This window comes from Carettochelys insculpta, chromosome 19, assembly GCF_033958435.1.
Source record: "Carettochelys insculpta isolate YL-2023 chromosome 19, ASM3395843v1, whole genome shotgun sequence".
Taxonomy (NCBI): Eukaryota; Metazoa; Chordata; order Testudines; family Carettochelyidae; genus Carettochelys; species Carettochelys insculpta.
Window position 1 is genome coordinate 7,513,165 of NC_134155.1, and position 283,910 is coordinate 7,797,074.

Below are 283,910 nucleotides of genomic sequence, written 5' to 3' on the forward strand. Positions count from 1 at the left end.
GCCAATCTTGTTTCACTTAATGCTGCTATATCAATGTTATAGCAGGCTAGTTCCCGAGCAATGAGAGCTGTCCTTCTCTCAGGTCTTGCAACAGCTTCTCAATCCATGAGAGTACGAACATTCCATACACCAATGGTAAATTTTCTCAAATTTTTCTTTTGGTTTCGACCACAAGTAGGGTTGAACTGCCAGCCGCGGACTGCTGGCCAGTAATTGTTGTAGGGCAGGCAATTTTTAGGCCACGTTTTCTAGGCCCCTCCCTTACTAGGGTGAGCAGTACTGTCCTAAAGAGGACTGCTGAGACGCGTGGGATGCTGCCGGGCAACTCCGCTGCCCCAGGTACAGAGCTGGACGACCACTTGTCCACAGGCCGCCTACGTGCGGGATTGGGACTACGACTCCCAGTGGTAACCTCCACCTGTCGCTTCACCCCTCCCCCATCGCCGCAGGACTTGGGTGATGTGATGATATGATGATTTGCACAGGACCTGTGCGTGAAAGCTTTGTAAGTGGTAGAGCCATTGCATGGGAGCAATCCCACTCTCTCGACCTCGGAAGCCAGGCACCAGTGGTACATAGAATCGTCACGACTGGTAACTTCTTTGGTTGCAGTGGACGGCCTTGACGTCTTTCATGCCTTGTCAAGCCCTTCACTTTCCACAGAGCGTTGCAGAACTGCCCTCTTGGCCGTTGGATCTAAATGATCTCTTCTGCCCAGTCCACTGGAACTGACTTAACATGCTGGGTAGGCACATCCGAAAATTCACCGAGGGTTTGAGCCCCATCAGTTACACTCACCTGGTTCGGCCGGCCTGTCGAAGCTGTTGCCCGGGGTGTGGCCGCTGCACATGCTGCAGCTACTTGGAGCCGCAAGTGAGAGCTGAGTGTCAGGAGGGGGCCAAAGTGGACAGACTACCCCCGAAGGGGTACGACAAGTCCCTACAACAGAGGTACTACCCCTTCCCGTACACCCCATACACCCCATGCAATACCAGCTGGTTAATTGTTCTTTTTATTCCCTCACACAGGGAGAGGGTGCTATTGTTTTAAGTAGGACAGTGAATAATCTTAGGACTGGAATTGTAAAGCTATTAAGGTAGCTGAAGATGCCTTTAGGCAACTGATAACAGGCATCTACCAGTTTTAGAAAACGTTATCTATTGATTTCAGTGACAATCTTCCAGAGCATACCTTGCTGTGGAACGTATAATGTACATTTTTGTCTTTCAAAGTAGTTTGTAGGAAATCCTCATTAGATGTATTGTCCCAAAGGTCCTCTGACATTCCTAATACTTTCCAGAGATTGCATTACTCAGTTTATTAACTAAGTTAAATACAGCTCCACAGTAACAGATTAATGATTGCATTTTAATACAATGAACCCCAAGTAATTCAGTACCATTTACCTTAATTCCATAAGGTTTGTCCAGGATATTGGCAGTCTCCCTCTTAAAAAAAAGTGGGTGTAATTAGGGTGCTGATCAACACCTTGGACTAACTCTTTGACCTATGAGCTTGGACAAGTTTATTCCCTGGATGATAATTCCACCTGCTTAGATAACCAATCTTCCACTAACCAGCCAGTATGCATCTTTTAGACCTCTGAGGTTGAGCTTTTATATGCCCCATTTTACACCTGTTATATTGAAACATTTGGGTGTAAACTTAAGACCTGGTCCTCTCACTCCTGCTCCCTTTTGGAAAATGTGTGGGGTGTCTTTGTCCCCCCAGGGATCGGGTCCAAGATGAGACATGCACCCCGGGAGGAGAGAAGTGTGGTGCTGATGGTCACAAAGTGTTCTGTGCATGTTCTCGGGCTGTTACTACTACACCCCTCATCACTAAAATGTACTTTAAAAGAAAACCGGGAGACAGGAAAATCAGAGAGAATTCCTGAGGGACAGGAAGTTCTCTGTGTACAATAGATGTGAACATCTAACTAAAATAGGGAAATATTTTGTGCTCAAAGTTGTATGTTGAAAATGTAAACCATGGAATAACTTCATTGGCCACTAGATGTCACTGCTGCTTTCGGTTCTTTTTTCTCTGAGGAAGTGAATTGCAACTCTCAAAAGCTTACGCCAGTGTAAAATTTAGTCTTTAAGGTGCCATTGGACTCCTTAATGTTTTTGATGCGGACTACCATGGCTACCTCCTCTGACACCTGTCATTCAGTATTTAGTTTGCTATCCTTGCTTGCTTTGATCAAAGGTATTGAAGCCCCTCAAGTTTGCAGCTAATCTACTGAACTGGGATTTCCGCCTTTCAATGTCTGCAGCTTTATTTCTTGTACTGTGCTGCACATGATGGATGGACGGAAAATTTTTAAATTTGTGGAAGATGTTGCTTTCATAGCCCAAACCATAGCACAATGTTGCCATGGATCCAGGATTCATCCCTTTTTCAAATACTGAAAGGTAAAGAAGATCCAAGTTAAGGAAGTGTACACATCAAGCTCTGAGACTGCTTGCATGTATGAGACCACTTTAAAACTGTCAGCTTTCTCCAACCCCCAAAATTTCAGATTATGATAGAAAAGTCACAATTCCATTTTGATGCAGTAGTGACATTAGAAGACAGCCTATCAGGTTGTGCACAGAAATAACTAGTTATATTGGATTGAAATGATATGAATACGAGCCTGGGGCATGCTTTTTTTTCCTCATTCCTTTCTCTGCACTGTCTCACCAGGCCACTTTATGACATACTTTACTTTGGAAGGCCTCATAGCCTAACTGATCGACTGTTCTTTAATTACCAAGACACCCATACACACTCCATCCCAAAGTCTATTGGATAACTCCTAGAATGATGTATGAATGAGTAGACTTTAACTGCGGTTGACATTAAACAAGTATGATATAACTCCAGTCCACGAAACCTTGTGCCCAAATAAATGTATTAGCCTTTAAGGTGCCACAGGGCTTCTCGTTTTATCATAAATATTCAACAGTCATCTTGGGAAATTTCATCTTCTGAATCTCCCCTGCTGCCCACAAATTGTTGGTAATTTTACAGGAACTCCTTGATGGAATTGTACCTTTTGTATTACGTGCTACTGGACTCTTATTCTGTATCGTGAAACCTGTGATGGGATTGTTGTTGCCCAGTGAAGGCAACTTACAACATTAGTTACACCTGCAGCCCCTTGATCTGTGACTCAGTTTCTTCTACCATATTTCTGTTTGTTTCACAAAGGAGACCGCGTAGTCTTAAATTTGCATAGAGTGTCTTTAATCTTCCTTTCTGAGATCTTGCTGGGGTGTTTGCTGGTTTCTAGGCTGCTGCAAATGCTTGGTTGCTGCATGGAATTTTAAAATTCATAAGAGCTTCTGGGTGTGGGAGAAATCCCTTGACTCTGGAGGCACTGTATTTTTTTTATGCTTTGTTTGTGAGGCTTGCCGATTGGTGCAGTGTTTGTTGGGTGCACTCTTTCTGGCAGCGTTTGCCGTGGTCTTACAGAGCCTAAAAGAGAATCAGGGGGAAAATTTCCATAAGCCCCGTGGGATAGTACATTCTACATTCAACAAGGGAAACCAAAATAAATGCTGTTCTCTAAGCCATCCAGTTAACCAGCAATGCATTAGGATCCTCCTCAGACAGTTCAGTTCCTTGCTGTAACCAGTTTCATGCATCCGTATTGTTTCCCCATTCTAGTGATAGAGCTGAGGCATAACTGCTCACGTTAGATTGTCCGACTGCCAGAAGTCAGGAGAGAACAACATGGGATGGCTCACTCATTAATTGCCCTGTTCTGTTAATTTCTTCTAAACTATCTGGCATCAGCTGCTGTTGGAGGACTGGATACTTGGCTATATAGACCTTGCTCTGACCCTGCATGGCCATTCTTATGTTCGTATAGCAGGGTAACAAGCAGGCCCACAGGGGCAGGGCAAAGGGGTCAACTGCTCTGGGGCCTGGTGATTCAAAAAGATGGGGGTGCTCTTGGCCACTGTTACTGCTGTGGGTGGAGCCCCTGGCCCTCTAACTTGTTGCAAAAGCACTATCTGGGTGCTCCAAGCTGCACGGAGGCCTGGGGGGTGAGAATATGTCACAGTCCAGGCAGTGGTGAAGGCTGGCTGTCCCAACCCCAACCCCTGCAGCCTGATGCCCCACTTCTTCCAGGAACCGCCCCCCACACCTCGCACAGTGGCCTAGTGAGTCTGTTGGCTACCCTGGTGGTAAATCACGAGTAATGATTAACTGATGCACCATTTCAAGTGCAGATCCATTTAAAATTCTTGAAATAATTGTTCTTGGCATGCATAAGTGCTGCACATCTTCAATACACCTGGACTGAACTTTATGACGGTGTTCTTGGTGAGCTTGATGCTATTCGGCTCAGTTATGAACATCCAGCTCCTATGTTCCTACTCACTCCCATACATCTTAGAGTCTGCCCACATTATATGTTTCCTCAGCTTTTCCATTCTCCCTTGAGGAAGATCTCTCTTGTTGCTTTAGTCACTGTCGACTATTTCTTGTTTGTTCTACGCTACCCTGCATAAGGGCTGTTAGAGGGGTACTCCAGAAGGTAAACAGAAGTAAGCTGAAGGAAGTGGGGAAGAAAAGGGAAACAAAAGGCAGGACAGTGAGGCCAGATCTACACTAGTCCTGAAAGTTGATTGTAGATATGGAGTTCTATTTGCGGTAATTGTGTAGCTAGAATTGACTTGTCTACAATCAACTTACGTGGCTGTCCTCACAGAGGGAGGTCAATGGGAGAAACTCTCCCATTGACCTTTCTTATTCCTTGAAAGATTGAGGAGCACAGTGGTCAACTGTTGACCCCTGATAGTTTGGTTTCAGACGTCCTGACTAGGTGCACCAGATGGAACCCTAGAAGATTGACCCATTCTGAGTCAGTCTTCTGGGTAGTGAAGACATGTCCTGGGGAAGGGAAGGGAAGGGTTTTTGTGGAACTGACTTAACATTTTAGTAGTTCAATGAAACCCCAGTGGCACCGAGACCACAGATAAAGGACAGTGAAGTCTCCGTTCTACAGCCTTAGCTGAGAACCAGCTGGCTTCTAGCTCGTGCGGCAGAACATAGGGTTTTAGCACTATGGTTGCAAATCGATTCCCTCATGATGGTGCGTCCTCAGATGAGGGCAATATGCACAGAGAGGTCATTGTATTAGTCTGTGTCTTCACGAAAAAGCCAGCAGTCCTGCAGCACTTTAAAGACTAAAAAAATAATTTATTAGGTGACTGAGCTTTTGTGGGGCAGACCCACTTCTGCAGATCTGGAAACAGACCAGATATAGACTATTTCCAGATCTGCAGAAGTGGATCTGCCCCACGAAAGCTCATCACCTCATAAATTATTTTGTTAGTCTTCAAGTGTGAATTGACTGCTTGCTTGTTTTGAGGGAAATATGTAAAATAAACATAAATGTGCAAATCACCCACTGATGGCTTCCCTTGATGAGGGGGGAACATGGAACAGGAAAGAATTCTCTTTTTCAGGTTTCATCTACACGACATATGTTAATTGATGGCCTATTCGCTCATTGGTAGCCAGCCTGTTTGCAGATGCTAATCTGCGTATTCCACCAAGAGCTGTAGTTTACTCTGAGCTCGGCTGTCGGGCAAAGGGACCAGCATGTACAAACTTAGTTAACTCTGGTCACTTGGCAATCAGCTGACCCAGGTTAAGCTCAAGTATAAACAGATAGCCAGGCAGTAGCCTGACTTCCCCATCACCACTGTTCCCTTGGCGGTGGAGTAGTCCCTGTGACTGCTGGTTTCCTCCTGCACCTCATCTATTGTTGAGTCAAAAGGGCTGTGTTCTGGCCCACTGATGGGGAGGGGGCAAAGGTGGAAGTTACCCCCAGGGATGGCATCCCAAAGGGGCCCTGAGCTCTAGCCACCACCTCAGAAGTGGCAGCCAGAGCTCTGGGCCCCTTTGAAACTCTGTGGAGTGCTGGTGCCACTCTGCATGTGATTGGCGGGGCGGGGGGCACACCTGAGTGCCCAAAGCCCTGCCCCTTCTGTCCTTGGCTCCACCCCTTCCAGGGGCCAGGATCCAGGCACCCTTACCACCTTGACTCTGGGCCGGCAGCAGCTGTTGGCGCTGCTGGCTGTGTTGGTTCTGCACCCCCAGTATCACATGGCAGGAGTCAGCCATTTCTCTGGGCATGGTTGGTCATTCAGATCCACTGCCTCTTTTGTACGTCTGTACTCAGAGCGGTAATCAAGCAGCTGCCCGGCCTGCTATTTACCTCCTTTTGCTCTCAGTAATACCTAGCATCCTTTAGCAGCAGTACCTCTTCGTAGTCACACATGCTGCCTCTGAGTTGCCTTCTAGGCTGGTTTCTGAGGGCTGTGGCTCCATCTGACTCAGGTTCTCTTGCATATGACTTATGTCTCCATGGAGGCCCCACACATCGTACAGCTCAGTCAATGTGGTGTTTTCAGGTATCGGACCAGAATCATGGTTTTCTGAGCGACAATACAATCTCTACAATTCAAAATTCACAAAATACAAGAAAGTGGTATTAAAAAAAAAAAAAACAGAAAAACAAATTACATCATATGGGGATATACCTATCTCATAGAACTGTGTTTTGAACTGTAAAGTTTCAGCCCACTGCGCTGTGCCTAGACTCAGTCTCTGCTGAGCATGTCCTGCCAGGTTTACATGGAAAAAATAGAACCTGAAATGCACTTGCACCTTGGTCCTGCAATTGGATCCACGTGACCAGACTCTGTGTGCAGTAGGGATGCCAATTTCACCACCCAATCCCAAGCAACAAGGCAGTTTTTGCTCTAAGGTTTTGATACTAAAATAACCCAGAGCAGCTTGCTTAACATAACAGTTTACATTTTGGTTTATATAGTCTGGGTGGCTTTTAATTTAAAATTCTCTGTTAGCTGCCTTGTCAAAAGCCAAGAAAACATTTTTAAGGAGGGTGGAAATACAGGCAGTGTTGGCACTTACTGAATAAGGGAGGGGAATCTTGTTGTTTGACCTTAAGAAAAATAATGATGAAGGCCAGTTGGCAGTTCTGCTAGTCTCCCTGGGGTAATAAACTTCATAGAGATATCAAATTAATATGCTGGCAATTGCAGGCACTTGCTAATGGCAACATGGGTTCCACGTATTTACGCTTTCTCAGCTGAGTAATGAGGTACCTCCAAATAATCTATTTAGGTTTTGTAGCCTGCGTTATAGCATTCTGATTCCCAGCCTGTTGTTTATGCTTTAGCAGGGCTTTGAAACCTCCTGTTCCCTTCACACAAAAGACAAAGATGTTTGTTTTCTCTGGCTGGCTTGCACAACAATAGGCCTTTGTCAGCAGTTATATAAAGTCAGATCTGTCTGTTTTGGGTTTGTGTTTTTTTTTGTCAGTCCTTATAGAAACAGTCTAGTGGTACTCTTGTACATTATGTGGGAGATTTTTAGTTTTATCTGGGTTTGTTTTATACTCCTCCCTGTTGTCACGAAGGCAACACAAGTAATATCTGTGACAGTGTGGTGTTCTCTCATTGTCTCCCTAGGAGGAGCGTGGGTAGTGCAGCATTTTGTTTTGGTAGGGTTTTTTGTTTTGTTTTCTTGCTGCTCTTTGTTAGCAAAACCAGCCAGAGAAACGCAACGTGCACGTGGAGTGGAAAGGTAGTGAGGAGTTTGATGCTCCCCAGCAGTAATCCTCCTAATTTTTCCCATTCAACATCCATGGGTGGCATAAATTTTATATGTGCTGAGGCACGTGTGGATGCACAGCGCCAGTAGAAACGCATGCAGCCGGCTGCGGGTGCTCGGCTAATCAGCTGGGCAGCACCTGAATCTCACCTGGGTAGCTGCCCGTGTGCTCACCTTACAGGGAAATCTGCTTCCTAGTTTCTGTGGGAGCTTGTTTTACAGTCCCTGTGAAAGTCAGGTCTCCCATGTGGAGGAGTTTTCCCTCTCCTTGTAGGGAGTTCCACCGTGCCAAATGGACGTCTGGTTGAGGAAGGATACAGGCAGCTACCAGCCACATGCCTCCTCTCTGCGCCATCTGGGGGAGGGCTGGGACAAACCCCTCTCCACCTCAGGCACCTGCCCCACACCAACTCTGCTCCCTAACCGGCTCACCTCCCCAGGCATCTCCCCCAAGCAATGTAAGCTGGGGGACTAGCCAGCTGCAGAGGGGGTTCAGGGAAGTGGAGCAACAGTGATCCACTACCCCGGCTGCATTGTGGTGCTTCCTGCCAGCGAGTGCAGGGGGGTGGTCCTGCCCCTCCTGCAAGCGGCACAGCTGGGAGGTGGGGGAGCGGAGCCATATTACCCCACTTCCCCTCCCCCCTGCCACTGTCACTGAGTCGGGAGGGTTCAGGACCCCACTACGCCTGAGGGCTGCACAGAGACTCTGGCTCCTTGCCTCTCCCCCATGGCACTGGGGGAGTCATGTGGCCCCTCCAGGTCCTCCCTCACACACTGTGCCACAACTTTGTTCTACTGGCAGCACCATATAGTCTCTGAGGGGTAGATGTGTTAGTCTGTAGCTTCACAAATAACAAGCAGTCCTGGAGCACCTTAGAGCTAAGCACGTTAATTAGGTCATGAGCTTTCAGTGGTAAGACCCCTTTCCATCAGCTGAGGAAGCGAGTCTGAGCCACGAGAGCTCATGACCTAATAAATTTGTTGGTCTCTAAGGTGCTACACGACTTCTTGAAAGTTGTGGAGATTCATGTCCAGGCTTCAGCTTTACAGGTGTTTTTGGGTGTCTTTGCTCTGGCCTTGTAATACGTCATGGTTAATGCTAGTCACAACACTACTGTCCAGTGCTTTATATATCAATATTGATTCCTTCATTACTGGAAATAATCATTTAGAGATGAGGTAGTCAGTAGAGAACAGGCCACCTCTGGGTCCCTAGATGCTTTTGAATTAGTCCTGAAATCTTTGGTACTTACTATCATTGATGGTTTATTATTATTTTTCTCTGGGTTATAGATCCTGGTTATACCTTGGCCACGAAATTAGGACCGTGACAAAAAATAATTGATTATCCCCGATTAGGGCCATGGACATAAAGAAAATTTCCCTTCAGATTTAAACACAAATAATAGTTCTGGTAATCTTTGGTCACTCTCTTCAGCTCTGAATGGGACTTGAGCTTAATCTGGCAATTCAACCTCTATATAACACCTTATCACATGATAGCAGGTGAGCAAGGTTTCCTTTTAAATGCTGAGCAAACAATGTTATGCTGAGCAAGTCTGACAAGGACAAAGTCACATGCATGGCAGGCATCCATTTATGAAGCAGGGCGTTCTGGTTTGCTGTTGCCCTGACTAGCGACTAGTGACTGCGCAGATCACAGTATTTTTATCTTTGTCGATAAATTCAATGCAAAGGAGTGTGGCAGCCCACTCCCTGGAGATCTCTTGGCTCTAAGGATGTGCTTCTGTGGCCTTCCTTTCTTCTGGGAAGGGGCCATACACCTGAGGCAAAGCTGTGGGGGCTGTTTGGAAAAGAAGGGCTCTTAGCTGAACTAGCAGGGTTGGGTTTGGTTTTTTTTTTTTGTTTTTTCCCCGCAGAATTAACCCTTGGCATATTGGAACACTCTCCTGGAACAAACTGTGAACCAGGCTGTTGACTGTATTCTGCGGGATTGGGAGAGTTTGGAGAGAGCCAAAGAGTACGTGCATTGTTCTGGATCAATTGTTAAAATGACTCTGGTTGGAGGGTGGAGCTTTTCTGAGGCACTCAGCAGGAGCCAGCTCTACTCCACCTTCCTCCTCTCAGCAGCTGCTTCCTAATCTCCACAGTTACACCCCTGTTTTGTGGCCTGCCTCCCACTGGTGACAGGTTCTGAGCCTTCTCCCAGAGCAGGAGCCAGCCCAGGGTCATGTCAAGCACTGGGGTTGGATAAGGGCTAGAAGCAAAAATCAAGAGAAGGCAGTGGACCAAGAGTGCAGGATACTGGACTCAATGACCTCCCGAGGTCCCTTCCAGCTCTATGAAGTGTGTGTGTGTGTGTGTGTGTGTGTGTGTGTGTAACTGCTAGGATATATGTGGGGGGTTCCTTGGGCAACACAGAAGAGGAAGAAGGAGCAGGATCAGAGAAGGCAGGAGAGACAAGAGCAAAAGAAGACCTGGATGTAAGTTAAGATCTACACTACCCAGTAGATTGACCTGGTCAGGGTTGATCTTCTGAGGTTCCATTTTGCCCATCTAGTGGGGATGTGCAGAATCGAACTATCTGGGGTCGCCAGTCAACCCCTGTACTCCTCAATATTGCAAGGAGTAAGGGAGGTCAGTGGCAGAGTTTCTCCCCTTGACCACCCTCAGTGAAGATGGCCAGGTAAGTCGATTGTAGATAAGTCAATTCCAGATATGTGAAATCTGGCCATGACATGTTTTTAATATGAATTAAGCTGGAAAAAATGTAGGAGTTGCATATTGCTTATGCAGTGTCATCTCTCTTTTTCAAATCCCCTGGGGGGTCTCTCTGAAGATAGTAGGAACTCTGGTGTGTCTACACTATCCCACATATTGACTCTTTTAGCAATCAATCTACTGGACATCAATTTATCACGTTTGCTTAGATCTGACAAATCAATCTCCGAGGGCTCTACTGTTGATGCTGGTGTCCTACCAAAATAAGAAGAGTAGCCAGAATCAATGGGAGAACATCCCTTACTGACATTACCATATGCAAGATGTAAGTATGTTTGCATAGCTGAAGTAGATTGGCAGTGAATGTTACTATGAACAAAGCCTCTGCTCTCATCAAACGACAGTATCTGGCTATCATTTCTACAGTAAAAATGAGCATTAGGCAGCAGATATTTCTTGTCTGAGAAGTAGCATAGGTTTTGTCCATCACATCTAGCGCTCTCTAAGGTTTTCAGTCCTTATAACTTGTGGTAATCCACCTGACAATATTATTAGCTGCAGAATTATGCCGAAAAATCCAGGAAACCCTCTAATGTTCCCAGGTCACCAGAGTAGTGAGAAGCTACTGGTTGGTATATCAAGACACGTTGACCAGTAGCTGAATGACTTTTCATTTAGAAAGTGTAGCAGGAACAGAAAGAATCCAAAGGAACTGATAGCTCTTAGAAATCCCAACTCTAATGAAATCAATGGGAATTATTTATACTATAGAAGATGCCTCCATGGCATGAATAAAGGATCCCCTTAAAGTTAGTAAGCAAGAAGAGCCTGGTGTAGTAGTTTGGATTGCTATTGATTTATGATTCTTACCAGAAACTTGGCCATTTGGTTGCTCTTACTGTATTTGTAGAGTTTGCGCAGGTGTTTTGCATCAAGTTCTGAGAAAAGAGAGACAAATCTCCACAGCATCCTAGAGGGAGGAAGAACTGAGTGAAGAAGTCTGCTTGAATACAAATTTATCCCTGCTGGCTTTTTGCTGCTTCAGAGGGTAATTCATTTCTGCTTCTCTCCTGTAACCAGCGACGTACCAATTTGTAGGGGCTTTTTTTGTAGAGTATAACCTCACAGATAGGCCCCACCCTTGGGAATATTAAGACTCCTCTTGGAGTTCAGGGTCCTAGTCAAATGGTTTAATTTCATTATATAACCTTTAGCCGTACGGTTAGGATTCCTCATGAGAACCTTACTGAATGCAACAAAGGAAACCTCTGCAGATGGTTTACAACTAGTGTCCCTCTAATTTTTTCCATACCTGGGCAGAATAAATTTTGTTGTTTACCAAGACACATGCAGCTGTGCACCACCAATAGAAACACTGTGGGTGGTTGTGGATGCTCTGCTGATCAGTTGGCCAACATCAGAATCTCTCCTGGGCAACCACCCAATCGTTCAGATTACAGGGAGCAACGTTTACAACCATCAGAAAAGTTCCCATTCAGTCACCATAAACTGGGTTGCTTCTTATAATACAAGATATTTGGCCCTGGGGTTAAACTTGCCCATGGGATAAATCCACCAGGTTAAGTTGTATACCATTGGAATTACACCCAGGTGGCCCCCATCTGTCTTAGGAAACTGCTAACTGGAAAATCACCATAGTGCTATCATTGATGAAGCAGGACATGGAATTCATAGTCCAAAGAAGCCTGTGAATAAGTTCTGGAGAGTAAGGCAGACTTGTTCCACTGAAAAATACCATAATAATACCTAGCAGCTTCTCTAATGACTTGCAGGCATTTAATTAATTAACACTCACACATTTGGGATATGTTTTCACTGCAGAATTCATTCTGAAATAGCCATTTTTTGTTTCCACCAATCAGGTGTTGTGGTCATTGGTGTGTGGCAGTACGTTTTGTTGGAGAACATCCCTTGGCTGGTTCCACTGCAGGAAGCTAAGGTGCTCTCTACATTCTTTGCCAGTGAATGGCGGGCAAATTTGTCTGTTCCTTTTGGACATTTGTGGGAAGGTATTGGAGGATTGTCAGTGGAACTAAGCTGCAGCCATGCTACAAAGTGGATGTGTTAGCAACTGGTGAAGTTGGGCAAACCTGAGCTTAACTATGATACCCGGAGTGGCCAGCCAATCAAGTTAAAAATTTCACTAAACCTGAGGGAAGGATTTTTGTATCCATGGCTTTAACTCAAATTAAGGGTAAGCCTTGAGATAACTGTGCAGTGAAGACTAGCTCACAGATACATCCACAAGATAGGTTAGGGTCAACTGTTTGCAAACGTCCATTAATTTTAAATGCTTATGGTTTTGGTTGCCCATCTTGGGAAGCCAATGCCCTGACTTCCACATGTGCTGAGTACCTATAGCTCCCAACAGGAGATAATTATGGGTGCTGAGAACTCCAGGCTCCATGAGTCTCAGGTGGACATGCAACATTATGGATGGCTTTTGGAAATGTGTTTCTAAGTATGCATCCAAATGCACACAGCAAATGGTAGACCCAGGACCAGACCCACAAGATTCTCAGTCTTGTGCTTAATCCACTAGCCCAACCTTCCTCTTAAATGAATGCTACTAATACTGCAGTACCATTGCTAAGCTGAAAGGATTATCTTACTTCTTCCAGTGTTTGAGTTCCCAGGATTTGCAGTAATGCTGAAGAAACATGTTGATGTGATCCCCAAGGAGCATCAAGTTTTTCTTTGTGTACTTCAGTTTTTTGTCCTTGGGAAGTTCTTTGGGCAAATCCAGTTTCCGAAGAGATTTCTTAAAGGGTCTCAGAAACTCCTTGCACTGTAAAGACAAAGAGCTCAGTGAGACAAGAGACTGTTGTTGTCTAAAAATATGTAATCAGCAAGTTTGGTTTCTTCCTAATGTAAACTGCACTTTTTTTTTCAGCATCATATACAACCAAATGTGCCTTGTACTTAACAAGTGTGATTTAGATGCTACCACAGTGACAATACCAATGCAGATGAAAGCATAAGTTACCCAGTGAACAGGAAAACACTGTGGTGAAGTTAAGTAGTTCAAAAACAACAAGAAGTCCTGTGGCACCTTATAGACTAAGAGATATTTTGGAGCATAAGCTTTCATGGGCAAAGACCCGCTTCATCAGATGCATGCATGAAGTAGTTCAGTTAAACTAGGACCTGCTGAGGTCAGGCTCTCAGGCTATGTCTGTACTAACCCAGAAGACTGACCACTCAGAGTTGATCTTCTGGGGTTCGATTTTGTGCTTCTAGTATGGACGCATGAAAACGTCCTCTCAGGGGTTCACAGTCTGCCCCTTTACTCCTCCAAGACACGAGGAATAAATGAGGTTGATGGGAAAAACTCTCCCATTGACCTTCCCATGTGCAGACAGTCAAGTTAGCTGAGAACAGATTCATCAATTGTAGCTATTCGGTTGCCATAACTAGAATTGTGTATCTGTTGTCAACTTACTTTGTCTAGCGTAGACGTAGCCGAAGTCAACCAAATGGGGCTGCTTGCACATCCACTTACATTTCAGACATCTGTGCTTTTTGTATTCCTGTTTCCAACAAGGTCAATCAGGTGAATGCACAGTGATCTGTGAAGTTTTACTGAGCAAAAGCTTCTTTCTAGAGAAAAATATCTCCTGTGTGGTGTAGGTAAAAGCCATTTAGTTCTTCCTGTACAATGATTGGTAGTTATCATCCGAGGTCTTGCAAATGTTGCTCAAAATGGTTTAGGAGCCAGTTTTCAAACTAACTTCCATATAACTGAGGCAGAAATATATCTGGTGTCTTCTATAACTTTGGAGTCCAGTTTTTGTAGAATGTCCAGCTTGAGACCCATTGGCCTGGGGTTCATTGCTGGACTCTCTGGAGCTTTGTGCATGGGCCTCTGTGGTTTGAACTAAAAGCCAGCTGGTTCTCAGGTAGGGCTGTAAAAGACACCCAGTATTTCTCTCTGCAAGGAGTCTAGGCCCCACTCCATGGCTGTTTCTACACAGGCCACTTCCTTCAGGAAGAAGGGGCCACCAGAAGAAGGACTTCCTTCCAGAAGCCCCCACCCCTCGGGGCCGTGCTTCTACATGGCATTTTGGAGTCCGGAAGAATGGTTTTCCAGACTCCAAATCACATGATGTTATGCTAATGAGGCACGGGGAATTTGCATCTGTGCCTCATTAGCATCTTTTGCTCCATGTATTAGAATGAATTAGTAGAAACAGCCCATGTGACAGTGAACCACGTTCCTAGGGGGTATGTCTACACAGCGAAGTTATTTGGAAGTAACTTTGCTAACATCTACACAATGCAACTGCTATTTTGAAACAGCTTGTTTCTGCTTGTTTCAGAACTGGTAAACTTCATTCCACGAGGAATAGTGCCTGTTTCAAAATAGGGGTTGTGTAGATAGCCCCTATACCCTATTTCAAAATAAGCTCTTCCAGAATAGCTTATTTTGAAATAAAGCTGCTGTGTAGACATAGTATTTCAGATTAGACCACCTAGAAGCAGTGCTTCCAGGAGCTTTAATCTGAAATAGTCTGCATTGTGTGTGGACACATTCTTTCAGAGTAAGTTTTTCTCATTTTGGGGCTTTGTAGGTGCATTGCTCCAGAATAGCTTATTTTGGAATGATAACTTCAGAATCAATTACTTTGGAATAACTCTGTAGTGTACTGTTGTTGTGGGTTAAACACGCACAACTCTGGTGGAAATGAAATGGGAATTTGAAACTCTCAGCACCTTTGGTGGGAAAAATCAGGCCTAAATCCACAAAACTGAGTATCCAAAGAAAGTGAGTCAAGCAAAACAAGTGCCTGCTTTCGAAAATGAATCGAAGAGGATAGGCCAAGACTACTCAGTAAGTCATGGTCAGAAGCAGAACTGGAGCAATAGTCAAAGAAAAGCTCTGTTATTTACTAAAGGATAAGTTATGCAAGACTTGAAAAAAATTGATGAAATGAGAAAATCTTCCTCATAAAGAGGGGAGTTTGTATGTTGAGAATGAAGTGTTTGACTGTAGTTCTTCATTCCCCCTTCCCTCAAAGTTTTTGCATCTTTTTTTCTGTTCGGAAGAAGTAAAGGAGAACTTAATTTGACTTCGTATTTCTACTGCTAGCATCAATTTAATAGCTCACAATTTTAAAGGTGTCTTGATCAAGGCTGTCCGTGTGACAGATGAGCACATGTCTGGAGGGTGTAGAACTTGAACTCCTCTTCAAAGGGGTTTCATCATCCACCTTGCTGAGCAAATAGTCATTCTCTGTGGGCTATGAAGTGTCAAGTTAGTATGTTAATCTCTTGATCTGCACCAATCTTGTGCCCCATTGTTAAATGGGGCATAGGAAAAATGTTATCCTGAGGATTAGACTATAGATAAAGGACATTATTTTAGTAATCTTAAAATCATTTAAGATGGGATGTTTGAAGGTACCTAAAAGAGTTAGCTGCCCAACTCCGTTGTAAGGTCAATGGGAATCGGATGCCCAACTTCCTGAAGTGTACTTGAAAATCCCAACCTTGGTAAATTACACAGGAAATCTTGTAAACAGCACTTGCTTCTAATGACACTAACTATTATTGGAATTAATTCTTGATAAGTGAAACAATAAATGCATTGTGCTAAGTCTTGCTCAAAGGTGAGACATGATTTCCAGTGGCATCCGTGAGAGCAAGATTTGACTTGCTGGGCATAACATAGGCCCACTTTTACAGAAGCTCAGTCAGTGACATTAGTTCTCCCAGGACTGTGTAGGAACTCCCTTTTCTATCACTTGGAAAATAGCACCTCTCTTCGCATTATCCACGAAGTGGAACCCTTTGGTTGTGCCACGGCTTGAGAAGGACTTAAGGAAATAACGGCACATGTGCTGGCGTTCTTAAAAAATCAAAATTGCTTGAAAATATTGTGCATGAGGGATGTTTTCTTACCTACTGCAGAAAAGCTATCCCTGATTCAGCATTCCCGGTAAGCAGAATACTAGGGCAGTTGCCCAGGGGAGGTCCAGGTGCTGCCCAGCTGATTGGCAGAGCTCCCACAGTGGGCAGCATGTTTCTGTTGGTGGTGCACATTCACACATGCCATGGGTGCACAGGACAAATTTTATTCCACCCATAGATGGAAAAATTAGAGGGAGTATTGGCCAGTTCACGCTACAACACTAAGAAAATGCGTGTTGGGCACACTGTTCTCTTTCCCTCTCCTGTCTCCTTCCCTTCTCTTGTTGTCTCTACCCTTCCCTTACTCCTCCCCTCCCGACACCCACCCCACATACCTGACTGACTGTGCCATACCCAGCTTGGCATTTCCACTCTCCCCTACTCATCGTCTGCCCGTCTTCTGGGCTCTCTGCCTCCATTTGGCAAAGCCCATTCGCGCCACTCTCCATGGCCTCCATTGGGACGAGGGAGGGAGGGAGAAGTCCCAGCAGCCCGGTTGGTGGGCATTTGAATCCAAGCCTGCTTGTGTGACATCACCTCTGAGGCAGGCTGGTTCTGAGTTCTGCATCTCAATGAAGCAGAGCGGGTGACTTGAGAGAGCAGCTCATCCCCCAGCACCGGGTTCTCAGGGGCACAGACTTTCCCCTCAGGTGCGAGAACAGCCGCTTCCTCCATGGGCTGAAGTCACGAGCCACCTTTAAAAATGGAGCTGAGCACCAGCCAACCAGGCAGCACCGATTGGATTTAGAGTGGCTGTTGCTTGTGAAGATGACCAACAATTATGTCCTTGGCTTTGGAGGGGTGAGACCCTGCTGAATTCTTCAGGACTCCAATCATGCTTTTCCCCCTAAGGCCAGCTGGCTGCAACCTCTCGCTCACCTAGCCCTCCCCACAATTGTCTGTGCCACTCTGGATTATTTTCAGGTTGGGCTCTCCCTAAAGATGATCTGGACCCATGGTGGGGAACGTATGGCCCCCAGGGCTCTGCCTGCGGCCCCCTGGCTGTTCTCCTTCCCCATGTGCCTCTCACACACCGGGACATGAGAGTCCTGCACGTCCTATGCCTGGCCCTCCTTACCAGGGCTTTCAGAGTGAAGCACCTGAATCACACTCTGTTCCTGCTCCTCCCTCCCAGAGCTGGAACACAGTGAACCCAAAAGTGCAGGAGGGTGGGGGAAAAACAGGTAAGTGTGGGGCTCTGGTCCCCCATTGTGCAAGAGGTGCATGGGGTGGAGCAGGGCTGACAAGAGGGTTGCAGGTGGAGCTGCTGTGGGCTGCTGTAGCCTACTGAAGTGAAGGAGGGCCACTCATGGGGCCTGGCTACTATGTAGGTTCTTGAGCTGCCTGCAGAATGTTCATGGCATTAGCTAAAATGTGCAATGCCCATAGTTCCAGCCCTTTCAGGGACTGACTCTTCCATTGCAACTGCTAAGGGGCTTGTTTAGGAATTTATTGATATGGTATTGCCTCAGTTCTCCAGCCAAGACGGTACAGCGCATTTCTAAGCGTGGTACGACTTGATAGTAAGGGCTGGCTCCTGGCTGAAGAACTTGCAGCCTAGGTAAACAAGGCAGGTCAAGGGTGGGGAGAAAGGAAATTTGATCATCTGCATTTTATGATGGGGATTGGTGGCTCAGAGAGAGAGAAAGTCATTTGATCACAAGCGCACAAGAAATCTGTGAAAGAGGAACTGAATGGGAATGTCCTGAGTGGTGGTGGAATCTCTATTTCTAGAGGTTTTCAAGTCCTGGGTAGACAAAGTCCTGGCTGGGATGATTTGGTTAGGGTTGATCCTACTTTGATCAGGGGGCTGGACTCGATGATCCTCCTGAGGTCCCTTCTAGCCCTAGGATTCTGGTTCTGTGATTCTATGAATTTCAGTCAAGAACCATTCCCACAAAAAATGACTTTTTCTAACATGGTTTTCAAGACCTGTACCAGAGTATTCTCACTTCAGATTTCTTTTTCTACTATTTGATTGTGGCAAACTTCAGGGCACTTTGCAAAGGTTGTCTGTTAATTAAATTACAGTTGGGATTGATCTATTTCTTTGTCACCAGGTGGGGCATGAAAATTATAGGGTCTCAATTCTTAATGAAGCCCATGCAGAGGGGTGACTGATCATCCTGACTAATTGAGTTGGGAAGAGTTGCACCATGATTGTAGGTGTGGTAGAAGTTTCCAAGGCTAGGATTTATAAAGGAGCCCAAGGGAGTTAGGCACCCAATGCCCATTTGAAAAAGGAGCGTAAATAAAATCCAATTATTTTGTGTTACTTTCAATGTCAAATAGCAGAGACTTTATCCTCTCAAAAGAAAAATACATTACACTTGCCAGATGGGAACTGGGAAGGCTGAGGTGAGAAGAGTTTTTAGCAGCGACTCTGGGAATAAACAACTTTTTAAATTACTTTTGCAAGGGAAAAATGATCAAACCCCCACCACACTCTGACTTGGCAGCTAAATATAATTGCTCCATCCCTTTGTACGTTTAGAGTAATTATGCCAGCTGTGATTCAATTATGCCTCTGGGCCTGGAAGTCTTTTCATGGAACCTAGAGCACTCTTGGCTCCTTTCAAATCTCTCCTGTAAGTGAATCAAAAATATTCTGTGGCCAAAAGGTTGACACATGGATGCCTCCAATCAGGCATCTATTACCATATTTTAAGTAGATGCAAAAATTTGGGAGGACAAATAGATGATGTAGCTACTTCCCGCCCCCTCCCCGGCCCCCACAAAGGGTAATGCTCCCTGTCCCCTTTGTTGAACAACATGTATTGTGACCACACACCCAAGGGAAATATCCTCCATTTCCCCTGGCAACACTTCATTTCTTAGTAATGCTAGTAACACTTTCAAAATGCAGTGCAAACACAAATGAATCTTTTCACCCCCAGGGCAGCTCTTCCCATGCAAGATGAGGCAGATTTCCAAAATGCAAAGATTCTTTTTGAAAATAAATCAAATATCGGATTGCAGGGGAGTTGTTACCTTATTTAGGTGTAAACACAGGTGTCATGTATGATTTAATGCATTGTTACAGACAGCATGCACGGGTACATGCTGCATTATTTACATATGAATAGATGGCCAGTAATTTGAGTTATACAAAGGTAATTGACTTTACACTTTGGAGTCAGCTGAGACTACCAGAGGTGTTTATTCAGTCGATAGGCTAGACTGGCATTGCTTAGGTACAGTACAGTGTACTTACAACACAAGGTTCACTTTCTTTGTTTCTTGTACTTAAGACTTTTTATCATGTTGAAGCTTTTTTTTCTGTTGTCTTACTCATGCATTAGATGACTAATGGCCAAATTCTGCCCTTGGATATTTTTGTTCCACTTCCATTGTAGCTCAAGGGGAGGAATGTGGGTGGGTGTTTATGTGCGTATACCTCAATCTGAGGACAGACTTTAATTATTCTTTTATATTAATTGGGATAGAGAATGCAAAGAAGCAGAATGCAGACTATTTCCTTTGCAACCATGACCCGTCTTAACAAAGTGTGAATAGACTCTGAGGGTTAGCTGTGTTAGTCTGTAATTTCATGGATAGCAAGCAGTCCTGGAGCACCTTAACGACAAACACATTTATTTATTGAGTCAGGTGCGTGCAAAATGTGGGGCAGGCCCCTTTGTTGGAGGGGTGTGAAATTTCATAAGGGAGGCACAGCACACTCAGCTGCTGGGTTTCAGGCTCATCCATTTCATTCAAAATGTTGAACTATGGTGCTGTTTTTGTCTGTGGATTCAAATTTGTATCCCGATTAATCAGGTTTGTATGTTCTACGGACTTATTTTCTTACACATGCAGGGGCGAAAAGTGGGGCCCAATGTAAAACACTTGCTCAGTCCTGTATAAGGTAATGAGCTTTTGTGGGTAATACCCACTTCCTCAGATATGGAGTAGACAACTAGAATCCAGAGTTTATACAGCGCATAGGGGGTGGGTTGGAAGGGAAAAAATAGGACCAGTGGAAGCAAACGAAGTTAAGTGGGATGTGTGCCATTGCTGCAAGTGGGCGCCATGCCCCGCCTTTGCTATTTGCAGGAATGGTACACACCCTACGTAACTTTATTTGCTGCTTCTACTAGTCCTATTAGTGACAGTAACCCCCTCCTCTCCCAGTGCTGTATAAACTCTAGGTTCTAATTTCCTCTTCCAAATCAGAGGGAGTGCGTCTTACCCACAAAAGCTCATGACTTAATAAAGTTGATAATCTTTAAGGTGCTACAAGACTGCTTGTTGTTTGTAAAGTGTGAATATGTTTGTTTTGTAGATAACGATGTGGGCCTCGATGAGCAGCTCCCTAGGCTTCCCCTGTCCCGCCACTTCCTTCATTATCTTATTCCAGGTGTACCCAGAGGCACTGAGACCTCATACTAGGGTGAGTGAAGTCTCTGCTATACAGCCTCAGCTGAGAGCCAGCTGGTCTTTAGATCATGTGTTAGAGCACAGGGCTTTGGTCCCTATCATCACAACTTCAATTCCTGGTGCCGGCAACATTGGTCTGTTGGGCTACGTCTACACGTGCACCCAACTTCGAAATAGCTTATTTCGATGTTGCGACATCGAAATAGGCTATTTCGATGAATAACGTCTACACGTCCTCCAGGGCTGGCAACGTCGATGTTCAACTTCGACGTTGCTCAGCCCAACATCGAAATAGGCACAGCGAGGGAACGTCTACACGCCAAAGTAGCACACATCGAAATAAGGGAGCCAGGCACAGCTGCAGACAGGGTCACGGGGCGGACTCAACAGCAAGTCGCTCCCTTAAAGGGCCCCTCCCAGACACACTTTCATTAAACAGTGCAAGATACACAGAGCCAACAACTAGTTGCAGACCCTGTATATGCAGCACGGACCCCCAGCTGCAGCAGCAGCAGCCAGAAGCCCTGGGCTAAGGGCTGCTGCCCACGGTGACCACAGAGCCCCGCAAGGGCTGGAGAGAGAGTATCTCTCAACCCCCCAGCTGATGGCCGCCATGGAGGACCCCGCTATTTCGATGTTGCGGGACGCGGATCGTCTACACGTCCCTACTTCGATGTTGAACGTCGAAGTAGGGCGCTATTCCCATCCCCTCATGGGGTTAGCGACTTCGACGTCTCGCCGCCTAACGTCGATTTCAACTTCGAAATAGCGCCCAACACGTGTAGACGTGACGGGCGCTATTTCGAAGTTACTGCCGCTACTTCGAAGTAGCGTGCACGTGTAGACGCAGCCTTGGTGTTACAACTGGTGCATTGGCTGGGAAGAACTGCTGGAAGGTCTCAGAAGCTTGAGCTGTACTTCCTCAGCCCAGGGAAATGTAGTACGTGGAGGCACTGAGACCACCTACGAGGGTGAGTGAAGTTTCTGCTCTACAGCCTTGGCTGAGAGCCAGATAGCCTTTAGCTCATGTGGTAGAGCACAGGGTTTTAACCTCCATGACCCCAGGTTCAATCCCTGGAGGTGGCAACATGGGTCTGTCAGCATTACACAGGTCTTCGTTTTTCTCTCTGAAATCAGCACAAGCAGACATCCAAAATTGTTCTAGGCTCAGGCAGTATCTGGCTGGCTAAATCTTCCTTGGTACTCAGAGACTATTTTCCCCTATAGTAACAGAAAGAAAGCTGTGCTAGTCTATATACTATCAAAACAAAAAAGCAGTCAAATTGCACTTTAAAGACCAACAAAATTATTAAATTATTTTGTTAGTCTTTAAAGGGCTGCTGACTGCTTTTTTGTTTTAATATTTATCCCTATGTGCTCCTGGAGCTGAGGATGGCAGTGGAAAGAGAGTTCTTTCAAGTGAGAGACACTTTTCTCTCAAGCTGTTCTCTTTTTTTCCCCACAGCCCTTCCAGAGATCTCACCTTCTTAACCCTGGCTGTACATTCACTGAGTGTAGAGCTTTGTCCCCTGCTAGTGTGGGGGTTATATGAGCCTGTATATCCCTCTGAGGTAACTGAGTTGGATCTTTAAGAGCAGGCAGTAGATGTTTATATTTTTATATCCACCAGTCCCAGGCTTCATCCTTACAATTAACAGCTAACCCAGAGGCGCTGCTGCTGCTTGTCATAGGCCTGATTCCTCCTTGTCAATGGTAACATTCCTCTTTGTGCTCCTTTCTCAGAGACCATGCTATTTTTATGCCTCCTATTTGGGACACAAATATGTCTCTCTTTCTTAGTACTGCCAGCCAGGTGTCAGCTCCTTCATTAAAGCCACTTGTAAATGCAATACAAGTATATGTGAAGCTGAACGGCATCCAGCGGAACTAGAAAATAGCTTACCAGCATCCTCTGAGAAGCCTGAGGCTTCCAGACAACCAGCAACAAACCACTTAAAGGGCCATTTTTACTGTCCTTCACTACTTACAAATTGAAATAACGTCGTCGTTGGTGGCATGTTTGACATGCTTCATTCCTGTTGCTCTGGCTTGAGGTAAATGAGGTGTTTGGCAATAGTGTAATTTACTCTTCAGGTCACATTAGATCACACATTAATATCAATTGCGCTGGCCCCAGCAAGTGTTGAAAAACAAAACTACTTCTCTTAGAGCCAACCTGCTTTATTCAGCTTTTTACTGACCAAAATGCTGACTTTTCAGATTTATATTTTTCTTAACCTCGGGTATCTTTTTTTTTTTTTTTCCCCAGAGAAGGATTCCATGGTATTATATGCAGATTTTTCAAAATCAAAAGAACAAAGCCAAATTAACATGAATAAAAAAAAGATCAATTCCTGCTTACTTGACTGAACACCTTTAACCACTCTGAAGTCCACAGCCTTACTTGCTTTCATAGTTTAAGGCAAATATGATGTAGCTTTGTATTCTTAGAAAGCAAATGTTCTTCTGGGTTTTATTACAAGCACTTCCTATTTTGAAAACTGAAAGACTGTCAAAGATCTAATTTACTTTATACCATATTTGCTGCCGGTTTACTTATCGTATGCCTTTACTTTGGGCAGCATAAAATAGACAAGTGACTTTCATTATGTGTTAGCCAAAATTCCTTTTCAGTTTCTTCATAGAATCATAGGGTTGGACGAGACCTCAGGTCATTAAGTCCAACCCCCTGCTGCAAGCTGGACCGAGTCTAACTAAATCATCCCAGCCAGAACTTAAAAATCTTTAGGGCTGGAGATTCTGATGCTGTACCAGTGTGTTGCAGTGTTTGAGTTGCCAGGATTGTAGAGAAATATATTTGAAACTTAAATTACAAAATCATAAAACCGTTTTTGTCAAGGTTAGTTTTCTTAAAGTCTTCATCCTGACTTTAAATTTTGAAACTAACCTGCCTGATGGTGTCCCTTTCATATTAAACCCACACTATGCATGTGTTTTGCTACATGAAAATGAAATCATAGCAGTTATACTGGCTTGACATTTTGAAGGCCAGACGATAAATTCAACCCAGGTGGCTGTGTATGCAACTCCACTGACATCACTGGAGTTGAACCACGTATTAACTTTTATTCAGCCATTTAAAAACATATTAAATTCACCAGGAAGGCTCTTGAAATTATCACCAGCATGTTCCACGTATCAGAATGTTCTGCTTTGTCACTTGTCATGGGATATAGTACAGGAAAGAGAGTGATTTGGGAAGATGTGCAGAGCAACTTTGTGAAGAATCAAAAGCCAGACATGAAACAGGAAAGCAGAGGTAGGAAGCAAAAGAGAGGCGGTGAGAGGGAGAACTAAGGGTGTGTCTACACTACCTGGTCAGGGTTGATCTTCCAGAATTCGATTTTGCCAACTCTCTGTGTAGATGGTCAGGTCAGTCAACTGCAGATAAATCGATTTTAGCTATGCAATTGCCTTAGCTAGAACTGTGTTTCTGAAATTGACTTAACTCCCTAGTGTAGTTGAGTTGCATGGAAGAAAGTAAAGTGAGAGACCAGAGAGATGCCTTAGGTGGGAGGAAGGGCTATGAACTTCTGGAATCAGAGAGCAAGATAGTTCTTAGTAGTTTTGCAACAGACGACAAAAGCCTGGGGGCAGTGAGAGAAAAAGAAAAGGGGGGACAGAAGAAGCGAGACCTTTTGGGGTAGTGAAGTTCTGACCTTTAAGTCTTTAACTACATGAAAAAGTGGAACTCCTAGACAGATGTTAAAGGAACAAAGAGCTTAAAGACCCAGAACTAGTGAGTAGAGGAATTCATTGGGAAGAGAAGTGAGATGAGGTATGTCGATGCCTTGCACAATTCAATCGGAAAAGAATTAAGTGAGTGGGAGTGGGGGTTGTGTGTTAATCTCCATTTGGGTATGCTCTGTGTTTTTGTTTGGTAGATAGTTTCTTCTATGCCTGATATTGTCTCCTATACCTGTTCCTATCCCAATAAATTAGGCATGAGCCCCATTTAAGTGCTAGTTTAAAACTGACTCCTTTGTAAAGCTGATAAACGTAACTGAGACCTAATCTATACCATATAGTCATGTTAGTGTAGCTTAGACTTTGTTGCAATAGGCAGAAGGAACTAGCATTGTGTGCCATTTAATTTGTATAATGTTCTGATTCCCTCCTACCAGCCTGAAAATGCTAAATAGGATCCCTTTGTAGGCATGTGGGATTTGGGAAATTTGTTGCTGATTATGGCAGTTGTGACATGTAGCTTAATTGATGGTTTCCAAGAATTGAAAATTATACAGGCTTTAATAATATACTATGTTCTTTTATGATCTTTCATGATGTACTGGCAAGAAAGAGGTGCATTTATACTGTTTAAAGCAGATGACAGGCAGAGTTTATTCAACATTGTCTACAGGAGAAAAAAGATGTCTATTCAAAAGTTCTCTTTTAAAAAAAGATAACTCCCTCGGCTTACAATGAAAGGTAAAATCGTCGCTAGGATAAGGCGAGGCAGAGGGAGTCTCTTTGTGAATTTCTCTGCCCCGTTCCAGTGTCCAGATCTGCGATACTCTTGCTAATCAGGGTCAGAGCACTGCGATGGTGTAGCCTTCAGCTGCGATGAAGCGGGTGTGGGGTTTGTCATCAGTATTAATGAACTAGTGAGATTTGTTCACTTGCCACCGGGGTAAAAACTGTCAAAATAACTTTTCCTTTGTTATCTGATTGGGTTTGGAAACGAATTCTGCCCTGGCACCAGGGGAACGGAGGGTCTAACTGCCATTACTCATCCGAAATTTTTGCTTTTTCAACATGCACTTTTCCGTTTGTGAAGAATGAACATAATTTGCTGTCAGTTACCACTTGGCCGAGCTGATAAGGAGGAGCTAAATTTCTGCTCTGAACTATTGTAAACACCATTTTAAATTGCTACCAAACAGAAATTAGCAACTGTGCATGGATTTGTATTCATTTTCAGTCTGCTCTTTCTCCATCTATGGTCAGTGGTCATTAAGTATTCAGGGTTGCAAACCATTTGTAATACAAATTAGTACTTAATTATGATTGATTACTTTGCAACCACAATTAAATTTATTTATTTCAGGTGTTAGGGAAAAGATATTTGTCTGGAATGTGACATTCTCTCACATGTGGGAACTCAATGCTCCATTATTATGGCAGAAGTTTGAATCTGTTAAATTGGAAAGTAAAATTCTGGGATATTTTTAAACCCTTTAATAGTTACATCTAATATAAATCCCATGTGCCAGGAAGTTCAAATGCACCACTGTCAGTGTGGACTAATCCAATCAAAGTAAGAGGAATTAATTCAGTTCTACTGCCATTTATATATTCCTTGACGTCATTGGAGTCACTCTAGATTTTCACTCATGTTTCTGAACTGTATGCTAAGGCATAGTCTAGTCAGGTAAAACTCGCATCTGTTTCCATTAAAGGTGCCTAAAGAGCTCAGGGAGAGGTCCACAGATAGTGCTTGCCTCGAGCCATTTACCAAGGTCTCATTTCATACAGCAAATGTCTATCCACAAAGGAAAACAAGAAGTGTCGGAAAAGCAATTTAGCCCTGACCCTTCATCATATAATGCTCTGGATCGATTCTTTTTCCTTAATTTTTCCTCTTCATTCCTCCTGTTTTTCCTGGCTTTTCTAACACATTTCCACTGCCTGTCACCTAACAGTTACACGTAAGCATTGGTGATTTAATTGGTATGAATTTTATATTTAAACAAAATGTGACAGCGGTAGGCAGTGAATGTTTCTTTCTGTAGGTCAAGCGCAGTAAGTGGGAAGAAGCTGGGCAGCATTAGTCAGAGGCATTTACACGTAGGTCATGTGGCCCTTAAGAAGATTTGCCTACAACTTGGAACCTAATGACAGGAATACCTTGACTAATCTCAAGTATTACTTTTGAATGGGCTGTTATTCATAAATATTTCTGCTTTCTGAATAAGGATCTCGCTGGTTAAGTAAGGTTGTGTAAATCTCTGGCTTTCCTTTTCCCAACCATCCAGTTAATCCTTCTAGTGCAGGGGTCTGTAACCTGCGACTCCAGAGCTGCAGGCAACTCTTTATGGACTTCTTTGTGGCTCCCAACAGTATCACTGCGAAGTAAAATAAAACCCTCCTGATTATTCTCAATAAACGGTAAACATCTAAAAGCCCAACAATGAACAGCTCATATCTAAATAGCAAATGATACGTGATCTCAAAACATTGGATAACTCCCTCTGTAGTATGTGCAGTGCATTGTGGGATATGATAGTGTCAGTGTTTTGATCACATTCCTACTGACGACTTATTCACATTCATTGTGGCTCTTGAATGATTGAGTTTTTTACTGAATTAAAATAAAAAAAAAAGGCTCTTGCTATTTTGGTTGCTGACCCCTGATCTAGTGTCTTACCAACATAAGATGTGAAACATTCATTCTTCTCAGAGTTCTTGCTTATGTCCATTCCACGTTAGGTGTGTGTGATTCACTGATGCTGGAATTTTTTCCCTCAATGGTATCTGTCGGGGACTATTTCTAGCACCCCCAGGGGTGATGCCTGGGTGGCACAACATAAGCGCTGCTGCCAGCTCTCTCTTCTTACAGTTCCTTCTCACCACCAGTGATGGTGCACAGAACATTCCTTTGCTCTATCAAAGTGTCTCTTCTAGTCTGTTCATATGCTTATTTCTGTATATAATTGCTACAGGTCAGATGTTGACAGACAACACAGCCTCTGTGTTTTACAGCAGCAGGCAATGGGTGTTGTCCCTATGTCAGAAAGTGATGAGCCACTGGGAGATTTGCATTCAATACACCATTCACCTAGAGGCTTATCACCTCCCAGGGTAAGGAATATACTGGTAAAATGACTGAACAGATCCTTCTCTCCCCAGGAGTGGTTGCTTCACGCCAAAGCAGCTCAGTAGGTTCTCCAATGGTGGGGGATTCCTCAAGTAGATCTCTTTGCCCCAGGCAGAAAAGGAAGTGCCCTTGTCTTTGATCTCTGCAGGGCCTGGTCCGGAGCATGCTTGAAGGTGTTCCTTTTGTCATGGTCTGGGGAGCTGCTCTGTACTTTCCTGCCAATACTGCTGATCAGTACCGTCCTTGGAAGTCACCTAACATAGAATGGACCTGGGCAAGAAGAAAAGACAGCTCCCTGTTCCCTAACTAAAAAGTGGGTTCATCTGAGTCTAGGGTGAACCAACAGTAACTTCATATTGTGCAGTAAGTATCTGCAGCACTTGGGTGTCTGAGGATTGAATTATAGCTGGGTAATATGTATCCTGTTGTGGCATATTGCTATGTTTACTTTTGGGAAGGAAAAGTCACCCAGGTTGACAGTGTCTGAATATGAACTCGTGAGCCACATTTAAGGCCTGTTAAAGAACTGGGTTGATGGAACATTCAAACTTCACACTCCCCAGAGTTCAGCTGCAGAGGCAGATCACAGAACCCGTTAGTTACCGTACCAAAGCAGAAGAAGTGTGGCCTAGCTAAGCCAGCAATTGCACCTTCAAGCCTGTTAGCTCTACAAGGATTAATAGGCCTTTTCAGACATAGGACATGATTTAGCTACGACTATGGACAAACAAATTTGTTTCATGCAAGGCTTTTTTTGTGGTAGTACGAACCAGCACCTCTGCATCAGTGTTCCACTGGCTGGAGTTCCCTCAGCTGGAGCTGTTGGTGGAGCTGTGCCCCAGTGAGCTCCCAGCTGTGGGACTGTGGGCTCCCTCCACCCCCAGTTGGTGTTCCTGCGGCTGCAGCTGCTGGCGGGGCTCAGTGCCCCGGCTAGCTCCTACCTGCAGGGTCCCCTGCCCCCAGCCAGGTGTGAATACCATGATTTTTTTTAAAGGAAAAAAAGCACTGATTTTAAGTATTTTACAAGTGAGGGATCTTTTTTTCCCTCTACTGCCAATATGGGGCCCAACAGAGAAAAGCAAGTGGAATGAAAACCATGCCCCAAACACCTCCATCAGAGTGCCAGTGAAGAGACAAGTCTGTCTGTGTTCCACCTACTGCTCATCAGCAGTCGGCTAAATGTTCATATTCAAAAATGGTTCCACTTTGTTGTTTTGTCTTTTTGCTTAAAAAAAGCCCCAAACCAATAGATTTTGCAGATCTGGACTCCAGAAGGGGAGGATGCGAGGGGGGTGTTGTTTCTTTTGTTATGGAGGAAGTTGCGTTGGTGCGCACAGTGGTGAGCTGGGGCCTGCCAAGCATTAGCATGATGTTGCACTACGGGAGTAATAGCGAAGTGCAGTTTGATTCTTTTGAGAGGGGGTCAATGTTTCGGTCATCTTTGGGCTAAATCTTTCCATTTTATCGTGTGCAGTTAATTACCAGCACTTCCCCTCATCGCACGCTTCATCTTTTGTTTCTGCAGATCTGCCTTTGGAGAATCCTTCAGTTTCCAGTAACTCTGTATTTTTGTATGCAAGGCGGAATACAGACCGGCCTTTTATTAAACATGTTTCTTTTTACATCATAGAACTTCTTGCCAAGGGAGAATGCTGTTCTTTTGCACACAACACTGAGATGGGAACGGTATATCCCCCTCGGTTTTGATTATGTTGATAAATTGCAGAGCATTTCCCTTTATGAATGTTGCACTTTAGGATTCAGGTCTGCATTTTCCCCTTTGTCACAGAAGAGAGATTTTCTTTTTTTTAAAGCAACATCTTTGCCAAGTTCATCTGTCTCCAAAGAGTTCATTCCAACAGCCTGATTAATTTTATCACAGTGCTGAGCGCTTCTGCATACCCAGCATAATCGCACAAGTTGCCACAAAATAAGCAAATGTGAAATCTACGTAATTTGTTAACACGTAAGTTACTCCTGCCTTGTGGGTTTGACTAATTGTTGCACCTTTCCTCTTTTGGAACAGGGACACAAAAAAAGTAGTAGTATTGTTACCTTCTATGTCAGCAAATCCTCTGGGCTTGACAGTGTAAGCTTTACTCTCAGGAGTGAAGACTATAGGTGTGAATAAGAGCTTCAAGTTTGGGGTGTCTCTTTTGCAGGGCTGTTCTACAGCTACACAAAATATGCAGCTGTGTGCGGCACCTGAAAATTTGGGTCCTGCATGTGCCTCTGGGAGGGAGGCAGGGCTGGGCTGTTGCTCCTGTCCTCTCCTGCTTCTATGCCTGCCACTCCTCTCTGCCAGGCCTGGGTGGATAGGAGCCCTGCTCAGCCTCTGTGGCTGCTATGCCCTCCTGGTCTCTTGCCCCCAGAGAGGCTTGTGCCATCCTTCCCTTGTAAGCAGCACTTCTGGGGGAGACCCCCAGGTCCTCTTGTTGCCTCATCTCTCCCCCATCAGCAGCACTCTTGGGTGAGACCCCCAGGTGTCCCTGCTGTCTCATCTCTTTCCCATCAGCAGCATTCAGTGGGAGACCCCCTGCCTCATCTCCATCCATTATCTAATTATGGAATCTCCATCACTGGAGATATTTAAGAGCAGGTTAGACAGACATCGACCAGGGATGGTCTAGATGGTGCTTGGTCCTGCCCTGAGGGCAGGGGACTGGAAATGGCGACCCCTCGAGGTTCTGTCTAGTTCTAGTATTTCTACGATTCTATGGTCTGCACTCGCAGCCCTGGGAAACACCCTGCCCTATTCTTCTTCCTTCAGTAGCCCCCTGAGGTAAGTCCCCCGGTTCACCCCACCCCACTCCCTTCAGCAACCCCCATGGGACGGATTACTGGACCTCCCCCAGTTCACCCTGCCCCATTCCCCTTCCATCACCAGTATCTCTGGTCTGGGGAGGGCTGTGGGTTGGGTCCAGTTTGGAGGTTTGGCCCAGTCTTTTGGGGACACAGCTGGTCCTGATCCCAGTCTCTGTGCCTCTCTGCCTAGGGGTGGGGGAGGTCTAGCAAGGCTAGTATCAATAAAGCCACTGTAATTACCTTTTTCATATTTTTATTTAAAATGTTTTAACCGGTTTTCACATTTGTCCCAATTTCTTACACACACACTGCACTCAAGCTTGGGAAGTACCTAACTGAAGGATGAGGTTGTAGGTAGGTCCCTTTTCATGAGGGCTGGTGTTTTGCCAGCTTTGGGTTTTGTTCACAAACACACATGCTTTCTTCCTCACACTGCTCCCTTCCTCCAGCTCCAACACATATACCAGGGCCCCCTGTGTCCAGGCCATTGCCCCACCTGTGAGGCATCAAAAGTTGCTCCTCTCATACATCTCTCCCTGTGCAGCCCAGGCACAGAAAGTAACCTGGATGCAGGACACCCTGATATTGCTCCTTGATCCCCACTCAAGTGAGGGAGGCAGAGAAGCAGCAGTAGCCAGGGAAGCAAGCCACAAGACCAGCTGCTTTGTGCAGCCAGGTCAGCTTCCCCATGTGGGTGCCAGAAGAGGATGTGGGGGTAGCAGTGAAGGAATGCACAAACAAAAGCCTTTCAGTGTATAAGAAAATGTTTGCACAATGTAAATACTGTATTGATCAGTATATAAATGAAGAAGCAGACAAAACAGTAACATATTTCAACATTTTTAATTAGATGGCTGAATCTAAGACCAAGCAGCTGATCCTGCTTCACCCCCACTTGGTGCCCCTCTGGTCTACTGCACACTGTTATGTTCAGCCATAGCCCTGTAACCTGGAGTCAAATGATCTGGTCTCTGAGATTTGGCAAGCAGGTATTTTATTACAATGTAGATAAACCTTACATGACTTAAGCAGGCACAAGGCCTGCTTAAGTTAATAGGGCCTGTGCTCCTGAACAGCTGAGGTCATTTTGAAAGGTCCATTCTCAGTTATTTCCAGACACCATCTGAGATTGATAGGTCACATTTCAGTGTGGAGCCAATTGAAAGAAATATGTTAATGTCAAAATATTATTAATATAATGTATTGTTAATTTTGTAAGACTTTCTTCAAATCCTACCCATGGATCTAAACTACAACCTACAAGGTCTTTAACAGCCTCTTCAATTCCAGTAATCATCTTTACATTGCCATTTTCTAAAAGAATTTCAAACATTCTTTTGAGTATGTATTTGCAAAATGTATCTTTCAGTATTTAGTGAAGATAACTTGTGAATTAAGGTAACTAGTTGGTTTCATAGTATGGGGAGGGGAAGTCAACAGATGATGGCTCCAGCACATCTGGAACCTCTAAGAGAAATCAATTAAGCTTTCTTTTATGTTGAATCCATAAATGCAAAGCATGATGCAGCATGGAATTCTGATGCATCTGTTTCATTCAGATTGTTTCATACTTTTAACATGAGCGAGTTGGAGTTCTTGGCAGTGTTACTGACAAATGCAATCACTAACTTGTCCTGTTTTAAAAGTGGAGACAGTGCAATGGTCCAAAGTAACCTGAGGTGTCCATTTAATGGGTTTCACCTGTGGAGAAAGCAAAAGCTGCAAAGGTCAGGAGGGTTTTAAGTTCCTGGGCTTCTTTATTGCTTTGCCTAAGTTTGAAATTGATGAAGGCAGAGACAGTAAAGAAGGGATCATTTAGTAGAAAAGGAGGATAATCTAAAAGCTTTTTACCCCAGGGATATTTGAAACTTCAAAACTTACAGCACTATTTTTTCCAGTATTCGCAAGCTCAAATTTGTGGACAGTATTCACAAAATATATTTGATAGTTGGATGCACTTGTGCTGGAGAAAAAATTCCTTTATCAGAATCATCATCCACAAAAAATTAAATGCAGCACTATTTGTTGTTTTATGTGCAGTAATTGGAGGTAACAGTATTAATAACCTTTTATCTGTACCAATAAAAAGACTCAAAAAGAAGTGATAGTAACTAGGGGTGGGGAACAAGGAATACCCAGGAATGCTTGGAAACGGGAGTCTTCAGTACCATGCACTATTGTCCTGTTGGAGTTTAGAAATGCAACGGTCCTCTACTGTTGCCTTTGATCCTTAGCATTGGTGGTGGTGTTTTTAGCACTGCTGTTCAATCCCATGTTCCCTGGATCTTGTTAATGTCTTAGAAGTTCTTCATCTCCTCATTATATGAAAATACCACTCTCTCTCTTCTGTATTTATCTGCCTAACCACCTATTCCAATACAGCACAGTAAGGTTCACTATAGCTTTTGTCAGTGTTTTTTTTGTTTGTTTGTTTGTTTTCAAAGGAACTGATAATCAGCTGGCTCCCTGCTTTCCCCATCCCCCAGCCAATCCCTTGGCTGTGGCCACCGAGGTGCTGGTCCCCTGTACCAGCAAGTACTGGAACAAAAAAAGTACTGGCTTTTGTTCACTCTACTGCTCTTCTGTGCCAATGTTGAAGATGCCAGGAGTGGGATTGATTGTATTCTCTTCCGAAGCACCATAATCTACTTATGTGGTTTCATATACAAGTCCTAAATGATATCCATATTTTCTTCAATCATCATCCATGCCTGTAGGGATGCACTGAATCTTAAAGTATCGGAGGGGTAGCCATGTTAGTCTGGATCTGTAACAGCAACGAAGGGTCCTGTGGCACCTTATAGACTAACAGAAGAGTTTTGAGCATGAGCTTGCATGAGCATCTGAAGAAGTGAGTCTGTGCTCACAAAAGCTCATGCTTGAATCTTAAAGTAATGAAACTTAGCATGTGCAAAGCACTTTACAAGCAACTTTTAATGCTAAAAACATCCTATGAGGAGGACAGGTGCTATTATCCCCAACCTAGAGATGTGAAATTGAGGCAGAGAGTTACCGTGACTTGGGCTAAGAGTTTGTACTTCTGAGTCCTGCTCTATGATTAAACTTTTTCTGATTCTCTTTGTTCAACAGACTCAGATGTACTTGATTCCACCTTATGGAACTGTTCTTTTTGAGTCTTGCAATTGTACTCCCTTGCTGCTACACATCTCACTATAGCCTTGTTGACTACTGATTAGTGACAGAGAGATAGCTGTGTTAGTCTGTATTCTCTCAAAACAAAAAAGCAGCCATCTAGCTCTTTAAAGACTAACCAAATAGTTTATTAGGTGATGTGCTTTTGTGGGACAGACCCACTTCTTCAGATCAGAAGAAGCGGATCTGTCTCATAACAGCTCATCACCTAATAAACTATTTTGTTAGTCTTTAATGTGTTACATGACTGATCCTTGTTGACTGTTCTGAGGTTCTTTCAGTAGCCTGACTAACAAGCAGCCCTCATCAAGGGTGGCAGATGCTAGCAGATGAACTAGGTGGCTGAACACAGCTATGTTAGAAACATGTAGGGCACCTCCTATATCCCAAATAGTGCTTTTTGCAGGTATTTTATAATTATGGCAAATTAAGAAAAAATAGATGCTGAACGGTCAGTGAATAATGAAATAAAAAGCAATGTAACAAAAGGATAAATAGAATAAATCAAACCTATCAAAAGAATATGGGTAGTTGGCATTTGTCATCACTATGGATGGGTGTCACTTTCCTAGATGAACAGACATATTGAATTAATCTAACAAAAATCTAAACTTACTGTGTCTCAATTTAATTTAAATTTGATATGAAATGTTATTGGAAAGAACTATACAGGTATAGGTTTGCTTTGCAAGACAAGGTTTCATTATACATGTCATATCAAATGCTGTGTTCATATTTAAAATTTCTCTCTATCAAACTGCTTCGGTGCTTCTGAGAAAACAGTTAATTTAATCTAGACAAATCTACTCAACAACAAGCCTCAGTTTGTTCTAACCTAGATTTTTTTTTTTGTTAAAGCTGGGGTTGCTCACTTGCAAACTCTTTGATTTGAATTTTAAAAGGAATGGATAAAGTTATCTGTAAACTTTAAGGCAAAATTCTGTACTAGTGAAAAATCATTGACTATGTTGTACCATAGATAGCCCACTAGAACCCATATTTCAAGAGGAACCTACGCACTATACAAACACAAAATAAGACAATAAGAACTTCTAGTCTAAGTTGCACACAGACTGGTGAAAGAACATGTTTTGTTTTTGTTTTTTAATTTATCAACTTTAATAGGCTATTGCTTAGTGGTTTATTGAGAACAGGGCCCCCAGGTGCTTAGGCACTGTACAAACATATAATAAGAGACAGTCCTTGCCCTGAAAAGCTGACAAGCTAAACTGATAAGAGAAAAGGTAGGGAAAAGAGATAAGACATATAAGCAAACTAACAGGGTGACAGGTTGAAGCAGCTCTTAGTGGTGTGATTTTCCCTCTCCCCCACACTTTCTTTTTTAAGTTTAAATCCTTTCATTTGGGTGATGTTAGAAGGAGCACAGTTAGATGAGAAGACAGAAAAGTAGAGGAGGTTGCAGACTGAAGAAGGTAGGAAGGGTTGGAGCAGGGTGACTGTAATCACTGTGAAAGCTGCAGAAAGAAGTCTGATGTTATTAGCAGTGTTCTTGAAGTCCCTTCCAGTTCTAGTATGCTACGACTCATTAGTCCCTCATGTAGTCACTTTCTTCTGTTGCTCTACTAGCATTGATTTCTGGACAGCCCCTCATTGCAGTTTTTCTCTCCAAAGCACATGACTGTAGAAAGAAACTCCAAATATTGGGCTAAAAAGTCCGATGACCCTGTGATGCTGCTGCAGCTGCTATCTCTTCTCACAAACTGTGTTCTACCTGGGGATCTAAAATCCCATTTGCTAGGATGCTTGGGGGAGGGGCACTCCAGCCTGGCCATAGAGGCTCAGCCAGGGAGGCCTGCAGGTAGAGGTACTCCAGGCTGGTCGGAGCAACTCCCATCCATTGCAGCTGTGTGGCAGGAATGCTCCCATCAGGTTAAACAGCCCCAGTTCAGGCACACTGTAGGTGGCGGGACTCCAGCCGGGCCAGAGTAGATCCTGTGGCCTCCCCAGGCACCCCTCCATCCATCTCAGCCGCTCCAAGGCCACTGTGGATGGGGGCTACTTCAGCCTGGCTGGAGCACCCCCATCCACCTTGGTGCCATGGGGAAGGAGCAATCAGCTGCCCACGACGGTTTACTTTACTCCTTACTCCAGCTCAGTGTTTCTTCCCATGCCACCCCCTGTATTGAGCAATGAGCTTGCTCCCTAGAAAGGGAGTGTGAATCCCTGTCCCAGGGCTGGGAAGCCAAGACTGGGGTGAAGGAGACATGTTCCTTACTTACTGGTGGTGGCCCACACAGGAGCACCAGATACAGACGCCAATCCCTCCACCCACCAAGGTTCTGCTTCCTTCCGAGCACCCTCACCCCACGCAGCCAGTGTCCCCTGCCCTACTCCCACGGGAGGCCCCTTCCCCTCCAGTCAATACAACCCTAACAATGCCCCTCCCTCAGCCAGTGCTGCCCTGAGTGCCCGTCTCCCAGCTACTGGCCCCTCTCCTGTAAAAGCCCCTCCCCCTCCAGTTAGTGTAGCCTCAGAGCACCCCTCCCCCTCCCCCTCCAGTCCGTGCTGCCCTGAGTGCCCCTCCCCCAGGAAAGCTCCTCCCCCTCCTGTCAGTAGAGCCCTCAAGGTGCTCCGCCCCCTCCCCACAGCACGGCCTCACTCCGCATGACGCCTGCCCGCGCCGAGGTTTCAACTGCTCCTCCCCACCTCGCGCGGCGCGGCGCGGCGTGGCGCTGAACGCCGCGATTGGCGCGCGCTCCCTGCGCCACGTGACGCGGGTCGCTCCGGGCCCGCCTCCCGGGGAGTCCCCTGCGCGGCTTCAGCGTGCCGCGGCGGTTGGGGGCGGCTCCCGCTCCGAACCACAACATTCCTCCGGCACGTGACACGGGTAGGGCGGCCGTGGGGGGGGGAGGCTCACGTGACTCGTCATGGAGGCGGTGGCGGAGTCGGCGGGCGGTCCCCTCCTCTTGCCGCTCGGGAGTCGCTAGTGGCGCGCCCCGGGCTCCGAGCCGGCCGGCGCGCGGGGGCCATGGACTGACGCATCATGGGTGCCAAGGAGTCCCGCATCGGCTTCCTCAGCTACGATGAGGCCCTACGGAGGGGTGAGTCGGGGGTGGAGCGGTGCAGCCGGGCGGGCGGATGTGGATATGGATATGGATATGGATACCCGGGGGGTTGTCACGGGGGGCCAGGGTGTGTCGGGATACAGACACCCCGGGGGCTGTCACGAGGGGTGTCGGGATACAAACGCCCCTGGGGGCTGTCACGGGGGGCGTCGGGATATAAACGCCCCTGGGGGCTCCTACCGGGGACGTTGGGGGGGTGTTGGGGTGTAAACGCCCCGGGGGCTGTCATGGGGGGTTGTTGGGAGGGCGTCGGGGTGTAAACGTCACGGGGGGAGAAAGCGGGGTGTAAATGCTTTGGGGGTTGTTACGGAGGGTGCAAGCAGGGGGTTGCGGTGTAAATGATCCAGAGGCTGTCACAGGTGGGAAGAAAGTGGGGAGTGGAAGTGCCCAGGGATGTGGAGGGGGCAGAGAGCAGGAGTGTTGGGTGTAAACGCCGTGGGGGCTGGCACAGGTGCGTGAGGGCAGTAGGGGTGTAAGTGCTATTGGATGGTGGCTATGTAAATGTCCTGGGGGCTCTTGTGTGGGCAGACAGGAAGTGGTGGGGCAGGATGGCAGAGAGGTGAGCAGCCCTGGGGCTTGGGTGGTGCCAAGGGAGAGAGATTGCGGGGAGAAGGAAGTGTCAGAGGTCTGTTGTCGGACTCTGGAGCTGTCAGTGAGTCAGGGGAAAGTGGCCTGAAGTGCCCTGCCATTCCTGACATCAGAGATCTGAACATCACCTGCAGTAGCTCTTGTGCCGTCGCTGCTGCTTATTCTCCCTTTTTACAAAGGGCTGAGCGACAGCTGTTGTATGCCTGATGTAGCTTGTTTGCTGGGTCTTATTGTAATTGCTTGTCAGCTTTAGGGGAAAGATGCTGGACTCTTTTTCCCACTCCTCCCCCGTTACTCTGTGTGTGTGTTTTGCTGGTTTGGATCTTGCACTGAGGAGATGTGTTTGAGGTGCAAAGGGTCTAGACAGCTGCTGATGCTGCAAAGCTTCTGTTCTCATACAGAAAACACCTTATTTGCTTGTCACTTCTTGGCTCCCCCATCTCCAGTGTAAAATGTCATTTGGAAATTCTGCATTCGGATGCGATAGGAGCTGCCTTGCTTTTCCTTTCATGGCAGTTCCTGTCGCTTCCTAGTTTTCACGGCTGCATTAACCCCACATATATATTAGCACCATACTTGCTGCTGACCAAGATGGGGAGTGTGCGTACATCTCTCTTCCCCCTCTATGATTACTTAGGTGGGAGGGTACAGTGGTCCTGGTGCTTATGGTACACATTGTTTTCACAATCATTTTGAGTCCCTTCTAGAGATACTAAGACAGAATAGAGAAGTGAAAACACCCTGGTTAGATGGTGACTACTGACAGCTAGCAGGGCTCTAAAACAATAAGCCTAGTACACCCTGACATCGGCCTTTTTCTAGATTTGATTTTCAAATTCAAGGGCAAAGAGGAGCAGTAATATTTAGTGCTAAATGCATTATGTGTGTGGTCATTTTTGTTATATGTTACTGAGGAACTGTAGGCATCTTTTAGTGATGTAACGTAAATAGGACATTGAGGATCTTAGGCAGTGCACCTGTTCGATAGATACAAGACGGATGACATTTGCAAGATGAGTTTAGTGTCAGAAATGTAGTTGCTTAGGTTTTTTTCCTTCCTACTCAGAGTATCTGAAAAATTGTGGGTTGGTTGGAGGGTACCTTAGATGTACATGACATATATAATATGTCATTTCATATGAAAGGCAGTTTTAAAATTTGGGGATAGCATTTACTCAAGGAAACAACCCCTAATTGCTGAAGAGACATAAAGTGAACGGTATGCCCTAAATGCAGTGAAATGGGAGGAAGGCATGAATGTGTGAGAACTGGCTTTCAATTTAGATTTAAATTTTCAAGATTTTGAAATCTGTTTAACTTTTGGTAAGAATATGTGAAGTCCTTCTGGTGTTTGAATGTATATGTGGGATGTATCACTAATATAACCTGCCTAGATTCTGACGCAGACTGACTGTGCAGTTCAACAGGAAGTATTTGATTTCAACTGTTTGCTGGTCCTGATTCACTCGATCAAGTTGTGTGTGGAAACTTTGCATATTTATAAAAGATGTGATGTAATGTTATAATAGTAATAATTTGAGTTCTTAACTTTTAAAATTAAATCTGTGCAGTACCTTCAAAGACAAAGTCAGTCTTAAAAATAACTTTGTGAATGCAAGATTTTCTGTTTTAAATTAAACTTTTTATATTAACTTTCTGATGCTGAGCTTAATGATGTGCAATCTATTTATGGTGAACAGAATCTAATCTTCCTCCTTAATTTTCCTCCACTGAGTTGTGAATGCAGTAATTCTTTTGGAGAATGGAAAGGCTGTTCTAGGCTCTATTGTTATAAATTAGTGTTTTGCCAAACAGTTATTTTGTTTATTCACTGAGCAAGTTATTGTATATGCAAAACAGTCTAGTTATCAAAACATTATTTGTTGAGGCTGTTGGCACCTAGGTATCATGTACCGATACACTGCTATTTTTATAGACATGAGCAGCAGCCATGGGTAATAAATAAGCACAAATATTCTCCCTGCCCCTCCTCCCAAGAAATCTTCCACAATTTATTTTTGTGCAGTTGGTTATGTGTAACTTTACAAAATTTTTATTCTGCTCTTAAACAGCGATGAGGTATGTTTTCTTCTAAATCACCTGTCATTTAGATTACACATGACTTTTTAGTGGTCCATTGTTCCACATAAAATTTATTGTTATTAAATTGGTTGTAAAATAGTAATCTCAGAATACTGTTAAAGTACTTTACAGGAACAGTATTTTAAAGATTAAATTGTTATAATGTGCCCAGTACAATTTTCTTCGAAGAAATACACAGTGTATGGATTTGGCTCTGTGAGACTTGCAAAATGAGGCTTATTTCAAAATAAGTATGAACTCAATATTTTCTTGTAGTACCTTGTTAAATAATGAGCAGAAAAAGGAAAATATCTGTTTCTGTGGCTGAGTATTTGGTAGTTAAGCTTACATTTCTCCTTTCATGCCCAAGAATGCAATTAAGGGCAGTCTGCTTACTGGCCTGTCAGTCCCATGGGTGTCAGAATGTAAGGCTGATCTGTGGGTTTGCTCCTGGACATAGTGCTACCTGTGATTGTCAGTGGATTAAAGGGTATGATTGGGCTGTTCAATATTTTCCTGTTTGTACTAATACTGTTAAACTGTAATAAGCATTATTTATTATCCAGTAATGTCCGGAGGACCCACTGTGCAAGGTGCAAACTCATAAGCCTTGATCCCGCAATAGTGGCTGTATTGCTGGACTCTTTTGCCTGGGTAGTGTTCCTTCGAAGTCCATGGGGTTCTTCAGAAATACTGTCTGTGTGCATTTCAATGCAGGATCTAGTTCTAAGCCAAGTAGAAAATAGTCCAGTTAATACAACGAGCACTACATCCCAACTGTGTATAAGGCTGTTTATTAATCAAGGTAGTGGTTTTGGCAGTGGTATAAACCAGGAGCAGAAAGTTTAAATGATCTTTGATCATGTCATGGACTAGTATTTCCCCCAAAGTTGTCATAAGTGGTGGATTCATTGTGCATTTGCTCATGACTTTACATATTTTCTCCCTTAAGCCTCCCATATTTTGAATTAGTTATAGTAAAGCTCAGATCAGAAATAGAAGTTTTGTCCTTCACTATTCCAAAGGCTTTCCATTTTTGAAACAGGCTGCGAGACTATTTTAAGATTTCTCTTACACTGCTAGTCTTGAGAGGTCAAAGGGGACTTGTAAGAATGGAAAAATATGAAGCTCTGAAAACACACGTGTGCTTGTCCCAGGTACTAAACACACAAAACTAAAATAATTTCGTTGTTGCTACTGTATGCTGTGTTTAGTATTTAAGCAGTGTGGGCAATAAGGACCCTTCAAGAGGGAAATGGGCAGATCATTTATTATCCAATTGATTTTCATTCCTGCATTAATCTTTTCTTTATAACTGTTAGGCCATGTTAGTCTGTAACTTCGAGAACAACAAGAAGTCCTGTGGCACCTTATAGACTAACAGGTATTTTGGAGCATAAGCTTTCATGAGCAAAGACCCGCTTCATACTTTTGGAAAATAGTAGGATGCACTTAATTTTTAATTTTTATGCATTTTTGTTAAGAAGTTGGGAAGTTGTGATAGAAGAGGGCAAAACTGTTACTGTAAATAGCACGCTTTGGCTTTTAAAAAAAAATGACTAAGTCCATGGCTATTTACCCCCCTGTATGCTTTCAGTACTCAGTTAGGTAACTTGACTATCAATAAAATTTCAGCCACTAATCATGCATGTGTGTAATATTCGCTGAGGAAGGCCCAGTTTGTTTTTAACGTTCCGTTGAGACATAGACGCAGACAATTCTAAAATGAAGGTAAGTCTTGTATGTTTCCCTCAATATGGGATTGGGTGAACGGTGTGGTCAGTGAGCATGCTGTTTGGAGAGATGAACAGCTATTGATAGACTGTCTGTTTCATTGTTTTGCATTGTTTGTGGCCAAAGAATCCATAGTCACAAAAATTGGCATAGGCTTCTAAAAATGTATATTCAATTCAGAATAGCTGCTAACATTTGCAGAGACAAACTATGAAAATTAGAACATATGAAAAGCGATACTATTTTAATTTTACTTACTTATTTCTAAAAACACTTTTTCCAGCGTGAGTATTTCCAAGATTCTGTTGTCTTGGTGCCAGAGCAAGGCAATGGCGTCTGATTTTTGTTCTCATCATCTGAGATGGGATCCACCACAATTACTGGAATGAAGGACTTTATATCATTTTCCCCTCTTAATTTTATTAGCCATCAGTCAGACAAAACAGGGTTCTGGTCATACTAGTCGCCTTTCCTAAGGTCTAGCCAATAGTGTGCTTTGTCTCCTGGTGGTCTCTCAGAAGACTCTCTATTTTCAAGTGATCACCAAGATCTTTTGATACAGGTACAGATAATTTTTGTCCCTTTTCATAATACATAATTATTCCTCATTGCAGCTTACATCATCGGGCTTTGTCTGAATCTTCTCTGATGTTCTTTTTTTTTATACATTTTTATAAAATCCCTAGTACAGGAACATGTTCCTTAACATGCTTTTATAAAAAATTGCAAGATGCTTTTTCAGTGGATATAGCCTATAGATGTGCTCTGATTCTTTATCAACTAACTTTGATAGCTTTCTCTATTTAATCTTCCATTTTGTTCTTGTGTTCAGTTGAGATGCACCTGCCTGGTATCCAAACACACCACCTTCCATTTGACAGTGGGATGACTGAAGGCAGTAAAAGAAATCTATTCGCACCAATCAAAGTAGATCAACTCAATCTTTGAGCTACTAAAAGATTTCTTTTTATTTCACCCATCAATAAAGCCAGCCGTCTTAAACAATCACCTTTACAAGAAGTGAGCAACTCATTTACTGCCCTTGCATTGTATTTCACAGTTACACAGGTGACACCTGCATCCTTGTCTCATGCTTATTCCTAAATTGGTGTCTCAGTTCCACTTGAATTAAACCACCACCCTCCTTCTGTTTGTCAGGAGATCGATTTCTCTGTCAGAGAAATAGAACTCTTTATCCAGGATGTTAAAGGAACTTTTAGTTTTTATTCTCAAAGGATGTAAACATTTAGGAAGATGTCTTGATTTCATGTGGCCTTTGGGCATTGGTGTACGGGAGGGCACATGAGACATGTTAAACATCGAGCTGGGTGATGGTCACTGAGGATCATAGGGTCTCGCTGTGTTTGTGTGAGATAATGCATGATTTCATAATATCTCCTATCAGTAGAGCAACTACCTGCTGTGCAGAAATTCATTTGGTACTACTAACCATACAACAACTTGTCAGCTGGACCTGAAGTTGCTTCTGGGAGGACAGCCTTTCTGAAAAACCAGCAATAGATCTCCGAGGTCAGTGGCTTGAGGAATAAAATTAAATTGCCGCAAGAGGTAATGTAAAAAGACTATTCTCTCAGAAGAGCGGTATCTAGCCTGCAATTGTAGTTTGAGTGTATTGCCTTTGTGCATACACAATAACCACCTGCATCTCCCTTCTCCTTGGAGTTTTCTTCTCTACAGCTCTAGGGTTTAGAAGAGTGAAAGAGGTGGTAGATGCTTTTGTGTAGCCTTTGCCCCAAACGCTTAGTGTAATTTGAGCATCCATTCACCTCAGAGCACCAAGTGTTAATGCAAAAGAAGTTTCCTAAGGAAGCATTTACTGAAGGACACTGCCTGGCATCTCTGCACAATTCCTCCAGTGCTATATGTGATGAGTAGTGCTAAATAAATTGTGTGGACGGTCTTAGTGAAGGCAAGGCAGGTGCTTCATAAACGGAAAAATTTTCTTTTTTTAAAAGACTAAATGCAAAAGCATTTGCTTGTAACTGACTTTGTGAATGCAAGAAGAGTCCTTGCTATTCAGAGGCATAAAAGCAGTCTGTGAATGATAGCAACTTCATAATGTTAAATTTTATGTTGTCAACATGCTGTTATTAGAGATTAAAATGGAAAAACGTCAGGTATCTGCTGGAGAAACACATGACTAAAGAAAGGAGTCATTAGTGATGGACTGAATGTTAAAAATATAAACTAAAAATATAAGAAATTTTATGTTGAGTGGATGATCATGTTAAATATTAGTTTAATCTGGAAGTACAATCAGATTTTTTTTAAAAAATAAAAATCTTTCCTTGATTTAACACCATATGTTATTAAAACTGAACACTGGAAACATAATTTTTCATCATATAGACCCTATATTGGATTTATGCCTTTTTAACCTATTCATAGGTTTCATTGTCACTTTCTGGTAATCCTTAAAATATTACTGTTTATCTTAGGTTCTTTAAAACCTTGTCTTGAACAAGTTACTCTTTTGGGGCCTGAATCACAGTTTCCCTGGGGGAATAATTTGGAAATCAGAATTTAGACACTTGAGAAAGGTATGCGTCATCTGTAATAAAGGGCTGTTAGTTTAAAATAGAATTGCTATAGAAGGGCAACTTGAGTCCGGCTTTACTTGACCCACTGGTTTTGTAAATTTTGTGGTAGGTAACTGCTTTTGTTACCTAACTACTTTTTTTCTTTAAACAACATACCTTTTTTGAATAATTAATGGAGTAAGGAATACAAGTTATGAAAATGGATAAAGGAAGTGGTCTAAGCATCAGATTTTGGAACTCCTGGACTCTTGTAGTCATAGGTTAGACTCTTGGAAGGGTTGGCTCAGGCTATCAACCTACTAAGGTTATTGTATGAGGTTTGCGTTTAGATCTTCTGATGAGACCTCAGAAATGAAGTTCTGTTTGGTCTCTGAAAAAGTAGGGGTTTTCCCTAATGTCTTTGAGCAACATTCCCACTTCTCACTGTTCAACATGTTCCTTCAATTGTCCTTTTGGTTACTCAGAGGTGACTTTGAGTATTTGATGATTTTATTCCTGCATATACTTGGCAAAAGCACAAAGACCTTTTATAGAGAAAAAGGCACTTGTTATCTTAAATAGGCAACTGTTTTAATATGTGCTTAACTGAAAGTTTAATTGTAGTGTGCATACTTCTTTTCTGCAACTCTTTTTTGTTTTTTAGCTGAAAAATAGAGTGGTTCTTTGCCTGTTGGAGTGCGTTCTGCATCACAAAACAATCTCATAATTAAGCTAAATTGTAAGCTTTGCTCAGGTGAGCTCTGAATTGAGCTACCTAAGAGACTGAATTATATTTAAGTTATACAGAGGATCAGCCTTCTACATGTAGATTGAGACATTGGGAGGAAAGCCATGGTGTGTGCTTATCTGGTTTTGTAAATAAAAGCTGAATATATTTCCAGAACCGCCTGCTAGAACCTTTATCTTTTGTTTTCTAAGTAATAAAAAGAGAGGTTTGGTAGCTTAGATGCAAGAATAGACAAGAAACCTTTGGAGTTGGAGTTATAAATAGCATTCTTAAATGAAAGTCTCAATCTTATTTAAATAAGTTAATTGTTAATTCGCTATACAATTACTGTAGCTCTTCAAGTGCTTACTTTTTTCCAAGGTAAAAGTAGTCTAAATGACACTGAATATCCATTTAAGAAAAGGTGGGTGAGGTTATGTCTTTAATTTTACCACCTTCTGGCCGTGTCTACATGTGCACGCTACTTCGAAGTAGCGGTGCCAACTTTGAAATAGTGCCCATCACGGCTACATGTGTTGGCGCTATTTTGAAGTTGAAATCGACGTTAGGCGGCGAGACGTCAAAGTCGCTAACCCCATGAGGGAATGGGAATAGCGCCCTACTTTGAAGTTGAACGTCGAAGTAGGGCACGTGTAGACAATCTGCGTCCTGCAACATCGAAATAGCGGGGTCCGCCATGGTGGCCATCAGCTGAGGGGTTGAGAGACGCTCTCTCTCCAGCCCCTGCGGGGCTCTATGGTCACCGTGTGCAGCAGCCCTTAGCCCAGGGCTTCTGGCTGCTGCTGCTGCTGCAGCTGGGGATCCATGCTGCATGCCCAGGGTCTGCAACCAGTTGTCGGCTCTGTGGATCTTGTGTTGTTTAGTGCAACTGTGTCTGGGAGGGGCCCTTTAAGGGAGCGGCTTGCTGTTGAGTCCGCCCTGTGACCCTGTCTGCAGCTGTTCCTGGCACCTTTATTTCGATGTGTGCTACTTTGGCGTGTAGACGTTCCCTCACAGTGCCTATTTCGATGTGGTGCTGCCCAACATCGAAGTTGAACGTCGACGTTGCCAGCCCTGGAGGATGTGTAGACGTTATTCATCGAAATAGACTATTTCGATGTCGCTACATCGAAATAAGCTACTTCAATGTAGCGTGCACGTGTAGACGTAGCCTCTGTGGGTGAAAGAGACAAGTTTTCATATTTACAAAGGGCTCTTTGGGTATGGGAACTATCCATGTGATTGTTACCAACAAGCATCCTTAACATTTCATTTTCATATGAAAAGGGAACTTGTGTAAGAAAACAATGAAGCCTTCTAGTAAAATGAGGAAAAAATGCATTAATGCAAGATTCTGCATAGGATCTTGAAAGGTCTAATTCCTAAAATTTTTAGTAAAGTGGTGTTTTTTAGCTGTCAATGGTAGTCTAAAAATATCCTACACAAATAGTGGCAAAATATGCATTACCTTTTGTGTTTAATTCAGCAGAACCTCGTTTTGTTACTTGGGAACTATTTTTTTCTTCAACTTTTTAGTCTTTTTTTAGTGTAATTGCATAAAACATAGCATTTAAATAGCCTTTTCTTTTTGTCTTATGAATCTTAACATCTCAATGAGGCAGAGAGCTTAGTTATTAGCCCTGCTTTACAGATGAGGGAAGCACTCATAGAAGGGTAAGGGCTTATCTGTCTGAAAAAGTTGTATCATCTGGTTTAGCCACATATGTTTAAAAACTCATTTGAGTTAAATTAAATTTCTGCATGGAGAAGAGGCTTAAATGGTTTGCTCGAAGCCACAGAGATTGGATTAAACATATCAGAGGGGTAGCCATGTTAGTCTATATCCTCAAAAACAGCGAGAAGTCCTCTGGCACCATATAGAATAACAGATTTTTTGGAGCATAATCTTTTGTGGGCAAAGACCCACTTCATCAGATGCAGCCTAACATGAAGTGGATCTTTGCCCTCAAAAGCTTATGCTCCCAAAAATGTGTTAGTCTGTAAGGTACCACATGACTTCTCGTTTTGTGGATTGAAAATGTGGCTGTTCCTATGCTCATGCCTTTCATACTGTCCTGGAATAAATGCATGATTACAGAGCCCTAAATAAGGGATCCATGTTTGTAGGATGTCTTTTGGGTTTTTATAAAAGAAGCTTGTAAGTGCTATCAAACCTTTTGTTAGGAAGTTTTCTCTGGAACTGAGAGGTGTTTGCATCTTGTACAGTATGAAAAGAAGTAGTATTGCCTCCAACATCCCAGACATGTTACAGGGAAGAAAGGTGTCTACTCTGTTAAAATCAGGGCATGAGTGAAGAATCACGGTAGAAATGAAAAAGAAAGCTATTTTCTCATCAGTGATTACAAACCAGTTCATGAGTACAGCTGTACCTGTTGTATAAAATTACCTCAAATTGTTTTAGTCCCTGATCTCACAAATGTCCCTCTGCCTTGTTTATCCTATCAGTCACATAGTAAACCTTTGAACTAATGTAGAGCATGTGCAGAAATGACCCTGTTGCATAGGTGATGCCAAGGTAAAGAAAAGAAACCTGTGTCCTATAATAGTATTTGCAGGCTGCACTGATTTGTGGGTTTCCAGTGAAACAGGGTGAATTGTGAATCAGTGATTTAAGTTGCTGTGGCCAGGATGACATTGTTTTTTGATGGGGTGAAAAGGAGACCAGTAGATAGGATAGTCACTTGCCTAACTGAAAGACCAAGCTGAAGTTTCCTTGGCCCCAGATCTTGCCAGCTGTTGTAATCCTGATCTAGATGTAGGATCTTCTAGTGTCTTAGAAACAATTTTGCTCTACCTCAAAATGTGATTCCTCCCCCTCCCCGATCAATGATCTGTTGTCAGTTTCAATTTATGTATTATGTTGAAAACTAGATTGTGACTTGCCTTGATGATCAAGATGTGCACTCACATGGCTCAGGAGAATTTGCTTCTAGGTATGAACTTTCTAGGAAAGAAATAACAAAATAATATTTGAAAGATGTACTATGATGCTTAGTTTGGAAATAATGGTTCAGAACTGGAAAACCATAGCTTCATTTTTATATCCAAATCCTTTGAAACTTTCTTGTACACTCTTTAAGTAATGTCAGGTGGCTTCTTGAAAAATGATGGCACATTTGGATAAAAGAGAAACCTTAAAGGTTGACTACCAAAGTGAATCCTTATGCTGTGCAAACCAAAGATTTTTTTTTTATTACTGACTTATGAAGTATAGCTGACTTTGAGGTCATTATTGCTGTCAAGTTGTGGAAAACAGTGGGTGGAATAAGCAGTACAATGCAGGAATTTTTTCTTGAAGTTCAAGTAATGATAGTACTGTAATTTGTATGGTGCTTTACAGAGACTGAAAAGACAACCCACAACCTGAAGATTTATAGTCTAAATTGGACTTTCATGTTCTAAGTTAGTAATAGATACAAGGAAGGGCAAAGGTAAGGAAAGGCAAGATGACGATTAAAAAAAATAAAAATTTGGTCAGAGAATTAATTTTGAATAAAGATGTATTCTTGAGCCGTTAAAAACTGATTTTAGTCTCAAAAGAGCTAGAGTTTGTCCTCGCAACAAGTTTCATTTGATCCTTATTGTACAGTATGTTCAAGTAGTTAGTTGGTGGTCTTTAAAATACTTTTTATGTATTGTAGATGAAAATCCAGTGATTACCCCTCTTTGTTGTCTGTCTTAGATTATCTATCTATTTACATACATTGATATCTGAATTTGTAAATTAGTTTCATTACCAATTATGACTGGATAGCTGAACTGGCAGATCTCTTTCAGCTCCAGTGGGGTTTAGCCTTTGTGCAGATGAAGGCTCTTTTAGCTATTGGCCAAAGATTCATGGTGCATTGCCAATTAGCTATTATAAAAGACCTGCCTCTTTAGTCCTATAGAAATAATAGAACCGTCATTGAAAGAAAAGCTTAATATAATTGAGTGTATGGAAATTGCCAAGAATGGGCATGGTTATTATGCTAATTTTGAAAATACCAAATATTATGAAGCACTGAAACGCTGGCTAAGCTAACTTGGTAAAATAAGCAAAAATATTTTATTTTGGGCTGCTGAGCGAGTTTAAGCCTGTGGAGCTGGAATGAATATGTAGAGATAGAATTAATATTTCACAAATCATGCAGACCCTATAAATATGATTTTGTTTTGACATCAGCATGCATCTGTGTTGTAAATTGTATCAGCACTTTCTTTTGTAATTCCTATTTTTAGTAGTTCATATGTCAGTGATGTATTTGAATAAAAGCTTATTCCAGACTGAAAACTGACTAAACATTATCAGGAGAGAGAGCTTTTTATTAAATTTTAAGAAAAGAATGTTTTACAGGTTGAGCTTCTCTAGTCTGTCACTTGCTCCTCCAGCAACAGCTACAATCCACCACATTTGTAGTTAGCCTGTTGAACACTTACCATGGGTGTGGCCAAGTTTCCCCGTAGCTCCATAAAGTTAGTTTACAGCCACCAGTCCTGGTTATTAGTTTTCTGTGCTGTTGTTTAGCTGTAACTTACCTCAAATGTCTTCTAAGAGCCCAGTAAGCAGTGGACGTGTTGGTAATGCTGCTAGACAATACTGACCTCCTGTGGTCTGGCAAATTCTCTCATTCAGCCCTGGTCAGGTTCTGAGGTTGCCAGACTAGAGAGGTTCAGTCTTTATTTAACTTACGAGCATGACTTTTGTAAAACTAAAATTTGTGGGCTAAGGTGCATTTTTTCAGTTTGTATCAATGAAATAACGTTTTTTATGGGGAGTGGCTCGCAGCTTACAAAGGCAGTTTCTCTGCTCTGGGTGCTAATATCTCCTCATTTGACTCTGACAAAGGCTCACATCCCCGTCTGATCTGACTTGTATTTTTCTCTTTTGATAAGTGCTGTTGATACTAGGCCATTTCCACCTTGTTGAATAGACCTTGTTAGGTCTGGTCCTCCCTCTTTCTGGGACCCCACTCTTTAAATACCCCTCTGAGACCACCCCCCACTCATGCATCCGATGAAGTGGGTCTTTGCCCATGAAAGCTTATGCTCCAAAATATCTGTTAGTCTATAAGGTGCCACAGGACTTCTTGTTGTTCTCAAAGCTACAGACTAACACGGCAACCTCTCTGACACTTGTCAAGCAGTTGTTGTCTAATATACTGGGTGAAATTTAATAGTAACAGAGAGGGAGCTGTGCTAGTCTATATACTATCAAAACAAAAAGCAGTCAAGTAGCACGTACCCACTTCTTCAGACCGTAGCCTTACCAGAACAGACTCAATATTTAAGGCACAGAGAACCAAAAACAGTAAGCAAGGAGGACAAATCCGGAAAAAGATCAAGGTGAGCAAATCGGAGAGTGGAGGTGGGGTGGGGGAAGGTCAAGAATTAGATTAAGCCAAGTATGCAGACGAGCCCCTATAGTGACTCATAAAATTCCCATCCCAGTTCAAACCACGTGTTAATGTGCCGAATGTGAATATAAAAGGCAGCTTGGCTGTTTCTCTTTGAATAGCGGTGCAAAATTTTTTTTTCAGTAACACGCATACTGTTACGTCCTTAACAGAAGACCCCATTCCATTAAAATGTTGACTAACTGGTTTGTGGATCTGGAGTGTTTTGATGTCTGTTTTGTGCCTGTTAACCCTTTGTCTAAGGGAGTTAGAAGTCTGTCTGTTTCAGGTGAAATTTGTTTCTAATGTGTTTTATAGTAACCAGTATGAAAAATGTTGATTAGTAACAGAGAAAATTCATGCTAGTCTATATACTATCACAACAAAAAAGCAGTAAAATAGCACTTTAAAGACTAACAAAATAATTTATTAGGTGAGCTTTCGTGGGACAGACCCACTTCTTCAGACCATAGCCATACCAGAGTCTGTTCTGGTATGGCTATGGTCTGAAGAAGTGGGTCTGTCCCACAAAAGGTCACCTAATAAATTATTTTGTTAGTCTTTAAAGTGCTACTTGACTGCTTTTTTTGTTTTGACAGTATGCAAAATGGTAGATGACTGAGTGGAATGTCAAAGGGGCTAATTGCTTCTGCTGTTTTGTGGTAACTTTTTGCAGATAGTCAGAAGTGATCTTTTTTTTTTTTTTTTTTTTTTTTTTTAAAAGAGAGTACTGCAAGTAACGGCCTGGCTCCTAACTAACCTGGGTGAAGTGTTTGTTTCCCTGATTATCTTGTGTTTCAGGGTTATACATGTTAAGCTATTGGTACATGTCTTTACAAGCTATTGATACAAGTCTTTATTATGATAAAAATGGAAACCATGCCATATAGAGGTAGGGGATAGCTCTCAAGCACCCCAAATCACTATTTTTCTGTTTTAGAGCATTTTGTGTACACTTCAGTATGCAATCTTATTAGCCTTTTTTGATTCAGATGCTTTGTTAGTTGAGGCAGAGAATCTCCATCTGGGCCTCACTTTCATTGGTAACTGGTTAAACCTACCAGTTAACCAATTAAGCGAGATTTTTACACCCCTGTTTGACTTTTATTAAGAGTGCAAGGCAATGAATTCTTTGTCCTCATTCACAACGTGAATAGATGGCGTTGTCCTGAAAGGAGTAAAGGATTTTTTCTCAGTATGGCTTCATCTACACTAGCCAAAAACTTTGAAATGGCCGCGGCACTTCGAAATTAACGTGGCTCGTGCAGACGGGTCTCCTTTTTGAAAGAACCCCGGCTACTTCGAAGTCCTCTTATTCCTATCTGCTCATAGGAATAAGGGGACTTCAAAGTAGACAGGGTCCTTTTGAAAAGGAGCCCCGTCTGGATGACCTGCGTCAATTTTGAAGTGCCGCGGCTGCCCACATGCTAATGAGGCACTGAATATGTATTCAGCGCTTCATTAGTAAACTTTGAAATGGCCATTTGCATGGCCATTTTGAAGTTTTTGGCTAGTGTAGACACAGCCTATGAGGAATTTCAGTTGTGCCAGTTGGAACAGTTTACCAAGTGTTTATAGTGAGTTCCCCATTATTGATGTGTTTTTCTGAAAGAAGTGCTTTAGGAATTATTTGGGGAATCTCTGTGGCCTGTGTTATACAGGAGGTCGGGCTCGATTATCACAGTGGTCCTTTCTGGACTTGGAGTCTATTCCACAATTTTTTTTGAATGTGGAGGGCCATGCTGACTGGATGCAAAAATAATTCTTTTTGAATGCAGGTATCAGAAAGGTAGCCACGTTAGTCTGTATCTTTGAGAACAACAAGAAGTCCTGTGGCACCTTATAGACTAACAGATATTTTGGAGTATAAGCTTTCATGGGCAAACACCCGCTTCGTCAGATGTGTCTGATGGAGCGGGTCTTTGCACACAAAAGCTTCTGCTCGAAAATATCTGTTAGTCTATAAGGTGCCAAAGGACTTTTTGTTCTTTTTGAATGCAAGTCTCTCCATTTCCCCTTCTCATACTGTCTTGATTATTTACTCTACTTATTCTCCTGCTCCTAAACTCAGCCCAGGTAACCTCATTCACTCTTTTCCCAGTTGCTTTCCTGTTCATTCATTTATTTTATTCACTATCGCACCCACATTGTTTCACTCTTCCTACCTCCCCTCCTTTCTCCTTCGCACCCTCTTATCCTCTGTCGTCTTCATCAAATTTTTTCCTTGCATTCCATTCTTTTCCCCTCCCATTTGCCTTGTCACTGAAGACTACCACCGGCAGGCTCACTCCTGGTACTTTTTTTTTTTCCCCTTCCCATACCTTTCAAAGTCCTATTAAGATCTCCAGAGGTATTTCTCCTTCCCCGCTTTTATTTCTTGAGAAGGCTGCAGTGATATCAGGGCTGGCCACTCTGCTCCCCGCAATACTGAAAAGATTAGTAACACAGCTGGGTTGCTATGCCATTCCTCATCTTGAAGAAGGTGTTGTTAATGGGCTATGCTTTTGTCATGCTCGGTCTTTTATCGTGAGTGACTATTTTCCTTCCTTCCTTTAGTTTTTTGGATGGGGCCAGGATCTATGCATCTCTAGTTTGAACTACAACAGGATCTTTATATGTTTGCTCACACGCTCAATGTGGATCAACACGGAGTTGTTAAAAATAGTGTGCCTGGAACCATGAATGTTTTCAGCTATATTTGATAATAAAAAGGGCACTTTTTAAAGTTAATCTTGGATCATATTCACATTTTGCTGTATTTCTCAATGATAGTTTACAATGTTAGAGCTGTCAAACGACTGCTCTCACATCAGGAAATGGAACAGCAGAAATAGATTTTAGAAATAATTATTTGTTTGCTATGAGTTTTTATCCTGTCCAGTTCAAGTCTTGCTTTTTTAAATCAGAGCCATTTGCAGAATTTCACTACCTGACTTCTCAAATTATGTTGCAGTACTTGCAATTTAATTTCCTTATCCTCACCATAAACCTCTCTGGTAGAGTTGCAAACCTTGCAAATTTCGTCCTGGGCATCTTTGCCTTAACATAACAAGTTTAGGTTATGAAATCTGTCTTGAGGGTAAAATGGATATTCTTGCAGCATTTCCACTTGATATTGTTTTCTCAATAGATTATGCAGAAGGGCCTGTGTGAAGCAAGTTTGAGGGCAGAACAGAATTCTGAATTTTCCATCAGTGTTGTTAAATGGTCTTAACTATGCAAGTGTAGGGAATGTATCTTACAAGCAAATTATGTGCATTTTCTCCTCACTTTTAAAATGTAAAGAATTTACTTAGCTCTAAATTGTGCTCTATACCAGTGGTTTTCAGTCGATGTGCCAGGACACACTGGTATGCTGTGAGCACTGAGTGTGTCATGAAATTTCATCAGTTTCCACTCGCTGCAGCTCTTTGCAGAACTGCTGCAAGGGGAAATGCTGACCCCACAGGAGCCCATTTGTGCACTGGGAGGCAGCTGAAATTCTGCTTCCTGAAAAGGCTGGCAGAGAGCTGCCCGTCCCACTGCTGTGGAAGCAGGTTGGGTGGTAGGAGCCCTTGGAGCTGGGATGCAGTTAAAATGCCATCTCCCAGCTCCAGTGGTCTGATAAGGGGGGAGCCTGCTCTCTGGGTCGTCTCTTTCCCCCTCCCCCACATTTGATCCTTGTTTAGCTTTCTGTATTTACTACTGTGTTGCAAACCTCTCTGGTAAGACTGTAACTATAGCAAATGTAAGTAAATGTGAGGTTTATGAGCAGTCGATTCAGCTGAAAAAAGTGTGCGGTGGAATTGTTTCTCATTGAAGTGTGCCATGTTACTGAGAAGGTTTGGAACTACTGTGTGTACCTTCATTCTTCTATATTATCTCTCTGAAGCTTCCGTTCACCATACTATTGAAGCACGTATTAAGTGTGTAGGTGTTTATTTGAAGTTGCATTTTGCTGACAGTTGTCTTTCTCATATTTACATCATGTTATTAGTCAAAGATGCACCGGCAGTTTCAGCTTTTTTTTCCTTATAGCATTCTTTATTGTTTCTTTAATAGGCATTGATTTCAGTAACAGTTCAATAGGACATAGTGAATGTCTCCAATCTCAGTGCCACATCTCAGTGCCGTTGCTAGATGTCTGGAATATTGTTTGGCAGTAAAGCAGTTAACGGTTCCATGATAGTAATTTAGGCTTTAAAATAACACTTCAATAAAGGGGGTAAAAGAAGATTCACACTTTTCTCGGTGCTGGTGTTGTGAGCTGGCTGCAGGCTCTCCAAACTTACGGTGCATCTACTTATACTCAGAATGTGCATCACAGACATAGGGTGAGAGTCTTATTTTAAAACAAAATTGTGAATTTCAAGAAATACAGCAAAATCCAGGGGATGATCTGGCTCATCAACTACAAAAGAAGTCGAGGACTGTCAAAATAATGGGCTTGAACATTTTAGCCAAACAAGAACTGTATGTAATTGGTTTGTCTCTCATCCACATTGGCCAACCTATGTTAGAACTTTTCCAGGTAGGAACCGAGGCAGATGTATATTTTCTTGTGGATGTTCCATTATCTAGCACAATTTGGCCCTATCCATAATAGCCAGCCCCGTCCTGAACCTGATTTGTGTGTACCAGAATAAATTCATTTCTTAACGTGTGCTGTATGGCTACTGTAGACTTGTAACTCTGAAGTTTATTCATCATGCGATAGGAAGGAATTGGACAGATACGTTATTTTAAAGTCGTGATACCGTTTATCAGTGTAGCTGTGTTAAGAATCATTCTGAATGCAGTTGGGTTTCCCCTGCTTCTAAAATGGACCCCATACTTAATGTTGTGGGACAGCTTGTGTTAAAACTGGGTGCCCCAACATGACAGCTCTTCTGAATCATGGGTAAGCTGACTGTGTTTTTTCATTTTTCATAATACCTAATCATAGTAGACACACATTGTAAGCACAGCTGTAAAAGTGGCAGTTCAGAACAGCTAGTTTTTGTTTTTAAACTGGATGAAACATCACCATGATAGAAAAGGGAAACTATTACAATTTTCTTGTCAGAGGATGTTAAAAGAATTACAAAGAGTATGACGTGTCATAGAGGCAAAAAGGGCAGCATGAATGGAGGGGAAAAATATGAGGCAACAGGATGTAGAAACTGAAGATAGGCAAATATAAAAAGATGTGCTGGTTTATCTTGGATTAGCATCCTAAAATGTGGCCGTTGTCTTTACCCTTTGAGGGACTCTTCATTTGGAGTTACATTTTCTTACAGTCCCCATCTTTTGGTTCTGGAAGTTGTTGTCTGATGGTACGATACCAGTAGTTCTTGGAGGAGTTTTCTGTTCACTCTGCCCTTAGTAATGTCTGGAGAAGATGGTTCCTTGTCATGAGACAGGAAGCCAAAAAGTCGGTGGACTAGAGAACTGGGAGAATACTTCATAAGAAATGACTGAGGTAAGGCACTGGAAAGAAGTTAGTACTTCCAGTGCTAGAAGATCCAAAAATCTCACACTTCAAACTTGTAGTATTAACTATGGGGGAAAACAATTATTGATTTTTAGGAAGTTTCTGACATTTTAATTTTCCCATTTTCCTTTAAGGATTGTACATTCGGTTTTATACATGTATAAACTTAGACTTTTTCATTCCTAAAGATATAAAATAGGGCCTGTATCTAGCTAATCTATATTTAATATATATGCACTCTTTTATGTACTAACACCGGTCCATGGTAGTATTATGATGGAGACTTCTGCAGAACCCATATTGATCAGCTTTGCTTGAAGCAAGTGACATACAAATGTCTGTGTGATTGCTTGTGCCATGCTGCCAGTCATTTTACGGAGGGACAAAAAGCCTAATGTTTCTTGTGAGGATGCTGGTTGTGAGGAATAAAATGTGTTTAAGTGCCACACAGAGTATTTGTGTTACAGGAAAAAAGGAAATCCTATTGTAATAAACAAATCTTTCTCCCCTGTTCCCATACCTATTTCTAAACTGGGGTCAGCAACTTTTCCCAGATGAAGTGCTGAAATTTGACCTTTTGACCTCTATTTACCTTCAGAGTACCAGTGATACTTTTAAAAGTAACTAATAGTCCTATGTGATGGTGTTCGGTGTCCCCCAAGCTCTGCACCCCATCTGCAGGCAGGAGTGACTCTCACTCAGCAGGAGAACAGCGGGTTTATTAGCTGACAGGACACAGCATTGTACAGAGGAGTCAGTACAGCAGACAGAGACAGTCAGTCAAATCCATGTTGGGGAGAGAAGGCCCCGAGCCGGGGCCTTGCCCCCTCCTTGGTCTTGCTCTCTCTCAGCCCAGACTAACTGCTTCCCAACTCCCAGCTCCAATTCAAACCCCTCAGGCTTCACCTCCTCCTTTGTCTCCAGTATAAAGGTGTTACCTGGTCATCAAGGTTACCCTCAGCAGGAGACCCACACCCTTTGTGAGCCACTCACATACACATAGGTATCCCCCCACTCCATCACATCCTACTTACAACAGCTTCATTAAATAAATAAAGATGCAGAGCTTTACTGATTAGGTGGTGCTTGGTAGCATTAGCTGGTCTTTTGTTAATCCACAGGCGGCATGGCTTTGACCATGGTTCCCAATGCATGGAGAAAGAGGGGCAGGGTTGAGCTCCAGCCTCACTTGCCAATGAAAATTGGCTCATGTTCCACTCTTGGCACTCATGCTGGAAGTTGCTGAGTCTTATATTACCATTCTTCTCTGCTTCATGAGTCTATTACCAGGAAGACCAGTAGGTGTAAGTTAGATTTCTAACGAAAGAGCTGGAATCATCCAATTTTTAATTCTCAGTTTTTATATTTACCTTCTTCCTTTCCTCCTCCTTACTTTTCAGTTTTTATATGTAGCTGATTCCTCAGTTTTTTTTCTCCTTGGGTTTTTTTTTCTCTCAATACTACCTCAGAATCTGAAGTGGGTCTTTCCCATTAAAGCTCATTACTTAATAAATTATATTTTTAGCCTTTAAGGGCCTACAAGACTACTTGCTTGTTTTATAACCACTTGATCCAGTTGTTTCAATTGCCTTTTGCAGTTATTTGCCTGTCTGGGATTGTTCCCCCAAAATATTTTATATCCATTTACACATTTTGCCCCTATGAAACCTCTCAGTAATTGGTTTGGTTCCTGACAACTTCCTAACAGTCATAAAGGCAGAATGCAGGTAATGAAAAAAGTAATAAAAATCTGTGTATAAGTAGGACAAAGATTCCTGGAGGGAAATACCAAGCAAGTGATTACTGAGAAGTTAATTCTTTAGTTAGAGATAAATTGTATGTCCTATAAGCTTGATACTGAACCTGTAAAACTAAGTCACTTAAATAGATTAGAATTAATATTATAATCACTTCTGTGGTGCTCACAACCATAAAATCTGTGCATAGACACAGCATACACTTGTTTCTATGCACTACAGTTGGGGGAAAAAAAAGGCAGTCCAGTAGCACTTTAAAGACTAACAGAATAATTTATTAGGTGATGAGCTTTCGTGGGACAGACCCACTTCTTCAGATCATAACCATACCAGAACAGACTCAATATTTAAGGCACAGAGAACCAAAAATAGTAATCAAGGTTGACAAATCAGAAAAAATATTATCAAGATTTGCTCACATTGATATTTTTTCTGATTTGTCAACCTTGATTACTATTTTGGTTCTCTGTGCCTTAAATATTGAGTCTGTTCTGGTATGGCTATGATCTGAAGAAGTGGGTCTGTCCCACGAAAGCTCATCACCTAATAAATTATTCTGTTAGTCTTTAACGTGCTATTGGAGTGCTTTTTTGTTTTGATAGTATATAGACTAGCACGGTTTTCTTTCTGTTACTATAGTAAAGAAGTCATTAACTATGACTATATCCATTGCTCTAACCGTTAAACAAAATTTTTCTGAACTTGATCTTTCTTTGCAACTGTGTTTGGTTTTCAAAGCATGACTTCTTTGCGTTTTTAGTAGCATCTATTGGTCTTACTATCTGATTTGCTCTGTCCATTAGAAATGCCTTATATTTGCTAAATCTAACCTTCTTTGCAAGGGTGTTGGAGAGCAGCCAAATGCTGAACAAAGGGAAGTACAAGTAGTTGTATTGGTATTGCTCACTTAGGTGTAAAATGATTATTGGCATCAACCTGTGGTATATGAAACTTTTTCTGTTTGACCTCAGAATTCTTAGCAGACATCACTTCTCTTGACGTTGCTTCATATATCGTTGCTTGTTTTACACAAACAATACTTTTACAGCAAGTTAAGGGCTCTGCAGTTTGTTTTTTGGCAAAAACAGCTAAAATCATACAGGCTGGGATATTTGCCAGGTTTTGCTAGACTAGCGTCTGAATGGTTGTGTAGGTTTGAAATTGTATATATGGTTTAATGTGCTCTTGGTGGACCAGCAACACATTCTTCTCCGCTTCAAAGGACTGTTCCCGTGATGACAGTAGGTGTAAGTTAGATTTTTAACAGAAGAGCTGGGATAATCCAATTTATATAAAAAACCTGTTTCCTTCTAGTAACACCCTCTCTTTTCCAAGCCAAATAGTGTATAGAAGTATCTTGGTATGTGACATTAGGCTCTTCACTTCAAGTAGCTTTATATATATATATAAATATTTTTGGAAGTATTTGGTACCTCTGGCTCGCATTGCTAGAAGTGGAATTTGTGGATGACCTGTGCCCTCTAAGTTGAATGCCTGATGTACTCATATTGGTGATTTGATGACTTTTCCCTTTAAAACTAGGGCTGTCAACTCACGTTAACGCCTGCAATTAACGCAGGGCAGATTTAACGTTAAAAAAAATTAATGCATGTCAATCGCAGAAGCGTTAATTAACAGCAAGCTGCAGGGGCACAGATCCCTACTGGCAGCCCGGCAGTCATAGGACCTCGGCCAGGGGCAACACTGCAGCTGTGGGACCCAACCAGGGCAACCCTGCCAGCCTTGAGATTAATTTTTTTTAATTGGTTGACCGCCCTGTTTAAAGCCCAAACAAATAAAACCTTGACACTATAGTGAAAATCTGGGGGTCATTTGAGATTTTTCTCATTTAATTTACAATATTTTCACTCTTGTAAGTATTTAAAAAATATAAAGCTAAGCATTTACAAATTTAAAAAAAAATTAGAATCTGTGCAGGTTGTTTTTGCTTTAAATTACGGTGTTGAACTAAACATATTCCCAACAGCTGGATTAACTGAAACTGTATTAGAACTACTGTGTTTCACAATCGAATTTTTAGTGGAGGTTTACAGTTCCATTAAATTTATGTGAAACTGCATAAGGACTAGAGCTCCAGCATTCCCTGCAGAGAGCCAGAAAAGAGATGCTGTGCTAATCTTTTGCTAAATTGTCTTCTAAAAAACAGCATTGGAATGGGTTTCCTTAGCTGATTTGTGTGTGATTTAGCAAGAACATTTCATTCAGTGCAGTTTAGGAGTAATCTTACTTTTTTACACAATATTACTTTGGATTCAGCTAAATGTGAGAGAGCTATAATTTTATGTCAGGTACAGTATCTGACTCTAAATAATCCTGTACTTATTTGAATTAACTTCACAGATAGATAGGGGGTGTAACTTTATTATGCAACATGTAAGGAACTGGACATGCAGCTCCAAATTGACAGTAATTGGAGTTCCACTGCAAAACACTCATTTTATCCCTCTTCATTGAATATATATTGCAAAGTTGGTTAAGATGAATTTTGTCTTTGGGTGTGGATTGTGCTAGATGTTTTTGTGCTGTACTCTTCTACTGCATATATTAACAATACACCTGAAAAATATTAAAAATATCTGTACACACAGGTTCTTGGTATGTACATAAAGCATATGTAGAGTGGATCATAGACCTTGTATTATCTACTGAGAAAATATTTTTGGGTATTTTTGAAAGTTAACTTGCTTATTTTCAAGTATATTGCAGAAAGCAAACAGTTCAACTCAAGTTCATTGTATAAATGTTTATGAATCAGTTAGTATTAATCTAAGGCAAGCCACTTATTACCTTTTGTGTTTCTACCCAGAGGAGACGAGTGATCTAGTTACCACTATGGTTTAGTAATATTACATTACTCAATGGACATGGATTGTATTATATACATTTCTTTTATTTCTGTAGGTTTCCTGAACACCCCAGTAAAATGGATCTCTCTGAATAAGTGACTCTGTGTAGCAGACAATAAATATATTGTCCCATTTGCTGTATGTTCACCACATAAATGTCTTCACATGTGTACACAGTCCTGCTTATTCAAAACTAAAGTCAGTTTGGCTTTTCATTCCACTTTCCCCTTCTCATAGCAAATAATTGACCCATTTCAGTACTATGGGGAAGGTGTATGTGGAGGCCTGAGACTGAAATAACCAGGGATTGTGCACTTCAAAGGATATTAAAGGTGAAGACAAATTTGCAATAACCTAAAATTAGAGTAAACAAGAACCTAAAACTTTTCTTGAATCAGTTTTGATGTCTCTCACCTACCACTCCAAGGGTCATGCTTTAAGCCTGAGTTGCCATCGCATGCAGGCTGTACATGCTATTGAAATGGATTCTTCTGCTCTCCATTTTTGGCTCCTATCTAGCAGACGATTTACTGCTGCCCGAATTATACAAATTGGCATTCTATAATTAATGCTTTCCTGCACAAGGATCGTTATAGTTACCACTGAAGCCAACCTTGGAAAGGGCCATAACTTTTTCAAATGGAGCTCTCTTAGGGTAAAGAGCCTGAGGCAGAGAAGCTAAGGAGGGAAGGAAGCCTCAGGTATAGAATGTCCTCACTTTATGTAAGGATACCACGAAGTCTCAGTTGACCAGTATACAAGCATGTCACAGAAGGGCTTTCAATCAGCTTTTTCTTAGGAACGGATTTTTTTTAAAAGGATATCAGAATTCTCTGTTTGTTATTTAAACAAGGTCATTGGAATCTTGGGCTGAGATCTGTGCTGAGAATTTCAATATTGTATTTTCATAAACAACCAGAGGTCCTGTGGCACCTTATGGACTAACAGATATTTTGGAGCATAAGCTTTTGTCAGACAAAGCGGGTCTTTGTCCACGAAAGCTTATGTTCCAAAATATCTGTTAGTCTTTAAGGTGCCATAGGACGACTTACTGTTTTTGAAGATGCAGACTAACTCGGCTACTCCTCTGATATGTATTGTATTTGTCATTTATATTTGCGGTGCCTGGAATTGTGATGCAGTGTTACATATTTCTTAAAGCACCAGCCTTGTGAAGCTGCGTTTCAAGTTTACATAGTGAGAGATGATAAGTTTCACATTTAAATAGAGCTGCTACGACTTCTTCCAGTTTGGAGAAGTGCAAAAATACTAGTCTGAATATGCACAACAGAAGTATCCAATGACCAAAATCTTTGTTAGTAAAGTTGTCTAAAATTGTTATGTTTTTGTCAAAAAATGGTCTCATGAAGTTTCATTTACATTTGAGTCTATTGTGAAGGAAAACCACACATGTTAAAATGAGTATAAGGGACAGAATGGGCAAGGTGTAATTAATTTGTGTGCTGTGAGAGAAAATCATTTTATTACATTGTGTGAAAATATGTAGTAGTTTGGTGATATGGAAGTAGTTAGTGAGTAGATAAAGGCAACTGGATTCTCTTTAGTAAACAGAAGATCAGCATCTAGGGTAGGTGTTAGGGTTGTATTTGTTTTGAGTATCAAGCATACAGCTTTTTGGAGAATGGTTTGGTTTGTTAGTGAAACTTGTTTCCATTTATTGTCTTTGCCCCATAGGGTATCAAGTTTTGAAACTGGATGGCTCAGGCTTAATGATGTTGAGAACCTTTCATCTGTGTGCCCTTGATTGAAATCTGGCCAGGCTCACTGATGGGAAGGCAAGAGAGAAGGGGGCAGGTGCCCCGGGGCCTGGAGCTTTGGCTTCATGTGACTGTGAGAGAGGGGGAACCCAACACAGTGGTCAGGGTGGTGCCAAGAGATGACTGTCCTTGGTCCCACCCCTTCTGCCATTGGCCCTGGCTCTTCTGGGGCATGGAGCTGGACCCCTCTCCCACCTTGTCCCAGGGCCCACAGCGGCTGTTGGCCCTGCTGAATCTGGCCCAAATTAATAGCAAATGAACCCTTATCAATCTCTGTTGCTTGTTCAGTGACTTCATGAAATGTATGTTTAAAGGAATAAAAAGTGTAAAAGTATTTGAAATTAAGTAAACTAAAAATTAAATAGACTCCATAGACCTTTAATGGACAGTACATTTAAAAAAAAATAGAAGTTTGGTGAAACACTGGGGGCAGCAGTAATCTTAAGTATATCTTTCAGTGGTAAAATGTTGGTGCATACTCCCACGGCCTAGTCATAACTAAATGAGAAAAGGAAATTGTAGTATCATCCATCAGCTTGTGTTCACATGTTTGTGCTGGCTTAATTCAAACATCTAACCGTGCTTTGGTGTAAGCTGTTTTCCCCCATGTTTAATTATAGAAACACTGTATTCCTGAAGTAAAAAGAGGCATTTAACGTTAGCAATACACAGTGTTCCATCATGACCAAAATAAAACAGGTGTCAAGATCTGGTGAGCACAGCAGAAACTATTATGGTTTCAGGAGTTTGAATAATCAGTTGTGAAGAAAATAATTGTAATAACTTGGGTTGCACTTGTGCAGGCTTTCTGATATTGTCAGAGCTCTTTCCCCCTAAAGCATTAGGTTGCTGACCTTAAGCATCCAGAAAAGGTAGGTGGTCTCTGAATTTCTTTCCCTTCTGGTGGTGGAAGGAGATGGGGAGAGAAGTAGCAGAAGTAAGTAGTGAGGTTCCTCCCTTTTAAACAGGGAGACCTGTCATTTTATGCGGAGCCACTAGTGGTGGCTTTACCTGTAAAATACAGAAGTATTATTTTGCTTTTCCTGCTATAAAGAAGTGTTAAGGGTACCTTGGGAGTCTCTTCCCTGCAAACATTATTGTAAGCTAAATGTGGAATGTGTATCAGGACAAAAAAGCAGTCACGTAGCACTTTGAAGATGAACAGAATGATATGCAAGGTGATGAGCTTTCATGGGGCAGACCCCCTTCTTCAGGTGTATAGCTTTACCAGAACAGACTCCATATCTAAAGCACAGAGGTCCAAAAATTGTTGTCAAGGTTGGCAAATCCCCCCTCTTTTTCCTTTTCTATTTGATTTGTCAACCTAGATAACGATTTTTCTGATTTGTCAATCTTGATGATAATTTTTGGACCTCTGTGCTTTATATATGGAGTCTGTTCTGGTAATGCTATAGATCTGAAGAAGTGGGTCTGTCCCATGAAAGCTCATCACCTAATAAATTATTTTGTTAGTCTTTAAAGTGCTGCAGGACTGATTTTTTGTTTTGATAGAATACAGACTAACATGGCTGGCTATCTCTCTGTTACTATTCAGGAATCTGTGTGTTCGGAGTATCTGTAGACAAGTTGAAAGTTCCTGGTTCTTTACTCTTAAATATTTCCTAAAGCCAGAGATTATATACGCACACCTTTCTCTCAAGATGCCACAATAAATGATCTGCGGAGGAGAAAATTGGCCAATTATTTTCTTGGGTTTCCTGTGCATATATTAAATTAGAAGTTGTATCAGTAGGTTCATAATTGTTGGGGTGTGTTGCAGAGCAGTAGTACAAAACACGGTAGCTCACAAATTAGAATTCATAAGACTTGTGAAGATGGCTGGTCAATGACTCAGAGTAACATTAAGAAGCCCCTAAGACATGCATTGAGATGTGGACAGATGATGAATGTAATAAATAACTGCTGTTTGAAGTGTGTCAGTAGTCTCCTGAGGGATATTAGATATATGGAGATATACCTATCTCATGGAACTGGAAGGGACCTTCTGAAGTCATTGAGTCCAGTCCCCTGCCCTCACAGCAGGACCTATCACCATCTGTTTGCCCCAGTTCCCTAAAAGGCCCCTGCAAGGATTGAGCTCACAACCCTGGGTTTAGCAGGCCAATGCTCAAACCACTGAGCTACCCATCCCCACGTTTGGCACTGTCTGTAGCCAGTAAGTTGGGCTGAATAACTAAATTAAACTCTTGCTATATTAGTGTTCAGTGAGCACAACATGTTTGTTGTACTAATGAAGGCAAAAGCATTTATTAGCAAAAGAAAAATTTGTCACCTCAGTGAGGCCAATTTGACAGAATAAGTAGATCAGATATAAATAAAAGAGGGCACTGATACAGGTTTAACCTGTCTAGTCTGGCACTGTCTGTGTCCACCAATATCTGTGGTCTGGCATGATTTTAGTTAGGCAGATGTCCAGTTACGATGGGCAAAGTTTTCTGTGGCCCCATAAAATTTGCTTACAGCCACCAGTCCTGGGCTCTCCGTTCTTGCTGTTATTTTGTTCTAACCTACCTTTAAATGTCTAAGAGCCCAGCAAGCAGTGGAAGTGTTGGTAAAGCTGCTGGACGATATTGACCTCCCATGGTTTGGCACTGGACTAGAGAGGTTCAGCCCGTACTTAAATGTGGTTGAGTATCTTAGAATAAGAATGGTGTATGCCTAAGATAATATTTAGAAAGTTAAAAAAATTAAACATATGGCCCCAACATGATGCTTCCTGGGTGCTCGGAGCTGAATATTTTTTTGATGTCTAATGAGCATCTTTGGAAGTGACAGATAAAAGCTTTTGCATCTTTAACAAGAGCCTAAGATATAAAAGAACTTGGATAGTAAACTCTTCAGGACAGTGACACTCTTGGGCTGGCCACTGTACAATGGGAACTGCATCCCCAAGAACTATTGTAATGCAAATAATAGTGAAAACCATCTTCTCCGTTCCTAGGGGTTAAACTTCAGCAAGAGGAAGCCATAGGGAAATTGGAAAGGGAGCAGATTAATTGTGCTGTTCTTAGACTTCTGAAGATTTCTCAAGCCTTTAGGCCTGCCTCCAAAACATTAAGACTTTCTGTAGGCGTGCAACCATGCATGATGATAAAGAGACTAGAGGAGAAATAGGCAAGTTACAAGAAGGACAGTTTTTGAACTTAACTGTTGTCTGCATGCCCTTAAAGTAGAAGAGAGCTTTTTTCAGATTTCTGGTATATGGGTGACAGTAAGTTAAGAGGAAAATCTGATTTTTTTTTTTGTTTTTGTTTTTCCATTGCTGTCAGGTATGGGCAGTGGCAGTGTATCTGCCAAGCAGCGAAGATGGTGAAGGTGAGGGGGGAGGAATCCAATTTCCAATTTTTGAAAAGCCATGGTAATATTTTGGTTCCTTGTGACAGAGTTTATATCTCCGGATGACACTGGTAGTTGATGCAGTGACTTTTCCTTTTAGAGATGAGGTGACCACATCTGTGTGCAGTATTCAAGATGTGGGCATACCATGGATTTATATAGAGGTAATAAGATATTCTCTGTCCCTTTTTAATGATTCGTAACAGTCTGTTAGCTTTTTTGGTTAAATTCCAACTTACACAATTATATTCAGTTGCCTGAATTGTTCCGTAGTTTTAATTTAGTGTTCTTCATTACACAAGTTGAGCACAGGACATACAATATGCTGTTAGAAGTGATAATAAACACAAAGGTGGCTGCAGTTCAGTGATGGCTGTAGAGATTCGTATACATACATTAACTGAGCACTCTGGTGAAAGCCAAAGTGGAAATTGGGCGCTGTGACAGGGCTGGCTGGGCCAGTGCCAAATGGCGCTCTAACACCAAGCACCCAGGTCCCAATGCCACTCACTGAGATTTGGAGGGGTTTGCTGTATGGGACATAGGTATCAGGCTGGTGGATGGGGGAGGACATCTGAGAAGGGAAGAGGAGGGTCACATGCTGGTGAAAGGACAGAGAAGGCCAAATCTTCCTCTGAACCTCCTTAAAGATGGTATCTAAATTATAGCAGAAGTGCTGATGACTGTAGTTAAGGTTGCCAAATTATAAACTATTTTATTAAAGTAGATATAAAGCAGTAGCCAATATATTTCACTAGGAAAGTACTTGGATGAATAAAAACTCATTTTAATTCTATCATATTATATGCAGTTAATTTACATTTATCGGGTAAATGAAATTTTCTGTTACAATAGTAATTGAATGTTTGTTTAAATTGGGCATGGCATGCTGTGTTTTTTCACTTAGCCCATCCAGAAAATCTTAAGTGTAATTTATTGGGCTTGTGCTTGTGCTTGTGCTTCTGTTCTGTTGTAGTGCTTTTACAGTAACTAGGAGCACTAGAATTTGGAAACCGGGAATTCCATGAGCCTGTTCTCTTTCTAATGAGCTGGGCTTGTGCTTTGTAGGCATGCACGCACACATAGAAAAGTTTTTGTTTCTTCTGCTGCTATAGCACAGAGAAAAGAACACGCATTCGGAAGTCAGAAAATGAATGGATTTAGAACCAAAATGCTGAGAGCCACTTAAAAAAAGGCAGAGGGAGTGACAAGTTGCACAAAATTGCAAGATAAAACTGTTACTGTAAAGTTTCTCATATGGCACCTTTTATACTAATATTGGCATTATGGGAAGGAGAAGAGAGAAAGATAATTAAAGCTTAGGAAATGTACCAGGTTGCTTTTCATTGAATCAGGAGGCTATATAATGCTGCTCTGAATCAATGCATGCTCCTGTCAGTGTTATATTGGAAGATGGCCTGAAGCTTCTAGTCTTTCAGGTCAGACTATAGATGACCATCAATAAGTTTCTAATGTTTGTATCTACCCGGTTGATAGACTGAATTCTTTCCTTTGCTGTGTTTCTGCTCAGTAGACAGGAAAAAAAAAAATACTCCTGTTGGTGTAGGTGAGAAGGGTTAAATATAAGTGATTCATATTAACCCATCTTGAAGTTTTTAATGAAGCTGATTTTTATTTAAATACTAACCATTGGCAAAGTCTCTTCATACAATGCTAGGGTAGTATATACTAAATCGGCGATGTAGTAATTGATAAAAATATGAAAAGCTTTTATTGGAACTAAGCACTTATATGTGTTTTGGCTGTAGGTTTATTCTTGACTTTCTGCATGTTATCCCATTTGGGAAACTGAACTTGGGGCGGTATTTTTTTAATGCATTAAATTAAAGCATTGAGAGTGACAGGGCATTGTATTAAGTAACCATGCATCAAGATTGGTATGTTTAATACGTTAATTGAAAGTCAACAGGATGAACATTTAAATCTTCTTATCTGTGTAAACCTTGAAACATTTGGTAACTCAGGGTTTAGGTTAAGTTATTTAAATATCTATCTTTGCCTTTCTTCATTGTTTTATCACAACGAAGACTGCATTGATTTTACACAGAGATCAAAAAAAAATTGATGTGGAACCAACGGCGTGGAAAAGGATGATTATGGGGGAATTTTTTCCTCTTTGTGTTGGAAGACATTTTCGTTGGAAACAGTTTACCCTTTTTGAAAGGTCTCATAATTATGCTTTGATTTTACTGTAAATTGGAACACTTTCATGAGAACATACTGGGTTAGACCATGGGTCCTTTTGTCCAATATCCTGTCTCCTACAGTGGCCCATCTCAGAGCTTTGGGGGAATGTACAGAACCAGAATAGTTACGGTAATCCATCCCTTTTTTCCACTCTTGGTTTCTGGTAGTTTGGAGGTTTAGGGTGTCCCTGAGCATGGAGTTGTCTCTGCTCATCTTGGCCATAGTCATTAATAGACCTATCCTTCACAAATTTATTTTTTTTGATGCATTTATACTTCAGTGAGTTCTGTAGGTTAGCTGTTGATTGTGTGAAAATGTACATGCTCTAATTCAATCTTTCTTTTTGAGACCACAGAAGAACAAACAATAATATTTTAATGCAGAATACCTATGAATTTTTTTTTAAAAATTATCAGACAAAAATATAAACCAAAAAAACCAATCAGCAGCAAAAACAAAACGAAGTAATTTAATTAGGTACGAAAGCAATGAAGAAGTAACATTGCATCTGGTAAATGGTTATTTATTGTAAAACTTTGGATTATTTTTCCCAATGTTTGTGGCACACCTGCTATTTGTATTCAAAACACTGGTTTCAGCAGAATATAGTTTAAGTTCTGCTGTAGTCTGTATTAAACCTCATGACTATTAATGTTATCCCGGGACCCCTAGTTTTTGTATTGTGGAACTGAGTTCCAGAGGTTAACTGTATTGTGTGAAGAACTGCTTCCTTACATTAGTTTTAAATTTTCTGCCTTTTAATTTCATCAGCTGTCCTCTGCTTTTTGTATTATGTGAAAGGATAAACAACTTTATTCTCTTTTTCTATTTTCTTTGTAATCTCATCAACATTCATAGTTATATCCTCTGCTGGTGGCCTCTTTTCTAAACTGGTCAACTCTAATTTGACCAGTCTCTCATCATATGAAGGCTGTTCCATTGCCTTGATTATTTTTGTTGCCCTTCTCAGTGCACTTTCCAGTTATGCTATAATCTTTCGGAGATGGGACAAGTAGAGCTGGACTCTGGCCAATTTGTGGGTGTACCCTGGATTTATAGTGATTGATATTTTCTGTTTTATTTTCTATGCTTTCCCGTAATAGTTCATAACATACTGTTAGCTTTTTGTAATGGCCACATCTATGCATTGAGTGTGTTTTCAGAGAAGTAACTACAATGACACCAAGGTCTCTTTCTTGGGTGGCAAACAGTTAATTTAGAATCCATCACTGTACATGTATTGTAGAGGCAGGTTGTGATGGGGTTCAGGGGTCCCCCTGCACTGCACCCCGTCTGCTGGCAGGAGTGACACTCACTCAGCAGGTACAACAGGAGGTTTATTAGGCAACAGATGCCCAGTTTCCCACAGAAGTGACAGTACAGCAGTCAGAGACAGTCCTTCCAACCCGTCCTGGGGAGAAGACCCCGAGGGGTGCAGCTTTCCCCGATTCAAAAACCCATCTCGGCTCCTTCCTCCTCTTTGTTCAGGGCAGAGGTGTTACCTGCCAGTTGTAGCCCCAGGGTCATCCTTAGCCACTGGGAGCTGATCTGCTTGCCTCTCACATCCAGCCTGACTCACACATGCACTCCCCCCACTCCATCACATCTCTCCCGCTTTCCAGACCGAACTGAGCGGGGTCACTTAGCCAGTGACCTGGGAAAGTTCGGGGCCCTCCCTGCGTGACAGGGCATCGGCTATGGTGTTGTTGTTTCCCTTCACATGGACCACCTCCATGTCGTAGTCCTGCAGGAGCAGACTCCACCGCAGGAGCTTGGCGTTGGCCCCTTTCATGTGATGCAGCCAGGTCATGGGTGAGTGATCGGTGTACATGGTGAAACGCCGTCCAAACAGGTACGGCTGCAGCTTCCCCAGCGCCCACACCATGGCCAGACATTCCTTCTCTATGGCTGCATAGTTCTGCTCCCGGGGCAGCAGCTTCTTACTCAGGTACACAATGGGGTGTTTCTCCCCTTTGTCATTCACCTGCATTAGCACAGCCCCCAGCACCACATCTGAGGCATTGATGAACACCAGGAAGGGTTTGTTGAAGTCTGGATTTGCCAGCACTGGGGCCTTGACCAGAGCCTCCTTCAATGCGCCAAGGGCCTCTTGGCACTGCTCGGTCCAGACCACCTTGTCAGGCTTTCCCTTTTTACACAGCTCTGTGAGGAGGGCTGCAATGGAGCTAAAGTGGGGCACAAACCTCTGGTAGTACCCCGCCATCCCAATGAAGGCCTGGACCTGCTTCTTAGTCTGGGGTGTTGGCCAATCTCTGACAGCCTCCACTTTAGCTGGCTCTGGCTTTAAGCAGCCGCTGCCCACTTTGTGGCCCAGGTAGGTCACGTCAGCCATTCCCAACTTGCACTTCCCTGCCTTGATAGTCAGACCAGCCTTCTGGAGTTGGTCCAGCACCTGCTTGACCTGGGACACATGGTCCTCTCACGTCTGGCTGAAGATGCAAATGTCGTCCATGTAAGCCAGGGCAAAGCTCTCCATCCCCTTCAGTAGCTGGTCCGCCAGATGCTGGAAGGTAGCGGGTGCCCCCTTGAGGCCAAAGGGCAGGACCAGGAACTCGTAGAGCCCCACGGGTGATGAAAGCCGACTTGAGCTGGGCATCTTGGTCTAATGGCACTTGCCAGTACCCCTTGGTGAGGTCTATGGTGGTGAGGTAACGGGCTCCCCCCAGCTTGTCTAAAAGGTCATCAGGCCTGGGCATGGGGTAGGTGTCCGATACAGTGATGGCGTTAAGCTTGCGATAGTCCACACAAAACCGAACAGGCCCATCTTTTTTAGGGACTAACACCACGGGAGAAGCCCAGGGGCTGGAGGAGGGTTGGATCACCCCCAGAGCCAGCATGTCTTCAACCTCCCGCTCTATGTCCTGAGCCGTCTTCCCTGTGGCTCTGAATGGCACACACTTGATAGGGCCGTGGGTGCCTGTCTCTATTCGGTGGACAGCTAGGTCAGTGCGTCCGGGTCTGTCCGAGAACAGCTGTTGGTGTGAATGCAGCACCTCCTTGATCTCCATCTGCTGGGCAGGGGTTAGCTGGTCTGAGAGGGGAATAGACTCCAGCAAGGAGCTGGCTCCAGTCCTTGTGAGCAAATCCACCAAGGGATCATCCCCCTGCCCCTCCCAGTATCTGCACGCAGCCAGCACCAAGTTCTCTCTGTCCCAGTAAGGTTTCATCATGTTCACATGATAGACCCGGTGGCTGTGGGCCCAGTTGGACAGTTCCACCACATAATTCATGTCATTTAGCTGTTTGACGACCTTGAAGGGCCCATCCCAGGCCGCTTGCAGCTTGTTCCGCCGCACAGGTACAAGGACCATCACTTGGTCCCTGGTGGCATAGCCTCGGGCCCTGGCGTTACGGTCATACCAGACCTTTTGCTTCCCTTGGGCCATGGAGAGGTTCTCTCTGGCCAGGCCCATGAGCTCGGTGAGTTTTTCCCAGAAGGTCAGTACATACTGTACCACTGACTCCCTTTCAGGAGAGGCCGTCCCCTCCCACTCTTCTCTGAGCAAGTCCAAGGGTCCCCGTACCCTCCTTCCGTACAGTAGCTCAAACGGGGAGAACCTCGTGGATTCCTGGGGCACCTCCCTGTATGCAAACAGCAGGTGGGGTAAGTACTTGTCCCAGTCATGGGGGTATTAATTCATGAAGGTTCTCAGCATCTGCTTCAGAGTGCCATTGAACCTCTCCACCAGCCCATTGGTCTGCGGGTGGTAGGCTGTGGCCCAGGTGTGCCGGACCCCACACTTGTCCTACAAGCTTTGCAGCAGGGCCGACATGAAGTTGGACCCCTGATCTGTGAGGACCTCCTTGGGGAACCCCACTCTGCTGAAAATGGACAGCAGTGCATCCGCCACGGTGTCAGCGTCGACAGAGGTCAAGGCCACTGCTTCTGGGTATCGCGTGGCAAAATCTACCACCACCAAAATATACTTCTTCCCCAAACACGTTGCCTTGCTGAAGGGTCCCACTATGTCCATAGCCACTTTCTGGAAAGGCTCCTCTATGATGGGCAGTGGCCTCAGGGCAGCTTTCCCCTTGTCCCAGGTCTTCCCCACCCTCTGGCAGGGATCGCAGGACAGGCAATATAGACGGTCAGCTACAAAGATCCCAGGCCAAAAAAAGTTCTGTAACAACCTTCTCCTGGTGCGGTGGATCCCCTGGTGTCCTGCGAGTGGGATATCATGGGCTATGTACAGCAACCTGTGCTGATACTTTTGGGGAACCACCAGTTGCCTCTGTACCTTCCATGGCTCCACTTTGCTTCTGGGAGCCCATTCCCGGTACAGGAATCCCTTTTCCCACAGGAATCTCTCCCTGCAGCCCTCCCCCAGCTGTGGAGCTGGGCTGAGACTGGCCAGTTCCCTCAGCTTCTGCAAGGAGGGGTGTCTCTGCTGCTCTGCCTGGAACTCTTCAGCTGGGGCAGGGGCGGATGTTACTTCCCCATACCTGCCTGGCTCCAGCACTCCTGTCCTGTGAGATCTGGTTTATGGGGGCCCCCTTTCTCTCAGGGTTGGCCCCGTGGCTCCTGTGGCTTTGGCTGGGCCTGTACCCCTGAATCTGGGGAACGCACCCCTCGTTTTCTTTGGCTACGGGTCAGGACCAGGGCACGAGGGCGTTCACCTGGCCAGTTCTCCAGGTCAGCCCCCATCAGTACATCCGCAGGCAAATGGCTGTGCACGCCCACCTCCTTGGGGCCTTCCTTGTTCCCCCATTTCAGGTGCACCCTCGCCATGGGCACCTTGAAAGGGGTCCCATCAATTCCTGTTATCGTCAAGTGGGAATTGGGTATCATGTGGCCCGGTGCCACCACCCTGGGTTGGGCCAGCGTCATGTCAGCGCCTGTGTCCCAGAACCCTGTGACTTTTTCCCCGTCTACCTCGAGGTGTTTGAGACACTTGCTTCACAGAGGTAGTGCCGCCCCCACTCTGTAAACTGACCTCTGAGCATGTGGTCCCCCTGAGGAGCTGGTCTGTGGGGCAGACTCGGCCCAATCCGAGTGCCCACTGTCGGCACCATCCGCCTTGGCCACCAGCCCCTCTGGCTTCTGGGACTCCACCCAGTTGACTCCATGACGCCCCGTCCTGCTCAACCTGTCTGGGAGCTTGGGGCACTGGGCTACTCTATGCCCCTTTCGCCCACAGCGATAACAGCCTGGGTCTTGTTGTGTCCCTCGTGCCGGCTGCTCTGTCCAGGCTCTGCTTGGCTCTCTGGGGGGTGGGTGGCTGGCTTCTCTTTCCTGGGCTCGCCCAAGAGGTGGTCCCCTCTGTCGTACGGTCAGGAACCGGTCTCTCTGAGATTCTTGGTCTCTCCGCGACTCCCTCTCCCTCCGGGACTTCCTCTCTTTGTGAGGCTCACTTTCAAACCTGGCCCGGCTGTTTGTGAAGTCATCTGCAAGTTTCCCTGCATTGTGTGAATCCCCTGGCCTCCGGTCCACGAGCCACACCCTTAGGTCAGGTGAGCACATCTCGTAGAATCTCTCCAGGACCGCCAGCTCGATCAGGTCCTCTACAGACTGGACTCCCATTCCGAACACCCACTTCCGGTAGTATTGCCTCAGGTGGGCGGTTGTATCTACATGGGTTTCCTCTGGCCTCTTCTGCGCCTCCTGGAACTTCTTCTTGTACATCTCCGGAGTCAGCCCGAACTTATGCAGCAGGGCCTGTTTGAACCGTTCATAGTCCCCAGGCTGTAGCCCCTCCAGCTGGCTGAGCACCGCTGCGGCCTTCTGGCCCAGCAAGGGGGTGAGGTGCTGGAGCCACTCAGCTGGGGGAACCTCATGCAACTCACAGGCTCGCTCAAAGGCAGTAAGGAACTCGTCCATGTCCCCTGGGTCCTGACACTGGGCCAGCACGCACGTCTCCAAGTGACTGGCCACCCCGAGCCGTCTGGCCCTCTCCCCGCTTACCGCAGCTGGGGCCTCTTGGCGTCTCGCCTCTGCCATGGCCCGCTCATGCTCCCGCTCTCTCTCTCTCTCCTCCCGCTCTCTCTCTTGTAGCTGGCGCTCATGTTCCCTCTGCCTTTCCTGGGCTTCCAGTTCCTTTAATCTCACCTCGAGCTCCAGCCGTCGCAGCTCTGCGGCGGGGGACTCTGCCCGTGATGGACCACCGCTAGCTGAGTGCGACCTGGCGGGCACCGCGTGTGTCTGACGGCGTCGAGCCCCGGCTCCTGTCGGAGAATCCGAAATGCTTCCCGAGGCTGACTGGCCACTTTCTGCCAGGACAGGCTCTGCCCCACCGGATCGGTCATTCTCTTCTAGCTGGGCAATCAGCTGGGCCTTGGTCGCCTTCCCCACAGTCAGACCCCTCTCTCTGCACAGCCCCGCTAGCTCTGCCTTCAGGAGTCGGGTATAATCCATCTCCCTGCTGTCTCCCAGGGTATCCACTCACCAGCAGCAGCTGCAGGAATTGCTCTGTTCCCCCTCTGGCTCTTGTGAGGCTCCTTCCTTCTCTTGCGCTCAGTCAGCCACTGCTGGGAGCTCATCCGTGGGTGCAGTGCATCCCACTCCTGACACCAGTGTGATGGGGTTCAGGGGTCTGCCTGCACTGCACCCCGTCCGCTGGCAGGAGTGACTCTCACTCAGCAGGTACAACAGGAGGTTTATTAGGCAACAGATGCCCAGTTTCTCATGGAAGTGACAGTACAGCAGTCAGAGACAGTCCTTCCAACCCATCCTGGGGAGAAGACCCCGAGGGGTGCCCCTCTGGGGTGTAGCTTTCCCCCTCCTCAGGCTGGCTGCCTTCCAGCTCCTCTTCCCTAGCCTCTAACTGCCACCCCCGATTCAAAAACCCATCTCGGCTCCTCCCTCCTCTTTGTTCAGGGCAGAGGTGTTACCTGCCAGTTGTAGCCCCAGGGTCATCCTTAGCCACTGGGAGCTGATCTGCTTGCCTCTCACATCCAGCCTGACTCACACATGCACTCCCCCCAACTCCATCACACAGGTGTTTTCCAATCTGCATCACTTTGCATTATTAGTGTTAAAATTCATCTACAGTTTTGATGCCGAGTCACTCAGTCTGAGAAGTAGAAAAATTCATAGAGCTAAATGATTCACACTTATTTTGCATTAAAGCCTGTGGTGAGGCACCTTGTTAAATGCTTTCTGAAAAATCTAAGCAAGCTGTATGACTGGATCACCTTTTACCATATAATGATGGCCCTACAGGGTCAGAACAATGGTCCATGTAGCTCAGTATCTTCTCTTTCAATAGTGGTAATGCCATGTGCTTCAGAGGGAATGAACCAAAGTTACTCATTGTGATTGATCTGCTGTCCCCCATTCCCAGCTCCTGTCAAACAGAGGCTAGGGAAACCATCCCTGCCCATTCTGAATAACAGGTATTGGTGGACCTGTCCCCCATGAACTTACATCGTTCTTTTTTTAACCTTCTTATAGCCTTGGCCTTCACAACAACATCTGGTAAAGAGTTCCACAGAATGATCGTGTGTTGTGTGAAGAAATACTTCCTTTTGTTTGTTATAAGTCTTCTGCTTATTGTCCTCATCTTGTTTACTCCTCATAACACTTAATTATCTACTTTCTCTACACCATTCATAATTTTATAGACCTCTATCGTATCTCCTCTCACCTCTGCTTAGTCATCTCTCTTCCAAGGTACAAATAGCCCCAGTCTTATTAATGTCTCCTCATACAGAAGCTGTTCTGTGTACATGATAATTTGTTTATCCTTTTCTGTACCTTTTCAAATTCCCACCTTTTTTCAGATAGGACAAGCAGATGTGCAGACAGCATTCAAGCTGTGTATGTATCATGGATTTATACAAAGGCAATATATTTTCTGTATCATTAGCTATTCCTTTCCTGAATTCCAAGATTCTGTTAGCTTTTTTGACTGCCACTACACATTGAATAGATGTTTTCAGAGAGCTATCCACATTGACTCCAAGGAGGACTGTTGCTCGGAAGGTGTGGAGCCACAGACAGCCATCCCCCAACCATGCTGTCCTGCCTCTTGCCACCCTTGCTAACCCGAAAAGAATAGTGCCCATGGGTCCCACATACTCTGTAGTGAGAACTGATGCACAGAATTTATTTCATTTAGCTTCTCTGCAGTGGTTTTCTGCAGTACTCCTTTATTATCTTTGTAAAATAGTGGCCCCGCCAGGAGCATAGCCATGGGTGGGCTTGGGTTGGCATGACATCCAGGTCCACCCAAATTTGAGCAGGAGACAAACGGCAACCTGTACCATCACCACTATCCCCACCCTCACTGTGAAGAGTGGGGGAAGCTGCCAAGTCAGTGGCCCTGAAAGTTTGATACCATCTGCTCTCACCCCACCAGATGGTTGGTGGTGCTGCAGTGTAACTTGAGATGCAGATTTCTCCTTTTAGGTTCCCAAAGTCTGCAAAATATCCATGAAAGTTGACCGATTTTTGTTTGGGATGATGGTGGGTTAATCTGCCCTTCCATACTGCAGCACATGGCAGAAGAAAGCCTTGGATGTGCATGGTCAGCAGTGCCAATACCTGCCAAGGACTCCAGAGCTCAGTGGGAGAGGGAGTGCCCACCTCTGTGACCTGAAAGGATGGGGCCAGTATCTGAAGGGGTGGGGCCAAGAGCAGACATCTCTCAGCACTGCTCAGATTGTGGCGTGCTTCCCCCACATACCCTCACAGCCACATGCAGCTAGAGCTGTGCTGCTGCAGATTTCAAAGGTCCACTGGAATTCTGTCCACTGCTGCTGCGAAAGTAGCAGTGGTGGTGGCCAAAGCTCCAGGATACTTTGAAATGCTGGGCCTTGGGGGGACAACTGACCCTCGCCCACTCTCTCACCTTTGGTGGGCTTGTGCGTGGTTTGCTCCTATTTGCCCCTCTCACCGCTTCTGTACTTGTTTCTGCTGGGCTCCCTTCTCTTCCCCCCACCCCTGTGCCATAGCTAGGAGTGGAAATTTGCGTTGTAGGGGCAGTCTGTCATTGCCTATCCACCTGAAATTTAGGGCCCACCCAAATTTCTGTTCCTAGCTACAGCACTGGGTCCCACTGCCTGTTTGGTAAGTTATCTGCTTTTGAAGTACTTTGCATCTTTATCAAGTATCAGAGAGGTAGCCATGTTAGTCCATATCTGCAAAAACAACGAGAAGTCCTATGGCATCTCATAGACTGACAGATTTATCAGCGCATAAGCTTTATGCGCCGATAAATCTGTTAGTCTATAAGGTGCTGCAGGACCTCTTGTCATCTTTATCAAATTGCTTCTCCAATTCTTTCTTGTCTTGTTTTATTACACATTTTACTTGCCAGAGTTTGTGTTCCTTCTTATTTTCCTCTTTAAAATTTGGTTTATGGAGATGTCTAGCATTTATGTAAAAGCCCTGCATGTTCTGAGTGTTTAGTGGCTTGTTTTTATGAGTTATGTTTATATCAATCTTTTATGGTAGATAGTTTCTCACTAGCTTCAACCTGTACTTTAACAGCTTACTTCCTATTCTGTATGCTAGGATATAAAGTTCACCTTTTAATAAATTCATCCTGAAGGGGTGTGTTCCTCTATGCTTGTTGGCTTTCCCCTGCTCCTGAGTTTAAAATAATCCTCTACAACCTTTTACATTTTACAGACTCATTCAATTTTGGTTAATGTGGAGTGTTTGCTTCCTCTGTAGACTTTTTCCCTGAAAGGGTCCCCAGTTCCTAATAAGCTGAAATTTGTCTTCACTTCATCAATGTCTTTTCTATGCATTTAGCCCTGATACTTCTGCCTGTCTTTCTGATCCTGCATGTGGAGCTGGAGCATTTCAGAGAATTCTACCATGTAGTTCCTAAACTTGCATTTCTTAGGACATCCAGTGTTCTCATCCTACTTAGATTTTGACTATTTAGAGGTATCTTTGTTTTCTCCTTCAAAAATATGTAGACAAGTGGCACACACGTTCTCTGGAGTTTTCAAGCTACACATTGTGGGGTTTGAGTTATGCAGCCTTTTTCTTCAGGATAAGTGTGCTCCTTATTCTGAAGGTGTGGAGATCTCTAACAGAGACATGGGTGTAGGGAAGTTGTGTGTTGAACAGCTGTGGGGGAGAGGCAGTTGGGGAAGTGGTGTGTTCTTTGTATGGAGCCTTGTTGCATGAATTTCTACAACGTTGGAAAGCGATGGTGTGACAGGTGTGCAGATTCTCTCACCTTGTTTTCTGTCCCCTGTCCTTCAGGAGAGGCTGTGGGCACTCTAAAGCTGTCAAGATTATTCCTTGGATTCCATTTCCTTTGCCCACATAAATGCTCAGATGGTTTTTCTAACAAGACTTGGGTGTTTTAGCAAAGCTTTCCATTGAACCTGCCTTTCGCTCAAGAAATAAGAATTGGGAATGCCTACATAGATGGCAACTATTAGGGGAGTGTGAAATGTAAATGTTACTTTATGCTCCAGATAACAATGCTGTTACCAGTAGACCACCTAATTATATGTCAGTTCTTGTTTTATCAGTACGATATGCAGTGGCCATAGGCTCAAGCAAAATCCTTAAAGCAATACTATCTCTCCATGGCAGCTTGCATGCCATCAAAATAGCTTCTTTTGTCATCCTGTTTCTTATAATTTTTAAAAACCTGGTTTTAGTTTAGAAAAGCGTGTGAAATTTAAAAGGCATTGTCTTCAACCAGTAATACATCTGAACATAAAAGCAAAATGGCAGTTTCTTGTGACCATAGCTATTATTGAAAGGTAGATCCTTAATTTAAATGTGAACCATTTTCGAAAGTGGTGAGATCTATTTTGACAAACCGGTAATTGCAAATCTTCACTGTGTTAAAGGGCAAGTCTTTATCTTCAGGGATGCTGGTTGGAATGAAATCTGAAGTATGTGGTATGCCCCTAAAAGAACCCCCTACTGACGCCCCAATAACCATTAGGGCACATCTGTTATTTTTTCCAGCTTGCTGATTTGTAGACTTTTAAGAGAGGGAGATTTTGGGTAATCTTATGAAGATGATGAAAGCTGCTGTAGTGGTACTGTTAGTTTTGCATCCAGTACATCATGCTTTTGTGTTCTACCTTTAGTGTGAAACATGGCTCTTATCTATTACAGTGTCACTGATGCACAATTTGGGTCATATAGTCCTCTAATGGCAGAATAGGGTCACAAACCTATCTTCATCTGACCCAGCCTTATGAGTGGGAGTTTCAGTTAATGTTTTTTCCTCTCCTCTTAAGGTATTTGGATGAGGAGAGACTCAAAGGGTATATATTGGTAATAAGCTTATAATGTTCTTTCAAAAGTCTCCTAAAACTATTCCTATATTGCTAAGGAAATGGTCTTAATACTCTAATTATCAGGATCAGATATGCGACAGTTTTGTTGCATGAAAGAAACAAATCACTTAAGTTTCTGTTATGTTGTATTTTACCACTCAAGTCCGTAGGAAGAGTCTCTTAACATACTATTTAAATGTAGGATAGAAGTGGGAGGTAATGTTGCTCAGATTGTCTTAAGGGAGCGAGAATGGAGAGAGAACATCATGATTCTGTTCCCATTTCTGTCATTTACCCAATTTAGAGAAACAAGGTGAGTGTGAGGTAATCATTTATTGGCCCAGCTTCTTTCGGTGAGAGAGAGAAGCTTTCAAAACTCTTACCAGTGGGTTGGTTCAATAACAGGTATTCTCACCTACCTTGTTTCATATCCTGGGCTGGGCTGTGGCTGTACTGCACATTGTCCCACTGATCAAGACAGATTTTTGTGCCTAATGTTATCTTTATTAATGAATATAGGATGGAATCTCAGAGTGCTGAGACTTCATTATGTCAGACCACTTTAGCTTCCGTTCACATGAGGCTGTCAACTGCACAAGTTAAGCCCAAGCTTAAGGGTCTTGCTGAATAAGAGCCTTTAAGAACTTGATTAGAAAGGTGCTGGAAGTATAAAATACTAAAATAAAGACAGCTCTGCAGGCAAGAGGAAGCCTGTATGCATGTAGAAGGAGGACATATCAGTCCTTTTGTCATATGTCATAGGTATTTGCAAATATGCTGCAGTAGAGAAATCAGCTCGTAGCTTTGATTGTGGAGGAAAAACTTAAAATGAGATTTTTCTACTCCTTCCAAAACTTAACTATATCAGGAGATCTGTTAAAACAAAAAGCAGTCAAGTAGCACTTCAAAGACTAGCAAAATAATTTATTAGGTGAGCTTTCGTGGGACAGACCCACTTCTTCAGACCATAGCCATACCAGAACAGACTCAATATATAAGGCACAGAGAACCAAAAACAGTAATCAAGGAGGCCAAATCAGAAAAAAATGATCAAGGTGAGCAAATCGGGGGGTGGGGGAAAAGTCAAGAATTAAATTAAGCCAAGTATGCAGACAAGCCCCTATAGTGACTTAGAAAATTCCCACCCCAGTTCAAACCACGTGTTAATATGCCGAATTTGAATATAAAAGACAGCTCGGCTGCTTCCCTTTGAATAGCGGTGTGAAATTTATTTTTTTTTCAGTAACACGCATACTCTTAGGTAGATCTGTTGTTTTCCATTAAAGGTTTCTGTATTGTAATATAAAACAGTAGGTGATAATTGGCAGAAACTTTTATTTATAAATCACAAAAGTAGATCTAGTTGGTAAATGAAAATTTGTGCTTAAGTGAAGCACATTTAGTAAGTTGAATTCCATGTACTACATATTGGCAATGATTAGTTCCAGATCATACATTTGGCTTATAGTCAGTCCAAATTTGCATATAATAGCAGCTTGTTTTCCTGTAGCATTATAAGGTATAATTATTGGTATTTATGTTTATAACAAGTATTGCAATATACTATTGTATTGGAAGAATATTCAGTTAAAATATACTAATGTATTCAGAGACTATTCAGTTATAATCAGTTATATTAATTTTTTTGGTTTACATGATTTTTCACTCCTTTTCTGCAAGATTTTCCCAGAATGCGGAAACCTAATAAATTAAAGGAATAGTGCATAAGTGTTAGCTAGTTTTTTACTGTAAAACAAGAGGATGTATTTTTAGAAGTTTTGACTTTTCTATGAAAGAACTTCTTGATAATAAGAAGGCTGCTAAATCTTGCTGCTTGTCTTCCTTCATTATAATTTCTTTTTCTTAATACAGTTACAGATGTAGAGCTAAAGCGTCTGAGAGATGCTTTCAAGAGAACTTGTGGACTCTCATGTTACATGAGCCAGCATTGCTTCATTAAGGAAGTGCTTGGTGATGGAGTGCCTCCAAAAGTTGCAGAGGTAATTATATCTCTATTTATATGTTTACTGTTTTCTTTAATGGAAATGTTACAACTCACCTTTTCTGGTTGTGGCCAATTAGTAGCTGACCAGAATTCTATCTGTCGTTCTTGCTTAATCAAGTGAGAGCAATAGCTGTCAAATGACAATGAGGCACTTCTCTACCCTGAGTTGGCAGCTTGATGTTGGCTCAAGGAAACGTCATGGAGGGGCATATTTTCTGATTCTTAGAAAAGGAGTCAGAATCCAAAGCAAATGTTGATTTTGGGTAGGAGCTTGACTCTGTGGCGTTCTCATGACAATGTGATGCTTTTTTTGTTTATAAAGGTACCCATATTTCTGGTTACTATGGAATTCTACTGGCAATTTAGATTTCTTAAAACATTATCAATCAAATAAGGTTACTTAGCTGTATTTGTAAAGACTCATGCCTAATACAGGAAGACAGCCAGAAACAAAATGTGATCCATATATAAAAATATTGTACAAGTCCCCCTGTGCCCAAAGACACACCATGCTGCCATCTTATGAATTAATGTACATTCCAGGAAAATGTTTTCTTTTACAGCATCAAAGTGCTTTGAGAGAGAAATTAATAAATTCTGAATGCTGGAGGGAAAAGAAAAAAAAATAGCCAGAACTTTAAACTGAGCTCTTTTTTCTTGTCATTCCCAATTGTATATTATAATTTTTCTGATATTATACGTGTTACATATATTTAATTTAAAAAAAGATACATTCTGCCCCTATATTTCTAGAATTATCTCGGGAGTTAATCAAATCAATGATAAGTGGTTGTCCGGCTAACTAAAATCCTGCTGGATTACAGATGTTGCCGGATGAGAGAGGGGTGAAATAGAGAAATTCAGCCTGTATACTCTTTACTCTATTGGCAAGTCATTAATGAAAACATTGAGTAGTCCCAGATTTAGGACCAACTGTTGTATAACCTTCAGTCCCACTTTGACAGCAGGCATTGGTACGGAGTTAGTCTACAGAAACCAAGCCACTCGGCGCTGGATAGGGAAGGGTGGAAGGAAATAGTGAGAGACGCATCAGACACCAATGGGCGCTGAGCCCACGGTTATTGATGATATTGCTAACTACTCTGAGTACAGCCTTTCAGTCAGCTGTGCATCCCGTTCATAGTAATTTTCATCCAGATTGCATTTCCCTAGTTGGCGATGAGAATGTCATGGAACTGTCAAAAGTGTCAATATCAAGATATATATTTGGACTTATGTGTTTTTTGACTAATCAAGATGGGCTAAATTGTTTAGCAATTTGTTCCACTAACTTTCCAGGTACCAAAATTATGTTGACTGGTCTAAAATTTCCCAGCTTTTCTGTTCCCCTTTCTGATGATGGGAACTATGTTTGCCCTTCTCTCCTCCTCCATGAGTTCTTAAAAATAATTGCTAATGGTTCAGAGATTGCTTCACCCAGTTTCTGAAATACTTGAAGAGAAGTTTTATCAGGCCCTCCCAATGTGAATTCATCTATTTTAGCTAAATGTTCTTTAACCTGTTTTATTTTGGCTTGCATTCCCCTCCCCCCGTTAACATGAATTGTGTTGAGTATTTGGTCAGTATTAACATTTTGTATGAAGACTGAAGTAAAATGGGCATTAAACACCCCAGCTTTCTTGTTTTTCTCCATTGTAAATTCTCATTCTCATCCAGCTAGAGGATCTGTGCTTTCATTTGTCTGTGTTGTAATGTATGCATATGAGTAATACTGCAGAAGGCTTATTGTCCCTTTTGAAATACAGATTTTTCTTTTGCAGCTGTCTCACAAGATGATCTCCAAGAGAAAAAAAGCCCTATGTTCAGGGAAGAAACCACGTTCCCCTCTCATAATATCTGTGCGGCTTATTCATTTATTTATTTATTTTTAGGTCTTTTTTTTTCCAGTGCTGGAACAGATGATGAAAGCCTGGATTATTTTGTTCAATATTATGATATATTTGGAAGTTTCTTTGGCAAATTCTTAAATGTTTGGGAGGAAATAGCTATGTACATGGTAATACATATTAAAGTAAAAAGTTGTCTGTGACAAACTCTTAATTTGAAATAGCTCTCTAATCTTAACTTTTAAATATGTGGTTAGGATGCCTTGGCTATTAATATCCTAGAAAGTGATTGGGTGGGAACAAAAATGTATTTTGTCCTATGAGTTATTGGGTTGAAATAATACTCTAAAAATTATACTGTGAAATCTATGAATTAATCTCCCTTTACAGTGCAGTGTTAAGGATTAAACTATTGTGGCATTCTAGTGAAGAGATATGTGATCACAGAGGGCAGTGGATTTTGTTTTCAAATAGTGTCTGGTGGTTGTCTTCGGTTTTTGAAATCTATGCTCACTGGCAGAGACTACGTCATGGTTGTCTTATTTTAACTTTCTTGCCACCTGATAGTTCTCAGGTTTCGCTCGGTGAACCAAGATGAATGCAGGAACCAGGATTATGCTGGCTAACTTGACACCACAAATGCTGAGACCTTGGCATCTCAAAACTATGTTGCATTAATATGCCAAAAAATAGCTTAATAATTGTCATTCAGCCAATATACTTTTAGTTAATACAGTTGTGACTCATCTCTGCGACATGAGTGCCTTGATTAGATTCTTCAAAGACAAACAAGGCTCAGTTAAACCTGTATTTTGAAGAAGGTATCTTGTCTTGCATGGCTTGAGCTGTGGGGAAGACAGGCAAAGCAATTTGTCACTCAAAGCTCTGTTTTGAGACCTCTATAATTTTCAACCATTGATATAAACAATACTAAGGCTCACATCAGTACTTCAGCTATCTGGTACTGCACTAGCACAAATAGCAGAAGTCTGGATAAATGCTTTCTAAAGGTTCTAACCCACCTGATAACCATGTGGGTCTCTGATAATGTCACATGCTGGAATTTGTGTTTTCAGTTTGGTATTTTAAAAACCTAGGAAATTACACTTTAAAACTGTCATTTAAAACACTACAAATAATCAGCAACGCTGTGGCACCTTGGATTTGAACAGATTTGTTGGGTCATGAGCTTTTGTGGGTAAAACCAACCTCTGGGGGTTCGGTTTTTCCTCTTCGTTTTTCATCTGGAGAAGTGGCTTTTATTGTCAGACGCTGAGGACCCAATAAATTTGTTAGTATCCAAAGTGCCACAGGACTTCTTTTTATTTGTGAAGCTACAGACTAACATGGCTATCCTTCTGAAACTATTAAAAATAAAAAGGGTTGCAAAGTCACGCACTTTGGATATATCAGAGTAAAGGCTGCCTGTGCAACTAAATGCTTAGATGGTCTTTTACTTGGCTTTTAATCAAACTACTTAGCAATTTACTACAGGAACCGTAAATTATTCAGATTATTCCAAGTGTGTGATTCTTTTTATTTTAAAAAATGTAGTAGTGTTCAGCATACAGCTTTTTTCATATATGAGACCAGAGCATTTCAGCGGCAGATTTTGTGTAGCGAATTTTAAGGTATTTGAGTAGGACAAAGAAGATACGTTGGTATTGATTGAGTAGGTCTCCAAAATGACATCTGGCTGGATTTCTTTTGTGATGGTAGCTCTGCTATTAGGAACTGCATTAGCTATTAAGTGTCATAAATACTGATAAACTAAAATGCACACCCACGCAGGCTGGGTAGAACATTATCATCAGAGTGGGTAGAACTAGTGAATAGGCCACATGAGTGGATCACTTGGCCAACAGGAGTGCCACCCTTGGCATGTGTACCCCCTCTCTGACCCTCTTCCCCACGTCTCCTGTGCACAGGCCACTGGAACCCTATACTTTCTGCTCCTTCCCCTCTCGTTCCCTTTCCAACTCCTTCCCTTCCTGCTGCTGATTTGCATCATTCAAGTTCTGGGAGGGCTGAGGGGGAGGGATAACTCAGTGGTTTGAGTATTGGCCTGCTACACTGGAGGTTATGCGTTCAATCCTTGAGGAGGCCATTTAGGGATTGGGGCAAATAGATGTCAGGGATGGTGCTTGGTCTTGTCAAGAGGGCAGGGGACTGGACTGGATGACCTCCCAAAGTCCCTTCCAGTTCTAGGAGATGTATGTCTCCAATTATATCTATTTAATGGGGAAGAGTGCAGACAGACCATGAATCCATACATTCATGGTGCACCAAAAGTGCTGGGAGGGAGAGGGAGGAATTGGAAATGTGGGGATTCAGTGTCTTAGTGCACAAGAGATGCACAGGAAGAAGGTAGAAGATGTGTTGACTGGAGGTGGAACCTCACTGAGCTGCAGGTTGCCCGCCACTGGCCCACATTGTGCCTCAGTCATATCTAAACTTAAGCCTGATTTTATACTGATTCCTAGGAAACTTCAGTGCCTGTTCAGGGATGTCTTATTAGCTACTGCTGTGACACATTTGAGATGCCAAGTGACACCCTCATTCATTAAAACTTAATGGAAGAAGCTTACAACAAACTTCCTATCCCTCAGGAGTTAGTTTGAAAAATTTATGTTTGCACCCAATATAGGAACTTCTTCCTGTATCTCAGTGGACTCACACAGAACGCTGAATGTTTGTCTAGTTCTGAGTAGATGTTGTTCAAGAGTTAAATTATTTCTGATTCTCTTTCTTTGCCAGCCGTGATGCAACCAAACTACCAAACATGGAGTGTAAAAATATTGAGGGAATATGATGTGTAGGTTGCCATTTCCATTAGGAGTGGATATTAAACTTCATATTCAGACTAGACTCATTCTGAAAGGCACAGGACTTCTGATACAGGTGCCTTGACTAGTAATTAAACTCTCCCCCGCCCATTCCCCTCTCATAAGTAGCATACTGTTAGGGCTGTTTGATGTTCTGTGATTTGTAAAATGCTTTTGCTGTTTGAAACTGCTCAGAGACTATAAGCCGCAGTATGGTGTGTTGAAATTCGACTTTACTGATTGTTGGAGCTGGAAAGTGCTGATCTGGGGGAAGGGAGGAAACAATCTGAGTTTCAACCTTGAATGCTTCTCTCATTACCCTGACAGTCTGAGCTGGGATTTTCCAAACACTGCACTGTGGTACCACTGAAAAAACTAAAGCTGCAAAGAAAGGTGACTGTCTGTCTGGCTACATGAGAAACATGTTGTTTGACCCTCATCCACTCAGTCAGTAAGGGGAAAAAAAGGCACAAATATTCTTATTTGGTGGGCAAAATGTCTTTTAGAAGAGCAAAAATTGAACCTTGCAAGTGGGGCTATTAGTTCTGCTCAGAGACAAAATCTGTTTTTCTTCATTTTCTTTTGTTAAGTTGTACTGTGCTAGTTTGCCTTCTGTCAGCTCCCTGGTTTCTTTCAGAAAACTATGGAAATGATCACTGATAAGTGAGATTGGTTAGTAAAAATATGGTCTAATTAAAAGGCTCCACTGCACTCATTCAAGAGGCATAATCAGCCAAAATACTATACAAGTCCTGTGCAGATATCAGTTTTTGTTTTAAAAAAAAAAAACAAAAACCAAAAAAAAAAATTTACATCAGACATCTGAAGTTTTAGTTTACAGAGACTTTTTACAGGGAACTGAAATCAAGTGTTGAAATGGACCTTCAAAAGACTCGTGAGGGGTTTATGTGAAAAGAAAATGGAGATTCTAAATCTCTCTCTCCCTGTTTTTGAAATTCATCATATTTATATTCAGTGATAACTGAAATCCTCATATAAGAGACAGTCTGCATGCTTCTTTATTGTGATCAAATATTTTATTAAAGCTTCACATAAAAATAAGAGTAGAGAAATTGTTGCTTTATTTTCTTGAAGATGTTGGAAAGAAGGGGAAAGTAGAAAGTATTTACAGAAATGAGTAATATGGGCACATGAAATAAATGAAGTTTTATTAGCCAGGGTTTAACAGAAATATTCAAACCATCATAAGAAATAGACTAAAAAAATTTCCTTACCTGTATACAGCTAAGAAGCAGAACATTAGAATAATGAATTTTGGAGTTCTAATGGTGTATACTGAATCAAGCTCTGTTTTATTATTTTGCAACTCTTCTACCTTTTGAGCTTTCAGGCTAATCTTGAATCTTTCTCATGGTAAATTTTCAGTAGTCTCTCTTGGTGTTTTATAACTTCGTAATCACACCTCCTACAATCATTAATTCTCTAACTTCTTACACATCTTTTCTCCACTGGTACAGGCTTTCAATATCCCTACCCGCTGTCAATCTCTGCATTTCAAACCTAATAAATAATACAGTTTAGCTTGCTTTGTTTGCTAACAGACTATTTCACATGCGAGAGAAATAGAGTGAGACTCTGGGGATAAAATTCTAATCACAAATATTAGACATTTCACTTCCATTAGCAATAATGTGAGATGGGTAGATAAAATATAATGCTTAGCGGTGAAAATCTAAGAGACATCTCCTTTGTCCTACATTTATTGGCATAATAAAGCCGGTGTGTTACCCCTGTGAAATAAGCAAACCTAGTCATAATGTAGTAAGTAACATCACAGCGGTAGTCAGAGGGAGGGGCTCTCTCAGGCAGGCCAGAGGTCTAAAGCTCTGCTGGCAAGCAACCAGGGAGCATGCGACCAGGTGCATGTGAACAGGGTGGTTGCTAACAGGAGGGAGTTTTGAGAGGGGAGTTTAGAGGGGGAGCTTAGAGGGAGCTAGTTTACTTCTTCAGGTGTAAGAGGCAGCATCATCCCCAACTGCTGGCTGGAGATGAAGGACCTGCTGCAGCATGAGGAGCCGGGGGGCAAGATCGAGGGATGTCAGTGGTGGGCAAGTGGTTTGGGCGCGTCTGGTACGGCTATGAGGATGGCAGCAGTCACGGAGGCTGCTTGCGGCATGCTGGCCCAGATTGCATGGCTTCCAGGCCCAGTCCTGCGCTCCCTGCATGCACGCGCCACACCAGATCTGTGGGGTTCCAGGGACAGCCGTAGCCAGATGAAGAGTTGGTGGCTTTGGCTGGGACCCAGGGTGCGGCTGGGCTGCGAGATTGCTGCCTTCCTCAAGGACGTGGTGCTGCAGCAGCATGTAGCCAGGTGCGGAGAGGCCAGGGGAAGGGGGACCTGGGGGCAACGAGAACTGATATGGGGCAGTGGGGTGCAGTCGGGAGACATGGGAGTGGATGGAGGAAAAGGTACAGGGAGGGAGGATCTGGGGGGTGATGGTAGCCTATGAGAGGCAGAGGGGTGGGGAGAAGGGTCCTGGGGAGGCGAGGTGGTCGTCCCGGGGAGCTTTGGGGACATGTGGTATCAGGGAGGTGCAAGAGGTAGTTGGACCATACCCACGTTCTCCATGCCCCACTGCCTTGTGGGTTATCCTGGAAAGGAGCAAGGCTAAGGGAGTAAACCCTGACAAAAAACCCGGAGGGGAGTCCTAAGGCAGTTCTGTGCCAACTTCTGGCATTGACCTGGCAACTCCTGCAGCTGAGCTGGTACCAGACATAGAGGTTATCCTCTCCTTTGGACTATATCAGTAAAGCCGAGAGGGGAACACTGGCGTCTGGGCAGCCCAGGGTCCCAATGATCGCCCAAGCTTGCGCCTGGAAAGGTACTCCAGCATCGTTAACAGCGTTGAACCAACACGGGAGGTAACAGATACCGGTTATAAGCTCTTGCTTGATTGGCGTAGAGAACGAGCACCAGGGGTTGCATCTGATGGTGGGAGAGATCGTTTCATCTCGCTGGGCAGCCCCCAGCCAATAGGGTACTGTCTCACCACAGGTCACCTGCTTCACTGGGTGCGTGAGGCTTAAGGTTCCCAAACCTGACAAGTGACCTGAAAGCTGAGCACCAGGCAAACCAATATGAAAATCAACAAGAAAAGGAAACTATCAAAGCTTTAAGCTTGCTCACTGGAATGTGCGGACCACGCTGACAGGTCTGACTGAAGATCTTCAGGACACCAGCGACACCCGAAAGACCGCTGTCATCAATGAGGAACTGAAGAGGCTCCAAGTTGACATTGCTGCTCTGCAGCAGACATGTCTCGCAGATTTGGGATCTCTCAAGGAAAAGGACTCCACCTTTTTCTGGCAGGGTAAAGCCCAAGAAGAACCCGGGGAGCATGGTGTTGGCTTCACCATCAGAAACACCCTTCTACAAATGGTGGAATTAGTCATGGGTGGATCAGAAAGACTCCTTCAGGTCATACTTCAAACTCACGCCAGCCCTGTCCACCTGATCAGTGCTTATGCCCCAACCCTGTACATTGCACCGGAAGTAAAAGACAGGTTTTATGACGTGCTTAGTGCTGCCATAGCGCAAATACCTGCTCGCAAACAACTGTACGTTCTGGGTGACTTCAATGCGAGAGTTGGAGCTGATCGTGACTCGTGGCCTTCTTGCTTAGGCCACTTTGGTGTGGGGAAAAATGAATGAAAATGGTCAGCGTCTTCTCGAACTTTGCACGTACCACAGTCTGTGCATCACAAATACATTTTGCCAAACCAAGCCACAGCACAGAGTGTCATGGAGACACCCATGCTCAAAACACTGGCATCAACTAGACGTGGTCATCACTAGACGTGATAACCTCAAAAATGTCCTTCTGACATGCAGCTATCATAGTGCAGACTGCGATACAGATCACTCGTTAGTTTGCTCCAGACTCAAGGTGATTCCCAAGAAGCTGCACCACTCTAAACCAACTGGAAGGCCCCGCATCGATGCCAGAAAGACGGCTAACTCAGAGAGAGCTGAAAAATTCAGAGCGACCCTTGAGGAGAATCTGCGCAGCAACCCTGGGGGTGCCGAAGTGACATCCAGATGGCAGCATCTGAGGGATACAATGTACAACACGGCCTTGTCGATGTTTGGAAGAAGAGCTAGAAACACAAATGACTGGTTCGAAGCTAATTCCGATAAGATGATTCCAGCCATTGGGGAAAAAAACACGCTGCACTCCTGGAGTACAAATGTTCGCTGAGCCAGAATACCCTGCGAGCGCTTAGAGCAGCCAGAAAAAAAGTACAGCAGATGGCCAGGCACTGTGCCAACAACTACTGGCTCGAGCTGTTTAGCAGCATCCAGACCCGTGCTGACTTTGGTAGCCTCAGGGGAATGTACGAGAGCATCAAGAAGGCATTAGGACCCACCCAGAACAAGATGGCACCTCTGAAATCCAAATCTGGTGATGTCATCACTGACAAAGCCAAACAGATGGAGCGCTGGGTTGAGCACTACTCCGAGCTGTACTCACGTGAGAACATTTGTGGTCGATTCAGCCCTCAATGCCGTCGAACTCCTACCAGTAATGGACGAACTGGACCAGGAACCAACTGTGGATGAACTGAAGAAAGCCATCGGCAACATTGCAGTAGGAAAGGCCCCGGGTCAGGATGGTATACCACCAGAGGTAATCAGGTGTGCCACAGACACTCTCCTGGAACCTCTACATGAGCTACTGTGCCTGTGCTGGAGAGAGGGAGAGGTTCCACAGGACATGCGCGACGCTAACATCATAACCTTGTATAAGAACAAAGGAGACAGAAGCGACTGCAACAGCTTCCATGGAATCTCCCTCCTAAGCATCACTGGTAAACTGTTCGCTCGCGTCATCTTCAGTAGACTCCAGAAGATTGCTGAGAGGGTGTACCCCGAATCACAGTGCGGATTCCGTGCAGCGAGATCTACCGTCGACATGGTCTTCTCTCTGACGCAGCTGCAGGAGAAATGCAGGGAGCAGAGGAAGCCACTCTATATTGCTTTCATTGACCTAACCAAGGCCTTCGACTTGGTCAGCAGGGATGGACTGTTCAAACTGCTCCACAAGATAGGATGTCCGCCATGGTTACTCAAGATGATCCAGTCTTTCCACAAAGACATGAGAGGAACCGTCCAATACGATGGCACATTATTGGATGCTTTCAGCATCAGGTGTGGCGTCAAACAAGGATGCGTCCGTTCTCCAACACTTTTCGGGATCTTCTTTGCACTCCTCCTTAAACACGCCTTTGGATCTTCAACAGAAGATGTCTTTTTGCACACAAGATCTGACAGGAAACTGTTTAATCTTGCAAGGCTGAAAGCTAAATCTAAGGGGTGGGAAGTCCTTGTCAGAGATATGCTGTTCGCAGATGACGCTGCTGTCGTGTCACACACAGAAGACCAGCTTCAGAAGCTGCTGGATCGGTTCTCCAAAGCATGCAAGGACTTTGGGGTCTCCACCAGCCTAAAGAAGACAAATGTACTTGCTCAGGACGTTGCTGAATCCCCATCAATCAGCATTGACAACTATACGTTAGAGGTCGTCCACGAGTTTGTTTACCTTGGGTCCACCATCACTGACACCCTGTCCTTGGAGACTGAGCTAAATAGGAGGATCAGTAAAGCAGCCACAACTCTGTCCAGACTCAGTGAGAGAGTGTGGAATAACAACAAGCTGTGCACTCACACCAAAATGCAAGTCTACAGAGCCTGCATCCTCAGCACCCTCCTTTATGGCAGCGAGACTTGGACCCTGTACGCCTGCCAGGAAAAGAGGCTGAACGTCTTCCAGTTGCGCTGCCTCAGGCACATCCTTGGAATATCGTGGAAGGACAGAGTGTCCAACGCTACCATCCATGAGCAAGCTGGAATCCCAACTATGCACACCCTCCTCAGGCAGCGGCGGCTCCACTGGCTTGGCCACGTCCACAGGATGAATGATGGAAGGATCCCAAAAGACATCCTATATGGCGAGCTAGCCTCTGGCAAAAGACCTCCCGGATGCCCCCAGTTGCGCTACAAAGATGTTTGCAAGAGAGACCTCAGGGAAGTAGACATCAAACCAGACAGCTGGGAGGAGCTGGCAGATGATCGCAGCAGATGGAGGCAGGACCTATACAAGGGCCTTCAGAAGGGTGAGTTGAGGATCAGACAGCTAGCAAAGGAGAAGCGAGCCCACAGAAAGCACAGCAAGGACCTGCCAGACACCCATTACATCTGCAAGAGATGCAGCAAGGACTGTCACTCTCTTGTGGGTCTTCAGTCACAGCTGACGCTGCAAATGAGGATGCCAAACGGAACTATGAAGGGTGCAATCCATAGTCTATGTAGACTGAAGGATGCTACTACTATAATTACTTCAGCAGTTTTCTGGATTATAGAGTGAACACTTTTAAACATCTCATTCATAAATGTTTTAACCAAAGAAATTAACTTTGCTGCTGGAGATCAGTTGTCAGCCAAAGTTACTTTTCTCAAAAGGTAACTTGTATCTGAGGAGCAATTTAATAAGTTCAGATCTATACACTGATTTCTTCATTATTACTCCTGCCATGTGGATGTCCTTGACATTTTGTAGAGCTGCATTTTAACTGGGTCTGTTTTAATATAGATTCTAAAAGGTGGTTTTTTTGTTGGTTTTTGTGGGTGTTTTTTATTTTTGTGAGGGAACCATTTTGTGACAAGTACAGGCAGATCGCAAAGGTAAATAACTTAATCAGAGGAACAGGCATCCTTCCCGCGACATGTAGATAATGTGAACAATCACTGGACTATGAGAATAAAAGCAATTATAGTGGAGTTTCTTAATAGCTATATTGTTTTAAGATGTCAGCTTTTAGTTGACTGCCTTGATGGTGATTATCTGGTCTTGAACTGATCTGTGAAGATTTTCATGGGGTGTCTCTAAACTGGACTTTGTGTCTGGCTAAATACTTGTATGACTTATTCACAGTTAAACTGTATGCGTGTCTTCCGAATGCTTGGGCCATTGTTGATAATCCTATCTGTTCTGGTAGTGCCTGAAGGTGAACCCATTGTGCTGTGCACTGTGTAAGCAAGTCATAGTAGATAGTAGGTAGAAGCGACTTGTGGCTCACTGGGGTTTCAGCTGCAGCCTGGGCACTCCCCCAGTTGATTTGCAGCTTTCAAGCTATGGGAGGGATGGGAAGGAGTGGGAACTGAGCATGCTTGCACAGATTCATGGTGCTCCTAAAGCATTGGGGGGGGGTGTGAATGGGGGAAGAGTAGGAAATGTGGTGCTCCAGTGCCCTAGTGCAAAAAAGGTGCATGGGGGAATGGGACATACGGGGAGTGTGTGGGCTGCAGGTGGAACCTAAATAGACAAGACAGATGCAGGTGGGAGGATGGGTAGGAACATACAACCAGAAAGAGCAGTATGATGGCAGCAAATGTCATGTTAGTTTCAAGGTATTTTTGGGTGAGGGTTGGGTAGCGGAAGATTAGCTAAGTGTAAAGAAGAGGGAAGGGAAGAGTAGATGATCAGTGCAGCACCGTGAGGAAAGGGGGTCAACACAAGGCAGGGAGAGTCCAGTCAGAACTGTAGAATTTTATCTTAAATATCTGAGATTCTTTACTTTCTCTGGTCCTGGACTGACCAGTGGAGTGTCTCTGGCTGCCTCTTCTAAAGTTTTCTCTGAGGGCCATGTAGTTGGGGAGAGGGAAGGAGATGTCAGGACCAGTGCTCCCATAATGTCTCGGGGTGCAGTGGAGGTGAGCCACATTTTACTACCTCTTCCTAATACAACAATCCCTGCTTCGACTCCTGCTTCCTCTGCCATCTGGAGATGGCTGTTCTAGTGAATCCACTTACTACTATGTTGTTGGCCGTCAGAACTCTCTTGTATTGTCTGTAACTGAGACTCTTAATAGTCCTGTATTTTTGTTTGCTTTGGAGGACTACTTGTGCTCAGCTAACAGAATGTGAAAAATGAGATTTTTGTCTTTTTCTTTTGGGGAAGTAAGAGAACCACTACAGTGATGGTCGTCTTACGCAGATTGGATTTGGGAGTATTACCTCTTGATTCCAACTTCAGGAATATTCTGGAGTTGGAATAGCTTTCACATGGGATCTCTTGCAAATGTGACTGTGTATTCTTCAATACCAAATTAATACTCCGGTTCTGAAAACATGTATTTAAAACTTGTTGATTAGAGGGTTGTATGCTCCGGTCCATATGTAGGCAAAACTGGTAGGTGGTGGCAGGAATGTAGTTTTTATCCCTGCATCTTCAGCAATTTTGTTGGACAGTGCTACTGAACCAAAATTTTGCTGTTGTGTTAGCTGCACTTCTATTTTTTTTGTAACTCAACTTAATACCAACAGCTTGCTGTGATCAGTGTTCCTTTGGTTTTTACAGCTAAAAGAATCCTGGCTTGCAGTGCAAATGGTCTCTATTTTAGATGAACTGTAACAGTTTGAATTGGGCAAAGGTAAATGATATTGTCTGAGCCAGGCGCAGTGTGGTGATAGTTAGCTTTCTAGCCTCACACCTATTCAGCCACTATACTGTAGCTCTTGATCGTAAGGAGTCTTCACTCTTTCTGTCCTAAACCCCACATTCCGTCTGGCTCTGTGAAAGCAGCTCTCCTGACCTGCAGTTTCATTTGGTTGATTTGTTTCAGCTGTTGATTGAAATATCCAGTGTAGAAAGTAATAGAAGTGGGATGGTGATGACTGGTTGAGTTGTCTCTGATAAAACAATACTTGTCTGCCTGCAGCAGCAAGTGGGCACTGTGCAGAAATTAGGTTTTGCTGTTTACTTATTTTGATGACAATGAGAAGGGTTCTTTCCTCTAATGCCTAGAATGTTTCCTGAAATTTTGGAACTAATTGGATGTAGTCTTCAAAAATTATCATGATACAGGTCGATAAACAGAGAAATGCCATTGATGTCAATGTTAGGCCTCATTTTGCTCAGCTAACTATAAGATAAATGCTGTTGGACTAAGCAGATGGCTCTCTAATCACGGGTTATTTACTAGGGAACTTGTGCAAGTACATTGCTCTAGGTGTCATCTACATCAAATGGCATTGTGAGCTATCATTGGAGAAACAGATTAACTTCATTGGCATTAATTATAATTTTACCTTAGAGTATGAACTCAGTGCAAATACTTAAATACCTTTAAATCAAACATATGCAACTATACTTCGTGCACTGGTCTAACTTCCCCATCATATTATATTCTTATTTTGTTTTGTCTTGTTGAAGTGTTGTTGGAAGTAGGACTGTCTGAACCATAAACTGCACAATTTGCTTATAATCAGATTCTAAACCTTTCCAAATGAGACTTTGTGAATGGTCTGAAAATCAAAAGTGATGTTTCACCCTGGTATAATTTGTTTTTTGGTTGAGAAAGTTTAACAAACATTATAGTATGTGATTACAACTCACAGAGTTTCAGATTTAAGTCAGTGACGAAGCACAACAGGCTAGATCAATGTGTAACATTTTGTCTTTAACATGGGGGATCTGACCAGGCTTGATAATCTCCATGTGTCTGGTAGTACTCATGACCTACAGGCAGTCTCTCCTTTGCTCATGCTCATCATGAGGTTATTTGTACTGTGATAGTGCCTGAGGGCCCCCCTATGTTAGGCTGCGTCCAAACACAGAAGAAAAAGAGGGTTCTTGCTCTCAAAGGTTTTGCAGTCTAAATAAAGCCAAGAGACAACAAATAGAGAGATGAGGATGTACAAGGAAACAATGAGACTATTTGTGAGCATGATAGGCAGTGACAGGTACTTACAGATATTGTTCTATTACAACCCAGGTCCTTGCCAGCTCTTCAGATATCTCCCTGCTGGCTTTTGCTGCAGCTCAGCCAACTCTTGCTGGAGATGCGCACCAGGGCACACAGACTTATTTTCACCTGTGGGCAGTGATTGCAACATCCCAGCCACCTAATCTGTGGCCATCTTAAAAAAATAGAATGCTTTAACTGTCCAGAGTAATGACTTCTCTCGTGATAAAACGTTAGTCTATTTTACTAGAGATAAATACGCTACTCTTAGCTCTCAGTTTTATCTAACGTAATATTGTAGATATCGTTCTCAAGAGAAATCAATAGTTCACAAATGAAAAATGGCCAACAGGCTGAAACAGGTTTTGAACATTTGATAGCCTCTTCAAGGCAATCACTTCTTAGACACACAATGAATTTTTCTCATCTCACACACTGCATTAGCAGCTGTGGGGCAAAACTCTCTTCTGCTGCTCTGAGCACATTAGTGCACGTTGAGGGTGTGTCTACACTAGCACGATCTGTCAACAGAAGTTTCACTTCTGCCGACAGACAGAGGCTGGGCTATCTGGCTGCGCTCTCAACAAAACAGCCAGGCAGAAGCTGAGCACCCAGGGCTGCCTGGTGTCCCGGAAGCCCTGTCTGTCGGCAGAGCGTGCCCCCCGCCCAACCCCTCCCTGGAATATCCAGACTGGCTTTGAGCCAACAGAATACATCAGAGGCATTTTCCTCCTGGGGGAGCAGGATAAAGCTGTCAACAAAAGTCCTGTGTCCTGTTGCCTTAGGAATCTGGATGTTTCCTGGGTTTAGGCAACAAAATGCCAGTAATGTCAACAGAATCTTTGGGTGTAGACACAGCCACAGTGACTACGTGGATGTATGTGAGTTTTCCTCTCTCCCAGGACCCTGCAAAGTTTTTTGTGAAAATACAGAGCCTCCACTAAGCCAAGCACAGCAGGAAGCAGAAAGCAGTGGTTCAACATAGCAAGTTTCTCTGAAAGGGGAACAAGTGTCAAGCAGAAAAGCGGCAGTAGTTACAGCTATCCATAAACTTTACTCCCACACAAACTTTTGGGGCTTGCCAAGATTATAAAAAGTTTCATGTTTTAACCTGATTACAAATGATCAAGTTCAGCTAACAATATTGACTATAGCTTACCAGTTACCATAGGCCTGTTGGTTCAGTCACAATTTACTGATGTCACTCTAAATACAATTTGTCCTGGACTGTGTTGAGAAGTCATTGTCATGCCAGCAAAATCCATTTTTATAATTGTGTTCATATTCAGTAATGTTCTGTAATCTAGGCAGCCATTCACCTTAACGGGAGTGCAGTCTCAATAAATCTTTCCTAAACTGTCATCTTTACCACATCACTCCTTTCTCAGCCAGAATATACAAAATGTATGAAGGCTGTGTAAGAAATGTTGGTGAAGAGAAATTTATATCTCCAAATTTTTTTCTTGCTGAATTGGATATGCATGTCATAATAACAATTAGGTAATTGTATTAACAAAGAACATCTAGAGTTCAGTGGAAAAGCACATTATCAACTTATTAGCTGGGTATTTTCTATTGTTGTTGTGGTAAAGGTTGCTAGAGTCATGTCAGTAAGTGCAGATCACTTTTACATGACATGATTATTTTTATGAGACTATGGTTGTAATACAAGGCAAAGAGTGCATTTGTAAACTAGGGCTATAGCTGTGTGATCAAATTATGTAGACACAAAGCATTATGGCTATGTTTACACTAAAGTGATTTGTCGACTGAAGTTACTCTTGGAAGACATCTTCTGACAAAACTTATTTCAAGAGATTATGGCAAAATATGAATGCGGATTGCTCTGTTGATATGCTCTGTAGACGGAGAGCGTGCAGACTGCCCAGTTGCTCTCTCAACCGAATAGCCAAACAGCAGCACTGTTGACAGGGTGCCTGGTGACCTCAAAGCTCCGTCTGTCGACTGAGGGCTCCCCCGGAGTGTCTGCATGGCTTTTTTGTAGACAGATTCTGTCAAGAAAGGCGTTTTGTGTCTTGTGCAGGAGAGGCAGAAATTTGTCGACAAGAGTACCATGTTCGGTTGAGTTACTGTCGACAGAGTGCATTTTTACTGTGGATGTGCCATGAGTTTTGTCAAACAAATAAAGAATGAATTTTTGTAGTACTGACTTAGATATGGAAAATTTTTAGTTTATAAATTGAAACTTTGTGGCCCAAACACAGACTACGTTATGGTTCAGCTGTTATAGAGTGTATCTTCCACTCGCAGAGTGTATTAATGAAAGTAATCAAAGTAGTTACTTTGTGGATAAAGCAGGCTGAGAGGTCATAATAGAGCTCATGAATAAAAAAAAGTGTGCATAAGTATATTTTTATACATAAAATTATATCACTGCATCATTCATTGGATTGAAAATAACTAAAGTATTATCCAGTACTATAGGATGACTGTTTCATTTAGGATTTGTAAGTATGAATTTATATGTTTTCAAGACTCTCCTCTCTAAAATAACTTACCACTTCCTTTAGTTGTCGGGCAAAGCAAAAGCTGTGGCGCAGGTGAGGGAAGGAAGTTCAGCTAAAGTATACAGCAGTATGGGTTGAGTTTAGAACAGCACAGATTCTTTTAAAAAATCTTTTTTTAAATGTCAGAGTTTCAAAATATTTAATGATGGCTTTAGTGTAGTGCACCTATCAAGATAATTGTTTCTTACGCATGAAGTTCGATTGTTTTTCAGACTTCATCAATTATGCCTCATATAACTATTGTCACTCAAGATAATGGCTGGTGATAAAACGCATTCTTTTCACATGGTTGATTTTTTTCTTGCACTTTTGCACGTTCTCTTCATTTATGGGATTTTGTGTCATTCCTGAAAAAAAAAACTTGCTAATAAGAAAAATAAGTTTAGAAAAAGGTGTCAGAGCAGAAAGAGTGGAGTAGCTTTTATTCACATGAAATGATTCCTCTGCCCTGCAATCCCAAAGGATGTAAGAGTCCTGCAGTATGTTACTCTTTCAAATCCTTGTCTAATTATAAATGAGTGCTGCATGAGAGTGACATATTTGAAGTATGTGACATATTTAGCCTTTTATGTTTAGTCTTCATGATCAAGTGCCATTTAGAGAAAACTCCTTTGATATAGTATTGTAATATGTAAATGCATTTAGTTGTTGCTAAAAATAGTATGACATATACATAAACATTTTACACTTCTAATTTAAAAAAATACAAATATGACAAAAATGCTTACTTGGATCCCCAGTCCTGCATTGTATAACTTGCAGGTGGTGTTTGCCTGTATGGAGTTCAGTTCAGGTCCTTGGAATGTCTTTGGGAATAGCAGTTTATTCACCCAATGTGAATTGCAAGATTGCACTTCAGCAGATAATCTGTAGATTATTAAACTCTGCATAGACTCAATCTGTTTTTTATGATTTGAGGAACTCTCACAGTATACCAAAAGGCTACCTATTTTATTCTAGGTGTTCTCTCCACTTTGGGATTCAGACAGTATTTCCCATTATCCATTCTTGCTGTTCCAACATAGACTCAGCCCTCCAGTCTGCTTCTTGCAATAGTTTTTACATTTGCAGAACAGCTATATTTCTACATGTGATGTCAACATAATGATAGCCCAGCTTGTAGCAGCTGGTTGTGTAGATTCTGTTTCCAGAAAAAGCATCATCAGAGAATGACAATCCCTTCCTCTTGGCCTTCCTCCTTAATGATATATCTCCAAATACACTACCCTGCTGCTGCAATATATATTCCCTAATGGGTTTGGAACAGTGTGTGGCCCACTAAATACCAAAACATAAATTTTGACCTCCTTGCAAAATGCCTTTCCCACTTCTCTACACATCTAGTTGAATTACTCTTTATAGCTAGGCAACAAAAGATCTAAGAGTTAAGTGAAAAAAGGAGGAAACCAGAGCACTGAATAATAGCAAGAACCGCTGGAATAATTCACACTTAGAAACTACAGTTCACATGTAGTTAAAAGGGATGATGTCAACTGGAATTTTTTTAGCTGACTAATTTGAAAAATAAAACTCCAGTGATGGTTTTTCTGGTCTGCTGCCGAGGGGCTTTTCTCAGCAAGTCATAGTTGCAATCCACAGAGCAACACCACCAGATGTGTTCAGGTTCCTTCTGAACAATATTCTTTACAGCCTGCACACTTCCACCTGCCTGCTGATCTCTTCAGCAGCAGCATTGAGGTGATGCTCATCCCTTGGGCTTGTCAGGTCTATCCCCTTCTTGTTCCTTGCCTCCTTTTAGCAACGCTTGGGTCTGAGGAGGAATGAAGTGTAGTGCTGGAGCTCTCCAGCAATGCTCCCACTCATTTTTTCCATCCATGTACAGAATAAATTTTGTTGTGTGCACCAAGGCATGTGCAGATGAGCACCACAAATAGAAACACATGCTCCTAGTTGTGTATGGCTGTGGTTGCTCAGCTGATCAGCTGGGTGGCACCTGAATCTTTTCTCAGGGAATCCTGCTCTGCAGACTTTTGGTTTGTCACTCCACAGTTCCTATTTGCAAGTGTAGTTGCTCTATTGTGGTTCTAACTTCTTTCAGTTGAATGACGGTATACCTGTTCTCCATTTTCTTTTATTCTGTCAAGTCCTCTGAAATTCAGGTGAAAGAGAACAGCTTTGTTACTGCCTTTGCAGTGCAGTCCCATATAATGAGGCAAAAAAGAGCCAATTCAGTTTGGTCCGCTCTCTCTCTCGACAGAGGCAGTTACTATCAGCAGAGAAATGGGACCCAGCTGCATGAGATAGCTCTGCTTCTTCTTTGTATACAAAAAAAAAATTTTAGTTCTATTACGTCTTTGCCTGAGGGGTTCAAAAGCACTGTATGTACATTCATGAACGAGGGAAGTATCCAGTGTTCCCTGTAAGCTGAGTGCTTCAGTGGTTGCCCAGGAGAGATTCAGGTGCTGCCCAGCTGATTAGCAGAGTACCTGCAGCTATGTGCAGAGGGCAGCATGTGTTTCTGTTGGTGATGCACATCCACGCGTACATGGGTGTGCACAAAAAGTTTATTCCTCCCATGGATGGGGAAAAAAAATAGAGGAAATACTGGAAGTATCCTTATTGTACAAATAGGAAAACCAAGACAAAATTCACCTCAGCTGGCTGGCCTCACTAGGAGCAGAAGTCAGGTTTCCTGTTTCCCTGTCTGATGTTTTAATTACATGTTCCCCTTCAGACATTTTAAAAGAACAAGGAATATGTGACAGGATGGTGTGTTTGGTATTTACTATTACTGGGTAGGATTAGTATTGAGAAAACACTTAGCGAAAATGTCGTCTCATTTCTTGATGGCAAGGGAATGATTTTTGGGAGCTGTGAGGTCACTCGTGTTGTTTGATGATACCTTTCAGTATTGTCAGGGTAGTCTGAAAATTTCCACATTAGTTCATAGCTCATGCATTTTCTTCCTACAATTGTAAACGGTCTTTTTTAGCTTCTCAAAACTGAATGAGAAGTGAAGAAATTGAAGTTGGCTCACTCAATTTTCCTTTTTCTGGGGGCAGCTAATGTTCTGTAACAGTCAGACTTCTGTATAGAACATCACTCTGGGAAATTCTGTTTTGTCACTAGTACTGGGTAACTGCAGAAATTTTGTGTTCAAAATTAAAACTGAAAATAGCCCATATTTCATGCTTATTTGCCAGGAAAGTATTTTTTAGCCCAAGCGTGTGCTTTCTACTCTTTTTCCCTATCAACTCGGTGGTCAAATAGAAAGCTTTGTCTGAATCCTTGTTTTCTGCCTTTGTTTTGCTTTCTCAGTGTGTGTTACATATTGTTTGTTTTCTTTTTCACTCTTTGCTCTTATCTTTTGTTACTCACTTTAGTGCTCTTTCTCTTTTCCTTCCAGGGCAGAATGGGCTGTGTTCTTAAAGCTGCTGCTGTTTTTGCTTTAAAAAGGACTGGAATGAAAAGTGGTTTCACCAGTTTGTTGCGCAGGGATCATGCTTGTTGCCTGCATAATCTATTGCTAACCTGGAAAGCAGGAGAATAGGCACATGACAAAGTGTAATAGAGCATAGCTCGACCCATCTTTTGGTGCTGTGGTGGCAGATGACCCATGTGAAACTTGTTACAAAATATCAGTTTTTCTTCTAGTGTGTCAAAGATGATTAATAAGGTCCATTGCCTGCCTGTATCAGGGATTCCACTATTGTGACTTGTTTGCCGTTGGTGTTATGTGAACTACTTACGTTGAAGCTGTTTACTTTGTTTTTTATCAGGAAGTGGTCCATGACCAAATATAGTTTGTGAACTTCTCACCTGTGTAAAATAAAGGTTTTCGGCTGTACTTTAGAGGGCTTTTCAGTTTCCTGGATGCTTGTTAGCATCTATGAGAAACATGTCACGCACACGAGATATAAAAAATAATAATGTAAATTTTGACATGTAATCTTGTACTCAGTATTCCTTCTAAATAATACCTTTTGGTTAAACTGCTCATTTCCTTCAGAGGGGTAACCGTGGTTAGCCTGTAACTTAAAAAACAGCAGTAAGTCCTAATTTATTAGGCCTTGAGCTTTTCATGGGTTAAAAGTGAAAAATAAAGTGTATTTTATCCATGAAAGCTTATGAAGTAATAGATTATTTTGTCTCTAAGAGCTGCTTGTTATTTTTGATATTCTTTCAAAACGTTACACATGAAATGCTTTTATTCAGGGACTACTTCCATGGAAGAAACACGCTTTAACCATCTCCCACAGTCTTCAGTTTGGGACTTGATTATCTTCTGTAGGTTTGATATGATCTCATCATTATTCACCTCAGAAGGTAACGCTAAGCAGAAGTGCAGACTTCTGATACTCCTATTTCTTCTGTCTGCACACTGTCTGTTACTCTTTAACAGCATGTTTAGCTTTGAATCCAGTTGCAAACATAGGTCTTGTCTGAACTAAAAGCAGTCAAGTAGCACTTTAAAGACCTAGCAAAATAGTTTATTAGGTGAGCTTTCGTGGGACCGACCTACTTCTTCAGGCCATAGCCAGACCAGAACAGACTCAATATTTAAGGCACAGAGAACCAAAAACAGTAAGCAAGGGGGACAAATCAGAAAAAGATAATCAAGGTGAGCAAATCAGAGAGTGGAGGGGTGAGGGGGAAGATCAAGAATTAGATTGAGCCAAACACTCTGTTACTATTCAACATGCATAGGTCTTGTCTGGTGTATTTTGGGAGCCTCGAGCTAATTCATAAATAATTCTTCTAGAAATGTGAGTTTTTAACAGTTGACACTGATAAAATTTTAAAAAATGGTGTAAATCGAAATACTAACCTTTAACCAGATAAACGCATCTGCTCTGTTTCATGTTAGTTACTGCAGAGCCTATGCAGCACCACTAGACATTGACAGGCTTCTGAGGTTTTAGAAGCATTGATGTCCTCTCCCCATCTCTTCAGCTCTGGTCTGACTGAGGTGAGAGACAAACGTTCTTTGGCAAAGACCCTGTATGGAGTTATGTGATCAATGGGCTGTACATAGAATTTATTCACAAAGTACAGTGATATTTTTAGGATCTTCGGACCTCTCTCCTGCCTGAATTATTGTGATTAATAGTAACAGAGAGAGAGCCGTGTTAATCTGTACTCCAACAAAACAAAGCAGCAGAAATGTAGTACTTTGAAGACTAACAAAATGATTTATTCGGTGATGCGCTTTCATGGGACTGGCCCACTTTAATAATGTCAGGTAAAACAAGAGCTTACTGGGTTGAGGTCAGGCCCGTCAAACAGGATACGTCTACACTTGCCACTTATTTTGAAATTCATTTAGAAAGGGGGCCCCATTTTGAAAGAGGCTGTGGAGCGTCTACACTCCCAACAGCCTCTTTCAAAATTGTTTTCAGCGAGAGGGGGCTCAAATTTCAAAACCGCTCTTCCCATCCGGGATTGGGAAGAATGTCCCCTTTCGAAACCAAAATTTGAAATAGGGCGTGTGAAGACGCAAATTGCAGTTCTGCCATGGTGGCGAGTCCAGGGAGCGTGGAGACGTACCAGCAAGCCCCGGTGGGGCTCTGTGGTCCATGGGCCAGCCCCTTTAAAGCCTCACGGCCCTGGAAACCCCGTGCAGAAAGCTGAGAGCATGCCCAGCTCCTGAGGAGCATGAGCTTTGTCCGTCACATGCTATAGCAGCCAGATAGACGCGCCACACAGCCAATCAGCTGGATGGCAAGCCCACCCCACAACTCCAGGGACCCCCCAGGAGGCCACCTCCTCCCAGCCCGAAGGGTCACCTAAGGAGAGCTAGGGCCAGAAAAGGAGAGGCTCCTCTGGGTGGAGGAGGAGGTGTTGCTCCACAGCACAGGGTGGCCCCACAATGCAGAGGCTGAGGCTGCGGAGGTGGGGACACCTGGAGTGCACAGCCGCTCAGGTCTGCTCAAAGGTGAAGGAGCTGAGGCAGGCCTATAGCTGGGCCAGGGATGCCCACAGGCGATCAGGGGCCGGGGCCGGCCCAAGGTGCCTGTATTACTGGGCATCGGAACAGCTCCTCGGCCTGAAGGATGTCTCCGAGCCGTCGGTGGTGGTCGACACATGCGGCCCTGACACTGACTGGGAGACAGACCCGCAGGAAGAGCTGGGACCCTCCCGCCAGACCACACCTGCAGAGCCAGGGAGCGACTCAGAGGAGGGGGGCCTACTCGTGATTGCAGTCAGCTTCGGTACCTCCAGCCAAGCCCCCTCGAGGCTGGTGTCTCTGGACCTATTCTCCAGAGCCCCAGGTAGGTAATGAGTGGTTTGGGCGGCCTGGGTGGGGGGGCCTATCCCATGGTCCCTTGCCCCATCCCAGACCCAGGCACAGTGTCATCCAACACCCGCACCCATGGACAGCACCCCAGCCCTCCCGACCGTGAAGGGATGTGGGGGCCAGGCTGCAGCCAGTAATTGCCTGACAGATGAGGTCCCAGTGGGCACATGGGAGCCCCATGTGGGGGCCGGCGGGGAGGCACCACCTCGGGGGATGGTCCAGGGGTGATGGGGGTGGTGCAGGTGGAGCCCCCAGTCCCGGGCAACAGCACTGATGTGTGGCCTGTCTACCCCTTGTGTCTCCACAGCATCATCCTCTGAGGGCCGGACCACACCCGCACCACCATCCGACTGAGCCAGAGAGCCACCCTACCCATCGTCCATGCTGCCTCCTGTCCAGCCCTGAATGGCCTGACGGCAACGCCGCTACAACACAGGAGGCGGTGGAGGCCCACACTGCAGCCCTCCAGGAGTGGCCGCAGATGGAGCAGGAAGGCAGGGCCTGGTGGAGGGAGGTCTGGGCCAAGGCAGCCACAGCCTTCTGACAGCTGGCCCCGTGCCGCCCCTGAACCCACTCCCGCTGCCCCTGAACTCACCGCCCTCATCTCACCCACCCTCACCCCGTCCGCCTGGCTTGCCCTGGGCCTCTGGCTGATTGCCATTGAGAGCCAGGACTAGGATCCCCCCCCACCCTCACCCAGCCCACCCCCTCCCTTAGCCCCTGGCTGATCTTACCTTCCTGTCCTGCCAGCCCCAACGGGGCCCCCACACCTGGGGCAGCAGGAGCCCCCATATCCGCTGGGGGTCTTGGCCCCCCCCCACTCCAGTGGGGGACTAGGCCTGCCCGTGCTTGCAAATCCCGTCATGTCATCGTCCAAGTCGCTGAGGCGGACGGCCCTCGCAGGATGAGGTGATTTGATGTCCTGGACCACCTGTGGGTGGGGGGCATCGACACGTGGGGTCTGCACATTGGGGAACCTCCCTGCCCCTTCCCCCTTCCCTGGGCCTATGTGGGGCCCTTATCTGACTTACCTCCAGGAGGACGGCTCTGGTGGTGACCTTGCCCACCCCGAATTGGTGCCCCACTGAACGGTGGCTGTCTGGGGTGGCGAGCTTCCAGAGGGTGATCCCCACACGCTTCTCAACTGGGAATTGAGAATAACCCAAATTACCCAAATTACACGTACTACATGATGGGGTCAAATTTAGCTACGACAGATCAGGAAAGGGATCTTGGAGTTATAGTGGATAGTTTTCTGAAGACATCCACGCAGTGTGCAGCGGCAGTTAGTAAAGCAAATAGGATGTTAGGAATTATTAAAAAAGGGATCAATAATAAGACAAAAGATATCATACTTCTCCTATATAAAACTATGGTACGCCCACATCTTGAGTACTGCGTGCAGATGTGGTCTCCTCACCTCAAAAAAGATATATTGGCATTAGAAAAGGTTCAGAAAAGGGCAACTAAGATGATTAGGGGCTTGGAACGGGTCCCATATGGGGAGAGGCTAGAGAGACTGGGACTTTTCAGTTTGGAAAAGAGGCGATTGAGGGGCGATATGATAGAGGTATATAAAATCATGAATGGTGTGGAGAAAGTGAATATAGAAAAATTATTTACCTTTTCCCATAATACAAGAACTAGGGGACACCAAATGAAATTGATGGGTAGTAGGTTCAAAACTAAGAAAAGGAAATTTTTCTTCACACAGCGCACAGCAACCTGTGGAACTTCTTGCCCGAGGAGGCTGTGAAGGCCAGGACTCTGTTAGGGTTTAAAAAAGAGCTTGATAAATTTTTGCAGGTTAGGTCCATAAATGGCTATTAGCCAGGGATAAAGTATGGTGCCCTAGCCTTCAGAACAAGGGCAAGAGATGGATGGCAGGAGATAAATCACTTGATCATTGTCTTCTGTTCTCCTTCTCTGGGGCACCTGGCATTGGCCACCGTCGGCAGATGGGATGCTGGGCTGGATGGACCTTTGGTCTGACCCAGTATGGCCATTCTTATGTTCTTATGTGGGTGTCCGTGTGCTGCAGGTTGAGTGTGGGCCATTGACACAGCTCCAGTAATGTCTCCTTTGTCATGCTAAAGTTCTCGAGCCCCCTTTCATCGTCCCACTGGCCCAGTACCAGCCTCTCCCACCAGTCCCCACTGCTGGGGTGGCTCCAGACGTACTGTGAGGGACGGGGAATGGGGAGCGGCGGTTGCCCTGTTGCCAGCGTCTGCAGGACCCCTGAGGGGGGAGAGGTGGGCCCCAGGGCATCCACCATGCCCAGGATAGCGATCACCACCTGGGTCCCGGTGTGGGTGGGGCATCGGCCTCGGGCAGCTGCTGTTGCTCCATTCTCCTCCCGTTCTTGGAGCACGGTCCACACAGTGCTGTGTACTGCTCTGCGGTGTTCTGTGCGTGCAGGGTGGGTGTGTTTGGGAGGGGGCCTTTAAGGTGGCTGCTGGCTGTGGGACCCGGAAGGGCTTGTTGGCCATGTGACCCTGTGCGTGGTGTTTCCTAGCTGCTTATTTCGAAAGAGCCCGTGTTCCTGTGTGGATGCTACCTTTCGAAGAATGGGGATAGCGGATCGGTATAGCGATTTGTTTTGTGTGTATAGCCGTGCTATTTCGAAATCCCTTATTTCGATTTTGTTGTTCGATGTCTCCCCTTTTGAAATTTCTTTGTCGTGTAGACACACCCACAGTGTGTTCATATCTGTGAATGGTCTATAAAATTTAAAACCTTTGGGGACCACTTATTGGCCCAGAAACTTACATCAGCTCAGTTTTGATTACTTTGTATAGCACAGGTCTACAGTTAAAATGCTGCAGTAGCACAGCTGTGGTTGGAAGAAGATGGTACTACAGTATGTTGATGGGATAACTTCTCCCCTCCATGCAGCTAATCCATCTCTGTGAGAGGCTGTAGCTATGCTGACAGGAGAAGCCCTTCCTCAGACAAAGCATTGTCTACGCCAGCGATTTTTAAACCAGTGTGTCATGAAAACTAAGCATGCCATGGAAATTTCATCTATTTCCCCGCCCTCCAGCTCTCTGCAGGGTGGTGGGGGTGGGGAAATGGATGAAATTTCAGGGCGCATTGAGATAACTGCACCAGCTGGGGGCTCAAGCAGCGAGACTGCCTGATTCCCAGCTGGTGCAGGGGTTGGTCAGTTACCCCTCTCAGAGGCTTTGCAAAGGGGCTGTGGAAGGGAAATTGATGACGCCCCGCCAAGTGGGACTCAGGAAGCCTTGCTGCTTGAGCCCCCAGCTGGTACAAGGTTATCAATTCCCCTTCCCCTCTGCTGTGGCTCTACATTTATGAACAATGTATTCAGCCAGAAAAAGTGGGTATGCCGTGGAATTGTTCTGTCTCATTCAAGTGTGTCATGTTACCGAAAAGGTTGGGTACCAGTGGTCTGTGCTGAGGGGAGGGAGGGTTTTTTCACATCCGTGAGTGATGTAGTTATATCGGTACCATATATAACGTGGACCTGACCTCACGCTCCTTTCTCTTGGTCTGTGTTTCTCTGCATTAAGGCATGTGGCTAAGCTAGGAGTGATGCTGATTTGTCCAAAGACATTTTCTGTCACAAATGTCATAATTGCTGATGTACTGGACAAAAGACATGGACTGAAGTGGAAAGGATATACAGAATACTATTAGAAAGGAAGGAAACACCTGACAGGGTTGCTTGTACTATGGGGAGACTTGGAAATAAGTTAAGAAATGAAACATCCTTGGAGAGGTTTGGACTAGGTCTTGTTTGCTAATCCTTTGCTTTTTCATATTTGGCTTGCTGCATGTTTTCATGTTATGTATAACTAATGGGACTGGAAAAGATGATTATATACAACTTTTATCTCTTTTTTTTTGTCATCTTCTTTAACTCCTGGGGCTCATAAATTATTTAGTGTTTAAATGCAGGATGAGGATATCAGGTCTCTCAAAGTGGGACGTTTATACTGTATAGTTCCTAAAACTTGTCGTCAACCTGATTTTGAAATTCCTGAGTAACGCTCAAAGCACTCTCTAGTAAGGTACATAAAACAGGAGAGAATAGAGTGATATCCCCTTAACCAAAGATAAAAATGATCATCATCTCATTGTACTCAGTGTTAGGTGGATTTTCTCTTATAAAGATATTTGTTTTGGTTCTTGAACTTGAATTTGCAAGGGATACTATTCTGTTTTTTGGAGATTTCATTGGGGTTCTGTCTATATAACTACCACTGATGGTGAGAAATTGGAAAGCTAAATCCCACACAAGGTTAGAAACTTGGGGAAGAGGGGCTTTGTGGCATTTGTGTCAATATGAGTTAGGGCCCTCTGAAGTTAAACAGAATTCAAAATCATGCTGATACCAGGTCTGCATCACACCACTGTCCTGTAACTGAGTAACTGTCCATTTTATCTCACTTTTACATCCTACCGCATCTTTTAAAATCGTTGCAAATTGGAGCTTAGGCATGTACAGTGCTAATCTGAGGACATGCACATTTCCACTTATTTAACAGTGTTTCTCTCTCCTGATATGTAGCATGTATTAATGTCAGTTTCATTGTGAAATACGTCATTTTATTTAACTTCTTCCCCTCTGGGTGAAAGCCTTTGGTATCTGTGTCTTTGACTAGTCATAGTTCTAGTCAAGGAATGTGGAAACTTTGTTCCTCCTCTCATGGAAGGTCTGATATCCTCAGTGCAGGAAATGGCCTTAATTATGGAGTGTTGTATAAATCATAGTTTCACGGTGAAAGCATCTATTTTGCCATTTCAGAATATTGGTATAGTTTTTTCTCCATACTTTTAAAATGAATAGTGGCGTGCTTCATTTTTTACAGCCATTTTAAAACTGTGCTTTACAGTGGAAAATGTAAAGAGGGATGATAAAGGATCATAGCCCAGTTGTGTGACTCTTGCCTCTAGACATAAAATATGATTTGCTCTGGCCCTGATAAATGCAGAGACTTGGCCACTCAGGAAATTTTTTGTGCCTTTTCCTTTCCAGCCATTTATTTCTTAGGTTCATCAATTTTAATTCTGCTTTGTCAACTCTGGTAAGGTAGTAAGCGCAGAAAGAAAAAAAAATTAGAATAGAAAAACATGTGACCTTATTGTATCATGTGAAAACAATAGTGATAATATACAGGGAAAGAGGGAAAAGTTAAAATTGAAGTCATGCCTTAAGTTGCGGTTGGACAGAATTTGGGTCAAATCTTCTGTCTTCAGTGGAGTTGAATAATTTTACGAGAGCTGAATTTCATCTATTACCTACAATACTAGGTTTATTCTTCATCATACTTAATGGAGGATGGGGAGGGAACAGTGTTCTTTAAGGAAGAAAACTAAATGGGGGCAAAAACCAAGTGAATTGTTGCTTGGCCAGGTCTGAAGTCTGACTTTCATAGGAGCAATAAAAATGGCTATAGGAACAGAAGATCCTCCCTCAGTGCTCCCAGAATTTCAGATGAAAGGAGAAGTACTTCACGTTTTCTTTATTAGAGGGGCCTTAAGTAACAGCCTTGCCTTTTAGTCATACCTAGAAACCAGGAGCAGTACTGTAGCTAGTTCTTAGCGTGGAGTGATTGCAGTCCCTTCGTTATATTTAAACATGTGGCTAGGTATTTATTGATATCTTAAGTTTTTCTAAGTACACTTGGAAATTTGCTTGTGTCTGAATAGAGAAATTTAATAAGAATCTTTCCCGATGAAATGCATGAATTGTTGGTGAGAACTTTGAACTGATAGATGGTTGTGGATTGAAAATTCTATCTTTTTTCATGTCATAAATCCAAAAAGAGCTTAGGCTCGAAACTTCATGATTATTTTAGTCTGTAATGATGTATGAGAGATAGTGTATAGATAATCATGTAAAAAGCTTTTTATATTTGGAATATGTCACTGATTTACTCATTCTTGGGCTCTCTGTCAAAGTACCTGAACCATTTGGAAGCTCCTTCCTAGTCATTGTGAGTTGTGTTCTTTATTTTAATGTCAGGAGAAGGAACATTTTTCATTACCTTTGTGGACTTATAGTGAGTCGTCCATCTCTGTGCTTTATGAACTCTGTAGGTAAATTAAGGACACCGTCCTTGTGGAGGAACACGTTTTTTTTGACAGACTAGGCCTGAGTCTACACTTGCCCCCAACTTCGAAGGGGACATGTTGGTCAGGGCGATGGGAGATTACTAATGAAGTGCTGCAGTGAATACGCAGGACTTCATTATGCTAATTCTCCCCCACAGCAACTTTGAAGCTTCAGACTTCAAAGTGCTGACATGCATGTAGCCATAGGCAGTTTGAAGTGCCACGCTACTTCAAAGTCCCTTTACTCAAAATTTTGAGGAGTAAAGGGGCTTTGAAGTAGTGCGGGCACTTGAAAGTGCCTGTGGCTGCACACATGCTGGCATTTCAAAGTTCGAAGCATTGAAGTTGCCGCAGGGGAGAATTAGCCTAATGAAGTGCTGCAGTGAATTTACCGATAGAGTTCATAAGGCACAGAGTTGGACGGCTCTCGTCCAGTACCACAAAGGTAATGAAAAATGTTCCTTTTCTTGAAGTTAAAATAAAGAACACAACTCACAATGACTAGGAAAGAGCTTCCAAATGGTTCAGGTACTTTGACAGAGAGAGCCCAGGCATTAGTAAATCAGTGACATATTCTACACACATGCCAGCACTTCAAAGTTGCTGCAGGGGAGAATTAGCCTAATGAAGTCCTGCATGTTCACCGCAGCTCTTCATTAGTAATCTCCCATTGCCCTGATTAACACGCCCTCTTTGAAGTTGGGAGCAAGTGTAGACAAGCCCTGGTTGTTTTCAGGGCTTACTGTAGTTCTTCTGCTTTGTAACATCCCTTTTAAACAGAACATAGTAGTATGTACTGTAGCTTACTCTGGAATTAGCATAACTGTAGTTGCTTTTTAAAAAAATTCCTCCACAGTTTTTAATTTTTTATATTTTTATATTAATAGTAATAATAATAAAAGGCCTAACTTTTGTCTTGATTTTTGCCAGTGACTTTAGTGGGATCATGTTCAGTCTTGAATTCAGAAGGATCAAGTACTTAACATACTTGCTGTTTGAGTTACAGCTGAGTTCCTATCCATAAGAGTTGCTTACTTCTATTTAAAAGCAAACAAACATACCCCATTGCTTTTAACTTGATACATTGACATTCTTGTAAAATTTGTTATTTTCATGTTTGAGGGACAGGGCTTTCATAATTCCTGGTACATCAGGAATTTATTAGTTTTTTGTTTGAAAGTAAACATATTTATATTTGGAAAGCTAACATAGCTCCCACCTGGTCAGATGATCTAATAGAATATTTTTAAACAGAATTATTTCCTTTCACTGCTAAAGGTAAATGACCTACTTATGCAAAGTAGCCTTGAAGACATCTTCTGGAATCAAAATGATTAAGCATAGGAAGTGTGGAATTTAAAACTTGATGACAGTTCAAGGAGTATCTGCAATCGGTTTATCCAAATAAGCACAAATTCAGCTTCCATAATGCACCCTCTAGAGCCTTTGGAAACGGGTGAAATTGCATTAATAGGAGAGGATGATCCAAGCATCTTCTGGGAAATGAATTTGTTTTTGTAGCATTATGCAAGATGTAGAATGAAGTGGTAGGTTCTACATAATGTACTCCACCTGTATTATTGTGTCATTTGAATTTCCATGCCTACAAACATCTGAAGATACTTCAGAGGGGAGCTTTTAAGAGAATAGATGGATAATGGAGAGTGGCAAAGAACTCTGCTAACATAGTGTGCAATGATGCATCAAGGACAGTTACATTTTTTGCTAGAAATCTATCTGGTGCATGCTCACTGCAGGTTGTAATTATTATGGTATTGATAAAGGGAAGACACTGGGACGTTTATCACCCATGTTATATAATCCTCTTTGAAGTACCTATAGAAAACATGGTGGTACGTGAGCATCTGTCCTGTCTAGGCAAGCATTGGGTTATGTCACTGAGGGAAGGGCAGTTGGGGAGACCTCCCACCAATCTACTGTACACCAGGCTTAACGGGCTGTCAAAGCAGCTACTAATTATAGTGACACTATTTTGGATAAAATATAGTCAAATTATCTTTCAAAGCATATCACTGATATTACAAACATTACAGAAATTTGTCAGTGACTGTAAACAGCTCAGGGCTAACCTAAGTGTGGTTCCTGGGGGTGGAACAGAAGTTTCCTTTTCTTGATGACTTCCAGTAAAATCTCCGTTCAAACATTACAGGACATAAATCCACTTCCGTGACAGACAGCAGGGAGATGCCCTGACCACATTTTCTTCAGTTTTATTTGCTTCCACAGTAGATTTGGCTAATTTGTTAGGTATTCCATGTGTCCACAGCTGGTAGTTTGGGAACCTTAGCCTAGCATAAAACGAATACTGTTCTCACTCCTAAATCTTACGAATAACTTCATCATTGAACTTGTGTATGATGCAGTTTTAAGTCAAACTTAGTTTCACGTGGTCTGAGCTTCATGTGCCTGAGGTGCATAACAGGCTCACTCTTGGGAAGGAAATGGATGAGTGCAGTAATTCACACAGTTGTGTTAATAATACTGTACAAAATACAGAATAGTTCTACATTAATTCCTCCCCCCCATGGTTTTCTGATATGCATCCTGATGCTATTATGTAAAATTCTGACTTAGAGTGCATTCTTGGCTTCCCTTGAAGTCAGTGATAACTGTGCACATTTGAATTTGGATTTAATTTAGTTTTTGAAGTTTACTTAAAATATGTATTGTTGACAAGCTAAAATTTACTATTTAAGATTAGTACAATATTAATAGAAGGTAACCTATGCTAAGTTATAATGTTCATTGCTTTAGCATGGTCAAATACACCTCTGTGGAGATAAATGACTTTTGCAGAGTAAGGAGAAACTTAGGTAGTTGCTGCTGAACATAGTCTGCCATCCAAACTACGCCCAGTGCAAGATCATTTGTTCCGTTGTCTGTGACAGTAATAATTCCCTATCAGCTAGAAGTTGTAGTTTAGTTAGTTGTACTGTGCAATGTCTGTAAGAAAATTGAATGATAAGAAATGTAGGTTTTCAAGCAACTTCTCTCTGAGAATGTAACTTACACATTTTTTTAATAAATTTATAAGCCCATAAAAGCTTATGCTCCAAAATATCTGTTAGTCTATAAGGTGCCACAGGACTTCTTGTTGTTCTTATAAATTTTGATTGTATTCATTTCTCAATTTCTAACATAGATTTCTGGATAGATGTGGTTAGTAGTGAGCACTGTGAATCAGCGGGTGTTCTTTAAGAAAAGTGTAACTGAAAGTGTATGCTACAGAAAACGCCTGATGCTTGTATCTTCTGTTTTTCCTTTACTTCTCTAAAGTTAGAGGGACTTGGTTACTAAAATTAGTTGTTGCATGCCCTAAACTTTCTTCCTTCCTGAATATCGCATGTATAAATATTCAACCACCGTTTAAATATATGGGCTAGCTAAAGAGCCATGCATACATTGGTCTACTGCATAAAAGGCAAATGCTTCAGTCCTGCAATTGACCACTTGATTTAGTACATAGCACCTCCTTATGAAACTTAAATGTAAATAAGTTTTATATAGAATTACCATAGGTCTCTTCATTTGAAATCTTTGATTCCATTGCCTCTCACAAATGTTTCTACAAAATCAGTGACTGGATAGTTTCTCATGGTTCTGGTGTAATTATAAAGTAAATGCTTGTATTCTGATGTGCTGTCTATGGTAGAAGGATATCCTTGGAATAAACTCCCTTATTTTTGCAAACATAATAAACCGTGGAACCTTGGAATGAGCTGCATTTATCATGCCTACAACCTGCCAACTAATAAAGTTTTGTTGGGTTTGCTGTTACCATTCCACATTTCTGAGGAGCTTTCAAACCACCATTTTTGGTTGTTAGTAATTAATACGCCCACTACAAGCACTAAATAATAAAACCTGGTCGGTTCATTTGGTGCTATACAGTGGGCTATCATTTGTGTATTCCACTTCTTGTTGGTAGAGCAAACCACCAGTAGACTTGGATCTTTCTGTGATCCAGCCAAGCTACCCATTTACACTGCTGAGGTCCTTCTGCTGCTTTTATATTATGGAAGCCTTCAGTGCCTGTGGGTGATGTGGATCAAAGAGACTGTTTGGGACCTTAATGAGGGTGTACCAGAATTCCATTGGTAGGACAGTCATGATGCTTCCTCTCCCAGTAAGTGACAGCCTGGAGAAGTTTCCAACTCCTGTCTTACACTCATCTCCCAATACCAGCATCTGCCTTTCCTCATAAACCTGGGCCATTGACCACATTGTTTCCTATTACTTCTTGTATACAAAGAAACTAGTTGACTTGATTTCAGTTAAAAGAAAAAAATAGATGGGCTGAACTGGTTTTTATTCTGTAATCTTTCTGTTATAGCCTTATGGCTTGTTCTCATCTTCTCCTGAAGATATTATTTCCCTAATGGACTGTTTAAGATATCTGAAAATAAGAATGATTTCAGTGTTACAAACAAATCAAGAAAAATATGCACAAAAGAGTTTACTTATTTGTATTTGGGTGTGTAAAATTCATGTTTAAAAACAGATAGCAGCAGCATAGGTGCACAGAGCTTCAGTGGTGGTTGCTGGCTTTGTCACACGATCCTGGGTAAACAATCTTAGCTTCATGAAGGTGATACCCCCTGCTCAGACACATTCTGCTGCTCCAGCAGCCCCTACTTGGCATTAGAGGTTGTCCTAAGATGCTCTGAAGTGGAGTTCTGCCTTCAATTCTCTTAACTGCATCCCCAGGAAGCTAGAAAGAGCACCCCTCTTTCTGAATAAACTGGAAAATATTTATTAGTAGGCCCACAAATCTCTCTGAAACAGTGCATTATTGGTGACAGGGAGATGTGCCAAGTGCCTGTCATAAAGGTTCATAGCAAGATGCCTTTCTCGGATTTAGTCCCTCTTGGAAAGTCTCTCTTCAGATACAGATGGGAGAAAGGAGGGGAAAAAATAATACAATAAACAAGAATGAGAATGGCTTTTACTTGGCTAGATGGTGGTTAGAGTAAAACAAAAACTAGTGAACAAACACAACTTGTTCCTTTTTTTATCCTCACACTTTGAGTTTGTCTTCCAAAATTTAAAGAATGAAACTAACCAATTTTGTCTTGTTACTTCTAGGTGATTTACTGTTCATTTGGGGGAATATCCAAAGGGCTACATTTCAACAACCTGATAGTGGGATTAGTCCTACTTACAAGAGGCAGAGATGAAGAGAAAGCAAAATGTGAGTAATAAGAGTGCATAATCAAAGTACCAAGGTGCATAGAGTATATAACATATATGTAGAACATGCGTTTATAAAGCAAAGATTAGGCTGAGATTTTTTTAAGCAGGTCTTGATCTTCGCGTCAATCAGAACACAAGTTAACTAGGTAATCAAGATATTGTAATCAAGTGTTTCTCTTTGTGTCAGACTGAATTTTTTTAAACAATGCAGCTCTCCATATACAATCAGAATTTTTGTGTTCATAGTATTTAATGAAATTAACTGTTACGTGGGGAGCACAAGTGTGTCCAGATCATGGGTGTCCAACCTTTTGGCTTGCCTGGGCCGCATTGAGTGAAGATAGTCTTGGGCCGCGTACAAAATATATAATATAGTTAATGTATATAAATCACATAATAATGTTAAAAGTTTACGATCTTGTGGGGCTGCATTACTAGCTGTCCAGGGCCGCAGGTTGGACACGTCTGGTCTAGATCATGTTGAAAGGCTGCTGAGGCTGTTCTGTATGGCTGTGTCTACACTAGAGAGTTTTGTAGACAAACTTGATGGAGCGTCTACCCACAAAATACGTTTTGTTGACAGTAACTGTCAACAAAAAGGCTGTGTAGAAGTGCTGGGGGTCTCTTTTGTTGACAGAGCAGATCAAAAGATTGACCTGCTTTTATGTGTAGACAGGATCTGTCGACATAAGTGTTGTCAGAACAGCTATTCTGACAGTAACTTCTGTAGAGAGAAGCTTCTAGTGTAGATGAAGCCTGCATGTTTGAGAGAGAGTGGGAAAGAGCTCTGGTCCCAGACTAATGAATATATTTCAAACAAAGCTTAAACATCTGCATAATGAGTTTTGTTAATTTGTCTTAGATATGTATGTAATTTGATTGTTGAGTATTTGCTTGTCCCTTTACTACTCGGTAATACTATACAAGTATTTACAAGAGGAAATGTTTAACACGTTGTTGAGCAGTACCAGCGCTAGGTGGAATGAACCTAAGTTAAGACTTTTGTGCTTTGATGACTGTACGGTTGCTGGCACGCTGAAGCAGATTTGAAAGTAATTTTTGAAGCCTTAACTGCAAAATCAGTGTAACTCCGTATTGCATTTGTTTTAATTGCTCTCTTCTTCCCTAGACATTTTCAGTCTCTTTTCCAATGAATCTGGGAGTTATGTTGTCCGTGAGGAGATGGAGAGGATGCTTCAGATAGTTGATGGAAAAGTCCCAGATTCTCTCAAGAGATGTTTCTCTGAGGTGAGTCATGCAATTTTGACTACTGAATTTACAAGCATTTGGCTGTGTTACTGTTTTGGTTCTTTGCAATGTGCGTGCATGTACATTTTAAATTAAATACACTAAAATAAAAATAAGCTTTTAAAGTTGAAAATTTATATGCAGTGGCCATTGATTGTAGAAGATGGGTATATAAATGCAGGCATTGTCCATGCCCCATCATCTTGCTTTTATAGACATGCTTAAATTTAGATGTATGTTTGCAACATCAGTACTTGTGGTTTAAACTAGGCTATGAGCTAGTTTAAACACAGATGATGTTTTCAAGGGGTTTCCTTATCCAGGATGTACAGAGGTGAGTTCCTTTCTGAAGACAATGGTATAATCTTTTTCACAAAGAGCTTGAGGGAAGCTCTACTTCAAAACTAGTGGTTTTAGCATGGTTTCAGATAATCTCTGATAAGGAAATAGACTAGTGAGAATAACAATGTTGGTTAGATGGAGAATTCAACTGTAATGATTTGTTTGCTCCTAACCAAGTCAGAAAGTGGTTCAGCTAGCACATGCATTACCCTAAGTAGAGTGATCACATCTGAAAAGAATGAATGGTATTGACCTTACCCAGTGGTTGACCACTGGAATATTATGGGGAAGATAAGACATTTATTAAAATAATGGAGTAAACCAACACTAACATTGAATTTAAACCAAAATTGGGTTTGCAACAAAAGAAAATTCAGTTCCCGCATTATTATACAGTGTGCTATTGACCTGCCTGATTATATAGTGTCTCCTCAATTTTTTCAAGAGGTGATATGTAATCATTTTAAAAAAAAAAAGTTGTTTAAGTTTGTTTGGCTTATATACAAAAGACATTTCTAGTAAATGTAGATTTATATGCGAAGATGGGAATGTAAAGGAGATAATTCTAATGTAGGTTACTAACTATTAAATCTCATGTTTTTCATTTAAATTACTGTATGTGTGCTAATGCTGAACCCATTGATATAGTGCTTTAAAATTTGTAAAAGTTTTGTAAATTCAACACACTTAAATGTGTTGCCTTTCTACACTTGAGTTAGATAATAAGCCTCTAACCCTTACACTCAAGAATACAGTCAAACTTTTTTCACTAAATCAGTACGCCTGTGTCTACAATTGCATTCCTCTTTTGAAAGAGGTGTGCAAATGAGGGAAATTGAAAAAGTAAATGGGATGCAGATTTACATATCTGGTGCCTCATTTGCGTATTCTACTTTCGCAAGAAGAAAAGCAGTGTTGATGTGACTCTTTTGAAAGTTAACCCCATCTTTGAAAGAACCCTTCTTCCCATAAAAATGGGAAGAAGGGTTCTTTAGAAGATGGGGTTTACTTTCGAAAGAACTGCGTCTACACTGCTTTTCTTCTTTCGAAAGAAGCTCTTTTGAAAGAACATGCAAATGAGGCACCTGATATGTAAATATGCACCTCATTTGCATTTTAAATTTCTCTCATTTGCATTCCTCTCTTAAGAGGAATGCAAGTGTTAGATACAGCCTAGGAGAAAATCAAGGGAATCTGTTTCTCAAAGCAACAAGGTCCATTAAAAGATGCTTTTCCAAAGCAGACTGATTTCAGTTGTCTTTGTGAAGCTTTCTAAGTCCCCTTCCTGAGAGTGCCTTCTTCCTTTATGAACCTTTTATATGCCAGCTGAAGAAATGAGCAAGCCATTGAAAAACAACTTTTTAAAAACATGAATTCAGAATTAGTCAAATTCTTCCTCGGTTGCATAGCTAAATGTCTGTTATGCTATCTTACAACTCATCTGCAATCACCACAGCTATTTTTTTTAAAAAAAAAAGGGGGGGGTATGTATTATATCAGTATAACAGTGCACATTTGATTAGATTCCCATTTGTTTAAACCACACCTCTTTACCAAAAATAGCACTACGCTCTTGTACCTTTGATCCTTATAATTCGTAGGAAGTCAGTTCAGGGTTAGGATTAGAGCTGGGAGTAGCCCAGGCTTTAAGTGCCTGGTCTTATGGGTCAAATATCTGCCTGTTTCTCACTCTCTCACTGTTTAGGCAGATCATGTTTTCTGCAGAAGCTGTGGATTACTCTGATTATCCTCCACTCATATCTTGTGATTTGTGCTCTTTTAAGAACCTTTTAAACATTTCTCCTGTTTGGTCAAAAGATGTCTTATTGGGTTGCATGAGTTTTACCCTCTCAAGAAGCTGAGATCCATTGGAACAGAGCTCCTGTTGGCATTAACAGTGCAGAGCAGCCTAGCTGTCTGATCACTTCCTTCCTTCTTGTCGGTGAATGTATGGTAGAGAGTTAGAGGTTATCTACCAGGTAGAGCATGTGAAAAACGGGCTAAACTTCCCCAGAGGGGGAGGAGGGGAGATTAAGCTTTCAACAACAACAGCAGCAAAACTGCATGAAATTATGCTGCTAGGAAGGTCAGTAAAAATATATCCAAGCGTTATTAATTCAGAACCCTGCCAGAAAACACTACTGATTGAAAAATGTAATTTTAAGTCCTTAGAGTTTAGGAGCAGCAAAGAATACTGCCACTCGGTGAGAAGTGATGATGACTCTGGAAATAGAATTGTTTTTATTTTTCCAAGAATAGTTGGAAGGGAAATGCACTCTTTTTGACTGGCTGGTGGCCATATTCCAAAGCAGATGAAAATCTTGCTTAGTTAATATTTTGCTTTTCCTTCATTGCTTGAAAAATTCATTCCTGCATTAATTCCTCTAAATTCAGAGAAGGAAATAAGTATCTACAGAGTCACATGAGGTCTTTTGCTTGCTGGTGGGAGCTCTGTGCACTCTTAACAAATATTGGGTCAATCTTAATTTTCTGGTTGAGAAGCTTTATAGAGCATAATTTGTGGAGTCTAGCAGAAAACCAGTGTCTTACTGGAGCAAGATTAAGTTTCAATAACCTCCCTCCTTAAATATTTCTTAAAATGGGGAGTTGGGAGTTACCACTGTAATGGTCATTCCCAGTTTAGCTACCTGCTTGTTGTATGACTTCAGTTAGGCAAGACTTTTAACCTTTTCCACACCTCATTTTACCCAGCATTAAAATGGATGCAACATATATCCATTACCTAAATAGTTTGTAAGGCTTAATATTTGGAAAGCAAACTGAGATTCAAACACAGAAGTCTGTTGAGCAAAAATTAGTCTGTATTTCTCCATGTCTGGTGATTTTAACCAGTTATCAGTTGTTTTTGTTACATGACTGTCATCTCTTCAGTAACAGAAGACCTCACACTACTGAAGTTTAGTCAGTTTATCATATTTCACTGAAAAGTGATTTCTGTTTTACCTGATCAGAGAAGACTGTCTTACGGCTGTCTGACTTTATTAAAGGGAATGCTTTTGGAGTCCTAAAAGAAAGCTGAGTGTGCCTCAATTCATCTGGCAACGATATTGTGTTGAATTTATATTTCCTTCTCGGCAGAAGCAATACATTATATGTGCACTGAAGACCACTCAGTTCTTTCAAATTGTCTCTTTATGGAGTATTACAAAGGATATGCTAAAATTATTATTATTGTGTAGGACAGTGGTTCCCAAACTTTTCAGCATCACACCCCGCTTTTCATTTTTGAGAAACCCTCATGCCCCCTCTTCTTTACCGTGATCCAACCCCCTTTTAACAAAAAACTCAGTTTGTAATTTAATATAACCAAAACTTGATATAAAAATGTTATTTAAAATTAAAAATAAGTACAAATGGTTTTTCTTGGCCCCTTGCGGGTGCCTGGTGCAGCCCTAGCTGGCCAGCTGCCTGAGCCCCCTGCCAGCTGCCAGAGCTGCCCCTGCCAACAGCCTGCCCACCCGAGCCTTGCACTGCCAGCTTCCCGCCTGAGCTGACCCAGTCCCACGTTGTCGGGGCCAGCCACCTCTCCACCAGCTGCTCGAGCCATTTGCTGCCGGCACCAGCTGCCCACCCAAGCAGTGGGCCAGCCACCTGAGCACCAAGCTGCCAGGGCCAGCTACCCATCTGCCAGCCTGAGCCCCATGCTGCTGGGGCTAGCTGCCTTGAGCCCCTCCCCTTCCCTAAAGCCAGGCACTACCAGCCCCCTGCTCTTACCCCATCCCCCTTCCCCAAACCAGGCACCCCCTAGCCCACCACCTAACCCCATTCCCCTCCTCCTCTTCCCCCACAACCCACTTTCACTCAGCTTTGCAAGAAACAGCTAGCTCCATGTGGAACTTCCTCGGCTGCCTGCTGTTTTAGTGGGTTCACTGGGTTGCCCGTGTAAAACGGCAGGGGCTGAGAGCCAGAAGCAAAGGCTTGCTCTTTCTTGGCGTAGGGGAATGATGGCAGGGGTGCGGGGGGCTGGGCCACCTTGTCCCCCTGCTGGAGTTTCTTCACGCCCCCCCAGTTTGGGAAACCATGGTCTAGGATAACCTACGAAAATGGTTCAGGAGGACACAAGGCTATCTGGCTTGATAGAGTTTTCCAGTCTTAAATTGATCTCCTTAAGAGAGAGAAACAGGATAGCATAACTTTCTTAACTGGGTTTACTGGTCTGTTGTTGAGAGAAGGTCATTTTCATATCACCCTTTGGAGAGTAAGAAAATTTTGTTTCTCCACTGTGGGGCAGGTGGATTTACTCTTTTGAGAGCAACGTCTACAGAGGGCTTTATTCTTTTCTGTAGTATTATAATGTGCTTAACGAGAAATAAATATAAGCTTGAAAGTATACCTGTATTTTTAGTCCTTTTTCAGAGACACAAAAGTAAAATTTATCAGTAATGCTTATATTGTCATAGGTTTTGAAGTATTTTGGACTAAATTTTAATAAGTCTTTGTAGCAAGTCCTGTTACTTGCTTGAAGTAATTTTCCATTCCAAAGCTGAATGTGCAGGTAACTTCCTTTTCTCTTTAAGGGGGAAGCTTTGCTTTGCACCAAATGCTGTCCACCTTGCAGTTTGTCATACCAACCAACTACCAGTTGAACTTGTCTAATTCAGTGCTCTCTCGTCCATCAACTTCCGTAATTAGACATGATTATAGTTAGCTGAAGGACCATTTATCATGGGTGTGCCCAAGTTTCCCGTGGTCCCATAAAGTTTGTTTACAGCCACCAGACCTGGCTTTCAGTGTTCTGTGCTGTTACTTAGCTGTAATTTACCTCTACATGTCTTCTAAGAGCATAGTAAGCCTTGGAAGTGCTGGTAGTCCTGCTAGACATTCTTGACCTCCTGTGGTCCAGCAAATTCTCTCATTTGGCACTGGTCAAGTCCTAAGGGTGCCAGACTAGAAAGGTTAAACCTATAATTTGATTTCTGTAATCAATGAGAAAAGAATATAAAAAACAGTAATTAAGTACTTACGTCCAAACCAAACTTATTAAGAAAGTACAAATTTTTTTATTGTGTTAACATTTCTATTTTCTGTGAGGTCATACTTTGAGTAGTAGCAAACTTTGTTTACTTAACTTAGAAACTGTATCTTATTTGTAGACTTTCAGGCTAGAAACAATCATCATGATCATATAATCTGATATCCTGCATGTTTCCTAAATTAAGTGCTATCAAATGGTTTTATTGCAATTACGGGAAAACAGACAAACTTATCTTCTGAAGCAGTGTTCCGTCTGAGTGGTATGAATTTTCTTACGCAAACCTGTGTGGAAGTGATGTGCGATGTGGAGGTTATGTGTGACGCATCACCTTCCTATCAGTGCACGTAACAAAATTCATGTGGCAGGGGTGGAGCTGAGGGGACTCAGGGCTGGGACAGAGGGTTGGAGTGCAAGAGTGAGAGTGCTCTGGCTAGGGGTGCAGGCACCAGGTGGGGCTGAGGTTAAGGGGCTTGGGGCTGGAACAGAGGTTTGGGGTGGAAGGTGTCTGGCTGGGTTTGCAGGCTCTGTGGCCAGAGGTGAGCAGGGGGTTTTGGAATTAAGTGGAGCGGGGGAGGCTCCAGGATTGGGGGAAGGTCTCATGGCTGGGAGGTGGGGCACAGCAGGATGCTCAGAGGTGTGGGGGCTCAAGGTGGGGCAGAGGGCTGGGGTTTTACCTGGGCGGCTCCTTGCTGGAGCCATAGGGGAGGGGCTTCCCTGTGCTGGCTCTAGCTGCTCCCTGCTAGACAGCTCTACCTGCTGCAGTTGCACAGCTTAGAGGGAACACTGTAATCTGAACTAAGTCATATTGAGATAAATCTTTCGCCTTTTACTAAAGATTTCCCTGGAGAGGAACATTTATTCTAAGTAGCCATTTGAGCGGATCATCGTTTTGTTTTCAACAAAGTTCAGTTCTAGTACTGTGCTTAAATTTTAAATTGTGCCTTATGTAACACAGATTCATAGTATGTATCTGGTGGGAGTGGGAGAAGACAGGGAGGAACCTGCTCTTTTCCCAGACAGTCTTGATGTTTATAGCTCCATTAAAAATTCAGGAAAACTTTCTGCCACTTTAACAACCTTTGAAGAAAACATTGAATTAGCAGACTATCCATGTGTTAAGGGCTTAACTGTGATGTTTGTACACTTTTGCAGGTAAAGTACAGACTTCTAGGGCTGAATTTTGGAACAATACACAAGGATTTGGCCATGACACATCCATTAAAATGAACTGCATCTGTTGTGCTATGTCTGTGTTCTCTGTTGTGACTGGCCTTTCCTAGCAGAGAGAAGAAAAAAATTGACCACCTGATGGCAAAAAGTGAAATCCTAAATCCCTCTAGGTGACAATTAATGAATTCTGTAGTGTGAGTATAATAAAACGTCTAGAAAAGCAAAGGACTGGTTATGCTAAAAATAGGTGTAGGGAGCCTCAAAAACTAACCAATGTACAGGATTTATTGTAAATAGAAAAACATTGAAATGAGAACTCAGGATTTATAGTTTCAAATATACAAATACCATTTAAAAGCATGTACTGTGTCAAAATTTACTATTTTTATTTGCAGGCTTTTTTCCATTCTGTTGTGAGAATATTTTGAGAGGAGAAGATATAAAATAAAATTCTTACTGACATTACTAAGATTGCACAGGGTGTAACTCTTGAGAGTTACAGCCAGTGAAGTGTGCTTAAAACTAACTCAGTAATTCTCAAGTGGACATATTTAATTTTAGAAAACAGTCTTGTTTCATTTCTACTGCATTCTATTTTAATGTGTTACATTTTATCTGGGCACAGTGGGAAAATAACCATCTTCCCGTAAAGGGGAAATTGAGGTGGTAAGATCGTTTTACTTGTCAGCCTATGAACATAATTGTGGAAATACACATAATAATAAAGTATTTCACATGCATTACTTCTGACTACAGAAAAGATACAGGAAAACTTTAATTTCTTCCATGGTTCTGTAGTGAAAACATAGTACAGTGAGTAGCCATTTTAGATAACTTTTATTCTAAATAAAACATATTTTTAAAGGGAACTTTCACTTTGTCACATCAGTTCAATTTGTTTATGAGCTGGCAAGTGTGTCTACATGGGAACGTGCAGAAAAATTAATCCAAATTAACAAAAGGTGTGAATTTGAAGTGGACTAAACTGCATTAAAAACCCCTCCCAGAACATCCTTATTTAGCATTAAATTATCTTCATTGGTTTTAGTTTAAATCTCTTTGTACTGCATTTGTAATACAGGAGAGGTGTAGAAAAGACTCCCAAAAATGATTTAAGGGCTTGAGAAAACGCTTCACACTGAATTCTGATTAGTTCATCAGAAGAGATTGTGATGGCTTGATGGCATTTTGTTACCTTGATAGGGAGAAATACCCAGTACTAAAGGAGACTGTAATCTAGCAGAAAAAGGCAGAACAAGAACTAGCAGCTGCATTTAAACCAGAGAAACAAAGATCAGAAATTAGGCACAAATTTTGAACAATGAGGGTGATTAACCATTGGAACAAACCACCAAAGAAAATGGTGGATTTGCCAGCTCTTGATATCTTCAGATCAAGACTTGATGCTTTTCTGGAACAAATTCTTCAGAAGTTAAAACACAAGTTATTGAGCTTCATACAGGAGTAACTAGAATTTTAATATCATGTCATGTATAGAAGGTTAGAGTAGATGATGTCCCTTCTGGTATTTAAACTTAGAGGTTATGTTTATGCTACCCTGGAAGATCAACCCACTCAGGGTTGATCTTTCATGGTTCAGTTTTGCACATCTGGTAGGGATGCATGAAATTGACCTATCGGGTTGGCAGTTGACCCCGGCATGCCTCAGAGGCAGTAAGGGATGTTGATGGCAGAAACTCTCCCACTGGCCATCTTCAGTGAGGATGGCTAGATAAGTCAATTGCAGATATCTCAATTCTGGCTATGTAATTGCCATAGCTAGAATTGACATATCGGCAAGTGATTTACTTTTAGTGTAGACATAGCCTGAGTTTTTTAAAAACCTGAAACTTACCTGGAAAAGTTGCCTTCTGTGGTAGTAACTCTTGGCGTTTTTGCTTGTGCTGTAAATACACACACAAATTATGTAGACACCCATGAAGGTCCTGGATTGATAGACAGGATTTGTTGATAGACATCTGGAGCGTATAAGTGGCAGTCTGTAATGAACAGATGTGCTTTAAGCATCAGCAAGTTTAGAATTCACCTGCTGCTCAGTTTACTAAGAATCATGATAGACACAAAAACTTACGTGCTTAAAATAATTACAGGTAGTGTGCAGCTCATAGAAACTGTCTATAGCTCAATCTCCTTTATTGCTATTTATTGTAATTAACTATTTTAGTCATGAACTAGTTTAAAATAACAGACTTTATCATATTTGTAAAGACCCTATTCAGTTATGTTGTCAGTGAACTTTTTTTTAGCCTTTCAGATAAAGAATCCGAAACCTAGACTAGCCATTAAGATTCTTACCAACTCTTGCAAATTAGGTTGCCATCCTGGAGGTCTTGACTAGATTCCAGTTTAGATAGTGACTTTCTGCCTACCTCAGGCTTTGTAGTCTGTGGCAGTATTTTTCTACATTCTGTTCCCTACTCTGTAGTGATATTACTGTATATTATCTAGCTGCTGTTTTTCACTCTGAAAGTGGTTGCACTTCAGTGATGGATGAAATCTTCATTGGTTGTGACTTGTGCATTGATTTATACATATATTGCGGAATATGTTGGCATCAATGGGATCAGTAGGTGCTGCATAAATCTAATGTGCTGGTTATGGTGACACCCATGAACTTCAGTAGTCCTGTTAATATTTGTTAGTTTTCTTCTGGTAAAGGGCTTCCAAACTTTTTCACAGTTTGGATGTAGCAGGTTATATTGTGTACTCCTATACAGAATGTATGATCTGGGGAGCTCACTATTTTATCAGTTATAATAAAAATATATTAAAGTTGATAAAAACCTTGAGAATGTCGGAAAATATTATCCCAATTGTACAAAGACAGGTTTAAGTGAATTTACCAGTAGGAGAGGTGGAATAGAACCTGAGGCTCTCATTTCTCAGTCTTTGTGGGAGATAGGGTAGAAATTGGAGGACACATGGACTATAATAGCAGAGATAAAGGAGAGACAAGGCAGAATTGGAGGGTCAAATCAAATCACTTTCTAAGTTGTCTGTATACGAATACAAGAAATATGGTGAATAAGCTTGAAGAACTTAAAATGCTAGTAAATAAATACAAGTTTGACATAGTATCGTGTAGGCTTGGTAGGATAATACACATGATTTGAATATTGCTATAATAGGGTACAGGTTGATCAGGAAGGAGAGGCAGTGAAAAAGGGAGGGGGTGTTGCCTTATGTATTAAAAATGTGTATCCTTGGACTGAGGTTGAGATGGACATAGACAGATTTATTGAGAGTCTTTGGGTAAGTTTAAAACGGGTAAAAAGCAGGGAAGGTGTCATGGTAGGGGTCTACTACAGATCACTACACCAAAAAGAAGAGGTGGATCAGATTTTTTATAACTAACAAAAACATCCCAAGCACAGGACTGACTTGATGGTGATGCAGGATTTCCACTATCTGGACATCTGTTGGGAAAAGAATGCAGCAGGGCACCGATTATTCTACAAATTCTTATAATGCATTGGAGACTTTTTTTTTTTTATTGCAGAAGGTAGAGAAAGCTACTGGTGGGGGAGCTGTTTTAGATTTGATTTTTCACAAATAGGGAGAAACTGGCTGTGTGTAAGTAATCGTGAAATGATAAAATTCATTATTCTAGGGGGTGGTAGAATAGGGAACAGCAAAATAAAGACAATGGATTTCAGGTAGGTAGATTTTTAGTAAACCCATAGCTGGTAGGTAATGGCCTCTCTCTCCTATACAGAGGAATGGTTTTGCTCTTGCGCCTTTAGGAATCTTTCTTTGAAAAATTGCCAACTGTCTTCAACTGTTTCTCCTCTTAGTCTTGCTTAAATTCAACAGGAGAGATTTAGGCTGCACGTTAGGAAAAATTTCCTGTCAGGGTGGTTAAGTACTGGAATAAATTGCCTGTGGTGGTGGTAGACTCTCCAGCGTGTGAGGTATTTAAAAACAAATTGAATAAATATCTAACAGAAATTATCTAGATTGTGCTTGGTCCTGCTGTGAGGGCAGGGGATTAGACTTGATGACCTCTTGAGATCTCTTCCACTTCTAGTGTTCTATGATTTCAGGGCAAGATAGAAGTTTTGACATGGTCCAGGGGTCAGCAACCAAATAGCAAGAAGAGCCACTTTTTCTAATTTGGTAAAAAAGTCAATAATTCAGGAGTCGCAGTGCATCTGGGGAATACGAGACGGTCATTAATAAATAACGTCAAACCATGGGTTTCTAACCCCTAGTTTAGGAACAGCGTGTACGCAATACAATACGTGTTTACTGCTGGATGTTCACAAACTTCTTACATGTTCTGTTTCCTTCCATTTTACATGTGTGTTTATACCGCTGTCTTCCTGACTTTCACTCCTGAACCTTCTTTCTCTCCAGAGGTTGCTAAGGGGAGTTATCCAACATTTCAGTCACATGTTGTTTGCCAATTAGATATGAATTGTTCATTTTTGGGCTTTTAGATGTTCACTGTTAATCGAAAATTACCAGAATTTTTTTTTAAGCTTTGCAGTTATGGTGTCGGGAGCCACAAATAAAAAGTCCTTTAGAGAGCCCCATGTGGCTCCAGAGCAACAGGTTGCAGGCTCCTGACATGGTCCCATGGACATTGTTTCAGCACCTGTTTTTAAAGAAGGCTGTCGCACCTTCTCATACATAGAGCTTGAAATTCCATGTGTAGTGTTGCTCTAGGAGAAAATGAGAATTGCTTCTTAAATTTTCCTTCCTTTTTATTGTAGGGTGAAAAGGTAAATTATGAGAAGTTCAAGAATTGGTTATTGCAGAACAAAGATGCTTTCACATTCTCTCGTTGGCTGCTTTCTGGAGGAGTATATGTGACTCTCACCGACGATAGCGACACCCCTACCTTCTATCAAACTCTGGCCGGAGTCACGCACTGTAAGTAATTAATTGGCATTTCTTGCTTTGTAAATTGGTATCTTTCTTATAAACCTGGCCTTTGCTAACCTGAATTCATAAACTTTAACTTTTGCCTCTTGCCGGTCATTCGTCAGCTCTCTACTGCTCTGTTAAATTATGCTACATACAGATCCACCGATTTAAAAATGTTTTTTGTTGCCTGTGCTTAAAAAAATTTGTTCTTAGAGGAAACAGTACTGTAGTCATAAGACTTGTTTTAATGTGTTGGCTAACTTACATTTGTTTTGAAATTTTGCACCATTTGGCATGTTCCTTTTTATAAAAACTTAAACCTAAAGTGTTATTAATTTGATTCCCATTTATGTGCACCAACCATCACAAAAATTGGTACAGCTCTGTAAATAGCATTTCATAAACATCACTGGTCTCTCCTAATGTTTGTATTTCTTGGTGCAGCAAACACACTTTCAGCTTTATGTATAGTTTATTTAAACTAAACAGAGTGAAACCCAGTCAGTACTTACATATAGAGAATATCTTCAAAAAATGTAGATGGAACTCTTTCTCTGACACTATCCTAAAGTAATACTTGGATTATTTTGAGGATGTGAGGTGCTGTTTTTTCTGATGGAATGTAGAATAGAGCTTGATGAGTTTACATTATGCTTAGCCAAAATTTTTGTTTCTACTAAAGTTATTCTAATTTTAAAAATTGTATGTATTACAGTGTCGTCTGGAGTAACATTAAAATGGTAGACAGATAAGCCTCGTGTACAGTTTTCAGATTAGTTGGGCCTTCTTTTAGGAAGGGTAATCTTGGATTAAGATGTTGCTGAATATTTTAACCACGTCTGGTTCATTTTGCTGTTCTGCCACAGGCTTCCTGTGTCAGCTTGAACAAGTCACTTAATCTGTTTGTGCTCTAAACTTAAATATAGTCTGTTTACTAAGATTTAAATAACTCTCATAAATCCTCCTATTCTTAACTGCATAAGTCTTTGCCATCACTTGAAAATACAGTACATTGCTTTGGTTGTTAATGATTATCCAGTGGTATGTTTTCTTTGCAAATGTGTACAACTGGGAGGCACCGAAATGTAATACAAACATTTACATTGTGTTAGTGACTACAGATTTCAGCTGAGGTTGGGGTTCTGGAAACTGCTAAGAGTTTACAATTTGAACAGAAAGGGTGATATAGGAAACAGGCACATAGGAGAAATGACTTAGCTAAGGTCACACGTCAGTACAGGTTGAACCTCTCTAATCCAGAGCACTCTCATCTGTCACTCAGCATGGTTTTAGTTCATTGGATGACCACCTCTCATGGTTGTGGCCAAATTTCCCGTGGTCCCAAGTGTCAGCAGACCAGTGTTGCATGTCAGTACTAGATGCTCCACTGGTTGAGGAGTTTACTGGTGCCGTAGCTGCTTCTGGCTCTCACATTATATGCTTGGCACCCTCTTGCTGTATCACAGAGCTACAGGGCTTGCCAGCACCATGGCTTGCACTGCTCAGGCATCAGATACTGGCATTGAGGCCAATGCTAACCCCCTCAATGTTGGTGTATCCTTTTAGTGCCATCTTTGTCTTGGCAGCAGATCCCTTGGAGTTTGGCATTGCCCTTCACCTTAGTACTGATGCCTCTCCTGGTACCAAGCAGGAGTGTCTTTCATTCACTTCTGCCAGAGCTAAATCCCCGTTCTCCTTCAGCACTAGTGCCTCCCCAGTATTGGGCTTCAGATGAGACTGACTTTTTGTTTGCCCCATTGGGATTGGCTGTCCCATTGTCACTAGAGAGCCTCTGAGATTTCTCAAAGTCCACATTTGGGTTATCTTCCCCTTGGTCATTTAATGGGTACCAGAGATCGCCCTTGGATCTCATTGGTATTGAGCATAAGCATCTGTCCTGCTGTCGAGACATAGGCTTTTGACCAGGTGTCTGCTGTCCACCAATGCTTTATCCATATATCCAGTGGCTTTCTTGGAATCCTTGTCCTGTACCTTGGCTCTGGAAGTCTGATGCCTTGGCATCCCACCCCCGCCACCCTCAAGCGAGATCACTGACTGTGATAGTGGCTCCCAGTTGCAGACCATCACAGTTGCATGTGAGCACCAAACCCATTCCTCCAAGAACCTTCAGGGCTTTTCCACCCACATCCTGTGGTGCAAAAACAGGCCCCATTGCTGGGGCAGCAAACTGCCTCATTGTCCTCTTGGAAAACTTCTGCCTTGCTGGAAAATTCCCTTTCCATGGTGCCTAAGGAATTTAATATGAATCAGGACAGCCTGAGGTATAGGGTAGCCACAGTCCCATTCATAGAGCAGTGTTTTCAAATCCAGTGGCATCAAAGTTCATGAACTGAATGACGTGTCCTCCACCTCCTCCAATAGCCAATTCCTTTGTGGAACCTTAATAGGGCCTCCCTTTGAGCCTCTAGTATCTGCTTCTTTCTCCTTTCCATATCAGAAAACTGCTTACCTTGTAGTATGCACCTGCATTGCATCTCAAAGAGCAATTACAGCTAGTTAATCCTTTTCTCTCCTTTCATCAGCTTTAATTGCTGAGAGATTTTTAGTTAAATGTGAAGCAGTTTAATAAACCAGTAGAGTACCCCCCATTTTTTTTTATTTTTATATTTTATACTAAATTTAATGTAGATGATGATGTTTCCATGGTGTATGTTTTTGTTACACTGTCCCTGTTAGCTTATTTTTTTGCCTTCAGTTTCCAGCTGTTTCCCTTTTGTTTGGAGTGCAGCTCTCAACAAGAAACTTAATAAGAGGAGGTTTTCTTAGGCCTTTTCTTGGATCTTTAATCATGGCCCAAAGTAGACAGAGACTGTGCCATTGCCCTAGGTAACTGGTTTTAGCTGAATAATTTTCATTTTTCTGATAACAATGACATTTGTAAGAAATTTCATGCACAAGCGCTGTTCTTAAGAAGATGATCAGTAAAGTGTGTGTGGCGGGCGGGAGGAGAGAAGCAGATTACGGCAAATTAATAGGTTAGGTAGAATAAGTAGGTGGACTCTTTGAAAAATTTGTCTAGATAAGCTCACCTTACATTTGGTTGTTCTGGAGTAATTACTTTACTGGCTTCTATCAAATATCGGTGTCACAAGTACCTGTCTATCTATGGGCTGTTGAACTCTTTTCTGATTGTGATGACCTGTCCTACACCGATAAGGTTAAATTCGCATTTCAACAATGTAATGTTTGGTTTGGTTGGTTGTACTTCTGGGGGAAGTGCAGTAGGTTCAGTTTTCCAGTTAATGGCTTTTGTCCCGTTCACCTTCACCACTTTTCAGAGGTCTTCAGTCAGGCATGTCAAACTCAAAGCCTATGAAGGGCCACACAAAGGAAAACTTGTAGTTTTCAGGGCCACTAAAGAAAATGTACTTCTGTTGGAAAGTTGTAATTATTTATTATAGATTATGTTTTAAGTATATTTTATAATTTTTTTCAGGTCTTGTTTCAAAAATAATACAATAATTTTAATTTGAGAATTTAATAGTTAATGTTAACTTTATTTTATGATGTTATTAATAGTTCATAAAATGTGATGTGTAAAATTATTTGCTTATATGTATATATGTTTAAATATAAACTTAAGGTGCTCTGTGACCCAGCTGGCTACCAGCCCCAGGGCTGTTGCGTTTCCCCAGCCCTGGCCGGGTTCCTGGGGCTGGAGCTGCTGGACGCCTGTACGTTTGACGTGCTTGAGCTACACTATCTCAGTTCCAGTTTACCACTTCCACATTCACAGATGTCATCCTCCCCCCAACCCACTTCCCAAGAACCTCTTTCTCCAGAAGTGTTGGCGTTTTTCTGCTAGCTTTAAGGATTGAGTGTTGACTTGGTAATGGTCTAAACTGAAAGGGTTAACCTTGAAACCAACTTGTTCTCTGCCTCTCAAGAACAGAAGAATTAATACTGGTGAAATTTTAATGTGTTTGATTTAGTGCCAAAGATTTTTTTTTATATTAACAGATGAGTGTTACAGCATATGTCCTGGCAGTAATTGGAGCCGTGACTTCAGTTTAGTTTTGGAACTTTCAAGCTCTGTTCGCTACAGTGTAGCAGCTTGTGCTGTTAGCTATAGTTAAAAAATTCCATGGTTAAAATAAGTGACATTTTAAAATACCATTAAATATTTATTTAGAACCTTTAGTTGGTGTTTCAACAGGAAAGAGGCAGTATCATGAAACTGAACCATTTGTCTTAACAAAGAGTTTTTGGATACATAGCAACTTTGGCAGTTCCTTGTTTTCCAATCTGAGTCATTTGCCACCAATGTAATCCAAGAAAAATTGTATTCCGTTGGTAGGATTAAAAGAATCAACAAAAACTGTTTAGAAAAGTACAATAGCTGATGCTTTCCTAAATATTCAGCTGTATGTAGGACCTGAGCTGTGAGTTTAAAATTCTGTGTATTGCTTTGATCATATAAAAGTGATTCGAACGGTAGAACACACAGCTGTGTAGCAAAGTTAAACTGTAGTCAATTTAATCTAGTACAGCCACATAATTGCTAATTAAGTGTAGGTTGTAGTTTCAGGATAAAATTGAAATGTAGAATGGGTAAATAATTTGGAAAATTTATTCTATCAAGTGTAGCAAATGAGAATGAGAAAAGGAAAGTGACAAGGCTGCAAATAGCATAGCAAATATTGGAATGTGGAAAATTGACTGGAACACACTAATGAGAGTCAGAAGATGGTGAACTGTTCTGCCTTCTGCTGGCTGTTGTAAACTACTACTTTTCTATGATGCTGTTGATGATTTGCCTACTGGTGCCAGAGATCAAAAAGAAATGTCATTGTGTGATGTACAGAACAGAGTTTTGTCAGGAATTAAAATATAAATGGGGTGAGCAGTTTGAAGATTGAAGTATTGGAGTATGAATATTATTCATTATTTTGTTATGCATATTATAACTAAACTTCTCTATTCTTTAGTAAAGATTATTTAGCAATGTGTTCTTAATACAGTTGCCCTCAAAATGAGTGCTGCTGTGAGAGAGTGGGTTTTTTTCCTGAGTGGAGAGTGACTTTGGTGCTTTTTGGTGGGATATTTACATTTTGAGGGAACAAATCACTGAAAGGCTGTTTTTAACACACAAGTAAATACTATTAGCCAAGAATAATGGAGAGTTGCTCATGTTAAATTCTGTTCTAGTGTAATCAGTATAACACTAGTGAAGGTTTACTAATCTATTTCCTAGATGCCAACTTTGAGCTGTTAGTTCATAGGATACCCCCTGTAGGTTCACAGTTTGAATAGGCTCCAATCTTTCTGTTTTCTTATTTTCCATTAAATTTCTTTAATAATGTGACGTGGACATGAAAAATTGCTGCGATAAAAATAGTGGAAGTTATTAACATTGATTTAGAAACATACAGCAAACGTTTATTGTAAGGCATCAATGACTCCATTTAGATTTGTTTAATGAGCCACGTTATCAAGGAAACGTAAAAGAATTATAATTTTTCATTTGCAAATAACATTTATGTTTGAATGCAGATGAGTTTAATTACATTTCTCAGCACAATTATAAATGAAAATTTGAAGTCACAGTATGTTACACACACTTGCCATTTTTAATCAAATTTTGTTCCATTTCACCTAAATCATAAATGTCAGATAATAGAAGTTAGTTGAGTCTAAAGCTAGCAGAATAATTTTGTGGTTTAATTTTATAGTGTTTACAAGATGTTATGGGCTGAGAAAAAGAGTAACTTTTAGCCTAGTATATTTATGCACACACCCACACTAGGGCGCACACACACCCACACTTGTGAGAGAGAATGCATAAAATATAACTGGACTTGCAGGGGTTTGAGGAATGTTACATTCTCCTCTTAGTGACTACCCAGCCAGTAGTTCCAAATTTAAATGTGTCAGAGTTGTGTAGTATAATAGGTAGGTAACCTCTTGATTTTTAACATGGTTTTATTGAATACCAAATGTAAGAGTACTAAGTGTATAAGCAAGGCTATAATCCTGTAAAGGAGTTCTAGTGACACCATAAATCAGGAGTGGAGCTTAACTGCAAGGTCAAAAGGGCTCTCAACTGGCAATTTTTTGTTTAATATTTCTGCATAGCTCTCTTTTAATACTGTATGGTTATATAGTTAAAACATTTATTTACATTCTGTAGTCTACAAAGGAGTGTTAAGAATGAGGAAGTAGATAAGACTTACTTTGTACTCTAGAACAATCCCATGCAGGATTTGTAATGGTGTCCAAGTGTTCAGTGGGAAGAGAATGGAATACCCTTCAAATCACTGCAAATAATTAAGCAGTGCATATGAAATTTCTAACATTGCATGGCACTCCAGGAACCAAGTAAAGTATTTCGGTAAAAACATTCTTTGCCACATGAGACTTCACTGTGTGACACATCTGAGGTGTTCATTACTTTACTGTGACAGGAGTAGTGTGGCTAGTTTGCTATAGCATTAGCTACTGTAGTGGCTGATGTTTCAGAACTACTTGGGCACCACGGTTCTAAATCCTTACTTCCTGGTCAACTTACTATTGATATAACAGTATGCTGTTTTATACCACTTTGCCTATTAATATAACAGTATGCTGTTTAATACCACTTCTGCCGATCACTCCAGTATTTCAGTTCTCTGTGTTTGCATAAGGATTATAAAAGCCTAAAATTATTCATCCAGTTGCACTTAAATTGTTTCCTACTTTCTCTTTACATGTTCATTTACCTTTTGTAGCACCTTGCTTCTGATTCCCTGTGGCTGTTGCAGAACTGCATTGGTCACTCTTTAGTGGAAGTGCTATGGCTGTAAATGCCTTTAAGTACATCTTTTTAAAGTGATTTGAGGGGAGGGTCAGGATGGCTCTTTAAATGTAAATTGTGGCCATTGTTTAATTAGGGTTCACAATACATGTCTAGAAAGATGCTGGTATATTTGGAGTGTTTATATATAAATATATTGACTCAGGAGCAGGGAAGAGTTCTCAGATAATCCAGTCAGCCAGTTTTATAGAGTCTTTGGTTCGGTAATGCACTTGCACATGCCTAAATTTAAAGCCAGGAATAGTGTCATCTCTCTTCAGCAATATACTTGAGTATATGCTAAAATCCACAAGATAGGCTGTCCTCCACGGTTACTCAAGATGATCCAGTCGTTCCACGAAGACATGAGAGGAACCATCCAATATGATGGCGCATTATCGGATGCTTTCAGAATCAGGAGCAGCGTCAAACAAGGATGCGTGCTTGCTCCGACATTGTTCGGGATCTTCTTCGTACTCCTCCTGAAGCCTGCCTTTGGATCTTCAACAGAGGGCATCTTGCTGCACACAAGATCTGATGGGAAACTGTTTAACCTTGCAAGGCTGAAAGCTAAGTCTAAGGTGCGAGAAGTCCTCATCAGAGACGTACTGTTCGCAGATGATGCTGCTGTAGTGTCTCTCACAGAAGACCAGCTTCAAAAATTACTGGATCAGTTCTCCAAAGCGTGCAAGGACTTTGGGCTTACCATCAGCCTAAAGAAGACAAATGTACTCAGTCAGGATGTTGCTGAATCCCCATCAATCAGCATTGACAACTATACGTTAGAGGTCGTCCATGAGTTCGTTTACCCCGGGTCCACCATCACTGACACCCTGTCATTGGACACTGAGCTAAATAGGAGGATCGGAAAAGCGGCCACAACTCTGTCCAAACTCAGCAAGAGAGTGTGGAATAGCAACAAGCTGTACACTCACACCACAATGCAAGTCTACAGAGCCTGCATCCTCAGCACCCTCCTTTATGGCAGCGAGACTTGGACCCTGTATGCCCACCAGGAAAAGAGGCTGAACGTCTTCCACTTGCGCTGCCTCAGGCGCATCCTTGGAATATCATGGAAGGACAGAGTGACCAATACCACCATCCTGGAGCAAGCTGGAATCCCAACCATGCACACCCTCCTCAGGCAGCGTCGACTCCACTGGCTTGGCCACGTCCACAGGATGAATGATGGAAGGATTCCAAAAGACATCCTGTATGGTGAGCTAGCCTCCGGCAAAAGACCTCCTGGACGCCCCCAGCTGCGCTACAAAGATGTCTGCAAGAGAGACCTCAGAGAGGTAGCCATCGAGCTGGACAACTGGGAAGAACTAGCAGATGACTGCAGCAGATGGAGGCAGGGGTTACACAAGGGCCTTCAGAAGGGTGAGATGACGATCAGACAGCTAGCAGAGGAGAAGTGAGCGCACAGAAAGCACACTAAGGACTTGCCAGACACCCACTACATCTGCAAGAGATGCAGCAAGGACTGTCACTCTCGTGTGGGTCTTCAAAGTCACAATAGACGCCGTAAATGAAGTCCTCAATTGAAACTTTAAAGGGCGCGATCCATAGTCTATGCAGACTGAAGGATGCCTACTATGCTAAAATTAATTTGAAGTGCTATGCATAACTGGACCACTGTCACCATGCATAAGCAAAAGTGATTGCAGGACTGAAATTCAAATGTAGTACATACAGAGACTGTCTGATTTACAGAGTCATTGCTGCAAATACTGCTGCTTTGTGATAGCTGAACAAATAGGAGTAAGTGAGGCTGACTTTAAAAGTGATTGATGACTGAGATCCTTTCTTGACCCTCTGAGATGTCTCAGCAATAACTATCTGCCCAAAAATGTAGTTAGTTGAATTTGTATACTGAGATAAGCCTTTGATGAACAGAGCTAACTGATAAACAAATGCAGGGTAAAAGAGAGCACACATTTAAAGCAATGCCTTTCTGAAAGGAACTTTTTGAAGAGAGCGGGTTCAAAATTCTGAATAAGTTTATGCAAAGATATATTAGTATATGAGTTTGTTATAAGAAAAGATATTGAGTTATCAGGCAGCTTCACTCGCAGTTAAAGACTTTGCGGAACTAGACTTACAAACAATATTCTTTGATCATTATAACCGCATTTGTAACACCAGTATTTCTGTATGATACTCAAATATGCTGGTTATAAATGATAACGTTTCTCTTGAAATATACGTTTAGCTCTGTGCAGTTGCACTGCAAATGCGAAAACTACCGTACTACAGTATGAATCAGTATTCTGAATTTTGCCATATGCCTTAAATTTTTAGTGGGGACAGTATGTCATGAAGTCAGAGCATTTATATTCCTCATAGCATTTATACAGTCTTGCATCTACAACGTAGATGCTTAGATATTAAGATGGCTGGCACAATGCGAAAACCGGCATAAAACAGGAAATATAGTCCCTTACATCTACCTTTTATTTTGTTAGATAATAAAAAGGAAGGGATATTCTAGTAAGCTTTAGGCCAACATGAAAAACCCATATCGAGGTTTAATCTTCATCTCACCACCTTGTTATCCTCTTAGCTGCTGGGTCATTGTATGTCACTTTAAGCTGCTCTCGGTTGGAAGCCCTAGAATCTTCTATAAATTTGAAAGTAACAAACAAGCAAGTGTTTGTGCAAAAATACTTTTGTTTAGTCATCCGCTGTTTAGATCACAGCTAGCTACTGGGAAATGAAGAGCTGTTTATGTGGATGGGAGCTGGATTTTACTTGTAGAGTGTCATGGTGAACAGTAACAGAAGACAAGCATTAGTTAAAATGTTGGGAATATGGTATGCTTCTGTTGTTGTGAACCAAAGAGAATTGTACCATTAGGTAAGTAAAAATTGTTTTTAGTACACTTGTTGAAATACTCATTACCCTGACTAAGTAGTGTACTTGTAGAGAATATTTAGGAAGCAAATACAAAACTGTTTTAATATGGTCTTAAGATTTTCTTCTATTCAGTAGTGTGCATGAAGTTTCAAACTGTTCTACAGTATAGTAGATGAACATCTCTACAAGTACCATATGCCTGCCAAATGTTCCATTAATCTTTCTTCTAGTTAGGTGTTTAGTAAAGAAATTATTGTAATACTACTGTAAGTTCAAGCAATTTTATATTTTGAATAATAGATAAAGGGTGGTTTGGATCTTGACTTACTGAGCTTACATGAGCTGTGACTGTGAGTAGTTTATACTCTGGAAAGGTTGTAGTTTGATATGCACTTGATGTTTTTAACTTGGCTCTGATTGTAGTTATTGAATTGCTGTTTAAAAGTCACTTTCATTTTAAAGTTTTTTTATAGATCTAAAAAGTGTTCATCTTTACAATTAGCCAGAGAAATTTAAGAAAAAAGACAAAAGAATTTGAGCTATAAACTAAGAATGTACTAAAACAGTGATTACTTTTTTATTCTTACTATGGGTTGAAGTGTTTTGCCCAGCTAAGGATTTGAATATCCTCAGCAATTTATATAATACAATGAACTGTGTGCACACACTTCGGGACATCCCCTTTTATGAGACTGATACCAAAAGCGCTGGGGCAGCTACTAACATTTATTTTATATTTGTGTAGCATCCAGTATAGTGGGATCTCAACCCAAATGTAAAGGTCCCATACTTGAAAAAGCATATGCCTACTATTTGACCTAGGCTACCACTCTAATGTATTAAACTTTAGTATGCAATAGATGTGTATCTTGATATATAAGGCTAGATTCATCAGAAATTTATGGTGTATATTTACACAAAAAGTTTAGAAATATACAGCATGTCGTATAGTTGATTTGACCAGAAATTTTACACTTACGTTTTCCTTCAAGGCTTTTTTCTATATTGCATTTTCGCTGTATATGGAAAATAACTTCCCCTCTGTTTCATAATTAACAACATTGTTAATTTGTAGAGGCACTCTTAAGAGGCTTGGAAAGGTTCCTGTGGATGATGGCAGAGCAGGTCTTATTATAGTATTTTTTGTATTTGGAGAACCAAGATATAAAGTTCTTCATTCATCTGACAATTACTTTGGAGACACTGATATTCAGACACTATACAATCTTTTATGATCATTATTTTCAATTGCCAAAAAACCAATACAATGATACACTGTAGGTTGTGCAATATAAATAGTGGCTATGAAACAGTGCTAAGGATTAAAACCACAGAAGGTACATTACATAATAGAATTAATGACCAAGGACTACAAACATGAAGGCCCGCATCTTCAGAGGTTACTAGTGATTTTGGTGTCCCAGTTTTTGGGAACTCAGCTTGAAACCCCTAGAAGAGAGGCCATGTAAAAATGGTTTTAAAATTGGACACTAAGTTTATAAAAAAAACAAACATAGGTCAAAGGATGCATTTAAAAGAAAAAATAATTAAAATGTGAAATTACTACATAAAGTAAAAAAATAAAATAAAATAAGGAATATATCTTGTGTTGTATGCTACGTTGCAGTTGGATTTATAAGATTATACCAAAATAGTTAATTGAAGAATTTTGAATGATCTGATCATTGACCCCCTGAGACTCCATATGTCTTCTAAACTAAATGTGTACATGTACTGTAGTCCATCATTCTTAAGGTTTTTTATTCAAGTGAACTTGATGGACAGTTCCACAAAGCTTCATTACATAGTAAATGAAGAACTGTTTTCCACTTTGTCTTATTTTTGGTTTCTAAAATATTTTGCAAGTCTAATCAAGTCACTGGAACTGTCTGGCTGGTGTTATCTGTGTAGCAGTTTTCATATTAATTTTATTAGTAATCCTTTTAAAGATGACAGGTTCAAAACAGTCTTTTCAATGACCTTGCTAGTCAAAACACTGCTTGACAAAAATGCAGACAAAACATTAGTTGGCAATCATTCTTTTCCGAGGTTAAATAGGCACAAGTAATTAAGATAACTTTGAAGAAACCACATATGGCAAACATGTTTTATTAAATGAAGTACAAGCCATTTTGAGTTTCCTTTATTTTTATATTTTATCAGTCTGTTACCCAATAGCCTTAATTAAACAAGTACTAAGGACTCCTCAATAAGCAGGTTTATGCTGCCACTGCCTAGTTTGGTAGATGGTTAGGGCATTGTGTTAACACTCTTCTCTTTACTTATGTAATTGTCAGGTGTTACCAGCTGTGCATTAGATCACGCATCAAAACTGGCCTGCTTGTTTAGCCTTTATATTTCCTTATTTCTAAATAAGTGTAGGTTGGGGAAGAAAAAAGGGAACTAATCTATGTTCTGTTTTTGGTTCCTTAAGTGACTAGAATTTACATGGCTTCTAGAAAGAGAAAACTAGGATCTAACATACATGTAGAAAAATATACATAGAAAACTCAAACTTATTCTTTACCTTATCTGAATAATAATCGGGGGAATTGATGTTACTCTCTAATTTTCTACTCTTGTTCAAACCTCTTACACAGGGTAGTCCTTGTCTTCTAATCTTGCTCTTCGCTCAAACATTTGTTTGGTTTTGAAGTTACAAGAATGTTTTCTTAATCCATATCTTCTGTAGAAAAATGTAATACGCCACTCCTCATGAGAAACTTTGAGACCACCCCCCTTCTCAGTACGACACCATATTTACACCTGTGAAAAAAATACACTTTGTCTGAGCTGTGTCTTCTCTCCTGACATATTCTCCCCTGTCTGTTTAATCTCTAATAACCTTAGATTTGTATCTTGGTGAGTTAACTGCTTGACAATCCAATGTCACTCTTAAGAATGACCCAGATCTGAGTTTTTTTTTATTCCATCACAGTTGAGTATTCTAGGTAAGCTCAGGAGACTGCTGGCCGCTACAATGGTTTTAAAACATGTAATTTACCTACATTTTCCCCTCATGATTCATAATTGTATGTTTATATACTCAAGCGATATACAGGATACAGAGAAGGAAGTGTGTTGTAATTTGCCAGTGCAAATTCTAGGGATAATATCTTGTACTTACAGACACACCTAAATTTCTAATCTTGGAAGAGAAAAAACCCACTGTACTATCGAACACCTCTGAGGTGGAAGGATGTTCAGGCTGTTGCCAAACAAGAAGTATGCAGAACATCCTGTTTTTCCTCTGAGCAATAGGTGCAGGTATTTTGCATGTTCCTACCTAAGGTACAAACTGCTTTCACAATGTGCTTTGGAAAAAATCTGAGAGCTTTCAGTGTGACGTTCTTTGTCTTTAACAAATAACCAGCAGTCCTGTGGCATCTTAGAGACTAACAAATTTATATAGTCATGAGCTTTTGTGGGTAAAACCCACTTCATCAGATGGAAATTGAGTGGAAAAAGAATCCAGAATTTATATAGCGAGGAGTGGTGGGGTTTGGGAGAGGGAGAAGGACGTTACCTGCAACTAAACTTCTTGCTCTTCACAGAAAGCTTAATTTTTGTGCACCACAGTTTTTATTCACATTTTTAAAGGGACAAGATAAACCTACATTAAATGAAGTTATTTGCTTTTAAACTGATCTTCGGAGTGACTGCTTTAAGTAATAAATCACGGGTCTCTTCTGTCAAAATTTGGTCATATTTTACAATTGTATGGCTTAACTCTCACAAGGATATTTTTGTTTGAGACAAATCCTCTTACCCTGGGTTGTCCACTGGTTTTCCTTCTCTGGAGTACTGTGGAATATAGATATATATCCCCTTCTCTGTATTGGAAGTTGACTCTTATGATGGTCTGAATCAAACAGCATTAAATTCAAGCTTGTTTTCTCTTTGGCTGCTTCTGCTCAAGAGCCACTTCTGCAGCCTGTGAGGTGGTAGCCTGTAGGTTTGAAATTAAAATGTTTTAGTTCTTCATCAAGTAACTCATTTATTCTACCTCAGTGAAAAGTGCAAAGCAGTAAAGCTGAAATATGGTGCTTTCTGTTTTTTGTTTTTGGTTGAGGTGGTTTTTACAGAATCACCTAAATATTGAATTCAATTTCTGCAAGCCCTAGATGTTTTTACAAGGAAAACTAACTCCACAGAATGTCAGTTTAGATTCTGTACTACAGGGAAGTAGTTAAGCAGGGGTCACAGACTCATAACAGGTTTAGGGAAAGGAAATTGGAGATAGCACAATGATAGATGTTTGTGGGGAAATAAGGTGTTAGCAGAAATTGATCTGCCTTGCATACGTGAACATCTGAATTCTAAAAATGGAAGTGTTGGGCTTTCCTGTTCTATGCAGCTGTCTACTTTTATTTTGCCAGAAGCTGGGTACCCTCAACTCCCCTATCTTGAAGGACTTAACTACCAGAGCAATGGGAAAGCAAGCCCAGAGCATAGAAATTTTGCGCTTAACCACATACGGAGAGTATTCCATGTTAGGTGTTTGTGTGTCACGTGCACAGTTGGCAGACTTTTTTTCTTCCCCCCAGCCCTATGTATTGGGCTGACCGTAGCACCCTCTAGAGTTCCATGTTAGTGTGAAGGATGCTGCCAACCTCTGCCCTTTGTTTCTTCTTACTGTCCATGATCCAGAACCTGCCCTCTTGCGTGAAGAATTCCTGAACAGGATCACTGTGAACTTCGGTGTGGAAGTTGAGGAGCTCGAGGAGTCAGCACACAGCCTAGTGGACATCCTAACTTCAGCTGTTCCTTCCTGAGTGGGCTTGCCTATTAACGAGGCAGCAAGGACCCTGTCAGATGACTGTGGCACACTCCTGCTTCTCCACCCCACCTGTACAAAGAGCAGAAAAGAAATACCATGATCTAGACAATGCGTGAGAGTACCGTTACTTGCAGCCATTACCCCAGTGATAGTGTTAGCAGTGAATGAGCAGGACAGAAGAGTAATTGATTGATATCCACCAGAATAAAGAGGTCAAGAGACTGGAATTGTTTGGATGTGATCTTTGTTCAACTGTTAGTCCCCAGTTAAATCTCAACAACCAGCAGACCCGGCTGGGGAAGTACAGTTTTCATCGGTGGGACTCATTGTCCAAATTTAAATATTCCTTGTCACAGGAGACAAGGAAGCTCTGGATGTGGCCAGCTCAGTTCCTCATGAAGTACAACAGCCTGCCTGATACCTTCCCTTTGAGAGTATCTTCCTGTTCGTGGAAGGGATGGACTCAGAATCATGGCCTCAAGGCTCCTTGGGCCTGTATACCTCTCCACCTTCCAACAGCCTCCCGGATTCCCAGCACTTCCAGGAGCTCTAGAAGAGAATAGGGCAGGGTTGTAAGACATGCCAACCTTCCTTCCCACCTCAGCCTTCCAGTGGGGCTCTCACAGATATCCTAGCATAACCAGGCAGGCCTTTTGGCAGTGCACAGGAGGGTGAGATGCCAGTCTCAGCTTTAGAATCATCTCCCCTTGTGTTTTGTGCTGCCTGTCTCTCTTCAGCTCCGCATGATCATATATAACATTGAACCATTGGATAATGAGTACAGTAAAAGTTAGTTATACCCTACAGTTCTCATCCTCCTACCTTCCTTCCCCGTCCCTCCTTGGGGACTCTTCCCATGAGCAGCTTGTTGTCCAGGAGGTGCAAACCTTCCTGTGAGGCCCACATAGGAGGCTTCTTGAGACATAAATGGAAAGAGCTTTTACTCCCAGTGTTCCCTAATCCTGAAGGCCTGGGAAACAGGGAGAGGTCTACAGCTCATCCTGGACTTGCATTACCTGTACAGATCTCTCAAGAAAATGAGGTTTTGCATTGTCTCCATGTACTCCATTATTCTTTCCCTGGCTCCTGAAGATTGTTTTGTTGACCTTAGTTCAAAGGAGGGTAGTTTCCACACCTATCTTCTCAGCTTTGTAGTGGATCAGTGCTAACCCTCAGTTCACTGTTCTTCCCTTCAGCCTATCAGCAACACCACTGAACTTCATAAAGGGTGTGACAGTGGTAGCAGCTTCTTCAGGTGTCAAGGCATGCAAGTCTACCCATATATTGATGACTGGGTGATTCCAGTCATTTGCAGGCTCAGGTGCAGCACAGCATCAGGACAGTATGGGCCACTTTCCAGCTGCTGGATCTGTTGATAATGAACAGACATCAATTCTGGTGCCAGTTTAAAGAGTAGAGTTCATCAGGCAAGTCTTCTGTTTGACACAGGTTAAAACCTCCGTGCCAGAAGCCCAGTTTTAGGAGATGTCGGAGATGATTTTGAAGGTCACCATCCACCCAGTAATGATGTATAGAGCTGTAACTAGTCTGCTCCCTGAGTAGATGCTACCTGGACTCAATACTCTCAATCCTGCCTCCTCTCCACACTTAGCTTACCTGCCCGAGAGATCCAGGACCCAAAATGAAAGGGATATCCTTTGTTGCCCCTCAGGTGTTGGTGACCCTAGTCTGACATATCATACCTGGGGTGAGGAGCCCACTTGGGCAGATTTAGGGCCTCTTGTCCCAGAAGGAACTCCCTCTGCATATAAACATCAGGAAACTCAGGGCAGTACGCTTGGCTTGCCAGGTGTTCCTTCCCCAAGCCTCAGGCAAAGTGGTAAAGGTCCTAAGGCACGACATGGCTTTAGTATTTTACATCGGCAAGCAGGGAGGGGCTTGAGCTTCAGCTCTGTGTCAGAAGGCCCTTTGGTTGTGAAACTTGGGAGTGAAATACACCAATCACCTTGCATCACATCCTGAAACACACTGGGGATCACTTGAGCAGATCCTTTCCCTCACCTTTTATGTATTGGAATGGTCCATTTCTAACCTGGTTTTTTGCTTTTTAATTTTACTATTTAAAAAAACCCTCTATTTCAGCATGGTGAGTGTGCAGTGACAGCCTTAAAGAACCTTTGTAAAGATTAAAGCGTGGTTCTGATTCTGGGAGTAGGGCCAGAACATGGGAAAACCTCTTCTCAGCCCTGCAAGAAATTTCCTGAGACATACAAGTATGCAGCAGGTCACAGAGTGGCCTTGAGCTGCAGTGGGAACTTGCTAGAAATTAAAGCAGTCCAGTATCAAGACCCATTTAAAAAATCATTAGTTATTGCTACACTTGGGAATATTAAAGAATTTAAAAAATCATAGTTACAAGATTTATGCTGCTTTTTTGCATGTCACTCTCCTTGGACAATGAATAACTAGTCTGGTTGTTAGCGGCTGCATCAGTGCAGTCTCTAATGTAGGTAGTGACAATGCAAATGTAATAGTTGTATCCATTTACCTTGTAATGGGTTCCTCACATCTCATGCATTGCTATTTCTAACTACTTTGATAGGAATATTGTGATTTTCTTGAACGTGCATTGTAGATAGCAGAAACAAAACAGTTTGATAGTGCACATTTGTTGGAGGATATCCAGAGAAAATAGGAGTCCAGATTCTGTGCTTCATATGTAATTGTTTTTTTAATACTTTCTACTGATGTGCAGGGATGAAGGTAGCTTTGAATAGCCATTACACCACATGGCTTCTGGGCTGTTAAAATGTGTTCATGCTAATGCTAATGTGACTGTAAACTGAACTGCATAGAGTAAATGTATACAACTACATTTTTCTTGTCATTCACCTTTTTTCAGTGTAATACAAAGTACCAATGAGTGATGTTCTGGAAATACAAACTAGCAACTTTAACCTTGGGCTGTGATCCGTTACTATTGCTACTTATGATTAGACCTGAACCAAAGAGCAGCTGATAGTTGCATTCACAGAGCAGTGTAAGTTGCCTGTCAAAATCCAGTATGCGTTTTGAGGAAGTGTTCACTTCTGTTTGCTTTTTTTTTGCCATTAAGTCTGACCAGATTCTTAAGTCTGGAATACATATTGGCTTATATTGATCTGCTAAAACCAGAAGTCAAGGCAAAAATGAAGTATTAAAACTTCATCCCTTTTGATTTTCTTCAGCTTTTCTTCCAAGTATCATTGTTTTTTTTCTGTAGTCTTACCAGGCCAAATAGCTAAAATTAAATCCTATTAAAAACTGGCATAGTTTTAAGGACTTAGAACCATCTGGGAATGAGATCACACACATTGTTTCTTAATATAGACAGCTTTGTTATTCAATAGATATTTGAGAAATACTTAATTCACACCAATCTAAAGCGGTGTCGACACACATACTTATAACTCATGGGTAGAATACTTGGGTGAAAATGTTTCTTGCAGGGTTGTTATTTCAAGTGCAGAAATTGACCTCAGATTTTACTTTTGCAGAAGCAGCTGTTTGCAGATGGAGTTCTCATCTTGCTTCCTTGCAGAAACTTTGTGCTCCTCCCTTTGTCTATTTTAAAATTTAATTGGTTGTTGGGGCCTTTGCTTATTTAACTCATTTATCTGATAATTATCTTGAAATTAAAAAAGAATAGAAACGATCTAGTTGTGAATGTCACTGACACATGCTTGTGGCAGTTTCCTCCTTCATCTCTTCTCTTTCCTTCTTATAGTCAAGTAACGAAATGGGGATTTTATGTGCTTAGTGGGGATTCTAGCCACCTTATTATGTTGCATGTGATTTCTGCTCTCCTGTAGTAACACCGTGTGTGCGCGTTGGTTTCCTGGGGCGCTGCACTACTGCCTAGCTGTGATGGAGTTTTGAGCATAATAGCCTCCCTCATGTACACAGTGGCTGATGGCTTTTGCAGCCTGTGCAGGGGATGGGTATGGCCAGGTGACACCTTTTGCTCAGGAAGGAGTACAAAGATCAGAGGCAGGGCTGTCTGGGGGACTGGGAGTAGGCTACTAAGTGTGTGGGTTGCTCTGGGCGGGGTTGGTCTGCCGAGAGGGGATACCAGCACTAGCTTGTGGGCCCTTTCTCCCCAAGATAGATCGTACTGACTGCTCCTGGTTCCTGTGCTGACAAGTCCATTCTGCGCTGTGCCCTGTTGTCTAAGTAACCTTCTGTTCTACCTGCTGGCTGAAAGGTGCATCGGACTGTGGGTGAGTGTGCAGTGCCCGGTGACTCCCCACCGCTTTGGTGATAGTGTGTTCTGGTTTTGGATTAGTATAATCCTTCCCCTGAAGTGCTCAAATTTGAATTTGGGCATTGGAGCCTCACTACTGTGGCTGCTGCCGCCTTACCATTCTCCCATCAGAGATGCCATTGTAATGAGGCAATTTGAAGCAGGCGAATGAGAAGCTAATGTACATATTCAGTGCCTCATTAGCATAACAGTGGCTGTGTGAACAGAGTTTGAATTGCAGATGGCCAGTGAAGATGGGGGCAGCTTCAAAATAAGCTTCCCACTTCAACTTTCCCTTACTCCCACAGAACTAGATGGGAGTAAGGGAATGCCAAAGTGGGGCGCTTATTTCGAGGCTGCTCCCATCTTCACTGTCCATCTGCAATTCAAAGTCTTCACTTTCAAATTTGCATGTCTGCCATTGTGCTAATGAGGTGCTGAACATGCACATCATCGCCTCATTAGCCTGCTTTGAATTGCCTCGTTACCATGGCACTGCCAACAGGAGAGTGGCAGTGTAGCAGCAGCCTCAGTCTCTGGGTCTTGTTGTAATAGAGATAAGAAAGGCAAATGATTTATAGTTGGAAATAATCATTAATTGTAGAAAAATATTAATGTGTAAAGATAAGCTTAAGTTATAGTTGTATTAGCTCTTAGTTTTAATTCCTTGGTACTTTGTACAGGAATTTGTTCTAGCTTTAACATGCAGTTTTGAAACATGAAGGCCTCAGTGGAGCAGCCAAGTCCCTATACTTGGATATTCATTGTACTCTGTGTCAAAAAGCTCATTTTCCATTTCCATTTCAGTATTCTAATGTTCTGCCCTGTTGACAACCAGCATTGAGAAAATAGGCTCTCTGTGCAATTAGACGTCAGTATGAGGAGGAAAAATTACCAGATAGAACAAGAGACTTACCGAAACTCAGCAGCTGGAAAAAGTTCACTTCTGTGGTACATTTGGATGTGCGATACCAAGACAGATCACAGTGTAATTGCTTTTAATCTGTGGAGTAATTGTGGTGATGTGCAGTGATTCTGTACATGTCAGCAACAGGCATAAAATGATTCATTATTTTTCTTTTTAAAGAAGTAATTTTCTGTTTTCATTGCACTAAGTTTAACTCCCTATATGAGTGGCAAAAGTTTATCTGTTAAAATATTTCAGTCTTTGCAAATGAACTACATAGGATGTTTAAAGAACTTTTCTTTATATTCATGAGTGAATATTGTTGTTCTAGAAGTTTCTTTATAAGTATCTAAGCAAACTTGGGTATGCATTTTCTTTGTAGTGATATCACTTAAATGTCTTTTTTTAAAAAGACCTTGTTGTGACTCAGATTTACTTATTTTTGCATACAGTGGAAGAGTCAGATATCATTGATCTTGAAAAACGATATTGGCTTCTGAAGGCTCAGTCAAGAACTGGACGTTTTGATTTAGAGACATTTGGCCCATTAGTTTCCCCTCCGATTCATCCATCTCTGAGTGAAGGTATGGTCATGGATACAAATACTCACTCTATGCAGTTGTATTGCTATGGTGCTTGTACTAGTATGCTCCAGTTTCATCTCAGAAATGCTTATTTGTGGAACTCTAAAAAGCCAAGCTCTGTCACAGATGTGATGTTGCTTTCTTAGTACTTTCTTTTTCATGCATTATTAAAGCTTATGTGGAAGGAAGATTTGTTTCTTTCAGCTCTAAATATTCAGAAAAAGGATAGAAAACAGTTGAGAGTGCTTGTTTATTGACAAATGTAGAGTGATGAGTAATAGTTCCTCTGAGATGCATACATCTGAACGATCAGGAAAGCTGACAAATGTTCTGATGTGTATTGTTTAAATTACCTTATAATTCTTTGAAATTTCTTTATTGAAATTTTCTAATATTCAGAAAATTATTCCATTGTGTCTTCAGCCAAGAATATGGAAATATTTTTTAAACGCCAAGTAGTTTCATCTGTAAAAGCGTATTCAGTGTGCTCAGCTAAGAGGTTGTCCTACAGCCAATTAAAGAGACCTTTCTTTATAACAGCTCAAGATAAAAGAGGGGAAAGTGACTAGTTGGCTCAGAAGCTCGGTAATGGGAATACAGAGCCCAGCCATTCGTAACTAGGTTGGCTCTTCAAAGCCCAGCCAGGTTGGTAGTGACTGAAGGTTATAACCACATAATCATTTTTGGGTGTTCTGTGGTAATCAGTTAGGTCTCATTCCACTTGTTTATGAACTGGTGTCCATATCACAAAAACTACCACAATTGTTGTTCTTTGACAAGGGTTGGCAGTGTTGGTAGCAACTAAAAACAGGGACAGTATATCCTCAACTAGATTGTATTGTCTTAAGTCTCCAACAAAGCAGATATGCTGTTCAGTGCATGTAAGAATGTGCCCCTGAAATGAGCCCTGGCAACTCAAGTATCCTTTCTCTTCAGAAGTGGTGTGTTTCCCTACTTGGGACTCACGCTGAGAAGCCTGAACTGTTATTGTACCTGTGTTTGTTTATTTTGTGAATGCTACACTTCTTTCATTGAGAGTAAAGATTTTATTGAAAGAAGAATTTTCAAAAACACCGACGGATTTAAGTACCACCGTCCCATTGGTAATCCTAAGTCAGTAGTTCTCAGAGGCCCAGGAGCTGCAAGCAGGTTTCAGGGAGCCACCAAACAGGATCAGTGTTAGACCTGTTGGAGCCCAGGACAGAAACTCAATGCCCCAGCACTTCGGGCTGAAGTCTGGGGCCTGGAGTCCTGCCAGCTGTGGCTGAAGCTGATGCCTAAGCAATGTGGCTTTGCAGGGACCCCTTGGCATGGGGCCCCAGGCAGTTGCTTTGCTTACTACCTCCCTAATGCGAGCCATGGCTTATATACACACAGAAAACCAGTTACTGTGACACAAGTGGGCCAGGGAGTTCTTATGGCATGGTTGGGAGGGCTGCAGGAAGAGAGAGATTGAGAACCCCTGTCCTAAATCATGCAGAGCTAGGTTAGTAAAGGTGCAGGAAGATGAGATGGGCAGTAAGGCATTTTTGAAAATCCCATTGGAGCCCCTCTGCGTTTTGAAGTGCCTGAGGTCCTTTAAAAATGTGGCCGTTCGGTACTTTGGAAGAATGTATCAAGGCAGTCCTGGGAACGAAAGTTATTTCCCAAACACACAAATGACTTGTGTAAGTCATTAAACATTAGGAAGATAGTATGGTCTAAAAACAGGCTGTTGGCCAGGAATTCTGAGTGGTTTTTTTGTTTTGTTTTGCTTTTTAATTCTTTCCTCTGTGTAGCCCAGTGTAAGTTACTTAATATGTTTTTTTTGGCTTCCTGTCTATCAAATGGTCATAATAATGCTTAATTATCTGCCTCACAGGTGTTGAGAATTAATTACTGTAACTAATGTTTGTACCTTGCTGTGAAGATGTATAAACCATTATGTAAGTGCTAAATATTGTTTGAGATTTGTCTGATCAGACTCCGTGTGTGGTGATGCTTCTGTGGTTTGTAGGTTTGTTTAATGCCTTTGATGAAAATCGTGACAATCACATAGACTTTAAGGAAATCTCCTGTGGGTTGTCAGCATGTTGCAGGGGACCCTTGGCAGAAAGGCAAAAATGTGAGTGTGCAAAATACTAAGCTTCTAATTTAAAAAAAAAAAGTTCAATTTTGTCAATCAAATTTATTTAATTTTTTTTTCCATACTTGTGAAGGAGATAGAAGAAAACAAATAAAATTATATCTTGAATTAAGTTTATGAAGTATATGAAGGCTTTATTTATTAAACATGGTAAATAGGCATTAATTAAATGTATTTTTATGAGTTATTCTATGACATCATTCCAACTATAAATCTCTGTCGAAAAAACTTGTGGCATTCAGGAAGTTATTTTTGGCAGTTTAGCTTTGCTAATTATTCATATGTACACACTGTATTAGCATGTACATGGTGCTAAAGTCTGCATCCCATTATATAGAGAAGAAAGGAAAATGTAAACTGTTGGTATTTTCAGTAAATTGTGCTCATGCAATTTATTTACTAGGCTGTAATTGGTATGAACCAGTTGGCTTTACTGTCAGTCTCATTCAGCTGGCTCCTTAGGGGTTTCTTGTATTTGTGATGTATCGTAGTAGTTGAAATAATTATGGCATCTATGTTGCTTAAAAATTGTCAGCTAGCTGGAAAATTATTAATGCTGAAAATGTTTATTCTATGCCCTGTTATATCAGGTAGTAAGGAACTGAGAGAGTCTGAATTTCATTTGAGCAGAGAGGGATCTTGTTTCCCTCTACCACAATCCAGAACTCACAATTACGTTGTGAGGTTTCAAAACAGTCAGTTAAGTCATGTCCTTGTGACTTTGCAGGGTTTTGTCCTGTAATGAAGTTGATCAGCCCAGTGGTCCTGATTAGAATATTAGTGCAATAACTTTCAAAATCCAAAAATAATTCTTCCCCCCCACCCCGCCTTCAGTTTGCTTTAAGGTTTTTGACGTTGACCGGGATGGAGTTTTGTCTCGCACTGAACTTAAAGAAATGGTAGTTGCACTTTTAGAAGTCTGGAAAGATAACCGTACTGACAAGATACCTGTAAGTCATGTTTTAAATCCCCTCCTATTGTTTTCTATATTTGCCTTTGCCTTTGAAAAAATAGGAATCAATTTTAGGTTTCAAGTATGAATGTTATTTGAAGATAGATGTAACTAAAACATCCTCTTTAAGTGTCTGAATTGAAGAAAGTGATGTATGTAGATGACTTCCAGTAGTCTACCTTACACTGATTCTAACAAAAGTACAATTACTGTCTGTAATTTCTGCTTAGGGTACAAAGGGATGTGTAGATATAAAAATATGGCTGACATCAAGGCAGATATCCAGATATTTAATAAAAATCACTGAAAGCAAAATATTTACTCTTTTTCTCCTCTTGTTGTGGCTAACTCTAGAGTAATGTATAGGCACATAACACTGTCTTTTCTCATTTGTTTGTCAAGGAGTTGGTCATGAACTTGTCTGAAATCGTAGAACACATTTTGGATGCACATGACACCACAAAGGTGAGCACTTGCTAAACCAAGTCAGTCAGTTTTTCACTGAAACTTTCTAGGCAGATGCATTAGAAAAAGACTCCATATTTTTTACAAAAAGATGCATTAATTAGAATGTAACTTTAACAAAATTTTCACCATCTTTATTAATGATTAATTTTCTAGACTGGCAAAACAGTTTGCCTAATGGATTGAAATGATTGCTTTTCTGTAAGAATGCCTAGCAAAATGGCTGTCCACCAAGATGGAAGTTGGTTCATGCTTCAAGAGGGTGGTGGTGTTAAAATCAGATGTGCTTGTGTTCCACATGCCTTGTTTTGTGCATCAACCTTTTTGCTTCAGAGCAAATATTCTTAAGGGTTGCTCTGGTGAATGTCAAGTGAAGTAAATGGGGGGCTCACAGTGTGAAATAACACTTGTGAAAATCGGGCCCAAATGTATATAATCAAATAAAATTAATCACCCTATGCTGACACTAGAATGTACATGCGCTTAGTACTGCTTTAGTAAATTTGTCTTTTTCTGGGTGAAGAAATGGCTTTATACATCTCATTTTGCTTTGCTGTTAAAAACAAGAAGTCATAGATGATAAACAAATGAATAATAAACTCCAAAGTGTTCATTGTCTCAGCATCTGTCACATACTCCGCAGCAGATAGGAAGATGAATAGTTCTATCTCTCAGGTGGTCATTGGTGGTATATCACCTAGAAATGCATAAAATTTTGCCTTGTGTAGATATATTACATTCAGATCAAATATATTTTACATTATTTTCATTTTTAGTGAAGTACATATACCTGTATCATAGCCAAGGCAGGAGTCCATAAAACGTACTCTAGCAGCAGTTATCCTGACTTTTCCTTATAGTACAAAAGTTCATCAGTCTTTAAATAATAAAATTAGTATCTAGTTCTTACATAGTTCTCTTTTGGGTATTTTATATACATATTGGATAACTAAAATATTTGAGAAATGCACTTTTTAAATCTTATTGGTTCTGGATGATACGACCTCCTCCAGTATGCATTGACTTTGATTCCATGATTTCATTCATTGCCTCATAACTGTTAGTGGGGAAGTTCATGAATCATAGAACCCTAGAACTGGAAGGGACCTCAAGAGGTAGTGGGTCCAGTCCCCTGCACTCGCAGCAGGACCAAGCACCACCTAGGAGGTCACCCCTTACAGATTTTTGTCTAACCTACTTTTAAATATCTCCAGTGATGGCGATTCCACAATCTCACTTGGCAATTTAAGTGCTTAACCATTCTGACAGCTAGGAAGTTTTTCCTAATGTCCAGCCTACACCTCTCTTCCTGCAATTTAAAACCGTTGCTTCTTTTCCTACCCTCAGAAGTTAAACGGAATAATTTTTCTCCCTCTTCCTTGTAACATTCTTGTAAATACGTGAAAGCTTTAAACTACAACTTACTTATGAAGCTATCAACTATCCCTAGAAAAGCTTAATTACCTTTGAGTAATTGTATACTATACCTATTTGCATTCCAGTGAAATTGTTGATCCATCATCTGGTAGAAAGAGCCTTCCATTATCATAATAGGAAAAGTAGCTACTGGGATGCTCTTTCCAATCAGGTTTTTACAGTTTGGCTCACAGTGAGGATAGTCTCTGGCTAAGCATGTTGATGACCCATTCCCAAAATGTAGATGAAAGGGAAGAGACCTTACCTTTTCAACACACATTACATGTAGGCTATTGGACCCTCCCAGTAGATTACAGTAGTAGCACTGGATAAAGCTGCTGATGTGATAATTAGGTAGGTTATTGAACTCCTATACACATTATCTCATTTTGCCTTTGAACTGTGGAAGAAATAGGTTGTGAACAGTGATTTATTAGCTATCCCAGCTGTGTAAATGTGTATGCAATTGCATCTCACTAGGAAAATATCAAATTGAGCCTTTTAGCACACTGTTTAAAAAATTGGAAAGCTTAAGGCAGCTGAGCCATGTCATACTACAGTATCATGTGATTTCTTGTTTATATTTATAATCTTAATTCTTGTTGATCTCTTGAGTTGGATGTATTTTATATTCACCTGTGGCCAGCAATGCTTTGTGCTGCTGCCAAAGAATTAGAATACAGTTTGTATAACTGACATTTGCAAAGCTGTATTACAACTTGACCTTTGCTTTATCACTTGAAGTATTTTGACATGAAACAGGAGTTTTATTAATGTTACCGACAGTGAAGATTTGTGGGGGAGAAAAAAGCAGAACTCTGTAGTGTTGTGAAATGGCAGGGCAGTTTTTAAATGCATCCTTTATTTCTGTGATAGGGTAGTGTTACCAGTTAGTCCACCCTACAACTGGGTGCGGCCCTTTGAGGGTATGAAAAACCCAGTAAAAAGATACAAAGATCTACAGAGGACAGGCATAGGGTAGAAGCAGCTCCAGGAATTCATTGTGCTTCAGGTTTTGTTGCTTTACTTTTTACGAATGTGGGGCCTGAAGTCTTGCACGCAAGCCGGGACAAGGCTTCACCCTCATCCAACCAATTGGGAAGGAGTTGGGGGAACGGAAACAGTATAAAGGCTGCCTGTATCCTCACAGCAGGGTAGGTGCTGCTGAACCCTCCAGAGAGGGAAGCTAACTGAAAAAGTTTTAAACTGAGGGTAACTGGGAAAAGCCTTGTAGCTAACTTAAGTCACAAACCTAGCTCTTGGAAGAGGTCTTGGTGGGGAGCTCTGGCTTGAAGGGGGATAAGATTGATTAACATAAGGTCTTAGGCATTACTGTAGTTTCAGAGGCATGGCTGAAGGGGAAGGTCTTGCTTGAAGGAGGTGGGACTAACCTGAATCAGCTAGGTCTGGGGCATAAACCTAGCCCCAGGAAAAGGGACAAGACAGATTACCCCAAGGAAGGAAGTATGAGGTGAACTCCATCTCCAGAGATTGAACTGAGGGATGATTCTTGTTTGGCGGACATAACTCCCAATCCTAGAGTGAGAGGGTTAAGGGAAGGGCTAGGTTTAAAGTAGGGATAAGACAAACTACCATAAGGTAAGAACCAGCCCTGGTTCAGAATGAGGGTGGAGAGGGAAGAACTCTTGCTCAGTGGCAGAGGACTTACTGAAGACAGCAAGAGATAGTGGAGTTATTTGTCACAAAACAGCTACGCCTACATCTCCACTGACCACAGATCAACCTCTCAGGCACGTTCCAGGGTAAACGTCAACCCCAGAACTCCTTGCAAGTGGTGAAGATTAAGGAAGGTCAACGGGAGGTGCACTCCTCTCGACCTTCTGCTGTGAAGATAGGCATGGAAGTTGATGGCTGAAAAGTCGATTTTAGGTATGCAGCTGGTGTACCTAAAGTTGCATATCAGCTGTCGACCTTCCGGCTGAGTATAGACACAGCCTAATGATCCCCTGCAACATTGCATCCTGACGCTAGGAAGCATTCTGTAGGTGAGGTGTGATTACAAGCCCATGTCAGCTTAATTGTCAAGAAGGAATTGCATTATTTTCCTCCTTTAAAATGTTTCTGAAATAATCACGTTAGGAAAATTCTGCTGTTTTGCCATGTAAATATCTACATTCTGATTTAAAAGAATTGTTACTAGGATCAGTTTAATACAGAACTCAACATATTTGGGTTCAATGGAAAAAAACTGAAAACAAGCAGTGCTTTTTGTAAACTCTTTGGAGCTATTTTCATACTACCAGTATTTTTCTGAAGTGCAGATTATAAATTATGATGATGAGATTATTGAAAGAAAAATCTACTTTAGAATCTTAAAACAATTAGACCATAACCCTGCGGTCAACTTCTGTGCTGTTCTGTATGAATGTAGCCTTGCAGTAAATGAGTGTTCTTACCATTCATCTGGATCCTTCTGTGCAATTTTGGTCACAGCTTGTAGAAGTGTGGTTAGGATAGATATTGGAAACAATCTTACAGGATTATGTTACAGAAACAAAGATTGGTAGCTTTTGTTGGGTGCTAAGTGGTTTTTGTGTGACATTCATGTGCTTCAACTAAAATAAGCTAAAACTGGAATCTGGATTTAATCTCATTCTTGTCTGAGATGGAAGTTTTATATCAATTATATATGCTAATCCCTTCCCAGACACTTACTTTTCATATCGTATGTGACGGGTTTACATGCAGTTTACACAGAATGAGGTATAGTTGATAATACTCATTATTTCCCCTCTCCTCTTTTTAATGTAGCTTGGACACCTCACTCTAGAAGACTATCAGATCTGGAGTGTGAAGAGTGCTCTTGCCAATGAATTTTTAAATCTACTTTTTCAGGTACATTTCACACAAATTTAAACATTTGCAATATGGTAATTAACTCATGAGCTTTACTTTCGCCATCACTATGTGCAGCATCAGCATTTGTCAACTCATGAAGTTTGGTCTGTTTAAATATTGTGGGTTTGTAAGAGTGCACTAGTTGCTTGTTATTCACTTAAGTGGGCTGAGATGCCTGAAGCCCAAGCTATTAAAAATAGAATATGCTGTATATAAGATGGAAATAAATATAAAGTGTAACAGTGGTTACATGCCCCCTTAGAAAGGCTAGTGTTCCAAATCTTCCCTAAGCTAGTAATACAGAAAATGAAAAAAATCTGCTGCTGCCGTTTACAATAATTTTTTTTGCCATTTCCTTAGGCATCATCTAAAGAGCCTAAATAAATAAATATTAATGTATAGATATGACTAGTGCACAAAAACAATATCACATGCTCTTCACAAGGCAAGTAAACCTGGATTCAGAAGCTCACAATCAAATGTGTATTGAATTTTAAAAATCCAAAGTCATGCCCAGTTTCAGAAATTCTGCAGAGCCACATTTCAAGATTGTCTTAATTTAGGCAAAATGTAGTCCCACAGAAACATGTATGGGGCTCCATTCTGAGTTTATCAATGCCATTTTTTAATTAGTTACATGGTCTCAGGTGAAAAGAGTATCTTTCCTCCTGGAGGGGTGAGTGCAGGGAGAGTGGGTGCAGCAAAATAAAAAATAAGACTTCAGATCCCTCCCAAACCCTGGGCTATTGAGCCAGCCCTTTCTTCAAGATCTCTTATGTAGTCATTGTTTCCAAGGTAACTTTAGCTATTGTGACGATGGTACTTCTGTCAAAATTGGGCATGTGTATTGCAATCTTCATTTTTGGAAGCCATCAAATGTATTTGGTGCTTAACTAGTATCTAATAAACATACACGTGTTTCAGAGCTAAAATTAATAACTATTGTCCAGCTAAGTGTCTCCAGCAATGAGTTAGTTGTATTTGTTCTTCAATGAGGGTGCATCTTCACTACGGAGAAGATTGACTCTTCCAGACTTCAATTTAGCGTGCCCAATAGGGATGCATTAAATCAAACTTACCTGTGTTGGCACTGGTACTCCTGTCTCCTGTTAAGAGTAAGGGAAGTCAATGGGAGTGCACACTCCAACCGATCTCCCTTAAATGGCATGGAAGCCTGATTTAAGGTACATTAACTCTAGCTGCATAATTAATGCCGCTAGAATTGTGTACCTCAATTCACGTTTCTGCTGTATTGTAGACCTTCCCTAAGTGTTCAGAATTTTCATTCTCCTAATGATACTTTTTTAATTAATTTTTTTGTACCTCCTCCTTGCTCTCTTCATGAATCCACTAAAAGTAGGAACCCCCTACTTCCCCCCCGCGAAGCTCTTCTCATCTAAAAAGCCATCTCCAGCTCAGCATGCTCACTGCACAAGACGTTAGACTGAAGACCAGGACGCTAATCCTTGCCTTTGATGTGTTTGTGCCGTCACTTAACTTCTTTGTGCCTCAGTTCCCCATCTGTAAAATGGTGATGTTTATCAGTCTTAATGAAGACTTTGAGCCATACAGATGAAGAATGCTGTAGAAATGTGAAGTATTTTGTTATTTGTTTGGTCTTCATTGCTTTAAATCAAACCTTTTAGTATATTGGTTTGATAACATCGGGGTGGCTTATTTTGAAGAAGCTGATGCTAGTATGCTGTAGAATTAGTTTTAAAAAAAAACAAACCTAACATCAGAGCCAGCTGTTATAGTTGTTGGGAAATCTGTCACTTCCCAGCCGCTAATGACCTATCTTTTATTTAGAGTATTAGGATACCAGCTCTCTCACTGTAATACCAATTTAAATCGGTTGTTCTACCAATCATTAGACATCTCCAGCTGAGATTCAAATTGAGAGCCTCCAAAGACACATGGAAAGCATGGAATGAGGAACAACCAATCTGGAAACTGGCTCAAAGACCAAATGTTTTGTTGGAGAAGACCCACTCTTCCCCCGACTCTGAGGAAAGTAGAACCAAGGTGGTCTTTCCCCACATGACATTAGGGAGAAACTGCAGAGTTGTTGTAGCCTGTAGGAGCAGATGCAGATGAAAGCAAATCAGGGCCTGCTGCACTTGGGGGGAATTGGGATTAAAATGGGTCCAGCTAGAGTCATCCCTCCCCCAACATGCCCGTGGATGCAGTGGGACACTTCCCTCTGCCGAAACTAACATCCAGGTCTCTCCCCAGCAAGGTGGCCTGAGATGCCGGGGTGGGGGGGAACAGCACTGGGGGGCCTTTCCCCCTCCATACCTTGCCAAATGCGTCTCCACTCTTCTTTCCACTTGAGCTTATGCCTCAAATATAATAATATTGGAACTAATACAAAGTTTCGCTTTGTTCTTCTGTGTGTTCTATCACTTTCCCCTATCCTGTGTCTTCTCTGTTTCAGGCATAGTTTATTGCTAACTGTGTGTCCTCAATGCCAAGCATTATTGGGCCTTGTTCTTGGTTTGTTCTTAGTTACTACTGTAATAAACATGATTGTTAATAATTAATGTTAATTTCATGTGAATATATTAGTAGAAAATGAATTTTAATACTTTATTGGTATTGAAACTGAGTTACTTTTTTTGTTTTTTTTTCTTTCCTCCCCCATAACGTGGTGGCCAGGATTCTTTTGTTGAACAACCCAGTTAGAAGATGTTAAAAATTTCTGCTGTACAATACAGCTAGATTATTCTGCAGAAGATGATCAGGGAGATGGGACTGATTTATAAAAGAGAAGGATCTCGTGGGATATAGATGTTCATACAGAGAAACCTTAGGTGTAGACAAGCTCAGATAGAAATCTTAGGCTGAGGCTTACATTTTTGTGGTTGCCAACTGAGATAAATACTAGTAGTGGGATAAGCTGCAGAGAGTATGAACTTTTCTCGCAGCGGAGTGGCCATGCCTTCCTTGTTTTGTAGGAGAGGTGGCATGGTCTAGAGATCCAGCCAGTCGCTGGACTGGGAATTGGAGGCATGGATTCTGGCTCTGTCACTGAATGGCCTTGGGCAAGTCCTCAGTTTCCTCACAAGCAAAACAGAGAATGATACTTGCCCTCCTTTCTGTAGCATTTTCACATCACCAGAGGAGAAGACCTACAGAAGAGTTAAACTAAATACTGCATTACTTCAGTACAGCTGTCATCTTTACCTTTGTCAGAAGTTGGGTCGGATTTGTTTATTAAAATTGATTAACGTTCGGGGTGAATGTAGTTGGGGAAGTCTGCATGGGCCTTTTAGTACTTACTTCAATTTTTTCTAAGTTAGTCCTTCCTTTTTCTTTTTTCCTTGGGCATCTATGTTGGGGCTTACCTTTGGTGAAATAGCACAAACAGGATCCTGTGAGTTCAGCAGTTTAGTAACCTGCTTGGCTAAAACCATGTAAAAAACTAATCTTGGCTGTGAATCCTCTGAGTTGAAATCATCTATCATCACTCAAAAGCTGTCTCTAAAAGATGTCTTTGCATGGAAGATGCTCTTATTACTTCTTACCTACTGTCTCATTCATAGTCTGACACCTTTATGATAAGATTTACCTCCCTTTTTCTGCCTAGGTGTGCCATATAGTTTTGGGTTTAAGACCTGCTACTCCAGAAGAGGAAGGACAAATTATTAGGTATGCATTTTATTGGAAAAAAATATTTTTATAGCTTCCTATATGAGCCACAGTTTCAGTATTTGGCTTGTTTTCTTGCAGCTGCCATGTTTCAAGTAATGACTTTGTATTGTTTTCTTAATCCTTTTACACAGGGGTTGGCTAGAACGGGAAAGCAGATACGGTCTCCAGCCAGGGCACAACTGGTATCTCATTGCAATGCAGTGGTGGCAGCAATGGAAAGAATATGTCAAATATGTAAGTTTAGCGATAGCTCATGTTAACACAATGAAGTTTCAACATTGTGCAATTACATTTTTGCATGTGTTGATAAAACAGCAGAGGAAGAACAAATGACTGCTTAATCGATTATACCAATATGTAAATAAAATAGAATGCTAGAAGTTAAACATCTCTTATCTGTTAGAGGAAACACATTGATTTAGAGAATCACGGTTGCACACTAAGCTGTGCACTAAGATCTCATCAGGCAGTCATACTTTACATTTTCTTTTCCATCATTGCTGCTTTTTAAAGTGATTGTCAAAGAAGAGTTCTCTTGCCAATACACAGTCTCCTTGTTCTGACTGATTTATTTGGTGAAGTCACATCCCACTTGGCCCTTGAGATAACTATTGATAATAATTAGGTCCCTGCTAAATTCAGAGCCATGAAAAACAAATTGTGGACCATGAAATCTGGTCTTTTGTGTGCTATACGGATTCAGTGGGGGAGACCAGCGTTTCCAAATTTGATGATCCTGAACCAAAAGCGCATTGCAGGTATCTTGCAGGGTTATTTTTAGGGGGTTGTGGTATTGCTGCCCTAATTTCTGTGCTGCCCCCAGAGCTATGCAGCTATCCAGGCACCCAGCTCTGAAAGCAATGCCCTGCCAGTGGCGATTGACAAGTAAGGATGGCGGTGCCATATTATCCCGCCCTTACTCTGCATGGCTGCCTGCAGAGATGAGTGTCTGGAGAGTGACTGCTGCTGACTGAGGGCCCAACTCTGCAGGCCTCAGTGCAGAATTAAGGTTGGCAGTATTATACCATTCTGCCCTTACTTCTGTGCTTCTGCTGGTGGTGGCTGCCATTTCCCAGCTGCTTAGCTCTCAAGGTAGCAACACCTCCAGCATCAGCATGGAATTAAGGGTGGCAATGTCACAACCTTCTTCCTAAGCTCCTCCCACCACTATCATCTTTTGTGACCTCTCACAGCTCCTTTTTGAGTGAGAATCACTACAGTTAGGACAACATGACATTTCAGATTTATATAGCTAAAATCATGAAATGACCCACTCTTAAAATCCTGGAACTGTGACATCGACCAAAATGGAGCATGAATTTTATAGGGCCCTAAAAATAATGGATGTGATTTTTCATGTCACAAATAAGGGATTGTACCTTTGCTGAATGAATTGAGGGGGATTTTGATGATGATTTGTTCTGTGTACAAATGTCTTGATACGTGGCAATGATGGAAAAGAAACAGGCAAAGTACAAGGTATTTCTTTTAAATAGGTGTGTTACCAAAAGTTCATGAAAGTGAATGGAAATGAGGCTGTTCCTTAAAGACTTTACCATAATAACATAAAATGAGAGCATCTTTGCCAACTTCATATACATGTGAGGAGGGGGGAAAGTATGTAAGAGGTGTTTGAGACAGGAATAAAAAAAGCTAGCAATGCACTCAACCACAAATAGAGATGAAAAAGTGAAATAAGTTGTTGCTCAGAAGAGGATGTCTTTTAATAGCTAGAAAAGGCTGTCATAAATAAAAATGTGACTTGTTTTATAAATGCAAACAGATAAAGACAGTCCAAAGGTTAGATAGTGTTCTCTGGTAATTACTGATATGATTAGTTGTTGATACACTTAGTGTAACATACGGTGACTTAATGGACATTTTGACTTGCTTGACATGCTGAGTAGTTTGATCCTTGTTATAGTGTTAATATTCAGAGGCGCATAGGATTTCATGCCTAATACCTTGCTTAATTCCAGCATTTCTGAGATTCTCTGTGCATAGGTAGTGGCTTACAGTCATCTATACTTTGCCACATAAAAAAAATGTTCAAGAACTGTGTAGACCTTCACAGATACATAAGTGAAAAGTATGTCCTAGGTAGCGTTTTTCAGTTTTATGTTTGAACATTTTGGTACTCATTTGTCTTTTGCATGATTTTGCATTTAAAAGCCAAGAATTTTCAAGGAGGTCTTTGTCAGATGCAACTTTAACTAGCTTTCTCCTTTTTTCACTGTTGCAATAGTGTTTGTTGTATTAATTTTCTTTTTGTTGGGGTTGTAAGGACATTCCATGGCTCTTTTAAGATCTGATTTGTTATTTTTAATTTTGCTTTCTAACCTGGGGAGATTGTCTTGTGGCAAATATTGTCTTAGACTGAGTGAGACTCTTTTCAGATCTTTTCTTAAGTGAGTAGAAGTTTTGCTTTTGGATGACATGAGGTCTCCCCTTCACCTTGCCCTAAGGGTGAGCAAAAGTGCCTCTTCAGTGCTGGCTCTCCAAAGAGTGAGACAAGGAATCCAACCTTCATATCATACTGGCACTGAAAAGATTTATAGCTGGACCATCATGACATGACTGTTTTCTTTACCTAATACAAAATCTTTTGCTAGTGCTTGATGTTAAAACTTGTAGTGAAGCAGCATTTTGTAATGTTCATGCTTTGCCTACCTCTAATGCAGATTAGCAAGGAACAAAGTTAAATTTTCCTGAAAATTTTCCTTAGCTGTTTAGTTCATTTTGATGAGGTGTAGTGAACTTCATCTTCTGAAAGGGAGAATTCAAGTGAAGTGCACATTTTTGTCTAGTAAAAGATTGCTTTTTACTGCAAAGTAGAAAAGTTGTCCTAAAGGAAAATATAACATTTAAACAATTCCATTTGCAGCATTTCCTGAAATCTAATAAAAATGCTAAGTGATTTATATTGAACATGTATGTCAGATTTTACAGTTACATTATTGTAGGCTCAAAGTGCATTATAGAGCCATAAACTCTTATGAGCTCGTCCTAGTTTTGCGTGGTTGCTTGTTGAAACACTATTCCATAGTAACCTACTTTTGTTCCTATACAGACTGTTCCATTATGGTCTCAAAATAGTTCTGATTTGTTCCTTTACTGGTTGCTTTTTTCCCTGCCATATTAAAAAAAATATTTAAATCAAGTTACAAAAAAAGCTAAGACTGACTGTGCGTAAAGTGCATTTAATTTGGTGTAAACCGCATTGAACTCGCTGCCACCCACTGGGTTTGTTTTGTTTTTGTTTTTGGTGGCTTTTTTTTTCTTTTGAGAAACAAATATAGAACGGGGTTCCCTTGGAAAAGGTGAGCTATGCTGAAGTAAAATAGGGAATAGACTTAAGGCATCGCCATTATGGTCTTTGTTGATAATGGCCCAAAATAAGGGGCCTGTAACATGTAATAGAAAGTGAGACTTGGTGGCAACTGACAACTTAAGATTTTTCTTACTTGCACCTTTCTGTTCTGTAGCCTTGAGGGATAGATTCTAAACCTAGTTAACAAATTAAGCAAGCCATATGGATTGGCTAAACTAAACCTTTTTTCTAGCAACATCAAACACAGCAAACAGCTTGGAAATTTACTTGCCAGATCACACTGACACTAAAAGACAGAGAGAGCGTCTTGAATGATGCACTGCAAAGTGAATGATTTAAATAACTAATCAATAGATCCACTCAGCCAGATCTACAGATTTCTCTACATCATTTTTCTCCCAAAAAGCAGTTTTCTTTATGATGTTTCAGCCTTATAGGTAGGCCCTGCATCATCTACTGGAACTGCTTACACTTGACATGTTTTCCCTTCTTTACCCAGGGAATGAATTCCTTAAAAGTATTCCCATTTAGGGTCTCTCTTAAGCCCAGGAGTTGTGTGTGTGCGTGTGCATGCATGAGAGAGAGAGAGATGAATAATGTCTTCCCTTTTTCTTTCCAGTCCACTTCAGTGTTCCTTTCTGTACTGCCTCCGTCCTTTCCTATATGTTGTCTCTCCATCTTAACTAACCCCTCTGCTGTCCTTGGTCCAGTTCCACCAGCACATAAGCACAGAACAAAAACAAGCCAATCCAGCTTGTTTCTTTTTTTGCACATTACTTTTTAGTTTGCTGAGAAATTGAAATTGAAAGCCCAGAACTTTTCAGTAAGCAAGAGCTAGTAGGTAGGCTGGACAGTCTAGAACCATTCATTCATTTTATGAGTCTGTAAGTGTAGCTGTACCATATTTGTGAGGAGATGTAATTGTAACTTATTTTAAATGAGAAAATTTAGTGTTTTCTTTTTTAATGATCAAACATTCAATTTAAATAAAAACTATCAATTTGTATCCACACTGATTGAGATTATTAACTGAACCGTCAAAGCAGAAAACATCAATTGACAATGATGGTTAGGGAGCCCACGTGAGATGGGGACAAGCTTGGATTCCAACAGAGCAGGAGTTTTCACTTGGGTTTCCCCCATTCTAGGTCAGAGCTAGGGTCTATCCTTGGCGGGTCTCTGCTTTTTTTAATGCAGCCCTTTGAAATGTTCTGGTTGTGTCTCAGGAAACACAGGAATGGGAAAAGAAAACAGTTTCCTTCCCAGCTGCAGGTGGGAGTAAAGTATGCATGTGCGTGGCTCAGCTGAGTGGGCGTAGCTGTTTACTGTCAGAAACCGCACATTTATTCACAGACTTAAGTTAACTTTTCATTGCTCTTTGGAGCTTTTAACAATCCAGCCCCCCAACCCCTTCAAAAGAGACACTTCTAGAACCAAGGATCAATTGTACAATTTTGAAATGTTCGTAGTCGATGACAGTAGCTGTTTAAAAACATGCCATTTCTGGGTTTTTGTCACAAAGCAGTCTTATCTGTTTTTATAGTTATCTGTGACATACACCGATATAATATACATCTATTATAGTGGTTGGGATCGTTATTAGCGCTATTATCTTCATGCCATCAATGGGAGAATATCTTTCTGTAGAACACCTTGAGATCATTAGAAGTAACCTTGGTACAATGTATAATGATGTATTTACTCTATACATGAGTAATTTTAAAAGTCCAGTTTTATATTGGCCAATATTTCACTTTTCTTTTCAACAATTTTAGGATGCTAACCCCGTTGTGATAGAACCCTCATCTGTCTTGAGTGGAGGTAAGAATTCACTCATAGCTGCTGCAACCCATACATCAGAACAGAGAGAAGACAAAACAGGAGGTCTAAATTCCTTCTCTGTCACAGAAGAAAAGATTTCAGATAATATATCTACTGCATCAGAAGCTTCAGAGACTACTAGTAGCAGTAAGCATAAAATCTTGTTCCCATAGAAGTTTAATCTAGGATGGGCCTCGAGGGACCTGAATAGTGCATGGGTTCCTTCAGACTGAAAAGTACCATGAATGAAGTTTTAGAAAAAAATGAGCTGACTCTGGACTGTTGCTCTAATAGTGCATTTGAGTCTGTTTGCTAGGTAAAAGAGGATAGAATTATTTGAATAACACTTTTTTTTTCTTTTATGCTGTTAATTATTCTCGAAATTATCATCCCATCACTGTAATTTTCCAAAATAATTTTTTCAGTTTCTCGTAAAGTTCTGTCTGTCATCAAGCAGTGATCTCAGATCCCTTTACCTGTGAAGTTGCAGACGAGCTCAAGGGCATTAAAATATAGGACAAAATGTCTTAATTTTAGGTCCCATGGGAACTAAAATAATTTGTTAAAAAATTTCCTGTCGTTATAATATCATAATGTTTCCCAGCTAAAGTAAAAGTCTCCAGAGCTAATACAGGTTGAACCTCTGTAGTCCAGCACATTCTTATCTGGCAGCATCCATAATCCACCATGATTTTAATTAGTTGGGTGACCACTTATCATTTGGGTGACCACATTTCCTGTGGTCATATCAAGTTTGTTTCCAGCCACCAGTCCTGTTTCTCAGTATTCTGTACTGTTATTTAGCTGTAATTTACCCCTAAGTCTTCTAAGAGCCCAGTCAGTAGTGAAAGTGTTTGTAATGCTGTTAGACAGTATTGACCTCCTGAGGTCTAGCAAATTGTCTTGTTCAGCACTGGTCAGGTTGTGAGGGTGCTGGACTAGAGAGGGTCAAAATGTATAAGCCTTTGTCTAGCTCGAACAAAATATTTTCAGGCAAATGAAACGCTGTTTCAGCTTCCAAGCTAAACTTACTCCGAAAAAGCTGGGACAAGCCATATAGCTCTTCTAGTTCTTAACTCCACCCCATCAACAATCACTCAAAATGACTCTCTACTCTTATTTACATTGGAGTCATATCAAAGTAATCTATTGCCCTCTCTTTTCTTCCCTCTTCAATATTACCTATCCAGCTGCAGAAAAAAATCTGCCATCTTGTTTGCAGCAAAATCTTGACAGAATTTGAGACAGCTTTTCTTCCTTGAAATCTAATTGAATCTTTTTTGTATTTACAAATAAGATGGTTACATGTACTGTATTTTCTGGACAAGAACAAGCTATCTTTTTCCCTCATGCTGGAGCCACCCACAGTTACATGTTTCACAGTTACTAAAACTGCTTATTTGTGATTGTGAGCCCAGAAGCCAGGCCTTATTATATCCAATATTGCAGTATTCAGCCAGTAGGTGTTTCTGTATGTATATAGGCACTTGGTGTGTCTGGAGCCAAGAATATAACAGTATTACTGTGCACAAGTTTATGCACAAGGATAAATTGTGAAACACAGATATAAAGTACTATACACACAGTTAGGTAACAGCGTACCTGAACTGCTGGCTACAGTGCCTGGGGGCTGTCACTTGTATGCCCAAATATTAATTTGGGAGTACAGTTACCTGACACTCACGTCCCCATTTTCCAGCTACAGGTGCACATTTTGTGCTCTGTTATCTGGATCTGTTTATGTATCTGGTTCAATTTGAGCACCGCTTGAGGGAAATTTTTCCCACAGTCTTAATACAGATATTTATCCTTATTTTCCAGTTGATGTGCATGTGTTTATGGGCTATAACTTAAAATAATATTGAGACACATTACTCATTTCTGCTACAGGTTTCCTTTACTCCAGCACTCCAGCAGCTGATATGTGTTTTGCTAGGCAGCATAACACTTCGGACAACAATAATCAGTGTTTACTTGGATCCAGTGGAAATATATTGCTACTTAATCCACAAAGACCAGGAGCTATTGATAACCAGTCACTAGTAACACAGGAGCCAGTGAAGGTAAGTAAATATGTCTGGCTTAGGCAAATTCAGAAAAATGTTTTATAAATCTTCATCCCAACTTTCTAGCTTTTGAGTAATTCAGCAAGAGACTAAAACTAGCACTGAATTATCACTTAATTTCTAATTTAATATTGCTTGGCACAATTATATTAGCCCCAAACACAAAAATTAAGTATTGTCTACCATTTGCATGTATAGTGATCAGAAATTCCTACAGAAATTATTTTGCTGTATTTTAAAGGGTCAGTGTGAAGTTGTTGCCAAAAGGGAAAAGGTACAACTGTGTTTAAGGAGTTTCCAGAATATTGTAAAACAGGTGGAAATATTTTCATGAAAAATAATGTTTTAAAAATTATATTGAAAACACTTTTTGTACTTAAACATTTCCTTTCAGCATTATCAGCGCAGACATAACACTGTTGTACATATGCCCACGAACCAGAAAGTGAAGTGGGCTATAAATTGAAAATTAAATTGACCAGTCTAGTTTCACTGTTCAATTTGAGTGAAGTGCAAAGGAATAACAGTATAAACATTGAAACATAAATATTAACCTACATTGATGGTAGTAATGAAGAAATGGGGAAAGAATAGGAATTTTATGTTGTCTGTGCCAGAGAGGTATTTAATAGTAAAAATTAAACTTAATTGTTACAGTAAATGCTTTCTTCCATTATAAAAAACCAGGTGGTAATTGCCACTTGCTGCCACATTTAAATAATTAAAACTTGTTCTAGTATTCGTGAGCTTAAATCTTTACAGCTGTGTGCTGTTCTCTCTAAGATCTGTCACCATCCTTTTTTGTTTAAAGGCTGCGTCATTAACCCTAGAAGGCGGACGATTAAAACGATCTCCACAGTTGATTGAAAGGAGGGATTATAAAATGGTACCAGAGCCAGTATGGAGAGCCCTTTACCACTGGTATGGAGCAAATCTAGCATTACCTAGACCAGTAAGTAATTTTTGGAGCTGATCTTTATTTGGGACAGGCTCTAAAGTCGTATATGTGAATGGTCCTTTCCATGCCTAAACATCCACTTATTGATCTTCCCCACTGGGGTAGATTTCACAATGTTAAATTGGTTGAAGAAAGGTTTCAGAGTAACCTGAAGTGTTATTCCCTCTAGAATCTCTATGCATTTCAACCTTGCTTACATGTGTCAATCTCTGGCAGTCATTATCTCTTCATAAATTATTTCAAGGGGATATGAAATTGGAAATGAATGTAAACTGCTCTTGCTCCAGAAGATCCAGCTATCTTTTCTACATGGGTCCATGCCATCTACAGTTAGGTCTCCTGTGAATGTTTTATATTGCTGCAGCACCCAAAAAAATCCTAAGTGGAGTTATGGGACCACACTGCTCTTTGGCACTGTGAACTGGATGGGAACATAAGGCCCCTGCCATGAAAAGTTGGTAATCCTTGTTAATCAGCTGATTCAATCAAGCTGTTCTCATCATATTTGCTATGTCACTGTTCACATCCTGATTTTCTTTTGTTCTTCTGAATGTTCACAATATTACGCAACATAGAAACCTTAGTATCAGATTTTATATGAGATCTAAATAAAATTAAGACTAAATCACCTGTTAGATAGCCCCTGCCCCAAAGAACTACTGTTTTGTGTGTGTGTTAAGTTTTGTTTCTGAATCTTCACTGTAGCCATTATGTGCTGGTGGAATATAAATAACGCTTCGTATTTTGAACAGATTCTGCCCTCAGTGGTCACTGTCAGCTCTTGTATTTCTTTTGTGCCATGGTAACTGCTAACCTTGTAGAAATGGCTTTGTTCTATCATTGTTATTGTTACAGGGCAGAAAGTGCCTATTTCTTTAATTTTAACTTATTCTTTCTCTTCCTAATGTGCAAACCAAATCATTCTTCCATCTAGCCTCATTGCATAGCCATTTCTCAGCAAAGATTTTATAGCATAGGGCTGCACTGAGCTTTCAACATTACTTAGGCAGTTACCTTTACAAACATCCTACGGTATGATTATTAAGAAGCATTGTAAATAATTAAATCTAATATAGTCTTTCTCAAGATAACAGCAAAGTGTCTTTTATAAATTGGTGTCAGATGCATCAGTGTTTGTGGAATTCTTATTGCATATGTTCAGTTACTAACTTGCAGTAAGAAGTATGTTAATTAGTACTGGGTCTCTTACTCAGTAAGGTGCTTCTGTATCTGTTTTTGGAATGTTTTTGAAATGCAATCTTTAGATGAAGAAGTGAAGATGTATGTGTAAGTATCAGTGGTATTTACTATATTCATACGTAAGTTTCTAAACAATTAAATTCCGCTTTGCAGCTTAAGATAAATTTTACTTTCAAACGTAGCATAGGGACGAGAAGGGACCTCCTGGATCCTCGGGCCCAACTTCCTGCGTACAAAAACTGCCTACACAGAATTGAGTATAAGTGGATTTTGTTCACATCTGTTGTTATCCTGTCAAGTGGCAACTTAAGCAATAGTTAGACAGCAAGAGTATTTCTGAAATGGAAGTGATTAATTTAATGACGATATTTACTGTTAAAAGATAATGTTGTCTCACAAGACTTCTTTAGCTACTGCACAGTAAAATAAATATATAGGTGTTTGTTTTAACAGGGCATGTTGTTTGCACCGTATTATGCAGTCTAACTATGGCACATTCAGATTAATAATTTGTGTATCAAATACTGATCAAGGCAAGACCAAGAGATGTTAAGTGAGATTTATTAAATCTGTTTGAAGGGATTTGAAACTTTTTTTAAATTCTGCTGAAATGGCAGATTTCTTGTAGTGATTTTTACGTCACTTCTAGTCAGATGAGTGGACTAGAGTTCTGTAGATGAGTTTAAGGGGGAGGGTTTCAAAGCCACCAACAGCTAAGTGCTCAGCAGTCAGTAAAACTGAAACTAAGAGCATTGGAAAGGGCATTATGTTGCTGTAGCTCTTCTTTTGTAGAAATAAAATTAACATCATGACTATGAAGCTAGGTCCTTAGTGCTTTTGTGCAAAGGTAGAGATGTGAACCTCTGTCCTGCCTGATTTCCAACATTTAGTGAAGTCCGTGTCTATACACCTGCCCTGTCACTTCTGTTGTTGTTCACACCTTGTCATCAACTCTTCGGAGTAGGCTACGTTGACCTCATTAGCACTGGTCCCCTGCATAGTAATGTAACATACTCGTGTGTGCAAGCACGCGCATGCCAAACTGAAGTTTCTCCGTAATGCATCTGCCAAAGTAGATTCCAGACCATAAACACTTATGCCCAAATAATTTTGTTTGTCTTTACGGTGCCACAGGACTTCTCGTTGTGCTGAAGCAGTTTAACACAGCTACCCATCTGAAACTTGTTGGATAGGCTGTACGTAGGTTTCACCACAGAGGTGACTACATTTTGTGGATGACATGAATCCTGTGCAGCCCTGGTGCTCTAAAATGGCACCTGCCCTTCAAGAAATTTCCTTTTATAGGAACTCAGTTTTACACACACTGCTGGTCAGCTAGAATCTTAGAGTTCAAGGACTGTGTAATTGATTGGGAAACGTCATAGCATTGGGGGGTCCATTTATATGACAGAAATTATGTAAAATAATCCTCAGTATTTTAAATGTTTTGTTTCTGACAAGATTTTAAAACTTTTTTCTTCAATACTCAATCAGTGCTGCAGCTATAAGGAAGGTTGGTTGTGCGAGTTTATACAAGTGTCTGATCTGTGAATTGGGAGCAGTTATTTTACAGTGCAACCATACTAGTTTCTGTTATCTTCACACATGTTCTCCATGGAAACAAACACCTCTTACTGTTGAGAAGAGGCCTCAGTGTGTTACACACAACACAAACTAATATACTTGAACATTTCTCTACAATGTTAGGAGAGAGGCCTGTCCGGATTTGAGTGCGGCCACGCCTGTGCCCCCATTCTGTGGCCACTTGAGAGCACCCACGTCAAGGTTTCCTATTTCCAGTCCTCACCTCTCTTGTGCAGAGACCCTCTTCTCACTCCCTCCTGTTCATATGTTCTGTAATGTTGCGTAATTCTCTGCCTACGCTGTGATATTTCCAGCAAGCCAGGCTTCGTAAAGGGACAGTGTATCTGTTTTGTTCTCTCCAGAAGCTGTGATATATGTATTGCCTCCAGTTCTAAGTTAACACGCTGCTTCAAACCAAGCACATTTATTCTGAAATTGAAAATATATTAAAATGATAAAAGAGCCTATGCATATGCTTAAAAGCTTTAGCAGATGTTACGCCCAACTCTGCTGCCCTCTGGTTCTGGTAGGGTGTCAGTAGTTCAAAAGCCATAAATGGATTTTTGAAGTTCATAAGTGTCCCAGAACCAGAACTCAAGCTGGTCAGTTCATCTGTCTATTTATACCATCTGGGCCTTTGATCTATCTCGAGGAAACAGGTAATCAGCAGACAATGACCCACTACTCAGGGAGTAGCTTTCAAAGGCTGGTTTTATTGTGGGGATTTTTTTTTTAAAATAATCGGAAGTAGTATAATTTGCATTAACCCTCTCAGGAAGTTTACTGGACACTTATTGTCCCAAAAGTCCATTCTTATCTGGCACGTCTTCACTATTGTCCTTTGATCTCCCAAGTCTATGTCATATTTGCTCCCCACAGAGGTTCACTTTAGACTTCCTGTAGCTTCAGAAGAACAGCCTCTGAAATTTTCTTTAAATGCCTTTCATAGGTGATCAAAAACAGCAAGACTGGCATCGCTGAATTAGAATTATTTCCTCGCTATCTGCTCTTTCTGCGACAGCAGCCTGCTACTCGAACGCAGCAGTCCAACATCTGGGTGAATATGGGTATGATGAGCCTGAGAATGTTTCCTCATCATTTACCTAGAGGTAACTTAAGAATGCAGCAAGAACACCACTGTGCAGTTTCTAAAAAGCGAGACCAAGGTCAACGGAATCTTGCTGCCACTGTGCTTAGCCACCTTCTAATTGATTGTAAAGCAGAACAAGTGATTTGGTAAAACTTTAAAGAGCTTCTATCAAAATTTGTGTGCCAGGAGGAGACACTCAGGGCATTTTCAGTTAAGTGAGTTCACTTGCGCAGTTATTAAAAGCATTTCAGATTGGCAAAGAGGGAGTGGGACACAGGTGTTGCTTAAAGCAGCCGGGGAAGGTGATCTTACTTCATCTGTGGTCTATGTAGTTGTTGAATATTTGTATCTGAATTTATTTAAGGAGTGCAATACTCCATTGTAGTAAATCAGCACTGGATGTTTTGATAGTGAACTATGCCTGGTTCTGAGTTAAATAGGTAACCAGCCTCTGACACATGGTATTTAATACATCATACAAAGTGATCGTGGTAGTGACTTGTGAAGTCTTCTACGTGATACAGTTTACAAAGAAAGGTGACACTTGTGCAACAGGATAAAAATACATATAGGTGAGACTAATGGAAAATCTAGATTTCAGCTAACATACCATAATAGCAATCTCTGTTCTTATTCTAAAATCACACCGGTGCTGTACTCAAAGTGTAGCCTTTAGTTTCATCATATTTTACAGCCAGAGTTGAGACGGCATTATAGAGGTCTGATTTCAGTTTTCAGGTTTGTGTATGCAGCTACGTACTTTGCTCCTACAATTTGTGTCCCACCAAATGTACAGAGTTGTGGCAGGAAATGCACAAATTGAGATTTGCATGCACATGTATATTAGTGTATGTACATCTGCAACAAGAGCTGGTTACTGGAAATCAGAATCTCGAAGCACATTAACCTTTTAGTCAGAGTCTATTTGAAAACTCATGCAGAGGCCTGCTTTTTTTTTAATTTTCACTGCTTTGACAAATTCTGTAAAATACAGTAATATTAAAATCCCCAAATTACTGTGTAATCAGTGGCTGCCTGCTTGATCAAGTTGCGCTGTAGAAACCGCCTAGCATCCCCCAAATTTTTTTTCCTGCTTAACTGTATATAATGGAAATGATTTTGTTTGGTACCTAAACATTTCTAATTCAAACACGGGTTCTTTGGACATACCAAATTTTAATCTTGATTCGGAATTATTTTGCGCTACACTAATTTGTTGAATCAAATATTAATCTGAGTTTTTTAAAAATGCTTTCTTGCTGTACTCTTACAACTAATCCTCTCGTCCTTAATTGCATAAAATGCTCTTTTGTGTTCTTAAAGAAATTATAGTCTTTTGCTTGGTATTTTAACGTAAAACAATGCTTTGCTGATTTATAAAATGATTGTGGTTTAGTTTTGCTCTGCAGTACCATAGCATGTAATGTTATTACATATCACGATGCTGTTTATTTGGTTCTTTTAATCTTTTGACAACTGAACTGTAATTATCTTGCCCTTTCAGTTTACTGAAAGCAGTGGTTCCCAACCTGGGGTCTGTGGATTCTGTGAGGGTGCTGCAGGGTGTCTGGGGGGGTGAGGTGGGGAGGGGTAAAATAAATCAAAATGATCATAGAAAATATGTTTTAAATAAATTGCAAAGTTACAATCAATTATTTTAAATTAAATATCTTCCAATAATGTTGTTGTTTGCTGTCTGAAAATTTATGTTGCAGTTTCCTTTTTCATTTAATGAAGTGTACATAGCAGCTAGAATTGGCTTTGATGAGGGTACACAATTGGTTTGGGGTATATGATTCGGGGTCCACACTAGTGAAAAAGTTTGGAAGCACTGACTTAAAGTAATAGAGCTGTTCAGTTAAGGTTGTGACACAGATGTTTCTGTATTATTTTTTTCAAATGTATTGAGGGGAAAACATGTCAATTTTAAATGGAAAAAGCCCCAGAAAAATTAAAAAATATCATTTAGTTATAATCTTTCAAACCTAATATTAGCAAGTACATTATCTGAAGATGAGCTCATTATATTGGATACTGGAAATAATAACATTTTTTACTCAACCCCATTCTAAACAGCCAGATCAGCTCAATTATGCTACTTCATAGTAAGGTAGTGATTGTAAAAGTAACGAAATCTTGCCAGTGACAGCCTCTCTAGAATGCTGTGCCATTCAGTATTTACCAGAGAGCAAGGGATTGCTGTTTATGGCAATTTTGGATGGAAGTTAGAAAAATTGTGTTGTGTGATTTTTTGTGTGGGAAGTTTCCCAAGGATTTAAGATAGGGAATATGATCCGTATTAACACAACGTGCATAGCTCTGTGTACTCCTTTTTCACCAAAGAGTTGATCTGAATGTATGTGTTGTAGAATAATCTTACTAAACTCATCTGCCTGTTGTTGTACATGCAGAGCTAATTGTTGTGAACATCTTGGCCTTTTTCTTGTGTTTGTGACACAGGGAATGTACCTTCTCCCAGTGCTCCTTTAAAACGAGTGTTGGCTTATACAGGCTGCTTTAGTCGGATGCAAACTATTAAAGAGATACATGAATATCTGTCCCAGAGGCTACGTATTAAAGAGGAGGATATGCGACTGTGGTTATACAATAGTGAGGTAATGTAACTTGTTAGGATTTTAAGTGTGTATATTTTCACTCTTCAGAAAACTGCTGAACATACAAATTCAGAGATAACTGGGCTGTAGCTATTACTTACACACTTGGGTCTGAACTATCTGGGTCAGAATGGGCTTGACACTAAAGGCTCTGACCCAGCACCTAAATGTTAGTCTTCATGTGTGCTCCCAGCTGTGAAGTTGGAATGTTTGGATTTGCTTGGTGAAGAATGTGACAAATCCTTTTTTTGTAAGACTCATCAAAGAACAGGGTTTATATAAATTTAATTTCTGATGTAATTATGACTCACCCCTCTTCTGTTCAATTTTTAAAGCTAATTTGTAGCCTCATAGCTCCTATGGCAAAGGTAGATTAAAAGTTTTGTTTCCTTCTGATGCGGTCTGTAGGTTATCTGTTCGCTTACGTCAACAGCCATCCAGAAACCATTCTTTCTTCATGTTTTCATTTTAGATTATTTTGATACACATCAGAATACATATGGGATTAGATAGTAGAGTGAGATTCATATATAGCAGAATGTGACTATTATGTCAGTGAAGAATTAAGTAGTTGATGCAAGGAGGAACATAGTTTGCCCTTATCTGCAAATTTATTGTGTCCATCATGTCAGTGAACTCAGTTCTTCTCAGTTGTCTCCAAACATATTAAGTGGTTGCAATGCAGAAAAGTCCAGACTGGCTATTTGCATTGGAACTGTCCAAACAGACTTGCCATTACACAAACTCTTATTGCTTTTGTAGTAGATGATGATAAATATGGAGGTTGTCATGTAGCTATATGCTTATGAGGAACAGAAGAAAGCATGAGTCCCATAAGAAATGTTGTCCTAGGAAATAAGCCACAATGTCTAATGGACTGTAAATGATATTTCGGCTAAAATCGGTAGTTTGCCACTTGGTATTTCAAATGAGTGTTTGGAAAAGGAATTATTTGGGGACTTCTTGCCTGTTTCCACATTTTGAACAAGAATCAAACCAATCCAAAATTTGGAGTCTATAGTTGAAAAAGATGAATTCCCCCGCGCCCCCCCCCCCCGCCCCGAAATAACATCCTAAATATGTAATCTGCTTATGTGGCTTTTCTACAGAATTCATTGAAGAAAATAGAAGCAGACCACAACCAAATGTGCTTCATGCTGGTCCTATTTAATAAATCACAGATAACTAGGGAAGATAAAATTGGAGGGGGGTGCCTAGTCAGAATTTAATAGAGTAATATTTCATTGCGTGAACAGCGTAATACAATTGCTCATTCAAAAGAGAGGAAAAAAAATTGTCCTAAATAAGAGACTGTATAAATGATGCCAGAGTACATCTTGAGCATTTACCTGTTTACTTGTGCACAATTTTGCTCTTGGATTTCTCAATTTAAAAATTATTGGTGGTTGTATTAAAGGTAAGTTTACCTATCCTGTCAAGGTAAATGCAAGCAGCATTTTAAAGTAATTGTAACTAATGAGTTTATATTTCCACTCCAGCATTTATTAAATACATATTCCATTAAATATAAATATTAAGATATTTAGTGCCTTGTATTTTTACCAACTTCATTTTGATTTTTCCTCCCCAATTTATAACCTCCATACCCCAAGACTTAATAAATATTTTGTTCACAATTCACCAAGAGGGCAGAAATAGTGCAGTCATTCTCAAGCACATAGTATGATTTTATAATCATAACTTCTGAGTCCACACATTTGAAATCAAATCAGCTGTAGGAAGCCAGCAAATTGATGAGTAGTTAATTGAGGGGACAATTTTGAAAAGTCCCGAATGGATTTAGGAACACCAGCACGGTTTAAGATCAATGGATATTCTCTTAAATCCATTAATCATTTATGGATAAACTCAACTTTATTGCCTCTGGAAATTTGAAATCATTTTCCTTATGGTACAGCTACACTTACCGGGAGATAGACCCACTCAGGGTCATGTTTCAGAGGTCCATTTCGCACACCTAGTCAGGACACACAAAATTGAGCTATCAGGGCTTGACACTCAACCCCTGTACACCTCATTTCTCCCATCAACCTCCTTCAGTGAGGATGGCTTGTTAAGTTGTTCCTAGATAAGTCAATTCCAGCTACACATTTGTCATAGCTGGAATTGTATATCTAGGACTGACTTTCAGGTCTAGTGTAGACCTGCTTTGCTTTTTTCCATAGACCGTGTTGTTCTTGCCCATGTCTCTTGAAACCTACTCTGGTTTATGAATTAGGTAGGAGTTTAATTCAGTATGCCACTAATCTTTTTATAAGGAAAAAACATACATAGCTTCAAGCTTTACCGAAAAGGCCAGTGGATACTTCTGGAGATGGAAGTAAGTAGCTTTAATTAAAGTATACAAATAGGGAGCTGATAATTAATGCTCTTTTGAGTCCTGTTGCTTTAAGGTTAAATTTAAAACAGCCTCAGAATTTTTAAAAATCTCTAGAAATAAACGTTATTTTTTCTTTGCAGAACTATCTTACTCTCCTGGATGATGAAGATCATATGTTAGAATACCTGAAAATCCAAGATGAGCAGCACTTAGTAATAGAAGGTATAAAAATGGATAATGCATATTTATTAGTTTCTGCAGTAAGATCAGTCCCAACAGACCATCATTTACCCCAAGTTAGTTGTACCTTTGCTCTCTCATTAAAGGCTGAAGCCAATGCTGTAGTAAACTAAATAAAGATGTACTAACTGGAAAAAAGAAGTGAGTTATTTACAAGATTAAAGCAGGTAAACATACACACACAAGTGAGTTACAGTCCTGGGTTTCCAAAGGTAACAGAATCTGCTGTAAGGTACATGCTCTGTATGTCCTTTAGGATTAATGTGAGCTAAGCAGCTTGCAGGATCCCTTGCCTACTCTGAAAAATACTGTCTTGTCCAAACTGCAAGCAGCATGTGTTGACAGTTGCTATTTTATAGGGATTTTCATTTGCTTCCCCCAGATTTCAAGCAGTGACCGTATCAGCTTTTGGACATGTTTTCTCTTCATAGGTCTGGAGAGAAAAATCAATGAAAACTTTTGTCCACTGATGTTCAGCAATGTCTGATGTATCTGGGCCTTGTTTTGTTGGGCAGGAGATGGCACATCTTGCTATAAACTACTGTTGCATTCTTGGTATTGCATCTGTGCTGACTGAGATTCTCCATATTCTTGGCAAACACTTACATACTTACAGAGCAAACATTTAACTATTACCTAATAACATGGGATATCAGTATGAGAAGTGAGACAAATGCGTCCAGTAACTCACTACCATTTCATAAAGTCCAAATACATCTCTAAATCTAATTCCTAACTTAACAATACTAGCACACAGGTGAGAGAGTCTGGTTTCCAGCTGTGCATTTGTCAGGGGCCTTGACATGATCCAGCACCTGGTCTGCCAGCATCACACTGGGCATTACTGGAAACAACAGTTAAAATCATAGAATCATAGAACACTAGGACCGGAAGGGGCCTCAAGAGGCCATCGAGTCCAGTCCCCTGCCCCGACGGCAGGACCGACCACTATCTACACCATCCCTGATAGACATCTATCTAATCTGTTCTTAAATATCTCCAGTGAGGGAGATTCCACAACCTCCCTTGGCAACTTATTCCAGTACTTGACCACCCTGACAGTTAGGAACTTTTTCCTAATGTCCAACCTAAACTTCCCTTGCTGCAGTTTAAGTCCATTGCCTCTTGTTCTGGCCTCAGAGGCCAAGAAGAACAAGTTATCTCCCTCCTCCTTATGACACCCTTTAAGATATCTGAAAACCGCTATCATGTTCCCCCTCAATCTTCTCTTTTCCAAGCTAAACAAGCCCAATTCTTTCAGCCTTTCTTCATAAGTCATGTTCTCCAGACCTTTTATCATTCTAGTTGCTCTTCTCTGGACCTTCTCTAATTTCTCCACATCTTTCTTGAATTGGGGTGCCCAGAACTGGACACAATATTCCAGCTGAGGCCTAACCAGCACAGAGTAGAGCGGTAGAATGATTTCTCGTGTCTTGTTCACAACACAGCTGCTAATGCATCCCAGAATCATGTTTGCTTTTTTTGCAACAGCATCACACTGTTGACTCATATTTAACTTGTGATCTACTAGAACCCCTAGGTCCCTTTCTGCTGTACTCCTTCCTAGACAGTCTTTTCCCATTCTGTATGTGTGAAACAGATTATTCCTTCCTAAGTGCAGCACCTTACATTTATCTTTATTAAACTTCATCCTGTTTACTTCAGACCATTTCTCTAATTTATCTAGATCATTCTGAATTATGACCCTATCCTCCAAGGTAGTTGCAACCCCTCCCAGCTTGGTATCATCTGCAAACTTAATAAGCGTACTTTCTATGCCAATATCCAAATCATTAATGAAGATATTGAACAGAACTGGCCCCAAAACAGACCCCTGTGGAACCCCACTTGTTATGCTTTTCCAGCTGGATTGAGCACCATAACAACTACTCGCTGGGTGCGATTAGCCAGCCAATTATGCACCCACCTTATTGCAGCACAATTTAAGTTGGACTTGCCTAGTTTGTCGATAAGAATATTATGCAAGACTGTATCAAATGCTTTACTAAAGTCTAGGTATACCACATCCACTGCGCCTTCATTAGTGGCAGAAAGGCATGCAAATTTGTGACCCCACAGTTAACTTAATGCCGGACTTTTAAGCGATCCCCTTGAATTTGGGTGTACGAACTTAATCCATAAGATCAGTGCCCGTGCATTAGCACCGAGTTATATACTTTAGAACAAAAACGACAGCGCTGTGACACCAACAAAACCCTGTTACTTTGTTACTTTGGCTGTGTCTGCACTGCAGATAAAAACCAATGGCTGGCACATGCCATGTGACTCAGGCTCTTGGGGCTTAGGCTACAAGGGCTGTTTCATTCCACTGTAGACTTCTGGGGTTGGGAACCATCCCACCTCCTAGTGTCCTACAGCTTGGCCTGCAGCCCAAGCCTGGAGGTCTACAATGCAGAGTAGATGTACCCTCTATGCATGTTTAATTTACTTTTGGGTATGAAGATGGAGTCCTGTGGCTTAAAATTTGATGACGTGACCAAATTAAATCTTGTTTTCACCTTGACGCATGATGTCATAATTTCCTCTGTTGCTGATATCTGAAAACATCCCTTTGTAATTAAAAGTTAGCTTTTTGTTAAAGGGAAAGATTGTATGAGTACCTATACTCAATCTATGTGTTTATCTGATGCCATTTACAATATTAAGGCAATGAACCCTGTAACTGAGCATTCACAATAGGAGGGAAATCTCAGGACCACTAGTGGTGTCTTTATGTATAATTAATAAGATACAAACAAAGTTGATATAAACAAACTCTAAATTTTAATAAATAGGTGGAAATGAATGAAATTACTTGAATTGCATGTTTAGCTCTCTGGAGTAGGTAAAAATAAAACTTGGTTTACTGTTTCATTCTAGTTCGAAACAAAGACATGAGCTGGCCAGAGGAGATGTCATTTATTGCAAACAGTAGTAAAATAGACAGACACAAAGGTAAGTGTAAAGGCAGTAATGCAGTTATGATAGAATAAGGTCAGGCCCACCAAGAGGGGTTGGGGGCAAAGAAAGTAACTCCCTGGGGGCCTAGTAGTTCAAAAAGGCCAAAGGCTCGTGTCTGCCAGAGCTGCTACTGTGGCAGCAGTGGTAGCCAGAGCCCTCGCACTTTAAATCACCATTGGGGGTCTGGGTGGCATACTCCACGTGGTATTACGAGCTGTTGTATGGAGGAGGTGAGGAGCAGTCCAGGCAGCACAGTGGGCAAGCTGCTCCCAGCCCTTCCCTTTCAGAAGCACAGCACTGTCCCCCTCACTATTCACAGGGGCCTGGTATTTCTTTCAGCCACCCTGAAGAAAGTATTCTGTACTGTAGAACCATTGTGGTTTTGATACAAAGATTGAAAATAGTGATATAAACATGTTAGAGCGGTGCTGCTTGTTTTAATTACTAAAGATGCTTGGAAGGGGGTTGCATTCAGAGGTGGACAATTCGTGCAACATTCAGCAAGCTCTGAACACAGCTAATCTTGAAAATGCATAGCCAGTTTTCGAAAGATCACTCGCTTCCTTTCCCCACTTCATTTACAATATAAGACTTGCATATATCTGTTTTGTGTCTTTTTTGTAAGTTGAAAGAAGACTTTTGGTACAATGGAACAAGAGCCACAAAAATGGTAGCGATCTGGTTGTGATACTCATTTACTGCAGGATAGGGAAATCATGTATTTACTGGTATGGGAACATAACGTGGACTACACTGATTTACCAGTGTCTTTTCTATAGTTTATAATAGGGACAGTTCTAGCAAGTTGCCAGACACCCACCATTACTATTGACATTAGTAAAAATGTAGGGCACTCGGTGTCTCAGAGGTCTGTTGTCTTTACATTAACTAACGTCTTGTAAATGGAGATAAGGGAAAGGACGTTGGAATCCACTAATGAAATTTCACTCTAGGTGATTTTTTTCTTCTATTGTATTTCTTCCATATGTTTAAAATCTATTCTGTTAAATCCCTATGCCTCTTTTCCTTCAGTTCCTACTGAAAAGGGTGCCACTGGATTAAGTAATCTGGGAAATACTTGTTTCATGAATTCTAGTATCCAGTGTGTCAGTAACACTCAGCCTTTAACACAGTATTTCATCTCAGGAAAGCATCTTTATGAACTCAACAGGTAATGCTGGTGTGAGACCTTTGACATTGAAATGTTGTAATATTTTTAAATTCTTGCTTTCAGAAGTAGCAGCATGAATCCATCTGTTCAGTCACGTTATTATAAGCACTCAATTTGCCCGTGGATCAGGTATGCCAGTTAGGCAGAGCGAGGAGTAGGGACCTGCCTTGGCCTCACTTTGTGCACTATTTGGGTGAAATTTGCAGTAGGAGGGACGATTCCCACCCCATCCCTCCCACCCGATGGTGCCACCACTGGCAGTGCTGCTGAAAACCAGGAGCAAGGCAGGGTTAATGTTAAGGTGTCCCTCTCCCCCTGCCTATCGTGTACCAAGGTGTGCAGAGTGCACCCTTTGCTCGGCTCTTACCTTGTGAAGCTGCCTCCGCTGTGCCAAATAGGGACTGAGTGCGTAGCTGGCTCCGCAGCAGCAAATCCACCACAAACCCAGTACCTGCATGCATACTGAGGTGCCCCCTGCCTGCACTCAACCCTTAGCTCTTCCCTTCCCTGCACCCTGAGCTACAGCTCTCTCAGCTTACAGCCTGAAGCTGCCCTCTGCATGCACTTTGTTTTCAAATGGTTGAGCTGAGCTCCTCTTCGCCCCCGCCCATCCTTGAGTTGTAATTTTTGGTTGTGCCCCTTTGCTCCATTATCAGGAAAAAGCTCTAGAGTTTTCACATGCCTGAGTAGCCCTTGGAATCATGAATGAAGTTACCCCCCACCCAAAATGGCACCCCTGCAACAGGCATTGTGACAGACATCCCTTAAAAGGGGCACTTTTTTGCTGAATGAGAGAAACCAATACTAGCTTCCCAGAAAACACTCTCCTCCGCCATTCTTTGCAAGCTCTCCTTCTATTTAAAATGCCAATGAGTCCACTTTCTGAATTCTAGGACAAATCCAATAGGAATGAAAGGACATATGGCCAAGTGCTATGGGGATTTGGTTCAGGAGCTATGGAGTGGAACTCAAAAGAACATAGCTCCATTAAAACTACGGGTAAGGATTTTTAATGCACTTTATTTATAGGTAGCAAAGTAATGTGCAATTACAAAAATTTTACTGTCCAAAAAAATTACAGGTGCGTGTTTTCCTTTTCTGTTTCTTGATGATGTCTGCGCCATAATATTCTTGAACAGTTTCCTTAATGATGCAGAAGCATGTTTAATTATCATATTTCCTGTGAACTTATCTTTGTCTAACCATTATGACTTTTAACGCCTTAATTCTGGCTGAGGTAAATAAGGCCTTCAGAATTTTAATATATTCAGTAAGCATACTGCCATCAGAGGTTCTGTGTGTTCATAATCTGAGAGCAGATTCATTTTCACCCCTCTAAACTTTCCTGAGATTTGCAGTTTGTCTGTGCGGTAGGCAGCATTACTAGCAGTGAATTGTCCTTGCGTTCTGTGGAGCTACAGAGCCACAGGAACATAGGACGGGCAGAGAGTTTGAATATTTTGTGTACTCTGTGTATAGTTAGGTACCATCTAAAGGAATTTTAGTTCAGAAATGTAATAAAAATTACAATTTAGAATGCCTCACAAGCATGTACAGATGTATCACAGGTATATCACGAATATGATGTCACTGAAATACCCTTTTTGTGGGGTATACCATAAGCAGGGGGGAAGCTGTACTTTCAGAACAGTCACTAATGCTTATGGGAGTTCTGGCTTTTGTGCACATAAGACTTAGGGATAAAAGACCATGTGCAACTCTCATCTGGCCTCACTTCTGCTGTGGAAACTTAAATTGTCAACTTTAACACTTAAAATATAATTTATTACACCAATCATCATCCTATATCTTCAGTAGGTTAATGTACAGGTTGAAACTCTCTAGTCCAGCACCCTCAGGATCTGACTGGTGCCAAATCAGAGAATTTGTTGAACCACAGGAGGTTAATATTGTTTAGCACCATTATCGATACTTCCCCTGCTTACTGGACCCTTAAAAGACATTTAGGGATAACTTGGTGCTAAGTAACAACACAGAACACCAAGAGCCAGGACTGATGGCTATAAACAAACTTTATTTGACCATGGGAAACTTGGCCATATCCATAAGTGGTCATCCACCTAACTAAAATAATCTGGGATTACAGATGTTGCTGGACAAGAGAGACTAGAGAATAATACTTGGTTTTTACGTTTTCTCTTTATTTAGTGGACGATAGCAAAATATGCTCCAAGATTTAATGGTTTCCAGCAGCAGGATTCGCAGGAGCTTCTGGCTTTTCTTCTGGATGGTCTTCACGAGGATCTGAATAGAGTTCATGATAAGCCATATGTAGAATTGAAAGATAGTGATGGGCGACCCGACTGGGAGGTAGCAGCAGAGGTGGGTCTGCACCGGACATAGTTGGCATTAGGCCAGTTGAATCTCCATTGGCACAATTTTCTGATTTCACTCTAAAACCAGTGGAATAAACATTTTTTTTTCAAAAGTAATATTTAATCCAACTGAAATACAGTATAGGATTCCTCACAAAGCCTTAGCAAGAGAGAATTATTTTATCTGTTAATTTTAACAAAATCCCTGAGAATTTCTGTAATCACTAAAGCATGTTGCATATGAATATTTGTCTACAGACTCAGTAGACTAGCAGAACAGTTGGACAGTTTCTGAAATGTTTTGCCACAGGGCCTAACATTTAAGTAGGGTTAAAAGGGAATTTGTCTTGGAGGTTTCTGATTCCGCCATAAAATATTAAAGTAAATATTGCATTGCAATATAACATTATCTAACCTCCCAAAAGTTTGTTTTTGCAAATAATTCATTTCTAACTATGACCTTTGCATTGGTCATACTCATGGGCTTTCATTTTCTGGAGTCTGTAATATGCACTCAAATTTCAGATTTCATGCAAGCTGAAATATATATAAAGAGAAGCACTCTAAAATAAAAGCCAGATTATTCTTGGGGTTTTTGGTATTTCTGGTAACAAATATGCACACTAAGCAACAGTTTGTTGTTAGTTTGGTAAATACTTTTTTTTTTTTTTGGTGATTTTTAATGCTGGCTTTCTGTCTTGGTGGCAAGTTTAAAGGTTACATGTTCCATTATAATTACATTTTCCATAATTCCATTATGTTACTGTATTTTCTTTTGATACAGTGTTTACTTAGGAATTGAATCTAGGCTCATATTTGGAGCATTAGAAACTGTAAATGCTGGGATAAAATGTTCTTTAGAATACAGCCTTAAATTCTAGCTGTTGATGTCTCAATCACATGGATGCCAAGTAAACATTAGTGAGGCTGTCCCCCTTTTTAACTTACTATTTTTCTAGATGTTACGTAGCTATACATGTTATGCATTTCCACAGAAACCTAGATAAGTTTACAAGGATGTTTTGGACTGGTTTTAAGTAGGCTTGCCATTAATATTCCTCTATTGCGGTAACAGAAATTTTGACTTTTGTACAAATGTTACCTTTCTTTTCTGCCAGTTGCCACCCTTTTTTATCTGAACATTCTCTCTTTGTCTTAAAGAGACAGGTTTTTACAACTGCAGAGCTAATACGTCTGTGAATAAGTTGTAGCCCTGGTTGATTATCCTAAATCACAAACGTTTTCTCTAATGTTGAAACAAAATTGTTTCCTGGCTGTTTCAACATTGGTCAAATGACTTATGGTACAGCATATATTAGCACTATATGCTTAATAAATATTTTGGTAGGTTGTACTGCTTCCCTGTCCAGTGCAAGCACCTGTGTTACAGTTCTGACTTTTTTATACTTTGTTTTAGGCCTGGGAAAATCATCTGAGAAGAAACAGATCAATAGTAGTGGATTTGTTTCATGGGCAGCTGAGGTCCCAAGTAAAATGCAAAACTTGTGGGCACATAAGTGTGCGTTTTGATCCTTTTAATTTTTTATCCTTGCCTCTTCCAATGGATAGCTACATGCACTTAGAAATTACAGGTAGGTAATCGAATTTAAATCCCTCCAGTCTTTCCTATCCTGAAACATATATTTTAGCAGTGATGTGGAACAGTTTTTTGTGGCAAAGTACTCAGAGTCCTGCCTACATTAGTACTTAGCACTAATGCAGCTCAAGGCCTTCTTGGAATTGAGGTAAAATGTTACAGTGTAAATGCACGTTTTTACACTACCGGTTGAACCTGTCTCATCCAGCACTCTTGGGACCTGGCTGATGCTGGAGGAGAGCACTTGCTGGAACACAAGTGGTCAATATTGTCCAACAGCATTACCAACACTTCCACTGCTTACTGGTTTCTTAGAAGACTTAAGGGTCAATTACAGCTAAATAACAACACAGAGCACTGAGAGCCAGGATCAGTGGCTGTAAACAAACTTTATGGGATCACGGGAAACTTGGCCATTGCATGATGAGTGGTTTTCCAGCTAATTAAACTCATGCTGGATTAAAGGTGTTGCTGGATGAGAGTTTTGGATTAGAGAGGTTCAACCTGTACTAAAATCTACCCCATTTCAATGGTCCAATTTACACTAGAAAAAAAAATAATTGGTACTATCCAATATTTATATAGCAGTGAGTGCAGTTTGTTGTCAACTGTTTTTGTCTCAACTACAAGTTCTAATGCCTAAAGTGTGTAAGATTCAGAATATGAAGACTCCTAGACAGACCACTTTTAAGTCAGTAGCAACTAGCATTGTACAAATAGTCTTTGAGGGAGTCTGCCCACTGCAGATCTGTATAATTTCTTTCATCCTTTTACCTAACAAAAATGTTTTTTTTTGTGCTTGGATCTCGAGACATGAAAATAAAGATGTAGCATTAAAAAAATCTTAACTGCTTCTCCTGCTCTTAACAGATAGTGGAGGTTTTCTGACACTTGTCCAGTATTAAGAAATTCCTTTACGTTTGAAATTCTAGAAGAGTGCCTGTTAGTCAATGAACAGGTCAAGTCTTAAATGAAAGGAACAGTAGCGTTTTAATGCAGGAGAAAAGAGACGTGTATTTTCACAAAAGCACAGCCATTTTATTGACTGAAGTGCATTATTTTTTCTCAAAAGTAATTAAATTAGATGGTACCACTCCTGTTCGATACGGGTTAAGACTGAACATGGATGAAAAGTATACAGGTTTAAAAAAGCAGCTAAGTGAACTTTGTGGGCTAAAACCCGAACAGATTCTTCTCGGAGAAGTACATAGCTCTAATATAAAGGTAACGTGCTTTAATTAATACCAGCATCCTTTCAGTGTTAATTACTGAATCCTGTAGATCAACATACTAAAATTCTTTTACATCTCTTCAAAATAAGCTCTTACCTACATGAACACTTCACCAGTTTAACTGAAGATGTGATTTTTTAAATCATTTTAGTTTAAGTGGTAAGAGCCTGGGTGAACTCTTTATTTTGACTTAATCGGGGTTAATTTGGAATTGGTCTAAATTGAACCTAAATAAACCATTCTTAAACCAGACCATTCTTAATCCAAGTTATTTGCACCAGTTAAATTAATTGATTTAAAACAACATTTTTGGGTAGAAATATACAACTTCCTAATTTTTACTTGGCCTAACTCAGAGGAAAAAGTGACACATCTTTCAGCATTACCAAGTATTTTATGGCTGAAGTCCAATGAAAAATAAACTATGAATTCTAAATAAAATGTATACAGTAGAGCCCCGAGGTATGTGTTGCACGTATCTCAGGTTAATGTAACTGAGTGGCGGGGAGCTGTCTCAGGGCTGCCTGCCACTCAGGGGAGCTCAGAAATTGACCAGCTCAGTTCTTGTTGGTGATGGTGAGAGTCAGGCTGCCGCCTCTGACAGGAGCAGTTTCTGAGGCTCTGGGCTGCTCACCATTCACAGGAGACAGGAAACTGACCAGTGCTGCTGTGCTGGTCAGTTTCATGGCTCAATCCAGTTATACAAAATTTGACTTACATGGGATTGCACAGAAATGCAACCTCCATGTAAATCAGGGGTCTACTGTATACTTTAAAGTCAAGTCTAAGGAGTGTCCTTAGGATTTATGGGGCCCCATGTGGGACTGTTAAGCTGGTGCCCCTGTGCCCAATGGAAGCTGTGGGAGGGAGGAAATAATGGCTTTTTACAGATGTGATTTTTATAAGCTTTAGCAACACACTAATGAAATATTTTTAAAGCAAACTGTAAACTGAGGACCTGGACACTGACACAGTAAAGTTAGAAACTCACGGTATGTACCTGGGGTTGGCAAATGCCTGTCACATGGCTTCATTACCACTTGACTGGCTATTTCAGAGGTTCAATGTTCTGCTGATAGGGCTGGCAGGTTTTTTCACATTGAAGGAGAAAGCACAGTTACAGAACAGTAACAGAGGGAGCTGTGCTAGTCTGCACCATCAAAACAAAAAGCAGTCAAGTAGCACTTTAAAGACTAGCAAAATAGTTTATTAGGTGAGCTTTCGTGGGACAGACCCACTTCTTCAGACCTGAAAAAGTGGGTCTGTCCCATGAAAGCTCACATAATAAACTATTTTGATAGTCTTTAAAGTGCTACTTGACTGCTTTTTGTTTTGATAGTTACAGAATAGAGATCAGAAGATGTGGGTGGACATCAAGACCCAGTGATGCCTTAAATTTTTGGGTGCCTCACATAACTGCATATGCCACAAATGGGTAAGGACAGCCCTGCCAAATCTACTATCAGAGAATATTTTTCAAAGCTGTTTTACATTTACAGAGAGCAGGGGTCTGATCAGTCATTGGGTGCTCAGTAGTTCACAAAGCACTTGGCAGTGTTCTGTAGAGATATGTGAATTGCCATAAGGCTGGTTCTCCTTTCCTTGTCAAAGGATGGAGGATGCAGACTTAATGAAAAGCGAAGGCAGACCATTTTTATTAACATTTTAAAATATCAAACATATCTAAGATCATAGCTGGAATTACTAAATGCTATTTTATCGCACTGTTGTTGTTTCTATCATGTTTTTTTCCTACAGAACTTTCCTCAAGACAACCAGAAAGTCCGATTATCAGTGAGTGGGTTTTTGTGTGCATTTGAGATACCAGTTCCAGGATCCCCTACCTCAGCTTCTAGTCCTGTGCAAACAGGTAAAATAAAATTGTCAGTTTTCCCATTTGCGTAAATTGACCCCAGGGTATTGAACAGGTATAAATGGAGAAATACAGGGAAAATCCAGCAGTTTATAGTGGGGAGAGAGAGAGAGAGAGAGTGCTGAAGAAAAAAGTATGGTTTGGAGGAGGGAAAGAATATTACATACACTCAAGTGGATGGAGAAGGAAATGTTTTATATTAAACAAACAAACAAACAAAAAAGCTGCTGTTGTCAGTTTTAGTTGCTGTTGCCAAATGGTGCATTTTTAATTAGATTTCGCATCAATACTGGGAAATAATGTGTACAGTGTCTTTTATCCACGGATCTTAGCACACTTTATAAATATTGGTTAAAGGTCACAATCTATCTAACTCTTTTAAAAAGGGGAGAATTTAAGATTGTGACAGAGGTGCAGAGAAATGATTTACTGAAGGTGACCTAGTGAAACTTGGCAAACTGGGACCCAGTCTGAGTCATCATCCTATATTGAGCAGTAGGTACACTGCTAACAGTGGGATGTTTATTGTGAATGGAACTGGCTACGTCTGCTTCTCAAAGACTGAATTGTTTTGAAGTGATATTAAGGGATAGAGGTGAATGTGTGTCCATGGTCTGTGTGTACTGTGGTATGACAGGGAATGACATGGATTGCTGCTATAGGAGATAACATTTCACATGCATGTTGGATCAATCTGTAGCCAAAGCAGCTGAATTGTACTTCATACATATTAAAGGTGCAAAGTGTCCTAAATCAGTAACCATGTCTTTGCATTTAAATTCAGATTTCTCCACTGGGCCATCTGCTAATGGAATGCTCAAGATAATGATGAATGGGGATCTCCCCAGACCAACACTAATTCCAAATGGAATGCCAAATACAGTAGTGCCATGTGGAACAGAGAATAACCTTGCCAATGGGATGATGAATGGTCATATGTCCTTGCTTTCTGATAGTCCATTTATAGGCTACATCATTGCAGTGCACAGAAAAATGGTGGGTATATTTTTCACTAATTACAGCTGTGTTGTATAGGTGTCTTATAAAGACTGTGAGTTTTTTGGCTGGAGCTGTGATGAATGAACCTATATTTGCAGTCATCGGAAGGGTGCACAAATGGAAGTCACCAGTTACGCAGGCATACATGTGAGGTTGTATGAACACATTGCTCTTCTCTTTGAAAGGTTAGCCCCATTGTCTAACGCAGGTGTTTTACTTCCCTCAGTGACTCTTTCCTCCTTCTTTAGTGCTAAGATGCATTTTTGACCATTCCTTATAGTATATCTTGCTTTTGTGCCTCCACTCTGATCAGAAGAAATCTGACGTGAGAAGCTGCTTGAAACTCTTTTCTTTTTCTTTATCAGGAACTGTATCATCTCCTTTACAGAAGCAGTATAGAGTTAAGGCATATAGTACATTTGCAGATCATTCTGTTTGTGTCAGCTATTCTTTGCAAATGCGTTGGTAGCCAAGTTAAATTATAAATGTCAGTGCTGGTTGGCTGAATGCTTCTAACTCTGCTCTGTATATACTTTCTCAGCCCTCAGGCACTAGGAACTGTTGACATTTACAGCTGGTGGTTTGTTGGCTAGAAGGCTTCATAGAATCATGGAATCATAGAACACTAGGACCGGAAAGGGCCTCGAGAGGCCATCGAGTCCAGTCCCCTGCCCCGACGGCAGGACCGACCACTATCTACACCATCCCTGATAGACATCTATCTAATCTGTTCTTAAATATCTCCAGCGAGGGAGATTCCACAACCTCCCTTGGCAACTTATTCCAGTACTTGACCACCCTGACAGTTAAGAACTTTTTCCTAATGTCCAACCTAAACTTCCCTTGCTGCAGCTTAAGTCCATTGCCTCTTATTCTCTCCTCAGAGGCCAAGAAGAACAAGTTTTCTCCCTCCTCCTTATGACACCCTTTAAGATATCTGAAAACTGCTATCATGTCCCCCCTCAATCTTCTCTTTTCCAAGCTAAACAAGCCCAATTCTTTCAGCCTTTCTTCATAAGTCATGTTCTCCAGACCTTTTATCATTCTAGTTGCTCTTCTCTGGACCTTCTCTAATTTCTCCACATCTTTCTTGAATTGGGGTGCCCAGAACTGTTTCCCTTTTCCTTGTGTATATGCATGGAAAGTTGTTTTGTTTGTTTTTGGTGGTGTTGGTTTTTCTTACCACTGTCCAATCACATCATCACAGGAACCCTTTAAAGGTTGGTTGGAGAGCTTTTCAAGAATTGATGTAATAGTCTTTAGCACATCCAAACAAGTCATGCAGCCCGTAAGCAAAGCTCATTGCTGGCAGAAATGCTATCAAAAGTTTGCTTAGAAATATCTGTTTCTAGCCATTCTGTTAATGAAGGGGATCAGTTGACTAACATTTGTTGGTTTTTATCCAGGAATCTCAATGTGTTTTACAAATACATATGTATTAAGCCACAACATCTGTTACACAGGATGCATTGTTCCATCCTTACAGATGGAGAGTATAAGACATTAAGGTGAAGTGACTTACCCGAGATCACACAAAGTCCGCAGAATCCAAATCTGACTTCCCATTGCATTTTCGAGTCACAATGCCATCTTACTTCTCAAGGGGTAAACACTGGGCAGGGTTTGCGGAGTGGGACTGATGACTTTGTACCTGGTGCTGCTTGTTTACCTTTTTAAATGTTACCAGCTGGTGGGGAGGGGAAAGACATAAGTAATATTAAATAGGAAAGAGAAGCTTTATTTTAATATCAGTTATGGTGGAAGTGATGATACAACCTAGCATTTGCAGTATGTATATCATTTGTTGTAGTAAATAAAATCAGCAACAGCTTTCAGACAGTAGGTCAACCTAAAAAAATACTTTTCAAATGATGACTTATTATCATGATTCAGTGATTTTAATGTAGAATTATAAGTTGCTTTCAGGATCAAAAAGAGCACAGGGAAATACTGAAGTGAATGACAAGTGGGAAGAGTCAGCTTTCTAATGGTCATAATATTATTTAATGCACACACAAAAATATGTTCGTTCATTTAATTTGCAAATACAGATGCGGACAGAACTGTATTTCCTGTCATCTCAGAAGAATCGTCCCAGTCTCTTTGGAATGCCATTAATTGTTCCATGCACTGTTCATACTCGGAAAAAAGATTTGTATGATGCGGTATGGATTCAGGTTTCTCGGCTTGCCAGCCCTCTCCCTCCCCAGGAAGCTAGTAACCACGCACAAGACTGGTGAGTAGGATATGCTTAACCCATGGCTTGGGATTACCCTGTACTATGGTGTGGACTTCCTTGTAAGGATTCAAAAGTATTTATGTTTAACTTTGCTCTGTCAGTTTAATTACTGACGTGACATATTCCATAAGATGAAACTATGGTCTAAATGATCAATAAGGCTAAGTGTCAACTATTTTACAAACGATTGTATTGTTGTCTGCAGAGTCCATTTGGTGGGTTATGTTTGTAGCCAAGTTATCTTCAAATTAAATAATGGTGCTGTATATCCTTCTGAAGTAGCTATCTACCTTATTATTTTAGGTTTCAGTTCTTACATGCGGCTTAACTTTTGAATCATTGGTAATTCATTAGGCAACCTGGTGCAGGAGAATAATCCAAATTTTTACAGTAGATGTATTTTAATAATTAGATACTGATGAGGATTTTCATTGTGTGGCAGTGATTTTTAGATGGCATGGAATGTAATTAATCGCATAGGTAATCTGTGCAGTAGAGTAATTTATTGCTGAGTTAATTTAAACAAGAGTGTCTGTTTCCATGTTCACTATGGAGAGTAAAAGGATACTCTATCAATGGCATTCTTGCTCCATGTGAAGTCAGTGGGGAATTTAGCTTTTGACTTGAGTAGAATGAAGGTTTGGCTTTCTGGCGATTTATCTACCTTGTATTTTAGCGAGTTTCAGTCTGTTTGATCAAGAACTCGTCCTAAACAGTAAGAGCTAGGACCCCCAAATTCTGTACACAGCTTCCTCTTATCATAAAGTAAAGCACCTTAAGGGTTTGGTTGTGCCAGAAAAAGGGACAGAATCACCACATCAAATTCAGTCTTCAGAACTAACATAACTGAGCAAATGTTGAGACTGAACCAAGATGAGCTAGAAGATGATTGTTTCTCAATAAACCTTACAGAAAAAAGATAAAACAGAAATTCTGAGTAGTGCTCTGTTGTGGCACAGCTAACTCACTGCATGAAGTTTGAAAACTAGGAGGAAATGTTTTTGGAAACCAAATTCGCTCTAGCCCTTTTTTGTTAAAACCCAGTGAATGTAAGAGTCTCTTGGGATGAAGAAAAAATGCACTTGATAGAATTACTATTTTTAAAAAATGACTAAAAGATTAAATGGACAAACTTTATCAATCCCCTTTTCAAGCAGTCCAAAATAAGAATAACCCTGTATTTTTTTAAAAGTACAGTCATTTAAATAAATCATGTGCATTTTTCCCTTTATTTTTTTTAACATCTCCTGCCCCCAACCTTACCTGAGTTAAGGACCTGAGTAATGCTGGATAAATCTCCTCAGTTAGATATATCTAAAGAGTAATGAGACCCGAAAGAAAAACGGGTCTTATATGGACTTAATTAAATGCTTGCATACACTGACGTACGCTTTCAGTTCAATCTGTGCATTTTTGTGTAGCATCTAGCAAATTTTCTGCTATGTCCCTTTGTTCACATCAGGGTGCTTTCTTGCAGCATTATGCATGCTAAACAAGTCTCCTCTCTTTTTAATATAGGGAATTCAGTGTTTTAATGTATTTCAGTGTGTAAAGCAATTCATAAGATGAGTAGCGATTTTCCAGTTTAGTGTATTGCTGTGCACATCTGATAATCTGGATGATCACTTAATTGGCTCAGTGTATCCACCAACATATGCAGAGAGAATTCTTCGGCTATAGAGTCTTACGTTAAATCTGTTACCTCAGCAGGATCTTCAAAAATATTGATGAATTTCCATCCGTGCAGTTTATTAATGGCCTTGTCAGGAAATGGGCCAATAGATTTATTTTGCCATGTGATAAAATGAGGCATGTAGTATGATTGTGTGATTGATTGATTTGTATTGTAATTATGCCTGCTGCTTATTGGATGCTGCCCTCAAAAATATATTGCAGGGTATTGTGACTCTCCTGCTGAGCAGACATACAAAGCAAACATCAGTGTGTGTATTTGAAATTTAGATGACAGAGGGAGGTATATTGGTTTGTTAAGCACCTCTTAATGAGTTGGAATCTACTCCATTAAGCAGGGATCTTTTGCACCATCATGTTTGCTTACTGCATTGTGTTCCTTCCAAGCAAAATTTCAAATGTCAAGGGAGTAGTGAAGTACTGCCCAAAGGTACATGACAAGGAATGCAGCAGACGAGATGAATACTTATGTTTCTTGCTGTACTCTGTTCTGTTTCAGTGACGACAGCATGGGGTACCAATATCCATTTACCCTAAGGGTGGTACAGAAGGATGGAAATTCTTGTGCTTGGTGTCCATGGTACAGGTGAATTGTTCTTCCTGGAATTGAATCTGGAGATAACTTAAGCAGACTTGTAATTTATCATAATGGATTTTTGATAGTTTTCAGGACTTCAAGAGGCAATATCAAACAATGAGAATTTGGAATTCAATCAGAATCTGCAAGTGGAAGGTTCTCACTGCAGAATTGCTTTTATGGCTTACAGATCTGACAGTACCCAAACCGAAAAGGAACACGTTTTTGGCCACCCAAAAACCTGTTCTCACTTGTCCTCATTCCCGCCAGGCTGCTTTCTCTCTGCTGCTCTGCATGAAGAAAATGTCTTTCCATGTCACGCCTGCCCTTCCAGTATAAATCATTGCCTCCTATCCTAATTAGGAATTGACAGTGAAGCAAGTGGTTCTTGAGGAAAGGCATGTATGACAAGAGCCTTAGCATCTTTCTCAGCAGCCAGAAACCTTTCCTTTCCTTAGTCTAGAACATTGACTTGGCCATATGATGTGAAAAACTTGAAAATTAGCTGATGTTCTTTTTGGTTTAAGACTCAGCTATATTTGAGGGCCAATTCCCATTACTAGTATAACTACAGGTTGAACCTGTCCTAATGTGGCACACTGTCATCCAGCAAAGTCCATAATCCAGCGTGATTTTAGTTAGCTGGGTGACCACTTATCATGGGTGTGGCCAAATTTCCTGTGGTCCCATAAAGTTTGTTTAGAGCCATCAGTCCTGGCTCTCAGTGTTCTGTGTTGTTACTTAGTGCTATGTTATTCCTAAACATCTGCTAAGAGCCCAGTAAGCAGCGGAAGTGTTGGTAGAGCTGCAAGACAATATTGACCTCCTGTGGTTCAGCAAATTCTCTGGTTTGGCACCAGTCAGGTCCAGAGAGTGCCGGACTAGAGAGGTTCAGCCTGTGTTCCTCTAAGGCTGGATTATAGAGTTGTATAACCATCCTACACCCTGAAATGTGCTCTTCACAAGAAATAAAATAAAATATATTAGAACCAATATATCTCTTACTGTAGGAGACAACTATGCTGGTTTAGGGTTGTACATGCATTGCAGATGGACCTTTAGAATGCAATGAAACTGTTGACAAAATATTGGAAATGCTTACATTGATATCCTACCTCCTGATGCCTAGTCCTCTGTCAACTTCATACACCATCAGGAGAAAATATGACCCAAGAGAAACAAAATACAAGCCTGTTTGTGTTAAAAATAATATTTTAATCTAAACCCAGGGAAGCTGTCATAGCAAAGGAAGATCTTGCCTTAGTTTGTAATCCACACCCCATCGCATATGAATTGAAGAGTCTGCCCAAAATTTGGAGAGGGGCTGTGAGACATTCTTGATAGTAATGTTGCATAATACTCTGTTGAAGAGCATTCAGGCTATGTCTTGATCACAAAAAAAGTATGTGTTAGCTATCCTGCTGTAAAATCCAAGAGGAGACAGGACCCTGTCGTTTTTAACTGCAGGGCAGCTAGTCAGCTATGGTGGTAAAAATCAAAGTGCCCTGTCTCTCCTGTGATGATAGTGACCACTTAATGTACATGAGTTTCTGACACTGAAGACAAAGCCTTATATACTATGTGATGGTCATGGAAGGAGAACTAACAGTCTTTCTGATCAACAGAAATCAAAGTTATTGGATAATTAATCTGTCACCATTAATAATGTGTGGTTTTTTTCCTGATTTAGATTTTGCCGTGGGTGTAAAATTGAGTGTGCAGAAGACAGGGCTTGTATTGGAAATGCTTATATTGCTATCGATTGGGATCCTACCGCCCTTCATCTCCGCTACCAGACCTCACAGGAACGGGTAAAATAATTTACAAAACACACTCGGCAGCATGTCATTAGTTTGCAGTTTTTACTTGTTTTATTAGCTCTGAAATATATCCCATTTTAACCCGACTTTTGTGTTTGCATATTCATCATTAGTTCACCTCACCAGGAGCGCGATTGGAAACGTATGCTCAGTACTTAGGCACTTACATTAGTGCTTGTATTTTTCATCCTCTACTGAAGAAGTGAATAAAAAATGAAAAAGCTAAACCAAAGGTTGTAAAGGAAATTTGCGTGACAATGGTACACGCACAGACCTGTTGTTTAGTGATGAAGCTTTTGATAACCACAAAAGGTGTGCGCTCCCAGAATGTCCTGATGCAGTGATACTTGATTTAGGCTATGTCTACTCTAGCCCCCAGCTTTCGAAAGGGGGATGCTAATGAGACACTTAAGGATATGCCAATGAGGTGCTGCAATGAATATGCAAGTATCAGAGGGGTAGCCGTGTTAGTCTGGATCTGTAGCAGCAACGAAGGGTCCTGTGGCACCTTATAGACTAACAGAAAAGTTTAGAGCATGAGCTTTCGTGAGTTAACTCACTTCTTCAGATGCCGGTCCTGGAAATCTGCAAGGCCAGGTATGAATAGGCCAGAGCAAGGCTGGGGATAACGAGGTTAGCTCAGTCAGGCAGGCTGAGTTGTATTGTCATCAGTAGATCTGGAGGTGTGAACTCCAAGAGAGGGGAAGCTGCTTTTATATTTAGCCAGCCATTCACAGTCTTTGTTTAATCCTGAGCTGAGGGTATTGAATTTGCAGATGAATTGTAGCTCAGCAATTTCTCTTTGGAGTCTGTTCTTGAAATTTCTTTGCTGCAGGATAGCTACTTTTAAATCTGCTACTGTGTGTCCTGGGAGATTGAAGTGCTCTCCTACGGGTTTTTGTATATTGCCATTTCTGATGTCTGATTTGTGTGCATTTATTCTTTTACGTAGAGACTGTCCAGTTTGTCCGATGTATATGGCAGAGGGGCATTGCTGGCACATTATGGCATAAATTACATTGGTAGATGTGCAGCTGAATGAGCCCACGATGGTGTGGCTGATCCGGTTAGGTCCTGTAATGATGTTGCTGGTGTGTATATGTGGGCAGAGCTGGCAACGAGGTTTGTTGCATGGATGGGTCCCTGAGATAAAGTGACTGTGGTGCGGTGTATAGTTGCTTGTTAGGATTTGTTTTAGGTTGGCAGGTTGTCTGTGAGCAATGGTAGGTCTGCCTCCCAAGGCCTGTGAAAGTGTGGGATCATTGTCCAGGATGGGTTGTAGATCCCTGATGATGCGCTGTAGAGGTTTTAGCTGAGGACTGTAGGTGATGGCTAGTGGTGTTCTGTTGGTTTCTCTCTTGGGCTTGTCCTGTAGTAGGAGGCTTTGTGGCACACGTCTGGCTCTGTTGATTTGTTTTCTCACTTCCTCAGGTGGGTATTGCAGTCTCAAGAATGCTTGGTGCAGATCCTGTAGGTGTTTGTCTCTGTCGGAGGGGTTGAAACAAATGCGGTTATATCTAAGTGCTTGGCTGTAAACGATGGATCGTGTGGTGTGTCTGGGATGGAAGCTGGAGGCATGAAGTTAGGCGTAGCGGTCAGTGGGTTTACGGTACAGGGTGGTACTGATGTGTCCATTGTGTATAAGCACGGTAGTGTCAAGGAAGTGGATCTCCTGTGTAGATTGGTCCAGGCTGAGCTTGATGTTGGGGTGGAAGTTGTTGAAGTCCCGGTGGAATTCCTCCAGAGTCTCCTTCCCATGGGTCCAGATGATGAAGATGTCGTCAATGTAGCGTAAATAGAGCCGGGGTGTTAGTGGACGAGAGTTGAGGAAGCGTTGTTCTAGGTCAGCCATGAAAATATTGGCATATTGAGGGGCCATGCGGGTACCCATAGCTGTGCCGCTGATTTGAAGGTATATATTGTCACCGAATCTGAAATAGTTGTGTGTGAGTATAAAGTTGCAGAGCTCAGCCGCTAGATGTGCTGTAGCATCATCAGGGATACTGTTCCGGACAGCATTTATTCCATCTTTGTGTGGGATGTTGGTATACAGAGCCTCTACATCCATGGTTGCTAGGATAGTGTTTTCTGGTAGGTCACCAACGTATTGCAGTCTTCTCAGGAAGTCAGTGGTGTCGCGGAGGTAGCTGGGGGTGTTGGTGACATAGGGACTGAGGAGAGAGTCCACATAACCAGACAGTCCTTCAGTGAGAGTGCCAATACCAGAGATGATGGGGCGTCCAGGATTTCCAGGCTGGTGGATCTTGGGTAGTAAGTAGAATAACCCTGGACGGGGCTCTAGAGGTGTGTTGGTGTAGATCTGTTCTTGTGCTTGTGTAGGGAGTGTCCTGAGCAGAAGGTGTAGTTTTTTAGTGTATTCCTCAGTGGGGTCTGAGGAAAGTAGCCTGTAAAATCTGGTATTGCAGAGTTGTCTGGAAGCCTCCTTCTGGTAGTCAGACCTGTCCATGATGACAGTAGCTCCTCCTTTATCTGCCTCTTTGATTATAATGTCAGGGTTGCTTCTGAGGCTGTGGATGGCATTGCGTTCTGCACGACTGAGGTTGTGAGGCAAACGATGTTGTTTCTCCACACTTTCTGTCTGTGAATATGAAGTGCATCATTAGCATAATGGCAGCTGCTGCACTGCAATGAATATGCAGTGCATCATTAGCATAATGGCAGCTGCAGCACTTTGAAAGTGCTGCTTTCGATCACGCACAGCTTGTCTATAAGGGGTCCTTTTCAGAAGGACCCCACACACTTCAAAATCCCTTTATTCCTATTTGGTTATAGGATTAAGGGGATTTTGAAGTGTGCAGGGTCCTTTTGAAAAGGACCCCATGTAGACGAGCCTCATGTGATCAAAAGCGGTACTTTCGAAGTCCCATGGCCACCATTATGTTAATGAGGCACTGCATATTCACTGCAGCACCTCATTAGCATATTCTGAAGTCTCATTAGCATCCCCCTTTTGAAAGTTGGGGGCTAGCGTAGACATAGTCTTAATGTACATAAGTATACTAATTGTAGGACAAAACCCTCGAAAAAGAGACGCTCCAGTCTTGAAAGCATTTGTGCACAAGCTAACTTTGTGCACACCAGTGGTCTCATTAGCTAATTGGGATTACTTACATGATTCAAAGTAGCATGGGTAAGTGATTGTAGACTTGTCATTTGTTTGTAAATTACTCCTATAAAAATACTTACTTATCCTCCTGGGTTACTTAAAGCAAAAAACCAAAACAAATCCCAAGGTGGTATGCATCTGGGCACACGTTTGGTTTGTATGTTAAAGGAATGCATTACCTCTCTGCTCAGTTTAAATAAACATTTTACAAACAGAACTTGACTGAGAGTTTTTGAAATTTTAATTCTAAATAAATGAAAAATGTAACTTTTTGGTGTTGGGGTTTTGAAAACAGACTGTTTTTTTTTTTTTTTCATGACTACTACTCATTCCTACTCATGGGATGCCCCTATGGTGCAGCTTTTAGTGGGACATTTCACAGCAGTAGCCATCTGCCCCTCTCCTTATTGTTCCTGAAAATTAAGGGTAAGGTGATAAAATGAGGAGTGTGCTCTGGTAACAGACACACCAGGAGCTTCTCCCAGCAGATGGAATTTGGACCTAGCCTCTTTTTAATAGCTGTAATAGGAAAAACTTGCTATCCTCTGTATTGTAGTCATACCTAAGCCCCTGAGAGAGTTATGAGTTTAACATAAATGTCTGTCTTAAACACACACAATTGCTTTTCAAATTCCATGCAAACATGCAACTTTAAAATACTTTAAATAAGATACTCCCCAATAAGTCAGCAACGTACTTTTTAAGAACCCTGGACAGGTATCTGAAATTCTTGGTATGTTTTGTACGTACTGTAAATCCTCAGAGATACAAACACCTCAGGAATGAAGGCGGTTCATAACTCTGAAATGTTTGTAACTGAACACAGTTTTATGGTTGCTCTTTGAAAAGTTTACAACTGAACATTAAGAACATTAGATTAACCACACTGGGTCAGGCCAGAGGTCCATCTAGCCCAGTATCTTGTCTTCCCACAGTGACCAATGCCACATGCCCCAGAGGGAGTAGACAGAACAAGTGATCCCTCTCCTGTCATCCATGTCCAGCCTCTGACAAATAGAAGCTAAGGACACCATTCCTACCCATCCTGGCTAACAGCCATTGATGGATCTAACCTCCATGAATTTATCGAATTCTTTACTGAACCTGTTAAAGTTCTGGTCTTCACAACATCCTCTGGCAAGGAGTTCCACAGGCCTATGGTGTGCTGTGTGAAGAAAAACTTCCTTTTGTTAGTTTTAAATCTGCTAGCCATTAATTACATTTGGTGACTGCTAGTTCTTATGTTCTGGGAGCAAATAAATAACTTTTCCCTCTTCACTTTAAGTTCAAAGCTAAAGAAAAATGCTGCTTTCTATTCGTTCATTTTTTGTAGTAGTTTAACAGTACTATATTGTATCTGCTTTTTTAATTTTGTTTTTATTTTGGTCTCGGTGGCTGCCTGATTGTGTACTTCTGGTTCCAAATGAGATGTGGTGTTTGCTTGTCACTTCATAGCTCTGACTTTCTATTGTATTAGGAAAGTTGCCAAAACACAAAGCTCATCTCATCTGGTGACTTCTTTAGATTGTAGAAGAGCACGAAAGTGTTGAACAAAGCCGGCGCGCTCAGGCGGAGCCCATCAATCTGGATAGCTGTCTAAGAGCTTTTACCAGTGAGGAGGAACTGGGAGAAGATGAGATGTATTACTGTTCCAAGTGCAAGACTCATTGCCTGGCCACTAAAAAACTGGACCTTTGGAGGCTTCCCCCTATTTTGGTAGGACTTCCAATAATCTTTTTCTTTTCAGCAACAGTAATAACGTACACTCCTTACAAGGGTCCGGGTTGCTGGGTTCATCGTCCTTCCTTTCACAAAACAAACAAAGTTAGATCTGCCACTGTTCCCTTCTGTCTCAATAGAGTCACTGCTTTCATATGTGATGCAACTTGAACTTGCGTACACATGCATTATCATTTTATGTAATGTAAATGAAAAAAAAAAAACCTGCTGTAATTCTGCTTGAATGCGTTGTTGTGCTGTAGCAAAAGATTGAAATATTCATTGCATTGACACTGGCTGTTACTTTTATGGAACACAGCCTTCTTCTCATCTTTAAATTATGCAGCATCCTTAAAGTATGCTGCATTTGAATGTGTAAGTTTTCCAAAGCACACAAAGTATGCTTTACTGTTCGTTTAGTTACTAGATGGAAAGAACAAATCACATCAAACCAACCTGATAGCTTTTTTTGTTAGGGTAACAAGCTTTGTGAATAAAGGGGAAGTGGTAGACATGGTACACCTGGACTTTAGCAAAGCATTTGATACAGTCTCTCATGACCTTATTAATAAACTAGGGAAATGCAAAGTAGATGAGGCTATTATAAGGTGGGTGCAAAACTGGTTGGATAATCTTTCCCAGAGAGTAATTATCAATGGTTCACAGTCAGAAGGGCATAAGCAGTGTGGTTCTGCAGGGATCACTTTCGGGACTGGTTCTGTTAAATATCTTCTTCAGCGATTTAGACAATGGCTTAGAGAAGATGCTTACATAGTGTGCAGATGATACCAAGCTGTATGGAGTGTTGCAAGTGCTTTCGAGGGACAGGATTGCAATTCAAAATGATCCAGAGAAACTGGAGAAATAGTCTGAGGAAAAATAGGATGAAATTCGTTAAGGACAAATACAAAGTACTCCACTTAGGAAGGCATAATCAGTGTTGCACACACATAATGGGAAACGACTGTCTAGGCAGGAGTACTGTAGAAAGGGATGTCGAGGTCATATTGGATCACAAGCTAGATATGAGTCAAAAGTGTAACATGGTTGCAAAAAAAAGCAAACGTGATTCTGGGATGCATTAACAGGAGTGTTGAGAGCAAGGCCCGAGAAGTCATTCTTTCACTCTGCTCTGATTATGTTTCAGCTGGAGTATTGTATCCAGTTTTGGGTACCACATCTCAAGGGTGAGGTGTGCAAATTGGAGATGTGCCAGAGGAGAACAGCAAAAAATGATTGAAGAACTAAAAACATGACCTGTGAGGGACGACTGAAAGAATTTGCTTAATCTGGGAAAGAGAAGACTGAGAGAGGGGCCATAACAGCTTTCACATACCTTTTAAAAAAAAAAAAAGGGGGGGGGCGTTGTTACAAGGATGAGGGGAAAATATTATTCTCCTTAACCTCTGATGATAGGACAAGAAACAGTGGGTTTAAATTACAACAAGGCAAGTGCAGGTTGGACATTAGGATAAACTTCCTGTCAGGTGATTACTCACTAGAATAAATCACCTAGGGAGGTTGTGAAATTGCCATCATTGGCAATATTAAAGAGCAGGTAGATAAACATTTGTCAGGGATCGTCTAGATATTACTTGGTCCTGCCATGAGGCAGGGGACTGGACTTGATAACTTCTCAAGGTCCCTTCCAGCTCTAGTTTTCTATAGTTCTATAATAAAGTTTTATCTCCTGCGTGCTGTTGGTTGGTAGATGTTGCCTCTGAAGACTCACATATCACGCACATTGTACAGTGCAAGTTAGTTTGTGCTGTTACTGTAAAGCACATAAATCTCTAGAAGGATAAAACAAACATTTAAATTACTTGATTAGCTCATTGTGGTATAATCATCACCTTGTTTTCTTAATGTGTTTCACCACAGATAATTCACCTGAAACGATTTCAGTTTGTGAATGGCCGCTGGATAAAATCTCAGAAAATTGTTAAATTTCCTCGTGAAAGTTTTGACCCCAGTGCCTTCCTGGTGCAAAGGGATCCAAGTCAGTGTCAACGGAAGCAACTAACTCCTCAGCTTGATGACCTTTCTGAGCCACAGATTCTGCAAGGGGAGCCTAGAAAAGCAGAACTCCAAACTGCTTGTGCATCAGGTGAAGGGGATGCCATGAGCAGGAGTCCCTCCTTATTTAACACTAGTAGCATCTTGAATAATATCAAAGGTAGGGGCTAGAGGAAGTCAATCTTTCTATTGGTTGCTGTGTAGAAATGAGTGATAATTGACCTATAACAAGAAGTATGATAGTTCCTTCTTCAAAATCATTCTTACCTTTGAACTAATAAAACTCAAGCCAATTGAAGGGTGTGCTCACTGTAAACATGATGTTGATTCAAAGTTGACGTTTATTCTGAAACATGGATTTCTTTTGCTGTCTTCCATTGTAAGCCTATTGCAGTATTCATCAATGAGAAATTGAGTCATTCGGGCATGGTATATGTTGGCATTTCTACTTTTCTGTGACTTGAAGTTATTCGACTGCTAGGTTGCCAAGTATGAACTGTGCAAAGGAGATGAGTGACCCATTTTTGCACAGCAAAGTCTACCAGCTAATCCACCTAAAATTAATAATCTCCATTTGTAGTCCTTACTATAGTGTGTGTATTGGTCACTAAAAAGAATCTTTTTATCCATCCCAAAGGTTTTATTCATTAGTGTCTTGGGTGATTTGAAGAAACTTTATATTTGAAAAGCTAGATTTTCAGCTTGCTTACCTTAGAAGGTTTTAACTTCTTTCTTTTCCAGCATCTCCATCACCAGGGAGGAAGAGTGGAACCAGCTGTCCTTCAAGTAAAAACAGTAGCCCAAATAGCAGCCCAAGGACTTTAGGCAGAGGTAAAGGGCGGTTGCGACTACCCCAGATAGGTAAAAACAAACTCTCAAATAGCAAAGAAAATTTGGATGCAAGTAAAGAGAATGGTACGGAGCAGGAACAGAAACTTCCTTCTGACCAAGGCGATGCCATTAGCAAAGGACACGTTTTTGGAGGTAGCCAGAGTGAATTATTCATTTTTCAGGATGAGATGGCTTTAACCAATGGATACATTTGTGAACAGAATTCATGTAGTCACAGCAGCGTCAATGGCATAATGGATAACCCCGGTGAGGAGGATATTACGGATGACCAAAGAGAAGTCTGTTTCAACCCTATTTATAACCTATATGCAATTTCGGTAAGTTGATGTTTTAAATAGGTAAAATAGGTTTGTATTGCCATTATGTTAGTAAGTTTAGACTGTCACGTGCAGTATGCATTAAGGAAACATTTTTTGTGGGGAAGAATAACATAAAGGAGAGTTAAATGGAATTGTCCTTAATACATTCAATTTACTGTAAATATGAACATAACTGAAAAGTGAATCTCTGTGCAGTGGTTTTTCTGCTTCTGTATCTGAATCGGTCTTCATTGCCTGGAAGATCGACTTTCTGGGGTTCGATTTTTTGCATGCCCAGTGGAGACACATGAAATAAAACTGTTGGGGTCGACAGTCAACCTCCGTACTCAGTCTTGCAAGGAATAAGGGAGGTCAATGGGAGAGTTTCTCCCATCATCTTACCTCAGCGAGGACAGCCAGAAAAGTTGATTCCAGCTACACAATTGATTATCTACAACTGACTTTAAGGTCTAGTGTAGATATGGCCATAGAGTTTATATCTAGAGAGGAATCACCGTGGGGAGGGGGTCATTAGCTCTGACCTTTGTATTAAAGGGTCACCAACACCTGTACACTACACCCCACAACTGCAGTTGTGTGCCACAGGCAGAGTATGGGAGGGACTGAAATAGATCAGTGCTTGAGACCCCTGTAATGGCAAGGAACTGATTGGAAGAGATGCCCTGATGCTGACAAGCAACCTGTATTCCATGCCATAGAGCAGGGGTGAGCAAACTTTTTACATCGAGCCCTACTTTTTGTCCTTGCAAGTATAAGTGCCCTCCCGCTCCTGCCACCATCCAATGTAATCCAAACTGACTGAAATTTTGGTTATGTTCCTATAGGGAAAAAAAAACCTTTTGGGACATGTAAAAAAATAAGTTTGTAGACTGTAAAAACCTACATAATTGTATATAAATGTGAATACACATCCATAAAACGGTGACATAGGTCAACATTTTTAATGAGATCGATGAGCCTGAGATCCACCAGCTGACGGTGCTGCACCCCCTCTTATAAAACTTCATGCTGCCCTGAGGAAGTCCACCTCCCACTTTGCTCGCCCCCTGCTATAGAGGAAGGCAAAGTCACTGGCCTGGGGAAAATGCTTTCTTCTTCAATCGATTGCTCATGTGCATTCCAGTGTAGGTGCACATGTGTTCTCAGTTGCTGGACATTTTTCCCCTAACCAGTAGCCATTGGGTCAGAGTGGCATCCCCTGGAGTGGTGCTGATAAAACACCTAAGAGAGGCACCATGCTCCCTTCCCCCTGCTCAGTTCCTTCTGGCTGCAGTGTCTGTTGCTGGAACTACCCGTTGCTCATGCAAGCAATCTTCTGAGTTAGCTGTGAGGGCCACTTACCTGGTCACGTGGAAAAAGTTTGTGGTTTGGACATCCCAGAAGCGGCTATCTCCCTTGCAGGCCACAGTCCCCTCGATTCCAAGTTATGTGTGGCACCTAAGCTAGATGGGGCTGTCCCTGTTCTTTATTACAGTTCACACAGCGTTTAGTTCTGCCTTTCATCCTGGTCCAGGCCTTTCGTCGGTCATCTCCAGCCCTGTGTTCAAGAGATTGATGAAAGGCTTAGAAAGGGTTAGGCTACCAGTGTGGGCCCCTGTACCCTCCTGGGACCTTATTTTGGTTTTGGCCAAGCTTATGAGGCCCCCTCTGCAATCCTGCTCCCTGCTGTTTCTAGGTGACAAAACAGCCTTTTTGGTGGCCATCGAATCAGCCAGAAGGGTGTCTGAGCTGAGGGCCCTCCTTAGGGACCCACCGTATATGGTATTCCACAAGGACAAAGTTACACTGAGACCCCATCTGGCTTTCCTGCCAAAGGTGGTCTCCTCTTCCCATGTCAATCAGGATATTTCATTACCTAATTTTTACCTTAAACTTTGTACCACCATGAGGGAGCAGAGTTGCATACTTTAGATGTCTGCAGAGACTTGGCTTTTACATGGACAGAGGGAAACCATTCAGGAAGTCGCGGCAGCTCTTTGTGGCTGTGGTGCACAGGACGACGGGGCCACCCGGATTCATCCCAGAGGATTTCTTTCTGCATAGTGGCTTGTATTAATGAATACTGCAAGCTAGCAGAGTTTCCCCCTCCTCCGATCAGGGCTCACTCTGCAAGGGTGCAGTCCTCGTCCATGACGTTCCTATCCCACCTGGTCCTCCATACACTCATTTTCAGCCCATTACGCGATTACACAGCATGCTCGGAATGATGCTGCAGTGGGCAGGGGTGTAGTGCAGTCATTCTGGGGCTCCAACCCCACCTTCGAACATCAGCTTGCATTCATCTACATTAGAATGCACATGAGCAATCACTGGAAGAAGAGAAGACAATTAGCTGTTTCTGTAACTGGTATTCTTCGAGATGTGTTGCTCATGTCCATTCCAAAACCCACCCGCCTTTCCCTACTGTTGGAGTAGCGGGCAAGAAGGAACTGAGCAGAGGGGTGGAGTGGGCAGAGCCTATATTGTTCTCTATATCAGCGCCACTCCAGGGGGGTGCCGTTCTGCCCGACGGCTACCAGCTAGGGGAAGAATTTTCCATCAACTGAGCATGCGCACATGCGCAAATGTACATTGGAATGGACATGAATTACACATCTCAAAGAACACAAGTTACAGAGGTAAGTAACTGTCTTTTCCGGTCCCTCACATATTGTGATAAATTAGACCCTGAGCCTGTGAACTTCGCAAAGCCCAGGCATCCGTAAATATGTGAAATGCAGCACAGCCCCTAAGAAGTTAGGGTTGGAGGAGACTTCTTCAAGTCACCTATTTCCACTTCCTGTGTCAAATAATATCTTCCTGTGCTCTGATTCCACTGGGAGCTTCTCTAATGTTTCTTGAAGATTATTAATAATGGGGATTCAGTTACTTCCTTTTGTGTATTCTGTTTCATATAATTGTTCATAGTGTGAAATGTGCCTTTATATCTAACCTGACTCTTGCCAGATTTAGATTCTCACTAGAGCTAATGATTAAAATATCACTGACATAAGTCTTTACTTTCTCAAAATGCTCCTCAGATAGTGGCCTGACAAGTGAATGTTTGAGGAGTATGTATGTGAAATTGCTGTTGGTTGTGTCTATGTCTGTTATCTGACAGTCTGGAAAATACCAAAACTCATTCATTTCCTGCCATTGTTAATTCTTAGGACAACAACAGCATCTAAAATGTGACAGGCACTTTCCCAATGAAGGGGGCAGACAGTGAAGAGATGGTGATGAAATAACTTGGTGAACTGGTTGTTGAGGGCTATTGTGTGCGTTTGATGGCAGTGCTGCTGGATTTTATTTAAACTTCTCCCTTCTCTCTCACTGTTTCCTGTTCCCAAGTTTGAGTGGAGAGCACATTTTAATTGATTTGTGAGTATTTGTAGTCCTTTCAGAAGAAGTGACTCTAGAAGAGGTTGGATTCTCAGGCCTATATACACTTGCCCTGCCGGACACTTGTTTAACTGTCGTGAAGGAATCCCGTGTGGTTTAAGCCTTCAGAGTGTCCATACAAAGTCCAGGAACTTCCTTTTGCTTTGGGAACTTTAGTCTCGACCTGGGGATGCCACTCCTCTTGCACCCTCTCTGTAGCCTTGCAACCACCTGTTTGCTACCCAGGCCCTGGAACCATTGCTGGCTGCAGGCCCACCAACAGAGGAAGCAAGAGCGGCAAGTGCACCTGGGCCCGGAGGTTCAAAAGGGCCCACAACTCCCAGCCCCTGGATCCCCAGGCCTCCGTGAATTGCAGTTGGAGCAAGGGCTGGGGTTGGACTACGCCACTGACTCCCCTAAGCCCTGCCCTGTCACTTGAGGCCCCGCTACAGTGGCTGTTGGCTCTGCTGGGGCTGGCTGTTTGACTCTCCATTGTCTTAAATACATTTTCTCCCAAAACTCCATTTGGGTGGGTGTTCTGGGGACCTTATGGTACCTCCCAAAGGGCACATGGTAGCTGTAACACACACGCGCACGCACACACCCTTGTGCATAATATTCTGACACCACTTTATATTCCTCACCATTTTATAATATTCTTTGAGTTGGGGTTAGAGTCCTGTAGAGGTCTCCAGTGTCTGTCTGCTGCAGTGCCTCACTTGTCAGAGAAGGCTTCATGTTTCAGAAGATCTTGGCTGGTCTTTGAAAATGTCCCACATGGCTCTGAGTCTGAATCTGTTTGAAACCTCTACTGCATAATATCAGTCATTTCTTTTCTTTGGGAATTTTGCACTCCAAAAGCCAGGCCTTGCAGAAGAGCTGGAGAAATTGACTTCTCTCCGCTCCAGCTAACTCATTGTCCTGACATGTTGCACACCGAGTCAGAGTTCACCATTGTGCCTTGTCTCAGGTAGTTGGGCAGACATACTTAACACCTTGTCAGTCATGGTGGATGCATGCAAAGAGAGGTGTTTCATGACACAACAATTTCATAACTTTACAATATCAACCAGAATATATAAGTTGTACAGCTGGATTCCTCAAATGGTTGCAGAGACAGAGGTGTTATTAAGCATTTGGTGCAACAGTGGGGAAGATAAAGATGGCAGTGGAGCAGGGAGAGAAACACAAAGGAGACACTGAGGTTGGCATTGTGAATGGAGCTAAAGATCTTTCAGGACACTACTAGGAAAGGGGTGAAGTCCTGGTAGCATTTAAGTAAAAGCAGGAATTTTGCCATTGCCTGAGATGAGCCTTCATTTCACTCAAGGACTGAAATGTAGGCTAGTGACAATTGTGCCAGGCCTGAAAGGTAAGAATGAGAAATTCAGGCATGATATGGTAGGTGAGGAGTAGCCAGTAGTGGGGATCAAAGAGGGAAGTTACCTGATGAGAGCAGTCGGCAAAGAAAATAAACTTTGCTGCTGTGTTCTAAATGTGCTGTAGCAAAGAGATCTAGGTGCCAGGAGGCCAAAAAAAGAAAGGGCTGCAGTAAAACAAGGGGCAGGAAGGTGACCAGGATCTGACAAATAGGGCAGGTTTGTTTTTCAGCTGTGGTAACAAATTAAGAATGGAATTTACTTAGTACTGTAGAAAATATTGAATTGGTAATGTTTGGATAGGGGAAGGAATGGAGGATTTCAAGGATAAAAGGGGTGGGGAAATGGTGGTGTTGAAGTTATAATGGAGAAAGATGAAGGCAGGAAATGGGTGTGAGAGAAATTGAATAGAGTTTGGCCAGGTTGATCTGGAACTGACAGAAGATGAGCTGTGAAGCACCTTTCATCCTCTTGAATAAAGCCATCGGTAAGTCCTAGTTACCATCTCAGAGGAAAGAGCCTGTAACATTGAAGCATTCGGTAGATGAGGGATTTCTTGAGCCTATTTTTTGCTCTATAACAGAACACAGATTGGTTTCAATCTGAATGCTGCCTTTCTGATACCAAATATCTTTTTTTAATTAGTGCCATTCAGGAATTATGGGAGGAGGTCATTATGTCACTTACGCCAAAAACCCAAATAACAAGTGGTACTGTTATAATGACAGCAGCTGTAAGGTAAGAATTTTGTTTTCATGTAACATTAGTTATGTGGGGCACAACTCAATTTTATGAGAACTGTTTAGAAATAGGAATAGCTTGAAAAATGGTAACATAAACATAAAAATGGTGATCTGAAATTGCACGTGGAAAACTTGTAACATTAAAATTTGAATAGCACCATAGGGAAACAAACTTGATTTTTTTAATTAAAATGAAGAAGTTGCCCAGTAGCAGTCTAGAAATATTTTGTCATTTGTTCTAGACATTCCGTGATGGTAACACAATGGCACGACTGCAATTGTAGTAAATATTTTTTCTCCTTTGCAGGAATTACATCCTGATGAAATTGACACCGACTCTGCCTACATTCTTTTTTATGAGCAGCAGGGGGTAGACTATGCACAATTCCTGCCAAAGACAGATGGCAAAAAGATGGCAGACACAAGCAGCATGGATGAAGATTTTGAGTCTGATTATAAAAAGTACTGTGTTTTACAGTAAACAAGTGATCTTCCGTGGACAGTTGGGGGGCATTCAGGGTAACACCTTGAAACTTACATTTGGCTACAGTGTTATTGAAGTGAATGAGCTAAATGTCAGTTGTCCTATCCTGTGATCAGAAAGCACAAAATGGAAAACCTAACTAGGTAGCAGTTAACATAAACATTATTTTTTTCTAATATCTCACTAGTGCTCTAAACAATTCTGATGTTAGACATCAGTTTAAGACTGCCATTGGCCTTTAAATAAAATGGTTTGATGAAGGCCAACAAGGACCAAATAAGAGCTAAATGAAATAATCCAAATAAGAGCTGAACAGAATAGTGTAGAGTTTACCATTTATTCTAACAAAATTCTAAGGTTCTCCTTAGACTCAAGGTGATAGGAAAAATTGTAGTGTTGTCTATTGACAACATGATATTGCTACCTCCTTGTATCTGTAGTTTTATCCCATTTTATTGGCCAGACAGGGAACTCGAGAAACTGAAAAGTGCACAAAACTTCAGAATGGTTATGGAATTTTTCCAATTTTTGCCATTATTTGTGTGCATCATTGCTTTTACTAGGTTGAAAGCACAACAAAATCATCATATGGGAGCAGATCGATTGCTGCACTAGAATTGGTTTATTATATTTGTTTTCCCCTCATGTTGGTTGTGTGCAAATCAGCAAGTTTCAGGAATGGCTCTCTGGCCTGAGGAATCTGATCTTGTAGACAACTGAGAAGTCTCAGGCCGGAAGGAGTATCAGTGGTTTTATGCATTGTGTCTGAATGTGCATTTTGCACAAAGTGCTCCCAGCTCATGGAAGGAATGACGTTCTATTTCTTTATTAGTGTTGCTTTTAAATTTGCACTTTTAAAAAAAAAATTCATGCAATTAAAATTAAAAAGCAGTGAGGTTTTTTTGTTGTTGCTGTAAGGGCTCTAGAGTGAATGGATGTCTTATTATCTACCATGTCTTTTAAAACGAGCATAAGAAATTATGGTTTTCAGGCAGTTATGTGAAGAGTCAAGGATTTTTGTTATTCATTTCAGAATTTTAATTGGGTTTGTTTTTTTAATTGGTTTGCGTTTTTGTATTTTGTTAATAGGGTAGGCATTCACTTTGGAAAAACAACACAAAACAAAACACTTATTGACGGCAGCAGGCAACAAATTAACTATTTGGCACTCATTTTGTTACTCACTATGTTCCACTTTCCTTGCCATCTAAAACTCTCTGTTAAGACAGTGGTGCTTTTGCATGTTCAAGGAATGCAGGACTGGGACATGATCAAGACTGGGGAAAAAGGTTATTTATGAGTAGGCATTTCTTTTAGTCTTTTAGCAGTGTTAAATTGTCAGCATATCTGAATTCAGGCAAACGTTTCACTCTTTTTTTTTCAGCTTTTTCTTCAACGGCACCTCAGCAAGCTAGTAATTTTATCGTTCATTTTCTTCACCACCCTCTCTTTAGAGTTGGCAAAATTACTGATTAAATTTACATTCATATGGTAGATCTATAAAATTAGTTAATATTCAGTCTCCTTAGAGTGTGTTCTACAACCAAGCCAAATCAGAAAGGGGCTGTTTTGCATCCATTTCAGAAACTATATTACGTTGATTGTTCTGTCTTTACTCAGGCAAAACCCCTGATATCTTAAATGGATGTTGCATTAGACTGATCAGTTTCAAAACAAGTATTGTCATTGACCGAAGGTGTCTCTCCCTATTCTGTGTGTTCTTTTTATCTAGTGAGTGGTCTACACAGTGAGACTGAAGAAAAGCAAATGTTACAAATAGTGTAATTTCTCATTTAGGGATTTTGTGATCACATCTGTCAATATCTCCCTAGCCAAACTCCATGAAAATTGAAAGATTTTCAAATTATTTACTTAAAAAGATTTTATTTAAGCAGGTAGCACAATCTACTAATGTTGTTTGATTTTCTGTGTTTGTTACATCCGTTGTAATTATTTTTTAAATTAAATTAATTCATAAATTAGGAAATTTATTAAGTTAACGACATTCTATTTGTAAATTATTGTATAAAACTTATTGACAATGCACTGACTTTAGAAGGATGTTAATGTACATAAATACCATGTAAATAAAAGTGTTGATGTATTGGAATATGAGCTGTATAAAAAAAGTATCAGTAACTGTATATGAAGTGAACCGGTTTATCTGTAACTATATTATTCAGACAAATTAAATACTGTGGATGCAGCTCAAGTGTCAATTTCTTTGTGTCCAAGTTCATTTTAAATGTAAGTTTTTTATTTTTTCTACTCAAAAGTTTCATTACTTTTTTCAGAGTGTATATACATTTTTGGATTCAGAGAATTCATAACATATCTGCTCATTCCATTCAATCCTTTTGAAAAATTGTTAATGCAACTGTTTAAATTAGCTAAAGATTTTTCTCTCTACATTTATTTTTATTGCCTTTAATCACTTTGGATTATATTCTAACAATGTTCCTTTTATTTTCTGAATGTGCCAGATGAACCGTATTTTTAGAAAGTAAGTTTCCATACCTATCTTACAACTATACTTCAGATTATTAAAGTGAAGATATTAAAAATGTCTTGGTATATAATTTGTGTTGTGAATTTTTCACAGCTTTGGACAATGAAAATAGATTTAATAGTTTCTAGTCACTTCATTTTAATTAGCACAATATTGTGATGGTTGGGTCACCCTTCCTTCCCCCAAGTTGGGAAAGTTGCTGAAAATCTTTGTTTTAAAATAAACGGAATTTTAACAATTGTGCAAAGCTTTTTGTCAGTTCAAAGTTTCCATAAAATCTTTTCTACAAAACTCACTAATATGACCTGTTCTTGTTTTAATTGGGAAGTGTCACAGTGAAAAGCAGCTCAAAACCACATGGTGGCAGTGTGGACTACTGCTGTTCTTCCATGGTGTGCAAATAAAAGTAGTTTATTCCAGAAACCAAAACTCCATGTACTATTTTGTCAAGATTTTCATGATGGCCTTTTGTCAATTTTCTCAAGAATTTTAGCAAGAATAAAAAAGCAGGAATAATCTTTTTATTTATAGAAAAATCGCTCAAGACAGTAACAAGCTTACTTGACCTCGTCCCAAAAGGTCTTCTGCCTTCTGTTTCTTTATTCAAGCTGGTTGCCGCCCCAAAAAGACAACGGGAACTGCTGAAGTTAAGATTTTTCATGTTAATGGTACTGTTTGAAATCAATGACACACATCAATTTGCTTTCAGGTTCAAGTGTTAATCTGATTCCTACTTTCCTATGCTTGACAAAAAGTACACTTGAGCGTGTAAAGTGCCTGTTTCCTTCATGAAAAGACATTATACTGGGACTATTCCCATTCTCTAGCCTCTTGGACATGCCTGGCTTGCCAGGTGTTGAGCAGTCTGGGCTTGTTGTCTAAACTGAGGATTTTCTTGCGTGAAAACCCCTTTGTTCTGTAAGAAACCACCTTCAATCCACACAGCTGAGCCTATTGTTCAGGAATAATGGGGCATTTATCTCCAAATAGTAACTCTGTCAACATGAACAACTTTTGCAGACTCCCTCCATTTCAATTCCATAATTGATTTGGTGTATACAAAGCAGAGCTAATTATGACTTAATTGGCCTCCTGGGAGGTATCCCATCAAGCTCAGGTAAGCATATGTAGTGCCACAAACTCTGCTACCTTTTTCCTAGGTATCCCAAATTGCTGTGATCTCTGTTGTTCTGGCCATTTTGCTGCATGGCTGCCACAAGGCTCTGGCACTTGGATACTAAGGGGCTCTGGTGCTGGCTTCAGCCCCTGGGGCTCCGGTCTGCCCCATAGGCTCCAGTCCATGCTCTGCAGGAATGCAGTGGGTGTCCCCCCAGCCCGCTGGCCCTGTGCTTAGAACTCCAGCCCTGGTTTGGGGCTCTGTGAGGCTGCAATGGGGCTCCTCACTGGCCCTGTGGCTCAGAGCTCCAGCTGTTCTAATTTACACCCTCTAAGAATGTCACTCACTGTAATTCTCCAGCAAGTAAATATTGATAAGAAAACTGCTAAGCTGGGTTATAAATTACTGAGAAGAATATTCAGGGCAAGTGTGAATATGGACTTTTTGAAGCCGAAGAGTCCCAGGGAATGCACAAGGGAATCTCTTTGACTTGAATAAGTATATATTTATACTTGCTCTGAATGTCCACCTCAGAGCTGTCTCCCCCTCCTCAAACCCCATGCCCCTTCCCTCCTCCAGAGCCAGCTAGCCACCCCAGTCCTCTGCTCTGTAAAATTAGTTAATATTCAGTCTCCTTGGAGCGTGTTCTACAACCAAGCCAAATCAGAAAGGGGCTGTTTGCATCCATTTAAGAAACTATATTATGTTGATTGTTCTGTCTTTACTCAGGGAAAACCCCTGATATCTTAAATGGATGTTGCATTAGATTGATCAGTTTCAAAATAAGTATTGTCATTGACTGACTGAAGGTGTGTCTCCCTATTCTCTGCCCTCCCTCAGAGCCAGTCACCCCCTCCCCACTTTCACCCAGCAGTCACTGTCCTAGGCAACTTCAACCACAGTAATTTTTCCAAACTAGGTAGTCACTTCACTCTGACGAGTATTTCCAGTTCAATAATGGCTCTTCTGGGGAACCACTGACGAGTGTCTGAAAAAATAGCAAAGAAAACATGATGGGTATGGGTACAACGATACCATTCCACTGACGAGATGGTGAGAACAGAGGCAATGCTGGAAAAAGTTTTATTAAAAACCCTTTGTGAATGGCAATGAGGCAGAACTATCCAGGGCTCTGTTCTCCCGGCTGATGTTCCCCCAGCAGCGGCAGCAACAGTGCTGCAGGGAGAGCACCCCTCCCTTTACCCAACCTGCTTCTGTCCAGCCCAGAGCACCCCAGCCTGCTCTGACATCCCCACCCTTCTGCCCAGACTCCCAACCTCAGCCTGTTCCTGCACCCTGCGTGCAGGTCCGGAAGGTTACTCTACTGATTCCTGATGGCAGTCATGCCAGGTGGGCCTCATTAAAACCCACGCAGTGTAAGTGGAACTAGGAAGTCCCAGTGAAGGGGAAGAGAGAGACAAGCACAGCCAGTCCCAAAACGAGCTGAGTCCCTGCAGGAACTGCAAGTTTTGGTTGACTTGATGGGAATTCAGTGCTGCTCTCCGTGGTGTCATTTGAGACTGAGGAAGCTAAATAAAGCCAGCTCCCAGGAGGCAGGTGTGCTCCATAGTAATCTATTCTGTATGTGCTTCTGTTTCACGAGGTGGGATACCTGTCTGCTTGCAGGGAATAAGGACAAACTACCCAGCATTGCAGGGTGCTAACTGGGAGAGTGATACTCATTAATGTGAAAATCAATTCAGTCTTCCTTGTAAACAGCAATGAAAATAAGACACTGCATCTCAGAGCTAGCAGCATATGGCAGATTGAATCCAAGCATGGAGGGGCCCCGGGGGTCTCTGATTAGTATCCACTCCGGCTGGACTTGCTCTGGGGCTGGGGAAGGAGGCTGAATGAAAATGGAATGAAAATGATTCCTGATTTCAACACTGTAAATAAAGGTCGCAACGTAGAGCTTTGTATCAGAGTTTCTCACATGCTGAGACTTACAGACCCTGAGGGCACCATTTTGTGGTGACCTGAAAAACGGTACAACCTGCGCTTGCTAGTGCAATCTTCCCCATAGTGCTTGGGGTAGGGGCCACCTCTAGAAGCAGGTGTAACTCAGCCCCAGTGACTCATTCAGTCTTGGCCTCAAACAAGACCTGAGAAGGGGAGGGGCTGGTAGCAGGGGGAGTTAGGCTTTGCAATAAGAACAGGGAGCAGTGAGTGCAGGGAGCAGTCATACTGCAGGGTGACCACGGGGGCAGTCATGCCTGTAAGAAAATAGCCAGCTGGGACTGGGGGCTCTGAATATTGCAGATCACTGGCCAGGGTTGGTGGCCCCTGTCTTGGCCTCAGCACTATACACAAGGGTGGAGTCCCTCTGGACAGTGGCCCCTTCCCCAAGAAGCAGCTTCTAGCTGGGGCCAGCTGGCAGAATGTCCTGGGGAGGAGCAGAGCATCACAACCCTGGCCAGCCTCAGGGCTCCCCTTAGCACCCCACACCTCCCTAGCCCCTACCTTCAACCTCGCACCATAGCCTGAACAATACCAGGTAACTTCTCTAAATCATAGATGCAATAGTAAAAATCTGTTTAAAATGTCAAAAAACCTAAAATTCCTCCCACATAATTTTCTAGGGGAAAAATTAAACTAAACCCCAGTTGTAGTAAGTAGTAGTAGTAAGCCTCTTCCACTCCTACATCTTGGAGCATAGGCCACTGACCATCATTCACCAGCATCCCATAACCTGGGCAATCTTTTCCAGTTCTAAACAGGTATGCCCCATCTTTTTAGTGTCTGCCCTCAGGTCTCTACACCAGGTGTTTCTTGGGTGCCCTCTTTTCCTTTTTCCTTGTGGGTTCCAACTTAAGGCTTGTCTCGTAATGTTGGTGGCAGGTTTTTCTGAAGGGGTGTCCAATCTATCGCCATCTTCTCTTCCCGATTTCTTCTTCGGCAGGAAGTTGGTGAGTCAGTCACCGCAGGTCTTGGTTGTTGATGGCGTATGGCCAGTGAATCCAGGGGCTTTTACAGACGCAGTTACTGTTAATCGTCTGGATTTTTGGACAGTCCTCTTTGTTGTTCCCCAAGTTTTTGCTTCATGCAGTGGGACTGATTTGATGCTGGAGTTGAATAACCTGATCTTAGTTTGAGTTCGGATTGGCTTAGAATTCCAGATGTTTTTCATCAGGAGAAAAGCTGTTCTTGCTTTCCCAGTCCTCCCTCACATCAGTATCAGTGCCCCCCTCCTTATCAACGATGCTGCCAGGTATGTGAAGCCCTCGACTTCTTCCAGTGTGCTGCTGCCAAGTATAATTGCCTCTGTGCTTCTGATGTTGATTTCTGAGGTCTGAATTTCAAGCCTGCTGTAGCTGAGATGTCAGTATAGTAAGTAGAGTCTACTTCCTCAGATTCCTCCTCACTCCAGTAAACAGCACTTCCCAGTTAGTAACTACAATCATTTTGTTACTCCATCGGATAAATGACACATGTAGTCCACTTATATGGTGTGCCTGCTGTTATCTGCAGGGCTGTTAAGTTTTCAGGCATGAATTGGTGGCGGGTGGTATCAATTTCCCTCTCAAGCAACCTCCTTTCTCCTGTCTGATGATTCAACGAGTCAAGTCTAATATGTCACACGTTTTAATGTATGTCTGAAATCTGTTCATAAGTGACTCCTGGTGGTGATGCTTGAGCCTCCAGCTGAAGAGGTTCTGGACAGTGGTGAGATGGATGACTTGTATCCATCGATAAGAATTTAACAAGCTCCTCTCATGGGATTAGTATATTGTGCATGGGGCAGGGAAGAGCCTTTATCACGCCAATGTAAATTCAGTGTTTATTCCACTGAAGGTAGCAGTTGTTGTCTTATTTATGCTAGAATAAGTTAGAGTGGAATGTGGGTCCCAAACACACTGCATTTTAGACTCTGAATCTAATTTTTTCCTGCTTGGCTTCATACAGGGATTCCCAGTTGTGTGCGTTAAATCTTTATTAACTTTCACATAGCACCGATCAAATGTTTTCTGATCTTTTTGCCTGAGTTCTTTCAAGTCGGGTATTTGGCCTGCAGTTTTAAAATAGGTCTGTTGGCCCAAGTTGAACCCCAGGTGCTTAACTCCATGAGACTCTGTAATTTTGGCTGTGGTAGTGTTTTTCTGTTTAGACAACTAACTCAGCTTTTTTTGTCTATTGTTTAGGAAATGAAAATCAAAGTCAGCACTCTTATCGAGTAAAGTTAATTAATATGGCTGTACTTTTCATGTCAAGTGTAAACTTTGAACACATGGTAGCCAGTTTTTTTTTTTTTAACCCTGAAATATGAGGTTCTGTAACAGCACATGCCTGTAGCAAATGAATAGCGTGTTCCGTAAAAAGAAACAATGGGACGGATCATGGTCACCCTTTGGCTTTGTACTGAGACGTCCATCCTCCCATAAATATTGGTGCTCTAAATCATACATCATTTTGGTGTGTGTTTTCTAGGTCCCTAGTGACTCATCTAGTCCAATCTGCTTCCTGGCCAGACTGACTCCATTACACCTAATAGGTTTTAAGTCCATAAATAGACACACACAAAGAGTGAAGGTGATTTCACATACTCTGTTGGCAACTTGGTCCATTTCCCACCCGGTCTGCAGTTCCCCTTTTCTTCTAAAATTTTTAAACTGCGGCTTCTTTGCTGAGGCATAAGCCCATCATTCTGCATTCATTTATTGCTGAGAACAATTGATCGTGAAGAAGGATGGTCCAGTGCTCTGGTTCTCAATGGGGTACACGTATCCCTAAGGGTATGAGGAGATCTCTAGATATTTGTCTAGTTTTACAACAAGCTACATTTTAAAAGCATGAGTGAAGCTGGTGGAAAATAATACAGGCTGCACCTCTCAAATCTGGTACTCTTTTGTCAGGTCCATGGATGTTTCAGGCCGAGAGAGTAACAGTCTGGTGCTAATGCAGGAACCTCCCTGTTCTGCGGCAGTGTGGGGCTGCAGCCGGAGCCCACCTGCTCTGCAGTGGTGCAGGGGGCAGAAGCTGAAGCCCCCACCTTTTCCACAGCAGCAGGGGGCAGCGGCTGGAGTCCCATGGCAGCCCCAAGGCACCTGGTCTGGGACCAGGGTCCAAGGGAGGGAGGCTGGAGGTCAGGGAGCCCAGGACTGTCTGGGGGCAGAAGCCCTAGACCACCCCGGTCTGGCAAATTCTCTTATTTGGGACTGGTCGGGTCCTGACCGTGCCAGACAAGGGAGTTGCAACTTGTATTTCATACAATGACTTGTTCACATTTCCTATGTTCTATATGCTGCAATGTAAGCTGAATATTTATGTTCCGATCGATTTATTTTATAATGACAAGGTAAAAATGAGAGACAGCAAGTTTTCAGTAATTGTGCGCGGTGACACTTTTATGTATATTTGTTTGATTTTGCAAGCAAGTAGCTTTTAAATAAAGTGACACTTGGGGAGAAGCAAGACCTCCAATTCCTTAAAGGAGTATGGTCAGCTGGAAAGGTTGAGAACTAGTGGTCAAATGGCCTGAAAATAGTGTTTGTTTTTCTTTCCCTGACTCGTCTACAGATTTGGTGTGTGATTTTGAGCAAAACATCTTAACTCTGGGGGTTTGTTTTATTACCTAGGAAGTGGCTTTAACCAGCCAGCTCCCAGGCCATTGGGAGAATTACTTCATTCCTATTTCTGAAGAGCTGTGAAGACCTCTGATGAAATTCTATAATATTTAACCCTTTGCCTATTTTACAAAAATTGTCTCCATCCGGCTTTGGTCTTTGCTAACCTCCATAGTTTCATTAACCAGCCTTCATATTATTTTCCCATATCTTCCTTTTTCAGTCCTCTGAATTATCCTTCCTCTGTTTAGTGCTTGTCAGAAGCACATTTCAACAAGGATGGCAAAGTACACAGAGTCACTTTAAATGTCATGACTTGCATTTTTCTGAATAGTGAAATATGCCATAAACAGAAATGTTTACCATGGTGTCCTTGACAGCCTGAGACTCGGTGAAGCATTCAGTATCACTGAATATGGCTTTGCAGATAAAATAGTCCAAAGCAAAGAGAAGATGAATCTTTGAACCATCCCGGTCTTACAGTACAGCTTTTTAAGAACTAGTGGGTGGGAGAAGTACATATTGCACACACTGTAACAATAACTCATTGAGTTGTGCAGTAATGAACCATTTTTATAATTGCCCAAACGAGCTGGGTAACTAGCCTCAGCTGTTAAAGTGCATAAACTATCAACACAAACATAAAACAGACAATTCCCAGGTGTCCTCACCCTACTACAACTGTGATGCCACCTTCATTGTTTTAATTTCCTTATTTCTACAGTACACTTGTCGACACCACTATAGAAAACAAAGGGTTGCAGAAGTTTGTGCTCCATCTTATGAGCCAGGGTCTTCTAAGGCCCTTTTATGTACACCCTTCAGAATACTGCAGCTTGGCTGCTGAATAATGAGCCCGAAGAAACAAGAGGATACTCCTTCTAATGAAAACTCTTCTGGCCTTCACAAACCTTCCCACATACTCGGCCTGCACAAATGTATGGACAAAATTTTGCCCAAAGCTTCAGAAAGTGGGAGAAAGACTACAAGGCGCGCACAACCGATCAGAAAGTCTCTTAAACCTAAGCAGAACTGATGAATTCAGGAAAACCCCTCTTTATGAATTTCCTTCCACTCAGTAGTGGCAGATGGCAGAACAAGGAGCAATGGTCTCAAGTTACAGCGGCAGATGTCTAAGTTGGATATTAGAAAAAACTATTTCACTAGGAGGATGGTGAAGCACTGGAATGCGTTACCTACAGAGAAGGGAGTCTCCATCCCCAGAGGTTTTTAAGTCCTGGCTTGACAAAGTCCTGGCTGGGATGATTTAGTTAAGTTTGGTCCTGCTTTTGGCAGGGGCTGGACTCAATGACCTCCTGAGGTTCCTTCCTGTCCTAGGATTCTATGATTCCACCTTAAGTCCCTTGTTTTGCAGGCGTCCAAGGAAGAGCAAAACTTATAATACAAAAGCATAATCTGCTGTAGGGAAACTACTCCAGGAAAGGCTTACTCAACAGAGCTCACTCCCTTCATTCCAAAGCAGTGTCCTGGGAAGAAAGGAAGGTTGCCAGTACAGAAGTACTTTGTAAAGCTGCCATTGGTGTAGGCATAAACCACTACTAAGGCGTTCACTACAGATGTCACCTTTGACAGGAAGGTGTTCCAATGGTACAGGTTGAACCTCCCTAGTCTGGCACCTTTGGGATCTGACCGGTGCCAAACAAGGGAATTTGCCAGACCACAGGAGGTCAGTGTTTTCCAGCAGCATTACCAACTCTTCCACGGCTGACTGGGAGTAAAGGGACTTTGAAGTACCCGCAGCTACGCACAAGCTGCCACTTGGAAGTGTCACATGTTGATGTTGCCGTGGGGGAGATTTAGCCTAATGGAGTGATGCATATGCACCACAATGCTTCATTAATAATCTTCCAACACCCTAATTACCATGACCCCTTTGCAGTTGGGGGCTAGTCTGACACACCCATAGTATCTTATATTGGAGGATTTCAAATTCCTTTGTGGGCCATTTTTATTATCTCATGGCCTGTGTTACTGGGCCTGGCTTTTTTTTTTTCTGGGATTATGAACATGTGGGCCCATGTCTGCAGTGTAGAGAGATTTCCTCAGAGTTGGTTGCAAATGGGTTTGAGCCATACTGGTAGGCAAACATTATTTTCCCCAGTATTTGTCTCATTTCCAAACAGTGTTGCTCAGTTTTGATTTGTAGGGGGATGACACTTCCACTCAAAACCTACATAGGCAACTTGCCCCCTGAAATTCTATAAGACCATTTTTAGCAGCCAAATTAATCACACCTAAAAACTTTCTTGTGCAGTGTGATGTCAGAGGTTACGTTGACACTACAATGCTCTGTCAACAGAAGTTACTGTTGGAAGGGATCTTCTGGCAAAACTTCTGTTGACAGTGTGTTCACACACAAAAGTGGATTGAAAAAGTGACCTGCTCTGTTGACAGGGAATAGCCAGACTTCAACAGAACAGCCAGCTGGAAGATCAGTAACTGCCTGGTGAGCTGGAAGCTCTGTCTGTTGACAGAAGGCACCCCCCAGACTGTCCACGTGGCTTTTTTGGTGGCAGAAACCATTGACAAAAGTGGTGTTCCTCATCACAGAGAGGCTGAAGGCTGCTGACGGTATGTTGACAAAATGCATTTTATGTGTGAACGTTTAACGGATTTGGTCAACAAAACTCTCTAGTGTAGACGTAGCCAGTGGATTTATATCAAATCCCCAAGATTAGTTAGGCGTCAGTGGTTTGTAGCTAATCCACTGAAATAAACTGATGGATGTACAAGTAATGTCCTTATTTCATAATGTGGAGTAAAGTGTTACAGACTACTAAGCTTTTGGTTTCCTAATGGAAAAAACTCATGATAATATCTGGAAGTAAATTGTTTTGATGAGCAGGTCCCTTCCCAAAGTGTTTGATTCAGAGAACAGATGAATATTTGTCAATTTGCACTTACATGTTTTATTAAAAGATGACATTTGCACAGCCCAATCCTTTCTAGCATCTAACAATGAATTTGTAGAACATTCAGTGCATTCTGCAGATGTCCGATCATTTCATGATGATACTCAGGATAAACATTAATATATTGATCCTGAACCATGAAAAATTTGGTTGTCTGAAGAAAAGAATGCAAACCACTGTCAATTCCACTTTGAATTTGACAAATAAGGCTTTTTTTACATTAATATAAAATACTGATTAATATTTTAAAAACTAAACTTCCTGAATTTGCGATGACCAAGGATTCGTATGTGAATTTAGGTAGTGATTTTAAATAGTAGCAATATTAAATTTTATTCCAAGGAATTCCAAGGGGTGTCTACAGATATTCAGGAATTATTTCACTACCAATTAAAATGCAGCTACCTCTGGTAATTACTAGCTTTAGATTCCGCAGCAACACTATGCAAGATTAGGAAAGGATATGGAAAATACACAGGGAATTTGTGTAAGAATCATGTGAGTACCCATTCTTGAATTTTTCCACTATTCTTGTGTAGGAGTGTGAGGGGGAGGCCAGGCAAGGTAGGGGTAGCCTGTTAGCCCAGTCAGCACCGCCCTGGTTCACCTGTGGCCACTGTCAGGCCTGGAGAGGTATAAAGGGAGGGAAGCCAGCTCAGTTTGGTGCTGACCAGTGAAGAGGCAGGCGCTGGCTCTGGGGCAGGAGGCCCCAGGCCAGATCTGCCACCTGGTTAGCCGTCAGAGGGCACAGCCCAGGACCCTCTCCCAGGTACCGAGGAGAGCGGAGAGCCCCACCCTGGGGAACCCCTCTCCCACTAAAAGGGGCAACTAGATTCTCGGGGCCACACCCCAAACTCAACCCATAGACTCTTGGGTGGGGGGGCCACAGACCCAGTCAACAGGCCCTGGCTCGGGGGCCTAGCCACTAGGCCACCTGGGCCCAGGTGCGAACCGCTCACACCTTGAATATAATTTGATGTTTTATTGTTCACTGACCCTGGATTTGTACAAACTATTTGATTTCCCCAACTTAGTCAACCAAAACAAAAAAAAAAGCAAACCAAACCAAAACACCACTCCTGCTTTTTTAGGGTGTTTCTACACAACACAGGTATTTTGGAATAAAGACCTCTGTTGTGAAAAAACTTTGCCAGCAGCAACATGGCAAAACTGCTATTTCAAAATAATTTTAAAATAGTGAACAGTTTATTTCTAGTTCTGTAAACCGCATTCTATTTGGAATAGGGTGTATTTTGAAGCGGATATTACGGAATAGGAGCTCTACAAACAGCAAATAGGGGCTGTTTCAAAATACTTCCACCCAGGTTACCTTGCTGGTTGGTCAGTGTGGAGGCTCTATTTCAAGAGAGCTGAGCACTATTTTGGTACACATTCTGGCTGTTTCTACACAGGCCACTTCCTTCAGAAGTGGCATGCTAATACAGGGAGCGAAAGATGCTAATGAGGCGCGGATGCAAATTCCATGCACCTCATTAGCATAACATCATGTGATTTGGAGTCCAGAAGACTGTTCTTCTGGATTCCAAAACACTGTGTAGAAGTGCGGCCACCTGGCGGGGCTTCCAGAAGGAAGTCCTGCTTCCTGAGGTCCCTTCTTCCCGCGCTTCTACAAGGTGTTTTGGAGTCTGGAAGAACGGTCTTCCAGACTCCAAATCACATGATGTTATGCTAATGAGGCATGGGGAATTTGCATCTGTGCCTCATTAGAATGTTTTGCTCCCTGTATTAGCATGCCACTTCTGAAGGAAGTGGCCTGTGTAGAAACAGCCTTTGTGTGTAGATATGCTGTTTCAAAATAAGCTATTCCAGAAAATCTCTCCCAGAACAGCTTATTACTAAATAATGCTGCTGTGTAGACATAACCTAAAGGAGTAGACTGTATAAAAGCTATTGGATTGAGCTTCTGTTAGTGTAACTTATATTGCCCTGGATTTATGTGTTTTTTATAAACACCCTGTGCATTTGACTATAAAAACCAACCAAATGGTTAATTATAATTGCTTTCATTAAAGGCCATTTCACAACCCCAAACTTTGCTCTTCTCATAGCTTTCATAGTCTGTTAGCCTTGTAACGGTCAGATGCTTTTTGAAATGCAGTTCATTTCGTAGTTTACAGTGCATCTGTAGTTGTCATCCTACTTATTTTTATTTTTTTTCCGATTTACAGTATACGGGTACATGTTACTGCTTCCCTCCCCTTAAGCCTCTGGGGCAGTCATGATCAAATTAATGTGATTATCTAAAGTGTAGGGGGGGTTACCCTTTGATTGCCAATATCTACAAAATGAGGCTGCATATTAGGAGGTGTTTAAGTCTCGCCTTGACAAAGCCCTGGCGGGCCTGATCTGATGGGTCTGGTCCTGCTTAGAGCAGGGGGCTGGACTCAATAGCTTTTTTAGGTCTCTTCCAGCTCTAATGTTCTATGATTCTATGAACTTTTGAATTCAGATTCAGGGGTTTGTTTTTTTTTAAATCACATGGGCTACATCTACATTACAGCGATCTTTCGAAAGAACTCCCTCCGGACGATCTCTTCCAAAAGAACTTCTTTCGAAAGAGTGCGTTCACACACAAAAAATGGATCAAAAGAGTGATCTGCCCTTTCAAAAGAGAGCGTCCACACAGCCCCTCCCCCACTCCTTTTTTTTTAAAAAGGACCAGAGATCAAAAATCAGGTGCTATGAGGACTGCTCTTTCGGGGGGGGAGCGGGGCGGGGGGAAGGCTCACGGAGCATCTATACACATTTGCTTTTGAAAGGTGTTTTTCCTGAAACGGGAGTGGAAAAGTGCTTTCAAAAGCAGCACTTCATTCTTTTGATTTAATTTCAAATAGACGCTTTTGGTGTGTAGACGCTCCGCAGGATCTTTCGAAAGAGCCCCCTTCTTTCGAAAAATATTTCAAAAAAACTTCCTAGCATCACCGCGGCCCATAGGGTGAAGGCTGCATAGGTTTTCCACTGCCAGTTTTGAAACTGTGAGGCTACACCTAATGGAGCAGGAACTCCTGTCACACCGTCTGATTGATTGATCCTTGCATTTTAGATTTTTACACCTTGTATAAACATAGAACTACAGAGCAAACAAATCTCCTTTGATAAACAAAAGCAGCACACAATGATTTATTACAATTCATGTTATTTTCTTCCATGGGAAAAATACATCAGTGAGCAGAGAAATTTCATAACCTGTTATTATCAAAGGTAATCCAGACATTGTAGGACACAACCTCTTGCCCTTAACACCTGACCAATAATGCTTTCTTCGTCAGCGTCATTAAAGTTACTTCTTGAGCATGTTCTATTTGTAGCAGGTCCAGAATCCAACTGAAACAGAGAGTACTTGTATAAGTCTCCACCTGTAACAACTATTCAATGAAGTTTCGTAAAAGCAGAGGCTTCAGTTCCAGTAATACACAGTATAAACTACAATAATCCATTATAGATGGTCAGGAAACGCCACTGGTTTGTTTGTTTTTTTTTTTAATCAGAGACTGTGTTAGGCTGTATCTTCAAAAACAAGACGTCCTGTGGCACCTTATAGACTAACAGATATTTTGGAGCATAAGCTTTCGTGGGCAAAGACCTGCTTCATCAGATGTTTCGGCAGATGGGGATCTTTGCCCATGAGAGCTTATGCTCCAAAGTATCTGTTAGTCTATAAGGTGCCACAGGACTTCTTGTTGGTTTTTTTTTTCTTTTTAGTATTTTCTGTGATTTTCTGGTTACGTCTATTTTTTTCTTTTTCAACAAGTTCTAATAATTGGTGAGTTAGTTCATATGAAAGTTGATCACTCACTGAATCTCTTCTCTTGCAATAACTGACTGTGCATGGGTATGCTGGTACTGGAGCATTGAATGCTTAGTCCAGCATAGGATCTGCTCTCTGCACACTGTAAAATTACTCTGGCATATCAGCAGTCTCTGCTGAAGCCCAGTTTAAACTAGACTCTGTCGGTCCAACTCAATTACTTTAAAATCTCAACAGAGGGCGTATCGGAAAACCGGTCTTTTCTTAATTGGTCTTTTCTTAATCCTCCAAGGCTGGCTGGGCCGTCTAAGTAGCTTGGAAGACAGAAGCACATGCAAGGAAATGCTCTATAGTGAGCTATCAGCAGGGCTGCCTATTGTTGGTATGCCAGGGGAGGGCAGCTGCCTGGAAGCCTGGCTATTTAAAAGGGTCCAGAGCTGAAAGGCTGACCAGGGAAGGCTAGCCCCCCAGCCCCACCCCTTTCACTCAAGGCCCTGCCCCTTCCACTGAAGATGCTTGTTAGCCCTTCTAACTGCAGTTTCCAAGATTCTCTACAAAGACATGCAAGCAAGAGGGGAAGGGATCAGGAATTGATCCTAGCCAATGGGAAGTCTCAGCAAGTGGTTGTAACAAATGGTGCCATCATCTCCATGAAAGCCCATTACAGGAGCTGGATCCTACAGTTGGAAGAGGAAGACTGAGCATCTCTTACCCAAGGTGCATACATTTGCAGTAACTGCCAGAGCTCGTGCAAATCTCAGCCTGGACTATTCAGTCACAGGGAATGTAGCAAAACATTTACAGAGTAGCCTTTATTTTATAGCAGTTCTCTAGCTCATCTTTTGCTTTGTTACCAAATCACCTTTTTTTGTTTAAAGGCACCGATTTGATTCCTGTGTCCTAGAGAAGGGTCTGTGTAGATGCATGCCTAAGACTGGAAGGTCAGAATGCAGTTTAGTTTTTTCCCCTTCGTTTTCAAGCTCTCTCCTATGGGAGGGTTAAGACGGGGTTACCGCACTGGGAGACGCCCTAAGTGTGTTTTCCTGGTTTTTAAAGAGGGGTTTTCTCACTTGGCTGGTGGCGGCTCCCTCCCAGGCTCAGGGAATGTGTGACCTCGGGAAGCTCTTACGCAGAAGCCTAAAGAGGTCAGGTATTTTTAAGGTCTCTTGTGGGCCTCCATCTTCTGCACCGATGGTCCGAGAAGGGATCAGCCTTGATGGAGGGCTTACCCCAAGGGCTATCCCTTCTTTCCTACTAGAGCCGCCAAATGAGAGGCCACATTAGGAAGTTATTAGGTCTCTGAATGAAAGGCTCCAGGAAACCCCAAAGAACTTTCTGCCTTAGCTCTCGAGATGGGGAGAGCAAGAGGATGGGAGCGTCTGCTCCGATGCCAGGGCTGGATCCTGCTTCTCCTCCACTGCTAAATTAAGGAGACATTAAAACAAACCCAGGAGATGGCTTGTGGAAAAAGCAGCCACGAGACAAGGCGAAAAACAAGGAGCTCTGACACTTTCTTAGACGTAAAAATAGTAACAGCTGCAACACCATCAGCTCCACGGCCGTGTACCACGTGTCAACATTAATGCTGTATAAAAAAGCTACTGTATATGCAATAGATCCTCCATATGACCTCCATCTTAGCAGTTCCTCATCGAGCTTGTAATGCAAAGCTTAACCACTGCTGAGTGGGCAGGTCACATGAGAGGGCAGATGATTCTTTGTCTTGCATGCATAAACCTAAGACGCGTTGCTGTCTTTTTCTGTTTAGGTAAGGGTAACTCCCTCCAGTAGTCATAACTGCAGCTGCTAAGATTTTTTTTCTACTTTAATGTATTGAATTCAACATCTTTCACCTTCAGTTAATTAATTCCTGGTTAAAATTCCCACCAGCGAACTCATCAGAAAGTTGAATAGTCTCAGAGAGGGAGCCGCATTAGCCTGTATCCTCACAAATAACATGCAGTCCTGTAGTGGCTCAAAGACTAGCAAATGAATTTGAAGAAGGGGTCTTACCCACAGAAGCTCCTAACTTGATACATTTGTTAGTCTTTAAGGTGCTAAAGGACTGCTTGTTGTTTAGGAAGTTGAATGAAGGGCTCTCCCTTTTATAGATCACCTCTGCCAAATATCACTTATCCCCAGGACCATATAAAAAATGTCCAATTGTATTGTATCAGCATTTTTAAAAAAAAACACACAGTGAAAGCTTACACACATGCACAAATGCAAATGATACACACTGATCATTGCGTTACTCACTCAAAGTATTCAGCACAGCTTTACTCAATGTATGAGCATTTCCAGCAAGTAAGAGTAATGGATATTTGTTTGCCAAATGGTCTTTCCTTCTTCCTCAGTTGTAACTATAACAAAGTGTTCCTGTTTGAAGGGCAAAAATGGAACAAATCCCTCAGCCAGTACTTACTGCAAAGACTTGCATCCTCATAATTATATTTGTGAGATCCTTTTAATAAAACATTGGCAGCCTGTCCCTCCACAGATCCAACAGCTCTTGGCTGGTGACCCAGTTGAAAATTTGAGAGTACCACACAGAGTATTATAGTCCTTGCCCATCCTTCTAGTTTGATTTATTTTTAATTTGAATGACGAGAAGTGAAGTATGAAGCGTGGGAAAAGGTAGCTTTTGGAGTACATTGTGTTTTCAGCTAGAGAGCACCAATTAGAGAATAATATAGATTGTTTTCATAATCTTCCAGGGATTTGGTTACTCAGCAAGATACAGGAGGCAAGGAACACTGGCAGGGGCATGGGACATTTACTGAGGATTATCAAGAACTCAGAAGAGTAGGGAGTGGGGTCCTAATCTGAAGGAGTATGAAACAATGGAGCTACTGTTTTAAACAAGTTCATGTCCCTAAATATGTTTTCCTTCCAAAAATAAGATTCAGAAGATTTATTAGGCACTTAATTCATTCTCAGTAGCTATGGCAATTCTATCCCCACCAACTCTGTGTTTGGTATACTTCACTCAAGACAGAGTTCAATATAACACATACTTCAATAAGCACATTTGCTTCAACAGGAGAGGAACTGGAGTCATGAGCCAAACTAGTCTATAGAATCCTAGGGCTGGAAGGGACCTCAGGAGGTCATTGAGTCCAGCCCCTTGCCCAAAGCAGGATCATCCCTATGTAAATCATCCCAGCCAAGACTTTGTCAAACCACTAGGGATGGATATTCCACCACCTCTTTAGGCAACCCATTCCAGTGCTTCATCACCCTCCTAATGTAATAGTTTGTCCTATATCCAACCTACTCCTCCCGCTCTGTAACTTGAGACGGTTACTCTTTGTTCTGCCATCCATCACTACTGAGAACAGTCTCTCTCCATCTTCTTTAGAGCCCCGCCGCCCCCTTTCAGGAAGTTGAAGGCTGCTATCAAATCAGCCCTCTATGTAACTCCTAACTATTACAGCTCTGTACAATGGATGGCAGATAGATACATATTCAGCTCTCAGATGAGGCAGATTAACTGTTTTCCTGAGGATTTTAAAATCCAAAATGTATTTTTTTCTTCTGCATGCATGTTGTTCCAGTAATGATAATTATGCATTTGCAAAGAGACAGAAGCTGCGTCTACACGTGCACGCTACTTCGAAGTAGCGGCACCAACTTCGAAATAGTGCCCGTCGCGTCTACACGCGTCGGGCGCTATTTCGAAGTTAACTTCGACGTTAGGCGGCGAGACGTCAAAGTCGCTAACCTCATGAGGAGATAGGAATAGCGCCCTACTTCGACATTCAACGTCGAAGTAGGGACCGTGTAGACGATCCGCGTCCCGCAATGTCGAAATTGCTGGGTCCTCCATGGCGGCCATCAGCTGGGGGGTTGAGAGATGCTCTCTCTCCAGCCCCTGCGGGGCTCTATGGTCACCGTGGGCAGCAGCCCTTAGCCCAGGGCTTCTGGCTGCTTCTGCGGCAGCTGGGGATCTATGCTGCAGGCACAGGGTCTGCAACCAGTTGTCAGCTCTGTGTATCTTGTGTTGTTTAGTGCAACTGTGTCTGGGAGGGGCCCTTTAAGGGAGCGGCTGGCTGTTGAGTCCGCCCTGTGACCCTGTCTGCAGCTGTGCCTGGCATCCCTATTTCGATGTGTGCTACTTTGACGTGTAGACGTTCCCTCGCTGCGCCTATTTCGATGTTGGGCTGAGCAGCGTCGAAGTTGAACATCGACGTTGCCGGCCCTGGAGGACGTGTAGACGTTATTCATCGAAATAGCCTATTTCGATGTTGCAACATCGAAATAAGCTATTTCGATGTTGGCTGCACGTGTAGACGTAGCCAGAATGAGATATTGCAGGTTCTAGCAATGACAGGAGAGCTATAACTAGTAATTTTATTTGTGGATGAAAGCTAAGAAAACGTCTTCTCTGGTTCTAAGCAGTCAAGTTCTCAGCCGAGGACGTGATTTTCACTTTCTGTACATGCTTGTAAATAAGGTACTTGGGTATGACATGCTGTTCACTACCATTAGCAACTTTGAAGTTTGGGTTTGGTTCACTTTTTCCAGAGATTTGACCAGCAAAGGTGTGAAAAGGGCAGACCAAGCAGCTAAGCTCATTGACAAACAAATCCCAAACACAGTGTGCATTTTAAGTTTCTCCAAGTGGCGATTTTTTTCTTATTTATTCCACTTGGTCCTGTACTGCCAGCTGAAAGAGGACTCAGCCATTGTTTCATCTTTACAAAGAGTTTCTTTTGTTTCATGGGTTCAAAATTCTGCATGGAAGTGTATTGGAGAGGCTTGCAAAGTTGAAGTTTAAACAAGGATATAGGACAAAACTACAAGTTGGACTTAAAAATGTGGCTTCTGCTTTTACTGGAACAACAAGCCTGGGTAGGATAAAAAGGAATCTGATTCATCTGAATACAAAGAAATTAACTGAGGCATAGGAAGCAGGAATGGGGAAGGGGGCTGGGGGAGCACCTCTAAGTTTGCACCTGGAGTCCCTGTGCCAAGGGGCTGGCCCCACTGCTGACCTGCCACAGGGTCCACCAGCCCTTGGTCCTGCCACCCCTGGCAAGGGCACCATTTTGGGATGGCTGCAGCCACATGTACTGGGACACTGTTTTTCTTCCAATTCTGCTGACTATCAGGGAATGAGGGGAAAGGACACAGTGCACATGCATTCCTCGCATTCCTGCCTGGCGAGGGAGGGGGCATGCAAGCTGTGTCCTTACCCCCTGCTCCCTGGTGGTCGGGGGAACTGGAAGCAGAACGAGCGAGCCATGTCCAGGTATGCGTGGCTGCAGCCTCCTCCCCCTCCAGGGGCTCTACAACCCAGAATCCCCAGGGGCCAGTCTGCCAGCCCAGGCAGTTCCACTTTCATCTGGGATCCTGCCACCACGCCGCAGCTGCTACCAGCCATGGCTAGGGTTGCCAGCTCTCCCAGATCAGATGCTGTTTACAGCAATGGCATAAGTTATACCCGGTCTGAGAGAGTTGGCATCCCTACGTATGACCCCCCCAGTCTGGGCAGTGAGGTGAACAGAGGTAGGTACATGGGCAGAGCTCAACACCTTCACCCAAAATATAGGTCCAGCACCACTGGAGATTAATAAGATATTAGGCTAAACTTTCTGTCTATAAGGCCTGCTAAGGAGTGGGATATATATTGCCAACGGGGCTTTGGACTCCTTATTCTTGGAGGTTTTCCAAGAAGCGGTTAGACCAACGTTTCACAAACTGTTCTGCACAATGCGAATAGGTGTTTTGCGAAACAATTTTGATGCTAGTGATATTTTGCCTTCTAAAATATTAAATAAGAAAATGTGTGTATCAAAAATAATAAGGTATTTGAATAGTATTTAGATTGTAGCTCTATTACTATTTATAGTGCATTCATAATTCACTCATGCGCCAACGGAAATGCAAAAACGCTCTTCCCATTTCAAAAACTCAAATGTTTCCTTTTATTTTCGTATTGTTATCTGTAAAGCTAGCAAATTTATAAAAACACACCATTTAAAAATATTTTTCCATACCTAATTTGCTTTTCATGTCTTTTTCAATAGAAATATGTTTAAGATTTAAGGAAGGACAGTCATTGTTCAAACAACATTGTCCTTTCTATTTTTCCACACACGGAGGACTAACCATCCTTCTTTTGGCTGTTATATTAATGTTTCGTTTTGGGTTTGTACTTAATTTTTAGCTCTTATACTTAATTATAGGGTTGCTAACTATCCTCTTATCGGAAAGGTGTTAGTTCGTTCATATGATTTTTCTTTTGTTCTTTGTAAAATAAAAGACATCTAAAAATACTAACTCTTTTAAATCAACTTTTGATCTTAGGTGTGGCAATTTTGGGGATGAATCCACCCGCCACCTCCTCCGGAACCCGCATATATGTGTTCTGTCAATATAGTCTAAGCCCAAAATGTTCCCTGGACAAATTAGTTTGGCAAACACCAGGTTAGACAGACCTATTGGAGATTGTCCAGTTTACTTGGTGCTGCCTCCGAGAGCATCAGGGAAGCAGGTGGACTACAAAGAGAAATTCCTTCCAGTCCTACATTTCCATGATTACATTAATTTCACACTGCAAATGACAGCAGCTGATTAAGGAGAGGGAAAATGAAATGTAAATAGCACACCATCGCGTGTTAAAAGAAATGCAGGCAAAGGTTGGAGTTCCTCTCATGAAATAAAACAAAGGATCGCAGACACAAATATTGTCTCTGAGCAATCTCATGAGCTGTGTTTGACCTTGTATCACTTTTGGCTATGCTCCTAGCTCAGCAGCAAAGCCAGACACCTGTGATGTATTCTCTATTCAAAGAGAGAGTGGTTGGTCTTTCCCTGATCATCCTTGGGAGGTGAATATAAGCCCCTAGAATGCTATTTTTCACCTTGTGTATAAATGTAGATGTCCTTTTCCAAACATCCATAGCGCACCAGAAGGAAACCAAGTTATCAGTGAAAAAGCTGACACGCACACAACGTGAGCACTGAATGATGCCAGTAAGATAAAAAGCAAAGCAAAGGAAGTTTATTAGCAAAAAAATAAACAACCAAATGTATTCTTAGCTGGATTCTCTGGCCCAGAGGTTAAATCTAAACTACTTACTGGAAAAATGCCACATGTAACCAGTGACTTACAGGAAGATGCACACAGCCAAACTTAAAAGAAAGTAGATCCTTTCTTGTGGAGCTACTCACTGACAAGCTGTATTCTTAGGAGTTACCATCTTGATCTTTGAAGACTTACATTTCCCAAGGAACAATCTCTTTGTCACCAGTTTCCTTGACTGAAAAGGCAAAAGAAGGTTTTTTTTCCCCACTTTTCCCAACTTCAGCAATGAGTGGTGTCTTCAACATTTGTAAAAGATGTTTTGGATTCATGTGTATAAGGTTAGAGCACTGTTGCGATCTACCTTCCATTCTTAGGTGTTTGTAGTCTCTTGGGGCTAAGGTTTCTCATTGATGGGCATTTGAGGAAGCCCGGTCAACTTTCCAGGTGAATAAACAAGCAGAGCAATAGTCTGCCAAGGCTTTCCAAGGTCCATCTTATCACCTGGGATGCAGCTGTACTCAATTTTGTAGCACTGCACTATCCACTTTGTGCCCTACATTTGGTAGGAATATAGCTGGAGACCCATGAGACCCCCACAGTTTGCCAGGGAGTTCACCTGGGGGGAATTCCCACAGAGTTATTGTTCCTTTCAGGATACTGTGAGCAGTCAAAACAACATTTGAAGAGGCTCCGAGAAGGAGCCATCAGCTGTTGTGACCTACATAAGATGGGCCATGCTTGTCGTTCTCCCAGAGGACAGAAGCGTCTTTGTCTGTACAAAGTTTAAGCTGGTCTCTATACTGGAAGGGAAGGCTCAAGGACCAGAGGCCCAAGTATCTACCCTGCATTGTATCAGAGAAAATGAAGTTTCTAGATATAAATCAGTACTTAGTACCGCAGGCCTAACATGCAGAAGAATCAGAGAGGGCAGTGCAGAGCGGGCAGGAAAATTGGCAGCATGTGCCCTCCAGAAGAAGGAGGAGAACTCATATACCTGCCCCTTCCCCTTGACTCCATGCAAATGGAGGTAAGAAACTGTTGTCATAGTCCCTGATGAGGTGCTACGGTGAAGAATGGGTTGGAAGAATTATCCAAGGAAAAGGATCAGAAGATGACTCCATGGAAAGGAAGGCATGGGATGCGTTATCCTATGAGAAGGGGTTCCATAGCTGCCGCCACTCAGGAGGGAGGCTATGGGTGATGACTGTTGGGGATTCCATCCTATGGCGGATGGAATCAGGCATCTTCTGCCCAGCCTGGGAAACACGAGAAGTGTGCTGCTTTCATGGAGCTAGAATTCAGGATGCGATGGAATGTCTCCTGAGGCGGATCAAGCCATCAGACCACCACCCCTTCCTACTTCTGCATGTTGGCAGCAATGATACTGCTGGAAATGACCCTGAGTTGGTCACAGCAGACTACATCTCCGGGCAGATGAATAAAGGAGTTTCAGGCCGAAGTCATGTTCTTGTCCATCCTCCCTATGGAAGGAGAAGGTCCAGGTGGGGTGATGTCAAATTGTGGAGGCAACTGCATGGCTGTGCATGTGGTATCAGAAAAAAGGCCTTTGGATTCTTTGGCTGAGGGATGTTGTTCCATTAACAAGGATTGCGCGGAAGAGATGGGAACCACCTAATGAAGTGGTGGAAAGCGCCTCTTTGCTGGGGGGCTTTCTAACCTAATGAGGATGTGGTTAAACTAGGTTTGCTAGAGAGTGGTGCCTTTTCAGAAGAAAGTTGGGTAATTGGTGCACAAACCTTAAATTGCATCCCAGCTCCAACAGGCCTCCCCTCTACTCTTGTGGGTAGCTCCCTGCTAGCATGTTCAGGCCAGGAAGCAGCATTTCAGTAGCCTCCTGGCATGAATGGTGTCCTGTAGGGTTGACATTTCCCCTCGCGGCAGTTCTGCAAAGAGCCTCCATGGGGGGAATTTAACCAACCCCGCACCAGCTGGGACTCAAGCAGCCTTGCTGCTTGAGACCCAGCTGGCACAGAGTCATCAATTCCCCCCCACACCCACCCGCCACCTGCGGCAGCTCTGCAAAGAGCTGAAAAAAGGGGAACCAGACATTTAATGGCACACTTGGACAATTCTCACAGCACACCAGTGTGTTGTGCCTCACCGGTTAAAAACCGGTGGGCTAGATGAGAGACTGCCCCATAACTAGAGTTTGGAGGCCAGGCCATCCTTAACTATACACTGAATATGAAGTTGCATAGGGCACCTGAAAACTTGGGACACCACTGAGTCTTAATGTCCACCACCTGCTCTTCCCATCCCTGCTCCATGGATCTGCTTCCTCCGGAGAGGATCTTGTTACCTTAAAAGTAGGGGAAAAAGCCTGCCCAGCCTACTAGCAAACCCTGAACCTGTGAAAGAGCCACTGAAGTAGAGATATATAGCCGGAAGGGATCTCAGGAGGTCATCTAGTCCAGCCCCTTGCATCAAGCAGGATCAGCCCCAGCTACGTCATCCCAGCCAGGACTTTGTCAACCCGGAATTTAAAATCCTCTAGTGCTGGAGAATCCACCACCTCTCTAGGCAACACATTCCAGTACTTCACCACCCTCCTACTGATGTAGTTTTTCCTAATATCCAACCTACTCCTCTCCCTCTTTAACTTCAGACCACTGCTCTTTGTTCTGACATCTGACACCGAGAATAGTTTCTCACAAGCCTCTTCAGAGCTCCCCTTTGCAACTCCAAGTGTATACTGTCAGTTTCTGAATTTGTGTTAGTCAACAGGACCCAAGTTTAAAATTTGCTTTAAAAATATTTCATTGCTGTGTGGCTGAAAATTATAAAATCATATCTCTAGAAAAGGCTTCATTCTCTGCCTCTGCCAGGCTGTCATTGGGCACAGGGGTACCATAAATCCTCAGGATGGCCCTGTTTAAATGTCACTTTATAGGTGGCATTTAGGGATTTCCATCATTTCAGAGGTTAGCCCTGTCATGAGGGTGCAGAGGTCACTGTATATTCAAGATGTTTCTTAGAAGCTAGTGAGAGAACCCACCCTGCAAGTGTGGGAGCCAGAGGTCTTTCTGTAGGTGGCTGGCTAGGCAGGGAGGTCTACCTTTAAGTGAGCCTTAGAGATCCATTCACAGATGGCATTATGGCTTTCACCATTTAGCTGGCTTGCTGGAGAGGGCCATTGGCCAAATGAGTGCTCTGAAAATTAGGTACGGGATGTAGTTTTTATTCCATTTCAGTGTTTCTGTCAAGAATTTGGCAGCTATTTACAGACAGGGAGTGATTGTGGTGCTCCATTTCCCCCTCACCCTGGGACTTACAGATTTTATCATCCTGGCATTGAACTTTTCTTTCTAATGAAAGATGTTCAGAATGATGCAGAAAGTTACATCACCAGCTCCATGGCTTTGTTTCGATCAACTCTGGGGAGACAAAGTTCCTGTTTGGTTCTTTCCTTGTTACCTAAGCAAGGGAGTAAAGCAGAGGTCCCAGAGCAGATACAAGCACGCTTTGCCCAGTTAATTGTGTTTGAATTGTTATCCAAACTGAATGGTAAGTATCAGAGACAAGACTCTGTTTTCATGGCTTTTGCTGTGCTTCTCCTCCCATGTACGTTTGTCATGTGTTGCATTAGTAAGAAATAGGTTCGGACTTCAAATCAACCACAGAGCTACCATCTAGAACAGGCTTTGCTAGTAAGGACTCTTAATACCAGCCAAGAGACTGCCTGACACATTTTCCCTTTCATTAGACTTCATATTAGGGATTGAATAAATGAAATAGCAGATCACAGAATACGATAGGTTGAACCTCTCTACTCAGGCACCTTCAGGACCTGTCTGGTGCTGAATGATAGACTTTGCTGGACCATGGGAGGTCAATATTATCTAGCAGTATTACCAATACTTCCACTGAGCTCTGAGAGGATAGTTATGGATAAGTTAGAGCTAAATAACGGCACAGACCACTGACAGCCAGGACTGGTGGCTGTAAACAAACTTTATGGGGCCATGGGAAAAGTGGCCACACCCATGATAAGTGGACATCTGGCTAACTAAAATCATGCCGAATTATGGAAGTTGCTGGACCAGTGTGTCAGACAAGAGACGTTCAACCTGGAATAATTTGTTAAGCCTCATAACCGGTATGTGAGAGATATCAATACTTTGTGATATGCATTCTTGTAATGAGGAAAAAGTGAGGCCCGGTTCACATGCGGACTGCTGAACAGCGTGTTATAGCATTGACACAGCAGAAAATCTGGTAGCGCCATTGTCATATCCACCGGTCCCTTCTCCTCTTATAGGTCAGATCCGGAACAGAAATCGAGGGCAACTTCAAATCTTCCAAAAGTTCCCATAAAAAATGCATTGTGTAGAATTGAACTTTGCTTCAAAGGTCCAGTGATCAAAGCAGTAGCATTGACAACTTGTTCCTTCCCAGCGTCATGCAGACAACCCTTGGTGGGGTAACGTAAATATGTGCTCGAGTATCGTCTGGCATTTCTTGTCTCAGGCTCATCTTCCTGAACAGCTGTGACTTCCTTGAAAGCTGAACTGCATTTCGAGTTATTGACATTGGCACTTCCAATGAAGAACTGACTTCATTGAGTGCGACTGCAGTAGAAATTAAAATTAAAAGAGGGCCCAAGTTAAGACATCAAATTGGGCAGCCACCCTCAAAATGATGAGAAGCACAGAGGCGTCAAAGGCATTGACCCAAATCCAGATGGGATCTAAATGGAAAGGGAACTGATTTTTGGATCCATCATTAATTTAATACGCACAGAATGTGTACCTGGCCCATTGGAGAGTCCTTTAAACAAGGAAAATAGAAGACTCAATGAAGTTCAATATGGACCTTAGTACTCTAAGGAGTCCTAAAAATTACTTGTTGAATGCTACAGTGATATCCACTACCAGGAAACCCCAAGAAGAATGATTTAGAAGCAGTCCCAAAATGACGGAGATCTCATGAAGAGCACCTATATCTAATCTGGTGAGATTTTTGCCGTTCTGGGCCTTAAAGCTCAATAAAAAAAATCTTGGATGGGTTTTGCACTTTCAAACCGGACCACTAATCCTGTTTCTGTCTTGAACCAAACTTTGACCAGCCACTGAATTGATCTGCATTCAAACACCTCATCTCTGACCCATTTTTAGTGAAGATTGTGATCCCTGGATCAATAGCGTTTTACTCTAAAGCTGCCCCAAATGCCCATTTTTCAGATAACTTCTGTGTCTAAATCACCCTTAATTGCCATTAACGTCTTAGAGGTGTAAGGATTTAGAAAGACTGATGTTAACTTGAAGGGGCAAACACCTAGATCTCTTGTTTTCCTCTGGCTATGGTTGCACAGTTTGTCTATTAGAGCTGTTGTAGGAGCATCTCTAAACTGGTATCATTGTTGCCGTTCGAGGAGATGCATTAGCTAAATAATTAGAGAAAAATTGCTCCAAAATGATAAATGGTTGTGTGTGTGTATATAGCCTCTGAGCCAACAATGGAAATGAAGTATAAATAACAAATTATTCTTCCGTAACTGTCTTTTAAAGAAAAATCAAAGGTCCTGCTTTAGTTTTTTTTTAAAACCAAATCATCCTTGCAAAAAATGTCTTTGAATTTATTAAGGAACTGAGCTGTAGCCCTGTAGTGAACAGACTCAGATAGCAGCACTCCATTGGCAACTGTTCTGATATGACTATGGTCCGAAGAAGTGGGTCTGTCCCACGAAAGCTCACCTAAGAAATTATTTTGTTAGTCTTTAAAGTGCTACTTGACTGCTTTTTTGTTTGTTTTTTCCATTGGCAACAGTGGCTGTGGCAGAGGCTGCAGAGGTGGGAGGAGCAGCAGAGGCCAATGGAGAGACAGGAGAGGCTGTAGGGAAGTGGCTGAGCATCCTTAGTAAATTTCACATGCAACCCCAACTTTGTGCACTCCTCATGTAGATCATCCCTGACAGAAGTTTATCTAACCTGCTGTTAAGTACCTCCAATGATAATGATTCCACTACCTCCTGAGGCTATTTATTGCAGTGCGTAACCACCTTGTGATGGGTGCATTGTATAAATAGGAATGGAGTGCCTGGGCATTATTTTTTTTTTGTGGAACAAGAATATCCTGCACTACAGCTGTGCACCAAGAAATATGACAGGAGTTCAGCCTCTTCGGAGGGAAGGGAACAAAACATTCCTGAGCTTACATTGACCAAAGATTTGCTGATTCAGTGCACGGCCCTGCAGCTGATGCTGCAGACTGATGAAAAATTAGTCTTTCAGTAAATTGAACTGAAGACACGTAGGGAGAACTTCGCCCTTGTGCATAAGGAACGCACAGGTCTCTTAGCGCTATTTATGGGCTTGAAGTTCACTTTTACTCTGGGCTGTGGTGACAAATGTTGGACCTTCTCATCCAGTTGGCCTGAGCTTTGTGTATATTCCAAGTCGCATCTGCTTATGCTGCTTCCTAGGGTACATTCTTATTATAGAACAGGGTGTCCACTAGTAATTCAAGGGTCACCACACTTGTTGCCGTCCTTCCATGTTCACCACAGCGCCCCCTGCTCTAAATAAATGTCCTTCCCCTCCACCAGAGCCAGGTGCCCCCAACCCCACCCCTGCTCTAACCGAATCCTGGCAACTCACCAGAGCTGCTGTTGCTGGAGGCAGGGCCCAAGCTGCCACCACTACCTCCATGCACTTGTCCCCCCAAGGGCTGGAGCATCTGTGTGGAGCAGGCAGAGGGCACTCCATATGTGCAGCTCAGAGGAGCTGCATTTAAAGGCTCAAAGAGCCGCAGAATTGCCTCACTGCGGTGTCCTATTTGCCACAGGTGGTGGGTGGTGAACGTATTGGACACCGCAATTATAGAATCATGGAACTGTAGAGCTGGAAGAAACCTCAGAAGGTCATTGAGTCCAACCCCTGCTCAAAGCAAGACCAAGCCCAACGAAATCATCCCAGCCAGGACTTTGGCACACTGGGACGTAAACACCTCCAGGGATGGAGATTCCACCACCTCTCTCAGTAATGCATTCCAGTGCTTCACCTCCCTCCTGGTGTCACAGTTTTGCCTAATATTCAACCTGGACCTCCCCCAGCAGAACCCAAGACCATTGCTGTTCATTCTGTCATGTCTGACCACTGAAAACAGCCTCTCTCCATCCTCTTTACAGTCTCACTTCAGCTAGTTGAAGGCTGCTATCAAATCCGCCATCACCCTTCTCTTCTGTAGATTAAATAAGCCTAAATCCTTCAACATCTCCCCATAAATCATGTACTACAGCCCCCCTAATCATTTTAGTTGCCCCCCGCTGGACTATATCCAATGCGTTCACATCCTTTTTGGAATGGGGGCTCCGGAATTGGACACACTATTCCAGAGGTGGCCTTGCCAGCGTTGAATAAAGGGGAATAATCACTTCCTTAGACCTGCTGGCAATGTTCCTACTAGTGCAGCCCAACACAGTCCACTCTTTCATATCCTGCAGCCCCAGGACTGGGAGGCTGCCTGATATGCATATATTCTGGATAACAGAGAGGTGTACCTAGAAATGCATAACATTAAAGAAAACCAAGATTAGATATTAAGAAACAAACAAAAATATATGCATAGTACTTCATTTACCAGTAATAGTAGTATTGTACACTGTAAACTTCTATGGTATTTATTTGTATTTACTTTCACTATACTTTACTTATAGGAAAAGTAACTAAAATTTATTTATGGTTGAAATGCCAGGTATTTGAGAGTTCTGGATGCCAGAATGCTGGATATGAAAGAGTTTATTTGTTACTTTTGTTTGATCCTCTAACTATGTCAGAGCCAACACATCCCTGCAAATGGGATCTGGATTCTGTTCCAGCTTAAGTCAATTATTTAATTGTCAATTAAATTCCATTTAGAAAACTGTTACAGTTGTTGATGTGTGAGCCAGAAAGAACCCAGTCTGAATTTCTGCAGATGATGGGCTGATGGTTAAATTCACTGTCTTTTAAAATGTAAACTTAAGTGCAGATGAGCTGAGCTTCTTAGGAGGACTCCCCACAATGATTTACGCCCTGACTTGCAAAGAACTCCTGATTCAACATGAAGTTGCTTGTAAGACTGGAGCTTCACTTTTTAGAGAAGAATTGAAGTTTAGATAAAGGGACACAGACTCTCTACGTTGGGGTAATGTCTACCCTTATAGATTAAGCAAATATCCTTAGAATAAGATCTAAAGTCTTCAAACTGAGACATATATAAAAAAGAAAAGACTCTTTTGTATGGGTACATCTGTACTTCCTAGAAGATTGGTTCAATTATGGTCCATCTACTGGGGTTTGGTTTAGACCACGTAGTGGAGATGTGCTAAATCGAACCATCAGGGCTCGAAGGTCGGCTCGGTACTCCTCACTGCTGCGAGGTGTAAGGGAGGTCAACAGGAGAGTTTGGGGCAGTCCTGGAGCCAGGCACTGTGGTTTACCTTCTCTGCATGGAGTTGGAGAGCCCACCCTTCTGCTGATGTGGAAATGAATGGGATTTCAATGAGCATGAGGATTTCGGTGAAGAAGGTTGAGCACACCTTAAGCACCCTCCCAAAAGATGCAGAGGTCTTGTTCCCTGAACAGAGTGTTGGTCACAGAGGGACCATAGTGAGGAGTGATCATCTTACCAAGGTTTTAAAGAATGAAGACACATGACTTTTACACAAGAGTCCATTGTGGATGTTGTTGACTTGAAACCTTGGTGGGAATGGGGCAGCAAAACATGATGCTGTCCTACATAGCTGCTCCATAGTGTCTTAATTGTCCTCCTGGTTTTGAACAATGGGTGGATGAGGTAGAACCAGGCAGTAGAGAGATGGATGGATGGATACCTAGTTTGCTAGCCTCTGACTAACTGTACAGACATGTGCCAGTGCAGATGTGAAGAGGTGCTGGGTGACCCCATTTGCCCTTCCCATTTCAACAGATATGGAAGGGCTCACAGCACCATGCAAAATCAGGCCTTATGAGCTGCATAATTCCAGTATTTTGCAGGGCGATGTGGAGAAAGGAGCTTCCCAAAGACCTCAGGGACCATTGAAGCACCAAAAAAATGGGTACAGCCTCAAAGACAAAGCTTTAATTGTCTAGAAGAGATGGGGAAAAATGCCTTTCTCTTCTCCACACTAATGGGTGGCTCCCCTGCAGTGAGGGCAGGAAGAGGGATTCAGACATTACTATTCAGGCATAAGCTTTTATTTATAGTCAGTTCTCAAATTCTCTTAAATAATATAAAAATACAATTACAGTCTTGCGTATTCTAAATGTACAAATATCAATCTGCTTTTCAAATGTGACTTTCAATTCTTTGTATTCAACTGTTAAATAGCTACAGTAAAAAAGAAAATTTCCCATCCATTCATCCCCTATACAAGTGACTACCCAGATGTGGCATTACAGTGCCTTACACAAACATAGCTCTAAGGAAAAAAGGCAGAACTTTGCACTCGCGGTATAAAATCCCTTTCTGAGATATCCAAGACTTAAAATTCACCAAAGGGCTGCAAAAATTTACATTGCATAGCTTCAAAGGATTAAATCAACTGGTTTAATGTAAGACGCTGCATCCCTGCAACCACAGGTGATCGGAATTTAACAGGAGAAACTCGCCTTCACAGTACATTGGGCTTTCCAGTGACAACATACCCTGAACCATTCTAATAATTTTGCTATTTGATAGGAGACAATAAAGGATCGTTAAATCTGCCACTTCACATTTAAACTTCCAATAGGATTCAGGAAGGAATTTTTCATATGGCTGAAGCTAAGCTGTTTTGAATGGAACTTTCCTTTTCCTCTATAGCATCCAATAGCGGCTACTGCCTGAGTCAGGATGCTGGACCACCTTGGGCTAACAGTGTGACCTGCTATGGTAACTCTTAGGTTCCTAAAATCCAAGAGTAGGAGATTTAAAAAATAAACAACCCCTTCGTTGAAAATTGAGCTTAAGGAGAGCAAAGCCAATGTACCACTGTACAATGTACTTGGCTTGGTGAAGTATGCCATGTATCCTGCGGTGCACAGGAGGAGCCCAGTATTGCTTACTGATTAGGGCGTTTTTTAACAGGTTGTGTCATGCCCTGGTGCTGGAGAATATCGCATCCACTGTGTGTGACCAAAAACGTTCCAGTTCTCCCATTTGTGATGGAGCATATAAATATATTACTTTCAGTCTCATGTTGGCACTCAGAAACAGATTTCTATTAGGGGTGTTAAAAGTTAACCATTTAACTGGTAAGCCTCATCCTAAAGGGTCAGGCCAGAGCACCCATCCCACCATGCTCCTGGGCCGGGCTGCTGTGGTGAGGGCTGCTCTGGCCGTGCCGTCACTGGCACTCCACAAGCAGGGTGCTCCAGCCCCGCTGGCGCTGTCTCTGTCCACGGGAGAAGGCCACCACAGCTCTGCTGGGCTGGAGCGGACTGTATAACTGCCCGGCCTCCACCCATTTAATCGGTGAACTGTTTAAAAGTATCATTTATCATTTATCAAGGTACCATTTAACTGGTTAGCCAATTAAATGGGATTTCACATCCCTAATTCCTACAGGTCCTCTGAATGGCTCTGTAAGCCCAGGTGCTGTGTTGATTTTAAAATGCTACGGTTGCAATGAACACATTTTATAGCTTTCGAAAGACAAGTTGTAAGTGACTTTACAAATGGCTGCTCTGTAGCTTTTATATGATATTTATCTTGAGCATTGAGGAAAGGTCCCTGAAATTATTTCTTTATCTATATGATTAACATTAGGAAAAATACCAAGGCTGTGTTGTACAATCACCTGTCATCCAGAGTGTCTGGATGCCAGAGAAGTGCTTGAAGCAGAAAACTAAACCCTCAGAAACCAGGTAATGGATGACAAGTCTTCATGGGCAAAGAAGACGCATGAGGTACATAAGTGTTAGCACCACCAATAATGCCTTTGTAGGAGGCTGTATGACACTGACGCCAAAGCTGTACACCACTCTGCCATTGAGAGGTTGAACAGGTCGGAAATTGTCGGTCATGAGTAACGTTTCATCCTTCGTGAAGTAAAGATTCTTCCAGAAGTTCTTCACCTGCAAACCACCGTACAAAAGTAGTTATTTTTAGGAGGCAGTGAAGAGAATTGTCCCATCTTCAGTCTACAACTCTTTGCACTATGGCATTTCTTTGAATCACAAGAGCCTAGTAGGAGCTTCAATAGAACAAGTGCCCCCCAAAACTTGTCCCCTAAGTTACTGAGAGATGCTTCCTTCTAGCTGAGAGAGACTCCCTAAACTTCCTCTGGGCTCAGCAGCCTGGTTCTGTCTAGTGCAGGCCACCCTGGAAAGACAGGACTTTCCTCTATGTTCAGTGCCTGCCCCTATCCCGCAGATCCCTGTAACACGGCTTGCAGGGTTCAAGATTACAGGCCTCACTGTCTCTGGTTCTTTGCTAGAGTGTAATTCCTGCAACATGAATCAAGACAGCTACCTCCAGCTGTGACGTGCACTGCCTATGTGTCATGTCGCCCACTGCACTGGCTCGCTGCTGGATAGGGGTTGAGTCCTCAGCAAAAACCAAACAACTATCATTCATCTGCTGGCCTCAGGCTGATGGGGTATCACGCTGTTTGCAGAGAAGGAACTGATCCAGGAGGTTGTGAGTTGCCCAAGTGTAAGCCACACACCTGCTGGATGTGGTTCAGTGTCCCATGTAGTGCCCACAAGACCACTTACGCAGAGAAAGAACGAGTCACCTCTACCGACTTAGCTGAACCCGTCAAAGAACCATTCAAGGGATAAGGAAACCTTCTAACAGGCATTTGCCAGCCCCAGGTATGTGCTGGGGGTTTCTGAATTTACTGGGTGAGTGAAGGGAACCTGAGCTTACAATCTGTTTCAAAACGGTTTCGTTGGTGCGTTGTTGAAAGTTATATAATCACACCTCAAAAACCTTGTCATCTCCCCCTTGTCTCCCGGGCTGTCACTGGGGATAGGAACAGCAGTTTAATAGTACTGCGTAGGGCCCTGTACATCCTAGGGACAGCCCGTCCGGCAACTCTCTGAATTACCTGATTTTCGCCAAGCGTGATTGACTCCTTAAAGATTGTCCAGACGACAGTCTCATTGCAGCTGGGTGTGGTCAGGGAGCCGCTGTACCGGTAATAGCCTCCCAGCTTGTCTTTAGGTGGGATGAGAGAGCCCAGGGGCAAAGCGTCCATCCCGGTTTTGTTCCCTAGGAGGAAGATGGAGAAACTTCAGCTGCAGGATTACAGGTGCAGTGGTCCAGCGCCCTTCAATTCTGGCTGCTCCTACCAACTCTGTTGCAGCGCCATCCTCCTAGTCCACTGGGTGAGGCTGTGCGGGGGCTACTGGATGAGCAAAATCAGGCAGGGCTGGCCTTCGTATTTTGGGTGTGAGGCTGTGCTCAGGGCTTTGGGGGCGGGCTGGGAGGTTAACGGGGGGATCAGGCAGATGGCAGGGCACAGCCAGTTGTAGCTGTGGGCTGGGAGGCAGAGCAGGGTGGGGGGTGGAAGACTGGGATGGTGAGACTGAGGGCCAGAGGGGGTTTGGTAGGTGGAAAGGGAGGGCTGGGGGCAGCTGGGGGTGGTCCTAAGCTTGTGTGGCATAGGGTGCTGCTAAATTTGGAGCACCCCTGCTTACGGTGTGTTTGCCCAATGGTGGCCCTGAAGCCACTGAGCCTGCCCTTGCCAAGGCCCCACAGAGCACAGCTCCGTAGTATGGATGGGGTCCTCGGTGTGAGCCTTCCAGCAGGGATGGAAATAACATGTAAAAGCAATTGTGGAGTAACCGATTAAAGGTCGATTGGTTACACGGTGAAATTTTAACCGGGCAACCAAAGGGGCAGGGGATGCTGCAGCACCCTGTAGTTAATGTGGCTCCCCTCTGCCATGACCCTTCACCCAAGGGGTCCCCACTGCTGGGGCCATGGGGCTGGGGGTCCCAGCAGCTGGGCCCTGGGCAGAGTTACACCATTAACAGCAATGGATAAGCATCAAGCATCAACCGGAGAAATGTTTACATCCTCCTCATCACATCCTGCTTCCTCACTTACAATCATTTCAAAGCATCTTCTGAATTTTGGGCCAACCTACCCTTAACATGCTGTCTTGGTGCAGTCGCGCCTCTGTAGGGCTCTCATCAAGACACTCTGAGCCAATGGCAAAGAGCTGTCCTGCCAGGAGAAGCCTGGCTCTGCTGGTGGCAGGAGCTCTGCTGCTGGCATAGCACAGCTGACACAGGGCGTTAGGTCATGGACGGTTCAGACCCTTTATTGACATAGCTCTGGTGTGTAGCCCAGACCTTAGGCTTGATCCTCTTGTCTGTGAATTCAAGGGCAGAACTCACTTCTTGAGTGCAATGGGAGCAGGACTGGCTGTTTTTTAACTCCTAGCTATAACAATTCTCTCTCTCCATAAATGCAGCCCGCCATTGCTAAATCCAGGTTCCTTACCTTTGTGAGCAACATCTTTTAACTTCTCTATTAAAGGGCCATACTTCTGATTTTCTGCACCCACCTGAAACAATATTTTAAGTCAGAAAATGTGTCCATTTCCTTAGATATTTGTCCCCAAGTCACTTTTAACTGATTTGTTAAATAAGAAATGGGCAAGCAAGCTAAACAAAAATCAATGAGTTGGACAGAAGAAAGGCCCTGCGGCCCTGGGTACATGACCAATCTAGCATTTAGTTTAGCCAGATCAGATAACACGAGCTGCCACGAGGCTGCAGTAGGATGGGGATGGGGAGTGAATACACACCCTGGTCCAGGGTGGCGTGTGTACAGTGTGCTGCTTGTGGCATCACTAGTGTTATTCAAGCTGGCAAAATCCAAGCTCGTTCGGGCGTGTCTAGAGGTGCTGCTGTCATATGGCTCTGATTGCAGTGCAGACCTATGCTAAGCCAGACCTACCCGATGTATCTGGACCAGCGTTCCCTGCAAGCTGAACACTTGGGCGGCCACCCAGGAGAGAGTCAGGTGCCACCCAGCTGATAACAGAGTCCCCACAGCCAGCAGCCTGTGTATGTATTGGTGGTACACACTCACACAGGCCTCAGTGCATATAACAAAATATAATCTGCACATGGATTGAAAAAATTAGAGGGAATGTTGAGCTGGACCCCTGTAGCCACTGGGGAACGTTGGGAATTGGCCAGTTTTAGATCCTAAGCCTGCAGCTTGGGCCCAGTTCAGGTAGGTGCTAGTGTGAGATGGCCATTTAAAAAAGAAACCTGGCCGCTTACCTGTATAAAGAAAGCCAGCACGGCCAAGCGGTCTTTATCGTCCGCCCGAGTGGAGGCATCCTCCTTTGTGTGGACAATATGAAGCTGCAAGACAGGCATTAGAGGTCAGTTATTACCCCCTTTTCTTTATAGGCCTTTGTCGTCAGCAAATCCTGGCCCCTTTGCTCTGCCTGGGGTTGTGGAGAAACCAATGGAGGTTGGGCAGGACCACAGCTGTCAGGAGTCATGGTGGAAAATATAGCGCTGGTGACTTTCCAAAGACCTGCATCCAAGGCAGTTCTCTCCATCCTGCCCCACACCTGCATAAGAGCTGAATCTGCAGCAGTTCCACAGTCACTCCATGACCTGAGGGGGAGGGTGATGTCCTCTCACCTGCTCACTGGGTAACCACCTGTCTCAAGCTCACCTGGGTTGTCTAAGGAGCGTAGGTTTTGCTCTCTCTGCTCTGTGAGGAATTTGTACCTAAAGCTGCACAGTCACAACAGAAGTGAGAATAAGCTAGCGTAAAACTAGGAAATACAGGCTGCTGCCTCCTTTGAAGGCTAAATAATGCTGGGGTTCACAGCCTCTCCTCATTTGCGTTTGCCAGGCAAAACCACCAGACCCAGTGGTCTGCACAGGGCTCAACAAACAATAAAGTTTGAGTTCTTTAATTCTCCTCCTGGAGTCTTGCAAAAGAATGTGTTGGTTTATTTCATTCAACATTCAGTTCAGAAGTTGGAGTCAGCGTCACCTACCTCCATAGCATATCTCTCTCCATCTATGCTGTGTTCAGATCCAGGACTTTTTCCTAGCTCATTGCCCCAGTGGAAGTGAAACTCGATAGCCTTGTATTTGTTTCCAAGGCCTCCATTTCCAATCTTTGCTGACCCACTCAGAGAGACTTTAACTGGTAGAAAAAAACAGTTAAAAAGAAAAAAAAAAAGTTTGGGTCTTATTTTAAAAAGAGTTGAAACTAATTGGGCCCTGGGAGACCCACAATGTCCCAGAAGTTCAAAGGTTTTCGATTCAGTTCTTTGGCTCATTCCTTCCTACAGCATGACCTAGGTGAATGACCTTTAGATTACGATCTGAATCTGAACTCTTCTGAGTACCAATTCAAATGTGAATGGAAAGGGGAACTGTCCAATTCTAGATCCAGGCCCCAAGGCTAAGTGTGCAGATACTTGAGTTCTGTTCTTAATCCTGCCAGTGTGATTTGCTACGTGATCTTGTTCTAATCTCTTAGGCCCTTTTTTGCAAAAGTACTGAACAGAGGCCAGAGACTTTAAATGGAGCCACAACACTCTTATAGCTCAGGCTCTCTGAGCCTCAATTCTCTTATCTGTGAAATGGGGATAGTGATTTATAAATGAGAAGTATTCTGTATTGCAATACATGCATTATAGTTGTATTTGCCTTGTTGAAAGATCGCAGTACAGAAATAGTGGGATGATTTTTTTTTTGGTCCATTAAGAGGGTTAAAGCCACACTAAGGCTATGGATACACTATAGATGTTATTTCAGGATACTTTTGTATCCTAACTTGGCAACCCTGTGGCTAAACATCACACTTGAAATAGCAACAGTAATTTGAGTGCAGTATTACCGTTCCAGTACCCCTCATCATACGAAGGGTAGCAGAAACTTCGAAATAGTCTCTCCTTTCGAATTTCAGTGCCATGTGGACGGCACCAAGTTCAAAATAAGTTAACTCAAAATAAATTACTCAGTTTACATTGTGCAAGTTGCCTAAGTTATTTTGAGTTACAGCTACAGTATAGCCCTAGCCTAAGTGTTTTAAAAAAATACAAAATATTTTTGTTGACTTGATAACCTGACCCAACAAATCACTTCCGCAAAATATTTCTTCTCATAGACAGACAACCTGGAAGAACTTTAAAGCTGAGTCAGTAAATAGCTAATTAATCAGATCTTGCCAATGAGTTCCATCATATAAACACTGGAAATGTTGCTGATAGCAATTAAGGAGATAATAAAACCCAGCCAATAGATAAACCTCAATCATAGCAATGTTGACATAACTTACCTGTATGCCCATTATTTGCTATGGTCCAAGAGGAGGATTCTTTGGTATCATAGCCTTCAAAAGTAAATGGTTTCAGATCCTCCTTGAACTCTGCTTTGTGGGTGACAATATTGATAGGTGACTGGTTGTCTTTTCCACACTCTTCATTCACTTTATCCCAGTGACGGGGCTCTGTGCAAGAAGAAGGAAAATGGCTCTCATAGAAGTGACTTTATCCCAATATGGCCAAAGGTCCATTTAGCCTAGCTTCTTGAACCCTGACCGTGGCCAATGAAAGGCACCCCAGAGGCAATGAATAGAACAGGCAAATGCCAAGGGATTCATCTCCATCACTCATTTCCAGCTTCTGACAGAGGCTAGGGAGGCCATTCCTACCCATCCTGGCTAACAGCCATTGACAGACCTATCCTCCATGAATTTATCTAGCTCTATTTTGAAGCCTGTTAAAGTCCTGATCTTCACAACATCTCTGGCAGGGAGTTCCATGGGTTGACTGTGTGTTATGTGGTCTGTGAACTGGGGGACAGTTGCCCCGGGGCCCAGCATTTCAAAGGAGCCCAGAGCTGCAGGCCCCTCTGAAGGGCCATGGTGGCGCTGCTACACATGGCTGTGAGCAATTGTGGTGGCAGTGCTGTGGTCTGGGCAGCGCTGAAGGCTGAATGCCCTAAGCCCCACCCCTTCTGCCCTTGGCCCTGTCCCTTTTGGGCACAGAGATAGCCCCCCCGCCCGACGTTGCCCCTGGGCCCATGGCAGCTGTAGGCCATGCTGTATGTGAAGAAATACTGCCCTTTGTTGACTGCCCCTTGGCAAATCTACGTTTGCTTTAGAGGTTGGGAAGATCCTTTCAATGCAGAATTGAACAGGGAGGTTCCTTGACATGGTTGCAAAATATTTAAAAGTGCAAACAGTTAAATGTGCCCAAATGACAACGGACTGGTGCAGCTGGAAAAATGTGAGCTGATGGAGCGTGTAACAATGCCCAATTGAGGGGGGGAGCGTGCCAGCGTCAGACATAACTAATTGATCAATTCCCTTGGAGTTAATTCAAAAGGGATGGATGGGGCAGGTTTAAATTGCAGATCCACGTCCTAGTGCTTGCTGAAGGCAACAGCAGGAGCCAGGAACGCCCAAGTTCTGGTCATAGTATGTTACACCTCAGCCTAGGTGAGACTAGACACTGTAGGCTTGGTCTACACTAGGCAGGTAAATTGATTGCAGATATGCAATTCTAGCCTTGGCAATTGCATAGCTGGAATTGATTTATCTTGAATAGGCTTACCTGTCTGTCCTGCTTGTCCCATCAACCTCCCTCATTCTTTGTGATAGGGAAGAGTACAGGGGTCAACTGCCAAGCCCTGATAGGTTCATTTTCTGCATCCCAACCAGGTGCGTGAAATTGAATCCCTGAAGATTGACCCTGAGCAGGTCGATCTTCTGGGTAATGTAGACACAGCCTATGACTAGTTTAGGAGCAAAAAAGGGAGTCTTTGTGCTACTGGCTGTTGTATAATTGGGGTGTAGTAAAACAAAGTGGAAAAATTCCAGTTAGAAAGCAAAGCCCTTTTGTTGTAAGTTCCTTTTATACTGGCAGGTTTATCTTCGGCTAAAACAAAATTGGTAGTCATAACAAACACTGGAGTCATTAAAATATCTTGGCCCCCTTCTCTCACATAACCTAGTAATCATTTAACTTGACTGGACTGGTCTTTCCTCTTTCTGAAGCCAGCCAGTCAATCCAATTCACTGCATTGACACCAATTTTATTGCACCTGTGCCCAGTAGTGATGAATTTGGCCATAGAATGGAGGCATAAGATACAGCCTCTGAGTATAACGGAGAAGCCATGTGCTGCTTCAAGCTGTTGTGTGGAGATCTGCATCACTACAACAAGTGGGCCCTTTGTTAAATAGGCACGGTACTAAACCGATTTAAGAAATAAACTGCTTTAAATTACCTTCACAGTCGGAAAGAGTGCTCTTTTGGGATAGGTAGCACCATTCTTTTTCACCTGCCACAGAGAAATTAACATTTCAGACACACTTCGCCAAGTTGCATTACAATGAGAAGATCACTGGAGGATTCATTGGTTAACCTGAGAATGATCAGACACAGACCTTGGCTCTGCAATGGTGAGCTGAGCAAAGAGCTAGCTGGCCAGCCAGGTTTGACTCCAGTTCCTTATTTCCAGCTGCTAAATTGCTTTAAAAGAAAGCTAAAAGTGCATAGGGGTATTCCCACTGTACGACTCAGTGCTGACAGTGGCCAACACTAGATGCTGCAGAAAATCTAAGAACCCTGCTGCAGAGAGGTGGGATAATCTCTCCCCCACCCCCATTAGGTCCGTTCCTGATCCTGATACAGCTAGCATCCACCCTGAAACAAGTAGTTTAATATCGCTTCCAAAAACTGCATTAGAATTAACTATTATAACTCTGGGTATTCTTGTATAAATGTCTAATCACTTTCTGAATCTTGCTAAATTCTGGACTTCAATTACTGGTTGTGCAAGGAGTTCCACAGTCTGACTATGCTTTGTGTGAAAAAAATGTTTATTTTTCCCACTTTCAAATTTGACGTCCATTAATTTCATGTAATGTCCTTTTGGTTGTGTGTACAAGAAAGCTCATGTCATTTTAACCTAGCAACCTTTTAAAAATGATACAATAGTGTAAGGAATTTTCTTAAGAAATGAAAAACTCTCCTCATGCCACCATTTCCAAGATTTTCCCTGGGAAGCATCTTATTCTTACTCTCTCAGGCCTTGCCTGTGCTACAAAGTTAAGGCAACAGGCTGCTTTGTGTCACAGGTTGATGGCTACCCTTAAACTTATCTCCGAATTGGCAGAACCCCTGAGCCTGATAACGAGGCGAGAGAAAAGAATTCAGGATGACTTTCAGTGAGAGCTTTCTCACTAGTGCTGCATGACCCTGTGAGCAAAAGGCCAAGAGGGTGAACTTCGCAGACAGACTAAAACCAGGCAGAGCGATCAGGAGCAAGGCTCCGGAATTTCAGAAGGAAATGGAGACATAATGGACCTAATGGAGCTTCTCCATCAGCAAATGGACATGCAGAGTCATACTGTAGGGATGGTGTGGTGTGATGGCAGAAATAGCTGTAGCGTGGTATGAGCTAATGGATCAGCTTTTAAAATGGAAAAATCCCTTAAAAAGAGACTCGCAAGTTTTTCCCCATGATTTGACACATTCAAAACCAACTATAGTAATTGTTATGCCAACCTGACGTCACTGAGTGGGGAGGAGTCACCTGGCCCCCCCTCACCTGTCCACAGTCAGATGTGACTCTCAGCCAGCAGGGAGAACAGAAGGTTTATTAGTTGACAGAGATTCAGTGTAGAACTGACTTGTCAGCCCAGACAGCAGAAGCAAGCAGCACAATCCATCTTGAGGGGAGGGGCTCCATGAGGGTCTTCCCTGCTACCTCCCAAGCCAGCTGACAGCCTCACTCCTGGGATGTTCAGAAACAAACAGCCAGGCCCCTCCTCCAGCCTGCTTCTGGGGCACCTGGTTGCATGCCCTCCCAGGCTCAGCTTACAAAGGGCATGGCCATTGTGTATGTTCAAGAAGCTATTGCACCCGAAGCTCCCATCACCACCTAGGTATTGGTGCAGTATCTAGGAAAACTGAGATGTGCTCAAGGTTACTACCGTAGCACCTACATGCAATTTAACAAGGGGAATAAAATCCCTCCCAGTCCCCGCTTCATCACACCCTATATTACAGCTCTGCACATACTGGAGGCGTCTGCTCACAATACTCAGAATACTAATGCAGAGCTGTGCAGGCGCTTTGCTTTTGAAAGAGGTGGAAGGCAGGGCTGGATTGTGTGATTTTTTAGAAAAGGTATGAAACTTAAGGACTATAGATGATATTTTGGGATGGTTGTTGTAACCATGTCTGTCCCAGGATACTGGACAGACAAGGTGGGTGAGGTCATATTTTTTATAGGACCAACTTCTATTGCTGAGAGAGACAAACTTTCAAGCTTACTCAAAGCTCTTCTTTGGTCAAGGAACCTAATTCAGAATGTAATAGCTAATCTAATTAAGTAAAATATATACATGTTGAACCTCTCTGGTCCGACACACTCTCTTCTAGCAACATCCATAATCTGGCATGACTTTAGTTAGTCGGAAAACCTCTTTTCATGGGTGTGACCAAGTTTCCTGTGGTCCCGTAAAATTTGTTTACAGCCGCCAGTTGCGACTCTCAGTGCTCTGTGCTGTTATTTAGCTCTAATTTACTCCTCAGTGTCTTCTATGAGCCCAGTGAGCAGTGAAGGGTTGATAATGGTGCTAGACAATATTGACCTCTCGTAGTCTGTCAAATTCTCTCATTCAGTACTGGTCAGGTCCCAAGGTGCTGGACTAGAGTGTTTCAACTTGTATTATAAGAATACATTCTACATTTTAATTGGAACTGCTATAATACAGTTTTGCATTGACCTTTATGATGAAATAATTGGGTTTTTAGCTACATCTTAATTTGGCAGGAAAACTCTCTGCATGCAACATTTTTGACCAGTTCTACCAAACATTTAAAGACTTCCAGAGCCTCACGCTGTTTAGCACTGGCTTTCTCGAAACTGATTGCATCTTCTTCCACTGAAACAATTGCCACACTCCTGCATTCGCTACCCAACACCTCCTCTTTGGTATGAGACATTAAGAAGCGATGTTATAAATAAGGCATGTGATGGCTGGCTAACTTAATCCAAAGAAGCTTAATTAATAAAGATCTAGCAGATCCTGACCAAGCCAACTTGCATGACATTTGAGAACACTGTTGTTGAATATCCATTACTGTTGCAGAGATGAACACCTGCCAATGTATCTTTGGCCTCTGCAGCGAGCACAACAGTTCAGCATGTGTTTTTACAGTTGCTGCGCCTCTTTTACATAGTTTTGCAGTGAACTCAATGTGCAGCGACAGCTTCCTGCTGAGTGTATTTTCACATGAGCTTCTGGAAAAGAATTACCTCACTTAAGCCGTGTCTACATGTACATGCTACTTCGAAGTAGCAGCACTAACTTCGAAATAGCGCCCGTCACGGCTACACATGTTGGGCACTATTTCGATGTTAACATCGACGTTAGGCGGCGAGACGTCGAAGCCGCTAACCCCATGAGGGGATGGGAATAGCGCCCTACTTCGACGTTCAACGTCGAAGTAGGGAACATGTAGTCGTTGCGCGTCCTGCAACTTCGAAATAGCGGGGTCTGCCGTGGCGGCCATCAGCTGAGGGGTTGAGAGACGCTCTCTCTCCAGCCCCTGCGGGGCTCTACGGTCACTGTGTGCAGCAGCCCTTAGCCCAGGGCTTCTGGCTGCTGCTGCTGCAGCTGGGGGTCCATGCTGCACGAACAGGGTCTGCAACCAGTTGTCAGCTCTGTGGATCTTGTGCTGTTTAGTGCAAGTGTGTCTGGGAGGGGCCCTTTAAGGGAGCGGCTTGCTGTTGAGTCCTCCCTGTGATCCTGTCTGCAGCTGTTCCTGGCACCCTTATTTCGATGTGTGCTACTTTGGCGTGTAGATGTTCCCTCACTGCGCCTATTTCGATGTGGTGCTGTGCAACGTCGAAGTTGAACATCGACATTGCCAGCCCTGGAGGACATGTAGACGTTATTCATCGAAATAGGCTATTTCGATGTCGCTACATCGAAATAAGCTACTTCGAAGTAGGCTTCACGTGTAGACGTAGCCTTAGAGGGCAACCTTTGTTCAGAGATGAAATGATTGTTTTACCTTTGTCTGCCCAGAAATTTTCTGACTAAGGCCAATGCATGTGTTAGATGGAGCTGAGAATGCAACACGTCAAACAAAAGTTGGGACTCCCTCTCACACCTACCACTTCACGTATTGTGAGTGTGAGGGGCTGGCTTTTTCCCCATATTTGTACAGCACCTTGCGCAGGGAGGTGTTCCATGACTGCACCTCCTAGGCGTAACTGCTGCATAAAATATTAGTATTCAAAGAGATTTAGAACTGAGGAATGCAAGTGTAACTGCCCACAGGTGGATTCGACCCTGGTACCTCAGGAGCTTAGTGCTTGTCAGACCCTCCCCCACAAACAAACAGACAGCAGCATATACAGCAAAAACAAAAGGAAGTAATTTAATCAGGTATCATAGCAATGAAAAAGTAACATTGTATGGGTTTAGGAACAGAAAATCTATACCATCTGCATATGATCTCCAAAATAAGTCAGACACTCATAGCACCCCTGTGAGTTGCTCCTGAAACATCAGTGTTCCACGGAACACAGTTTAAAAAAAACACTGGTCTAGATGCCATTATGTGTGTGGGTTACATGTGTTTCACGGGCATATTTCATTGGGTGGATACAGAGTGGCTGCTCTGTGGAGCTTTGGCTCTAAGGGGACAAAAGCCACGCAAACAGGGTCATAGAGGAATAAGGGCAATCTGCTTGAGAGCAAAGAGGCATCACTCAGATGGTGTTAATGATCCCAATCCACTGTCCTCACATCCTGAAGAAAAGGCCTCTGGAAATGGGTAGTGAGTGAAGGCTCCTTTCATCAGAGTCACCTGTTCGAATCCAGCCCCATTAGCCAGCGTCAACTGGTTTGGTGACCTGTGTCCAAAGAAACTGTGGGTCTCAGTCCTGGTCTGAGTGGGCAGGTGGATGCCCAAGAAGAACCTTTGATCTCTAACCACGGAACCTGCACATCCAGGTGCTGAAAAGTAACTGGAGCAGATGAGAGAAAGTCCAGACCTCGGCAGCCGCTGCTGGTTGCTGGCCACGCCACGTAGCGTAACTGAGCAGAGGTGAAAGTAAGCGGGTGAGCCCTGGTGAGCAGCTCCAGCAAGAACTGGCTGAGCTGCGACAACAGCTGGTAGAGACTGTGTTGTGATAGGACAGTCCCTGTAAGGACTTTTAAGTTACTTTCACACCAGGCGCTGAAGCATAGCATTTGGGTGTTTAATAACTTGTATGCAATTTGTGCCATTTGTTTGTACGCTTTGGATCAACATCTGACTATGGGGGGGAGGCTTTTTATGCACCTTTTAGACCAGGGGTCAGCAACCCCCACCACAGGTGCCAAGAGGGGCTCTTGAGCCAATTTTAATCGGCCTGTGAGGCAGGAGCTCAGTCCCGCCCCTTCTGCCCTATGCAGCTGGGAGCTTGCTGTCAACCAGGCTGCCTGTGGATTAACAAAAGAGCAGCTAATGCCACCAACCACCACCTAAGCGGGAAAGCCCCGCATCTTTATTTATTTAATAATGAAGCTCTTGTAAGTAGGACTATTAGTGACTTAAAAAAGTGTCACCAACACTCGGACCATACACAGAGGTCAAAAGGTCAAATTCTGGCACTCTGCCTCAGAAAGTTTGCTGACCCCTGTTTTAGATGTTCAGAAATAAGCTGCATATCACAGCTGCGGTTTGGGCTGACAGATCATATTACAGGACCAGGGTGTGAGTGCACTAATCACATGCAGCTCTTTGGTTGAGTGTGGCAAGTTGGCTTGAGCAAGAATACATTTTCAGAATGATGTGTCTAGTTCTCTATAGTGCCTACTGCTTCAGAACTGGTTGGACACCATAGCCCAAGGGTGTATTGTCTAGGTCAGTTTTAAATATCTAAAGCAGTTGGGTGCCTCTTGTTTCACTCTCTGAAACCATTTTACGGGGTACAGTTCACATTTTCCCTTTGCTTCTCTGTACCCTTCTCTCCTAGTAACACCCTGTATCATTCCATGCTTTCCCTGGTGTATACAGCCTTCAGATACTGTCTTCCTGGTCTCCAGTTCCTAGCTCTGCTTCAGCCATCTCATCCTGGTTTCTCTTGCAAACCCCTGTCTAGCCTGTCCTTCTACCCTACAGCCTTTTTTGCATATTTTTATGGATCCTGTCTTGAGCCCTCTTGCTTCTTACAGACCCTCCTGATTCCCAGCTCTTCCCTCCCTCTGAACCCTCTTTTTCTCCTTTCCTCACCTTGTCCATCTCTTTCGCCTAGTCCATCCCTCATTCTCCTTTTCCCCTTTCTCTGGCCTCGTAACGCCTTTTCCTACAGCCAGCTCTCAGCTTTTTCTTCCCACCCATCTGTGGTTGATCCCGTTAACACTCAGTGGGCAAATCCAGAGATTCTTGGCCACCAGGTAGTGCTTCCTTGCTGCTTCTGCTTCCTACTGGATGCAATCTGAAGGGGAAAGGGAAGGCAGCAAACAGGCTCAGCAACAACCAAAGGAAACCTCCTACTCTCTGCACAGAACTGTGGCTTGGTTGGCTCCTTTGACATTAAGGTAAGAATGGCCATAATGGGTCAGACCAAAGGTAGCCCAGTATCTTGTCTTCCCACAGTGGCCAATGCCAAAAGCCCCAGAGGGAGAGAACAGAACAAGTAGTCATTGAGTGATCCCTCCTCTATCATCCATTTTCAGCCTCTGACAAACAAAGGCCAGGAACACCATTCCTACCCATCCTGGCTAATAGCTGTTGATGGACCTAACCTCCATGAATGTATTTAGTTCTTTGTTGAACCCTGTTAAAGTCCTGGGCTTCACAACATTCTTGGGTAAGGAGCTCCATGTGCCGACCGTGCGCTGTGTGAAGAAAAACTTCCTTTTGTTAGTTTTAAACCTGCAATCTGTTCATTTCCCTTGATGACCCCTAGTTCTTATGTGATGGGAATAAGCAAATAACTTTTCCGTATTCACTTTCTCTACACCAGTCATGATTTTATAGACCTCTACCTTATCCCCACTTAGCCTCCTCTTTTCTAAGATGAAAAGTCACCATCTTTTTAATCTCTCTTCAGGTGACATTCGTGGTAGAACAGTTGCTCTGCTGCTGGTAGTTGTACAAATGGAGAATTTCTCTGCCTTGGCTGTTGATTTGCTCTCTTTCACAAACACTGGAATTGGTTTCCTATCTTTTCAAATTACAATGAGCTTGAATGACTTTCTAATTTCCACTGAGATATGCAAAGCTTCAGAAGGAATATAACCTGGCTTGAAAAAACCATCCAAGGCCTCAAAGCCAGAAGGTGGCAAAGAAAAGCTTGTTGACAAAGCTTTTCCTAGCCTCGTTCACAGAAATGTTTTTCCCTTCAGCTCCTGTTTTTCCAAGGTTGCTGTATCTTTTACTGTGTCTGCCCAGGACAATGAAAGGAAATGCTTTTTTGGAACTGAAAGGCTGCTATTCCCTCCCACGAGTGTCTCTTTCAAGGAGACCTGCCAAATCGTGCTCACAGGTGCTGTAACGACCCAACAGACTGGTTTAGCTCTCAGCTGGATGGATTCAGGTCCTAGTTCCCAAAACTTTAGTCAACTTGAATGGCCCCAATGGGCTAAGCCATGAGCACCCACACTTCACCCAAGCCTGGGCAGGATAGGCAACCAGCCAAGATCTGAAAGCCACGTGTCCAGCTGGCCCTGAATGCAACGTTTTCTTCAGGGCAGCCCTCAAGGCCCAGCATGCAGTGCTCTGCTGTGAGGGGATCGGGAGGGGCCTCTAAGTCATCTGAGCCATCTGAATTACAGGAGGCCCCCATGATGAATTTTGCCTGCCCACCCCCCCAGGCCAAGCTGTGATGTGACGCAGACGTTACAAGTCTGCTCATTCTTACATCAGCAAGCACAAAGTTCAAGGTGGCCACATCTGTTGGTGCTTTTGGCAAATAAGGGCTCACTTATCTCTGTTTTTACACTGTCCAGTTTACCACTGATTTCCTGGCTCAAAGTAATTCTTGGCTCCAATGCAGCCGTGAAACAATACTGTTGTTAATTGTTTTGTTTTTGATTGTGAACATTATTGTTTGTTTCAGCTATCAAGGAAGGGCTGGCAGCTCTGTTTAGTTAAAACCCAACCCACCGCTGTTTAAATAGTTTAGTGAACAGCACGCCTGCCTGGCAATCAACCTACCTAGCGTCTAGTCCTCATCCTCGCTAGCGAACTACTCCATGACTTTTTCCAATTCCTTTAATTGCTTTGTTCTTAGTTTGCTTACCAATAAAAGAGAGAAATTAAATGAGCGGTTACCCACCCCTGTATGAGAACAACAAGAAGTCCTGTGGCACCTTATAGACTAACAGATATTTTGGAGCATAAGCTTTCATGGGCAAAGACCCTCTTCATCAGATGCGTGAGTGAATCGGATGAAGCGGGTCTTTTCCCACGAAAGCTTATGCTCCAAAATATCTGTTAGTCTATAAGGTGCCAGAAGACTTCTCGTTGTTCTCGAAGAGACAGACTAACACAGCCACCTCTCTGATCCTTGCCATCCTTGTATGGTGATTGGAGACCCGTGGCTGAAAGATGCCAAATATTGTTATCTATTCATTATTGCTAAACATGTTTATTAAATCTGGTCGATTTTGAAAGCTTTCTGGCCCTGTGTGCCCCCAGAGAGAGAGACAGTGAGAATGTGCGTCCCTTCCTGCTCTTTTGTTAATTTCCCCTCTGTCTGGATAAGCATTTGTCTCCTTTGTTTGAGTCCTCTTAGATTGCTGTCTCCCTCTTTTCATTATCCTTATCAAGCTCTCGTTCATTGGCTCATGCACTTGAGTACCAATCTCCTGAGAGACTGTTAAGAGGCAGGGCACAAACCCCAAACTGGCTGCAAGTTCTAGACTTAGATGTCACCAATCGGTATTAAGTGTAAGTGCCTCAGGCACTGTAACGCCCTAACCAAGGGGTCGCCAACTGTCTTCTTGGGTAAGTCAATCTATTCTGTCACCTAGGCCCTTTGTGGTAGAGGCTCCCTAGGGAGCACTGACGTGCTGTGAGTCATGAGGCAGGGTGTGAGGATCCACACCCCGGAAGGGGCAGGGTCTAGAGTGGAAGGGGTGGGGCCAAAGGCCGTCAGCCCTTAGTGGCTGCCCAGACCATGGCATGCCACAAACCCTCAGCCTTCAGAGACGCACAGAATAATGTTCCGGCGGCAATTCCAGCCAGGGTTCCCTGTAAGCTGAGCACTTGGACAACCGCCCAGGAGAGAGTCGAGTGCCACCCAGCTGATCAGCAGAGCACCCACAGGCGGCAGCATGTGTTTCTATTGGTGGTGAGCATCCGCACAAAATGTAGTCTGCCCACGGGTGGAAAAAATTAGTGGGAAGGCTGGCTCCAGGCTCCACTGGGAGCTCTGGGCCCCTTTGAATCTCCATGTCCCAGTACAGTTGGCCCCCATGCTCTGCATTGGCAGGCCTGGTCCCTTGCACCCAAAAGCCCAGCACTATTCAGGTTACTCCCTGTCCCCAAAGATGAGCCACTTCCTCCTGGACAGTTGCACATAAGATCACACAACAACAACCACAAAAAGTAGTGCTGGTAGCCAATCCCACAATAATGTATCTGAAGCTGTAGGAACTAGGAAAAAGAAAAAAGTGATTTTACAAGGTTAAAGCAGCTAAACATACACACAAACCAGTTAAGTTTGTGTTAAATTTCAAAAGGCAATAGCTCTAGCTGTCCCATAGAGCTAACTCAGGCTGAACTCTCGAGCTCTCTTGTTTACGCCTCTAGAACTTTACCCTTGAGAGCCCAAGAAATACAGGGATACAATTTCTCCTTGTCAGGGATTTTTAGCTCTTCTCCCATGTCTCAGAGCTGCCAGCTCAGCTGACGACTGGAAATCACTGACACTTCTTTTCTGCCTGGGCAGGCCAGAGTAGGGGTTGGGGAGATCACTCAACGAAGCCCTTTTTCCTCTGGTCTTGTCTGCTGAGCAGGTCCTGACATCTTCTGTTGGAAGGTTTATTGCATACTAATTCCTATCACTTTCCTCTGGTGATTTACAGGTATGGAGAATTGCAATGCCAATATTATCTGACAGTACCTGCATCCCATATTGTAAGTAGGGACTGACCAAATTTCACTGTCCACTCTGGCCAATTCCATGGTCACAGGATTTTTACAAATTGTACATTTTGTGATTTCAGCGACAGGTTGGACCTCTCTAGTCTGGCACCCTCAAGCTCTGCCGCTGCCAAACCAGAGAATTTTCCAGACCATGGGAGGTTGATATTGTCTAGCAGCATTACTAACACTTCCACTGCTTGCTGGGCTCTTAGAAGACATTTAGGGGTAATTACAGCTAAATAACAGCACAGAACACTGAGAGCCAGGACTGGTGGCCGTAAACGTACCTTATGGGACCACGGGAAACTTGGCTGCATTCGTGATAAGTGAATATCTGGCTAACTAAAATCTTGCTGGACCACAGGTGTTGCCAGTCAAGACAATGTCCGATTAGAGAGGTTCAACCTGGATTTAAATCAGAGATTTCACAGTGCTATAATTATAGGGGTCCTGAACCAGAAAGTAGTTGTGTGAGTGTGTGTGCGCGAGAGAGAGAGGAGGGGTTGCAAGGTTATTGTGTGTGTGGGAGGGGTACTTCTGTGCTGCTGCTGGTGCTGCAACTATCTTCAAAGATGGGCAGCTGGAGAGAGATGGCTGCTGGCCATGAGCCCAGCTCTGAAGGCAGAGCTGCTGCCAGCAGCAGCAGCAAAGTAAGGAAGGAATAGTACGGTATGGCCACCCTTAATTCTGCACAGCTGCTTGCAAAGCAGGGCCCTCCATCAGCCCCTTCCAGTCTCTGGCCACCCAGCTCTGAAGACACCAGCGCAGAAGTGAAGGTGGCATGGTAGGGTCTGGCCACTTCTCTGCTGCTGGCCAACTACCATCACTCTCTGGCCACACAGCTCTGCAGACAGCATATAGGTAATCATAGCAATACTGCACCCTTCTAAAACAAATCTGCAACACTCCTACAACGCTGTTTTGAGTCAGGACCCCCCCCCAGTTTAAAAAAATGTGCTGGTGTCCCCGTGCCATCTGTATAGTATAGGGTAAAAGCACACAGAAGAGCAACTTTCACCGGGGAGACCAGATTTCATGGTCCATCACACATTTTTCATAGCTGTGAGTGTGGTAGAGTCCTAATTATAAGTGAGATTAAAGTATGCAGCACCATACCAAGCACTCCATAAAGTCTAAGCATGAAGTACATCATTATCACTCTCTATATTTTATAACTCTCTATTTTTAACAATCCTAACACCCAGATGAGGCAGTTGAGTTCCAGCTATGTACTTTTCTGTTGCCAAGAAAGGCAGGTGACCTTGGCATAAGCTGGTCTCTACCTTGTTTGTCTGCATCACAATTCTTTTGACAGCTCTTGTATTTCCCAGTAAATGGAGGAGATCCTGCATTCAGATGATCTTCCTGACATTAGTTTTAAAAAAAAATACTTCAACTGACCTACATGTTGTTCTGGTAACACTGGCGGAAATCCATCCCTGACGGAACTTGCCTGCAACCAGCAGGGCTGACAGCCACCATGAAGTACAGAGTGAGGTGGGCTTGGCAGGGTGGGGCAAAGGGTGGAAAGTGTGGGGGCCTATGGCAGTCAGCCCTTAGCACTGCCAGGACCATGGCACTGGGAAACACCCCCTACACCTGTGCAGAATGGTGCTGCTGCAACCCTTCGAAAGGGCTGGGAGCTCCAGGTGCCACCACTGCCAATGTAGTAGCTGCGGCGGCCAAAGTTCTGTGCTCCTTTGAAACACGGAGCCCCAGGGCAATTGCCCTCTTTTCCCCCTCTTGGTGAGTCTGCCTGCAACTAGCTGTGTTACATCAAGAAGGACCATGGCCTGTTATCTCTACTAGCAGTGTTTTGCATGCAATGGCTTAGAGGTCATCACCGTCACCATCAGCAAGAGTTGTGTTGGGCCACCTTATGTTTCTGGCCTGACCCTAAAGTGCTGCTCATCTCAGAGTTGTGATTGCCCACCTTGATAGGTTGGTCAGCCTCCAATACTGATCCTTACACATGTGTGGCCTTACCAACTCGGGACAGAGAGCCGTTCGATCAAGTCTCCCTGGTTCTCAAGAGCTTCTCCCTTTGTGTGACAACTTTATTTGGCACAATCAGGGTAAGAGTCTGGCTTGTTTCCAAACCACAAGAGACTTACCACCATGCCCACTTCTGTTTCAGAGCCAAATGCTTGCTTCCTTGCTTGGGTGCGCTTTTCCCCAGAGATTCCCTCGGCCTTATCTCTTGGACTTTGGCAGCCCACCGGGGGAATTCCCTGATGCTCCATCTCCTGTTTCCTTATTGATGTCCTCATTGCCAAAACTGCAGCTCTGCCATCTTCAGTGGCCAAACCGGGACAGGCCTGTAAGCAGAAAGGGTGCAGACGACCCCACCCCTGCCACATGTCTGGTTTCTCTCCCTTTCACCCTGCTGCTCTGTGCCAGGGGAGGCTGCCAGGCATGATGGGGGAACCCAAGCATTCTGGGAGCTGTAGTTCTTTGACCAGCTCCCTGCCTAGAGAGCTGGGCCTGGAGTAGGGAAGGGACCACATCAGTGGTTTTCAACCAGTGTGGAACTGTCCAAGTGTGCCACTGCAGGAGGGAGGCGGCGAGGGAGGAATTGATGACCCCATGACCACTGGGGCTCAGGCAGCAAGGTTGCCTTACTCCCAGCTGGCATGGGGGTTCATCACTCTCTACTCCCCAACCCAAATGGGAATCTGCTGGAGCTGACGATGCAGTTTAAATACTGTGTGCAGGCTCCAATGTGCTGGCGAGAAGGGGAGCTGCTTTCAGTGGTTACTTGTTTACTCAACATCCCTAGCGTGGCACTGAGCAGATTTTGAAAACAGGTCTGTGCTCACTGTCCAAGACAGCGTATTCTGTGGTGATCCTTGTTTAGCTTGTTGCATGCACTGCTGTGTTGCAAACCTCTCTAGCAAGACTGTAACCACAGTAAATGTAAATAAATATGATGTTTCTGAGCAAACAATTCAGCTGAAAAAAGTGGGTGTGCTGTGGAATTGTCTCATTGAAGTGCACCGTGTTACTGAGAAGACGGTGAACTATTGGTGAACATTTCCCAGAATGCCCTTGGCTGCTAGCAACAGGAAAGGGAGGAGGACAAGGGGATAGCTGTGAGATCCCCAAACAGCACTTGCTGTGCCTGGAGAGGGCTGCTGCAAGGGGGTGGCACTGTGAGTGGAGAATGTGGGTGCACAAGGAGTGGGCAGCTTTGTCCCAGATCTCACCCTCAGATGACTGGAAAATTTTGGAATATTGTGTGTTTCTTCCAATATTACAGAGAGATCCCAGCAAGCATCTCCTATAAAACCTTCATTCCCACATACATTCTAGTCTGTTGTAACAATATTATTTTACCAATTGCTGCTTCCACTCAAAGTGTTCATTAACTTGTCTTATGCAAGTTCAGTGCATGACTATTTTGAACTCCTTTTTATTTAAAAAAATTGCAGGACACATTTCGCCCCAAAAAAAACACACCTCCCGCCCCAGAAATTCCTGCATATGGGCCTGTGAACTCAGCTCTTCCACCACAAGGACCTGTTCATTTAAAAGGCTGAGAGCTATAATATATGCCTTCCAGATCTTTAAATGAGTGCCTGAAAAAGGATAATACCATAATGGTGGACTTTTGCATATTTCTTATCTAATCTGACTGTCCAGGTAATCACTATATATATCTCAGCCTAGCCACATGTGACTTAAATGAACTCATTGCCAGGTGAAGAAAGAACCAAATCATCTTGTTTCATTCCCAGGAAGGAAGTTGCTAATGTTTAACTCTACAGTGTTCAAAACTTTTCCCCTTGTGGGAGGGATGAAGGAAAAAGCAGGTTTCCAGTCACGACCTATGATCTTATCTCATCAATAAAATGCCTTAGAAATGAAGCTTTCGTGGTGAAGTTGATTGTCTTATCAAAGAGGGAAGCTGGCTTCAAAAAAACACGTAGGGCTAAGGTGAATTGCTTTTCTATGGCAGTGTTTCTTAAACTTTCTGAGACCACAGAACACCAAATGATAATATTTTTTACGCGGAACATCCAGGGCTTCTTTTGTGCTGGTACTTCCAGGTACTGAGTACGGGCGCCTTGGCAGCTCCAGGAGCTCCAGCCATGGGTGGGGTAGGGGGTAGGGAGCTGGCTGCTAAGTACTGGCTCCTCTTTTTTTTTTTTTTAACAAAAAAGGCACAGGGAACACCTATGAACATTTTCTTTAAAAAAATGTTGTCAGACCAAATAAAAAACCAACCCAAATCCAAACAGCAAAACCAAAATGAAGTAATTGAATCAGGTATCATAGCAATGAAGAAGTTACATTGTATCTAGTGTTAATAACAGAAATATATACATGTGCCCCACATTGTTGCGAGTTGCTACACCACCACGGCGCACCTGTGAGTTGTCCATGGAACACCAGTATCCCACAGAACATAGTTTAAGAAACGCTGGTCTATGGTATCTTGCTTCTTTTCCGTTGTGAAAGGGTAGGGCTAGATAAAGTTTTGGGAGTTCTCTTGTTACTAGCCCCTCTCAAAAGGAATAAATTCTTTTGTCCCGTTGGTCTAGTTTTGCAGTTATTTGCTGTTATGCGTTGGTGACTTTTAAAACCTGTGCATGGCAATGTGAGTGAAAAATCTAATGAGGGGCGCTGGTCTTTTAAAAACAAAGTGCCCAGGACAGCCCAGAGAGCAGCAACGGGCAGTCACGAATGAGGAGTGGGCTGCAGGAGTGGCCCTTCTCCACCACAGTGGACCACAACAGGCTGCGTTCCACCTGCAGCCCCACGACCCTCCTTCCTCCCCGTGCTTCTTGTGCACCAGGGCACTGGAGCATCACACTTCCCTGCCCCTCTCCTTCATGGATCACCTGATCATGCGCTGTCCCTGCGCCTCCTCCTCACTGCCTTCCAGAGCTGGAACACTGTGAACAGCTGATTCACAGTGCTCCAGCTCGGGGAGAGAGGAGGCGGGGTCGGGAAAGAGCACCAATCAGGTGATTGGTGTGTTCCAAAAGTGCTAGTAGGAAGGGGGAGGAGTCAGAAAGTGAAGACTCCAATGCCCCAGTGCTCGAGAGGTGCATGGGCAAAGGAGGCAGGCAGGTGGCTTATGGGCCACAGGTTGCTCACCACGGCAAAAGGAGGAGAATGGTCAATAATGAGAATCAAATCTCCCACTCCGAAACCAAAACTACTTACATGCACCCACCCCCCAAAGCCTGAGTCCCTTCACTGAGATACCCATCTGCCTCCAGAATTTACGTAGAGAGCTTGTGAGCAAAAGTGTCTCAGATCTGGCTGCCTTGATGATGTGCAGCAAATGCTCTGGCTGTCTTGAAATTATGCTTCCGGCAAATGGTGTATCTGTCTAGCCAGGTTTTTATGCTGACACCCTGCGCTGTAGCAGAAAGTGCTTTCAAGGGAAAGCATCTTTGCAGTGAAAACAGTGGGAAACAATGCCACATGTCTCCAGCATGGCTAATCAGCTGTTCCCTTTCCTCCCGCAGGCTGAGTGTATTGGATTGAAGAACTGTGGAGAGGCACCCCCATTGTGGGTTGCTGGAGAAGAAGCACATAAGGCAGTGTGATGACACAGCAGCATGAGAGGGAACTAACTGGGGTGAGTGCATATGGAATGCTGAACGTGCAACAGACTGACCACACTGAGGCTGACCCTTGAAATTAGTATTATTAATGATGTGCTGGTGTACACTTTGTACGAGAAGAAATTCCACCCCGTCATTAAATATTACCAGAAACAAACTGCATGATAGTGAAAAATAACCTGTGAATTTTAAACTGTGATGCCCATGGTTGCATGGGCACAGCAAAGAATGCACTCTTTTGAGAGCCTTCACCCCCTTTCTGGCTTAGGAAGTAAAGCGTGTATCCAGCAAGGGAGGACTGATGCTGGTCTGTTGCTCATGGGGTCAGGCATTGGCCGCTGCATGCTCAGCAATATTTGTTTATCTGTTAAAAAGATGAGAACGTTCTGGAGCTGGTGGTCTGGGAGCAACTTGTTTCATACAATGTTGGAGGCTAAAGAACTGATTGTGGTAAGCAATAGTCACATGACAAGAGTCATGCTTTAAGACCTTGTCAGCATATGAAAACTAATTCAGATTAAGGCGCAGTGTGGGTTTAAAGCACAGTCGCTATTCCCGAATGACTCCACATGTGGATGTGCTTTCTGGAATCAGAGGACCTTATTCCTGTTTAGCTTAATTAAGTCATGACAAGCAGGAACAAGGCATGGTGATGCTAGAATAAGAGCATCCACCCATGAATAATTCCACATGCAGACAAGCTCCGAAACTGTAGAACATGCCGGAGGCTTTGCAAAACCAGGTTTTGAATTAATTGACTCCTGAGGTTTGATGAAGACTAAAGCTATCTGGAAGATGATGTATTTAATTTGGGGAGTGGAGAGGCTTGGCAGGGCAGAAACTTATTATATGCACAATGTTAAGGTTGAAAATCAAGCATTCAGAATTTCCAGATCTGAAGAAGTGGGTCTGTCCCATGAAAGTTCATCACCTAATAAATTATTTTGTTAGTCTTTGAAGTGCCACAGGACTGCTGGTTTGTTTTGTTTGGCATCTGTGTACCGTGAAGGACTGCAAAGTAGCATCCTCTTATAATAAGACAGCTAAGGAGGGATATACAGGGACCTTATGAGAGGCAACAGTTTCTTCCTTCTCTGCCCATGTATAAGGAAAGTAGGTCTGTTTGGTTAGAGGAGTTAGGCTTGTAGAAGTTTAAAACTGTTCAAGTTTGGTTTAGTACATGGCTAATAATGTCCTTTTGAAAACCTCTGAAGAGCCTTCCTGACATAGTGCCAGTAAGAACACCCAAACCAGTCCTTAATTAAAGAGCAGCTGGAACGTCTCACTATGCAGCTCTATCCATAACCCTTTAAATTTTAATTCAGTGCACCAAAAGTATATTCATTTAAAAAGCCATTTTGTGCCTGAATACATGCTACATCTAGGAATAGTTACAACTGGGGACAACTTCAGATAACCAGGTCATATACCAGGTGTTGGCTCCTTGGCTGCCTCAGGGCTATGTCAACACAGGAGCATTGTTTCGGAGTAAGATATTCTAGAAGAGATTTTCCGGATAGCTTATTTCGAAGTAGCGCGTCTATGTACAAAATGCATATCAAAATAGCGCTCAGCTATTTCGGAACAGAGCATCCAGTCACAATAGAGCCTACTTCAGATTAGAGCCCCTGGGTGCACTATAGCTTATTTTGAAATAGCCCCATTGCCTGTCTATACAGCCCCTGTTCTGAAATACCTGTTTCAGAATAGGCGCTCTTCCTTGTGGAATGAGGTTTATAGAATTTGAAATAAGCTGTCCGCTATTTTGAAATTTTTCGGAAATAGCAGTTTGGTTGAGCAGTTTAGACGCTCACAAAGTTATTTGGGAATGGTGGCTGTCATTCTGAAATAGCTTTGCAGTGTAGCCACACCCTCTGTTACCTTGTCTCATAAAAATGGATGTGTCTAATGCCAGGTCTCCACTAATGGGGAAGATTGAATTAAGATGCACAACTCCAGCTACTTTAACAACAGGGTCAAAGTCAACATATCTTAATTTGCACTTTTGCATGGGCTCTGCTGCACGAGGTCGATGGGAGCATTTGCTCCATCAAATTCCCTTATTCCTTGTGCAGAGGAGGCATCCTGGGGCTGACAGGGGCACCCTGTGAGTTTGATGGAGCGCATCCCTACCAGGCACGCTAAATCGAGCTCTGGGTGATCAACCACGGCTGCATTGATCTTCCCTGAAGCCTAGATGTGGCCTAAGAAAGAACCCTTTTTACAAAAAAAATTATAAGAACCCCCCCAGACTTCTCTCGCATACCCCTAAAGAGACATGTACCACCAGTTAAGAAACATGACCCTAAGGTAATCTGAGGTCTTGAAACAAGTGCCTTTCAACCTCCAAATTATTGTACCCTCTTCAAGAGTGAGATTTGCTTTTCATACCACCAAGTTACACCTCACATCAAAACTACTTACTTACAAAAACATACAAAACTATCACAGAAGACAATGACTGAAAACTGGCTGACTTTCCTCATCAGATAAATAAATAGGAATAGAAATATTGTGCTTACATTTCAGCGTAAGGCATATGAAGCAGTAGAAACTGGTCATCGTCCAAATGAACTTTTAGATTGTACTGACTTTACTAGAGTTTTATGTATGTAGCCTGCTGGAAAACTAGGCAAATATCTTGAGATGATGTACCCCCCTGGAATACCTTGGTGAAGCCCCTCAGGTACTCGTAACCCTGCTTGAGAAACACTGGTATAAAATACTATAATGCCTGGGCTGCCTTGTTTTATTTTTCACTGCACTTTTAGTATTCAGGTATTCATTAGACTGAACTCGCTGTACTTTAGCTTCCAACTTTATCATAATTTTAAAAAGATGAAAGAATATGTCCTAAATTCCCCTCTATTCCGCCTATCATCTCCCTTTTCTATCTCTTTACCAAGCCGGCCATCTGCACCTTTCTCTTGGTCACAGAAGCCCTCCATTTTGGGCCAAATCCTTTGTCCCCAATGGGGTATGGAGTTGCCTATTCTGCAGGCTTGACTAAAGCGGAAGTATTACTCTGTTAATAACCACTTCTATAAAGCTCATTAATGATTAATGGCACAGCTGACATTTGCCAAGCGGGCTGATGTGTTAGTATTTATACACTACTTTGATACTATAGAACACAGTATAAATGTTTGAATATTTTCACTGCCTCACCACAGATTACGGAGCTATCCATTCCCAGGCATTGCAGGCTTATAGGGTGATGAGGAGAACAGAGAGGACAGTAAAATATTGGGCTGAGTGTCCCCCTGTTCTTGGCACACGCTCAAGAACCTGCAGAACGTGGGCTTTCCTTCCTTTGTGCTTACAATGGGTCTGCTGAGTTTGGCACCAGGCACCGTATGTACGAACAGTCACAGGCCAACTCGGGTAAGGCTTTGGGAGTGCCGGCAGCCACCCCCTGAAAATTTACTGGGAAGAAAGAAAAGGAAGCCCCTAGGAATGTATCCTGCTTAAGGATATACACTTAAGATCAAAAGTCTGCCTGGATTGTAGTAGCCAAGGGAACTATGGGGAGGAAATCATGCTTTTGATAAGCTTTTTAGTGATGTTTAATCATGTGTTGGATGGGGGAGATAGGCAGGGAGGGCTGTCAACAATTTCTTTCCTCCTCTGGCCTCCATGGCTATCCTGTCTGTGTGTTCTTTTCATGTACCTCTCACTCTTCTAAGGCTATGTCTACACTAGCTCAGAAGATCGACCCGCTCAGGGTTGATCTTCCAGGGTTCGATTTCACACCTCTGCTAGGGATGCACAAAATTGACCTCTGAGGGATCCCGGTCAACCCTTGTGTTCCTCACACAACACAAGGGGTAAGGGAGGTTGACGGGAGAGTTACTTCAACAGGGATGGCCAAGTTAGCCGAGGGCAGATAGGTTGATTCTAGCTACACAATTGACGTAGCTAGAATTGCGTATCCGCAGTCGACTTAATTTGCCCAGTGCAGACATAGCCTTAGTGTCCTTCCAAGTTCCAGAAACTAATTGTGTGGTGTGATAAATCTGTAAATGGTTGCTCTCCCTTCAGCGCTCAGGGGGAATATCAAAACGCTTTAAGTTCCCTGCTCAGGCTTACCCCAAGTAGACTCAAGACCCTAAATCCAGGGCCAATGCTTCTCAGGAGGCAAGGGTATGGAATGCTTTGGGGGCACACTATGCTGCTGTTGATGGAATCATTATTGATTTGTAAGAGCCAATTATCATCATTACATTATTTCTGATGTTTCGTGAGATGCTACCATACTGAGAGACAGCATGGGCCGAGGGTAGGAAGCTAGGACTGCTGGGTTTTAGTCTCGGATCTGTTCCTGGCTTCCAGTTGACTTAGGGAAACCTGTTTCAGCCTTGTGCCTCAGTTTCCCTCTCGATAATATTGGGATAACAATAAAGTGCTCTATTATAGAGTAGATAAATTAAGATATTAGCATGAAAAGAGAATCATGGTGATGGTAGTGGTGACATTATTATTCTATTACCAAAAATCCAGACTTCCTAGGAGTTGGAGTCCCCAGGCTATGGCCCTGTCATAATCCAGCTCTGATCAGTCATGTCTAGGGAGACCCCCCCGCAAAAGTATAAACAGAGCCCCAGTAACTTAAACTCTCTCTGGTGAACACAGCAAACGATAGTATTTTCAATGCCTCTTACTTAAAAGAGTGCAGCAAGAGAGGTGTGTGTTAGTTGTGGAGTTTGAAGAAAGTGGGAGCTATATCAGTTGCTGAATATATTTGAAAAGCAGAGGCTTGTTTTGTTTGTGTGTGTGTGTACTGGATGTGGATGAAGAGGCTTATAGGAAGGAGGTTGTTGGAGATAGAAGACCCACAATGGTCAGATTGAGCCACTGCAACTGTTTGTACTGCAATGCCATTCTCAAAGGATGGATGTGGGAAAGGTAAATTACTAGCTGGTTGCTTTGAAGAATTAAAAATACCCTCTTTGGGTTAACACGTAGTGTGCTGTTCAGGTTTCAACACTGTCCTCCTCGCATTCAACATTTGCTTCTTTAAGCTAGCCTGGCCAGTGGATTTTGAGCTGGCTTATCTTGTTGAAAGTTGGGTCCCTTTAACAAACTCTGAGCTCTAGTGCAGTAATATATTTGATACCTCCAATAATACTGAATCTTTTTTTAATGATGTGGCTTGCTCTTTTTTAGGACAAAACCCCTCAAACTCTTCATTCCTACCTTAGGACTCTTGTGGTTATTATTAACTTTGATATTTACATGGGAAAAGATATTATTGAATAGTCCTGCATTCCTGATCCAATATAAGCATATAAAAGCCATCAGAATTTTATACATTGCTGATTATATATAGATCATTAACACAGTCATCATCAATGGGTAGTAAAATTTAAATAAACAGAAACAACTATAAATGACTGTTACTTTTTAATCAAAACATGTGGCTCTGCCACGCTAAAGTAGCATAAGACAAAGAGAAAGAACCTGCATTTGTTCATTTCTTAATTATAAGAGATCATAGCATTATTAGAAGAAAAATAAAATAATTAGGCTACCTATAGTTAAATACTATTTAAATCAGTATAATACACAGGCAAAGAAAATGTATTTTACTGAGTCTTTGGAAAGTATAATTCCATATGGAGGTAAAATAAAATCTGTTGGATTTTCTTTGGGTGAAAAATTACTAGACCCATAAAGGTAAAGTAAACCAAAAGTAACAGAATACATCCACTTGTGATTCCAAGCCACAAATGACATGAGAGAGAAACAAACACATACAAATTCCTCAGCTGTATTATTGGGAAGGGTTAAAAACTTTCAAGGGAATGCAAGGGGGCTTAAAAATCAAATAATAATATATGAGGAACTGTGATATGCAAGGGTGGGAAGAACAGCGTCATCTTCTTACCTTCTGTTGCTGTGCTGGCAATGTGCAGACAGAGGAAAACAAGGAAAAGCAATTCCATTATCTGTCTCCGATGTTAGATAAGATCTGTGAGGAGGCTAGAATCAATGAGTATGTGATCATATTTCTGCTCTGGGACTTTTATAGAGCAGTCACTAGTCGTGGTCAGTCCTGATATTCGTAGCAGGAAGGTGGACTCCTCCCCTTTTTAAATTCTCCAGGTATACACTGTTCCGGATTTGCTTTAATTTATTAAGTTCTCCCGGACTAGAATTATGGACAGGCTAAGATTTTTCAGCACTGAGTCAGTCTGGAGCTAAACGGCAGATGGTTTACTGACTGGTCTGATATCTTGTAAACTATTAGCTTAGCGTTAAATTTCTATCCATTTAACGATAGCCGCATCTCTGATGCTTTGTGTGACCTTCAGATTGAGTGAGATTCTGCCTACGATGGTCAGTGCTATAAGAAGCCACTCGGACTGGGAGCAGGGTTAAGAGAGCGAAAAGCAGGATTTCTTTGCACAGCAATAATCCCTGTTTCACCAAGCACCATTTGGCTTTCATGTATTTTGCCAAAACAAAAAAGCAGTCAAGTAGCACTTTAAAAACCCTGGCTGTGTCTACACTTACATTCCTCTTTCGAAAGAGGCATGCAAATAAGAGAGATTGAAAATGCAAATGAGGTGCAGATTTACATATCTGGCACCTCATTAGAATATTCTTCTTTCAAAATAGCTTATTTCGAAAGAAGAAAACCACTGTAAACACTGCTCTTTCTAAAGTAAACCCCATTTTTGAAAGAATCCTTCTTCCCATAAAAAAAGGGAAGAATTCTTTCAAAGTTGGGGTTTACTTTTGAAAGAGTAGTGGTTATACTGGTTTTCTTCTTTCGAAGGAAGCTATTTCGAAATAAGAATATTCAAATAAGGTGCCAGATGTAAATCTGCACCTCATTTGCATTTTTTATTTCCCTCATTTGCATGACTCTTTCGAAAGAGGAAAGCAAGTGTAGACACAGCCTAACAAAATAATTTATTACGTGATGAGCTTTCATGGGACAGAAGAAGTGGGTCTGCCCCACGAAAGCTAATCACCTAGTAAATTATTTTGTTAGTCTTTAACGTGCTACTTGACTGGTTTTTTTTGTTTTGATAGAATAGAGACTAACACAGCTATCTCTCTGTCATGTATTTTGCCAGACACTTTATGTATACTGCCAGCCTTTGACCAGGGTGACCAAGGCTGCAGCCCAGGGTGATGTGCCAGTGGGTGCACCTTAGATACGTCTCATACGTGATGTAGCCAGGATGAGACAAGTGGGTGGCTCTGACTTCAGGTGGGTGGGTAATGATGGGGATATCTCTTCCCTCCATGCCCACACACACCTCCAGCTGGCCAAGGGGAAGGGAGGGATAGATACATTGGCCAGAGGCCCTGTAAAAATGGTGGGGGAGGGCATAAATACATACGCCTCACACTCCCCACCTGGCCCTTGGGGCTTGCCTTGTTCTGCCTGAGGGGGTGCTCCTATTTGCTCCTGTTTGCCCTGCTTTGCACGCCCACCCCTCTTCTCCTGGTGATCTGAGCAGGGTTGGGGTAGGGGGGTTTGTCCCAGAGCCAGTTCCCATCCCCAACATTCCTACCCAGGCTGCTGGCTCTTCCGCCTACCTGTCCCTGTGAGGAAGTGAAAGGGAAGTTCCCACTCACCTGCCCCTGGCCTGGCCCAGCCCTGCCCAGCCTGAGGAAGGGAACACAGCCCAAGGGGCGCTTTGCCCTTGCTCCCCTACAGGAAGAGGAATAACCACCAGCAGCCCTGCTACCAATCCTGGGCGAAGGAGCTTCAGGCCCCAGTCCCTTCACTCCCTAAATGGTGCCTGGGGGAGTTCAGCCCTGGGGAAGTCTCAAACTGGTGGCAGGGGGGAACGCCCAGCTGGCCCCTTTCACCAGCCTGTAGCAGAGCCCAGCTTCAGGGAGAACTGCAGGAGCTGGGCTGAGAGGGGTTGTGTCTCCCCCTGAAGTGGATCACCCTGGCCCCCGGCTCCACCTCACCAGAGCAGCGCAATGGGGGCACCAGCTCATTTTCATCTCTGCTGACCAGCCCCCCCGCCTCCTCCCCTGGCACAGGGTTAGCCCCTGACTCTGCCCACCAGGCCCAGCTGCAGCACTGGGCAGAGAGGGGCAAGTCCCCACATTTGGGCAGGGGCAGAGGCGGGACTCCCGGCAGCTCCCATGTATCAGTGTGATGTCCACCCCAAGCCACATCCCAGGCCCCACAAGTCACAGCAGCAGTGCTGAGATAAGGGCAGCAGTACACTATACACCAGCCCACCCTTATGTCTGCTTTGCTACCGGCAGTGGCATGGCTTCAGAACTGGGCACCTGGCCAGCACACGCTGGTATTGGGTTGCCCTGCCAGTGCTTAATTTGTGCCAAGGCTGAGTTCTGGCCTCTCCTTCAGTGCAAATTAAACGCTGGAGGAGGAAGCAGGTGAATGGGGCAAGAGAAGCCTGGAGAGCCCTTGGGAGCCAGGGGTGAGAGCAGGGGCAGACCAAAATACAAACTCGACCAGGGTGCAGCCCTCCCTGAAGCTGGCCCTGCTGATGTGTGTAGAGTTTCAAGCTGGTACAGTCAAATGAGAGCAAAACTTTTTCATTCATCCGTAAAAAAGTGCTTCAACTCTTCAGCTGGCTGAGTTCGCCGGCACAGGTTCTTCCACTGCCTGCACGCCCTGAGTCAAGGGGACCGGTTCACAGGCAGACTTTGCGCTCCCCCAAGACAAGCGTGATGACCAAGACGACTAGAGAGCAGTGTTTTCCTTTGTGCAGCATATGTGTTCCAACCATGCTGTATGCATCAGAGTTGGGGCCAGATAATTACTCAGCCATGCATGAAAATAGAAGATTTTTGCCTCCCTGCTTACCTGTAGCTAGATGCATGCGCTGGACTTCTTGGCTTGGATACCACAGGAGTTGTCTGCCCACTACTGGCTCCATCAGGCAGGGGAACAAAGGGCAGGTGGAGATGAATATGCTGTGGCTCTGACCACTGTTACCTCCAACTTTTTTCTATCCAAGTGTGGAATAAATTTTATGTGTGCCAAGACGTGCACCACCAATAGAAACACATGCTGGTAGCAGTGGGCTCTCGGGCTGCACCAGAATCCCTCCTGCACAACGACCCACGTGCTCAGCTTACAGGGAATGCTGGCTCTGACCCCCTCCATCAGAAGTGAGCCAGTTTGAAAGGAAATGTAAGAGTTACCCAGTAAAAGTCTGCAGTACATTTCTCCTTGTTCCCCGGCCAGTGAAATCACTTGCTCCAGCATCGCCCCATCCGAATGTCTTGATGGAGGCTTCACACTGGAAGCCCCTGAGGCAAGGCTCCTCTACTGGGTGTTAGAGGGTAATAATAACAGGCCAGATCCTGCAGACACTTCTGAGTTTATCCTTGGGCAGATCTGCCTTTGCTTTCAATTGGTGTCTTTCCGGAATAAGGTTTGGGGCCAATAATAACAATTTGATATCTCCTCGCTGATCTGTGATGCATGGACTTTCCCCCCCCCCAAGGGAGATGCTGACTATAAATAAAGTTGTAACAATGAAGGGTTGTTGAGTGCTCTTTTTCCATTCCAGATTAGCTAGATTAAAAAAAACCCATGAATGGACAATAATGAACACAGCACATGGTGCTGAGCTGAGCTGTTATTGCAGTGACAATAACAATAAGAGCATGGAGGGGTTGATGCAGTTGGGAACTTCCTAGTTTGGCAGCCAGCGTGGAGTTTGCTGAGCAAGGAGTGTGCGAAGCACGTAACCAGCGATGGGGGTGCCTGGGACTCTGACCCTTCTCTGCTTAGCAGGGGCCCTGAAGGAGGTACACTTTTGATTGGTGCAGGGTAAAGTGGTTGGCGGGAAGAGACAGCAGCACCTCTTCCAGAACAAGTCTCTCTCCCTCTTCCAGCTGCACTCCCAGAAAGCCACGAGTAAAAGTCCACAAGGCGGGTGCCCGTCCCACCACCAGCAGTGCTGCATTTCAGCCCAAAGAATCAGAGGCTGAGCAAGTTCGGCCTCTGACTAGGATTCTTGTCTTTTTTTCTTTCCCCTCCTGTGTTCCCATGTTCATCCTTACTGTATTATTTAATTTGCATTGCAGTAGTGCTCAGGGCAGTGGTTCCCAACCTTTTCACTAGTGTGGATCCCCAATCAACCCTCAAACCGTTTGCGGATTCCCCATCAAAGCCACTTCTAGCTGCTATGTGCATGCCAGTAAATGAAAAAGGAAACCACAACGTAGGCTGTCGGACAGCCGATAACAACATTATTGGAAGATAGTTAATTTAAAAATAATAATTGATTGTAACTTTGCAAGTTATTTAAAACTTATTTGCTACGATCATTTTTATTTCTTTTGGTTTTTCATGGACCCCCTGCAATATCCAGGGGGCCATGGACCCCAGGCTGGGAATCACTGGCTTAGGGGATGTCTACTCTGCAGCTGGGAGAGAACTCCCCAGCACAGGTAGTCAGATTCATGCTAGAGCAACTCGAGCTAATGAGCTGACAGTGGCAGCGTGGACGTCGTGACTTTGGCAGGGCAACAAGCTGGCCAACCAGGTTCTGATCTAGGTCAGGTGGGCTTCTAGCACGCTGGCTCCAGCTGAGCAAAAACGAGTCTGTCTACCTGGACTGGGACCCTGATCATAGAATTATAGAATACTCGGACTGGAAGGGACCTTGAGAGGCCATCGAGTCCAGCCCCCTGCCCCAATGGCAGGACCAAATACCACCTAAACCGTCCCTGATAGACAACTATCTAACCTGTTCTTAAATATCTCCAGCGATGGAGATTCCACAACCTCCCTTGGCGATTTATTCCACTGTTCGACCACCCTGACAGTTAGGAATTTTTTCCTAATGTCCAACCTAAACCTCCCTTGTTGCAGTTTAAGTCCATTTCCTCTTGCTCTATCCTCAGAGGCCAAGAAGAACAAGTTTTCTCCCTCCTCCTTACGACACCCTTTTAGATACCTGAAAACCGCTATCGTGTCACCCCTCAATCTTCTCTTTTCCAAACTAAACAAGCCCAATTCTTTCAGCCTTTCTTCATAGGTCACATTCTCTAGACCTTTCATCATTCTTGCCGCTCTTTTCTGGACCTTCTCTAATTTCTCCACATCTTTCTTGAACTGCAGTGCCCAGAACTGAACACAAGACTCCAGCTGAGGCCCAACCAGCGCAGAGTAGAGTGGGAGAATGATGCCCAGTTGCAGAGTAGACTTGCCCTGAGAGTTCTCATTGTGTGCTGGCGGGGATGTGGGGTGAGTAAAGTGGGGGACAGGCATCCTTGGGAGAGGGGCATGAATTTCATAAGGGAGGCACAGCATGATCTGCTGCTGGGTCTCAGGCTCATCCATCTCATTGAAAATGTTGGAATACGTCACTGGTTTTATGTCTGTGAATTCACATTTATAGACCAATTAATAACATTTTTACATTCTACACATTTTCTGACACGTGCCGAAACGGTTCTTTTTATCCCATGAACACAACTGAAATTTCTGTTGGTTTGGACTACATTGGACAGGTTGGGGCAGGGGCCCTGCTAATTGCAGGGACAACAAGTAGGGGTCCAGCATGAAAAGTTTGCTTACCCCGTGCTGGGCGTTGTGCATAGACAGTCCCTGCCCCATAGAGCTTAACCATCGAAAGAGACCAGATGGGCAGAGAGCAGGAGAAATGAAGTCTTGTGATGGGGGAATTTAGGTCCAGAGAGGCTCCTTGGCTTACCCAGTGTCACAGAGCTGGGAAGTGAGCCTGGATCTCCTCCATTCATCGCCTTGCACAGCTGTTCTGCTGAATCGTTGGCAGCTCTGGCTGTGGGCGGGTTAAGAACTGGGGCTTTCAGAACAGTGGGGTCCTCCACACACTTGGTGATCTCTCTTCAGAGATTCACATTACCCCAAACTCAGGCTTCAGCAGACACTTTAGTGTCCAAACTAACCATTCCACGTTGCTTGTGTGCCCCTCCACAACAACAAAAACCCTGGATTGCCTGCATTGTAAGGCATGTGCCACCATGCTTGGCGCTCAGAAGCAAAGACTTCTGGGGATCTTCTGCCTGAGCCTGGATCCTGGCCTGCAAGAGCTCTGTCTTTGGCCAGACACTCCTCACAAGGCTTCCAAGGCTGTGGTGCAGGAATTGACGTGATGCTTCCTGTCAGGTTCATGAGGACTGTTAGCACACAACTAAGCCAGCCTGCTTCGGCAGAAGCCTGGAGACAGGAAGAGCAGTTTACATCCTCTCCAGATGAACAGCCAGTGGCCCTTCAGGCGTCTGAGGAAAGCAGCCAAGGGAGGAATGAAGTGGTATCCTTCAGAGCAGAGTCCCACCACTAGGGCGTGGGGGAGACCAGATGGAACAGAGGTGGAGTAGCGGTCAGCCAGGAGAGAGCTCAGTGTATTGCCTTCACTACACTCCTTGCTTTGGCCAGCACTTGTCTTACTTTGGACGGTGCTCAGAGAGTCCAGCTGGAGTAGCTGGGGATATTTAGTGGGACTTTGAATGCTGATGGATTGACCCTAGACTGATCAGTGGCTCTGCAGTTGTGAAACCCTCCCTCAAGGGTGAGTGAACATGTTGCATTGCCCTTGATTACATAATAAATGCTAAGGCTTTCTGCGCTGCCAGCTTCCTGCCCAATGGCTGGGAAAACTGGAATATCCCTTCCAGTCGGTGTAGGGAAACCTGGAGAGATCCAAGCTCCCCAGGCTTCTGGTCTCTCCTTTGAGTTAGCTCTTATCCTTCCCAAGATGTCAGCTCTGCAGGGCTGCCAAAGCCACAGTACGCATTCTTGGGTGAGCAGGCTGGCAAGCAGTTCCATCTAGACAGTGCCAAACACAATCATTTCCTAAAATGTGACGCCGGTAGGATGTCCCCTGGCTGGTTAGACACACGTCGTTTTCAAATTGGCTTGTGACCCTGGGGGAGAGACGAATTGTTGTTTATTTTTGAAGGGAAGTGAATTTTTAGCATGGGTGGAATGTGCCAAATGGCCTACTCTGGAGACTGAAGTCCTTGTCTACAGAAGCTGCTACAGCACAGATGGTGGCAGGAAAAGACCACACAGCACCATGGCTGCACCTTAACCCTGTCCTCACAATCTGAAATGGCCCTTAGCTGTGCCAGTTTTGGAGCTGGCTTTTGCAATATGGACAGACTTTCTCAAAGAACCCATTCACCACCTAATAGTCCCCTGCTGGCAACCAGTTACAATCACAACCAATCTCTGCCAGACGCCAAAGGGTGATGAAAACCAGCAGCAGAGCCTTTTTCACTGTGGGACACAGGAGTTATCCAAGTAAGAGCTCATTTGAAGTGGGGCAGCTACAGGCATTTGGGGGGTCTGGCTGCTCAAGTCTTCTGGCTCAGTTCTGAGGTGCTACCTGTTTAGTAACTGTTCTGCATTATATCTGTGTTACTCAGCAGTTCCCAACCTTTTCACCTAATCATCCCCCTGCAAACGGTTTGCAGAGCCCCATCAAAGCCAATTCTTGCCGCTACGTACACGTCACAAAATGAAAAGGGAAATGTAAATAAGTAACGTTTGAGACGATGCATGCTCATTTCCAACATCACGGAACTTTGATTGCACATCTCATCACAATAAGCTACCACAGTGATGGGGCCTCTACAGCAAGCAGTACTACACTTTTGCCTTTACCTACTGCGAGCACTGGTGTTGTTTCATTGATTGTATCATTGCAATTTACTTAGAGCTTATTTTCTATGATCATTTTCATTTATCTTTTATTTTTTTCATGGACCCCCCTGCAATAGCCCCGGGGACCCGGGGGGGGGTCCATGGACCCGAGGTTGGGAACCACTGGTCTACATTATTTGCTCCAATAGGCACTGTTAACTGCTTTGACTCTATATCCACAAGTGGGTTATGCCCACAAAAGATAATGACCTAATAAATGTGTTGGTCTCTAAGGTGCCACGGGACTGCTTGTTACTTGTGAACCCACAGACTAATATTGCCATCCACCTGAGACAATCCACCTCTGCACGGTCTTTCTGGTCTAGGGTATGGTTGTGTGTGCATGGGTCAGGGATGTTTCCTTCACACAGATAATAGGGGAGCAATAACATAAAACTTCTTCAGCTCAAGTGCCTGAAGCCCTTGGTTTTGAAACTAAAGGACAAAGTTTCTGCTCCTGCCTTCTCCGATACATGCAGGTGGTTGATCTAGCATGGTGGTTCCCAACCTGCGGTCCACGGCCCCCTGGGGTCTGCGAGGATATTGCGGGGGGTATGTGAAAAAAAAAATGATAAAAATTATCATAGAAAATAAGTTTTACATAAATTGCAAAGTTACAATCAATTAATATACGGTATTAAATTAAATATCTTTCAATAATGTTATTAACTGCTGTCTGAAAATCTACGTTGTAGTTTCCTTTTTCTTTTAATGACAGGGACATAGCAGCTAGAAGTGGCTTTAACAGGAGTCCGCGAATGGTTTCAGGGGTGATTGGGGGTCTGCGCTAGTGAAAAGTTTGGGAACCGCTGAGCAAGGGATTGTGTTGGTGTGTCACAGTACATGAATTTGTTGCACTGCTTCCAATTTAAGACCAGTCCCTTGTGCCGCATAACTTCAGGACCAATTCTTGTGCATTTATTTAAAACCACGGAGTGAAATTCTGCAGTCTTCAATCAGACAAGTCAAGATGCAAATGGGATTTTTGCCTGAGTAAGGAGTTGCAGAATTTGTCTTAGAAATTTTACAGATTGCTATTTGCTTCCAACACACAACCCAGGTTGCGTGATATTCCCCCATCACACAAATTCTGAGCTGCCTTGTGCTAATGGACAGAGATAAAACGGTGCATGACTTCACCGTGAAGTAGACCCCACTCAGTGCACCCTATGTCTGTACAATTCTATCCAGATCCCAGTTGCTTATTATTTGTAATACAGGAGTATGTAATGCTGCAACAGAGAGTGTTATGCTTGACATGGTGCAATGCTATGCTTGACATTGTACAGATCTATAGCAGGAGATCATCCATTTGCCTGACATGCTTCTGTTCCATGAACAAGAGGCTAATTCCATGTCTGCAGGGAGAGAAAAGGAGGTGTTTTCTGGGGAAAAGTGAACGTGCTTAGCTTCATTGCACACTTCCTGCAAACTTGGCCCTAGCAGCAGGTGCACATGATATTTAAAACTCTCTAGTCCAAGCTCCTCTTTGGTTCTTCTAGTCATTTTGAGAGTATTGGCCTTCCACGCTTGGGAGTCACTGTTTCTAAGTGACTGTTTCACTGTCAGACCAGTTCTGAAGGTCTCCCTTGAAATTAGTCAGTGCTGGGTGGCTTAACAGTCTAACATGCTCATGTATAGGAGACTGTAGCCCTTAAAAGTCACGCAACATTATGTGACTAACGCGCTCACTGTTGGCGCGTGACCTCTGACACCCTTAAACATTCTCAATTGTCTAGCAAAAAAAGTGTAGTTTATTGGGCCTGGTTTTTTTTCACCAGCAAACTTCCTGCAAGCATTCCTGAGCTCTGTTTTATCAGCAATAAAAAGGCAATAGTCGCCCGTCTCTTTATATCTGTCTACTGCCAATAAGAATGGTTGAAATCACAAGATGATCTTCCTGGTGTCATATATATTCTGGATAGTACAGTGTATTCCTGCACCATAAAATATGTCAAAGCAAAAAGCAGATTGACTTATGGTTGGGAAAGTGGCCTGTCTGAGAGCGATTGAAAGCTCATATTCATGTTCATATTTAAAAAAAATTGAAAGATGTACACTGCGCATGTAACCAGTCTAACCATATTTTCCTGCAAACTCTGGTTACCATGCTGGGGCTGAGTGGCCTAGCTTCTGGGAAATGGGCTTGGTGTGGGCCAACTAGGGCCTGATTTTTTCAGAGGTGCTAACAGCTCTTGGGTTACCGTATTTGAACTTTTGAAAAAGAGGACACCCCTGAGGCTATGTCTACACTAGGCAAAGTAAGTCGACTGCAGATACACAATTCTAGCTATGACAGTTTTGTAGCTAGAATCGCCATAGCTGTGATCAGCTTACTTGGCCCTCCTTAGTGAAGAAGGTCGATGGGAGTTTCTTCCATTGACCTCCCTTACGCCTTGTGTCTTGCGAGGAGTACAGGGGTCGACTGTGACACCTGAGAGGTCGAATTCCTGCATCCTTTCCAGAAGCGCAAAATTGAACCCCAAAAGGTTGACCTTGAGTGGGTTGATTTTATGGGCTTGTGTAGACATAGCCTGAGAGAGAGTGTATCTGTATCAGTACCTACCTACTTAACATTGTCTTAAAGTAGTACTATATTAATACAATCCGAGTTGGGAGATACTGATACAGACACAGATAAACTCCCTCTCAGGGTGTCCTCTTTCTTGAAAGGTCAAACGTGGTAACTCTCAACAGCCCACAAATACTGAGGGATTTGCAGGTGCTCAGAGCTTCTGAATTTAGAAATTTAATTGTTTCAGACTGGCACTCAAGAAGTAGGGCGCTCAGTTTTACCAGACATTTTTTAAAATCTGTGCCTCCCTTTTTAGGTCTCTATCTGTCAAATGAGCACACTAACTTGTGTGCCCCACAGATGGAAAAGGAAGCTTAGTTAACGCACTGTAATAATGTCCTGGGCAAAGGTGATACAGACAAGCAAATTATTGTTATTACTTGTTGTCTGTTGTCATGCTATAATAATCCCTAGCGCTCATGTACTGCTTTTCATCAGTAGGCGCCAAGGTGCTTTATAAAGTACATATTAAAACAAGGGAAGAGGAAAGAGGGGTAAAAAAAAAAGAGAAGGGAATTTAAGGGAAGGGGAACACAGGCACTGATACACCAGTTACTTTCTGGTAATGCCAGCAACTCATCTGACCTCATTGAGCTTTGGCCAAGGGGAGATGAAAAGCAGCATTCTCTAGTGGTTAGGACACTAACCTGCGATTTCGGTAAGCTAGATTCAAGTCCCTGCTGTGTGACAGATCTCCTATGCATGCTCAAGTAAGTCACTTAGGGTAAGTCTAGATTATGCAGAGGATCAGCCCAGTCAGGGTCAATCTCCCAGAGTTCAATTTTGCATGCCTGGTAGAGATGTATGAAATCGAACTATCTGGGGTCGGCAGGTGACCCCAGTACTCCTGGGTTTTGAACTCCCTCTGTGAAGATGGCCAGGTGAGTCGATTGCAGATAAGTCCATACTAGCTACGCAAATGCCATAGCTAGAATTGTGTATCTGTAATCGACTTACCTGCCTAGCAGAGAGTAAGCCTAAGTCTTCCTGTGGCTTAGTTCCTCAGCTACATGATGAGGACAGTAGCACTTCTCAGCAGTGTTGGGAGGCTAAATAAAGATCGCCAGTTGTTCTGGTAACGGAGGTCCATGATGGATGTTCAGCTCTAACAGAGCAGTCCCCAGTCTATTACAGCTTTCGTTCTCAGCTTTAGACCACTGTGTATGCATACCTTTTTAAAGTTCAAAACTCTCTTGCAAAAGGCTGGAAAGATAAAAGTCTGGCTTTCTCTACCCAAATTTATAATAAAGCAGGGCACTCCGCTACCTCACTAATATCTGCTTTCATCTAGTAATATAGGATAGATTTTTTAAATTTAATTTTATTTGGCAAATACATTAGAAAATTAAGACAATCCCTTAGCTTTTCACAGAGAAGCCATTTATGCTCTGTTTGATATTTCTCTTTAATTAGGTTTCCACTTCACCTCAGAATGCTGGATTCCCAAGAGACTCAAGATAAGATTTTCAAAAGTGTCGACTTCGCTTTGAACTTGCGTGGTTTTGAAAAGTTTACCTTCAATAACTTCAGGGCCTCTGTTTCCCTGTTCCATGCTTTTGGCTCCCTGCCTCTTCCCTGCATGACACTTCCCTCTCCTCGCTATCCATGCTCCCTCCCTTCCAGATTTGTTGTCCAGATACTTTTATTTATATTTCAAGCTGCGAACTCATGATCTGAAGCCTCAGGAGCTGACTTGAAATTAAAATTCCATAATTACTCTATTCTAGAATGTGTTCAGTATAACTCAGTTTGGTCATTTCGCTCCCAGGAAACTTGCATCACTGGGTCCTTATTTGGGATTGTCAGATAGCAAGTATAAGTACTTCAGAAGATCTTTTGTCCAGAAGGCCTTCTTGTGATGAAACAGAGAGAGCTGCATATAAAAATGATGGCCTTGTGGTCCACAATGCAACTGTTTGGATGTAGAAAAGATACCTGTGCTCCAGTTCAGTTCACATATTGATTTACTGTTTGCATCGGCTGATAGGATGTTAAAAAAGGGGAAAAAAGCTATCAGACTCAGCAAAACTCTTCTAAGTGGGGACAGTATGGCTGTGTCTACATCAGCACATTATTTTGAAAAAAAACCAGGCCTTTTCCAAAAGAACCTGCAGAGCGTCTACACACAAAATGCTCTCTTTTGATCCGAAATTGAAAGGATGAAAAACTTTTTCTGGCAGCCTTCTTCTTTCCCAGGATGAGGAAGAGTGCCTTCTTCTGAAAGATTCCTTAGGAAAAAGAAATGTGTGTAGCTGCCCCAGGGACCCCTTTTTAGAAAGAGCCGTCCTCATGGAGCTATATTTTTGATGCCCAGACTGTTCTTT

General features: G+C 42.4%; 3 protein-coding genes across 6 annotated transcripts; 1 reads left to right on the plus strand and 2 right to left on the minus strand.

The window, feature by feature from the left end:
* Nucleotides 1-3,320: 3,320 nt before the first annotated feature.
* Nucleotides 3,321-16,715, minus strand: CHCT1 (CHD1 helical C-terminal domain containing 1). Its single transcript, XM_075014120.1, is given in 6 exon segments — nt 3,321-3,465; nt 6,269-6,462; nt 11,197-11,296; nt 12,960-13,135; nt 15,456-15,580; nt 16,589-16,715. Coding segments are annotated over 6 exon segments (867 nt in total).
* Nucleotides 16,716-36,314: 19,599 nt separating this feature from the next.
* Nucleotides 36,315-211,641, plus strand: USP32 (ubiquitin specific peptidase 32). 3 transcript variants are annotated; one of them, XM_075013828.1, is made up of 34 exons: nt 36,315-36,492; nt 80,095-80,222; nt 114,640-114,745; nt 115,877-115,995; nt 127,240-127,399; nt 147,428-147,559; nt 149,556-149,663; nt 150,519-150,634; nt 151,039-151,101; nt 155,290-155,373; nt 158,966-159,027; nt 159,162-159,264; nt 164,137-164,329; nt 166,073-166,245; nt 167,060-167,200; nt 170,940-171,099; nt 173,541-173,695; nt 176,177-176,258; nt 179,157-179,231; nt 180,270-180,408; nt 181,302-181,407; nt 182,578-182,751; nt 184,162-184,336; nt 185,414-185,565; nt 187,332-187,443; nt 188,231-188,442; nt 190,497-190,681; nt 192,876-192,962; nt 194,644-194,764; nt 199,425-199,616; nt 201,501-201,795; nt 202,377-202,804; nt 208,192-208,284; nt 208,597-211,641. In XM_075013828.1, exons 1-34 carry the CDS (start codon nt 36,435-36,437, stop codon nt 208,768-208,770), a joined length of 4,863 nt encoding a protein of 1,620 aa, XP_074869929.1. In that variant the 5' UTR covers nt 36,315-36,434; the 3' UTR covers nt 208,771-211,641. The 3 variants fall into 3 exon arrangements, with proteins under 3 accessions (XP_074869929.1, XP_074869930.1, XP_074869931.1); XM_075013829.1 differs by having other exon boundaries at nt 170,940-171,057; XM_075013830.1 differs by having other exon boundaries at nt 164,137-164,182.
* Nucleotides 211,642-240,883: 29,242 nt separating this feature from the next.
* On the minus strand, nt 240,884-274,220 carry CA4 (carbonic anhydrase 4). Of its 2 annotated transcripts, none has more exons than XM_075013871.1 (8): nt 274,173-274,220; nt 249,910-249,963; nt 247,956-248,126; nt 246,664-246,815; nt 245,927-246,010; nt 245,136-245,199; nt 243,733-243,896; nt 240,884-242,755 (listed from the first exon to the last, which is right to left on the minus strand). In XM_075013871.1, the coding sequence occupies exons 1-8, from the start codon at nt 274,186-274,188 to the stop codon at nt 242,564-242,566; spliced, it is 897 nt and encodes a 298-aa protein (XP_074869972.1). In that variant the 5' UTR covers nt 274,189-274,220; the 3' UTR covers nt 240,884-242,563. The 2 variants fall into 2 exon arrangements, with proteins under 2 accessions (XP_074869972.1, XP_074869971.1); XM_075013870.1 differs by lacking the exon at nt 274,173-274,220 and adding an exon at nt 271,254-271,378.
* Nucleotides 274,221-283,910: the final 9,690 nt, after the last annotated feature.

Bases quoted from the DNA above. Each gene is read 5' to 3' on its own strand.
- CA4 (XM_075013870.1), bottom strand. From the start codon at position 271,311: ATGGAATTGCTTTTCCTTGTTTTCCTCTGTCTGCACATTGCCAGCACA. The intron at 249,964-271,253 runs GTAAGAAGATGA...TCTCTGTGGCAG, and splicing joins TGCCAGCACAGCAACAGAAG to GTGAAAAAGAATGGTGCTAC. The intron at 242,756-243,732 runs GTAATTCAGAGA...GGTGGTTTGCAG, and splicing joins TCACGCTTGGCGAAAATCAG to GTGAAGAACTTCTGGAAGAA.
- USP32 (XM_075013828.1), top strand. From the start codon at position 36,435: ATGGGTGCCAAGGAGTCCCGCATCGGCTTCCTCAGCTACGATGAGGCC. The intron at 115,996-127,239 runs GTGAGTCATGCA...TTTTTATTGTAG, and splicing joins TCAAGAGATGTTTCTCTGAG to GGTGAAAAGGTAAATTATGA. The intron at 127,400-147,427 runs GTAAGTAATTAA...TTTTGCATACAG, and splicing joins TCTGGCCGGAGTCACGCACT to TGGAAGAGTCAGATATCATT.